Source organism: Argiope bruennichi, chromosome 2, assembly GCF_947563725.1.
Source record: "Argiope bruennichi chromosome 2, qqArgBrue1.1, whole genome shotgun sequence".
In the NCBI taxonomy this organism is placed as follows: Eukaryota; Metazoa; Arthropoda; class Arachnida; order Araneae; family Araneidae; genus Argiope; species Argiope bruennichi.
Window position 1 is genome coordinate 103,229,025 of NC_079152.1, and position 224,618 is coordinate 103,453,642.

Below are 224,618 nucleotides of genomic sequence, written 5' to 3' on the forward strand. Positions count from 1 at the left end.
TTATTGCATATGCAGAGTAATTTCTGAAGCTAGATTCTTATTTTACTGCATGGAAAATATTTAAACTTTGTTATTAATAACAAGTAAATTTTTTCAATTTTATTCAACATTGATGTTAAATTTAACGTCATGAATAGGCAATACCGAAGTCAAATTTTTTTCAACATTTTAGTCCAAAAGTAAAGAGCACGCACTGTTTTTAGCTAAAAGAGGGTTAAGGAGGATTTTTTCTCGAATTCAGACATACTCTATGTAGAAAGAGTATTTTAGAAAAATGAGAATAAAAAATATTGCAAGAATTCAAAAGAAATATGATAATGCTTTAAGAACAGATTGCTAAATAAATCTGATCAAAACAAATTAGTTACAGTGGCATGGAAAGAGTAAACAGCATCCTGTATGGAGTAATTTTCATTTCGCTCATTAAATTAAGTACTAGCCGCTTTTGGCGACCAACCGGTTCGCCAATCTTAATGCTCGTTAAAATTTTAATAATTAAATATTTTATGTAATTCCTACTTTAATAGCTTCTTCATCAAAATAGTTTAAAACTTCAAATTTTGATAGTCATATAATTCACTCATAATATTAAAAAGATCTTCAGTCATAACGTAATATGTATCGCTCAAATTTTTTTGTTAGCTCCCGTAGAATTTATGCTTTAAATTAAAGTGGAAATGATTAATCTGCAATTAATATAATACAAAGCATACAACTAACCTAAAAATAATTTAAATCAACTTCTCATCCGTTTAAAATAGTTGTCAACAATCAGAACGCAGTGCGCATGCGTGAAGTTTCAACGCCAGTTGGTAGCACAAACGCATGTATTTTTCTATTCCAATCGGGGTAACGCTATGCAGATTATAAATGTTTAATTTCTTTTATTCTGTTTTATTTTAATTCAAAAGTACTTTAAAATGAATCTGAAAGATCTATTAATTAACAATATTTAATTTTAAATGCTTCAAACATTAATAAAATAAACAGAATCGTTTCAAATAATCGGTCGAAAAATGTTAAGCCTTACTCATTTGGCGGTGGGGAAATGAAGATTATTTTTGGCGGAAAGTTAGTTTTTAATTAATGATTAAAATTATAATTAAAAATTCAAAAAAGGGACCCCAGGGGCACACTCCCGACTTTCAAGGTATTCATGTACCATATTTGGTAGCTGTAGGTCAAACGGTCTGGCCTGTAGAGCACTAACACACACACACATTAAGCTTTATGTAAGTATAGATAAAACGAAAGAAAATAAATTAATATTTTCTCTTTATCCGTATTTAAACTCTCCTTGTCTTTTCTCCGCCATCACGCTATTTGTTGGTAGCAATTTTTGTTACAAATTTCTTTTAGAAGAAAACATATTTTTGTTTTGTAAGAAGCAGAAAGTCTCTATTCGAAGAGTTTTCGTGAATTACTCGGGTTATTAGGAATTCTTGGATAATTTCATGGAGGATATTTTCCTCTCTTGAATTGTTTTAATAGAAACTTTCTGTTATTTCATCCTTGCCAGAATTTCCTATAGAAATTTCTTCAGTTAATATAAGATAATATTGGATATTTTTACGATATTGTTCAAAGTTCTGAATGCTGTACAATATCGTAAAAATACCGTAGCAATATTGTAGTACATTTTGTGCTATTTTGGCCTAGAACTCTCATGGGTTTTTTTTAAGTATACTCCGTAATTTGCCAATCATATTCTTAAACCACTGCAGATATGTTTATAGAAAATAAATATACAAGATTTCATTAGATTTCATTTTATTCTTCTGACTAATATAAATTTTGTGCATAAATTTCTTTTTAACGAAATTTTAGAATTTTTTTTTTTTATTAAAATATCGTTTTACACTCTAGATGAGGCAAAGTACACACATAAAGGAGTATTTCAATCTTCATAAGGAACAAAAATACTTATTAGTGAAATTCTTATACAATTCTTACAGAATTACTATATATTTTGTTTATTGTATGAACTAGTTCTGAAAAGTATTTGTTTAGTAGTAGTTCTGAAAGTATATTGACGCTGTCCATGATAGACTATTTTATCTAGAATCACCAAACTTGGTGAAAATATACTTTGAAAAATTGGAATATGCTCAGTAGAGAGATTTTTTTAAATTTTCAATATGTTTTAATTAAATAAAAATTAAGCGATATATTGATGTTAATACGCAATAACTTCCAAAATATTGGAGCACAAAACTGACTTTTACACCATTAAAAAAAAGTGGGATTTTTTTTAATAACGCCAATTTAATTGATGTGCAGTTTTTTTCCTGATTTGATATTTTTTTTAAATATTAATTTGCACAATCTTCAACAATAGATTTCATTGCTGGTCCAAAATTCAAATATTTTATTTTTTCATCATATATTTAATCGCTTTCTTGCATTTTTAAAAGCCAAAGCAGAAAGCTTTTATCTAATATAAGTGTACGGTTCTGTGTAACATAATTAACATAAGGACTAAGAAAATGATATTACTGTTGCTCAAAAATTAGATGGCAGATTATCCAGACAGTTACACTTTTAACAGCATTATGATACCATGCCAAATTAACACTAGATATTGTACGATATATCTACGATGTTATGCAATATTCTTAATGTCGGCCAATATCGTAAAGATGTCGAACAATGGTGAACATTTTGTTTAATAATGATATGACTCGATTAAAATAATTCATATGTACCATGGACATAAGAGGATTAAATCTATTAAAATATAACTTTAATTAGAGCCAGACTAAATCTTGTAGGAGTCTTTAGGCAATGTAAGTTTCGGAAGTTAAGGGTTAGCCGGCCCCACACTATTTCCTTACCCACTAAGCCTGTGAAAACCAGCAACCAAACCGGAAGCTTCTCATTTCCATATATGAAGTGTCTCCGAGGAGAGTTTTAAAAAAAACGTAAGAATAATTTTCTGAAATTTAAACGACTCTTTATTTTAATTTGAGTAAGCTCCAATATATAATTCCAATAAATCAAATGAAAGAGTATAATTACACACGTAAGCTGAAATTATCATTCCAAAAATAATTCCGACCCCAAAATCGCGAATCCCCTAGACAGTTGCCTATTTTGCCTAACTGATCATTCGTTCGTGATTTTAATTTGTGTCACTGTTCGATGCTTAAAAATCTGTTCAAATAATTATGTATACTTATAATAAAGCTCAATGTGTGTGTGTGTGTGTGTGTGTGTGTGTGTGTGTGTGTGTGTGTGTGTGTGTGTGTGTGTGTGTGTGTGTGTGTGTGTGTGTGTGTGTGTGTGTGTGTGTGTGTGTTGGCGCTCTACAGGCCAGACCGTTTGACCTACAGCTACCAAATTTGGTACATGTATACCTTGGAGGTTGGGAATGTGCACCTGGGGTTCCTTTTTTCGAATTTTTAATTAGAATTTTAATTATTAATTAAAAACTAACTTGCCCGCCAAAAAAATCTTCCATTTTCCCCACCGCCAACTTTTCCGCCAAAATAATCTTCCATTTTTCCCAAATGAGTAAGACATCATTTTTTTTCTCCCAACAGTAATGAGGCTAGGGTTAACAATTTTCGGCGGATTATTTCAAACGATTCTGTTTATTTTCTTAATGTTTGATGCATTTAAAATTAAACATGTTAATTAATCCATGTTTCAGATTCATTCTGAAGTACTTTTGAATTAAAATAACACGGAATAAAGGAAATTAAAAATGTATAATCTGCATAGCGTTACCCCAACTGGCGTAGAAAAATTCACGCATTTGCGTTACCTAACTGGCGAAAAAAATTCACGCATGCGCATTGTTCTGATTGTTGTCATGACAACCACTATCAACGGATGATTTAAATTATTTTTAGGTTAGTTGCATGCTTTTGTAAGTAAATTGTATTTATGTTAGTTATATATTTTTTGTATATGCTTATAGTTTTAAGTACATCGTTTTTTAAGTACTTTTTTTAACCTGTTTTCAATGATTTAAATTATTTTTAGGTTAGTTGCATGCTTTTGTAATTAAATTGTATTTATGTTAGTTATATATATTTTTGTATATGCTTATAGTTTTAAGTACATCGTTTTTTAAGTACTTTTTTTAAACCTGTTTTAGACCGATTATTTTAAACGATTCATTTTATTTTCTTAGTGTTTGATGCATTTAAAATGAAACATTGTTAATTAATCGATCTGTTCATGATGAATCTGAGAAAATTTTGTTGACAAATTCTTGAGATATTACATAAATTAAGAAAGATATTCTTTAGTGCCCATAAAGTTTAAACTCTCAGTGACTCTATTATCAGTAATCATATTATTAAAAAAAAATGCTTTGTTTCAGTAAAAAATATTATTATATTAATTGCAGATTAATCATTTACACTTTAATTTAAAGCATAAATTCTACGAGGGGTAACAGAAAATTAGAGAGATACATATCACGTTATGACTGAAGGCCTTTATAATATTATGAGTGAATTATATGACTATCAAAATTTGAAGTTTTAAAATATTTTCTGAAGAATATATTAAAGTTGGAATTGCATAAAATATTCAATTATTAAAATTTTAACGAACATTAAAATTGGCAAACCGGCTGGTCGCCAAAGGCGGCTAGTAAACAATAAATCATGCACAAGAGATTTAAGCGGACATAGCCAATATAGCTGTCAAACAACCTGGTCACTAAAGATGGTTAGTATCTAAAAACTTTTCTACTTTAATTTTTTTGGATCTTGGAATGTGTATATGAAGAAATTGGATTTTAAATATATATATAATTTCCATTCTGATGAAATATCTTTTTATTACATATGCAATATCATTGAATTACGCTATCCAAAAAGTATAAATTTTCAAACTTAGCTTTCTCAACAATTGTGTATGTTCTATTATCTTTTCTGACGCAGCACACAGGAATTATCGCTACAAATATTACAGCACTATAATTTTGGCAACCATTTGTCCAAAGGTGAAAATGCTGTGAGAATATTAAAAATGTAATATCACAAAATACATTCCATGATTTTTTTAAAAATTGCAAGGTCAGTCTTAAATTATTTTTTAAATGCGGGATCAATTAATAAGAAAGATTAGATGATTGTAGGAATCGTGATCATTATGCATAGTTAAGTGAACGTAAACACAACCAATAATCCCAAAGTTATTAACTTTCATTTTATTAACTTTCTTTTTTGCATAAAATCATATAATCTCAAGTGATCTTGCATCTTAGCTTTATTTTTTTACATTAAGTCAGCTAAATTATATATTAAGAACACTTTAAATTTAAATCTACAATAATCAAAATAAAAATTAGTGAATCAAATATATTAGCCGGCTGTTTTCAAAAGATATTCTTAAAAAATTATCAATTTAAAATTTGGTGAATAATAAAATAAAATTTTTCTTATTACAATTTCTTTATTTAAAACAAAAACTTGAAAAGATGTAAGAAGCTGAGAACAAAATAAAGCTGCAAATATCAGAAATGATGGTGAAGAAAAAACATATTCAAGCCTCCACATGTGTTTAGTAATTGCCTATATAAATGAAAGATATTGATCCTCTTTTTCAGATAGTGCTTTTTCCAGAAGTCGAGTCATAAAAGATGGTAAAGGGCCGGGTAAACGCATGAAGAGGGCGAATAAAGTACGGACCTCACAATCACAAAACATCTGCTGATTTTCCGAAAACCTTTTGCCCACGCACCGATTTCAATCAGTAGGCATTTTGAACGCGTTGTTTCATATTTTTGATCATTTCATATTATTTCATATGAAATTGCATTTGAAATAATACTTTTCTAATGCTTTCACATTTTAAATCTTAATTCTTATAGAAAAATTGAAATGTTTTGAAGAAAATTGATTTAAAAAAGTATATATATATATATATATATATATAAAATAAAAAATATATATATACATACACTTTTTTTTAATATTTGAGAAAACTTTGTAATTTTTGCACTAAATCTCTAAACTTTTCTCAATTGCTCTCAATCAATAATAAATTCTCAGAATGAAATAGCCTTATTTGTAAAAATTAAAGAATTGGTAATAATTAAAGTCTAGAATCTATAATAGTTAAAGAGCTGACTTGGGACCAAACAAAATCGGTTACTTTTACTTTTTTAAAAGTAGCAGTGTCCATTAATACTAATTTCATGTTGAGAAGATATTAGTCAATCTTTGGGCGAATTTTTTTCTCCTTTTTCTTCTTTTAGAAGCGCAATTCTCAATATAAAATATTCAGAAAATTTTATATTTGACTCAATAATTATGCTTCAGATATACGGTTTTTTTAAATCGGTACGAAATCATCTCATTTTAAATCATTACATTATAAATTTTAAATTTGTTATAAATTATTTTTAAGACATTTTTATCAGCTGTAAATTTTGAATATAACATTTCAAGGCATTCCATTTGCACAAAATAATTTCAAAATATCTTATGAATCTAACTTATCATAAAAGAATTTCAAAGCCATTGTTTTGCTTTTAATGTCTCAATTTTTTTATTAATTAATATGCAAAACCTAATGCGACTTTATTTCCTTAAATTCTTGCATAACAAAAATTTAATTTTTTTTTTTTCATTCCAGATTTATTTTAAATTTCTTTATGAACATTACGAAGTAATAGAAATAATTTTTATGCTTAAAAATTTACATCTCTGTTTTAAACTTATAAACAAAACCAAAAATTATAGAACGCGTAAATTTTATTGCGACAACAGCGCCTTTACATATATCATTATACTGGGGCGATTTCATGTTTTCAACAGATGTTCTTTGTAGAATTCCAAGTCTCTTGAATGCGACTGGTTATCAATCATTGGCATGTCGTTTCGTCAATTAATTCTGTCGGAACTCAGAAGGAATGAACCGTCACGATTGAATTCGTTGGAAAACATTCAGCCGATCAGATAAAACATTTGCCAGTAAAAATAAATAAATAAATAAAAATAAATCGATAATTTAGCTTTTTATGATAGCCATCAAGAATGATTTATTTTATACTTAAGATATAAAAAAAATTTTTAGCTTTTATTAGTTAAAAAAAAAAACATTTTTTCCATTTCATTTTTTTATTTATTTATTGACACTGAATAAATCGGATATTTGAGGGGTAGCAATATTTCAGATCATGCTGTTTTTCTGTTGTTAAGTTAAATTAAATTATTGACTGATGTATTATTTTTTTTGAATAGCTTTCAATTTTTAATATTCTGCATAGGAACTATAAATATAGACAATATTAACGTATTTAACGCATCGGATTTTATAAAGCTTAATACTATACAAGAACCAAATCTGGGAAATATTTAATTATTTAATTTATATATTAAATTAGGGTAATTTTATGTGATATCATATAAGAGTATCTTGTAAGCTCAGGCAGATTTTTGCACTCTTAATGAAAAAGATAAGCCATAGATAATGTCATTTTTACAAATACCGCTATAAAACTATGTTTGAAACGGGAATAAAAATCCCTCAAAGACATTTTTTTTTTTTTTTTTTTTGAAAATTATGCACTAAGATTTATGGGGATCTCAATTGGATTACCTTGTTAAAGAGTAAAATGTACAAAGATTAGAGGAGACTTTTATGAATTACAATCTTTAAAACCTTTATAATTATAATATTTATTAGCGAAATAATGTATTAATTATACTGTTCTTTTTTATTATTATTATTATTCTTAAAAGTATATAGTATGGCGAGATACAATCACTGCATTTAGCTATGTTCTACACGATTACCGATTTTTTTAAATGTTTTCTATGAAACATGGCTAAAAGTTTTACATTTTAATAAACACAGAATTTATTTTAATATATAAGAAAGTTAATTTAAAGGTATTTTAGTTTTGATAATATATAATTTACAATTAATAGAGTTTTATAATTTTTTAATATAGTTTACGCGCGTTTCTTTTATTAAAACTTACTCTGAAAAAATAAACTACAATTTGAATAAGAATAATGAGTAGACAATACAATTTAGAATACACATTACAGAGAATCGAAAAGCTGGTTGCAACTCTTTTTCAGCAATTTATCTTCTTTTATTTTCAGAAATTTCGATTCAATTTTTTTAAATCTTTAGTTTAAATTGACTGAGAATCAGTAAAAATTGCTGGTATTTTCTTGAAATGACATTTTTTCAAATTTATGAGATTATATTTCCGAGTCTAATGATTTCAGTTCTCTTTTATATATCTCTAGAACACTTTGTAGAAGATGGGGGGGGGGGGGGGAGCAGAAGAATTGTTAAATTTTTAATTTATTTAATTTTATTTAAATTCGAAATATTCTAAAGAAAATCAGTTTATTGCAAAAAGAATAAATAAATATTTTTAATCCGAACATTATAATTTTTTCTCGTTAAATTCCGAAATCCTCAAAATTTTAATAAACGAAGCATTTTTTCTTTACCAAATTGCCAACCATAATATTGATGACATGTGAACAAAAGTATTGATATATACGTGATGCCAGAGCATTTAGATGTTCTGTTATACATTTTAAAAAAATATTTACATTTGGATGAATTTCTATGCATCACCCAAGATGCTTTTAAAAATCCATGAAAAAAATTATCATTGGCAATTTATTTAAAATATCCTTTTATTTTAAAAAGAGCATGAAAATAAGACAAAAATCGGTTTTTAAAAAATTGAGCAAAGGAAGACTCAGAGAAAAGGAATTATCATGCTAACTAGGCAGAGAAATTATAATTATGCAAATATCAAATCTTTTCAATCATGGAAAAATAATAATTATGGTGTTTATATCCATTTAAGGATTTCACAAATGAAATTTGTTTGGAGCATTAAATATCTGTAGAAACTTGTTTTAAAAAAACCAAATAAATATTTTTCTGCGGAGACTTGAGTGCGAAAGAAATCTTGTTTTCGTATAAAAAGACAAGCCTTGCAATTGCGTCCAGCGATGGTCATTATCTTGCCAAAGAACGGGAAGAGTTTGGACCTGACTCTTTGTGAAATGAGAAACTCTCTATACGTGATCAATAGGTTTTGACGCCCGCCACAACTATTTGTGGGAGGTGTGTTCCAGGAACATGCATCAATGTGTAAGGGACTTTCCCTATGCATGATTGAATTCTTGTTTCAGAGCTTCCATTAGACATATCGTATCGATTATTACTTTCTATCGTGATCCAAGACCTGTAATCGAACTATCACCAGTAAGATCGTATCAAGGATTTGAATAATACCCCTTTTAGAAAAGTTTTGATCACTGGTATTTGTGACTTTTTGATATTGGTTGCGTAATAACCGCTCGTAAAATATTCGTCACCCCTAGTTTAAAGAATCAACGATACTTAGGGATGACAAATATTTTCAGAGCGGTTATTACGTAACCAATATCAAAAAGTCACAAATACAAGTGATCAATACTTTTCAAAGAGGGATGTGATTCAAATCCTTGATACGATCTTACTGATGATATTTCGATTACAGGTTTTGGTTCACGATAGAAAGTAACAATCGATACGATATCACTGAAATTTGCCGGAGCGGTGACTTCACTGCAAAGTAACAATCGATACGATCTGTCCAATGGAAGCTCTCGAAAGAAATCTGTGATTGGATTGAAAAGTGAACGGACCGGCTATTGGAATTATCGTATCGTATCATTGCATATCACTGAAATTTATCGGAGCGGTGATTTCACCGGAAAGTGCGAGGCTACACTGGAAAGGGCGAAGTCACCGCTGCACTTTACGGGAGTGACCGATATTCTTATTTGATGATGCACTATTCCATACAGACCATTTTTAATTGCTCGTGACATGATTGACTTTGATTACATGCCTCTGTTTACTGCTGGCACCATCTATTGGTAGAATATAGGACTAAAGTAAACATTTTAAAGAAATGACATATATTTTTAACTCATCTTTTCCAGAAAATGGTTCACTCTAATAAATAAATTAAATTAATAGTTTTGAGAAAAAAAATAAAATTTAAGAAGTAAGCTGAAACAGATAAATTAATTCAATCACACGTTACTTAAATTAGTAAATTAAGTATTAATTACAATTAATAAATTTTATATTTAATATTAAGTAATAATTTTTAATTAATAATATGATTAAAATAACAGATATTTGGGACGCATATTTAAAAATAACAATAGCAATATTATTTGTTATTCAAAAAATCGTGGATTATGCATCTCTAACGATACTTAAATTAGCTCTAGTTCGACAAATTTAAATCAACAAAAGTTTTCATTTATAAAGCATTATAATTTTTAAAATGTTTATGCAATTTAAATTATTGTTTTCTATACAAAATTAAGCATAATATTATTTAAACTTTCTGACTAAATAGTAATGATAGCAATATTAATATTTCTGATATCTTTAGAGCAAATCATAAAAGAAACGCAATTTTGGCAATGTACGTTATTTGTTTTGAAAATCGGCGGTAATAGTTTTGATTTTAATTATAATTTCTTTTTCGTTTTGAATGTTGTTTAGATTAATTTTTATTATATCTATTTTGTAATGAAAGATTAAAATACTGGCCAAAGCAGGTTCTTTTGAAAAGAAAAGTAAATCAATGGTTAGATTTCCTTTTCTTCAAAAGCAAAGTCTATTCATAGAATTCTTTTTGCACATTTATTTATTTATCGTTTCCAGAATATATGCATTTTCATAAATGTTATATTTCAATGCCTGTTTGATAAGATTTGCTAAAAATTGATGATAATTTAATTTTTATTGAATTATTTTGAATTGCTATTAAATTTAATATTTTTTTAAATATTCGTGAAATTAGCAGAATTTGGTTGTAAAATTAGTTATAATTAACTACTGTAATATGTAAGGACGTATCCCGCATTTAATGAGTTTAGTTAGTTTTGTTTAGTTTTTTATGGGGAAATATTCAAATTTTTGAGACAGAAGATAACTAATCATCGTGCAATAATATCAATGATTTTCAAATATTGTGAGTCTTTGTCGTATTTTATGCCTGAGTAAAATAATCATTTGTAAAAAATATAATAAATAATAAGTTTCTTTACAGCCAAGTGAAAAATAAAATTTTTAAAAATCCTATATGCATTTTTCAAGATGATGAAGTCTTATTTATATGTACAAAATTAATAATTATATGATTTTAATGTTGTTCTAGATTTATATTTATTGCTATTTGAACATCTAGCCATTGGCTGCATATATGAAACCCGCATATAATAATAAGAATTAATAATAATACTTTAACTTTTTTATTTTTAAAAATTATTAAATTAAATGGTATTAACCTCAATCTGACATTTTTATCTTTTATGAATAATTAATGATTACAACTGAGTTAGGAATTTTTTATGAAATAAAATGATATTATTGAAAAATCTACAGAATTTTTCCACTGTTGCATTATGAAGAGCTTCCCATGTACAGATTCACATTCAGATCAATCTTGAATGAATATGCTTTTATTTTATGTTATGGTTCTTTTGTTTAAAGTGGTATTTGTTACATTTTCATAATTTTGAAATTACAGATATGTGTGACATGCTATATATATGTTAAAATTATCTTTATTTAAGAAGGCAATTCAAGAATTTGAAGATTAATATACTTGTGTATAAAGGTAAGGATTTAAAGAACATTATATAATAACTTGCTGTCTTTCCTCATACATGCTTTAATAATAATAATAATAATAATGAGAGTCCTTCACAGAAGACATATAGCTACGAAATATTCAGGATCATATGCCTATGTGTATATGTGTGTGTTTTCCCACTAAAGCATCTTTACACAGTGAAATTATAAAATAACCGTGTTTCAAAATATGACTTTAAAAGTATTATTTACAAGTTTAAATTCTGTTTGGCAAAAGAGTATGCAATAGTTAAGTTTATATTTCCATTCATTTTTTATCTTATTATTGTGTTAAGCCGATAAAAGGAAAGAAGAGATGAACTACATCAAGAGATTGGATTGACTACTTTGTGGCTAGCAACTTATTCCATTTTAAGTAGCTCTTCTTTCTTCCTTTGGGAATGTAACCAAGCACAATTCATGTACTATTTTTGAAAATATGTCAAAGGAACTGTATAAACTGAGCAAAACTGTATTATGAATACTTTTACAAACTTATACATTGGCAAGATCCAATGTCTTTAAAATACATTACCTATTACTTAGAAACTTCTGAATATTATGCAATCTATCTACTTGATATAATGTTCTGAAACATTTGCAATTATTGAGGTAAAAGGCTGAATTTCTTCAGCTTTTTTCTGAAACATTGTTTATTTTCATAGTCTTGTTTATTTTCATAATGTTGTTTATTTTAATTTCTTTTTGAATTTTAGAACATTTAAATCTGAGGATAATTTTATAAATATTCTATATTAAATAAATGAAACTCATATGTTTCAATTCTTTAATAAATCTTTTCATGCTTTGATTTTCATTAGATGGGGAATAAAATTGGAACACTACAAAAGCCAGTCGTCATGACCAAAGCCTTTTTAGAAGAAAAAATTATCTGGGAGCTTGCCCGTGTTGAAGACTTAAATATTTCAGAGCTACAAAGGCTTGTTAAAATGGATGGAATAGAAAGAAATCTTGTATTATCTTTACAACTGGAGCATCAAAGTATAATATTTTTATACATTTTTTTTCTTTCATTAATTTTTTATGATTTTCAGATATACTATTTGTCTATATACTATTAAAAACTGTATGTCTTTCTAATAGAAAACACATTTCATTTTGATATTTATGGTTGATTAAATTGATTAACTCTTTCTCATTGTCAGTAGAGCTAATGACTATGATCGTTAATTTTGAATATAATATGATGATTTTTAGTGTTGTTGAATTCATTATTTTTTAACAGAAAGGGAAATATTAGGCAACTATGAATTTATTATGTATAAACTTAAGTATACATGCACAAATTAAGCTGTACAGTTTCACTGATAGAAAAAACATTCCATGTTTCTTATTTGATTTGCAGTATTTTTATTGATTCATTCTTTTATAAGAATTTTATCTAATGGAATATAATCCATGCTTAATAAATGCTTCATGTAATTATACCATCTGTAGGAATGAAATGCTAAGGGAAAAGATTTTTGCTTGTCTGGTGTATTTTTACTAATATTGTGATTCGTAGAATTTTGTTGGAAGAAAATTACACATTCTGTGATTTATGATAAAATAATGCTACTTTGAATGATGCATTCAGTCTGAGTTTAAGCAGAAATAATTTAAACTGCTAAGAATAAAACATCAATTTTTTAAAATTTAAATTAGTAATTATTTGCTATGTGAATTTATTCTAGAACATCAAAAAAAATTATTACATTTTTTATTTTGTTTATTATATTTTGTATTTAAAATTTTAGATTTGAAATTACTTTGACTGAAAGATATTAAGTTATTCTTATAATACTGAGTATTAATCTTATAAATAAGTAGAAGAAAATGAATATTTCTTACTCTACTAATGTAACTTATTTTTATCATACTATATTATGTATGCATATACTTTAATGTTTTTAATGAACATATATAAAATGTTTTTTTACAAAACAAAAATTTAATTGTTACTATTTAAAATTCTTTCTTTCTTTTGAAATGTATTAAAAGTTTTGGTTAATTGTTTAATAGCTTGAAGAGAATGCAACTCACGTTTATAAATTTAGCCTTTTGAAATGGTTTAAAAATTTCTGGATTAGACTTTTTTATTAGTATTTAATGCTTTAAAACTTCTCAAGAAAAATTTTTTATAATCTCTTTTTTTTTATATATGGATGTAGTTTGATTCTTTTGAAAACTGAATTCTTAATCATAGATTATGTATTTAGCTGAGAAAAAGTGTCAATTACATTCAGAAAAGTTATTGAATCTTGAAATGTTCTAGTAACAAAACCATTTATTACTATTATTATTATTCTGTTTTTAATTTTATTATCAAAAGGTCTTAATTCATATGTATTCTTATATTTTCTTAATATTATGCGAGTAGTATAATTCTTCAGATCATTCAAGTTCACTGTTAATCCTATTTAAACTCTTGTTTAAAGATATTTCATAAAGTTGATAATATGAATAATTCATATATTCTCAAATATATGAATAATTCATACTTATTCATATATTTTCTTAATATTGAATAAGATAAATCTTCAGATATTCAAGATTCAAGTCCTATCTAAATTCATTGTTAATCATGTTTGGACTTTTGTTTGCCATAAAGATATCTCATAAAAATAATCATTTGGAAATTCAATGCATCTTCTTTAGGAAATATTTTAGCATAAAAATCTTTGATATTTATTAATCAAAGTCATTAAATCCTGTTTTCAGAATATTTTAGATGGAATAAACATTAATAAAACTATTGTTTTATATTATATAACTGTTAATATATATATATATATATATATATATATATATATATATATATATATATATATATATATATATATATATATATATATATATATATATATATATATATATATATATATATATATATATATATATATATATATATATATATATTAATGCATATAAGCTTATTACACTAGTGAATCTGTATTCCCTACCTACCAGCAGCTATTTGATTCTTTTTGGAAAATTGTTTTGTAGCAGTTGAACACAGTGTCGTTATCATTTCATTAATAATTCTAAAACAATATAAACATTTGTGTTAAGAAGGGGAAATGGATTAATATGATCTTCCAGTGTTATTTTTAGAAGTCTGATAAATTTTTTGATTTAATATATATGTGAAGGATTTAAATAAATTCAATGTATTGTATTTAGTGAAAGCATAACAAATTTTTTACTCATATATAAAATTAAGGCATTTTTATTTTTATATGGAAAAATAATTTAATAAAGAGTGGAACTTGACTAATTTGAAATTCATGGGACCTCAATAAAAATCCTATTTATTCAAAAGTCTCAATTAAAAAAGCTGATTTAAAAAGTTATTGCATCCCAGAAAAAAACTATAATTTTTTTTTTTAATGGAAATAAGTATATATTGATACTTAGTAATTGTAATAAGTAAATAAGTCACCAGTATTGTAATTTCAAAAAATAATAAATTTAAAGGAATAATTTTATTACATATGTAATTTCAAGGCAATTAAGCCTGAAAATAAGCAATTATATATGCATCTAAGTATTCAGAGTTTTTCTTCTTTCTTAAAATAAGAATTTGCTTCTTTGATTACATCCTTTGTGTCGTAGTGAAGATTTCAAGTGAAATAAGATCCTTAAAAAATTGTCTACTTACAATCACAGAGGACAGATTTAAATTTACCAAACTAAATTTAAATTAACAAAATAGAACATTGAGGAATCGGAGAAAATTTTGAATTAAAAATATTTGAATTAGCCAAGTTCTAATATATGCTGCTCATAATTTTATGTTGTTGATATAGAACATCTTGGATTAGAATATATTTGCATTTTTTATAGAACTGGATGTTTCCTTTGGAAATTCGATAGTGTTTAATAGAAATATATTGTTAATTTAAGTTTATAATCTTTGATATTTTTAAATGATATTTTTTTTCCTTTAAGGTTTATTGAATATAAGTAATTTATGGAAGTTCACCTTGTTGACAAAACTGGTAATGGCAAATAACTATATAGAAGAAATTGAAGGCCTTGAAACTTTATCAAATCTTCAACATCTAGGTAAAGAATTATTATTATGTACATACATACTAGAAAATATGTATTATATTTGAAAATGTGTCTTAAAAATTTTAATTCAGCAATATTACTTTTAAACTTTAAATCAGTTTATTAGATGCAATAATATTTACAGGTTATCAGGAGTGTAAAAATACTTTCTTTGAGCCATAACCAACAAACTTTATGATGCTTTCTATAAACTACAAATTTATGTAAACTGTTGCCATATAATAATTTACAATTTTGATACCCTCTCTCAATTTTTTTTTTTTTTTTAGTTCTAAGTATAAAATGCATTAAGTATACAAAAAAATTTATACCAAATATAAATAATATACATGTTATTATATTATTTATATTTGGTTATATATTATGTATTATGTATGTTATTATATTATTTATATTTGGTTATATATTTATTATATATACATGTTATTATATTATTTATATTTATATTATTATTATTTACACACACACACATAATTTGTCTACAATTGAATTTCAAATTATAAGATTGAAACCAGAAAATATGATTAACATGAAAGGTTTTGAGCAATAGGTTTATCAGCAATAATGAAATTTAATATCTATGTGTTTAGAATGTTTTCATTGCTTAATTTAATTGCTCCTTGATTATCTAAATATAGTTTTCCAACAATCATTGTATTTTTATCCAATTCAGCAGCCAGTCTTGTTATAGATACAAATTCTGCTGATGCTAATGCTGAGCAACAAATTTAGTCTCTGCAGATGATAATGCAACATAGCTTTGCTTTCTGGAGTGCCATTGTACAGAATTACTATGATGATGTATAACATAACCAGACAATTTTTAATGTGATGTGGTCATTGCATTAAATTATAATTAATTTAACCCCAATGAAGATCTGAATCTAGCCAGGATTTTGTTTCTTTTAAATATCTCAGTACCTTCTTGGCTGCTCTCCACATGATTGCTGTGGATCTTTCTAAAAGTTGACTCAAGTAAAACAGAAAATGTATTAGCTGGTCTACATCCTAATAAATATACATTAAGCAAGGAATTAGCTCATGACAGAGGATGTTTATTCACTGCTTCATCTTATGCATCATAAATCCCTTTTCCATTGGTACATTTAAACCTTTACAATCATTCATTTAAAATCTTTCTAGAGCCCTCTTTATCATATTTTCTTGATGAATTATGAATTTATTTTTCTTTCTTTAAATTTTTATTCCTAAGTAATTATTAAACTTTGCCAAATCCTGGACTTGGAATTCTTTTCTTAGTAAATCCACAGCAGCCTATATTTTCTCTTTTTCACTGATCAGCAAAATGTCATCATCATATATTTATGTAATCAAATTTTAAAATAAACACAGAAATCATTCTTTGTTCTCTTGAAACCATTCTTCATTGCAAAAGCATTCAATCATTCTTTCCAGTAGCGTGGAACATTTTTCAGTCCATACTATATAATTTTAAGACCTTTCTTTTTTTATTATACCTAATGACAAGTTTGACGGAGTGCCTAGCTCCTGGTTTTGGGGCTTGATCTCTGGTAAATGAGAAAACTTGCAGACAACCTAACTTTCAGTAGGTGACATGATCATGTTCGAAAAGTCCAAGTCAACTTCTTATATAGTACTAGCAGGAGAAGTAGTGGAAGGAGCGTGATGAAGTTGAAGTTACTATTGGCTGTCAGGATGTGAAGGGAGATGTAACAAGGATTGGGAATATGCTGTCTTGACAACCTTTCCTTTCTTGTTATAAACCTTCCAGGGGGCTTTATATAGATATCATGGCCCAGATCTCATTCAGAAAAGCAGATGGAATATCCAATTGCCTAATAGACAGTTCTTTTTTTAAAACAAGAGATATTAATATTCTAACAGTTCTAGCAACTGATGTATAAAATTCTAATGATGTTTTTCTTTTTTCTCTGATCCTGATGTTTCCTCTAGCAAGTAAGCATGCTTTTTTCGATCCATTATTCTAGCTTCTAAATATCCATTTTGTGTCTATTACTGTTCCATTTGGGAAGTGGGAGGAATCAATTTCTTCTCAAGTTTTCTTTTCATTTTTTTTTAATAAGTTTAGTTCTCATCTTAATGCTTTCATCCATTCAGGATTCTGCATAGCTTTATTGAAAGTAGAACAGTTTTTAGTTCCTACAATAATACTATTAGCTGTATATAGTTCAAAATCATAAAATTTTTCTGGGATCATTATTGTTCTGTTTCGTCTTCCGAATTGTATATTATATGCCTTGTCATTGGTATCACAAACTTCATCATTCAAATTTTGGTAGAGATTGGTGTCTTCCTTTCTGTTATTCAGAATTCTTTTAACAATCTCTTCATCACTAGTGACATCCTCTTCATAAATATCTTCTTCATTGCTGGAATTTTCTACAAAAATTTCTCATTCATCATGTTGTCCATTAAAATATTTTAGATGGTCAATATTATCAATTTTTGTGATTTAGGGCTTTGTATTTTATTGTTTGGTTAAAATATTACATTTCTTGAAATTTCAACTTTCCTTTTAAATAGAAAATATATTCAGTATCTTTTAATTTTCTCTTTGTAACTGATAAATATATCTTTTTTTTTTTTTTTTTTTTTTTTTTTTTTTACTTTTGGTGTCCCATTTCCTTCTACATAACTTAGGAATTAGCACATATGCCACAGATCTAAATATTTGAAATTTCTTGATATCCAATGCTTTATTGTACTACAATTCATATGGAAATTTTCCTTTAATAGAGCTAGTCTCACTTCTATTTTAAACAAATATAACACTATTGACTACTTACTTCAACAAAAAAATTCTTCATGTTTTTTTGTTTTTTGTCATAAAGAATGCTTCTTGCTAATTCTACAGCTATTCTGTTTTCTCTTTCAGGTCTCTATTTTGTTGAAGAGCATAAGTGCATGATTTTTTATGTCTAGTTCATTTTTCTATTAAATAGTCTACAACATGTTTGTGGACTAATTCCAACCTTGATTAGTTTCATGGCCTCCACTTGCTACAAAAATTCTCTTATTTTTTTTTTTATTTTGCTTCAGACTTTTTTTCATCAATCAACAGTTCTTCCAAAGGACCACAAACAACAGATGGATAATTTCTCCAGGATATTTAGCAGTATTTTTGCTTTTTTCAAATAGTGAAGTATGCTATTTCTCTTACACACATGCTTCATAAATAATTCTTCAGTATCTTTAAATTATATTCCTTGGCTTTTTTAAATATCTTTTGCTTGAGCAATATTTTGGTGTGCAAGCTTCTTATCCATGTAAACACATTATCTATTGTTTTAGAGTTGTATTTTCCAAGAAGAGCATTTTCATAGCCATTTAATATTAATTTTTATATTTCCTATCTTACATTAATTTTTATAAGTTTTCTTATCTTTTTCCAAGAAGTCTAGTCCCTGTGTCATTCTACAAATATTTCTATCCAACCTGATTGTGTAACCTTCCTTTGTTATTGAGTTAACAGAAATGAGAATGCATTTTGAATCAAGAACACACAAAACATTCTTCAACTCACTGGAATGCCAATTCTTTCCATCAAATGCACTAATTTGAATATCATCTTTGCCAAAAACATTTATTGAAATCCCATTAGCAATTTTTATTTTATTCTTTAAGTTCTTTATAATTATAAATCCATGCATTCTATGTCATATGATGACTTGCCCCAATATCTAAATACCAACCATCTTTACTTTCATTTCCGATAGCCAAGTAACACTGGTGAAAGCTGAATATGATTTCTTTCTTTTTGGTTCTTTGTTTATTGGCTTCAATCTTTGCCTTTCTACAGTTAAAATACAATTTTAAATCAAAATACTTCTTCAAATAACAGTTCTTAACTAAATGTCCATTTTTATGATAGATATTACAGTTCCCATATGTTTTGGTTATATATTCATTCTTTAGAAAACTTCATTCTTATGAAAGTCTTTCTGAATATGTGCACTTCAATCATTATTGTATGTGCAAGCTCATTAATACTTTATTTATCAGTGGGTACAGATTCCTACACACTAATAAAATATCGATAAACTGCAGGCAAACCTGTCAAAACTTCATTCATGAACATCTAGTCAGTTTTTATTATTATTATTATTATTATCCTGCTTTAGTTGCATTCTAATTTCTACTAAGCTTGAGATATATTCATATATTTTCTTTTTATCACAATTAGCATTTAAAAACTTTTTGTAACATATTTGTACTCATACATAGAGCATAATTTGCCCCATATTTCTTTTAAAATATCACAAGTGAGTATATATGCCATATGCCCATTTTCAGTCTGATTAACTATGATTTCTTGTGCCTTTAGATCATTTTTATTGAATTTAGTTAGCTGTTTTACATCTTCTTTGGAATCACCTTTTATTGCTGGAGTAGTTTCTATAATATTCTGAAACATATCTTTGCTCTTTAAAAGGATTTTTAAGTGGAATATCTGTAAGTTCTACTTCTCAGTTCCTTTCAAACCCAATATGGCAGTATTATTTAATGACTCCATCTCACTTCTGTTTCAGCATTAAGCCTAACTTTCTACTCTTCTATTTAATTTCTACTTATTCACTGTTGTAGCTATATTCAGTACCTGAGTCTATAATCTGTTAAACTTGTGATCAATTTATTAGATGCAAATAATATTTACAGTTCTGTACATATCTTACATATTAATAATTATTTTCTTAGAGCCATAACTAACAAACTTAAAGACACATTCTATAAATTACAAATTTATGTAAATTGTTGTCGTATAATAATTTATAATTTTCACAATTACATTTTATAAAATAAAATCTTAGCTAACTTTGCATTAGTAAGAATTTTCTTCCTTAATTTTTTTTTTTTTTTTTTTTTTTTTTTCCCCTGCTGTAAATTTCAAAAGTCGTTTTGCTTTTTAAGTCAATATGGCACAACTCGTCTTTTTTTTTTTTTTTTTTTTTTTTCCTATTATAGTGAAATACCTCAAATAAAGGCTATTCCTTTTTTTTAATGCTAATCGTTACTCGTATGCTTTGAAATATCATATTTTAAAATTTATGAGTTAAACTATGATCATTGACATAATTTGATTTTTTTTAAAAAGTCTGAAATCCAAAAATATGTCAGATATATTATAGACTTGTAAATAATGCAATATGGCAATATATTTCCAAAACAGAAATAATCAAATTAGGTACGATAGGAAATAAACATTTTATTATCATTCAAAACTTTTATTAATAAACATTTAGCTTATTTTTCATTTGTTAATTATTAAATTCATTGCACTAACTAGAAAAGTTTTCTAATTTTTTTTTTTTTTTAAAGGAGAAGAAGAAATGGTTTAGAGCAGTGTAGTGTCCTCTTCCCTCTTTTCTTTTACAATCAGAGAAATCAATTAACATTTTTTAAAATGTTTCCTATTAATCTTTATGTATTAATACATTTATAGAAATTTCTAAATTTATGAATTATTTATAAAATTTTTAATATGTGTTCCTTATAGAATAATTCATTAATATTTGTAATACAAATATTCATAAGTAAATGTATAGCAAAGTTAATACAATTTATCTACAATTGTTTTTATAGAAATCACATATCTAGATTATTTCGCAACAGTCATGATTAGTTGTATTTGAAATTGATTACCATGGCTTATCTATACATAGTATAAAATGAAGTCCCCTGAAAGCATATGTTGAAATCCAAAAAACTCGATCCATGTGTGGATTACAGAAATGATGCATCAGTTTCGATAGGAACAATGTCTATAGTCTGTCCATATTGTTCAGCTTTATGAACAGCTTTGATATACAGTCATTTTCGCCAAAAAATAATCTATCGCCATATTTTAGCGAAATGGCCGAATGTGGCGAGAATGGCAGCAATAAGTTAACGGTAGCAAAAATGACACCGAAAAATTGCCAACCTTGCAAGGTGCAAAATGACTGTATTTCAAAGCTTAGCCCAGCTTTAAGATGGAAAGATGAATCAAAATCCACGTGTTGTTTACAAGGGAAAATTGAAACCATTTTAACAGTCGAAATATGGAACAGCATTAATATGCAGTCATTTTCACCCAAAAAGTTTATCGCCAAATTTTAGCGAAATGGCTGAATGTGACATTAACGGCAGCAATAGTGTTTCCAATCTAAAGATTTCAAGGAATGCAGCAGCAAATTAACGGAAATATAGAGAAAAAAAAAGTCAATAAATGCAGTAAAATGAAATGCATCCAAAAAATTAAATCGAAAAATAATGAAAGTAAGCAGAAGAAGTATGTGCAGCAGGAAAAAATCAAAGGAAATGAACAGGAAAGATCGAAATACAGTAGCATACAGTAACATAAAAAAATTGGCGGCCATGTAACCCCAAACACAGCGCCACTGAAAATTTGCCTACCTCGCAAGGCGCTAAATGACTGTATATTAAAGCTTAGCCCTAAATGTTTCTGAATATGTGCAATAAAAAAAAAATTTGTAGTTATTTTTGAATATTTCTAAATATCTTTTTGATCCCACATAACATTCCCATGTCATATCAGGTGGAGGCTAGACTTAAGTCTAAAGCTAATTTATCCTCTTAGATGTTATGCCACGGGCAACGCTGTGTGGGTACTGCTAGTATTAAATATTGTGGGGTTGAGTAAAAAATTTGAATTAGTGTTAGAGTTATTTATTTTTATGATACACATAAGCAATTTATGTACATCATCTTAGAATGATTTTATGATATATATAATCTGAACATGTAATAAAGCATTGTATCTCATTTATAGTATGTAAAAATGATAATATTTCTCTATCATTCTGTAAAACATTAGTTTTGGGCATTAAAACAATTTCATTTATTTTGTAAATGCTCATGTGCATAATGAGTATTTTAAGTCATTAATGTCCAACTTAATTTAAATCAGGTGTTTCAATAAATAACCTTAAGAAAGAGATAAACAGGAAATAAAATTAAATTCTGGTTTTCTTTAATGAAAAATTATCAGGAAGTTGGAAAAAAATCATTTTAAAAACTTTTACATAAATGTGTAAAAAATATGCTAAGGTATCAAAAAGTAAGTATTTTTGAAGTGAAGCATTTGGCTGTGGATGTATACATCAGATCAAAACTGTTTCAAATTGCATATTGGCTTCTTAGACAAACCAACAAAGAAACAGTATAATACATTTGGTTTAAACATGGAAATGGAATATAACTGTTTTATAAATAGAACACAGGGTGTTAATAGGTTAAAATATAAAATCATATATATAAATAAATTTAATTTTTTGCACTTATATTTATAAATTAAAACCCTCTATTAATTTTTAAATTTATATAATATTTCCTTTTAGATTTATCTTTCAACTGTATCAAAGTGATCAAAGGCTTGGATGGCCTTATAAACCTGGAATATTTGAATTTATCCTATAACGAAATTACTCATCTAGAAAACTTGGACAATCAAAAAAATTTAGAAACCCTGTTAGTACGACATAATAAAATTAAATCCTTTGAAAATGTATGTATGATTTTTAAAATTTGAAATTATTATGGAAAATAAAGTTATTTGAACTACTAGATATCTTTAGCTTTTAAATATTTTATATAGATTGATTTTTATTTTACCCTCTTGCTTCTGTCATCACATTTAATACTAATAATTTATAAAACTTTTTAAAATAATATTCTGTTTTTTAAATGAAATTTTTTCATAATCTTTTTGTTTTGTTTCATTTTTTATAATAACAGAGTTAATATGAATTTAAAGAATGAATATTTTATCTATCAATTGAAACAGTCTTTCATGTATTGTTTTACTTTTCATTATAAATCTAGTAAACAATAGCTTTTATTTCTTTCTAATGTTATTGCCTTCTGAAATTGCCCAAAGTGTGTTGTTATTCAGTATTCATAAATAATCTCAAAAAAAAAAAAATTGTAAAACTCTCAAGAAAAACCTAACTTATTCTTAAATAATTTATATAGTAATAAAAAGTAATATGGGTTAAAAAATTTTAGAGGGAGAGATTTACTTACAATAGAAAGAATTTTTAATAAATTTTAATTTAATTTTTTAATTACTGTTGTAAATAATTATTGTCATAAGAATTTTTTTTCGTTGCCTTAATGTTATTATCTGAAGTTATTTATTCATTTTATCACATGATCAATAATGTATTCATTCATTATTTACAATTTATTCGAATATTTTCTGTCACAAACCATAAATATAACTTTTCATATATTTGGTGTTAAATGTCATGCAATTTTCATTAACATCATACTCTTTCATTCATTGATATTTTTTTTCAACTCATTTTTTTAAATCTATCTTTTAATGTGTTTTGGCTACATTGATATCATGTATTAATAGTTTTTCATTTAATTAGTATTATAAATACTTTTATAAATTATTATGTAAAACATAATATATATTTTCATAATACAAGAAAAAAAATTCTCTTTCTTCTATGAAATGAAAAATATGAATATTCTATTTCACTTCCTAACAATTTTGCATTTGTTATTCGTATTAGCAATTTCAATAATGTGACTTCATGATTTGAATTTTCTATATTCCTTCTATCTGTTCCAATGTACGAACTACTTAAAATTGTACATAAAAAAAATCTATAGTTTCAGAACTATATAAGGAATCTTAAAAAAACAATTATTATACATTAATATTGGCTTTATTAGTTTATTTTTTGTGTCTAACATTTTAAAGATTAAGTGTGGGACACTATGTATAGCCATCTGTATTAATGTCTCATTTTTATTTTATTTTTTTATTTATTTATTTTAATGATATAATATCTAAACAGAATCTTTTTTTGAAATCAAGATTTTTCATTCGAATTTTGCAGCTTTTTCATGTGTACTTTTTTTTTTTTTTAGATGCTTTATATAGCTCAATTTGAAAATTTGTTCTGTTTGGGCATTGAAGAAAACCCATTAATGGAAATGGATAATGGTCGATTGCGAGTTTTAGGTGTTTTGCCTCAGTTGAAATTTCTTGATTTTATATTGGTGACAGAAAATGAGGTACATTATAATCATTACTTTTTATTATTATTTACTTGTCTGTATATTTTTTTTCTCTTTGCTTCTCTATGAATTGCATAGAATTATATAAAACTAGCTATCTTGAGCAACTTATTTGGTCATCCAGAATATAGGCTTTCATTACTGTTAAACTTTTACTAATAATTTGTTTAATTTGCACAAATTAATTATCTGTGTATATTTTTGAAATGAAGTATAAAAATATTAAGTGTTTTGAGTTAAATATATTTCCACGTGTACATATTCAGGAGCAAAAATTAAGAAGTTAAGAATAAATATCTTTGTCTTTACACATGCTGGTGAAAGAAAATTTGATACTTTTAAAAAAATTACCTGAACTAAATGAGAAAGAGACTTAATTTCTAGGTATAATAGTATAATATCAAGTAAATAATTCAAAATATCGTTTAAAAAACTGTCAGAATTTTTCAAACAATAAAGTTTATAAAATACTTTTTTTTTTTTTTACTGTCAAAAGAAAGAGCGGAATGAATTATTATAATGAAAATAAAAATCAGTAATTTAGAAGGCAATATCCATTATCGATTTGTAGTTAATGAAAGAAAATATTTCTCTATGAAGAATTTATTAATTGAAATAAAAATTGAATCATCTAAATGAATTTGAGTTCAGAAATTTATTTAAAAAATTGTAACGTCAAACTGTTGGTAAGTGAAAATTTACTTCAGGTTTAATTTATTTAATAAATTGTACAGAAGAAAAAAAATATATGGCACAAAACCAATAACATTCTAACATCAGAAGTCTTTAATATTAAATTAATACAGATTTTATATTTTTAGGAAGAACCAAAATTTTATTACAAATAAATAAAATATTAGTGATAAAAAGTTAATACAAATTGAGACATAATACATACCATTATAGAGAATAAAATAATATTAATTACAATAATAAAAAAAATTTATTTGAAAATATTTTTATTTAAAAAAAATTGATGAAATTGGGGTATATTGTACATAAGTAAATTATAACAATTCTCTTCAAAGTGGTGTAAAAGTAATTTTTTTATGATATTTTCAGAAAATACTATGAAACTATGGGAATAAAAATTACTTTCGAATTTATAAAGTTGACATTGCTTTCTCTCTTCTGTAAGAAGCACAAGTGCAAAATTTCATCAAGATTGGTCAAAAATTGTGATTTGCATAAAAGATAGCCATTCATTTTCGTGTATACCAATGAAGAGAATTTTATCTAATCTGCTTTCCAAACTCTACAAATTTTCTCCACATTATTATTAACTGAACATATTTTATAAGTTGGATATTGAAATGTGAAATTTTTTCTACTGATTTTCTTGTGAATTAGAAGATAATTTCAGTAGGAATACACATTTTGTAACGTAATGTTATTTGAAGCAAAAAATTTTAATATTGAATTAATACTAAGAAATTCATGGCATTCTTCAATTTTTTACCAGATACTGATTTATAAAAGTAGTTTTCATATTTCTAAATGTAAATATTAATCTCTGAAAAATGTGATAACAAAGAATTTAAAATATAGTATTGAATATTATTTGAAAAAATGGCATTTTTTATATTGAGTAATTTCCTCTTTTCAAACAAATATATTTGCTTTTTTATTTGTATATTTTATTATTAGTATTGCATTTGTAAATTTTAATTTATGCATTCAGTGTTTCTATTTACATTTTTATATGTTAGTGAACCAAGCATTCATTTATTACTGACATATGCAAAAGGACGTTCATTAGATAAATTTTAATATTGCCATATACAAGAATGACTATCTGCATTGTAAGATGTCCAGTTATAAGATCATATAGGTGAATTTCTTAATCCAAAAAAGAAACCCGATTTTTTTTAATAGAATATAAATATATCAATCTACAAAACTGTGTAGTGTTAACCTTGTTCACATGCTTTGAGATTTCATTATGTTGTTACTTTATGAATGGTAAAATGACCAGTGTATTGTGTATTTGACAATATTTTGCATTCCTTGAATAAAAGAACCATGAATTTGTATGAAGCTTTGTATAAATATGACAAAGTTTCATTGATACACTTTTGATATTGCAAAAACTTAGAGGGAATTCTTTTGTCTAATCTCAGTGCTATGTATGATACCAACATTTCAAATTGACAGGGGTGTTTGTGCTCCGGGGAAACCCCGGAATTCCGGGGATTTTGAACTTCGATACCCGGAAATTCCGGGGATCGTCGTTCAAAAAGAAGTAGGAATAATAATGAATTATTTATTTTGATCTGGGTAATTTTGTTTGCTTTGAAAGCAGAAAACGCAAGGTCAGTGTGTGTGGTGAAAACTTTTCCTTTCTTTCTCCAAAGGCAGTGATAATGCGTGAAAAGGGGGGAAAAACTTCTTTTTTGTTCTTTCCTTATTGCGAGTTATGACTCATTCCCCCGGTTCTCGGACATTCTCTTCTGGATTCTTTTCGGCAAGTAGGCGCGGCAGAAAAAAAAGGGAGATACTTCGTTCGACCAGATGTGCGATAACGTGACTCTGGGTTCAAAGGTCTTATCTGTCCTGGCGTGGCGCCAATAAGTAGAGAAGGGGGATTTTTCGCCGTATTAGCTATTTGTCATTGATCGCTTCGCAACTTTTTTTTTCTCCGCTGTGTAAAATTTTCGTTTCATTTATTGATGCACGCATAAATTTTTCGTTTCGCTTATTGAAATATTTTTTTATTTATGCACACAAGAGAATTTCACTTTGAAATTTCAGCATATGAAACAGAAATTACCCCTTAAAAATTCATATCTAATTAGTTTTACAGCATTAGATCCGGAGCTAAGAGGTAAAACCAGTACAATATTAGCTTTTAAAAAATTATCATCTTTTATGTCCCATATTTTTAGTGATAATGAAAAGTCAAAAGTAGAAGCTGAAATAAGGTTATACCAGAGTGATATTGATATCACCAAAGAAATGCTCTACATATCTGATGAAAGTGGAAATCAAGTCAAGTGTACAATTGATAAATATTGGTCTAAAGTTTTTAATTTAAAAGATGATTTCACAAATGATTATAAGTATCCTACATTAGCTAAATTGGTCAAAGCCCGCCTTAGCTGCTTCTATGGCCCATTAGTGGAAAGTGCATTCAACTTAATGGATACACTTGTCACTGACTATAGAACCTCTCTTAAGATTGATTCCCTAGATGCAGTGCAGACTATTAAATATGATTTATTGGCTTCTAAAGAAACCTCATGTAAAAAATATGGCTCAAAAAATCCAATGACTGATCCAATTCACAAAGATCTCTGACTGAATATGAACAGAAGTTGGAAAACATATCAAGAGGACTTAAAAACATGTATTTCAGATGAGTCACCTATAAAAGTCTCTGAAAAACCTTCTACATTAGCAGAAAAGCAAACTGCTTCTACCTCTGCATGTGCAGTTCTCGAGGAAATTTCTTCAACTGTAAATGAGGAAAATAAAAGTCAACCTTCCTGCAATTATGAAGTTCACCACAAAAGAAAGACAAGCCCACAAACATCAGAAAATAAAAAAAAAAGCAGCAGAAATTAGATAATTTTTTTTAAAGAATTAATTCAGGTAATTTAAAATATTTGCATAAAATGTAGTAGTTTATATGTTTGAAAATTTATGGTTATTAATTTTGCAAAAAAAGTAATTCATTGAACTTTTATAATTAGGTCATTCAATACTTCATAATTGTAATTTTTCATTTCTCTCCCCCCCCCCTTCTCGAAACTCCAAAATGCCGTAGTAAGTCCGTAAAAGTTTCAGGGGATTTTTTGGGGTCCCACAAACACCCCTGAATTGAGCCAAACATCCACCAAATATGGTACGATAACTGTACACCTTTATAATATGGATAGTCAGTTTTCATGTCTGAAAAGTACAGACTTTAATTCATGCAAATTATCATATTAAATGCCCATAAGATTTTGAAAAAAATCACCTAAGATTTGATTGATAATCTGTAGAAGGTATCACATTGCTGCAAAATCTGTGCTTGTCTTTTGATTGATAAATAAAAGAAAAAAGTGTATTATGCCATCACTGCTTTAATACATTCTGCATTATTTAAATACGGAAAAAAAATTATTTCAAAGTCAAGCAAAAAGCAACATATCATTAGCTCTCCAGATTTGATCTTGTAAATTTTCTTTTGTTTGTAAAATTTCAAATTCACCATGTTTAAAGTCAATTTTTTGAAACTATAGAAGAGGGTGAAAAGTTCATTACAAGATATACATGGCATTTCATAAAAAGATTCTCTAAAATCATTCCAATAACAGAATGTATGCTTATAGAAATACATAAATAGAAAAGGGGTGTATTTTAAAAGAGGCAAGTCAGCCACTCTTTGCAAATATTGATTTATTTTTAAAGTTCAGATTCTTTCTGTATAAACTGAATTATTAATCTGATTGTATAATATTCCTTTACACTATATTCAACATGTATCTTGTTTGCAAGTTCTGCCTTTATTCAATATAATGTTCATTATTATTCAAATTATTAATCTTTATTCTAATTAAGCTTTAGGTTGCATAATTTTTCTGTTTTATCAAATAATTTAACATTTATCATGCTTTAAACATATCCTTTACAGTTACAAGAAGCATTATTACTCTATCCAGTTGAAAACAAGGCTGAATCTAAAGATAAACTCTTTGAGAACTATGGTGGTAAAGATTGTTCATCCTTATGGGAAATACATCCTTCAGATAAGGTTCCATATTATTTGTTCGATTAAATATTTATTATCAAGCTGATTTAAATAAATAAATGATGAAATTGATATAGGACCCATTTTGTATTTCCAGGAAGCTTTTATTGATGGTTTGGCCAATGGCCATGGATTTGAAGCGCTTTTAGAGGGTGATAAAAACTTTCGTTTGCTGCATTCCTTTCCACCAGCTGCAACAATCGCAGTAAAATATCCTTTGATTTCCCTTTTTCAGCTACATTTTATCTGAATATAATACTCTTTGATTAGCTAATTTTTCATTTGTTTTCTTTATTAATTGCAATGCAAAATTTTGAAAAATTTTTAATTACTAATTTTACATTTTTTGACATTAAAAGCATGAACTAAGAAATTGCTTATGAATAGTTCTTGATAGTTTCTAACTACATAAATGGAATTGTTAATAGAATTTTATTGATTTAATTTAACTGTCATATACCAAAAGAAAAGGATGCATGCTGTTTTCATTAGTTCAGTAAAAAGATTACTTCAAAAAAAAATGCTAGCAAAAAAAGCCATATGTTGTAAATTATACCTATATTAAAAAATCATTCTTTTATTTACACCTGAAATACCACTTACCACTGCTATGTAGGAATAATAAGAAATCAAATTTTTCAATTGTAATTAATAAAAAAAAAAGATAGGCGATGATATTTTTATTACATTATAATATGTGGAAATATCTATTTGCATTTATTATTATTTCTCTATATGTCAAATAGTCGTGATTTTTTTTTGTTGTTGTTGTTGTTGAAATGCATTTGACTGCAGAAGGAGTAATATAACAAATGATAAGCAAAGTCAACAGTATTTATATACTAAGTGGCAATGTTTGAGACTTTTGACTGGCATATTATTTTTAAATTTATTGTATTGAAATCATTAAAATTAGAGCACCATTTGTTATGCTATTTTCTAGAAGCTAGTAGTCATGTGTAATAATACAATATTATTGTTATACTACAAACTTACTTCAATCTCTTTTGTAATTAAATGCTTCCCTTTCTTTTGTTGTTAACTTTAGAGTTTAGTTGGTGCAATCTAATTCTCATTAGTATAAATTGTTAGCTGTTCTTGCCCAATTAATTTAAGATTGTAACTACTGCTGTTGAGTGCCTGCTTTTTATTTTAAATTTTGTGTGTCAACATTTAACACATTTTTTTTACCTTTTCTAAAGTTTAAAGGGAGAATGTAACAATTTCAGGTAAATATGTAAGAAAATACAAATCCATTTTAATTTAAAATTATTCATAAATGGTATTAATTTTCAGGAAACTAAAATTGATTAGATAAAGTAAAATTGTGTCAAAAAACATATTACATTCTAAACTTTTTTTCAGTTTAAAAAAAATTGTGATGTAAAATATATACAAATTTGCCTAGATTTCTTGAAAGATTCAGAATCTCAAATATTTTTAATTAGATTTGTATTTTTATTTTACTCACTACTGTTAAATTTATTTTCTTTTATATTGCTGTTTTGTTTTTCAAATTACAAAATTATTACCAAAAAAATATCCAGTATATTCAGATTATTCATATAAGGATTCAATAATAATTTCATATGAGGATTTAAATTGCAAAAATGATTAATAATAAAAATGCTTGAAAAAGAAGATGGTATTAATATTTAACACAGGAACATTTTATTTTAAGTTGTCTTGCATATTTAAGTGTCAGTAATTCAAAATTCCTGGAAACTATACAGCCGTAGATTTTAAATTATTTTTTTAAATATCTGTCTTTTGTGTGGGTTTATACTGTCAGAGAAAGGCAAAAGAATTATATATGAAAAGTCACAGTGTACTTGATTCTTGACCTGTCTAGTTTTGAATTTCTGTATGATAATATACCATTTTAAGGTTTTTGGAATTTCAATATCCATTAAATGATTAATTCCATTAAATTTAATTCCATACAAGTATTACCATCTGATAGGAAATTTATGAAAAGCTGTCTTCAAGGTTGCATAATATTTGAAGCAATGAAATGAGTTAAAAACAAAATTGTAATTAAAAATTATATATATATATAAACATGTTTTAGCAGTTGCATGGCTGAATAGAAGAAAGTTTTGAAAATTTTAAAACTTCAATTTATTTCTCCATGGGAGACATAATTTATATACAAAGAATAAATGATAAGAAGTATGCCAGTCTACATCACGACACTAGAGGAGAAGAGACCAAAATTTTTCCCTTCAATGATTTTACTATGAGATTTTGATAAAGATGTCTTTGACATGTTTCGACTTAAGAACAGAAATCTTATATATCTTTAAAAAAATGTGGTAAATATTAAGGATTTTTATCCCGTCATTCAGAGTGTGAAAAAATGCTCAGACCAGCAGTTTTAAAGAGTGCATGTAGAATTAATTTAATAAGGAATTGGATTAGGAAACAAGAGAACATTTTAGAATGAAGTTAATATGGGCTCAATTAAGATAAAAATTAGGAAATTAATTAGGATTTAAATTAGATTGAAATATCATTACATATATCTATTACAATCATAATTGCAAGTAAAAGTATGTGTGTATATATATATATATAAGGAACATTCTTAAAATCTTTTTATAAAATTTATTTAAGTTTATCCTGTTTTTCATGATGAAGATGCTTTAGTGTGTAAAAGGTTAATTTTCAATCTCAGATTAAGTTAGATTCTTTTGAAAAGAAATGAATTTCTTTTATTTTGTTGGGTTTAAATTGAAATTAATATTTTATTTATGAATATATTCAATTTTCAGTTCTCAAATTTAAGAATTAAAAGTTTAATTAGTTTTTTTTTATATTGAAGTTTTAATTGTATGTGGAATTGGAATTTTAATTTCTAAAATAATATAGATATAAAAAATTATATAAATATGACCAAAAAAGTTAATACTGTTGAAATAATCGTGAAACTTAACATTTATGTATTTTCCTGATTTTTTTTCAGTAGTTTTTGACAAAAATGCATGTTTACTTTTGCTTTTTTCTTGAAAATTATATTCTCTACTGTGCTGTCTTATTTGATTAGTATTATTGTAGCAAAATAGATAATCCTCAATCTAATACGAGGCTAAAGTATAACATTTAATACTTTAAAATTATATAAAAATGGAAAAATTTTAATAAAAACATTTTTGGAAAAAAGAAATTTTTTTTTGAAGAATATTCTCAAAATTCTTGTACAATGGGGTAAAATTTATTAATTGCATAAGTAAAAAAGGGAATAGATTTATCAATAGTGATGTACAAGCAATACATTGTTTATTTATTGTTATTCATCCTCAAAAAGCCCTAATGTAATCTTATAACTAAATTTAATTCTAATCAAAAAGCATCATGTGAATATATAAAATGACATAATTTTCTGTTCCTGAAAGTCTATTGCTGTGGCAGAAAATAATGCATATTTTAAAGTTGTAAATATTGTTGTAAACCTGTACTGTATATTAAAGCATTTTCTGCTATAGTAACATTGCACTGCTTTTCTGTTGATTTATATAACTTTTGTAAACACATTCAAATTTGTGTAATTTTCTTTACTTTATCAATCATCAAAAAAAACTTAGTAAATTATTTGATGATTGGCATGATAAAGGCCGCAATTATTATAAACAAATGCATGAAGAAAAGTCAAACTTTATTAATATGGTTAAGGAAGCTGAGAAATTTGCTGCAAAAGTATCAGATGAAAATGAATATTCCTACATAACATTCACTGAAGAGGTAAAAATTCATACTTTTTACAAATAAATATTTCTTTTACATGTAATATATCATATGAATGTTGCAAGCTCAAAGTTTATGAAAAAAATTACATGAATAATAATGCTCAATTACTTGCCTTCCCTTTTTCTTTTTATTGAAAACAAAATTCATTTTGAAAAATGTGTGAAACCTTTTGTGTCTTTATCAAATTTCAAAATCTGGATAAGTTTGGCAGTCGTACTAATTTTACTAGATTAGAGAGTTTTAATAAGAGAGAGAAGTTTATTATTTTTAAATACATTTATATTTTTTCATGCAAATTTCTACAAAATGATATCCAGATACTAAACAAATCTCTGTTTTGGAAGACATTAAACCATTATAGTATTTTTATTTCTTTTAATAAGGTTAAATTCATGATATGGAATTCATTAAATGGTATGTAAATGAGCAACTGGAATCTACTTTTTAAAGTTGTAAGTACACAATGCTTCTAAATGTTATATTTATCAGAATGCCTTCTGCAATAGTAGCATTGATTTTTATTGTAGATTATAATTTGAACAATGAATTTAATAAATTGTATCAAAACATGAAAAAAATACTCATTAATTTTGAAATTTTTTCCAAAGAATGTGATGTGTCATTTATAGGTATTGAATTAAATTATTTTAAATTATATATCTGCATTTTTAAAAATTTATATATAAAAAATTTTAATTTAAATATTCAGTTGAAAAATAAAAAGTGTTTGTTCAAATGTTAATATATATATATATTTAGACATGAAATATCAAATATTTATATTCCCAAGGTTTAAATCTTTGCATTGAAGTTTAGAAAATATGATAAATCTTCATCATTTTTAGTTTTAAAACAAAATAAGGTCTCTAGAGTACTATAAACAATTTGGGGAAAATACTGCTGTTAAGTTTTATATGACATCAGTTGTAATAGGTTGTGATTAAAATTTTTTTATTTACTAATAAACTTGTTTTATTTATTGTAGTTTGAAGAAATGCTATTTCTACAAGCATATTAGTTAAAAAAATTTATAGTTTTTTTTAACAGTATTGATTAAAAACTTGCATGAGCTTATTAAACCATAATTTGAAAGATATCACTTCTCAATATTTAAATTAGTTTTTGTTTCAGATTGCATCATTAAATTGAACATTAAAATAAAATTCACAAAATGGAATAATTGTCATTGTTATAACTTATTTTTTAACAAATATTGCTATTTGAATACAAAAAGGTGCATATGTTTTTTTATAGATACCAAAAAAGTTATGTCTTATATATCAGAAGCCCATTTCTTCAGAACAAAAGGATAAGGAAGTAGAACAATTAAAAGACGTATGTGATAAAGAATTACGAGAGACTCACAAAAATTTAATGAGTTGTTCTTGTTTGTATTTAGATATTATATTTGTAAGTATTATTTGCTATTTTTGTAAGCAATAATTTTTTTCACATCTTTAGACTTTCTAATTAATATTCAGTTTCAGAAAGTGTATAAGAACTTCAGATTCTTAGAATTGTTTTTCGAACTGTGCATTGAAATTTATATAAATTGAAGAATTAAATTTAAAGTATTCGAAATAATTACTATAGTAGAATTTATTTTGTCTTTATATCCACCACTTTTTTTAAAATGTATCATAGAAAATATTTTAAATATGACAATATGAGAACATATTTTTCATATGCAAAATTTATTTATATGCAACTATAATATTTTTTTTTACATGAAATTCAACAAAGCAGTTTATGACAGCTTAATACAGTACTTTGCAGATACTATATCTCATTTATTGAATAAAACTCTTAGCTATTTTCGTTATCTATTTTATTATTCACATAGTATATGAAATTCTTCAAGAAATATATTCTACACTTATAATAAATTAATCTTATTGAAATTTATTTTAATTCTTTTATCTCATTTCAAATGCCTTGCAATTTTTCACTGATGAATGCATGTGCCATGTTAATTAAACATGTGAAAGTAATTAATTATGATCCTTTAAGGCACTGTATAGCTTATAAACTTTTATTTGTCAAACTGAAGTACCATTAAAAATTGTAATCATATCTAATATTAAAAGGTGAAAAGAGGAAATAGTAATGTTTTGAAAGCATTCAAAAACTTTTTCTGAAACTCTGTAGTAAGCATGTGCACAGTAAAACAAATTATTTTTTTTATTAATCATATTTCTGCAAGTTCATTTTTATTTACTGCATTGTATTTTTTTAATACTGTTTACCATGAAAAAAAATAGTATTTTTATCTTACATATTACTTTGAAAAAAATTTAAATTTATAATTATTCTGAAAAAGAAGTCAATAGTGACAATTCTTCAGAATTTAAGTTCCAAAAGAAATTAATTCAATCAATAATTTCTTTCTCTTAAATTGGTTAAGTTACATTTTATTTATCAAATAGAAATCTTTTTGTGTAATTATTACTGCATTTTCAGAATAAAAACTATTTTTATTTTTTGATATTCATCCATTTTAAATATTATGGTTTGGCTAAACTAAAATTCATGTTACAATTTGGTTTGTTCTTTAGGATTTAATGAGAACTTTTAAAAGTGAAATGCATTTGATCGTGCAAAACTATCTGGAGGATGTTCAACATATCTACAAGGAAATAATCAAAACTGATGAGAGACATATTTTAGAACTACAACAGTTTTATTTCAATATTTTCAATACTGGTTCTAATTATGATTTGGAAGTAAATAATCAGGCTGGTGAAGTAATTGAACTCGATCCATTATTCGTAAAGGTAAGTAAACTAATGTTCATGATTTTTTAAAATTATTATCAACAAATATTTTTGTCAAAATTTGGGACTTAGTAAACTGAAGACAAACATTCTAGAAAACATGTAAAATTTAGTAATTTTTTTAAATCTGTGAGTCAGATTTATATTTATATTAATGATTGCTTATATTACTGTAAAGAGCGGCAAATTGCAGTACTTTATGGAAGTCAAGGTATATCGAAGAAAGTTCTAGAAAAGTACAGGCTCAATGCCTGGCATATACATGAAGCTTTTTTTATCAGTTTATTAATAAATTTAAGAAGTGCCTTTTTTTTAAAATATTAAGTTTATAAGTTAAATTTTTCTACTGTGTAAATGGTTTCATAACTGATTGCAGAACAGAAACAATTTAAAAAAATGTATTTTTTCCTCTTAATATAAGAAATATTTGGAAAGAGTGAGTTAAGCATAAAAATAAAGATTTATCATTGCAGGAACAGAATGATTGAAATCTTACTGCTCTGTAAGTTAATGTGAATTGCTCACATATATTCTGTGAAAATTTAAAAAACTGCATAGTTGCAATCAAAAGCAAATTTTTAGTCAATTGCTTTGAACTTTGTATTAAATATATAATAAATTTTAGTATAATGCTTTTTCTGAAATCATAATTATCTAAATTCAAACAATTGGAATTACTATATTGTAATGAAAAATTTAAGTATATTTAGTTTGAAAATAACGTTGGTTGGGTAACTTTTTTTTTCCCACCCATTATATTGCAGTTTATAAATATTTTGCTTTCACTGGCTTTGAGTTAACCACATACTAATTTTCTTTCAATTACAAATATCTGAATTATTTTTAAGCTATTAACAAAAAAGGATTTTGTGGAAATGGCACTGAAGATGGCTTTTACAATACATTCTACTTTACTTCAAGAGAGGATAAAGAAATTAAGAACTACTCTTGAAAATTACCATGAAGAAATTTTGAATTCTCTTTTAGAAAAGGATATACTAATCAAGCAAAGCGAAAAAATAAGAAATGTGCTTTTGTTTTGTAATAAGCAGAAATATATCATGGATAAATTATTTTACAACAGTATGAAATTTAAAAATTATTTAGGTTATTGTTAGATTAACATTGCATTACATATAAATAAAACATTTGAAATTTTTTCCCTTGAACATTCTGGTATTGTGTGCTCTTTATTGGAAATATTCATTATTTTTTTAATGAAATGAGTTAAGCAAGATAATTGTATATTCACCATAATGCACTTTACTGAATCAATTCATATAACACAAAAATTAATGTTATATAATTGTAGAAAATTGGTGTATGAATATTGTAGGTTAGAAATACAAGATAAAATATCAGGAAGAGAATATCTGTATAATGTTTGATGTATATAATTTATTTACAAAGCATACTTCATTTGAAATAACAGAATGTAAAACTACAAAATTGCAAAAAGTCACTAATAAACTAAAAGGCACAGAGCATTGGCTAGATATTGTCTAGCGTACTACATGACTTAGAATTGCTGCTTTCTAACTTGCTACTTGACTCAGAGGAGGATGTACTGAAAAAGAGAAATATATGATTTCATTTCAATGCATTAAATTTAAAAAATATAGCAAAATTTAATTTGTTATAGAACTACAAAAACTATAACTTGTTTATTTCTGTTTATTTGCACATTTCTTTTAAGATATAAATAAAGCATTCATATAGTTAACAGAGAAAAGCATAATTACTCAAATATTCACAGAAGAAGCAGAAAATCAGTACAAGATTTCCAGCTATATCATTATAGTTAAACTTTTCATGTGACTGTTAGCTTTGTTTCTACAAATATAATGTTATAGAATTGATTGAATGCTGTTGATTAATTTAGAATATAGATTATTACAAAATTATTCAGGGAATGAACTATTTTTTCAACCAGAATGACTTTAAACTAAATATTTATTTGTTTTATAGCATAAATTCCTTATTCTTTTAATGTAATTTATTAAAGCCAATTCTTGATACTCATTACTGGTTTTAAAAAATTCAATTAGTTTTATTACATACCTTTTTTTGTTGGTACGTCTTCCAATATGTAAAACTACTGGACCTTGTTTGATTTTCTTAAAAGCTGCAATTGCTTCAGAATGGGAGAGACCTTGTAATGGTTGACCATTTAGAGTATAAATTTCATCTCCTATAAAACAATCAGATGTTTTAAAGTAAACAATATTTTTGCATTTAAAAAAAGATCTTGACAAATTGTTACAACATATTTCAATATAATATTGAAATTATATGCAATTATTATTAATCATTAAAATGTTTTCCTATAAATCTGTATTGGTGACAAAAAATTTCGTAGTTTCATACAATCTGTATTTTATATATTTTTATATTGAGGTACAAAAAAAAGGCATTTAAAAATCTAGATTAACCTGGATATGAATTAATTTTTAACTTCTTAATAAATTAAAGTTACTAACATAAGTAAATTAATACTAAAGTTAATAATTCCATATAGAATTATAGAAATTTTTCTTATTTTCTTTCTTTTACAATATTAATTCATAAATAATCTTAAGTAACAGACTCCATGCGATGTTTGCAAAATGAATATACATAGAAATGTGTATTGTATTTATTAATTTTATTTAATAAATAAATGGCTCTTAATGTGTTAATGATATAAAGACTGTTTCATGCTATTGTAATGTTTAACTCCTCCTGTTGAAATAATGCTCTAGATTTATGCTTGAATTACTGAATTTTCAGTATTTAAGTTAAAGTAACTATTACTTTAAAAGACAAATAATCATCTTAATTTGCTTAAGTATCCCATGCAACTTTTGCTCTTTCTATGCAAGGAAATAGCAAGTGTTCCAAATGAAATCTGAGATCGAATTAAGAATTTTTTATTAATGGAATGCAGGTAAGTATTCTTTTTTTGCTTTAGTACAACAGAAAAAAAATTTAATGTATGCATTTTTTTTTTCCCCATACAATGCTTCTTTTTTTTTATATGTTTAACATATCCTATTTGCATTTGACATTGTTTCCAAAGATTCAGACTACTGTTACTCATAATAGCAAACCTCTCATGTACTTTAAACTACTTGATAAATAAAAAAATACAATAGTTTTAGTGAAACAAAAATTCAGTATTGAATTTGAAAATCTCACCTTCTTTGAGACTACCAGTTTCGGCAGCTTGTCCATTGACAAATATAGTCTTGACATAAAAGCCAAGTTCTCCTTTTGGTGAATCTTTGCCTCCAACAATACTAAAGCCAAGACTTTTCCGACCAGGACCTTTTTCAAAGACTACTGTATGTAAGGATAATTGAGAGGATTTGGGACGCCTTGGAAGAGTACAAATGCCATTGCTTCCCATCTGAAGTAAGGCAATTATAGATTAATTTAGAAATGAAATTTGTATTTTTAGGTGATATTTATTTAATAATTTTAAGCAAATACAAATGGTATAGATTCTTATAATCTGCTTCATTAATAATGAAGCAGATGTGAAGTGTTATTAAAATCAAAATCTTGTAATTTTGGAAACTAAAAATAACATTAACAAAAATGTAATAACAAAAAACAAACATTTGATTGTATTCAATGAATAATGGTTGGCCATGAAAGTAAAACATTTTTTATACTGAGTAACAATCCTTAGTGATTTTATTCATTACAGAAAAAGTTATTTTAAACTAAGCTTAACATATTATTATATATTTAAAATAATAAGGAAAATCAATATGCAAATCATCCAACCCGAACCACTGGTTCAGTTTCCCTAATTTTTGTTTTATATGAATGTTTATGTCATCAAAGGTTGATTGCTTTCCACTACCACTTTTGAGATAAATTGATGTACATTCTCTGTGAGGAAATTCCATGTTCAAATTTGTCAGCCCCTACTGTTGGACTGATTTCAAGAAGTTTACATATGAAACCTCAAGACATATGCTATAAAGGATCACCTTTCTCTCCCTCTTTATGTCAATGTACATTCTTTTTTGTTGTTGTTGAGATTAAAAGAAAAATTAACTACTTCAATGGACACATATTCTTCCTGGAAGGAAACCTGAATAAAGTTCCAAGCTATATAATTATTAGACAAAATATCTTGTGTAAATATATAGCACATTAAAAATTTGCTTCTTAACAATGAGATCTTCTCTATCCATATTATTGATGAATGCTCAAATCACTAAAACAGTTTGAAATAGGGATTCATCAAATACAAAAAAAAAAAAAAAAAAATAGAAAGAATGTTAGTAATAACCTCAAACTGAAATGAGAATGTTATAAATCCACATAAATATAATGTGAAGTTTACAATCCCATAACTAATTTTTATTCATACTTAGTTTTAATCATATTCTGCTAAAACAGCCAATTTAAAAAACGTGTAAAAATTATCTCAGTTATCAGATACTGTCTTCAAAATGGTGGTGATATTTTTAAATTCATCCTAACATTAAAGATAATGGTGGACAATTCTGTATTTTAAATAATTAGCGAATAGTTTGTTGCTGAAGACAGCTAGTTTACTGAATGTTTTTAAAAAAAAATCTTACAAAACAATATATGAACTATCAAAATTACGAAGGCTATCTTTTAGACTAATAGTTTGAAATCAGTCCTTATATTGAGATGAAAATAAAACATTATGTTTATGATGTATTGGAATCGCAATTTAAATAAATGAAGCATGCAAAGATCAATTGGTCGTTGGTTGCTTATATATATATATATTCTGTTATCCACGAAAATATACTGTTTTTACATATCACTTCTACTTTTTATGCTTAAGAGAATAGGTAATACATATAGCTTTATTTTAAAAAGATGTACTCAATTCTATTTATTTCTTAAAAAGCATAAAACCGTCATACATTTCGTATAATCGGAAAATGTATGTTTTATCAAAACTACGTTTGAATATAAAATGATGAGGTTTTTTAAAGCAGCAAAGTTGAGAAAAAGGAAGATTCTCTGAATTAAGGATTTAAATAAAATATGATTTCAAAATCTGCCATCATATTTATTATAATTCAAATTTTATGCTTCACTGCAAGAGCACTTACCCGCTCATTATCTATCCCTGATTTTGGCGGTAAATCTGGATGAGAAAGTCTGTTATCACTTTTAGAGTATTTGGAAACATCTGTTTGCCAGTGCCTTAACCTGGATACATTCGATGTCTGTACATTTGATTCATGTAATTCTGGCACAGGTGGCAAAGTATTTTGAAGCCTTGAAGCATCATCTTTAAAACAAAGGTCTTCAGGAAGCTATAAAAATACAAACATTCAATCAAATTTTAGCAATATTAAATAAGCAACATTATAGAACTGTCAGAATTTTTATTTTTAAAAAAGCAACTACTGAAGTGTTAAAATTACTGAATTTTGGAATTATCTTACAAGTTTCATGAAATAAAAATTAAAGACCAATTTAATATGTTGCAAGAATTTCTGAGATAAAAGGACAATTTCTTAAAATAGAAAAAGAGATTTTATTACTGAAGCAGCAAAGGTAACCATTTATCTAGAAAAAAATTAAGTGTTCTCGTGGGTAATTTTTTAAAATATTGAAAATAAAAACTTTGACTATCACTAAATTCTTAAAAAGAAAAGTCATCATCAAACTAGAAATAGCCAAAGTAAAATTATACTGTTATTTGTGATAAAAAAAAAATTTTAAATGACCAATTAAATTATATGATTCTGAATATCATATTTCACATGAGATTGCATGCTGCTTGCTATAATAATTCCTTGTTATGTGAAAAAATTGTATGGCAGTGTTATCTTGCTCCAGTGATTATATTTAATAATTTTAAAAAAATTGGCTGTCATATGTACACAATAAAGTATTTACATATTAATTGCATGCCAGAGATTAATAATCAATGAAGATAGCAAGCTAACTTTATTTTAAAGGGTTTTTTTTTTTCCTTGTAATTAAAATTTTAATATGTTGACTAATGGCATGTAGTTAATTTGTAAGTACCAAATAGTCTGAATTAGGCACTTTTTTTTTTTTTTTTTTTTTTTTTTTTTTTAGGAATATCAAACAAAGGAGTTCAAAAAAGATTCATATCTTTTTGTACTTTCAGAATCGAAATTCTAGATTTTGACTAATTTCCACATCTTCCTAAGACAGAAAAATACATTTTTGGCATTACATTTGTCTGTGACAAAGGTAACTGAAAAACACTTTTAGTTAAAATTTGGTACTTGGGTCTTTAAACCAAATTTGTAGATTTCTATCAAATATTGAGTAAAATCCGTCTTTTCGGCTGTCGAATATAAGTTAGCATGACAGATAGAAAATGAAATTTGATACGCAGAGTTAAAATTTGAAGTGTAGATACCTATCCAATTTGGAACCAAATCTGTTAAAGGGTTGACTTTATTGTTGGTCTGTATTTTTACAAGCATGTTAACGAGGTAGCTAAAAAGTGCAATGACTTAAATATATGAGATTTAGAACGTGATTATGATAGCAGTTCTATTTCAAATTTTGGTATAAGTCCGTTAGAAACAATGCATCTAAAATCCAAATTCTATTTTCGAGTACTAATAATCACATGCCAGGGATTAATTGAGGGGGGGGGGGATGCAGCTAAGGATCATACAATAGATTCTATAAAAAATTATATTCAAGCCAAAGATCAATATTTCACAATCATTGTTCGCCAATGCCATGCAAGGCATTTGTGGCTCTATCTAGGGTTTACAATTTTATGTGAAAGAGTGGTGGATAATGCTTTTATTAAAGAGTATACGAGAAAGTATTAGGGAAACCACTCTCGCTGGTTAAAAATTGTATCAATGCACTAAACCATATTGCAAATATTATTTTATGTTGCTTTCTTATTACATTACATCACATCAAATAATAACCGACACTCTTTAAAAGGAAGTTAATATCCCATGTAAACTTATTTTACATCTTCTTGAATAGGTCATATTTTACATAATTACTAACATATTTTTGTAACAAAATGAACAGCCCTTATTAATTAGCATAATGATTTTCGTGCAAAGCAAATTCTTTTCAATTTTACTGATATAATGCTTTAAGATAAGATACCTAGATTAGCAGAGCTCAAATGAAATTGCAATTTCATGGAATATATTTCCTTTGTTTCTATTAACATGTATCTAAATATATTTTTTACCTCTCTTGCTAGTAATAAATGCATTTCTGATTCAGGTACTCGTAGTAGTCGCCGTGCTTCTTCTAAGCCAACTCCCTGAAGCTGCTGACCATTCACAATCAGCAGTTCATCACCTCTTAGTAACTTGCCGCTCCTGAAAAAAACAATCAATTATTTGAATCACTCATTTTTTCACTTCTAAAAATGCAATTATTATATTTTTATTTCAGCTGTTATCAAAATCCTAATCATACCTACTTAGAAATTCTATTGTTAAGAAATTTAGCAGTAAGTGGTCCATTTTCAGTGTATGACTTACAATGGACCTTGCTTTCAATTTTGTATGTTTTCATATTATTTTATTCACAACATCATTAGAAAATGCTGCTCGGCAAGTTTTTTTTTTTTTTTTTTTTTTAAGAAGCGGAATTTCAGCAACTGTTATTACGATAATTTTATCTAAAATCTGATAATCATAATAGCTGCAAAAATTATTTCAGTTTTTAAATCACTTTAATTATCTTGTAAATCTTACTGTTCCAAGTTGTTAAAAAATCTTAATTGTTTTTTTTTTTCAATAATAATTTTAATTTTTTTAAAGTTTATAAAAACATATTTATAATAGTAAGCTCCAATATCAAAGTAAGCTTATCTCAAGTTTTAGTAATCACATTTCTATGAAAAATATTTCTAAAAATAATGCATATACAACAGGAGCGATGGAATCAATTCATACAAAATCACAATAAGATATTTAAAAAAAAAACAGCGTTTCTTATGAAGTGATGTCGTGCCAATTTTCTTCAGCGCTATTCATGATGGATTTCAAAATAAAATTTGTGGGATACCTTTGAAATGAGTAATAAATATGTGTTGTCTCCATTTACATTATAGAACTTTTTACAAATAAATATATATGTATGTATAAAATATATAAGTCGCAATATAGCTACAAAATTCCTATCTAATTATTGCAAAAATATAATAAAAAGTAGTAGTATTCAATCTTTGTATTTCATTTACCAATATCACCTATATATTTTTTAAAAAAATTGAAGTATTAATTTGGAATTTTTAACATAAAGATATATATATATATATTATACAAACTGAGGCAGAATAAAAAAGTATTAAATTTATGCTGTACTAAATGCCTATAAAAGATGACAATAAATGGAATAGTTTTACCTGTTTTTCATTAAAGAACAAATTTTTCGACGGAGCGACATTTTCTGGGTTACCAACTATATTGAAACAGTACACACAAATAACAAACATGGGCAAATCTCAAATATTCTTCGAAGCCAATAGTAATGCAGTGATTAGTGTTAACTGATAACACACTCTAAGTCAGTTAAGTTGATTATAATGTCTATCAGGGCTAAAAACGCGATATTTCTTCTACATATGAAGCGCGTTCGGTTGGCTCTTTGATAGTTACTATTAAAAGCCGTAATAAAATTTTGATTTCATTTGATATCGGAACTGTTCTTTGTTCCTTGAAACACTCAGTGTTAAGAGTAAACAATGCCATTAAAAATTCCGAAGTGATGCTTTAATGTTATTTGTATTCGATACTAAAAAAAATCGGAGGAATGATTTTTAAGAGGATTTTGTAACATCGTTAATTAATCAAAATTGGACTGATAATTACAGAAAGAATGAGGTCATCTTAAGTATTTTAATAGCTGCCGCTTCAGATGGTATTAAAGACAAAGAAATTTTCTTTTTTCATAACGGCGGATTAAAAGCTTTTATATTAGTAATAAAATTTTACTGCAGTAAAAACGAATGTATAAGACCTCGAAAAGCCATCGAAGACAAAATAAAATAGGAATTTGTAGAAGTGATATAATTTACGCTCAACGGCTTTTTGATAATTTTATAAAAATATAATAAATCAACTGTGGCATTTCGAATGGTATAATTAAAAATGTCAAAATGAAAATTCCGTTAGTTTCATCTCGCTTTTGGCACAATATCTGGTACATCTATAAAGTATTTTATATATTAATATATCCAACAAATTAAATATTCATGTTATAAACATAAAAGGGCAATAACGATAAAAATATTTTTAATGTATTTTGATAGAAAAGTCATTAATAATTTAAATTTTAATCGAATTTTTCAAATTAAAAATTAAGCACTGCAATGAATATTTCAAAGAATTCATATACTTATTCAAAGGAAATTTCAGATGAAACCTTAAATCATGTTTTGCACCTCAAGGCATGTAATGATTGTTAGAATACAGTCTTTTTAATCAAAAAAATTATTTTTAAATATATAATTCGTTAAATACATAATTCATCTGAAACTAAAGTAATTTCAAAAACCTTTAGGTAAAAAATATGAATTTTTATAAAAATCTTTTTTTTTTTTTGTTGATTTAATTATCTTTTTTTTTTATTTATTTATTTAATAAATAGTTCGTAATTTAAAGAAAAATAAGTGGTTTAGCAGTATATAAATTGTCTTTTATTAACAATCGAAACTTGCCAATCCTCGGTTTCCGAAGCCCATATAAAGAAAAAGAGATATGCACAATAAATCTATTGAGTCCAGTTGGGTCCTTCATTTAGTGGTCACTCACTTGGACTAAAGTTTGATGTTGTTATTCGTTATGATATGACTGAATCTTCAAAAATGATGACTCAAAGCTACTTGTCTTTTGCAACTTGTACTATTATTCTTTCTTTTTCCGCGCCATCTTTATATTCTTGCCATTATCCTGATATTGTAGTTCCGGAACTCCATATATTTCTGTCTATAATCAGATAATATCGACTATTACCCTCTATCGAAAGTGTCCAAGTCGAACGTTAATTTTTAGAGAGGATTATACTTTTAGCTATATTTGGCCCTTAGTTCCCTTGTAAGATATCGATTGAAAACCTGAAAATCACGGGTTCGAAACCTGCTGCCAAAGAAGATCTCGCTTTCTCTGTGCTTCTTGTGCATATTAAACCTACTTTTTAGTTTGGTTATATTAACGTCTCGTTTTAAAGCAACACTAGGGCTATTTTGGGACAGACCTTCTCATTTTGAACTGCGGTCAGATGACGAGGACGACCTCTGAGCTGGCAATTCCTTCTCCAAACTTCCACACCACATATGTGGGAGGACGTTTGACCCCGATGGATTTCACGTGCACCAGACCCTCTTACACGACGGGGTTTCGGTGGAATTTAGTCTCGATCCTGAAACCCTCCGGTTCCGCCCTTTAAATTTTTTGAGCGTATTAGTTATATTTGGCCCTTAGCTGCCTTGTAAGATATTGGTTTTGGGACCCGAAAATCACGAGTTCGAGACGTGCTGCCAAAGAGAATCCCGCTACCTATATGCGTCTTCTGCACATTAAACCTACCATCATGGGTCAAACGTCCATAGAATGATGTGATCTGGAAATATGGAGACTGGAATGCTAATTCAATTGTTGTTCTCTTCATCCAGTCACGGTACGAAATTCTAAAATTATCCTTGTATAGCATCAAATTGGACTTTAATATATATAACATTAGATGATGGGGTTTTGTGCTGTAAAATTTTGGAAATTGCAGTCTTTTAAAAATAGCCATAACTGCGTTTAATGATAACTTGAGTGATTAGAGAGGAAATTTGAATGCCCCTTTCGATATTGCAGCGAGTCCGAGCGATGATCATTAGAGAAGAGTGGGGCGCAACTTCGCCGCTAAGAAAATGAAGCAAAAAAGATTGTTCTTAATACTTCAGACAAAGGAATTCCCTTTTGAGGAGCGATGCTGGAACTGACAATAAAAAACTGCTTGGCCTGCAGTTTATGACAGTGAAAGTTACCGTTATTACAATTCGAGAGGCGTGTGCAATCAGAAGTTTAAGTGTTTTACAAGTTATAATTTTTTGGGGTAGAAAAATTAACTTTATTTTAACCCTCTTTATAAAATTATTATATAATTTTCGCTAGCATCTTCACATGTGTAGAATCGAAATAGAATATTTGCATAATCTTATGTGTCGTATCTTTCATTTAAGAAAAATACGGTCATTTATAAAAATGTCTCTCTTAAAATAAACGGGAAATACGCTAATAAAAGTACTCTTAAAATATTAAAAGGTAATTTAGAATTTGGATTTTTTTTTTTTTTCTCTGAATATATATATATATGTTAAACACTTTTGAGCATTTAGTTTAGACCGCTTTTTCATATTCAGTTAGTCGCGATATAATGGCAATTTTAAAATAGGCATAACATTTCATTTAATGACCTAAAAAAACAAATGAATGCATAATTTTGAGTTTTAAAACAAAAAGGAGAAACTTTATTAACATTGTTTATGCCAACATATCACTAATACATTAAAATTTCTCTTGGAAACGGCTGAGTTATTTTTAGCATTAAAAAGGATTGTTATATTCAAAAATTATCATTTCAAATCTTATCATCGCAAAATATTTTATCTAGAATTCATACTAACCGGAAACGTTGATTACACTCGCCATTACTAAGAGCGGTTAGACCTTTTTTTAAAAAATGATTGTAACAACCTCATTTATGACAGGAAGTCATGTAGTTTAAAAAATGAACGTACCATAAAATACCGGGTAATATCAAGAATAAAATTTCTTTGAAAAGGATGCAATTCCACAGTTATCCGAAATATAATTGCTTTGAAAAGTATACATCCGTTTAGTAAAAAACAGATATCAGCTTTTGTGGTTGAAAAATCTCCAGAAATCGAAGAAAATGGACCATTAAGAACTTTTATTTTCTAAAGGGTGACTTATTCTTTAAAAGTGAAATTTTAGGAATTGCATTCTATTTTTTTTACTTTCAATTTAGCCTTTCTAATCGGATATTTTGCATAACTTGATAAAATGTTTTATTCCGAGTAAACAGTGAATTACTTTATCGCTAAGTTAGAAGGAAATAGAGATAGATAAAAATAATAACAATTATTAGATAAAAATAAAGACAGCTGATAGAAATTGTTTAAAAATAACAACACATTCTATAACTGGCTGAATTATTAGCAAGACAAATGAAATCATTATGCCAAAAGAAAATCACAGTATCCGTCATTTAGTTATTTTGAAATGTATGGCAGCATATAAAACTAAATTCAATATTCTTATCTTCATTAATAATAAAGATGAATGCGTGTTGGCACCTAACAGGCCACATCATTTGACCTAGATCTACCAAACTTGGCATATATATATACTTTGGAGGGTCTCTCTCTCGGAGCGCGTTTTTTATATTATAAACGTAAAATTTAAGTGGAATTTTAACGTTTTACCCCGATAATTTCTGCAAATACTAAAACACAAAACTGATATACATCTTTTTTCAAATATATAATATTTTGGCATATAAATTTTTCAACTTTTAATTAATTTTTTATGTATGTTTTAAACTTATTTTACAAAACAAATTTCACTATTGAAGAGAAATTCGAACCGTTTTCCTTTCCATTGTTGATGATCAAAAGAAGACACGGTTTAGTTTTTCACGTCCAGTAGATTTTAATATAAGGTTCACTTATAAGAAAAGTTTTGAAATTTGGTTGTACTTACAATTAAAGTCTAATTTCAGAATCAAATAATTATGAAGAAATTTTTTTTAAGGCACCCATCTTTAAAGACTTATGTTCTTTCCTGCCTATATCTTTATATGATTCAATTATAAAGATATAGGCAGGAAGTTAGAGCAATGCCTTCAACAGTAAACAGATCGGCGTAAAGCTTATAAAATAGTGTGATTTATAAGTCTTTTATGTTTATAATGCGATTTATAACTCTATATGAAAGTTTAAAAACATTTTGGTAAAAAAAAGTCAGTCAAGACACAAGTCTGGGAGGACAAAAAATTAAACTTCATAAAATAAGAATTGTGTCACATAAAAATAGAGAAATGAAATAAATATGATTAACTGAATAATGAAATGAATAAACTTACATAAAAAGTGTTTGAGATATTAAAAATATTGTAGAATTATTATATAAAAGAAAATTCATTCATTTGTAGTTGGAAATCCATTGTTTGATTATATTAACGCGCTGTTTCAAAACAAAACAAGGGTAATTTTGGGACAGAGCACATCATTTTTAACTGATAATCAGTTAAATACTCAAGCCGACACCCAAATCTCAAACTTCGGCGATGCATAAGAAAGAAGATACAATGCATGGCACTTAGGGTTTCGAAACAAAGTAAGTGTAATCCCCCTGCCTTCAGTGATGGCAATTAATTAAGGCGTATAACTGTTCTAAATTAACAGCGTGTTTTCTGTTCTAATTTTTTTCTACCGAATCAAAGAAAAAAATTTTAATCTGCTATCGCAAATTTCAAGTTATTATGTGAGAACAATATTTTTTTTAAAGTCACGTAGTATCAATCCGACTGAAAAACATCATGTTCTCCCATGACTCATATTTCGCAATCACTAACACTTAGAAAAGCGATGGTTTTTGATCATCTCCAAAATAAATCCAGTTCTAAAATGGTTTTTTTTTTTTTTTTCTCGAGGCCAGAAATTTTTTGTGAAAAACCAGTTTTAAACAATCACGTGATAAAAACATTTTTGCCAGCTAGAAAAATTGAAAATGAAGAATATATATATAATTTTCGACACATTCCCCTCGCTGTTTCGCATTGATGCCCATTTTCTTCTTTGTGTTTCTTCGGGCGATAACTCCTCACAACCCTGCCCTTTATTCTCTGCCTATCCATTTTGAGGCTTCAAAAACTCCAAACCAAAACAACATGGTCTCACATGATAATAAACTTCCGAACGCTTACCAAATGAAAATTTGGACGTGATTATATCAAAATTTCAAACTGAATTTACTTGCATGGCCAAAATTTTAAAGAAGAGGAGAGTGGAAATCGAAACCAAGTTATGGCAAAGCTTTACTTCCAACAATTTTGTCTAATAAAAAAGATTTTAGGAAGTATCCATCAGATAAGCGACCCTTAGGAAGCAGTCAGAATTCCCACTTTAGTTTACATAGATAATCTTAAAGAATATACAGATAAAAGAGTCGATGAAATAGGGAATAGTTTTTATCATGACATGAAGTCCGTAAACATTTCGGCAAAGCGCTCGTTACGACTGTAAGGTTGTGTCCTTGAAAATGACATTACGTGTCGCTTTTGTTAACTCCGTGCCCTTTTCAACGCTTAGATCCGCAACAAACACGGAAATATTTGATATTCCTACAAAGCTCAAACAGATAACATGCCATAAAATGTTATTTTTTTTTAATTCAGAATTCCGTTTATATTTCCATATTTTATTTGTTCTCTTATAACTACATGAACAACAAAAGGAATGCGTTGCAAGAAAATACATCCGTATTAGTTTTATCGCCAATTTTTTTCTTTATTCAAGTAAGAATAAAGAAAATTTCCTTACAAAATCCGCCAGTTTTATTTTATTTTTAATATTTATACAAATAGATGATTGTATATCTCAATGTTTTTGAAATTTTAATTAAATTGCTAATTTCTGAAAGAAAGTTAGTTATTTACATTTACTTACCGTTTCGAAGTTACGCGAAGATTAATTTAAAGCGGATCTCATTACTGTATACCTGCCCTCATTATTTTTTCTTTAATTCAAACGACAAGGACATCACTCCCCACTAACTACAACACACTTATAATCTCATTACGTCTCTTTCATAAGCTGGAATATCTTACAGATTTATTGATTTCCCTTTCGGGGTGATATTCAGGGCCGGATTAAGTTCTGTAGGGGCTCTTAGGCTATGCAGATATTTTTGGGGGGAGGCTTCCAATTCCATACATTTGCATTGGTTTTTATTATATATATATATATGCAATTCCACCTTTTTTATTTAATTCATGCTACACGAGCTCTAAAACTGCTTTAATCAGAGGGTTCTCACACACTGCGAGTGAAGGAATAAAAATTCTTAATGTTTAGCATATTCTTTTAAAGATGCTTAAATTCCCTTGCTTAAATAAACACGTGTCAAGGGAATCCCTATCAGAATCTAATAGTATAAAGTCATTGGGGAAAATATCTCGCTCTCTTTTGCCTTTGTATCGCGATGTGAACGGACGTCAATTTCATCATCGTTCTTGCTTATTATGCCTCCCGGGATGGAATTAAGCGAAGTTTAAAAAATTAAAAAGTGTCTTCTCTATTCTCTCTCTCTCTCTATATATATAACATAATATAATTTTAAGCAGTTTCGTAGCCGAATAGAGAAGACACTTTTTAATTTTTTAAACTTCGCTTAATTCCATCCCGGGAGGCATAATAAGCAAGAACGATGATGAAATTGACGTCCGTTCACATCGCGATACAAAGGCAAAAGAGAGCGAGATATTTTCCCCAATGACTTTATATATATTTAATAAAACAATAAAAATATACGGAAGTGGAACCCTCCCCCTAAAAAAAGACTAAAATAACTAAGAATTTAATAAATCATTCAATGGAAGTAGATTTCAATATCAGTATTTCTGGTATTAAAAAAAATTCAATTGATGTTTAAAAGTATTTTAAACAAAAAAAAAATTGCAAAACTAATCATTCTAACTATTTAAACACAAAGTTTGTAAGAGTTCTTGATTTGTGAATTACTCAGACTACTACTAAAAAAGAAGAAGAAGAAGGAAATGATGCAAGTGAATTAGAAAACATGAAATTTTTTTTATCAGAATAGCTATTTGAAATTTAAACGGTATTTAACTTTATTTTGAGTATATTAGTATGAGTTTAGTTTTGAGTATTTTGTATTAGTATTGAGTTAGTTTTGAGTATATTAAACGGTATTAACTTTATTTTGAGTTTAACTTTATTTTCGTTCCAGTATACAGAATTTATTTAATCAAATGAAAATACAGTATTGAATTACCTTGAAAATACCATTGAAAAATCTCTGGGCCCTAATCCCCCACTCTCCAAAAATTGCGGTACCACAGATTTTGAATTGAGAAACGGTCATAAATATAAGAAATCGGAAACTAATCCGATTCTAAAATAAGTCATGCTCCATGTTAAGAAACAGATTCGTAGAAGAGAACTAAGAATAACAGATTCACCGACAAGTGTTTGTTGTTTTTCATACATGACTTCCGGTCTTGAGAATTTTTATTGCAGTCAAAATACATGAAACAGAGGGGTCTTTTCTCCTCCCATGTTTAGTTTCTATTCGTTGTAATGAACAAAATCCATGGGCTCTTTGTGACTACAACTACTATATATAATGATTTATGAGAATTTTTTTTCCGATGTTATCAACTACATTGACAAAATTAATTATTGCAGTTACAGATTTTACAAATGACTGAAGAAAATACAAGATCAAGTTGTAAATTATTCCAGCTGCAGCTATGTATTTTACTGCTAATCGCGAAATGTTTAAGAACAAATAGCACAAGTATGTATTTTTTGTTTATTTATCTTCGAAATGGATTGCAAAGTGAAAATTTTCCTGGAGATTATTGACACTTTAAGAAAAGATTATAGTGTATTAGTTTAAGAGGGAAAAAGTATTTGGCAAATAGAAGGGACTTTCAGGAAAAACATCTCATATTTGGTTGTAAATAAAATAACAGTTGTCAATTTAATTAAAGAATAAAAATCAGTTTATTTGAAAAACTCAACAAAATCAAATTTCGCATTTTGTTTTCTGGGTCAAATGTATGTGAGGTACAGGATGCTAAAATATCATGTTCGATGGATCACATTAAAACCTGATTTTAAGAAGAAATTTTTTAATCCAAATCAATACCTAGTGGAAGGATTCTGTTTTGTTATATTAGATCACATCTCCTTTCTGAAAATGTAGTGCAACCTATATAACTCGATATTTTGGAATTCAATTTGTATTTTCGAAAAATAATAAAATAATTTATGAACTGGCATTCCACTTTTCAGATTTTTGCACCCTACTAACCTTAAGTTATCTACATTTATTCATTTATAACTCATGAAATCAAATTTAAAATAAATTAGGTCAATCTATTCAATAATCTTCTGTAGATGTGCATCTCAGTTTAGTTTAGTTATACAGGATGTTCATTAATTATTGTCGGGGTTTCCGTACCTCATAACTTTCGAATGAAAAATATTACGCAAAAACCGATTACGTATTCGTAAATTACAACTCAAAGAATTTTATTAATGATATTAAAGTGTAAAGCTTGCACAATTTGCACTTTGTAGGTATTCAGCTGAATGCGATTCTTTGAGTTGTACTTTACGAATACATAATTCTTTGAGTTGTAATTTACGTATTCATAATTCTTTGAGTTGTAATTTACGAATATATAATTCTTTGAGTTGTAATTTACGTATTCATAATTCTTTGAGTTGTAATTTACGAATACATAATTCTTTGAGTTGTAATTTACGTATTCATAATTCTTTGAGTTGTAATTTACGTATTCATAATTCTTTGAGTTGTAATTTACGAATACATAATAATTTATGAATACGTAATCGGTTTTTGCGTAATATTTTTATTCGAAAGTTATGAGGTACGGAAACCCCGACAATAATTAATGAACACCCTGTATTAACGTCCCATTTTAAAGCATCACTAGGTCTATTTTGGGATGGACCTCGTCATTTTGAACCGCCGTCAGATGACGAGAACGACACCCTGAGCTGGCACCCCTCCCCTTTCCAAACTTCTACACCACACCAACGGGACCGCGATTCTTGGAGTATGAAACCCGAGATGTTGCCACCACTGGCCCTAAAATTTGAGAACATTTCTTAAAATTACTTATATGAGTGTGATCCATAAAATAACTTAAAGCGTCGTGACAATTTGTGCATTCTACAATTAACTAGATTCAAGTTTTTAAAATGATTTTATTCGCTATCCTGTTTCTTTGGGGTAGTATATTCAGCATCCCAATATTGTAACATAAATACGAAAATGAAATATATATTAATGGTATTTTTAAAGGAAACTCATTAGTTAACAGGCAACGTCAAATGACTGTATCATTTTTAATGTCAAGATGATTTTTTATATAGAAAGAAGAGCAGCCAGTATGAGCTTTTACAACTTCTTACATATTCTTGTGTGTGACCCCACTTAGGTTAGTGACGTTCATCTGATGAAACTCTATAAAAAAAACCAATTCAAACATATCATTGTTAAGTTCCTTATCGAGAAGAATGTTTAATTAGGATCCAATTGAAATTGCAAAGGTTATATTCTTATTATTATAGAAGAGGAGTTTAATTAGCGGTCGATTCACCGACCGATGGGAAATAAAATTTGACACGAAACTACTGCTGTAGTCACAAAATTAGTTATCGAATTTCATTAATTTAAGTATTGTTGTACGAATTGTTGGATTGGCATGCATGCGAAAATACAGACCGACATACTGTCAATAACAGATCTGGTTCAAAATTTGATAAGCTACAATTCAAATGCTAGACCTGTGTGCCAAATTTTATCTGTCTAGTTCTTTGCATTTTGCAGTTACGTAATTCACTTGTACTTGAAAAACAGATTTTCTGTGAATGCATTTCGTTCAAAATTTGATTTAAAAAAAAAAAAAAATACCAATTCAGCCTGAAATCTATATGCTAAATTTCATTCTTCTAGTTCAAGGCTTTTTAAGTTATATTCACAGATAGACATAATTTTTAAAATGTGATCTTAAATATATCACATTGGTGTGAAACATGGAGATTCATCGAAATCTCGAGTTCGAATTCTTTGATAATTAGAGTACTTTCTTTATATTTCTCATATAAGCAAGTAAAAAAATGGTTTTTATGCAATAATTTACACCGAAGTTATAGTGCAGAAGCATTAAAAAATGTAATCAAAATTCTGAAAAATCCTTTTTTGGTTCTTATTACCCAAGAAATAACTACGTGCTAAATTTAATGGCCCTAGGTTAAACGATTTGCTTTGTAGAGCACTGTTTCATCATATATGACGCACTTTACAAATAATATACGCACATAAATAATGTTCATAAAAACATAACTAATTTATCTTGACTCACTACTGAAGGTATTTTGCAGAAATTTACGTTTAAGATATATGTATACTAATCAAATATTTTTAATGAGTAACCTTCAATAAAGATTCTTCAGTGCAGTTAACTTAATAATGAAAGCAGTAAGAGGTAAATCAAGCAGCTCAGGGATTTATAGCATAGCAATAAACGCGTTCAGATTTATTCAAAACTAGTCGCTTGTAGCAACCAGTTGATTGACCATGATTAATAGTCGCTAAAAATTTCAATTAAACATTTTGTGTAACTTTATCTTAAAGACTCGCTCCGAAATGCGCATTCCAAAATATGTATGTATCAAGTTTAGTATCTGACAAACGGCCTAAACAGTAGAGCGCTTAACAATCACTTTTATTATGTAGCAGATAACTTTCTGAGGCAATCATGTTTTAAATGTACCGTACTAATGAAATTTATCTAGCTGGTAGCCGGCGCGTTGCTGCCGCAGAAAAAAATAATTTTGAAAATATCATTTGAAATAACTATATTGCTTAATTAGGAATGATAGAAAGAATGATATTTATTTCTTTGTCGACAATGAATACATTCATTGAAATTGAATGATATATATATATATATATATATATATATATATATATAATAATTGTACTATGCCCAAAACCTTCGTGCAAATGCAAGCAATAAGTGGACAAAGTTTTACCGCCAAGGACAGCGCATAAAATAGGAACAAACAAAAATTCATTTTTATATATTAGATTATATTGTATATAAAAGGCATAAAGATTATTCTGTATATAAAGGCTGAGCATTAAAGCTGACATTAATCGTCACAAAACATCGTTTTCCATTAATCAACTGTATCTGTAAATTGCCTGCCATTTTAAGAGATAATTAATAAACTGTTTCACCTTTCGAAACGCAGCAATTATTGCGATGACAAGAGTGACAGTTTACCAGGTCACATTATATATACATCAAGGCTCCTAAAATTTTGGATTACGTTATAAATTTTATAGGATATATATTATATATCTACTTATAATATTAGAAGATCATAATGATTTCAAAATTTACATTACGATTGCACAAATGAATATATAATTAAATAATTTTGTTTATCCCTAAGAAACGCATTTTCTCTCTCTCTCTCCCTCTTTGATTTTCTCTTTATACACACACTCGGGTCGTAAAAAGTTTCTGCGTGCGAAATAGGGTAGCGAGTGGTCACTCTACAAAGATGATATAAACAATAAAAATAATTATTGACATATTCCTTACTTTTCGGCAGGTCCATCTCTCTCCAAGTCCATAATAATGTAGCCAAGCACATTCTTCTCGGCATCTGTACATCCTGTGATGTATATACCTAGCTCACCGTGCTCATCCTTTTGGAGATCGACAGATATGAGTTCGTGCATGTCTAGCTGGGAGGGTAATCGGCGCGGGAGGTCTTTACTACAGGTTGGCGTTGTAACAAAACTTTTATTTGAACTTACAGATTCCGGAGAAAGAATATCTTCGCTGTCCGAGGTCGAAAGTTGCGATTGCAACCACAGTCTCCTTCGCGCGTTGTTTGTCGTTGAAGCACTTTTGTAACCTGCTTTTTTCAATCGAATTTGATAATTTAAACCGCCACAGTTTGATAGAGGACTGTCATTAGTTATTGGCGAATCGCATAACAGTTCACTACTACTACTGCTAACTGATGATAATGACGGTAGAGATTTTGTTTCTAACTGATGGGGAGTGATTGGTGAATCTTCTACGGAATTAGGGAACAAAGATGACTGGAAGATACTACTTCGACGAGTGGAAACATTAATGTCCAATTTATCCTCAGGAAGAGCCGTTTTCTTCCATCTGCTTCGCAGCATCTTTCTGTCTAATGTCCATGCTTTAAACTGACCTAGTCTGGACGCACCATTGCGATTTTCTTTCTTGGTGTCCTCAGAGGACGATTTCGTCGAAGGCAGAACCTTCGTCGTTTTCGTCCCAGATGGTGTAGATGATGGTGTATGATCTTTACTAGTATGCCTTTGGACGAAATTCGATAGCATTGTAGGTGTCCGTAATCGAAGACTTCGTGCTTCGTAAGATTTGGAAGATGTCTTATTATTGTTACTGAAGGTATTTGGATCATCTTTTTTAGAGTCCACACTCGTATGTCCACTTGTCAGTCTGTGGAAGAGGGCGGTGAACTTTTGAACGTTTGTATCCAAAGAATTACATTCTTTAGATAAGGCGGTTGGTTTCTTTAATGTTCCCAGAGAGTCTTGGATGGCCACAGCATTTTCGTCATTGCTGTTTTTGGTGCCATCGCTCTCATAGCCGGACTCGTCAGACCTGTGCTGGATGGAGCTGGCCAAACTCTCTGTATCACCGTTTGCGTTGGATGGGTGCCGATCAAAGTCTGCCGGCACTCCCCTGTCTAAGAACACTTCCTCCTCCAGCACAGTGCCTAGCTGCTGCGAAACTGCGGCTTTTTGGCCGCAACTACCGCCCTCTGGCGCCCCATCCTCGTGCGGATCGATTAACTCTTCGCAACTCGAAGTCGTTTTCAGGGGCATCAGAAAACACTCGAGAGGAGATGGGGGTTCCGAGAAAGTTGGCACATTGTTGTTATTGTTAGACGTGACGTCTATTTCCACACTTTTGAAAAGTTGTTTGGGATCGTCGAAGAGAGCCGAAGTAGACACACTGCGGTACATCATGCTATTCGGATCGCTCGAGATCACATTGTTGTTGTTTAAATAATTGTTGTTGTTCAGAGATTCGCTGCTTGGGAAAGCTTCGCTGTTGTATGGAATTTCGTCGTGGTAATGGAATCGTGAAGGATGGTGATGACTCGGCGGTTGCGGAGATTTGCGAAAAGTTTTGAAAGTTTTCGGCCACTGGTGATGCGAAGAATAGTCATTCAGGGACAGCTGAGACACAGCAGAACGTATCAACGTCGAACCAGACTCGTCCGTGTCGATATGACTGGGGTTGACTGCATACTTTTTAGGCGCATTGTGCTTCCTGTTTAACCACGGAAACGGGAAACCTGCGGAGAGAACAAAGCATGTGAATAGCACCATGACAAATATCCGAAACATAACACGAGCACAGAGTAAATGAATAAGTAAAAAAAAGAAAGAAGAAAACCAGGAAAAAAACCCGAATCAAAGAAATAAATCAGCGTTACCGAGAAGGGCTTCTCTTTTATGACACAAAACCCTTATTCGATAGTACTACTAGTCCATAACATCAAACAAAAGCAACGCTAGATAGCATCTCATGCAGAACTTTTTTTTATCTGACCGCAGGGGTGTAACCGGATTATTGTGCAATGCTTAAAGACGCAATGAATCAATGTCTCAAAGAGTTGTGACTCAGTATCTAAATATTAATGATTTAAACCACATATTAAAATTAAAAGAAAAACTTAAGCAGAGCAATTTATAATTTTATAACGTTTCCGAAAAAAAATGATAAAGTGCTTGGACTCACCATGATAAAAATTCTCATTAAAGATGAAGGTCATTTGACTGACCAGCCTTAAAAGGAATTAATCCCCCCATTTACAATATTTCCAATCTTTAATTTATTATTAACAAGCTTTATAATATGATAAAATACAAAAAAAAACCTCTTTTGACACAAAATCCAGTAAAGTTTTTCACAGTTTTTGTTTATTTAAAATGGGAAATAAAATACGAATTTAAAATCCTGCTTAAAAATTCTAAATGGATTATTCAAATTCTTAGATCAAGACATGTTAAAAATTAGAGAGAATTTTCAGTTAACCCTTTAAAGGGCCATTTTTTTCTAGTCATATTATGTTAAAATATTTTGAGGCTTGAAATTTGAATAAGAAAAGGTATTCATTTAGCTTATTAGATAAATTTAATTTGATTAATTAATTAATTTAGTTAATTAATAATTAAGTAACAAATCAAGACGCATCATTTTATCTGAGATAAAGAACTGAAGCATCTAAGTTTCTGACTTACTAAAAAAATGTGTCAGAACTTATGCCAACCTACATAATTTCATACAAAGATTGATAAATTTGGTGGGAAGCATACTTCCTACAGCCCTAGAAAGGGTTAATTGTGTTAAAAGTATTTTTCCACATCACCAATCATTTCGTTCATTTAATTATTAAAATCAATTAATAAAAATTGTTTTGTTACTTAACGCTACCATAACCAATCAACTTCTTACTTTATAATTTACCAAACATTAAAATCTAAAAATCTGTTGTTTATGACTACCAATTCATGTGTAATTTTTTTCTTTATATTTAAATGCGTCTTTAATGCATTTTTTTCCTTTGATAATTTTTTAGCAAGTACACGGTATGAGAAATTCAAAAAATCTTTTTATACATTCAAGGTTCTTTTTTTCTTTTAAAATATGTATTATATAAAAAATAATTTGACTTTCAAATATTCCATTAACATTTATTTTAAGGAAAAGTTCTTTTTTATCTTCTTTATTCATATAAAGGCGCCAGGAAATGCTTCATTCACAGCAGGAATTTAAATTCTAAAGATATATTATACTTCCATTAAGAGATTATCATGTTTAAATGGTTAATAGGTTAATCATATTCATACATTTTTTATATATTCAGTGATTTTATCATCTTTTTTAGGAAAATGGAAAATTCACTAAATATATATTAATCATTAAAAATCACCATATCTTTTTCAAGGTCTGTATTCGCTTCTAGCCGTCTCAAAACTCAGTAAGATAAGCAAATAACTTTTTTTAAAGCAATAAAACTGAAGAAGCGTCGTTGCATCCAAATTGTCTTCATAAAAAGCCCAACCGAGAATACCAGAGAAAATACTATAATGAAGGTTATTCATAACGCTGCGGAAACAACGTTCCTCGATTATTATTTTTTTTTTCTACCAACAAATTGCTTTAAAAAATTCCATTTTCCATTGTTTACCTGGAGAGCAATTTCTCTAAGTGCGTTTAGCTGAGTGGAGTGCATTATTTATAGAGTCAGTTCTTCTACGGAAATAAGGGAAACTCCCCAAATAACAAAAGAACATTGTACTTGATAATTACTTTTTGAAGTATTCGTAACATAGTATCGCAATCTGAAGACGCTTCGTTTTTTTTTTTTTCCTTTAGTAAACTACGCAGTGTAGTGAAGAGATTACTATCAAATACAAAACAAAAGTTTCTTTAATGATACTGCACTACACTTGGAGAGAGTATTGAAACCATTGGGAAAATGAGCGAATCGAATTTTCGAAGCAGCAAATACTTATTCATAGAAGGAAATAAGACCGCATATAAATAATCAATGGCATTTTATGAAATAAAGTAGAATTAGCGTGAACTGATATTTGCATTAAATTGTAATCAATTATTTTTATTGATACCTCGGCTAATAACTATTATTTGTCGCTGATTTCTAAAATTTAATACAGTAAAAATAATCATGATACTATTAGCTTCAATATATCTATTTCCCTTCTTTCTATTTTAATAATAATTAAATTTAATAAATAATTTTAATAATTAATTAAAATTTAAAATAATTTAAAAAATGTATTTAAAATTAAATAATAAATTAAATTATTTGTTTGTAATTAATTAATTGATAATTTAAAAACTAGTTAATTTCTTAGATGAGTATTAAAAGTAAAAAACGAATTGCTTGGCAAACGAATTAATAATCCTCTTAACATTTAAAAACAATACTTATAACTCGTGTTCCACACTAAACAAAAATAATTAAGGCGATTTGTTGGACGATTGTTTTTCTGGATCTGGTGGATATTACATTAATCTGAGGCAATTTTTTTAATTAATGGATGTCATAGGCAAGTAACAAACGTCCCTCAATCCCTTATACTTTCACAAGTAGATAGATTAGCATGAGTTGCTACTAACAAATGTCATCTGATTGTACTTTATTTATATTATGTTACGTTTTTGCGTCCTATTTTATTCTCTTGTACACGAAGTATAAAGAAAGTATAAGTGTCAAAAAAATTCGAACTCGAAATTTTGACGAATCTCCACGTTTTAGACCTCCTTGAACTCGTAAAACACATTTTTGGAAAATACATATCTAGCTGTCTGTCTGTGACAAAGATAACTAAAAAACCCTTTGAGCTAGACGGATGAAATTTGGTATACATGCTTACAACCAAATTCACAGATTTCTATCAAATTTAGATCTAAATCTTTTCAAAGAAAGTCTGTTCTATCCGGCTGTCCAAATACAAGTTAGCACGATAGCTACAAAACGAAGAGAACTAGATAGATAAAATTTGGCACACAGATTTAACCTCTTTGGTATAGAAGCCTACCAATTTTTGAGCGAAATCCAATAAGGGGATCTGTCGGACTGTACTTTCAGAAGCGTGTAAACGCGATAGCTGGAATAAAAAGACTTAAATATGCCAAATTTGTTATGTGATTTTGCGACTTTAAGTGTAGTATTATGTCAAATTTTTGTTTCAATCGGTTGTGAAGAACACATCTGTAACCCACATTCGATTTTTCTATATTTTTGACAGCATGCCAGAGATTAATCACCAAACACTCGCTACGATAGATTCAGTAAAAATGCTAAATTAACGCTAAAGATTAATATTTCGTAACTATTGTACGCCAATGGTCTCTGGGATGACATATTTATTAGAATGTGCGCAAGAAAATTTGGGGGTTAGTAACCACAGGGGCGTAGGAATCGTTAAAAGCGCGGGGAAACTTTATAATTTTTTCATCCCTATTCGTCATCAGTGATTTAATAAATATAGATGGAGCCCGAGGCAGGGTATTATTTTTTCTCCCCTTCATGATATTTCATTTCAAAAAAGTACATAAACGCATTACTGTTTTGTACCGATTGCAACCAGTCTGGCGGCTTATGCCTCCGTACTCCCCAGTCGTTGCACCACTGCATCACCGATGCCTTACATATTTGATTATTTATGACATGCGTGAAAGCAATTTAGTGACAAATTTAATTTAGCGAATAAAAAAAATAATCATTTAAGATTTTTGGATACAGAGCACTAAATGGATTAATTTAACATATTATTAAAATGGACATAAAAAATCAATTTCTGACCGAAAATATTTGATGATCTTCTCATGAAGTTTCGTAAATTCATCCTAATGAGATTTAAGAAAAGAGGAATGAAATTATTTGTTTCGATAGCAAGGGTTTCTTTTTTACCAAATCTCAATTATTCTTTACTCACAGAACATAATAATTGAAAGGGTATAATGTTTTACATTTTGTAAATTAATAAACAAAAAGAATTTTTTTTTTTTTTAAATTTGAATAATGACATTTCGATTGCAATAAAAGCATCGCATTTAAAACAGAAAACTTTTCTGCATGGTTGAGTTACATTTTGGCATACAGAAAATGTGCAACATGTTTAATTTAATAATCTGAGATAGAAAACTTGATCTAAAGCTGTAGGAAAATGGAACTGATAGGAAATAAAATAAATTTTCTAAAACAGAAGAAAAAAATTGTAATAATATTTATCGTATTAGAAAGTAATGTCGCCATAAAAACAAATTTTCACGGAAAATTTAATTTATGCATTATTATTTTAAAACACTACTTAAGCAATCCAACATTCTTCAGAAACAAATGTATGCAATCCACTTTTTTTTTTAAAAAAAAAAACTAATCAGTGCAATCTAGTTTATTACTTCCGATTTCCCTGGCACGCGTGTCTCATTGTAAATTAAATATTACATAAGATTTTAAATGCTTGAATGGTTTCTAACAACTACAATACACGTAATAACTACAATAAACAATGCCTTAATCCTCTGTGGAGGCACATGCAAATCGTGTGAGAAAAACCAATGGGAAAATATATTCAATTGCGTCAGTAAGCTGCTTTATTTTCCCACACGCTGCCAAGCTAATTCAAGTTTTTCATTATCAATGCCATTTTTTCCTCCCTTTTTTGACATGAATTCAGTAGCCTTCAAAAAACATGAATGAATTTGGGTGATTTTTTGTTACAATCTGCATCTTAAGTTAAAAGCTTAATACACAACCAAAAATATTTTTAAATGTTTATGTTTATCATTAATTTCACATAGGATAGTTAGAAATTGTTCAAAATAGTATCTAGCCTGAAGTTTTTTGTTTGTTTTTTAGTTGTATTAATATCACATGCGAGGGCTCTCGTGGGACTAATTTCATAATTCTCAGACGAAAATATAATGAATGACATAGTTAGATGACAAAACAGAACTCTAAAGCCCTGTCCCGACGACCTGTGCCCACCTTGAGCCTGGCACATTTTGCCCCCTTTCCCCTCTCTTGTGGTTTACTGGGATTCTTTGATGTCTGTTCATTTTACCGAAAGTTTGCGGGATACTCCCGATCGCCGCCCACAAGCGGGGGTGGTCCAACAACGGGTCGGTTGGCAGATTTATGACCGAATCCGTAAGGCCACAGGTCGTTAAGATGCACTTCCACCTCTTTACAAATTTTCACACCACACAATTATAGGAGGACACTCATCCTAGATGTCAGATACAACATACTTCAGTCTCGTTTACACGGCGAATCATTTTCAGAATTTGGTTTGGAACCTCAAACTTAATGGTTTTTCACTTCACTTTAAGTGCATTGTGATACGAATTTCACACTTGGTGAATGTTAATCTACTCTCATTAATAAAACGCATACTTTTCTAAAGTAGCTTTTTCTATTAAATTAAATCAACAATCAGCGGAAGTACTTTCCTCAAAACATTCTCGCACACTCCCAAAATTTGTCACGCCAGAGAACGACATGGCGTTGGGTTATAATAATTACGAAATATTAACTTCAGGCGTGAATTTAGCTGAGTCTATCGTGTCATCCTTGGCGAGATATTTGGCGATTAACACCTGACATTCGTTAATAGTGTCCGAAAATCTAATTTGTATTTTAGGCACGTTTTCCTCAACCGAAGGAAGCAAAAATTTGACACAAAATTGCACTTGTAGTCACCAAACCAAATTTGTCCCATACCAAATTTGATATATTTAAGTCATTGTGTTTTTGAATTCTCGCGTTTACATGCTTCTGAGAGAACAGACCGACAGACAGTCAACCCGTAGTAGTATTTGGCCTAAAATTTATACAGCTGCCTAGACTATAGATGCTAAATCTGTATATACCGAATTTTATCAATCTAACTCACTTTGTTTTGTAAATATTGTGTTATATTTGGGCAGATGAACTGCCTTCGAACAGATTTTACTCAAAAATTAATAGAAATCTATGCAAATTTGATGTAAAGACCGTATACCAAATTTCAACTGTCTAGCTCAAAGCGTTTGTGAGTTGCATTTAGTTGTTATTTATTTGAGTTGTATTTAGTTGTGATTATTTTTTAGAAAATTGGATATTTTTTAAATGCGTTCTTCAAACGCAGGGAGGTCTAAAACATGAGATTCCACAAAATCTCGAGTTCGAATTTTTCGACGATTACTATATTTTCTCTATACTACGTATACGTGAAAGTAAAAAATGCTGCTTTATAACACAGTTGTTTCAGAAGAGAAGTAAATTGCTATTTTCTCGGTAGTCGAAGCACAAATGTACGATACCAAAGAAAGATCCCCCCCCCTTCTTCTTTTACTAGTACTACCTATTATAAGTTTATAAATTCTTAAAGCTTTTTTTTTATTAATATTTTCCAGGAATCTAAATTCAATTTTCGGTATTTAAATTAGAATTTAATTTCTACAGTTACGTTCTGATTGAATTTAAAGCAGATCCTTTATTTGCCAATGATTTGTTTACTTTTTTATCTAATAATTATAATATACAGTTTTAAAATCACACACAGATTATTCTCTAAATGCAGGAAGGGTGAATTAGTAATTTGAATCGATATTTTTTTCTTGCATATTCCATTTCAATTCATCGACTGATATTAATACTAAGTTAAAAATTATTCTAGCCATAATTTCATCAGATGTCACAAGATTGTGTAAACATAATTTTTATTCAAACTTTCTTTTTTTTTTTTTTTTTTTTTTTTTGAAATGGTGTTCTGGGACCAAGAGGATAAAAGTTGTAATAATGGATGCATTTGCCGCAAGAAGGAGATAATATCAATTTTAGATATTTCTTGAAGTAAATGTTCCATATCGTAATATATATATTATAGTAGCTATTTTGATCTGAAACGAACAAAATCGTAGCAAGACAGAGAATAGGAGGTCCCCAGAGTATTTTCATTTTTCTTAGCACTTTAATGGTAGTTTTTTGTAAACGTACTTCCCCTTCCTACCACTTAAAGCTGCAAAATATAAATGTATGTAATGAAACTAGCCCGCAAATATGTGTAAAAAATTATACTGGTTTTACAGTAGACATCTAGATAACGCAACGATGTCTAAAACGTTTTGCTAACAAATGAACAAAACTTTAAGAGGAGGGGAGAATATAGTGACTGAAAAGTCAAAACATATGTTTATATTTCAATTAAAATATTCTTTTCATACAGTATTATGATAATTAATTTTTTGTGGAATGTTTTTCCTAGAAATAGTAATTGTAGAGCATACAAATCCGCAATGCGCCCTGTCGTTTGGTAGATATATATTTGATTTTAAATACTTTTCAAATATTACAAACAATTTAAGAAATTTATCAAAAAAATTATATTTTTTACAAATTTAGAAGTTTGAATTTTCAAACATTTCTTAACGGTTTTCCAAAAAACTTGAAAAATAAGAAATACTTTCTCGTTTGTTTTTTCAGTAAACTCTTCAAATTAAATTAACAAACATTCGACCAAAATTAACACATTTAGAACAATTGGATGAATGTTTGAACAATTAGATGAATGTTTCAAATTAAGTTAAAAAACATTCGCTCAAAAGTTAAAACATTTAGAATAAATATTATTGTTACAAGTGCGCTATCTTATTTACCACCAGTTAGAAATGCTCCAGAAGACAAGAGTACTGAACAAAATGCGCTGAATTAACAAGGAAAAGATAAAAAGAAATCATTTTTCTTTTCCATAAAAGACAACAACAAAACATGAAAAAGGGCAATTGGGAAATCAAGTTGCTTCAGGTTTCATGAGATTGATTGCAACGGTTTTTAAACGCTTGAGAGAACAGCTCGACATTTCGAACTCGCCTTCTAAATCTGCTCCCGGGGCAAAATCGCATTCTTCGTGAGATTTGATGTCTCTTATTTTCCACAACAGCTGTTCTCTTCGATAGGTCACGAACCCAAATTGGGCACACCACTTTCCCCGCGCGAAAGTGGAAAATGAGAATTCCTTTTGTGTTGGAATAAAAGTCGGTCAAAGATGATGATGACTATCCTTTTCCCATCCCTTCACTGCACCCATCTTCAGCAAGAAGTTTTACAACTTCCTTGTTGTTGACGAATACGAGGGTGTTCTTGTTATCTTTGTTGTAATTATTACTAGAGTCAACACCACAACTCGTTTCCCAATATCCCACTGACATTTATTGACTATCATCATGCCGGATTTCTTCTCCATTACGATTGATGGAAAGGTCTTTGTATTCATATGGAACACGTGCGTCTACTAATAAAACAGCGCGGAAGGAAGATCTTGCCATCGAGTCAGGTACGGTCGTAAATGCTGCTGTAATCATTGAATTTTTATTTGAAAAGTAGGATTTAGACTCCTGTTATTCATTTGCTGCAAAGATAAATATGAATTTTTATAACTGACGAAAGATTTCTGACTATAATCTCTTTGTTTATTAGCAATTTCTGGAAAACCAAGCTTCGCTAGGTATAGTGTTTTTTTGTTGTTTTTTTTAACTTTTTGTAACATTGCGTTTTTTCGGAAAAAAATGTTTAGATACGAATTACATATTGATTACATATGAATATTTTTCAAACTTAACTACATATGAATTGGTTATTTCAATTTTTAAAAAAATCGTGAATACACTTAGTTTAATTTTTTATTCGACACAATCTGCTATATTAAAGTATTCATTTTAAAGTTTATCAATCATTTCTTATAATTTTGAACTTGCACTCAGTTTTATCATGGTGAAATGGGGCCCGATATAACGCTAATATGACATTTTGAGCATGAGATCAGATAGAAAAAGGCTCTGATTGTTAGTTATAAAAAAATTGTGAATTAAAAAAAATGTCAGGAAAGACACTTATATAGATAATCTTAAAAAGCAAAATCTTATCTAAATATAAAATTTGATTCAAATCGTTAGAGCCGAAATAAATTTTATATTATATATATATATATACACACACAAGAATCGTTTCAAGTTATAAAATTTGTAAATATCAATCAGTCAATATGAATATGAACTTTAATTAACCACCATTTTTTAATTATAAAATTAGAATGATCCACGCAAGAGGTAGAATCTTTTATTGCAGAAAAATATTCGAAAATATGCGTAAAATGAAATACAGTAAAACCCAACCAGGTACTTATCTCTTCGACATAGAAGCCTTCAATAGTCTCTCATTTAAGCTTTATCTAAATTGCCAGTAAATCCTTTACGGGGAAACTATAATGCACGCATTTTTAATACATAGCATTAATGTATTAGGCCGACGAACCAAAGTATCGATTATGCAGAATTGATTTTTCTAAATTTGAAACGAGCTTACATAATGGGAGATCTATCGTTTCAGAAGATAGAATTTATGTTGCATTAAAGCTACACATACACTTTGTAAGCGAGGGAGACTTTACCCATTTTTAGATTATTATACTTTATTACCTGTAATCAAAATGGTGATTAAAAGATATTATCATGTAGCCAATAAGACGTGATAGCATGCATAGTCATCTTGTATTCTATGAAAAGTACTTCGTACAACTGAGTGAGATCTGCCGTAAATCTGTAACAGCTGTCAACAATGTAACTAACAGATCGGCAGCTGTTTCTGATGTCTGTGTGCAATTCGACTTCCTTTATAAATAAAAATTGAAATTCACATGACATATTTCTAGAAATAGAAACTAGAAATGAGTAAAATTTTTATGCATTCCAGAGGCATTGCAACAGCTTTCTTATGCAAAAATTATTCAAGAACGAGTTTCAAAAATTTCTGATTTGATAATTCATTAACAGTTGCTCCATGTTATCATCCATTACAAATGCTGCTTCCATGCATTTGAAAATCTGAACCTTTGTTATGAAAATTAGAACATAATATGAATGAATCTATTTGTTTTCAATAATAGATTTTTTTTTTTTTTTTAAGGAAGATTGCTGAAATCCCAGGTGTAATACTAATTTAAAGAAGAGATAAAAGACTTCACTTTTATGTATGAAAGAATCATGATCGACGCACATTTTCAAAAATATAAAAATATGATTTTTCAGTAGCCTAATAGTAAAATCTCGGTTTTGAGATCAGAGACTTCCAGTTTCAGGACCCGATTCCACTGAAGAAACCGCCTGAAAGAAGGTCTGGTGCACGTTACATCCGTCGGGGCAAAATATCTTCCCGCTGATGTGGTAAGAAAGTTTAGTGAGGGGGTGGGGTGCCAGCTCAAATGTCGTAATCGTCATCTAACCGCGGTTTAAAATTATGAGGTCCGTTCGAAGATAACCCTTGTGTTCCTTTAAAAAAGACGCGTTTAATATTACTAAACTAAATCATTTAAGTTTCTTGAATCCGCAAAAATCATCAATTTCTTTTTCATAAGAAAAATAATCACTCTGAATTAAGAATACTTTCTTCAATTATTTACGCAGAATATTTTTTATTATTATTCTAGAAGATAACTTTATTCTTAAATAAATACAAAAACGCGCAGACCATTTTTTTTTTACAGAATTTTTGTTTAATTTATGTAATATCCGATAAGAAATTAATAAGTAAAAAATAAATATGAAATAGAAAAAGTTAAAAAAAAAAACATTCATTCTAATCAATATTGCTTCCTGGAGCTAGAATTTTATGAATAAAATTCTTTTATAGTGATTTAAAGCTCTCTCTACATATAAAACTGTATTAAATTCAAATACATGTTTATTTAAACTCTTCACTAACAAAATCTGAAATTTAAGAAATTTTAAATTTTCGAAATATTTTCATTCCATGCTTAAAAACTTTTGAAAAATATATATTAGTTTGTTATTTATTAAAATTGTTTGTATTTTTAAAATTTATTTTTGAACCACTCTTAAAAAAATAACAATATTTAAATTCTTGATCAAAGAAAAGGGAAAGATTACAATTCTAATTAAAAATATGTATAAAAAAATTATACAAAATACTAAAGAAAAACTACGAGCTAATAGAATGCAAAAAAAAAAAAAATGATAATTTTAATTTAAATATAAAAAAACAGAAGATTAAGTTAAATTTCCACATTGAAAAAATTAGAAGGCTTACTCCAAAATATAATAATTACTCCAAATATACCTGTTCATCAGCAAGTACATAAATCATGCTTTTCCATTTTAGCTCAGAAGAAAATAATTTAAGGAAAAAGAATACCTGAAACTGGTATTCAGTTCATCAGTTACATTGAATAGCATCTTTTTGTATCCAGTAATGAATCTGAATTTATGGAAATTCATTGAGTGACACTATTAGGCAAGTTGATTATAGCATGGAATCATGCTGGTGTGTTCGTTAGCGCAATTTTGGCGGCTGGTAACCTTCGACAACAATGCGGGCGATGATCCATATAGAATGTGACGAAAGCACTTTTTGATTTTTTCATCTCAACTTCAAAAATTAGGACATGAATTTCTCTTTCTCTACCACAAGGCTGAAACGTTGACTACTGTTTGACTACGGCCTACTGTCTGCTACAACGTTGAATTACTGAAATATAAGAACCTTTTAGGTTAGATTATTAAACAGAATGTCGATTCCTTAGAGAAAAAAAAGTCCTACTAACTAAAAACTTAATTAAAAAAATTTCAAAGAATAATTAGATGTGCTAAACATAAAATAAATAAGATCCCACTTCGGCCATTCAATGTTTTATATATGTTTATTATATCCGAATCCAAATTATATTTACTGAAGATGGTAGAATATAAACATGTTTAGCAGTTGCGTGACCTAATAAATAAAACTTTTGATATTTTAATTTCAATTTATTTTACCCTGGGAGGCATACTATAAACAAGAAAGAAGCGATGATAACACTGACGTCTGTTTACATCGTGATACAAGTGCAGAAGAGCAAAAGAGAACGAAATTTTTCTCTTCAGTGGTTTTTACTATGAGATTTTATAAGGATTTTTTTTTTGACACATGTAGTCTTAGGAAAGAGAAATTTAGGTAAGAATGTGGTAAACATTAGAGTTTTTTTTTTATTCCTTCACTCGGAGCGTATGAAAATGCTGAAATGAGCAGTTTTACAGAGTGCGTGTAGCATTAATTAAATTAAAAAAAGTGGCATTAAATCAGGAAATAAGAGAGCATTTTAGAATGAAGTTAATATGGGCTAAATAAAAATTATTAAATTAACTAATATTTAAATAAAATTATATATATTTATTTATATATATATATATATTATTGCAAATTAAAAAGTTAAAAAGTGGGTATTCAGGCTAAAAATAGTCAAAAGTTATGCCTTATTATCATGAAAACTAGCCTTAGAATTTAAAAAAATATATATATTTAAATAGAATGAACATTTCAGCATGTTTTAATATCAATAAATTTCAAATTGGGCACTTTTTGCAGCACGACAATTGTCTAAACGGTAATCAAGGTCTCTCCATGTGTTTCGTTCTTCAACTCATCCGCAATTTCAATTTTTTTGTTTGTTTGTCTGCTTTTGCACATTAGATTTAATGACTCTCTAAGCAAAAAAAAAAAAAAAAAAAAAAAAAAAAATCTAATAGTTAAATCCAGAGATCTTGGAAGCCAGGTGATTGGGGCCCCTCTTTCGATCAACTTCCAGGAAATGTCATATTCAAAAACGTGGTAATATCTGTGTGATAGTATTATGGAGTGTCATTCCGTTGGAGTAAGATACTCAGTGGAATTTGGGAACAGCAAAATTTTCTACCATATAAAGATAAATGTATCTCATAACCCGACGCCTTAAAAAATGGATAATTTCTTAATAATAAGCCGTAACGTTTAGATACTTTTAAGCCCGAACATCTGGTATTTTGGCAAAACTTATCTTGAAGCATATCAAGAAAATATAAATATATTCTCAACTATTCACGGCATTTTTATACGTAAGACATAAATTTCCTTTAACATCTTTATTGTTATCATGTCTTTACATTCTAGTTTTACACGAAAAAAAAATTATTAAATGAACCTTTGGGCCTAACTGATCGTATAAACTAAAAACAAACTATCATTTAAAATTAGCATGTTTTGATTTTTCTTTAAATTACGAAAATTCAAGAATTAGAAGATTACATACTTCTTTATAATAAAGCAAAACAATCTTCTTTAATCTTCACTGAAAACAATAAAATTTAACTAAATGTAGCAAATTAAAATTATAATAAAATTTGAAGAAACCAAATCAATTTTAAACGATTTTATTAAATCTGAAAAATTACATTTTTGATTCTGAAAAACAAAACAAAAAAAACTACCACTGTGATAGCGATCGCAAGAGATAAAAATAAATAAAAGCATTACCTTAAAGCGATTCCGATTCACAAAGCAGAATATGTGTGTTCCTTACATAAATAATAAAAAAAAAGCAACTAAGTCTTTTGATTTAATCAATGCAGATACTTTTAAAGCTTTTTTCAAAAACGACCGTGTTTTCCATAAAGAGAAAAGAAATTAAAATAAAGAGAAGAATTGATTCAGCTAGAAAGAATATTTAGAAAAAGGACCTTGTACGTTTTAAGACTCTGCAGTAAATAAATTTAAAAAAAAAACAGATATGCAAATAAGTTTCAGCGTTGAGGTTCTAAAATAATTCCAATGAATTGAGTAGTCTTTACTGGAGACAATCGCTGAAGTTGATAATGACTGTGACATCAGAAATTACGTCATTTAATTTGCATTTCGGATACTTAAGCAATAAAATAAGCTTAAGGATCCTTAATGTAAAAGCTTATTAAGAATACGTGTGCCAGTAGCTGACATCAAGTTTAAATTTAAAACATATGATTATAAGTTTAGTGGAAGATTTTTAAAAGGCAAACGATTCCAATGATTTTCAGACCAGATTTTTTTTATATATATACAATTGATTTAACTTTCTGAAAAAATGTAATGGTTTCAAAATCTTATTTTTAAATTTATTTTTCCCAACTACTAGTATGGATATTTTTTTTCTCTCTTATTACTCAAAACTGCATTTAAAAAAAAGTTTTATCATTTGTTCTTAGATACACTTGTGATTATTTTTTAACTATCAATAATTATCGAATTTCCACTCTAACAATAGATGAAATTTTTTTATATACCATCATCAAACTGAAAAGCGTTAAAAACAGCAAACATCGTCTATTGTTTTTAGTATGTGTAATAAAAAATCGAGATCTATTTTCATTCATTTGCATTAGAGACGAAATTAAATTTTATAAAAAATAAATACAGTAAAATCTGTAGGAGTACTAGAATTTTCCAAATTAATTTCTATGCAAGTCTATTTAACTACAAAACAAAGAAAAATAAATAAGATCCTGGAATTTCTAAAATGGCTGTTTTTTTTTGTTTTTTTTTAATTTTTTTTTTTTTTTTTTTTTTTTTTTTTTTTTCAAATTTTGTAATGCTTGTAAGTGAAAATATATAGACTCAGAAGACTTCTTAAATATTTTCTTAACGTCTATTTTATATGAATTTCACAAATATCGTTGATTAATAATTCATTTTCTTATTAATTTCTGAATCTTGGGGATAGATAGCGCAAAATTTTACCATTGTTTTATTTCCTTCCTTTTCTATCCAATAAGAGACCGCCAGTGGGAAAATTTTAAGATGGACTCTTATGAAAAATGTAAAGCTTTTTGTGAGAAAAACAAAGACTTTTCGAAACCATTAATATTATATACATTTTAATCTGTAGAAAACGTTAACTATTTATTTAGTCATTCACAAGAAGAGAACTGTTTGAATCCACTAAGATAAGAAATCAAGATATGAATGTTACAAGGTAACAGAAAAGCACAAGAAAATGGGGAAAAGAGAAATAATCTCACCACTTACCACCTAAAAGCTGTGCGGATGTTTTTAAGAGATCGCCAAACAAATTAATAGATCATTGAGAGTAACAGAAACACTCAAATCCTGCACACGGCCACCTGCATCAACAGACCGACATACCAATATCTGCAGCAAAATAGCTCGAATTGCGAAGTAATGCTTACAAATTCCTCCGTATCTGCATGCGCGCTATGCAGAAAGTGGAAACAGAGCGAAAAACTCTACTCGGATGGTTTTTCGCTGTTATTTTCCAAACTGCGTCACGTATTGAAGCACAAATTTGAATGGCCTTACTCATAGAAATTCGCCGTCTAGTGCAGAGATTTTTCTTTAAGATTTCCATACACAAAGGGAGCTTTTTGTGATGGGTCCGCCATGCATAGAGAAAAGGTCTAGTTGGTTGAATTGGTTTCCAAGGAATAAAGAAAATTTCGATTAAAGTAGGCGATTATGAATACAGCAATTTATTGTTAACTGTTCCGAATTCCTTTACTGTTTTGATTTATACCATTGCGAAAATTGCTAAAGTTGACTCATTTTATTTATTTATTTGTGCCATTGGTTTTTGAACTCAAGTTTTGAATTTTTAGTAGTCATTTATCTCAAGTCTAGTCATTTATTACCGTTACTAATTCTACTTTATTACCACTTCTTCGTTATAAAATTCGAAACATTTTTATTTATTCTTAAGCTTTAAATTAATTTGCAATTTTAATTAGAAAATCAACAACATAATGCACTATTTAGTTCAGGTTCTTTTGCATTTCTAATTTCAAAGAAAAGGAAATTTTCGTATTCATTTAAGATAATTGTTTGTGAAGGTTTCAAATTGCCATTCATTTCAACTAAAAAAAAAACTTGAAATATTGACATAACAACAGAAAATAAAAAGATATTTGATAAACTTGGAAATAAGTTCATAAAATAAAATTTGAAGGAGCTTTGAAATTAGAAACCAGCTTCAAAACGCATATTTGGACAATGTTTGCGTAAGGCATGATAATAAGTTCTAATGTTATACTTTCCATACCTGATTATTGGATTGTAAGTAATTTATTATACGATAGAATGAATATTCTTACATAATTTGTTTACATTAACACACGATTGCGAAGTAATGCTTTGGAGAGGACGACATAATTTTGAATAGTGAATTATGAGACGTAAAGTGGCATCTCCTTCAAAACTTCTGCATTATACTTACTTCTGAATGGCACACATTTAGATGCAATTCGCAAAAGTAAACTAGGAACTCCTTAATTATGTGCTCCTTAATTTAATTTTAATTATTAATTTTAAATTAGAATCTCTATTATATTTAGGTGCCTGATTACATAATTGTATTCCACCTTTTGTTTCAGTACTTCCTCTTCAAATATATAAATTAGATAAGAACTCTCCCATAATTAACATCTTAAAGGACAATTTTTTTTCATCGTAACTATGGAACTGAAACTGATTTAAAAAAGATATTCATTTAGTTTGATAAAGATACAGTTTTATATATAGTTTGTTAGATATAAAATGATTTGAATAGTTAGTGAATTTCATAATTCTAATATATAAAAATGAATGTTTATTGGTTCGTGTTTTATGCTTGATATAAAACTTTGCCAACTTATTGCTTGAAAGTTATAGGCATGGTACAAATATTATATCTTAAGTCAAAAAAATAAAATAAATATGGTATATATACTTCTCATTTATTTATCATCCAATTTCCATGAATGTATTCATTGATGACAAGAAAATAAATATCATTCTTTTTAACATTCCTAATTAAACACGATAACTATTTTAAATTTCAAACGATATTTCCCAAATTATTCCTTCTGCGGCAGCAACGCACCGGGTACCAGCGGATTAATTAATAAAATACTTTCTCATGGTTTGAGATAAGAAATTAAAATATTTAAGTTTTAGTTTTATCGAAAAATTTGGCTATATCCTTTATGAATCTTCTTTTTTCTCAACATTCACAACAGTTGCCACGTTGCTCTATCAAATAAAAAACCATATGTTATAAAAACATTCCCAGATATTTGATTTTGGAATTAACTTTGAAGTTGCCCAGAGTTAATAATTGTAATCAGGTAGTGAAATAAATTTCCAGTCAAAAGTTAATTTAACTTTCCAGTTTCCGTTTGTTTGTTAGTTTTTAAATAAAATATATTCTGCGCTATATATTCGGTGGTAAAGGGTTTTCGAAATATTAAATTCCATGAATTTCGACTAGTATTTTATTGTTAAATTTTGTCACTGAAATATTAGTTCTGCTGCATGGTATCAGCAGGACAATTGTAAATGATCTCAGAGCTCAGTAACATACATGCCAAACGTTTCTTGTCAGATAACTCAAGAGGTTATCGAACCACGCTAACTGAATACCGAAACACGCAGTGTATCGTTGTATAAAATGCGGGAAGTAATTATTGATCTTCTCTTATGAAGACAGATTGTGTGTGGAAGTGTAGTATTTGACCCACTTTTTTTTCTCCTGATATAACAGAGAGAAAACGAAGTAAGCAAGGTCTCTGACTTCTCATCGTAAGGAAGAAGTGGTTTTGAATTGCTGAGTCGATGTATTTATTTATTCAGTTCTGAAAATAGAATGGCAACAATAGTGTTTTGAAGTTTGATAATATGTAAAAAGCGGTCAGATTACTTCAATAAGAGGTTTTCGGAAACTTTTAAAAATGAGGAAATTATAGAAAATTTATTTCGTCCATCTCTTTTCCAATTGGATCCAGAGTTTTTAATAAATAATGACTTATTTATTAAACAAACTGGTTCGTAAAAATTTCTGTTTTAGTGCCCTTTTTCAAATAATTACCTCTTAGAAGCTTTTGTGTTTTTTCTATAGCGAATAAAAGCGAGCATACGATTTAGACTTCTTTCTATTAGTGCAAAATTGGATACATTTCTAGAATTTTGGCGAAAGAGCACATACAAAATTTAATTTAACCCTTTAAAGGACCATTTTTTTTCTAGTCATATTATGTTAAAATATTTTTAGGCTTGAATGAGAATAAGAAAAGGGATTCATTTAGCTTATTAGATAAATTTAATTTGATTAATTTATTAATTTGGCTAATTAATAATTAAGTAACAAATCAAGACATCATTTTGTCTGAGATAAAGAACTGAAGCATCTAAGTTTCTGACTTACTAAAAAAATGTGTCAGAACTTATGCCAACCTACACAATTTCATACAAAGATTGATAAATTGGGTGGGAAGCATACTTCCCACGGCCCTATAAAGGGTTAACTTGCTACGTTTTTCAGTATCACATTCACAAAAACAGAAATATATAGATCGATAGATATTCAACTCTTGGGAGGATTTAGTTCAAAATTTAATATATATCATCTGTTATAAACGGTATTCTATTTATAAAACGATATATTTCACTTTTTCACATATTTCACTTTTCTAGCTTGTAGCGTTTTTGAAATATGTTGTTCACCAAAAGAAATAATGTAGAAAATGGATTTTCCCAAATAAAGATGGAGTGATTCTTCAAAATTTAGTTGTAATTTTTGAAGATTATAACACTTTCGTTTTGTTAACATTTCATGTACGAGAAAGAAATAAAACCAATGCAAAAAGGAACGATGTTATCTTGAAAATATTTCTCTGTCGTTGAGGTATTTACATATTTTCTAAATGCACAAAACTAATGAAGATATATCTTTAATACATACATTCAAAATTTAGTTAAAATTTATTAATTTGGAAATGTCTGCGGTCAAAGAATTTTTCTCACCAATATTTTTAAATGTCTATACATATAATTGGAAAACATAATATGATGTTTCATATATGTATTCAGAGATTATTGTATGATTTCATAGATGTATTGAGAATAATTAATAAGTTTAACAAAAACAAAAAAATTTAAATTAAATAACTTTTTAAACACCATCCGTATGAAATTAATTGTTCTCAGGGTTATTGTGACACAATTGATAACAGAGCAATTTTTTTAAAAACTGCGCACAAAATTTCATTTGCATATGTATAAAAAAAAAATTATTATTCCATCTAAAATATTCCATTCAAAACATTTGTTCTAAATAGAAATATAAGAATTACTAAAATGTCAAAGAAATCTTTAAAACAATTCTACACTATTTGCTGTTGCTTATGATGAGTAAAAGGAAGATCTAGTTAAATGGTTATTTTCTTTATTTGCTTGCGTAAAAATAGGAAAAAGATTCTAAAGTACTTAAGAAATTTCTAAAGCCATGCCTTATACGTACAAAGAGAGTAATAATAAACTCTTCAGTCAGGGGGAAAAATCGATTTAAAAAGCTTCGACACACATCCAATCCGTTTATTTTAGTAATTTACATTAAAGAATAAAATACGTTTTTTTTTAATTTAATGATGAACAATAATATAAAAATGTACTGCCTCTGTAAAAAAAAAAAAAAGACAATCTAATCTAAAAAAAAAAAAAAAAAAAATGTGAAAAATCAACAGAATTTTTAATGACACCGTTTCGTTTTTATAGATTTCGTTATTTTAATGAGTTTCTGAAACTGGAATTTGGATACTTTTTTGTAGGAGCATTTATTTGCAACTTCGTTAAAAAGCAAGTCGGATGTGAGGATTTTTCTTTGTTCACTTTTTTTAACGGAATCGAAAGGAATACAAGCAAAATTTACAAATCCGACACTCAATTTTTCTTTTTCTTTCTTTCTTCTTCTTCTTTTTTTTTTCTTTTTTTTTTTACGTAAAAAGAAATGTAGATTTTTTTTAACGATAATCAGTTAATTCAAGATGCTTGTTGCAATCAGTTTGAAAGCAATTACTTTTATTTTTATGTTCCTTCGTCTCAAAAAAATGTTCAAGTACCATTTTGTTGGCTTATTTGCAATCTAAATAATTTTAGAAAAATCATTTGTATAATAAAATTACTATTTGTAGAATATAACAGCATTAAATACATCAGAGTAACATAGAACTGAAAATTTATGAAATATATCTGTAAATTTGAAAAATAAATATATATGTATAATATTCTGAAACAATATAGAATTCAGAATATAAATATTTTGAAACAATGAAGAATAACGAAAGACAAGTTCTATAAGTTGAATACCAGTTTTTTAATTTCACAAAAAAAAAATTCATTTTAAAGTAAATAACATTTGTTCTGATTGTTTAAAAATTGAACAGCAATTTTATCTTTTGTTGGTTTCAAATTATGAATATAATATATATATATATATATATATATATATATATATATATATATATAGTTGAAAAACATTTAAAAAAGTTCCATTTTGCAAACTAGATAATTAATTCATGCGACTAGGGTAATTTTATATGTAATAATTACAAAACAAATTATGTAATAGTTTTAAAACATATGTAATTGCGCATATGATCTAACATCTAAATTCACATTGTCTTAGACTGCACTATGACATCACGAGTTCTTTACCTTTCTTGCAACATGCGAATGCGATTTAAAAATTAAAAGCTAAAAATATAATTGAAACGCCTCCTAAAAATCTTACAAATTAAATTTTAAAGTATCTCATTTTTTTTATAGTATATACTAATATATTTTGCGAAAATCAGCATAAGCAGTTCAAGTTTCCTTCTCTATTAAAAAGTTGGATTTAAAAATAAATGCACTAATACTTTTATTTGTGAGCCTAAATTATGCGCATCATTTGCAATTATAATAATTAAGAATATGCATTTAAATCTGGAGCATATGATTATGATACACTTGACTTCCAAGTAGGGATTGCAATATCGGATCAAAAGTACAATACCGGCATTCGGTATCTTTTAGATCTCAATACCGGGATACCGGTAGTAGAAATTTTAGAAAAAGAAAGAAAACACAGGTGTTTCTTTGTATTATTTGCCAGTTTTATTAGAGAGTGTAAATATCACAAAAAATAATTTGTAACTTATAAATTATAACAGTAAATAAAGAATCACAAAAAAGTAAAGGAACATCTTATTTATTTAAATCACAAAAAAGTGTAAATATCACTATTCAATCTGTGGTACTTTTACAAATTTTTGAAAGGTGATCTTAAAAACATAATGCATTAATTGTACTGTCATTAAGCCTGGAACGTAATTGTGTGCAAAAATTACCAGCTGTCGAAAACGCTCTTTCGGCATCTACGCTAGCTGGTGATACTGTTAGCAATGCGCGATATACTTTTTCCAAGTATTTACCTCTAAATCCCTCATCTTGAAATAAGTCGATTTCTCGTCGGATGGTTATGGATGTAGCTGATTTCTGTATTGTATTTTGGTTTGTTGAACTTTTTTTTTTATCGCTAATTCTACTTTTTGTTCAAGAGACAATTCCTTTTCACTATCGACATTAGTGTCATCATAATCTTCGATAATTTACCGAATTCTTCTGAATGTGGATAGGTTTGTGGGTAAAAAAATTTAAGAAAATTTACTATAAACTTGATCAGATTTGAATTGGTTAGTCTCTTTTCTTCTTTTTCATCTTCATTTTTAAAATCATTATAATTATGTAAATACCGTAAGAGATTTTCTATTTCGGTATGCCTTTTTTCTGTGCGATTTTTTCAATGTAATATGTAATTCTTCAGGTAGTGACGAGTGCTCTTCTTTCAGTGACTGCAACATGAAATTTATTGTTGCATTAGCTGTTAATAAATTAGAATCTCTCCGACATAAAGCTTCAACAGCCAGTTTTTTTGGAAGTAGAGTTGATACAGTTCTCGATATTTAGTCGAATTCACCACCTGAAAAATTAATTTGCAGGTTTAAGTCGATTATAGCTTTTTGGATTGGATTTCTCAGTTTCAAAAATCGTTCCATCATTCGGAGTAAACTGTTCCAACGTGTTTTAGAATCTAATATTAATATATATTCTGTTTTATTTTCAGTTAGTACATATTTTTGTAACATGGCATTTTTTGTAGGAAAACGCTTAAATATCTTAACATTTTTCCGAACTTTATAAATTATTGGAGGCAATTTTTGATGGGTTAATATTTCATCCTCATTAGTAATATCTTCTTCAACAATTACGTTGTCGTAATCTTCATTGCCAATATCACTCTGACTCTCTTCAAAATCGGAATCCGAAGTTTCTATATCCACAGTATTTGGATTCTACGGTTCTTTGTTTTTTTGGTATAATACATCTATTACTCCTAATTGAATTCCATTTGACCTTCGATTTCCCTCATTAGATACTTTTTAATTCAATTTGTTTTCCCGTGTATGTGAGTGTCGTGTTATTTCTGACAGCATTTTATTTTAACTCAAAATTTTGTATTGATATGTGTGGCCAAAAGTAATAAAAATGCTTTCAGGAATGGTACGAAGAAAATTTTACATAATATCTTTAAATATTGTGACCAAGAAGCAGAAAACGGGGAATTAAAATATTCCTGAATAAATTACGTATAAAACATATAAAAAAGATCATTATTATTTTGTAAAAAAGTAATTACCAAATTTTAAGAACAGAAATTTTTCATTTATTCTTCATAATTTAATGTTTATGTCCCTTATATTAAATAAAAATTGCTCTGAAATTACTGTGCATTAGTACCTTTTTTCCTTCTGCATTACTAATTATCTGTAATGTTTACGTCTCATAAAACTGCGAGTCTTCATTGTTAAATGTAAACATCTCCTCCTTTCATCTTTCCTCTCACCTCTATTTTGTCGAATCCATCCTAACGCATGCGCAAAAGCGCGGAGGGTTTTACAATCCGTTGTCAAACAGTATTTTATCACTTCTCTTGATTGTACGATGCAACTTTGTATTCACAGTCTAATTAATTTCGCTCGTTAGGGAGACATAAAAACAAAAACGTATATTATTTTGCTATATTGGCGATCCCTGAACATATAGTGGAGACAATTTAAAAAATTTCTAGTAAATACCAAAAAATCGGTATTTAAACTTGTGAATACCGGTATTATAAAATTGTACAAATGGCTCAAAAACCGGTATTCGGTATCCCAGTATACCGGTATTGCAATCCCTATTCCCAAGTCAAAATTTGTGCCGTGGAAAGCACATATTACTTAAACGAGCATTCGCAAATTACCATTCATATGATTTGCATTGCCTGAATTAACTTTCCTTGGAAAGTTTCCTATCTTTAATAGCGGTAGGAGACCATAAAGATAAAAAGAAAACGTGCCAAGTTTGGAATACTAGGTAAGCCAGAGACACAGTCTATTTAGTAATGACAGCTCCGATTTGTATTTTAACGATCGCCAGCGGTAGCGGAATAATAGCCTAATCATAGAGTTGATCGTATTTTCGAGGATTATGGCCAGGTGCCGTGTCAGCAATGCGAGCTGATCATAAAGTGGGGTGAATCAGCGGACAGAATGCACTCATGCCTTAAATTGCTAGGACCTCTGAAGGGGAGATAGCACGGGTTGGTAAGTATTCTATGGCGTGAATAGATGGACATGTCTTTGACCTTTGAGCGCCACGCCTTACTATCAACAATTGAATGGACGGTCATTCAAACGAGGCTATTATTTGTTTGCGATACAATTAGACTATCATAATACAAAATTTATCGGAAAATTAAAATTTATTACCAGGAATAGCAATTTGTTTAAACTATGACTGTTTAATATTTTTCAGTTCGCTATTCATCGCGGACTGTAAAATGATTTCTCGGAAATATTTCAACAAAGAAAAGTTATTCGAGATATATTATAGTAACTGTTTCCACAATTCTAAAATTTATGGAAGTTTAATATTATTAGGGTGTCCCAAAAGTTTCTTTCTCAACGCGCTATGAATGGCCTTATCTAGCTCTGTTTGTGCAAACATGCAGGCTTATCTATTAGCCGTGTATGTCATCGGTTTCAGTCGTACCAGAGCTCTACTACACCTCAAAAAAGTTCTTCCGTCGATTTGGTGGGATTGGAAAGGCGTAATTTTCTACGAGCTCTACCTCAAGGGGAAACAATAAATTCTACGAAATACTGTCATCAACTGGATCAACTAAAAACTGGCATAGCAAAAAAAAAAAAAAGGGGGGGGGGCAGAATTAATGAACGGACGAGGCGTTGTTCTTCATCAAGACAACATAAGACCACATATTCGTAAGTATATTAGTAGTCGTAAGAGTTTGATTGGGATGTTTTATCACATCCTCCGTACTCTCCAAATCTCGCTCCGATTATTACTTCTTTCTGTTCCTTAAAAAATTCTCTTTGCGATAAGCGCTTTAAATCCATCAGCGAAATAAAAACGCACCTCGAGAATTATTTCTTGTCTAAAACACAACAATTTTGGAAAGAAGGCAAAATGAGGCTTCCTGAGAGATGGAAGAAGGTAACAGAGCAAAAGCTTTCTTATATAATAAAATAAATAATATCTTAAACAGTAGATATTGTGTATTTATTTCATATTAGAAATAGGAAAGAAACTTATGGGGCCCCCTAATACTTTGAATCTAAATACTTGTTGCAAAATAGGAAAAAAAAAAAAAAAAAGCTTTCAATAATCAAAACAGAAAATATTGATAAATGATAAAACAACGACGGTAGTCGTAAGGTAATCGGTAATTGCCTATTGTGGTAAATTACGGCTTTATTGCATAGGAATATAAAATTCTTATAAGCTTTTTTTCCTATACTTATTTAGATAGTATACTGAAAACTTTTAAGACTACACTACTTCAACAGTTCCAGCTTTTCAAGTATATTTCAGTCAGTTTTTATACTTTTATTCATCCACCCATCTAACATATTTTCCAAGAATCTATATCGCCATTTTCAAGAAACATCTCGCCTTTTTTTTGAGGGGGGGGGGGGAGGCTAAACTGCCTCTAAGAGCATGGGTCAAATATATTTTTCAAATTTACCAGATGAGAGGAAGACACATGGTACCAAGTCTGATAAATATTCAAGATATGAGATAGGAGAACGTTTATTTATTTATTCAAAAAAAAAAAAACTCCTTTGGGAAAAGGGGAGAGTAAAACATAGCAAGAGAATAAGAAAAGCATTATTTTTTAGAACTTATATGAATATCTAGGCTTAGGATCAAATGCTTCTCGAAGAAATATTCAGATCATTGATAGGATGTATTGCGGAAGTTAACATTAACAAATATTTTATATATATGTAAACATATTTTTGAAGATGCGTGGCCAAAAAGAAGAAACTTTTGAAATTTTAACTTCGCTTTATTTCATCTCGGGAGACATAATTTGTACTAGAAACAAACAATCGTAAAAGATGCATCGGTCTACATCGCAACACAAGAGCAAAGGAGACAGAAAATTTTACCCTTCAGTGATTTTATTATGAGATTTTGATACAAATTTCTTTGACACGTGTCGATTTAAACAAGGAAATTTTTGGTATCATTAAAAGAATGTGATAAATTTTATCCCTTCGCTCAGAGCGCTCAATTCATCAGTTTTCTAGAGCGCGTGTTTAAAGTAGTAAAATAAAAAATAAAAAAATCACGAAATAAGAGACTATTTTACAATGAAGTTAATATGGGTTAAATTAAGATAAAAGGAAACTAATTAGGATTTAAATTAGATTAAGATATATATCAGCCTTTCGATCAATTTATATCATTGTATGATGCCTCACTGAATAAAAATGAATATCTGGTACTAACTTACAGCATTTCAATTTCCTTGTAATTTCTCAGAAATTTTTCAGAAAGTTTAATAAGGAAGTTACTTTAGAGAAAGAAAAATTCCTTTAATTAATTTCAAGGTTGAAATATATCATCTATCTAAATCTAAAACAAGGTACTGATTCGCACACTTCCTTCTCGGAGACTTATTCTAGAATCTCTATCATACCTGGAGGAAAAGGAGCAGAAGATTCCTGCACCCCGCATGATTTGTGAGGGTGTATCCTTCACGGGGGGAGTAGAAGGTAGAGGTCATTAATCTTTGTTAAGAGTCCAGCCAATGACATAGGAAGAACTGTCCAACTCACCAGGGCGCAGGCTGGATCTGATATGATGGATGGCGGGAGGCAGCATTAAATCTCCGGTAATAGGAAGACGGGTCATCCTCGTGGCAAATTAAATAATCCACCATAATTGCGGAGAGTTATTCACACCTCTAAAAACTCCAATTATTAGATAATGCATTTAAATGTCATTACAGTGCATCTGTCTGTAAAAAGCACTGTTAGCAAAAGCAAAGCAAAGTTAGGGGAGATAAGAGGTAGGCACTAAACCAACGGGTGTTGTTTCCTCAAACCTTTCTCGCACACTCTAATAAAAGTCTTATCCCACTCATACTGTGAATTTAAGATAAGGCTCTAAATGCCATGAGTGCTCAGATTTTTATTTTCAGAATCCCACACAAGAGAGCTGTGCGCTTCATAATATGGTTTAAAAAAAAAAAAAAAACGGGATTTGTGTATAAGTTGCATGGCAAAGGCGAACAATAGTTATAAAATATAGATTTTTGGCTTGAATCTAGGGGTTTTATTAAATTTAGAGTGTAATCCTTGGCTGTTTCTAAAGCAATTAATGGCTGGCATGCAGTTAATACTCAAGTAACAAAAAAATCGGATGTATGTTTTGGGAGCGGTTTTTTTCTTTTTTTAAACCAAACCTTTGATTGAAAGCTAAATCTGACGTAGTACAACAATTGTAGTAACAAGATAAGTACATACCGTTTTTTTTTTTTTTTTTCTTTTTTAGTTAAGTCACTGTTGTTTACAAGCATGTGAAAGTACAGACCAAAAGACGGTTAACTCCTTGCCGGATTTGATTTTAAATGTGATATGAATCTACATTTTAGATGATTCACTGGTTTACCTAATTTTATAGCTCTTTATATTTACTTGTTATAATGTTTACTTGTATTCCAATGGATTACGTTCGATATTTGATAGAAATCTACAAATTCGACATACCTGAATATCAAATATTATCCCTTTATCTCAAAGAATTTTTGAGTTATACCTACAGATAGACAAAATATATTTCCAAAGAATGCTTTTCGAGCTCAGGAAGTTCTGAAGATAAGATAGCCGAAAGAAAAGATCTGACGTAGAGATAAGCCAAAATCTTCAATTCAAATTTTTTGGCCATTACAATATTTTCTCTTCGTACAGAAGAAAGTAGAAAAGGAAATTATAATTTTCCATGATGCACTATTCTTAAAAACTCTGTTAAGATAATTCTATGCCTAAAAGATTCAAATGTTGTTTCTAAAGAATTTTTAAGTATAAGCAATAATTTTCTTTATATGTAATATATTTATTTTCGCTTGTTATTTTTCAGTAATATATTTTAAGTGCACAGTTCTAATTCATCATGGTGTGAAAAAATAATCAAAACATCGCTGATTATTTCCAAAATACACAGTATAGTTTTAGGTTTCCATTTATTATTTTTTTGTAAGATTCCATTACTTTATGTCATTACAAGACTTTTATTAATATTTTTATTATTCATCATGCTGCTCCGAAAGCGTTTAATTTCATGCATCACTAAAAGAAAGTAAGAAATGCGATAAACATTATATACAACGTAGGCTGGTGATATCATTTAAAGCATTACACGATTTTTAAAACCATTATCTATTTCAATCAGTCATTAAAGATACGAATTTACAATGAAGTATTATAAGGTTTTAGCATGAAATTCAAATCAATGACCCCCCCCCCTCCTTCCAAGATCACGAAGTTGGAGTGCCGAAGTCAAGCAGAGCTGTAGAATTTTTAACTTGGCCGTCAAGTCGAAAAACCAGGCGCTTTCTGTTAAAACGGGCCACCCACGGGCCAGGAAAATTTCAGAGTAGACATGATATTAGCTCCCCAACAGACACGAAAATACCCTCCTCGTATATAGTCCCCATAAAAATGAAAATTATTTTCTCTTCTATTGGAACAGGTTGTAGTTTTCTTTCGTTTTTTCTCAAGAATAAGGTTTTTGACCATATCTAAAGAAATACATATTGATTAACAAATCCTTCATAGTTCAACAATCTGTTATTTAAAAATTATTTTATTCTACAACTATCCTTAGAACCCCAGCCAGAAGAATGTATTACGGGTGACAACATTTTCAACGAGCTTTTCTCAACGATACTTCAAGTAAGACAGAAACTTAAATCTTGAAAGAAAAGAGCATATTTTGTTCTCAAAACATCTTCGCTGGCACTTCAAAATCTTTTTCACTGCTGTTAGCAAAAAAGAAACGATAACTTATAGTTTCGGGGGGGGGGGGATGATAGCTTGTCAGGTTTCTATTTTTCCACACCATTTCTATCCGAAGAGTTCTCTTCTGTTCAAAAATTGGGAAGGAAGGGGAGTTGGAGAGTTAGTTCAAGGAAAGAGTATCCTTTTAAAATTGCTAGCGTGTTAACAATTAGATCTTAGATCCTTTAAAATTGTCCTTTTAAAATTGGCAAGTGTTGACAATTAGATCTTAGATTAGAAACTTAGATCTTGAAAGAAAAGAGCATATTTTGTTCTCAAAACATCTTCGCTGGTACTTCAAAATCTTTTTCACTGTTTTTAGCGGGGAAAAAGAACGATAACTTATCCTTTCTGAAATTATTTTTTTTCAATATTGATCGTTTGTCAGATTTGTGTTTTTCCACTCTATTTCTATTCGAACAATTCTCTTCTGTTCAAAAACTGGGAAAGAATGGAGGTTGGAGTATTAATTCAAGGAAGGAGTGTCCTTTTAAAATTGCTAACGTGTTAATGTCAATACAATTCTTTTAAGTCAAAATGATTTTTTGAAGTGTTTACACATATTTAAAACTAATTTATGGAAAGCTATATGTTTTTGGTTTACACATATTGGAAACAAATTTATATATTATAATATTAAAGTAGAATATAATCACAGTATTATAGAAGTAAAGTGACAGCTATTTAAGAATAGATTTCATAATTTTCAATCGTGAGCAGATTCCAAGAATGACACTTAGAAATATTGAGAAACAGTAGACAATGCTTTGAAAATATATATTAATACAGATAAAGAATCAATAGCTTAATATTATAATCAAGATTAATGTCAATAAGCTTATCTAAAAATACGTGAAATGTGTACCATAAGAAAAACAATACAGCATTTTTCAAAGTATATTTATCTTTGATTAAAAAACGTATGAATTATTAAATGAATGACAAATTTTAAGTGTTAAACCTTACATTTATTCTTAAGAGATTCAACATAACACTCCATAAAAGGTTCGCTTTTTATTTAAAAAGTAATCTAATCAGAATATCGAACTAATAAACAAATAGAAAGAATACATGCTAGCCCAGATCTTCTGAACTTGCCAGAACAAATCTTCGCCTGATTAATATTTATTCTTCCTCGTACTTTTCTGTTGGCCCGAAGAGAAACGCGGTTAAGTGAGCTCATTTAATATTGCATCGTCGGTTCCGTTGCATCAGCTCGAGGCAAGGACTGAATTCCTCATAGAAACGTGAGCAGCTTGGAAAAAATAGGAGCATGAGATACCTGTGCGTAAGTTCTACTGAAAACGGTTAAAACGTCGCAGGAGGAAAAAAAAAGCTTGTAAAAATTATCTTGTTATCGCAGTCGTCAGAAATCAGATCTGTTTGCAAGCGATATCTTGTGCCTCCAAGCAAGCATTTTGCCATACTTCAAATCAGCTGCCGCCGTCGGAATAGATTGAATTTGTAGTTTGTTAAGGTAAAAGATATATTTCGTAACAGCTTCTGGCTCGTTGCTTTTCCTCCCAGCCTTTCGCTGAGTGACACAATTTTTACAAGAAAATGTTTATGGCGACATAGCTCAAATTTGGCGATTAAAGACTCAAGATAGATGTGAAAAGTAAACAGATCTGATCTTTGGCGGAGAGTATGCAAATGAATCACGTTGATCTTATAAAAGTACACAAAAGAATCTTGATAAAATAAATACAATCAATTTTTTACCTCCACTGATTAAGTCAAGACGTTTTCTCAATAACATCTTAAAATTTGTTTATTCTTCAATACATTTAGACATGTGACTTGTAATCTATTCTACAATTAGTGCCGCAGTGGCAGATTTCGGTTTTATCACCGGAGGTCATAGGTTAAAGATCCTGTTCCATAGAAGATGTGTCGTCTACCTAGACCTCCCTCTCGGAGTGCTGCCAAGTCTTTAGTATTCATCTAACATTTGTCATAATTGACAAGATAGTCTCAAAATAGTCCTCGTGTAGTTTCATAAATTGGCATTATACTAAATGATCTATACTAAATTATTTTTTGTTCAGATTCAAGGATAAAGTCTGACTCAAATGTGACAGCAATGACTACTACAAAATCTGAGTTAGCAACATTCTAATTTTTTTGTAAACAAGTGCAACAAGTTTTTGTAATAAGTGCAATCTTCTGTTATCTCTTTCAGCTGTTTACATATAAAAGTAAGATAGTCATAATAATTTTAAGCATATTAGTATTTAAAAGAAGTAATTTTGACTTCTTTATTTAAGTGGTATGCAATAATTATCTGATTAAACATATTTGCAATATAACAACTGCTAAAAACAATTATCGCTAAATGCAATGGTACATTGAAACATGAGAGACTTTCAATTGTATCACATTGCTGTCCTCAAAGATTATAAAAGAAATATCAACATTTTTCCTCCAGGGAAACTTATTAGCCACAATAAAAACAGAGAAAAAGATTGTGATTATTTGCATAATATTATATGCTATTCAGTAACATACTAAGTATAAGAGATTTTTATCCGCTGGAAGCAAAGAAATTGCTTTCTTACTCAAAAGGATTTGGGGGGGGGGGACTTCTATAATCTTTAGACAACCATGAAATTCAATTAAAAATTAGGAGATTTTTTTCTAAATCATTCTGTCAAAACTATGATTTTTTTTTTTTTTTCCCAAATAAGGCGTTTGTAAAAGAAATTTCAACAAACATATCGAATATTAAATTGGCAACGCAGAGAAGATCATTGCTCAAAATCATCAGTCATCATAAGTCATTGTGAAAATATTTACAATTTTGCAATTTTTCTATAAAATTGTAAATATTATGAAAAAAATATTCAGTTTATAAAATTCGGCATATATCTTTAAAAATTGTAACATATTAAATTCAAAATTATCAAAAGATATAAGAGTACAAATACTAATTCGTATAATCTATTTTTAACTGCTTGTTTTCTATGAGAATTCTAATTCTAGGAAGAAATATAATTCTTACATGTTAACTCTTTAACTATGTTATTTTCAGAACAAAATGAAAATCACCTTTTTAGCAAGTATTTATGATTTTAAAATTTTAAAATTAAGATAAATTATCTACTTACATTTCTAAATTGATTTTTATATGTAATTCAGCATTTTAATTCCATATATTACAAAATCGGAAATCTTCAATGGTATCAAAATAATCTTGGCTAGTTTATATAAAATATTAAATAAAAATATATATTCCTCTACATAATAATAAAAAAAAATCTATATAAAAAATAAACCTCTACATAAAATTATCAACAGGTATTAAAAGTATTTTAAAATCCTAAAAAGTATTAAAAGTATTTTAAAATCCTAATCCTACACATAGTTATTTTCTTTACTTCTTTCCAAAATACAGTCACATTTCATATGAAAGTAAACACTGACGAATAACAAAATGGCATTCTAGCTCATGGAAGCATAGTAGCGCCAAAGAGCTGTTACTGCAGGGAAATCCGATATATTTAGATCGGCTTATCTTACAAGAAGGGGGATGGAAAACAACAAGGTCAAAGGGCAAAAGGGGCGTCATAGGCATGTGGTAAAAAGATCAGTGTTTGTGTCGCCTGAGTGCAAATGGCGTCAGGCGCACGGTCAGTTTCCATGGGGGTTCCAAGAGGCGTACGACATAACACTTCTTGACAATAGATGAATATCAAAGAGTTGCTCGATAGCAAATTTCCGAGAATTTTCACTTACTCAGGTGCAAAAGGTCAGTAGGGGTCAGGGTGGGAAGAATACAGTTCAGAAATGGCAACAAGTTTGAGTCAGAATTTTAAAGTTAGGAATGTCATGGAAATGTTTCTTTCTTAAATCTGATTTTAAAGACTTTCCATTTCGACTACAAAAATATTCTGCAGCTAAAAGAAAAACTATTCTGCAGTCAAAAAGTTTAATGATTTTGGAAAACCAAAAAGGAATTTCGTAATTTGTAATCATTTGCATAATTTAAGCAAAATTTAAAAAGAAGCCTTTATGAAAATATTTGTTTATATTTTAGAAGATAATACATGTAGGTCATAAAATTGTGTTTGGGATTTCAAAATTCATGTATGAATGCACCCCGTTTGAGGCTGGGAACTCACAGACCAGAGCTGTCCTTATCATGTTTGGACAAAGAAGGAGTTGTTGAATATGCTTTAAATAAGATTATATTATAAACTAAAGAATACACTAATCAAATTAATTTAAACATTCTATTTATCTGGATTTTTCAATCGAATTTGCCTATGAAAAAGAATGCATGGAATTTAATGAATCACTTCTTCTTTGAGTCAAAACTAATTTTAGAAATAAAGTTTCGTTTATAATAAATTGTATGTATAAATTGTATACATAATATATTGTATAATATTTTATATTATTATTATTGTATTGTTGTATTTATATATTGTATATAATTATATTGTATATATATTGTAAATATATTGTATATAATTGTATGTATATACAAATTGTATAAGATGTATTAAAAAAATTTTTGGTGAAAAAAATGCTTTATGTTTAATTACATTTTTGAGAAAACGAAAATATTTTTTTTTCTAATATAAAACTATAAAAAAATTACAATGCGCAAAATTATATTAAAAAAATCAGTTAAATATTTTACCACATTTAATGCAAACAATAAATTTAGCTATGTCAGAAAATGAACTAGCAAACATCTATATTATAACATCTATAATTTATTTTTAAACTTATATCAGCATTGAAGCTGGAAAAAAAATTGTGAGATTAGATTTGGAACACAATTTCGTAATACTTCTTTGATTTTTCAAGCTCTATTTGAATTATATTACTCATTAATTCGATCCGACAAATTTTAAAAATTGCAAAGTGTTAAAAAGATCATAAATTACAAAAAAAAATTTTTTTTTTATTGAATACGAATGAAGGAAAAACATAATTAGAATTTCAAAATAATTCACACAAGATCACATTTTCAAAATCATTTAAAAAGAGAATTATTATGAGTATTCGCAAATCAAAATATATTGAATTTAATAAATTCAAAATTAAATGTATAACAAATCTATCTGCAAAAAATTGAAAAAAAACTTGTACATTTACTTAAAATAACTTTTGTAATGCAAAGTGGTTGACTTTACATTGAAAAAATTACTTTACTTAAGTGTGATTTATGATTAATACTCTAATAATAAAAGCACAAATTCAAATATTATGCCCCCGTTAATTTTGGTATCATGCAACAGGATCAATATAATTTCATTAATCGAAACTGACACTTCAATTTAATTCAAAAACAACTTCCGAGTTATGCATTCAAAAACTGGACAAATTGATGCGTGTAAGTGTTTCAAATTTTACAAAATTATTACAAAAAAGAATGAAAACTTACCGATTACAACAGTGAACGTTTTGAGAATAGCAATCAAATTATCAGTTAAAAAAAATCAAAAAGAGAAAAAAAAAGACTAGACTATTTTAATACTGCTTGTTTAAAACCAATCTTACAATACATTAAAAAGTCAAATCCATTGCCCTTTCAATCCCAGTAATTTAGTGCGTAGGTCATTCGCTTTAACAATGATGAAAAATAGTTCTAAAATCGCGAAGAAAATAAGACAATTTTATCTACAGTTTTAATCTGTTATATCTACTTTTAACAAAATCTTTTTCAACACTAGATAACTTCTCTACTAACTTGAGCTTCTCTTTCTCTCTTAGTTTGCTACCAATTTAATTATAGTCCCCCTTTTTTTCTGTCTCAAACAAAACAACGATACCACAAACAGAGACAGATAATGCATTTAAAATGAATCCGAACGTATCCCATTTTCAGTCATTTGTAAACGAAAGGAAAATCACGAAGCGTTACGAACATCGGATATCTAATTTTCTTAAAACGAAAACGAACGATTCTTTGCCCAAGGTTCATTGTTTTGGAGAACAATAGCATTAGCGGAGTGGCTAACCTAAATTTAGATGCATATTATCTCTATTATGTTCCATTTAAAAGATGATTAAGAAAGTTGTTATTGTTAAATATATCTATGAATCATTTCCTTTAAATAGATTCATTTGTCATCTAAGATTTTTTTTCAAACGTTCTAATTTCATTAGGAATTATTCAATTGGAATTTAATTAAAGGAAATGGCATACGTGTGTAAAACGAAGCATGCTTTAGAACAAAGTCAAAGATGTTTCAAAATAACGATTTTCTTTTCAAGCTGGAAGATATTCTTTGTTCATTAACTTTTAAAAACAAAAGGTTCAGAAATAAAAATGTAAATAGCCGAAAAAGATTATAAATGTTCAGACAATGATTTCACTACCATTTTTTTAATCTATGACATTTCTGTCCGCTTCGAAAATTATTCCATATTCCGAAGAACAAAAATATAATAATTTAAAAGAATAATAATCACTAAGCCTAAAGTGCATTCAAATATGCTTGAAAAGCTTAATGAAATAAGAACTGAAAAGAAATTAAGTTAAATATATTAATATAGAATGTCAAAAAATTCCATGAATGAATGAAACAATGAATTTTTCAATTATTCGTTCTAAAATTATAAAAATTCTGAAAAATTTTCACTGTTAATAAATTTCTGTCCCCCTACATTAATGCACAATCATCAGGTTCAGAGCCCAATATTTAAGTCTTACATGAACTCAAATAAAAGAACTTCTGAATGACTCTTGATTTGGGAAAGATATATATTTCAATGGAGAATAAAAGTTAATTATAGCATCTAACATTCTGCTGTTTTTTAATCGATACTAGTAGTCCATACGAATTAACAATGACACGATTATAAAGTAGACAAAAAACAAAGCAACAAAATTCCTATATACTAAAATGTGTTTCTAAATTATATATTTAAAAAAATTAATACAGATTTCATTTACCGCGAACATTTTATTGCGAATAAAGTTTAAAAATTCAAATAAAGCTGCTATATAATTTCAAATTCCTGGGTAATGTATAGATGATATGCATTACTTGAAATAAGCATTGTTTTCCAAAGAATCTGTTATCATCGGAATTTCTGATAAGAAATACAAATGTTTATTGAACACTTTCGTTACGGCCAAGATATTAGAACACCTGAATCCTCCAAGTTTAAGTGTTATCGCTTTTACAGTTAATATGCGACTGAAAACGCCAATTGCTGATTTATGCTCGTCATATCACTTTCTCTGCAGTTTTCTACGACCTGTTTTTCTTCCACACATGCTCAATTCCTGGCTCGTCTTGAGAAAACAAAAGAAAAAGAATTTCGTGTACCTTACTCTTAATAAAAATGCAAATTCTTTGTCGAATGACGTTCACTGTCGGGGTCAAGGATAAGAAAGATAGTCTGGGCACTGGCTACTTGTTAGTCAAAAGTTTTTTTTACAAAGAAAAGAATGCGGACGCAGCTTGTAGCATAGTTAGCAAATAATGATGTATGCTTGTCGTATTTAATTCAATAATATGTCTTTGTTCGTTGGTAAGATTTCTTTGTTTCTACACGATTTTTTTGGCAAGTGGTCAGATGTCCCTCTTTATTTTATGTATAAGGAATAATAATAATTATTATTATTAGCGATATATCTGATGTTGTTTGGTATGAAAATATGTTCATGTCTATAATGAATTAAAAATAAATTTTAATAATCATGAAATATTAAAAAATTCTTTAAGTTTCAGTATTTGTAAGCAAATGTGAAGTACTTATAACATGTCAAATATGTATAACAAAGCTTACATCATCAAATCGACTCTTTATAAATATACAGATCAAATGTCATACAAGAGAAAATATATGAAAAAAAATTATAAATATAATATTATAATGCAAAAATATGTTCATTTAAAATTAGTTACACATAATATTCAAATTCTTCTATTCATTTAAAAAGAAAGGCATCCATCGGAAGATAGACTCTGGGACCCAGAGATTTGCTGTTATATACTTTGTCCTCTTTGCTATTGGTTACTGTCATTGGTAACATCAAACGGATTAATCAACGCGAGTAGAATCCTCTACATATATCAGCACTACAGCTTGTATAAGCAAACACATGATTGGATTAAGCAGTCTAAGGGCCCTTAGGTCAATGCAAGAATTGGGACACGTCGCCTCTTTCCCTTAACCTCCAAAATTAAGTTTTTTTGTTTTTGCTAATGATTTTAATTTTATCTTCATGTAAGTAATTTTACATAGAAAATTTTGACACACGTAATTAAAAAACATTTCATTACAGATCATTTTTAAAGAGTTAATTTCACCATCTGGCATATAAAAAAATTCAAAAATTTAAATTTAAAAGCAATTTTATATAATATAGTAAAAAAAAAGATTTTAATACAGTCTAAATATTTAACTACAGAATCAAGCATTTTTTTAATTATAAAACCACATTTTTTTAGAATTAATAACATAATATAAAACTTGCAAAGGCTATTTACTTAAAACAACAGTTAGAGTATTTAATTAGAGTTTTTAAAATAACGTTCCACGATTTCAACGATACTTGCTTTTAATATGAATAGATTCTAGAGTACAATCATAGAAAATTAAATAAAAGCTCAAAATTAAATTACTTTAAAAATGTCACAAAAATATATCGAGAAAAATCTTCGGCCTCTAAACAGTTACCTACCTTGGTATTAAATAATCCAGATTTGATCATGCATATATATATATATATATATATATATATATATATATATATATATATATATATATATATATATATATATATATACACTTGAAAAAGTCTTCAGGCCGGATTCTTTTTTAATATTTTTTAATAATTTTTTTTGGTTTAATTTTTATTTGATTTTTGTTTTTCCTATTAACTTGATTCTAATACTTTTGTATATATATATATATATATATATATATATATATATATATATATATATATATATAACTTGCACTGCACTGCATTGCACATTTCTTATCCATTAACAGTAAAGCATCATAATTTTTTCTAAAGTAATATAGGAAAAGAAGCTTTAAATCTAGTCAACAAGCATAATATTAATTTTTTAAGAGATCTATCAAAGCATACAAATACTAAATAAGAACAAAAGGCAATGCACGCAAATATTAAATGATGCTTCATTTACATAAATTGATTAATCATGTTTCTCTATTCCAAAAGTCTATAGGAGCCTGACCCCGTTTCAATTAGTTAAATAGGATCAGAGAAACTTTGCCAACACATTCTTTTAACAAGTCCTTCAACTCCAGTAAACAACAAAAAAGTTTAGAAACACAGTTTTGACTTGAAATTTCTTGGCATCATTTTTTAAAATGACTTTTAAATTACATTTTTTCGTAATCAATAACAAATGCAAACTTCTTACAGTTAAATTTCATTTGCTTATTCCATTTTTCATGTCAGTTTCTACACTGAAAAAGGAGGAGAATATTTTAAAGGAATCTCAAAGTCTTCAAAGGCCACTCATATCAAAAAAGGAGCCAGACAGAGAAAAAAAGTTGCAGAAGACTTGCATAGGAGAATGTTTTTCCATACCTTCGAGTTGTTTTAGTCAATAAAGAATTAATTGAAAACTTCAGGCTTGTTTAATTTTTACGTTCATAAATTCAACATCGTTATATAAACACAATATTCAAATCAAATAAAGATTTTCTAAACACATTTTTCTTTCAATAACCCCATTTCTGCTTACTCCAAGAAATTAAATGTTACAAATGATAAAACACGCATTATAATTATTTCCTTCGCAAAATTTGATGTTATGAAAATATCATTTTATCTTACACTTCATTTATCATTAATGGAGTGAGTGACAAACATCCTTTTAATCCCTTAAATCCTTCTTTTACACTCAAGATTAAGCAATCTTTCTTTCACAAAGATACTATTCTTAGCGTATCGTGTAAGAAGATGAAGTGATGTCGAGTACAATAGTGATCCGTCAAGTACACACGACCTTAACAATGTTTGATATCAATGAAGTTCCAAGACTGGGAGTGTTTGCAAAAGTTTCCGCAGAGCCTGCGCAGTTGTATAGGATTTCATGCAAAAGTATTTGCTTAAGTACCAGTCTTTTGTAAATATCTTGTCTCCGTGAACAGTAACGTTGAAAGGAATTTTAGTATTTGCTGCACGGAAGTATGTTTATTCTTTCATGTGTAACAAAGAGAATTATATGTAACAGATATCAGCGCCACATGGGGTTGAATCTAGGAGTTTCCATATCAAGAAAGCTCAGACGATATGTATTTATTAGATTCTTCATTCTACTTTAGTACACATACAAAAAATGTAATGCAAAAAAAAAAAAAAAAAAACTTATGTTGCGAAATTTTATTATATTTCTCAAAATATTTCCATGTAATTAATTTTTTATTAATGATTAATATTCTTGAAGTCTATTTTGTTCAATTCAACATATCTTATATATATATATATATGCAAACATTACGTTTTATTTCCTTTTGTGATTGGTAGATATCAAGTCACTTGACCCATGACATTTGAGGTTTATTTTGTCACTATTGTTTGAAATATTTAATGAAAACTATTATTATGTCGCAGTAAGTATTGCACTTGACGATCAAATGGTGACAAAAAGGAAAAGTAAAGCCTTAACCAATATCAAATTAATATCAAATGAGTTTAAAACAATTTTATTTCTTAATTTTATTTTTAGCCACACGTTTGTGGCAACACTAAAAAATAACTTTCCGGTTCGATTATGTTTTTCGAGTAACGGAAATTTTTCGTTTCTTGGCTAGTAATCATCTAGGTGCTTTTTCACTTTCTTGTATAAGACGAGAAAATATTGTAATTGACAAAAAATTCGAATTTGGAATTTTGACTATAAAAAAAAGAGGGATAAAATTTGGAATAGAAATTTAGCATCTTAAGTAGAACTGAAAAATGCAACTATTTAGATAGCTGAAATTTGGTACACAGATGTAGCATCTAAACTGTCGATTTTTAACCAATTTCGAATGAAATCTGTCAAACTGTTGATCGCCATTTGATCTGTTCTTTTGCATGCATATAAACATAATTAAAAAAGCAATAAAATTTGTAATGTAATCTGACTTTTGAAGGTAATTAATACACATGTATCGGTTTTCTTTGCCTTATTACGAAACACACATCTCTCATGCGCGATCCTATGAAAATAAAAATCTGAGCCCGCATAGTCATAACGAAGATTCACAATTTTTTGCAGGGGAGGGGGATTGCACTTCTATTATAGAGAAATTAGAAAGTATTGGAGAGACCCCCACCCGCTAGTTTGTATTAGATGGAGAACCTAAGTAGACTAAATATCAATATTGTAACTAACCTCTAATGAAAAAGGCAACACTTTTTAGAAACAGAATAAATTTTATATATATATATATATATTTTTTGGCGATTAAAAACAGCATTCAAAGAAAGTGCAATATTTCGTAAGCTTCAGAAAAATATTGTATTTCTCCTAAACTATGAAACAAATCGGTGGCGATTGAATTATACTTATTTTCAACAATATTACAGTATTCTTATCTCCAAATTTTGCGCAAAATGAACATAAACATCATTTTTAGAGCAGCATTAAAGGTCATATATCAGAGCAATCAAGAACAAAGAAATGATGACTCGTAATATAAATACTTACAGAGCATATAATAGGAATATTAGAGCGCAGATTGCTGTCAGATGACGACGGAATGACTCAGTTACTATAGCAATGATTTCAAGACAGTTTAAAAGAATGATACTATAAATATAAGAAAGCTGATCAAATAATATTTTTCACTCGTGTTTCAAGAATTCGATTATTGTTTGAACACTGTGATATAATCATTGGGTTGTATCATGATATAAAATAATAATAATAAATAAATAAATAAAATAAAAACATGGAATTCACTCATCCTCTGTTTTTGTTTATTTAGCCATTACGCGAGGATTTGAGTAAATAAACGAATGCATCCATTACTTATTCTTTTATTTTCTTTGGTAAAAACAAATATTTGGAAGAAAAGATACGTTCTCATCAATATGCTTCTTAGCAGGAAAAGCAACTTTAACTATCAGAATACATTTCAATGCGCTTTTAAAACTTAAAACTTTTTTTTTAACTTTAAATAAATTAAAATATGGAAGTCAAACAAATGATGGTAAATAAAATGCTATGGGTTTCATGATGGTTTATAGTAAGCTCGTTTTTAAACTATATGCAAGTTTTCATGGAACATACCTTATAATTTTAAACCAGCACATCAGAAGTATGGGGTTTTGCCCTCGTCATCATATGATCAAGACTAAAATCCATCAATTAATTTTCGTATTGCAAAAACAAGTGGTTTTAACTCTCAAAGATTTAATGAACACCAGACCGCACGAAAGGTAATATCAAATATCGAACTCCCCACTTTCCGGTTACAGAGCTGAAACTCTGTTTCCAAGCCATTACGATTCTTTATTCTTATATATATAATTGTGGTTTTTATTTTTTATCTCAGAATTTTTTGTGACTTTTCTAAAGTAAAATTAATGGCAAAAAATTCTTTGCAGTTTAGAGATTCTTTGCTAATGACAAAAATTGTAACATGGGACAAAATAACAAACAATGATGGGGGGGAAAAAAGATTTTAAACAATCATCTCACAAAATCTGTTTTTCTAAAGAAGTGAAAATTATTTAGCTTTGCAACATTCCTACCACACTACAATTTAAAAGTAATACAGTATAATATAATTATCCAAAGATTAATTATATTAATCTCCAATGATCAGAATCAATTTTGGGAGAAGGGAAAAATGTCGAAATTGAGAAATGACCAGTTAATGAGTCAAATTAAAAAAGATTTTAAACAATTATCTCACAAAATCTGTTTTTCTAAACAAGTGAAAATTATTTAGTTTTTCAGCATTCCTACCACATTACAATTTAAAAGTAATACAGTATAATATAATTATCCAAAGATTAATTATATTAATCTCCAATGATCAGAATCAATTTTGGGAGAAGGGAAAAATGTCGAAATTGAGAAATAATAGTGGAAGAGTGGCCAGATTTTTGCACAGAATTTATTTTATTTTTTAAATCTCTTATACTTTTCTGTAAATGAATTAAATTTCATGAATTAAATTTCTTCCATATCAGACGTCCCTTTTTTTAAACTTTTCCTTTCTTTAACCAATCATTCGCAACTCCAAACGAATTTCATCTTATTTAAATGAGATAACTGAAATTTTATATAATAATTATTTTTTACACATTGACAGTAGCATGAAAATGACAGAAAATTGTTGCTGTAAAATATGCTTAATGAAAAAGAATTCTTATTAAATCCTTACAATTTAAAAAAAATGAATTTTTTTTTCTAATAATCAAAAGCAGCTTACTATAACTTCAAATTAAATCACAAAAGTTTTTCTATACAATAACATCAAGATCCATCCATCCTTTTATATTATTACATGAAATAATCACATTTTTATTATTTAAATTTAATTAGTCCCAGATTCTTAAAAAAAAGGATCACATAACTGTAAAATATTAATTAATCGAAAATCAAGTGTTCATTAACTTATTTCAATAATATTTTTCTCTACTTTTATCCCTTCTATTTAAAGATTAATTAAATTCCTTTTTATTTTAATTCCCTTTTATTTAATGATTAAAGGAAATTGAAAAGCTCCCTTTTTCTCTCTTCTTCACTCACTTCAAACGAAGGAAAGAAATCTTTTATAACCGCTGATTTAGAATCTCCACTGCTTTTAATGGAACAGAGAGAAAGTGAAAATGAACTGGGACTGTTCTTGAACCTGAGGCACGGGAAAGAAAGAAAGGAAGAAAGAAAAACCGTTCTTGATCTTGAAAAAGGTTTTTAGAAATATTCTCTCCATTCAATTTTGATGAACAGAGAGAGCTAAGCTGAAAGTCTGCTCAGACCCAGCAGTCTGAAAGAGCTAGTTTGTCTTCCTCTTACTGAAGCATCTCGTGCCGGGCATGCAAAATAGCTTTCAAGCATCCCTGAAAAATCAAAACGAAGATGCGAACCTGTTTCTTTTGTAGCCGCGGGGAGAACGACGAAGAGTGGCGAAATTTTTGAAGGTGAAACACTTTTTTTCCTCTGGGCTATGGGGCCAGTAAGACAACTCGGAGACGCTTCAGAAAATTCCGTGAGAATTTTTCTTTTTTACACTTCATTTGTTTTATTAGCATTTTTACCACTTTCTCCCGTTTTTTCTTACTATAAAACAATGTTTAACGCATTCCTTCATTTCATAATTCTATGGAATTATTGCTCCAGCAAACACGACTGGATTTATTTTTTAATATAAATATAACGGAATGTTAATAGACATGATTTGTTTTATGTTGAATTATTTCATAGCTTGTTGTTAAAAAATTTCGTAACACTAGTGCTGGATACCTTCATGTTAAAATAATGATAAATAATTTATTTATGAATAATTCAAGATCAAATGAATAATACTGCATATGAACTTTTTTATAAATCTGCCCAATCTATTCCATTTGTTTATCCCGATTTCTAACAGTAATGGAAAATAAATAACCAATGAATTAAATGCATAATGATTGAAATCAATATTGTGAAATTTAAGGGATTCTTTAAACAGCACTGATATGTATAGGCAATTTTTAAATAAAATCTGAAATAAAAATGATCTAAGAAGTGATTGATCAAAATCAAAATGAAATAACGTTAATTATTTTCATTTAAAAAATCAAAAACTGGTTCAATATATAAACAAAAATGATAAATGGAAAGAAACAGAAAAAATAATCTGACTTGAAATCATAAAGTTTGCGCTTCATGTCAAAACATTTTGAATTTGAATTGCGATCCTGATTGAAATAGAAATTTAAGGTCTCCGTCACTGAATTGCAGTAATTTCAAAAGTACTTCTACATACGAAGTTTGCGAAATGAATACCAGCAACTCGCTGTTATTTTTGACTTCGAAGCTATCTTTCGGATGGGGGGAGGGAAATAATTAGCAAAATTCTCCCAACAATTATACATTTGCTATGTAAAGACATTTTTAGCATGATTTCTGTCAAAGCTACAAAGAATTGAATTACGCAAGATTTGAATTTACCACCATTCGTGCAGCAAAATGTTGGCAACCCTATTTTAAAAAAAACAAAAACATTTGACAGCTGATAGTTTAGGGTTAGTAAAAATGGAGTATTACACGATAGAACGTTTTTTCATTGTTGAACAATATTTAAAAAATAATGAAAGTCTGGCGGCCACAGTTTGAATATTTGAAAATTGGCCCCCTAGATCGTGTGATTTAACACCACTGGATTTCTTTTTATGGGCTTATTTGAAATCAAAGGTCTATGCCAACAAGCCCACAAGCACGCGTGCATTGAAGGAAGAAATACACCGCTGCATCAACGAAATGCAGCCACATTTATTCAAAATGGTCATGGAAATTTTCGACAAAAGAGTGCATTAGGTCAAATTCCCTTATAAGTTATTCCATACATAACCCTATCCTGAGTACTTTACAATTCAATAAAAATATAACAATTTTAAAAAAAACTGCACTTTTTTTATTTAATTCAAATCTTGCGTTAACACGTTGTTCTATCGTGTAACGCTCCATTTTTACAAACTCTAAGCTATCAGTTGTCAAATGTTTTTTTAATAGGGTAGCAAATACTTTACAGCACGAATGGTGGCAAATTCAAATTTTGCCATAATTTGAAACACCCTTTATCTGCATCAATCATCGATTGTCGTAGGCTGTGCAGAATCACTAAATGCATTCAATATACACAAAAAATTATTATAATTAATTATATAAAATGAATAGATAATTTAGATAATAAATTTTCAATTTAAACCACAAATTTATATTTTCTTTATTCAAATATCATTATTCTATTGTTTTATTACATAAAAAGTATCGTTTTTTTTTTTTTTTTTTTTTTTTTTTTTTTTTTTTACCAATAAACCATAATTTTTGAAAAAATATTTTACATCCATGAAACAGCTTTCCTACCAACCCGCAAATGGAACGCTAAGAAAATAGGAAAACGGTCAACAAACGTTGCTTGGAAATTCCCTTTTACAACATCCTGGAGAAGAGCACATCCGTCAGAGAAAACCCCGCCAATTTCCTCATACTCACGAGTTTCCACGATTCTCAGATTTTCGGATGTTATGTTTAAGAATGGAAGAGGGAGGGGAGAAAAAAAAAATCTAAAATGCTTCACATATCTCCGCGACCGGGTTCTGTAGTTCCTCCTCCGTGTGTTTCACCCCCGCTACTATGAGACTCAATTTCCTGCTTTTAATTTGAAAATGGTATGACCACCAAAAAGGAACCATCTTCCATTGCATCAATATCATAAAAAAATATAATGTCACATAATGAAAATCTTATTAAGGGTTATATTAATAATTATCAGGGTTAGTTTCAAAATTTAAAAAAAATTATCAATTAAGAAGAAACCAGTTTTTGTTTTATTGATTTAGATGCAAAATTATATTCATGTTAATGTAAAGATTCATTTCAGTGCTAAAGGAGTTGAAAAGTGTAGTTGTTTATTTTGATTTAAAAAATTAATCTTTTTATTATTATATGACTTTTATAATAATCGTCTTTTTTTTAAAGTATGCATTTTTCAAGATACCGAGTCAGACTTGATATATAAGTATTATAAGTATTATGCAATTTTGTAAGCCCCCCCCCTCGCACACACAGACAAATCTCTTTTGCTTCAATTCTCTTACGTCCCCTTAATTTTAAAACTAAAGAAATGATAAAAAAAATTAATTCCTGGAAACAACAAAATGTATCACATTTTACTAATTTTTCTTACCATAATAAAGATTTAATTAAGATTTTTCTCAATTTGAATTATATTCTAGCAATGTTAATTGTATACAAATAAACATTTCCAAGATTTGCAAATAATACGGTACGTAATAAAAGTAAAAACTAGAAATCTATAAAATATTTTCCTTCATCGTAAAAGGCAACGTGAAATTAAATACTTGCATTAATGAAAAATTATACACTTCTATTTAACATGAATGGCAATGTATAAGCTAAAAACCTTTCGAAACATGGTTTAAAGCAGAGTAAAATAGATAAAATATGTATCAATGCTTCTTGTGTCAGAAATTATTTTTACAGATCTATAATTTTATCAGTCTAGTTCGGTTAATTTTTGAATGGTCGTGCTGCTCATGTGCGTACAGACCCCAATCTAAAATCCAAAAGTTGTATTTCACTGAAATTCATTTAAATCTCAAGGCTGACAATAATTTTGGTCATATAAAAATAGATACGACAATTATAATTATATATACTTTTACTAAAACAAATATAGAAACTGTTTTCATCCCCCCCGGCCAAATTATTATTAAAAAGGATGAATTAAAAATATACATCAACAGAACGAATTTCTTTACAGAGAGAATGTATGGATTTTCATTCTTTGCGCGTACCATATTTCGCTTTAATTATTAAGGTATTAATTTTTTATAATTTCCAAATTTTTTATCCAATCTATTCAATGGTTACATCAGCTTAGAAAATCGGAAATTCACAACACAAAAAGAAGAAACAAAGGATTATTATGTGTTTTTGGATCCTGGGAACGCCATTTTATATTTATTGTCGTGTTGTAACTTTTTTTTTTCCTATTTATAATCCGAAGAAGAGTTTCTATTCTCTAGCTGGCAGCGGTTTTCAGTCAAAAATAAATCACTTTCAATGTATATAAAAAAAATCGTTTGGAACTCTCCATTATTCATCATTCGTTCTTCAGTTCTTCTCAAATTTTGTCAAATAACATATTCCTAAAAAAATAATTATGAAATATTGCTATCGTAAGCATCCCTTTATGAAATATCATCATCAGAATAAATTTTAAAAACTGGAAACAAAAAGAAATATATCTAGAGAATGAAATGACTTCTTTGCAATTATTTACTTTATAAACTCTCCAATAACATCTTATTTCACGTTCGACCATAAACAACATGAATTGTTCTCTCCAGTAGTGCTATACCCTGCCAACAGAATCCTGTTTAGAATACGTGAGTTTTTACCCAAGAGGTATTACTTCAGAGACACCGTCTTAAAATTGACTTCAACGTGAAAGAACGTGTGATGAAAACGAAGCAAATGGATGGTCTCGTGCACGCAAGCAAGCTAAATAAACGGGCGTCAACATGATTTCCACAATGGACAATAGTATCTCTTAGGCTGCATTCCAGCATGAACTGGAACTCTAACGAAATAGATCATCTCTGATATCCATGCTCGAGGGTTTAATGAATGAGATGTGGAGATATTTTTACTTGGAGAAGTTTGACGAAAGAAATAAAAGTTTATAAAGAAAACATGACATTAAGTTTGGTGGAAAAAAGAAGTCGTCCAGTCTCTTCTGTGGTAATTGTTTTTTATAAAAAACATAAATGAAACAGTGATTTTCATCATAAATTCTCAAGCACGCGAATATAATTATAGAAAATTTAAAACCAGTATGCTTATTTTTAGGCATCAATATAACGTCTGGGATAGAGGGCCTGGTGTATATATTAAAAAATATGCATACAAAAAATTAAAAAAATATTTATGAAATATGTTTATATCTGGTTGAGTTTTTAGCATTTTGGAGATAAATTTTCTTGTATGTTTAAAAATTAGTAGGTTTCTATAAACTTAAATTACTTTTCCAAATAATTTAATTCTACTTACAATTTACTTCTCTTAGCATGAAAATATTTATACATAACCTTCGAGGAATTTGAAATATTGCCACAGGTTTAAATTTAGAACAGAAAAGCAAGTACCTTCCAAATGGTAAACTGGTAAAGACCATTTAATTTAATTTTTAAATTTGTGAATAAAATTCATCCTATAAAAGGAAAGGTTGGATTAATGTTTAAAAAAAAATGAACGTCTTCCCTGGCTATGTTTTGAAAAATAAAATAATCCCATTAAAATTAATTGATTTCAAATCTTACATGCTATTGTCGAATATTTTCTAACGATTTTTGCTTTTAGTGGTACGAATATAAGCAGAAAAGTATTCACATAGTTAAAATTTCACAACTTCAGATTTTAATAAGCTCCTTATTTTGTCTTTTTTTAAATGTCTGCTGATTTAATTAAGGAATTTCAGTAGCAGGGAGTCTCCTACTGATTGCCGCAGCAATCCCAAGTAGTGTCTCAACATGTTGCCGGAAAATAAAATATCTAATAAGGAAGCACTCAGACAGAGATACGGAATAAGAAGTTCATGTACTCTTTGAAGCAACCCCTTGAGTTCAAAAAGCAAGGAATTCCTTATAACGTCAACAATGTATTCTTTCAGAGGAAATACGGCAATCTTTTCAGTGTTAAGATTATTCTTTATCTTAATCCACTGAAATTGCTTATGTGGAAGAATGATGCTATACTTATGACGACTAAGCCTATAAAAAGTCGAATGAAGTAGAAGAAATCTCACGTCGACGAAGCGCTAAAAAAGTACATTGAAATATCGAGAAACAAAAGAATAAAGGACAGAAATAAAATTAAATAAATATTACTTATTCTTGAAAAGAAGCTTATTGTTGCCAAATTCTTAACTCAAAATAGTTTGTTTATCGAACTGTATCAAATCGCTGATAAGTTAATCATTGATTTAAACTTGAATTAAAACTTGTCTACTTCTTAACTGATTTGCTTATACACCAACCGTATATCAAATTATCATATTTCTAAAATAGAATTAATTCTTCCGTAAATGTTACAATTCGATACAAAAAATACATGTGATACATAAGCTTTTAGAAATCGATAACATATTCTCAAAATAAATGTATATATGTCATGTAATTAGAGAGTATCAAAAACAGCTGGACAAGTAGCCTTTCGTATAGAGAGAAATTTTCGAATTTATCTTCTGAATTCGGTATGGAGGGTGGGGGGGGGGGGGGTTGAGATCTGACACTGCACATAGATTAATGAATTATATCAAATTATCCTATTTCTAAAATAGAATTAATTCTTCCGTAAATGTTACAATTCGATACAAAAAAAACATGTGATACATAAGCTTTTAGAAATCGATAACATATTCCCAAAATAAATGTATATATGTCATGTAATTAGAGAGTATCAAAAACAGCTGGACAAGTAGCCTTTCGTATAGAGAGAAATTTTCGAATTTATCTTCTGAATTCGGTATGGAGAGGGGGGGGGGATTGAGATCTGACACTGCACATAGATTAATGAATTATACAGGATGGATTAAGAATTATAAATAATTTTTTACATTTATATGGTAGAGTCAAAACTCCGTCATCTACCTAGAATTCAAAATTACAAGAGTTCAATCAATTTTCAATTTTATTTAGCTGATTCAAACCACGGAATTACTGCAACTTTTTTCTAGATATTTAATACACGTGTATCGAATCTCTGAAGTTTTAAGCTTGAAAGTCATCGTTGAAGAATTTTAGTAATAAATGTACATAAAGATCACAAGGAATACTTTATTAGTACTTCGTATAATTTCTTGAGTTAACAGAAGCTTAAAAACTTTCCCTAAATAGATTGCATTATTTGGCATGTTAGTTCAGAATATAAGTATATCAAAAGAATAATTAAACAAAATTTTACTCAATAAATATATTCAAGATACATATTTCAAATTAATTTAGCTACGTATATATTTTGTAATACAATCATCAAAAATTTAAACAATTCTGAATTTGTTATTTATATTTAGAAAAATAATAACTGAATGAATGATGATAAACAATTTTGTTAGATATTCCTATGAAAGATCGAAATGGCTTCAGGACAATTCGAATTTTTCCTTATTTTCGTTCTCTTTGTCCTCCAAAATGCCCTTGGAAAGGTAATGAGATAGAATTAGCCTCAAGAAATATAACTCTTTTAAATAATATAAACTCAACTTAAATTCAACAAAAATTCTTGAATTTAGTAATAAATTCTTATCAACAATCAAATTAAACGAAAAACTCAAACAGTATATGTGGGATAAGCAGTTAGAAATTCCTGAAGGAACGCGGCCATTTTACCTAATTAATGCGTCCCAAACAGCGTGGGAATTAAGCCTTCGCCGTAGTCACGACAGGCATTCATGTATCTATATCCACAATATCCTTAACGAAGGACGAAAGTAAAATGCCGCAGAGGCGTTGCAGCCGATGAGGGTCAGAGGACGCCTTCTCAGATGGCGAATCCAGGTTACAAGATAAATAATACTCTCTTACCACATCAATAACGATACCTGCCGGTGCGTCCGGGTTAACAAGTGAAATTGCACTTTACGATGGAATTAAGAAAGTGTGACGGAAGGAAGAAAAGGGACGGATTTGGGGGGCTTTTTGCAATGAAAGCAACCCATTCGTTAAGATGCGAGAGAGGCGGCATAGGGACTAAAAGATATGGGAGGCTGGCAAACTTCTGGAGATAACGGCTGGCATATGTCAAAATAACGGCATCAGGAACTTTTCATCAAGAGTGACAATCTAGTGATGTTAACGGCGGCACCCCTTATAATCAGAACGAGAATTTTTCGCAGTTTGATGGTAAATAAAATAAATAAATAAATTGCTTCGTAAAAAATGAGTTTAACTGAAAATCCGATGGAAGTTTCTAGGAAAATATACAATCGGTATGCTTCAGAACATATAGTTATCAGCAGAACATATAGTTAGATATAGTTCCGACATGTTTGAGCAAACTTTTTATTAAAAAGCAGTAAAAAGTTTTAAAATTATTAAAAACTTATTTTGCAAGAGTAATCAGTTTCGATGATTATCCAGCTAAATTCGAATTAAGATTTGTAGTAACTTTTAGGCATAGTCCGTCTAAGCTTGGATATTTTTTGGATTTTTTAAAATTGGATTGGAAAATCGGATTTTAAAATTGGATTGGATATTTTTTATTAATTTAAATTTAATTTTTACAAAAAATACTAATAAAATGAGACATTTAATTGTGGGTCATCTTCAAGAGAGTCGGTTTCAGTATCTTGCGCGTAAAAAAATTAAATTTAAAAATAACAGCAGACTAAATGATAAAAAAATTTACTAAGCATTTTGATAATATATTAAATACTCAAAATGAAGTCAGTCAACTACAAAAAACAGTGTACCTTACTGATCTGCAAAAGAATTTGAAAGAACAAAAATTTTTAAAAAAATAATGCCCTTAGTTCCTTGATTTGAATTTGTTCGATTAAATTATTCTGATAAACAAACGAATTAGATTGCCCAAAATATGAAGGGAGGGGGGGGAATTCAAGGTCCCGGAATGTTCAAGGGTCATACGCTATCCTTCTTTTTCTTTTTGATAACTCAGTTCTCAATCCAACATTCTGCATTTCAATTTTATAACCAAAGTTTCACAGAAAATATTTTAGTATGGAATTTCTTAAAATTTTTCAATTCAAAACACCAAAACTACACAACAGCTAGGAAAATGATACATTGATCAACGAAAATTAAAAGAAAATTCGATAAAAAGTTATTTAGAAAAGTTTCATAAATTTAATGATTTTTTTTTCTGCGACAAATATTAAAGAATCTCAAAGAAAAAAAAGTAATGTGAAAGTTTCCGGTATCATTTGGAGTAGCCATCTACAGCTTAAGAAATCCTGCTTATATATGCTATGATCGAGTTAAAGCAATGCAAACAAAGCATCAAACATAAATGCATATTATTATTTTTTTCAAAATTAATTGATGCCTTAAATTTCTATTGCTCTATCATTTAAAAAAATGTGGAAATATATATATTTTTAAAAATTTATCATGACCATACTTTTATTACACTGAAAGAATCAACGAACCACGATTATCCTTTATTTTAATCATCTAAAATAGTGTCTCTTCTCCTCTAACACTATTCGAGTGCAGGCATTAAAATCGTATGGCTGTAATTGTAGTTTCAAATGTTGTTTTACTGAGACAGAATAATCATTATATAGCAAAACTTAGGTGACAATGCTAATTCCAGAAACATACCATTTATAAAATAAATTTATAATCATACAATGCATCTGAAATGTGAATTACGACGAATTTTTCAGTAAGTAATTGAGTTTTGCACAGGAAAAAAAATTATTTTGGAGTAAATCGTAGATATTTTCTATCAAATATGCAGCATAAACTTCTTAATGCATCTTTATTTAAACACACGCGGTGACTCAGAAAAGAATGACAGCGAAGTTTTCTTTTAATAAAGCAAAAATAACTATTTTTGAAAGATAGAAACTGCTTAAAGAAAAGATTAAGGATAAACGTCCATGGTAATAAGAAAAATATAAGAGAAGACTGAAACCGGTTGTTAGTCGCGTCAAATATTTCGCATACATCATATTTCAAATAGGAAGAGGAGATTTTTATTTTTAATAAAATGGAAATTAAAAGCTTATTTAGTGAGATTTCCGATATATGGCAGTAATTTCAACTTCATCTATCTCTGAAATTTTTTGCAAGGAATTAATTCCATCATGAACCGGTATTTATTTATAACACTTTTAAGTGTTTTATTAACTCGTAGAAAAACTGCTTTATGTAAGTTGTAAAACCACGAAAATAACATCTAATTGATTTCACCAATATTAAATAATAGATATCCGAATAGGAACGAAGATCAGAAGGCGACTTAAACATACACAAGTCATATAAACATCAATGTCTTAAGAATGAATCTGTCACTTTTTCTTCATCTTCATATAAATAAGAAATTAAACCAAGATTTAAAATAAAAAATCCTAACCAATGATATTTACGTTTCAATCAGATGTAAATAATACAGTGTCTGAATGAATATTTGGAAAGAAAAAAAAATAAATGACCGGAACTCATCCGGAGAAATTAACTTTTTATCATATAATCCAGCGCAACGAATGTCAATATCTCATTTCAAAATGTATACTATAAACACGTGGTAAACAATGAACCATTGTTTACGTTCCCGCGCCGAGACGACTCCTTCCATTCGAAGTACACACAATATGAATCGCTGAACGAGCCAATGAATTCTTCAGAGTTATGCTTCAAAAGTAACCCCCACCAAATACGAGAATTCGAGGGGAGCACCGAAACCAGACGTCCCGGCGCAAGAGTAAACAATGTGTTTACTTTCAATAAATTGGTGAAGAAATATAATTATTTCCAATATGTTGGATTCAATGCATCCGTTTGTGGATGCATGTTTTATAGATGGAATATTCTAAAAGAAAGAAAAATATATAAATAAATCGAAAGTGCTTACCTCTTCGAGATTTTGGAGTTTCCGTGTAAGCCATGAGTTCATCTATGTTACACTCGCTGAAACAGCTCGGCAGGGACAATCTCAGTCCTGGTGCGGCTGTTGACGGATTCGCCTCACCCCCTTCCTCCAACACAGACAGGCGCAGCAACTGAGGAGGGGAGACGGATGATTTTTTGAACAGCCGCATGATGTTGCTTTCGTTTGGTTACCTTGGCGATGAACGACCTTGCGCCAAGTTTGGCGCTATGGCTACAGCTGTCGGTTCTTTACGGAGAGTTTTTGCGGTTGATACCATTCGGGATGGGGATAGAATTATTATTATTTTTTTCTCTTTCTTTTCCCGCCAAGCCCGATATTTTCTTACTGTTGCGCTTGTTTGAAACTTTTTTTTCTCTTTAAAAAAAGAGCGGTTCGGTCTTGAGTAGTGTTCACATGTGCGTTAGAAAAACGGATTTAGTACATTTTTACTGCACTTGCTGCTGTGCATGTATTTCCTTTCATCTCGGAAGGGGGGATCTAGAGACATTTCATTTTTCTTTCTGTAGTTTATTTTGCACACTAACACCCCCTAAAATGTTGCGTATAATTATTCCTTAGATAAATTAATGATAATTAGATTATATAATAGTTAATCAAAAACTTTTAATTGAACCTACTTCTCAGAACGTAAATAAATAATGAGTCAATAACTTATTATAATTATTTGATTATTTGTCTTTTCAATTTTTAAACGAAGAATGATCATGAAAAAGAAATTGCCTCTTTCTTAGAAAGTTTTACAGGCTATTATATTGTAGATTAGATTTTTTTTTTAAAAATAAGAATCAGGGAATTAATTGTATTAATTTATTGTTATAATTTTACATAGTTTTTCAGTGTAAATTAATATAAATGAATAAATTGTTTCAAATTTCCAAAACTTTCATTAATATCTAATTATCAGTGATATATTCCAATTTATGGAACTTCCTTCCATTTTAACATAATTGCCAATTCAGATTTCTGAAGAAGAGAAAAAGATGCACTCTGAAATATTAATAATATCTTCTTTTTAAAATTTTCGATACTTGTTTCTTTCGAAGGTCCTGTTTATGTTTCTATTTCTTCCGTTGGCAAGAAGTGGAACACATCATTTAGACACAAACACTGAACTGCTTAGACAACGATCATCGACACTCTGTGTACTCTAATATAAGGTCAATTAATGCTGTCCACATGGATGCAATTTACTTGAAGCAGAAGGCAAGGCTTGGAATAGCATCGAGCAGAACTGAGTTGTCGCACTTGGTATTCGTCATCGTCATCGTCATCGTCATCATACCATTACCTAAGGGAATAAAAGAAAAGGGATAAAAATAACTTCACTTGTCAGATGACACACTTCATCTCTTATTTATAAATGGTCGTTCCTTTGTTTGAGATAAGGAAAGAGAATAAGTAATTTCTGTATACCTGATGTAGTTAAGCTTCTGTGGTGGAGTTTGTAAAATATTCAAAATCATTATCTTGTATTAGTTCATTAAAATGTTTTAAGGATTGTAAGTTTATTATTATTCAAAATCACTTTATCGCTCAATGTTATGATAATATTTATTTAAAAAACTGTATAATGTAGTCATACTATTGTTATTACAATGATTAGGAAAAGAATATAGTCTCATTAAAAAAATAATAAAGGGAATGGTCATTATGCTTCTATAAATGGTAAAATAATAGGTTAAAACATAAACGTATGCAAAATTATAAATTTATTCGATCAAGAATACTTGTGTAAACAATTTTTAGAATGAATCAACATTTTAGAGTTTTGAAGATTAAGCTTTTACATCAATTAATTTTCAAAATAAGTGTTTTTGAAAATTAATTGATGTAATTCTTTTGATTCGGAATTGAAGGTAATTAACAAGTAGTTGTTCCAAGTCAACAAAGACAACTCATGAACATTCCTTCATGAGTTGTTTATTCCATTCACATGAATGGAACTAACTAACTGTGGATATTAATGCAGAGCTAAATTCAAGATTATTCGTATTATTCAATTCAGATTATCCATCCTTTTTTTTCAATTAGTTTTTTCCTCCTTATTATTTATAAATTTTATTAATAATGATATTGTTATTACTTTATTATTTTAAGAATGATATGGCACCTCCGAATTTATTAAGTGTATTTCCAATATCCCTTTTTTCCCAGTAATAGCAATGTCCGGAGTTTAAAAGCCTTTGGATTTAAGTACTCTAGTAACCCATTCCACTCATCTCCAATTAATTCAAAAATGTTTCTAAATAAAATGATTCAGGTTAAATAAATATGATTGATAGTTTTATTATGAAATTGAACAGCGTAAGAATAAAAGCGAATATTTTCCTATAAAATTAATATTCTACTCACAATTCACTTGTTTAAAGACTGTTATAAAATAAATAAAGTGTATTTAAAATGAATATTATTAAACAATCCGATAAATTAGACGTAGAGTAAATATATTCGGATAGCTGAAATTTAATCTCATTCAATTATTGATTTACCTTGATATTAGAACTCAAAAGCTAGCTCTACTATGTACATTTTACTGCTCTTTGGTAAAAAAAAAATATCAGAGCAAAATTTTATCTGATATTTTATTTTCGAACTGAAGACAGAAAAATCTATTCAAACAAACAATAAAAAATGTTGATATAGTATTTATTAAATTTTAATAATAGTAAATTTGATTTATTTTCAAATTCATATTTAATTAATGTGTTTTTTAAATACAATTAAGAATGCAATTACACTTTCTAGAGTAGCTTTTTATTCAGTCCAATGAAAGACATACGTTATTTGTTTGATTGAATTATATAAAGACAAACTGCAGTACTTTTGGATTTTTATTCATATATTACAATAATTTAAAACTGTCACCTGCTTCTCCCTTGCAATAACCCTTTTTATCTTAAGAAAAAATTAATAACTACTGGATCATTCTCCTCTTTCAGTTTGTTTTTTTATCTTGTAGATAAAGATAATTTATTTCAAAACAGTATTTTGATATAAGACAATTTTGAGACGAACATTAATGACAGTTGATTTATTAAGCTCTTGAAACGCACTCAGACTTTCATATCATAAAACAAACTTTAGAAGATCAACAACTAATAATACTTAAAAGGTAAGTGTTCCTTGTTGATATGATTGGAATATAAATGTTCTTTTTTTTAAGGGCTCACGTAAGCTTTCTAATTAATGATTTATACAGGAAAAGACAAGGTTTCAGTCTTTCTATTTTTAAAAGGGGAAATAGCAATAATTCAGGAATTAATTAAAAAAATTATAATTATCAAAAATTACAATTTAATAAATCATAAAATATTATAAAATGAAATTCATATCTCTTTACTGAGAAATAACTAACAAGCTTTTTTTTAGACATTTTCAGGTAGCACGTTATTTTGACTTTAATTCAACTCTTGTTTTAGCTTTGAAATTCAGTTTTACATGTAAGTTTTAATCACATCTTTTTCACTATTTTTTTTCTTCATTTCCCTTTAAATAAATTTAAGAATTTTAAGTAATTTAAAAATGCATTTTCTTTTATTTAAAAGCAGTACAAAAATATTCATTCATTTTCATTATTTTTTAGGGTGAAATTTCATTTTTGGAGAATGGAATATACACACATTACTCACAATGAATAATTAGAGTTTCAAATATTATATCTTTTTTACAAGTCCTCTTTCAAAATCCAGGATTTAATTCATAACATTTTTTGAAATAAATTCTATAAATTATAATCATTCTTGATAAATGAAAATTTTAACAAACATGCAAATAAGCCATTTCTTATAGCCGAAAGTTTGATACAATGTCAAAACACTTTGTCATGAAGTTCCTAGCTACCGATAAATCCTTCGAATATCGATGAAATTACGCTGTTAAAGAAACTAAATAAAATTAATTAAATATATCATTTTTTTCTTTTGGAATCTAAAAGATTTGTTGCGTAAAAAAATTGTAAAATTTTAAAACAATCGAATATTTTTTAATTGAATGCTTTGAGGATTCCTATATTTCTTTTCGGTATAAAATAATTTTGTGTAATACAAGAAAAAGAGAGAGAGAGAGAGAAGTTACAAAATACTTCCTTCATTTAAAAAGCAAATGCAATACTTTCATTTTTAAAATTTCTAAAATCGCGGCTCTTCCAATGAACTTATATATATGAAGCTTAATTTTTCAGCTCAATTTTGCTTTAAACAATTTAGCTTAGCTAGAATATAAATTTCCAGATCTTCATTAATGTACTGAATAAATTTTCTTATGCACATTAAAAGAGAATTCTTGATTTAAATAAATTTTTTGTATAGGAGTAATTTATTATTAAAACTTATAATACTATTTTTCTCATTGATTTCATACATTTCATTTTTAATTTAAACTAATTTCATTTTTTTCATGATTTAGAATATATGTTCATCATTTGTATTTACTTTCCATCCTTTGCTTGTTTCACTTATTTTTATAAAACATTTTCTTCACAATTTATAAAAAAAAATCTTAGAATTTATAAATTATAAGTGATAAAAAATAGTGCTATAAAATTAATTAGTTAAAATCTAGGGTTAGCAATAAGACCATTTACTTGTGAGTGTCAGTTAAAGCTTATCCGATAAGATATTCCCTATATTTTAAATACGTTATGAGTTAAAATATGTAACATAACATAAATAATTAGGGAAAGATTTTGGTATTTTGAAGCTCTAGGCAATGAACATTATGAAACACCTCGTGTAATAATCGGGCCAGTTTAGTTTCACATTTCAGCACATTTTTAGCATGTTAAACATTTATTTTATAATAATTTTATTCATTTATTTTTACTGTAGTATTCTGTTGTGACTCCAGACTATCCGGTATTCTCGTTTGTGCTCAATTTTATCAATGTTCCAATAACTATGTGAAATTAATAAAACAAGTAAGAACCTCACCAATTTTACGTTTTTTTAATATAAAATGTTAATATTATCTCAATATTTTATCATTCATATTATTGATACTCTTTACAAGCTTATATATTTAGCAACTAGAAAAATTAAGTTTTTTAACTGACCAGCTTGTGGCCCCCTCAACTGAACAGCCCTTGGCTTTTACTTAACTTGAAATGCCCTATTGTAAATAATCTTTTCATAATGGATCGTATTAATAGTGGCATGTTGTAAGACAATCATCAACTTGTGATTTATTTAAAGATATTAAAAAAATAATCGCTATATCCACCTAATAGGCATTAAAATATTTCCGTTGTTAATAACAACTGCAAAATATCCAATACCATTTGAGGCGAAAAAAAGTGAAATTCAGTTTTTGGAAAACATGAATCGAAACAAAAACAATCCTACACAGGGTGGACTAAAATCTTGAGTAAAATCTGTGAGAACATCCCACGATTGAAGAAGATATCTATGGGGCGGCACTTCCTCAAGACGAATGAGTCATTTTTGTTGAAAAAGTCATTCGCACCCTCTTTTACAAGGTAATGACTTCCACTTCTACACATTTCACCAATTTGCCTTTCAAAGAAGCAGGCTTTCTGCATATGACAGCCTTTGTCTCTCAAATTGAATAAATCGTTCCGGAGAAAAAGATTTTCAATAGAAAATATACATTTATACACGTTTATACACTGAAAAAGTAAAACCTACATAAAAGAGCATAGCTTTTCTGTGAATAATTTCCTCATTAAATATTTGATTCTACAGTTTTTAGTTGCGCATATATGAAATGAATGTTGACATTATAATCTTTAAAAAAATTTCGATCTTATTATGCATATGGATTTCGAAATTTTTAATTCCTAGCTAGCAAAATATCGGAAAATTGTTTTCAGAAATAAGTCTGTGTGGTTGTGCAGGAATACGAGCACGATTATTCAAAATGAAAGAGATAAAATAAATGAATTTGCAAAACATCCTTAAACCAAAGACATCTATAGAAATTTCTAAACTTAATTACTCAAAGAAAAAGATTACCTTTCCTCAAAATATACTCTCTTTTTTTTTCATTTTGATGTGAATAATGAAAAAAAAAAGTGTCATATTTACAGATAAGTTTATAAAATTCGAGTTGCGACTGATATTCAATGGAAATTTTTTACACAGTTTTCCTTATTTTATTTGTTTATCAGTGAGTCTTTACTCTGTGTAATTAAAATATTAAATGTATTGATCTGATTATTAGTCATTGTTTCAATTATTAAAAATGATTTGAAAACTCATGAAAAAAATAACACAACAAATGATGTAGCATTATCCAACTAGTAATAAAGATGTGTGTCTAATGGCGCTCTACAAGCCAGACCTATAGTTACTAAATTTAGTACACATATATATGGAATGTGAAAATATCACCTCGGAGCGATTTTTTTTCTCGAAATCCTAATTAGTATTTTAATTAATTAAAAATTGAATGAAATTTTGGCTTCTTTCTTCGATAACTTCAGAAAATATCACAGCACAAAAATGATTTTTATGTCATTTTAAAAGACAAAAACTATCTTTTCAGTCATACTAATTTCATTTTCATGCATTTTTTTTTTTGAATTTTCGCAATTTTTAAAAATCATTTTGTACTTAATTTCCAACAATAGATTCCACTGTTTCCCTTAAATTCAAATGTTTTTTTTTCTTTCGTTTTTTAAAAAGAGAAATTCAAATTACGAAATTAAAAAGAACTATTAAAAAAAGTCAGTGAAGTAAATAATTTTTTAATACTTTTGAAGAACCATCGATAATATATGGCTGATTTTAACGGAAAATTCTAAGGTGAATATTATAAATGTTTAGTTTAAATTTTATAATGTTTCTTACGAAATCGATAATCTTCATAATCGAAATAATTTACACAGCAGCTTAATTTAAAAATGGTTATGTTAATTTGTAATTTTTTTAATTAAAAAGACATTTTAAAAATTATTTAATTCTGAAACTATCTTAACATTCACATTTGAATAACTGCTTCCACCCTAATACTTTATAGATGTGTATAATTCATCATGCTCATATCAGCTTACCATTGAATTCATCTTGCGATATATATTGACGAAAATACATAATATTACTGACATTTTCTCAAAAGAAAATTTTCTAAGTATGATTTAGAAAAGGAAATTATTAATAGTGAAACTTTCTTTTCACTGGTAATATAAGAATTTTAACGTTTAGAAAATCGTTTGCATCTTAAAATTGGGTCAAAAATGGCTTCAATAAAAGCTTCTTTTATAGTTGCTAACTTTTCTGATACTTTCTATGAGCTCGAAAGTGAGAAAAGTTCTCAACTTCCCTTTTCATCACTTCGATTAATAGACAGACCAATAGACAGTCTCCGATATTTTTTTTTAATAGCGATCATTCTTTTCACTGCCAATGAAACAATGGATAAAATTTATTGGAAGTAAAATTTATTATCGTCTGAAAAAGAATTAATTCAAGGTCTGATTTTACGTAGCTCATAAAACGGCCACTGGAAAGAAGACATCTATTTTGAGATGTTATTTTTCAGCAATTCTACGGTAGCAGTTTAAAGTTAGTTTTGCTATCGAATATCTTTTTAAAAAAAATTGTATTCGTAATTATAATTTCTCAATGGTTTTAGGATCACACAAGAATCTTAATACACATTGGTCGTAGTAAATTCATGTATTTTCTGTATACATCTACATGATGGGTTATAAGTAATAAATATAAAATAATCAATTCACATAAAGTCAAAGTTACATGAAAATTGTCATATAACCATGCTGCTATATACATTGACGCTACGCCAAGCGGCAGGATGCCCATGTTCCGGGAGGGGGTAGTCTTAGGGGTCATGAGACTAAGCATTAGTGCGTTTATACACTTTTTATAGCCAAATATAATGAGGAAGTGAAATAATATCTAGTTTGGGTGGCATTTACTGCCGGTAGGCCACGGTAACCGCCAATCACTATGTTATTGTTTCTGCAAGATATGCAATGATTCAAAATTTAAGCTAAAGCAGCGTTTTAGAGTGAATCAAGCAAACAAACAATAACGCTATTTATTTATTTTTTAAATTTGAAGCCACTGGAAACTAAACGACTATTTAAATTATAAGTTTGAAGCTAGTAAAAACAGCAAATATATTAATGAAATTTTTCTTAATTCTTCTCATAGTGGGAACACAAATAAAAACTAAAACATATCAAATAATTGAATGTGCATTTTTCTTCTTTGTTTTCCTTGAACCTTATACAATTCCTCATCCTTTAATAAAATCGAATGAAATTTGGCAGGCATATATTTTAGCACCTGAAAGGTTTAACACGTTCGTTGCCGTGACTGATGTCTGTGATTTGGACCACTATCTAATAAGTAGCTTACCAATTTGCTCTCTTTTTATTGTAGTAAAGATGAGAAAATATGCAATTAAATAGCATGTATGAATCACAGGTGATTCACGAGCTGAAAAATGTGTTAAAACAAGAAGATATAAACTAAACGTAGGCTTATTCTACTCATGTCAAATTCGACATTGACTGAGAATTTTTACTGTCCCGGGAATGGGAATGACCTGGCAGTCAAGGTGTTAATTGTGCTGTTAGTAATTGTTACACTTTCATAATAGCAGTGAAATGAGGGTTGAATGGTTTTATGTTTTTCCACCTTAATTTTGAACATAACACTACACTTTTATACCATCTTAAAATATTTTTAAAAATTAACTTTTCAGTGACAAATTAATTTCGGTATGACAAATTTTAATTACTTTGTAGGGCTCTAAACCATTTTGAATTCTTCATCTAAGAATTAAAAAACTGTACAACGCATAATTATTTGTATTTTTTAAATGTGTATATTATATATATATATATATAGAGAGAGAGAGAGAGAGAGAGAGAAATAGGCATTGTATAGATGAAGAGCAGCGGGTATAGCGTCTACTATTTACTTTCTTTAAACATCTAAATAAATCAGAAATGTTTTCAGACACTTTTATACATTTAATTAAATACTTCATTATATTACTGTCTACTATAACCAAAAATATATCTCCCAACGTCTACAAATTAATATTTACAAAAACTTATTCATCCAATATGTTTTCTTAGTTTTGATTTAACAATTCTAACCGATGTACATTTTAATTCGCAATAAAATAATTTGGTATATTTTTTTAAAAACATAATTTGATACATTTACAATGATTGTTTACATTTTTTTGGCAAACAACTCTTATGTATATCTCTTCTATTGATTTGTCTCTTACGAATACAATTTGTTGTAGAATATTAGCCTAATGCTTAAAATTCCGATCTAATTATTCAATGCAATTACATTTGTATCATCATATTTATCTCTGTTATCTCCATTAAATAAGAAGGATTTTACCTGGATCAATATTTCTAATGGTTGATGGTAACTCCGGTAATAACAGGAGCAAGAGTTTGTTTAAATGGGATCCACTTAGTACGGACTTGAAATCAAAGCAGCAATGGTGCGTTGCATAAAATAATAATAGCATTTACGAGCAATTTGAATTAGCTTAATGGTGAAATGAATTCTTAAATGTATTCTAAATAGTTCTCAAACTTGGATTTGTACGATTTTAAGTAAACGAACACATCAGTAAATAGTAGAAAACTAGAAAAGACAACAGGAGTTATTGGCTTTTATTGTCAAACTGATCCTCGATTTACCTGATACTTTAGAATCTGATATACTGTCGGCACCCGATATTTTCCCCGTCGAAATAAACTAGATAATCGATGGTATCGGTTCAAGCTACTGCGCCGATACTGGCAGCTGATTCTGATACGAATATGATTCCAAATTAGGATTTCACTTCTTCGGAAAATATGTTGATGATAAAGTATGCCTTGGTTTTGATAGTGATTGACGGCTGGGTGAGAAGTGGAAGGGACAGGCTTTGCTGATATAGTTGGTATAAGAGAAGAAGGGGATTCTTTAGTGGAACGTGCACAGTTACATGAGGTAAAAGATAATAATAGTTGGGATAAAATACATACATTTCAAAATATCTCGCATGCTCATAGCGGCTTGAGGCAAGACAGTGAACTAGGCTATATCGGTGTAATCTTTTGAATAAAATTCATATAGTATCACTCGATTGAAAACGAAAGAGTCGAGGAAATTACCAATCTGTATCGCTTTCATCCAAAAACTGGTATCGAGTACGTGATACTCTTAATTTCGGTCAGTTTTGCATGTCTGATATTTTTGCGTACCTGATACAAAGTCTCAAGCTGATACAATACCACCTCTGGCCTGAAGGATATCAAGTAACGGTACTGGTAGATTGAATTTTTTTTATAAGTCAAAATGCAGACAGACATTCTCAGAAGACAATATAGACAGCCATATCTAGAATACAATATATTACATCATTGTTGGCATTGGTCAGTGATGTAACATATTGTCATTAGCCAATAACGGCTTAAAAGATTGCAACATCTTAACTAATCTTATTCTTTTTGAACAGGAAGTTTTGAACTATTTTCTTTCCTCGAACATAAGTCCTCTTAAGTCGTGTGTTGTAAACTTGGACTTCAGGGTGGGCGTATTACACTGTAGGCGTAATTTATGGTTTCACATCACAAAGTTAATTAATGACAAATTCATTAAAGGTAGAAACAAGTCTAAACAATCTACTCAACCGTATATCCATCGAATCTGTGTTCAGTTTCTGCACCTACACCTTATTAACGCGGCGTGTGACGATGCCATTGTAATCGGAATGATTGATCATTTGATTGCATCTTCGATTTCGTTCACCTTTTTCGACCAGATGTTACGGAGAAAGGAATTCCTAGCGATTAAAAGGCCAAATGCCGAGATGGAAACCTGTTCTGGAAAGGCCCTTTTTTTTCGTTTCTCCTTCTAAAGGACTTTTTATCCGACAGCGTATTTCCAGCTTCTTCGGTTCGTTGCCTAGAGTGAGAGTTGTACAAGCTATTTGACGTTGTTAGACTCGTTTTGTTTTTGTTTATTTGCTTTGATCCGGCTTAACTCAGTTTCACTAGGACAAAGTCAATATGGGTTAAATCAATTCATTCGGCTATCATTTAATAAGAGTGTAATTATAGCAAAACTGCTAACATTAAAACAAGCTTGGTTTTATGAATATTGGTAATAGAAGTCTCTTCAAGTACAAAAACCAACGTGAAAGTAGTTTGTGTAGTAATTATTAACTTAGTGATTATTACAGAGTGATTTAGAACAGTCGTTCAATAATTTGCAAGGACATCAGGAATATAAACTAAAAACAATAATAACATAGGAGTATTTGGGTGAAAACGCAATGTCCAAGATGATCATAAATAATCTATAAGTATTTAGAGATAAAAGAAAATGCCACAATTTCATGTGCATATACTTAGACAATGGGAAATAAATATTATTTATATAATACTAACAATAGATTCTATTTTCGCCATCAGGATCAAAAATGGAGCTGTAGGTTGAATTTGGATAGCAAAATAGGCATAAATCTATACTTATATAAAGTTCAATGTGTTTTAGTTTAGTTTTAGTTATATTAACGTCTCGTTGTAAAGCAACACTAGTGCTATTTTGGGATGAACCTCGTAATTTTGAACCGCAGTCAGATGACGAGGACCACACCTAAGCTGGCACCCCCCCCCCTCTCCACACGACATCACACCAATGGGAGGACGTTTGGCATGACGGATTTAACGTTCAACAGACCCCCTTACACGACGGTTCTTCGGTGGAATCGGGTCTCGAACCTGAAACCCTACGGCTCACAAGCCGAAACCTTACCACCAGGCCACCGCAGCCCTTGTTTGTTTGTGTGTGTGTGTGTGTGTGTTGGCGCTCTACAGGCCAGACCGTTTGACCTACAGCTACCAAATTTGGTACATGTATACCTTGGAAGTTGGGAATATGCACCTGGGGTCCCTTTTTTTAAATTTTTAACTAGAATTTTAATTATTAATTAAAAACTAACTTTCCCACCGAAAAAATCTTTATTTCCCCACTTTCAAATGAGTAAGGCTTCAGTTTTTTTCCCCACACTTATGAAGTTAGGCTTAACATTTTTTCGACCGATTATTTCAAACGATTCTGTTAATTTTCTTCATGTTTGATGCATTTAAAATTGCACATTGTTAATTAATAGATCTTTCAGATTCATTCTGAAGTACCTTTGAATTCAAATAAAACAGAATAAAGGAAATTAAAAAATTCGAATCTGCATAGCGTTACTCCAACTAGCGTAGAAAAATTCACGCATTTGCGTTACCAACTGGCGTTGAAAATTCACGCATGCGCATTGTGTTCTGATTGTTTACAACTATTTTCAACAGATGCGGACTTGATTTAAATTATTTTTAGGTTTATTCTTTGTATTATATTAATTGCCGATTAATCATTTCCACTTTAATTTAACGCATAAGTTCTACGGGAGCTAACAAAAAATTAGAGAGATACATATTACGTTATGACTGAAGACCTTTATAATATTATGAGTGAATTATATGACTATCAAAATTTGAAGTTTTAAAATATTTTGATGAAGAAGCTGTTTTTAAAGTAGGAATTACATAAAATATTTAATTATTAATATTTTAACGAGCATTAAGATTGGCGAACCGGCTGTTCGCCAAAGGCGGCTAGTACTAAGTAAAACAGAATTTTTACATGAATAACTAAAATTTAGTGGATATTTCAAAGGAAAGTAAATTTTTAGCGGTAGCTTTTCTATTTAAAATTCAAAGGAATTTTATTAATTTGTAATTCATTTGTTGACTTAACATTTCAGAGGTAATTTTGGGCAACTTTTACTTCGTGATTTAATTTGCAATATATATTCAGTATGTTTCCTTTGAACGTGTTTTGCCATGAATATTTTCAAAACTATACAATCGACTCCAGAAGGCACAAATTCTCTGTTGGACTTCTAATGGGCAATACTTTGTGATATTTAAACTCCGTTAAATTATGCGCATTTATAGTGTTCACAAGTTATTTTAAATAATTCCAGAACCAAAAATCAGCATGATTAAGGGTAGGCGAAAAAAATTGATGTCATTCTTTCTCATACAACTTTTGTTGGTTAAGACAAAAAAAAAAAAAAAAAAAAAAAAAAAAAAACTTTAAAATATTTTTATTAAATATTAGTTAATAACTTAAAGGTGTTTTTCTTCAGTTTTTTATATTTACTGCCCAAATTCAATCTACAGCACGGCCTGATGGCAGAACCTATAGGATATTAATGAGGAATATCTTGTTCTTTTCACTATTTCACTGACAACTATTCTTGTGCCACGTGTCTTTGTATTTCCAATTACATGTTTCTGCGATATCATTGATATGTTTTGTATTACTAGCCTCTTTCCAAATTAATGAATAATATTTCTGAATAATTATGTATAATTAAATGACTTAATGCAATCTCATACCTGCATATTTATTTTTCCTTTCACGCCAAATCAAAAGCTCAATATAAAAAAATTAATATAATATTTATTTATTTTTTATATTGATTCTCACAATTAATTTACTTTTTCAAAATTATATGAAAACTATTAGGAAAAGACTTGGTAAATTTGAATCGAGATCAGGGACGAATGTGCAATTAGGTAGCTGCCTAGATCCACTAGGCTAAGAGGGAGCAGCAAGAAAATCGATTTAAAAAAAATTATTTTTTTAATTGCCAAATAAATAAGTTAGTAAAAAATATAAACTCTGGGAATACAAAATATTAGAATAATATGAACACTTCATCAAGTGTAATTGGTCAGGTTCCGGTATATTTCGTAGCGTCCACTTAATTATTAAAATATTCATAAACACTAAGCATCTATTCTAATAATACTGTGAGAAAACATGCATCTGGGGAATCTGGAGACATAAACAAAATAAAAACAAATACATTTTCACAAAACTGATAAAATAAAAAAAAATATTAAAATCAATAAATTACATTAGAAAAGTGATGAAAGCGAAACTAAATTGATCATTTTATTTAAAAAAAAAAAAAAAAAAGACGTCTCATAATGTATATAGCCTAAGGTTGCAAAATACCCAAATTTCCCACTCATCGTGGTTGAGTAACAAAGAAGGTAGTCCAGACTATTTTCTTCAAAGTGCAGCACCATTCTAATATAAGGCCATTAAGTCTATTTTCAATTGTTATCAACAGCGAAGATCACACATTTTTGGCGAAAGAAATCTCGAACCAGTCATCTACTCATTATTTATTCGTATTTAGCAGCAAGCCATATACATTTGGGCAACACTTATAAATATATTTATATAAAGATAAATTCATCTCATCAATACATTTCTTTCTTTTATAAACAAAAATTACCCTTAGTCATAGGGCTGGGATAGCCTGTTAGTAGGGCGTTGGATTCGCGTCCCTTGGGTTGCGAGTTCGAATCCCGCCCGTCGAAGACTCTCCGTGTGTGTGGTGGCTGGCGCTCGTATAAATCTGTCGTGGTCACAAAGTCCTCTCTGTCAAGAGTAATACCACTGGGGGTACTGGATCAGGCGTGATCGTTCTCTGATTCAGATCTAAATTACGATCTGTGGAGGAGTGAATGAAATGCATGAATGAAGTCCGCCCCGTAAAAAGGGTTGTGACGTGTGTGTAGCTAAGTCGTACTCTTGACCCTAGATGGCGCTACTGAAAAAAACAAGAGACGCGCCCTTGGCTTAAAATCACTGACTTCTAAAGTCAGTGGGCTTGTCTATGACAAGTGCCATTAGAAACAACAACCCTTAATCATTCTTTGTCTTTGGTCTGTATTTTTTGGCTCAATTTTAATAAGGCCTCACAGGAATTTTGTTAATTTGGATATCTAACTATATTCTTCGTGCTATACATATTGATTTCACGTAATTATTTTGCATATATTCTTAAATATATATTTCATCTATCCATATATATTTTATTTTCTCTTCTGAGAAATTTTTATTCACAGCAAGCCTGAAAATCGAATGTTCTGTTCTTTTTGATAAATTTCTCTTAAATTTTCCTCGCGAAGGATATATTACACGTATAAAATCTGATAAAGTACATCTTTCTTTTCTAATACGACATCAAATTTCAACAAAATTTATATTTTCTACACTTCAGTCACGAATTTAACCTTTTTCAAAATTTTAAAGGTAGTTTGGTATGTCCATGCTTTATCAAATAAAAATAGAATTTAACATATCCAGATCTGCATCAGACGATAATTTAAAATGATACCAAAAAACTAAAAGCGAAAAAAAAGTAGAAAACGTATAAAACTATAATATTTTTCTCAACCTAAAAACGCAAGATCCCAAATAATTAGATATTTAAAACAATAAATTTTGAATTAAAATTATAAAATAAATTCTTCAACATTTATTCCTTTTAATTAATTTATAAAATATTTGTAGGAAAACAAAAATAAAATGTTTCTGTATCGCATTGTAAATTACGTTTTTTAGTGAATTACAAATCTTGATGATTTCAATTTTTCTGCCAAAATTCTTAAAAGTGAAATGAATAAATGATGAAAATGAAATTCAATTTCTCTTTCCCAGAAAATCTCATGAAAATTTTATATTTATATTAATTGTGTACTTTTAACCCTCTTGCCTGTTCACTTTATTTATAATAAAAGTAGAAAGCCATTTTACATCTATTTACATATAATGATCATAATAAACCAAAAATACTTCTGTAACGTAGCGAATCCATAATTAAATTCATTGCTATGATAACCTAGCCCGCCAAATTGTATGGAGTATTTGGAAGGTCCTTTTTATAATACTCAAGACTACAGTTCTAAAAAAAATGTATTAAATAAGAAGTTTAAGAAGTAAATCAAAAACGTACTTTAACATATTAATTTACAAATATGATTACTAGCACAATAATTCATTTTTATAATATTATGTCCAAAAAAAATTCATCAGATAAATTTTGCAAGTAAGAAGATGACGAGTATGTTATATTTTATTTCGCATTATACCTACTTATAAATCATAAATTTATTCCAGCTTTCAGTAAAATTACTAAAATTAAAGATTATATTGTTCGACTATTTGAATATAAAGAAGGATTTTAGCTCATCTCAAACTTGAATCAAGATCAAATTTTAAAAAAAATTAAGGATCTATAAAAAGTTAAAAAGATGAGATTAATGAAGACAAAAATAAGGAATGAAAATACCCGAACATTCTTCTTTTTTTTATTCAAGTAAATGTTTTATTTAAAAAAAATTGTGAAACATCGAATAACAAAGTTATTGCCATTCTTCAGATCTGAAAAGTGATTTTAATATAAGTAAATAGCATTTTTTAGAGGTAAATATCAAAGAAAGAAAAAAAAAATGCCATTTACACGGAATTTCGAAACAGTTAATCCTCTTTTCTCTCTTCTTTCTTTAACAAGAAAAGTGTTTTTTCTCATTAAAAATATTTTAATCAGAAAAATTATTTTAAAGAAAAAAGACAATTCCTTTAAACGAAACAAGACTTCAAAAAATTGCCCTTAAATACAGATTAATTGCCTTAATGAATTGATTGCGAACTAAATTTCTCTGACTGCGTCGGAAATTTCTGAACAGTCGTTAAAGAGAAAACAAGAAATATCTGAATATAACCATGATGTATAAGTTTAGTTCGATTTTATCACATCTATTTGTTTATTTATTTGAGATAAAGAAATACTGTTCTTAATTTTTCTGTGCCGCTAAAAGTCGTATTTCATGAATTGATAGATTTATTATAGTAAATATCATGTAAAAGTTTCTTCTATTCGAACTAATTTATTGAAAAAATTCGGACATCAGATAAAGTCATTTATATTAAACACAGATAATATTTAAAAGCAAAATAAAGGCTTATATTTTTTTTTAATAAAAAACTGCTTGACTCAATCAGATACTGATTAATTATTTAATTTGTGTGAATTCTGTCAAAACGAATTCATATAATAAACCAAATAATAATACTAGGAATAATCATTTTAAATACAGAAAAATAAATAGAAAATAAAATATATAAAATAGTTGTTACGGCAATAGTCATTTTAAATATGCTTTCATCACGATTTATCATGATATACGAGATATCATGATAAAAGCATCAGTGTATAGTATAATTTATTATAAGAAAAGTTCACTTAACTCGTTATGTATTAACGAATCCAAATCCATTCCTTCATAAAAATTCATTCCTTTTTTCCAGCAAAAAAAAAAAAAAAAAAAAAGAAGAAGAAGAAGAGGGAAGAAACCGATTTTTCACTACTTATCAAAAATTGAATTCTTCGTTCTTTCAACATATAAAACATTTCATTTCAAAATTGGAATTTTTAATATACTATCCTCTTTCCCAAGTTTATACATGTATTTACTTATAACAACTCTGTTATTAAACTATTTTCTTGGGGGGAAATTAATTCACTTGCAATTCTAAAACTATATTTATTATATTATTTATAATTGCAGTACTTAATTAACATGAAAAGACAAAAGAAATTATTAGCATATAACTAAATGACTTTTCTTTAAGTAAATGGTTTTCGAAATATGGATATAAAAGTGCAATGAAATATGAGCATTTCTATGACAAAATCAAGAAAAAGGCAAAAGCGATCGTAAACTCGACCATTTATACTTTGTTCTTGTCTAATAAGAGCACGAAGATCTGAGCAATCAATAGTGGAACATCTCTTATTCTATAAGTATATGGAAATAAAGTCCTTTTTTAGAATACTACAGAAAAGGTTTAAAATATCTTTCTGATTTGCAATGCTTTGGTATTAAATTTCAAGCAGACATATTTTTCTTATTCATATGTTGCATTTAACCTTCTTTATCTGGAAGAAACGATAAAACAGATCGTAATTCAAGTTGAACAAAATGGTCCATGCAGAAATCCGACTAGCATAGGTTTTTTTTTTTTTTTTTTTTTTTTTTTTTTAAATCAACCTCAACAGTAATACGAAATATTTTCTAAAATAGTACTTTAAAGTTTAATACTCTTTTCTGTCTTCTATTGTCATAACGCAGATAGGATATTCAAAATATGAGTTGCAAAAGATTTTCAATTTGAGATAGCAAGCAATACGCTTCGGTTTTTGACTCCTAAGTAGAACAGTCGAGATTTTATTCTCATTTTAAAAGCGCTTTCCTTATTCATTTATGCATGCTTGCAAAATTTAATAACTTTGCTTATCTGCTCCATGTCGAAAGTACCAAGTGATTTCATCACTTTTCTGATTGTTAACGGAAAGGAGATTTCGAATGGTCAGCATTTGTCTGAATTCCATGGAATTCTTCAAAAAAAAATAAAAAAAAAAATGGAAGTCCGTAAAATGATGACATCGTAAGATGCAGAACTGCTGCGTTTGCTGGTATCAGAGACTTCTAAGAGAATTTTAAAATCGGTTTCTTTTTTTATAGCTCTTGGCTTCTTTTTATTCTAGTGTCAATAAATAATTGAAGAACTTCAAACTTTTTGAAAAAAAAATCTGAGTCTTTTATTCCTTTCATTTTTCTTATTTATACCACTTTTTTTTAAATTCGAAATCCCCTCTTTTTTTATCGTAATATACGTCGATTTACTAAAGAAATTCTCGAGCTGGTAAAAATAAATTTCTTTTAAGAATTATTAAAAGAATAATTGTTACTTATAGAAAATCGGAAATAAAAAAGGGATTAGAATTTTGAAATTATTACGAGATGCAAAAATAAACTTCTTTTTTATTAATGATAAGCTACGCATATACTACTAGCTAATTTATCTAGCATTTTGTAAAAAAAAAATCACCTTTGGTTAAAAAAAATTTCTGCTATTATTGGATGCTATACATTTTTCAATTTTAATAAAACACTTTATACCAATATTTTTTTATAATTACTTTAAATGTTTTTTTACTCTCACGAATATGAAATAAACAGATGAGAAAGTATTCAATAAAGACAAACACTCGATCATTTTCTGCTTCCACATTTAAAACCTAATCGAATCCAGAGGGCACATTTTTGGAATTATGTTAGCTTTTTATTATGTCTCACTTTGAACATGATAGATTGCTCAGTAAAATGCTCAATAAATTTGATTTGCTCAGATGGATGAAAAGGACATATAGTTTTATTACTAGAATTATAAATATGTAAAAAAGTTTGAACGAAACTCGTCAAAAGATAAGGCTATCTATTCATTTATCTATCTATGGATAAGAGCTCACTACAATTGTCAAACAGAACAAATTTTAAAAGTAACATTTGACATGTTATTTTTATATCAAAACTGAAGATTGTGAAATTCTGAATGAGACAGATATATTAGAAGTACTATTTGAAAGAATATATTCAATATTGTTACTACAAGACAAAGCTAACTATAAAACGAGTCATAATTGTTGAAAGTATATGAAAGAACAAATCGACTGGAGGTGACATCCGATTTCCACGTTTTAAATAATGTATAAGAAAATGATTATTAATATCAAAAAAAAAAAAATAGTCAAAAGCAATATCAAATAAAATAGTCAAAAGCAAAATAGTTGATAACTCATCAGGTTTTCTATAGATGTTTGCCTTTTAAAAAATTATTTAAAAGATAGGGTTAATATACATTTTTATTTGAATAAACCATGTGAAAAAAACATTTAAATTTCATGCATTGAAATCCTTTTAGAGCCATTTAGCAATTATTTCAGAAACATTAGAGCCGTTGTTACTTGCCATTTAATATTACTGAACAATTCATCACATGTTTATATTATCTAAAAAAAGATGTTGCATTCCAAATATATAAACAATCTAGAATTACAGAAATTAGTTTTAAAACGATTGCTAACAAGAAACTGACACAAATTTATTAAACCAACATTCCTAAAGCATATATTATAAGACTATTTACATTATACAATCCGGAAAGAAATAAAAGAATGAATTTCTCATTTCCAAAATATATTTTTACATTCATTTTCTACTTAGAAATAAAGAGCAAAACTTATTTATTGCATTTGTCAACTACACTGGTGTCGAAGAAAGGTAACTGCCACCTAAAGTTTCGAATAATTGTTTTTAGAATTAAATACTGTGTATACAAACTCTATAAAACATTTATTGCTTTAATGCCATTGCGATAAATCATAAAACGTCAGTAAAATAATTGGCTCTCAAGTGTCCTAATTGTTTCATACCTGAGAAGATGTACGAGTTTGACCTATTATCACAAATCGTACTGTTACTTTAAGAAGATATAAAAATAGAGTATTAAAATTAATGAAGTAGTACCAAGAGAAATGTTGAAATAACTTTCAAGTGAAAAATATTTCATTTGAAGTCTTGGCTCTTTTTTATCTGCCGTTAAATTTTTATGAGAGTAGGTCGATTTATGACGATAATTCTGGATATTTTACTGCCGATATTCCTTCTCAAGGACGTCTCGTAAATTACAGTCATGTTGCTTTATATGACAATTTCTTTAAAAAATCTAATCTATTATAAAATTGGCAATGGTGTATTCTTAAAAGGTAATCATCATTTCTATCTAGTTAATTGTATTTGTATTAATTAAAAGAAAATCCAATGTGTTCTCTTCCATGTTAATAATTGCCACTTTCAATAATTATTCTCATTTTTAACAGCCCTATAGAGTGTATCTCTGTCTAGAATAAAATAATTTAGAAATAATAAAAAAGTTTCTTTTCGTTTTTTCCCTAGAATTTTTCCCTATTTAATAAATGAAAACAAGCTTTAGTAATCTTAATTTTTAATATATTTATATCACAGAATTAATTACAAAAAAAATCTTTAAAATTTTCAACAGAAAACTCAAGCAATATTTTAACTTCTTTGGAAATTTAAAATATTAATAAAGCCAATGATTCTCAATGCATGTTATTACTTTTCTTAGGGAAAATTAACGTTACCAGAAATAAATTAATAATTAAATTGAAAAAAAGAACTTATATAAAAATGAAATCTTTAAAGACTGGCAGTGCACGTAACAAATGATTTCTAAGCTTATTACATTTTCTAGGTCCAATCCATTAATATCATTCAATGATAGAACTCAATGGCAGAATACAAATTTAACATGCGATTTCGAGGAAGATATAGTCTAACCTATGATTTATTACGAAATATTTCCAATCGATAAATATTTCAGATTATGATTTTGTGGGAAGTAACAGTTTTTTTTAGTTGTTGTTTTGCTTTCGACTACTTCGCTTATATAAATAATGAAAATTAACTTTGACATTAATAATTTAAGTTCTAAAATTTGTTAGAAAGGCAAGAAAACAAAAGTCATAGTGCATGCCAGAAAAAAGCAATCAGGTCTAACATGAAAAGACATGTAAAAATTTTAAATGGATGAGAACCATTAAAGTAGACCTTTAAAAATTTTTTAAACAGTTATTCGTGATGTAAAATGCAGTTATCTGTGTAGCATCCTAAACATCAGTCAGCCAATGTTGTTGTATTGCTCCCTGAGGGTTAATGGTTTTATGCATAAATCAGTAATTTTTATATTAAAGTTTAAATTTTCATAAATTAATGAAATATAACTAAATATTATTATACTTAGCAAGGAACAAATGCATATATTTCAAGTATTAAAAATTTAATATTTTATTTATTTTTCTTTTATTTATTGAAGTTTTTGCGCATGTAACCTCAAAATCCAAAAAGTGGCAAGGCCAAGTTCCATTGAAAATGATACATATAATTGCATATTCTTATTTTCCTTGAATTTAGGTTTTGAAAATTCAATAAATATAAAAATCAGAGATTTAATTATATGGTTTACATCATATTCTGCAAATTTTAAATGCAATAAAATTCCGTAAACGATTCGCTGATTAATTTAGCCATTGAAAGCGGCCATAATGAAAATATGGGTTAAAAATTTTATTTTATTTTACTTCTTATTAAATTTCCTTATAATATTTCGCAAATAATTTGCAATTTATGCAAATCTCTATCCACCGTCAATCGGAACGGTAGATAACGGAACCACCGTAAAGAAGTAAAGAAAGAAAAGGAAAGAATAGAAAGGCAAGACTGGCATTGAATTTTCAACGAGTTTATATGTAAATTATTGTTGAAACGGTAACCTATTCTAATGAAGCTGCAATCGCATCACCATATCTTAACTTCCCGAGTCGTTATCGTGTAGTCACCAAAGCGTAACGGCAAACACCGTAAGATTCTAATCAATGAAATAAATTCTTTAAAGAAAAGGTGGAGACATAAGGAAAGCAAGCATGTTTTGTACTACAGAAATAGAAAATAAAATAAGATCAAGAAAGACGAACATGAGTCATTCGATACGAATTACAGATTTGATGAAATGGTAGTCTGTCTATCTAGTTAACGGAAAACAGATTTTGCATTGTTCTTGAAGGAAGGAAGATATTTAAGTTGTTCCATGATTCTTGTCCTTTGAGTATTTTCTTTTTGAATTTCATTATTCATAAAATAAAATACATTTATAGTTTATCTTAAGAAAGTATTTTTCATTTTCTTGATTTTCTTTAAAATGAGATCGAAAAGTTGTTTTAGTTTGAATTAATGTTGTCGCCCTCCATGTATATATATTGTTTTCCTAGTTTGTTATCGCATATATATCTATTAACAGCAAAACCAACTGAGAATTCCTTTGCTAATTATTAAATTTCATAGCCTGTCATCGTCATAATGCATTAGTTCAGAACAATAATAATCAATAAAGTACTTGGATGGAATTTGGAATGGAATTAGATAGAATTAATTCATCTTTAATTGTCAAAAAAATGAATTACATAAACCATGGGAAAAGAAAGTTTAGCTTGTATATTTATACTTATATTGATAATAATATATAATACTTATTATACTGAATAATATTGAACATAATTTATATTGGTATATAATAATTATATTGATATAAAGTAATATTAATTAATTTATTTTGATTAGATACAAGAGCATCCCAATTTCAAACAACAGGAACGCCTTAAGACAAAATTTCATAATTTTAAACAATACTTAGCTAGCGAGGAAGACTCTTGAAAAACTGCAAATTCTCCAAACCCTCATATTATATCATTAGAAGGATATTTGGCCCTCGGTAATAGATTTGACGAGTAGTAAACCAATACAATACATGATTCTTTACAAAAATGGATTTCGAGCCTGAACAGTTCCACTATTACTAAGCCACCTTGGTTTTAAATCAATTAACAAAATTATAACATGCAAAATATGCTGTATCGCATTTAATTGTACAAAAATAATAAACGGATTATGAAAATTCTCGATTAATATGCAAATATGAATCATTAAATTTTGATCCGAATATTTGAAATCATACAAGCTGGTGTTCTACCATATGCATAATCTACAAATATGTTGGTGTTCTACCACACAGCTGAATAAAATGAGAATCTCTTTCAGATTTGAATGAGGTCAAATCCGAAATTGATTACAACAAAAAAAAATTGATTACGAACATTTATTTGAAATCTCCGCTTACTTATAATAACAAAAAATGAGCACAGGTATAGTTAATATTGTTTTATTTAATTCATGTTTTTTAAGAATAAAAAAGCATACTTCTGAACCGCTATCAAATAACATAGAGTCATCTGAGCCACCACACCTTCCACAGCACAATAAATATAAGTTTAACATAGATTGAATTGCACTAGGCTGGCATACGTAACTCACTTCTGAAGAATGGTGTTTCAAATTTAACAAGTCTTTAATTTCGAAATCGATACTCTCCAACCAGACTGCCACATCCCTTGTTTTTGTTCTTCAGAAATTCTTACCAAATAATTATGGCACATTGATATTTTGCAATTAAAAAAAAAACTTGCTTTTCCTGAAGAATGACTAATGCAAGACATTTATCTTTTTCGTGCCGTTATATTTTTTCTTATAATAAAATTTCGTTTATTCAAAGATAGAATCCATTCCAATTGAAATTCCTACTTAACATAAACTAAATATTCCAGCTGTGAATGCGTAGGCAACAGAATAGCTTTGTTGGTTGACCAACATACCGTGTAACATTTATGGCAACATTTATTCAGGCGAGAATGCATGTGTATATAAAAATATAAATAATATGTTAAGGATGAAAAACAATCGTTTAAATTTGCGTTTAGAGGTTTATTTTATTTAACAATTAATTAAAACAAAGGCAGCAAAATTATAAAAAATTATTAAATTTGTTTTATTAATTTTTATCCACATTACTATAAACATTCCTTTTTCGGTAAGATAGTTTCTGCATCAGCATAATTCGTAACAATGGATTCTACATCTATTACATACAATATTAAGACAGCGAAATTCAAAGCGTATTTAAAGCCACATCGTAAGTGGGGAAAAAGAAGGAAAAATTTAAGATTTACAAAAAAATCGTAAAGAAATACCATCGTGAGCGAATGTGTGCAAATGAATGGGCAATTGTGCAAAGCCGAGGTCAGTAATGCATACTGTGGATTTATGAGAGGGGATTTTCATCATTTTTTTTTTTTGTCAGAAATTCTTTTTCTTTAGCAGAAAACTGTAATTCACAGATAGCAGACATGCGTCAGCAGGAAAGAATGTTGGGCACAGAAACAAAAGTTTTTCGGAACCTTCCAATTTTATTTTGAAAAATTATTAAAGATAAATTTAATACAACAATAAAAAAAATATGACAGAATATTTTTGAAAAAAAAATGTAATAGATAGAATAATTCTAAGTATTCCCAATATTTAAAAAATAAATAAATAAAAGTCAAACATATTCCTTGTTCCATTAATAAGAAGAAAAAATTTATGAACGATAGTAGATTTATATGCATAAAGAGATTAATAATTTTTCTTAATTGCAGCTTTTTAGAGGAACATAAATAAACGAGCTTCAAAAAATCTTTAAAGAAGCAGACTCATTTCATGAAATGTCTTGTATTGGGGTTTGACAAATAGATACTATTAATTTTAATTTCTTTATTCTTAAAATTTGTATTCTAAATTACAGGCATTTAAAAAAACAATAACTTATGGGGTTTTTTTCTTTAAATTTTACAACATCTTTAATTTTAATGGACGTTTGTATGTTACTGAAATTATCAAAAATAACCCAATATGTTAAGAGATAAAATAATCTTTCAATATAGGATGAAATGTAGAATGAAAAATAAACCATAAAATATATAAAAAAAAATTAAATGATGAAATAAAAGAAAATTGATCATGCAAATTAAATGTCTTCTATCAATTTTCTTACACGTATTATTTCTTTTGCTTTTATTCTAACTTAAGAATAAAACTTGAGTTAAGAAATTACTTGAATTAAGAAATTGATGGAACTTCAAAGAAAATTAACGATCAACGATTTTGTGTTTCTATTGCATTAATATCCTTTCATATAATTCTTTATTTAAGATAGGAAATGAAATTGTTTTTCCCTCCATGCACTGCAAAGATTTTTATTCTTAATCAACAAATACAAATTGAAAAAAACGAGATTGTCAATAAACAAGTTCAAATCAACATTTAAAAAAGATAACCTATTGTTCAACTTAATATGGTAACATTTTCATGTTTTTAAAAAATCTTAAAATTTTTTTTAACCAAAAGGATGCATTGGCAAAATAATAAATATATGAGATACATTTCTTCAGATCATTATTAACATTTTCTGAAAATTTTAATTTGGAGAAAGAAACTTATGTTAAACAAGTACAATCAAAGATTTAATGCAAATTTTAATTGAGATATTTAATTGAGAATTGTTTATATGAAAATGAGCAACTGTATAAAACTATAAACTTCATAAAATAATTTTTCATTGATATGTTATTTAAATACACCGATTAATTGAATGAAAACTGATTTCAATAAGTTATTCTCAAATGAATTTCAAACATGTCTAAGATGTAGCTAATTAATATGATCACTTTACTATTCTGAACAATTTAGGATTATTAGCATTTAATATTTTTGATTTATTAATCTTAAACAATTTTTATAATTCATAAATATTTGACCACTTGTACAGTGATTAATGATTTAACTGAGATTTTCAGTTAAAATAGTAATTTATATATAATAGAACCCTTCGTTTGGGATATTTTTAAAATAAAGATTCATAAATTAAAATTGCAATTAGCATCTTTTCCAAAACAAAACAAAAAAAATCATATTTTTTTAGTAATGTGCCGATAAAAGATGAAGACAAAGAAGAAAAATATATTTTCTTAACAAATTTAATAATCAGTGCATTTAATCTTAGGTTTACAAGATATTCGAACTGTATAGCTTTGATTAAACAGATTGAACAAATGAAGAATTTTAGTTTACTTAATACTTGAGTTTCAGCAGGATCAGACGATTGCAAGCGCTGTACAACATAAACGGTTTTACTCCAAATAATGAATGTCTAAGAGTGCATACCTTCTTTAGTAGAAAATTTTTTACAAAACGTTATACTGTTATGTTTAATACATTCACTGCTACTTTCATATGAAATAAAAATTCAAATTCTATTATTTATTTTTATATAACATTGTCGGAATATAAGTAAGTCAAGGAAAGATTTGAAAAGCAAAATTAATTCTATAAAAATAATTTATTTAAGCAAACATGAATATAGCCCTGAACTGAATTTATTTAGAAGAATTCCAAGAGTTCAAAAAATTAAGCATCATTTGGTTATGACACTAGAAATATTTAGAACAGTAACACTGACTCATGAAGAAATAACAAGCCCGAATCAGCAGGTGACAACTGTATAAACAAAGATATCCTTCTTTTCGCACAGGAGAGGTTTTATAAATACTCGAAGGTGTCAAGGATTAATCCTCAGAGATGGAATAATAATACAGGCACAAATTTATCAGAGTCTGAGGTTTCGATTTCTTGAACAACGAAATCAAAGCAAAGATCTGTTGTGGCCACTTAATCTATTCTACCCACTAAGTTCGAAGCAAAGTTCTCGCATTCTTTGCTCAGCTGCGGCTAACCAGAACCGCATCAGGAAAAGAACATTTTCAGCAGACGATATTTTTCCTTCACCCCTCTCCACCCTCTTTACTGCCACAGTAGACATTGTTAAGAGGAACCGCGCAATTTCGAATTTGACGTTTGGTCGTAAACCCGTAGAACACGTCTTTTGTTTCGAAGTGCTATTTCTATGCTAAATTGTTGATTGTTTACGGTCGCACGTTGAGAAAACTGGCAAGTTAGCCTTTTCCTGAATCAAGGAAAAGACACTAAATCAATTTTTATTAGATATTTATTCCTTCGACTGAAGTACTCCGCCTTTCGCGTGCTGCAGTTGAAGAAATAAATATCACAATTCCTTATTTCCTTCAAGATTTTTTGTACAGGTTCGAAAACCTTTATGCTAAAAATATCTTAAAAAATAATTTTTTCGATACTTTTGATGTTCAACAATTGAAAATGAAACAAAATAATTTAAATTTAGACTGGAATATAATGAACCCTTTATCGATATGAATAAAATATTCGTACATATTCTCAATTTATTAAATTTTTCCGTTCCTCTCTCTTTTTTTTTATCGTAAAAATTTTTTAAACCTTATTTCCATATAAAGAATAAAATCGTAAACTTAAAAAAAAAAAAAAAAAAAAAAAAAAAGCAAAATCAAACATTGATTAAAGCCAAGTAAATAAAAACTCAAATAAATATAATTACTGATCGCAACGAAATGTAATGTCTTAGGCTAAGAAAATTTTCTGTTACGAATATTGAAATAGGAAACAATTTTGAATGAAATCCCAGTGTTTTATAAAGCTAGAAAAACTCCAAACCTCCAACTTGTGATTTATTGTTTAAAACGCTCTTCGAATAAAGATTTTACAGGCTTAAACAAATTATTTTTGAAACATTATTTCTAAATTGGAATTCAATTGATTTAATAAATTTTAACTAAATGCAATTAGTACTACACTTGGGTTTCAAGGGTGGATTAAAAATTAAGTTCATTAGGTCTCACGTCAAGAATGCAAGACGAATAATGAATTTCATTTATTTTTAAAAATTTCAATATATTCGTTTTATTCTGAAAGCTCCAAAAATTTTTTAGCAGCTAACTAAAAATAAAAGCCAAGTAATTATCAGTTATTTAAGTAATCTTAAATAAATGAATTATCTCAGAAGATAACATTATTTAATTAAACAAGATAAAAGTTATATTTTCCATAAATTTTTCTTAAAGAATTTCAAAAAGAAAAAAAACAAAAACATGCAACTCATAAAATGAATTTTTTGTTTTCGATGTACATATATGTGCTACTATTTATACATTCGAATATTAAATAAGATTAAATTCAAAACATTCATATCAAGAAAAAAGCCCAATTAAACTAATATATAAAAGAATAATAAATTAAAAAAATATTTTTAATTGTAAAGTATAGAAATACTTTTTATTGTTTTAATTATTGCATTAATACTCACAAGTGCTTGATGAATATTAAATGCATCTTCTTTGCGTGCATGGTACCGTTGCCATATAATTAAATGCAAATACTGAAAATAAAATGAAGATAGATGAATCAGGCTTAAATATTGTCGTACTTCAGTATTATGGTCTATGAACCTCTTTTAAAATTCTTTTTTTCTTTTAAAAAATCCATTATGGATTTTAAATTTGAATTCATTTGCTTAATTATGTGCATCGCCAGAGCACGAATAGATTTCATGTTACGATTAAATTAATTGTTTACACTAATTATCAATTATTTTACTTACAGACAATATATGAACAGAAACAGAGAATGTATAAGTAAAAATTAAAACAGGCTATAACTTCGTTAAATTTATATAAAACTGTTTTTTTCTTCTTTCTAAATTCTAATAATCCTGAAGTTTACTCCTCAAATTTTTCAAAAATTTCAAACATATTCTTCAAATTTTGATATGAAGACTTTTTTTTAAAAAAAATTTACTTTTTTCCCCTCAAAATTTACTTTGCAAATTTTATCAAATGATCTAATTTTTCCTTACTTTCAAAAATATTTCAAACAAAAGATAAGACCGAAAATAAATATTCTAGAAATCTGAGAAGAGCTTGTTTCTGTTTACATGAAGTTCTATTCACCCTCAATGCACCTCACCAAGTCATTCATTCTGTTGTCACTAAAACGTATCACATTATAACTTAACTACAGTTACAGTGACGTTGATATCTGGCTGTCAAAATGTGTTTAAAAATGCTCTCACTTGCTTACAAATGACTAATGAACGTTGAAAGATCGATAAACCGCAAAGATTTGAGGTCACTGTCATTGGCTGTCCTGTCAAGATGTTATCGCAGAATACGAAATTTGACATAAGAGTTAGTTGCCTTTCTAGTTAGATACTTAATTTAAAATGTATGTTTTCCTTCACATTTAACTACAGCATTTTTACGAATTTTTTAAATGTTTCCGTTGATTATTAATTAAATTTTAACGATAATGTTTCACGGACAAAAAAAACTACTGATGCCCTTAAGATATGCATGTATTTAATTAAGAATTAGTTAACTCAAAATTGCTGTTTAGATATCTTATTGTATAAATGTGTTATAATAATTGAAAATATTACTGTTTATTTATTTTGGAAAAGAAGTCCTCATTTATTATAGTTTCATTTATGTTTATGTCGAGTTTAATGAAGCTATTATTAATTTCACATTTAAGTCACAATTTTGAAAGATATTTTGTTTCACATCGTAGAATAGAGAGAGAAAAAAGATTAAAATGTGATTAAATAATGAAAGTCTTCGTGAAAACATGTTGCTTCAAAAATATATAAAAGAAATTAACAAACAAAATTTTCCATTAAAAATGGTAAAAACTTCATTTTAAAACGATATAAAGATTCATTGTAAATAAGCGAATAAACATACAAAATTATATATATTATATATTTCGCGTATATTAAAAGATTCGTATTACATAAAACATTTTTGTTAAATAGCTATAGGAAATCTGCTTTTAACCGATTCATTCGTCATATCGTTTCAGTTTCTTTTAGCGGCCATTTTAAGCAAGTTTTTTCGAAAACAAAATTCATAATTTTCACAATTTATGTTTCTTCGCTTTTCTTTATGTAATTCTTATCTTTCACTTGTCACCACGATTTCAGTTGGTATATTTCAAAATAGAATAAAATGAGTTAATTCCAGAACTGGGACTTATGTAGATTATCCGCGACTTTTCTATATATCTATAAATCTTCCTACATATCTTCAAAAATAATAATGTATTGCTTACTGAATGGAGTAGAAAAGGAATTTGCATCGTTATTTCGTTTATTACCATAGATACGACGTCATTTTTAAAAAATATAACAATTCAAAGCATATTCCTTAAAGTTATTTAATAGAATTATTACTAGTAGAATTTCATCATTTCCCATCTTTCTGTTGAAAATTATCTAGTATATTTTCAAGGATCTTGTAAATGCTATTACTAGCTCTTAATACGAGGAGTCCTGAAATAGACTGACGATTTTTAAAAATGCATAACAGGGAAACGCCATCTATGGATAATTTTTTGAACTAAAACCAAAAACAGTGGGAAGGGGAAATGTATACCTTATCACATATAAAAATGCTACATTACCATAGAAAGATTCGAACTTAGAGATAACAGTTATCTTGAATTTATATGCTCATCAGATTTGGTGATTTTTTTTATATGTAATGCATATAGCGTTAGAAAATTAAAACTTCAATAAATATGAAAAATAAATGTTTTAACCCTTCTTAGCATGTTTTTTTTGTGTGTATGTGAAATAAATTAGGGTGATATAATCCATGCTCTAGATTAGAGGTAAAATGTTTAAAAAAATTCTAATATAAATATATAATATTAAATTATTAAAAAAACAGCATGATGGAAGTATTCATCATCATTCAAATTTACAAGTTAAGCTTAGAATAAAATCTTCACTGTCCTTCTCTTTTAAATTTTTCCACTCATTATTGCTTTTATTAGCAAAAAAATCTCAGATTAGTTATAAAAAAATATTCAAGAAATCGCACGTTTCTTCCAACTAAAACAAACAACGAAATGTCAAGTTCAAACCCGCTATAATGATTGTGACTTTTGATTTTTTTTTTTTTTAACAGCAACGTTCCTTATTACGCAATAGTTGTGAAAAAAGTTGCCAGCAACAATCAATTTACAGTACACGTGGTTTGAGTACAATTTTTTGTTTACTAAATGTTATGATAGAAATTTCCATCACCATGCAAAGAAGGGTTAAATCATGAAAAATAATAAAAAGATGATGAAATTTACGTTTAAATCGCGAATCCAATTATTTATATAAATAAAGATATAGCAAATACAAACGCAACAGAAACTTTTATGGCAAGAGAAAACATTTATAGCTTTTGAAATTTCTGGTCTGTAGTTCCGCTTTTCTTTAACGCTATGTATTATTATTACTTTTTTTCCCCTCCTTCTTTCAAACGATCGAAGTGTGTCGCGTTCACATGGAAACAAGATTACGTGTCTTCAGATTTCGATCTGGCATTGAGTTCCGCACCTGAGCTGTATTTTCCCACCTGAATACACACTGTCTTAACCGTCACAATTCAAGACGGCGACAGTTTTAATGATGGCTAGATAGAATTTCGTTAAACATCCTTTAGAATTCGAAGAAAAATTATCTTGGAATCACGACAAATGTACAACGAAAGTGTTAAGGTCACGCATTTGACTTGTCTGAAGGCATATTATATATATATATATATTGTCTCGTGTTTTTTTTGGTTTTGTTTTTGTCTTGAAATAAGATGAGTAATTTGTGGATTATTTCAAGATATTTTAGCTTTCTAATAAATAAAAATGTTGATTATAAATTAATACTCATCATCATACTTACATGTCGATTCATACCTCTAGAATATGAATCGATTTAAACTTTAGTTTTTGACGACTGAAGTTGACAGAACAGATGACGTTTCAAGATGTGTTATTATGCCCAGAGAAACTACCTGAATATGAATCAGAGCTTCTTTTAAGGCTATTGACATATATTTCACAAAAAATTAATTTTAAACATCTTCACATATGAATTCTGCGCATGAATTCAGCTCTATAATTTGAACGGAATCGGTTTAATTTTAAGGAAATTAAATTAATTAGATAATACGAAATTGAGAGCCAGGAAAAGTAATTAATTTATCTGAAATCGAATTTTCTACAAATGTTTCAGAAATATAAATCATTGATTAAGACCAAGTTACATAATATCACCCGGGATACTTAATTTTTAAGATTGATTCTTCTGCAACAAAAGGGGCCGCGGTGGCCTGGTGGTATGGTCTCGGCTTCAGAATCGGAGGGTTTCCGGTTCGTGACCCGATACCACCGAAGAACCGTCGTGTAAGCTGGTCTGGTGCACGCTAAATCTGTCCGGACTAAATGTCCTTCCGCTGGCGTGACGTGGTGTGGAGAAGGGAGTGCCAGTTCAGGTGTCGTCCTCGTCATCTGACCGCGGTTCAAAATTACGAGGTCCGTCCCAAAATAGCTTTAGTGTTGCTTCAAACGGGACGTTAATATAACTAAACTAACTTCTACGACAAAACAAATCTTTAAACAATAACGCTTGAGAATTGTGAATCAATCTATATTTAATAAATATCTTAATTTTCGATTTGTAATATCAGCTATTTCTACATTCACCAAGTATTTATTTCATCAGCTTAAAAAAATCACCGAAATACTTAAAAATGATTCAGTTTATTTATGATAATTATTAAATCTATTAACTCTATTTCAAAAAAAGATAATAAAAATAAGTTAATATAAACTTCAGAAAAATCAGATGAGTTGTTCAAAAATGCAATCCTTTAATTTTTAATATATTAACTTTTCAGTGAATAATTATAAACTTTCTTATAGATGTATTGTATAATGTTTTTCATTGTAAATTATAAATATATAAAAATTTAATAATTTCACAGTTCTGATTTTTATTCATAAAAGAGAAAAAAAATTAAATTTTGTAAAAGAAATTATTTTTGCAGACGATTTATTTTTCTATGTTCGTTTTAACTATTCATAAGATGATGTGATAGTTTTCGACTAGTTAAAAAAGAGAAGTGCTAACTACTCATTTTTCTTCTCCCCAATTACCTCTTATGAATCCTTAAGAGTGCTTAATAAGTCGTCATGGCAACAAGTATCCTGTGACGTTAGAGTTGTGCTAACACAATTTGCAGAATATTTTGCCGACTATACATTATCAAATAAGATGCTGAGTCTGAAGAAGTTCGGAATTACTTTGATTTTTTATAAACTGTTTTGTATTCGAAGCCCTTCGTTTTTACAAAGATTTATACCAATGATTGATTACAAAGAATAACATATACTATGTGGCATTTTAAAAGAAACTATATCGTAAATTTAATTTTGTTTTCAAACTGAGATTTGCTTATGATTGTAGTTTGTAAGCGATTTCAGTTAAAGAAAAATTCGATGAATTAAATTGTTTGCGTAGTACAAGTTATTAGAAAATTGTTATTGAAATACATTTTAGCAAAGTAAAGAAAATATTCTGATTAATTCTTCATAAATAATTTGAGCAAAGATTATTTTTAATAACGAATTGTTTGCGAGACTGATTGTTTTATTATTATTAATTACTAGTTTCTGAACCGACCGAGAGCAAAATTAACCCTAAGACTAATTCTATTTATTTGCAAAAATTATTTCGAATTTATTTTTTTTCTTCACGAATTATCTACTAAATATAAACTGAGCTTTGATCAATCGACTTCTTTTATTTCAAGCTGATATGAACAATTATTCTCCAAAATGTCTTTGTAATTGCAAAGTGGAGGGAGAAAAGATGAACTTCTTTCAAAAGACTGAATTAAAAAATAACTAGATATTATAAAGTTTTAGAGTTAGATTTTTAAAAATATTTCACAGTGCACCACAGATTTTCAAATGTCCCACCGAGAACTACCCAAATTCGCGACTGTGAAGTTGCCTTAAAAATAAACAATTTTTTTCTTCCTTATGGGTCTAGTAATGTTGTGGGATCGTTTTAATTCTGCTCCGATAGCATAATGTACTTCCTACGGGAGAGGCTGAGCCTTGACCTGTGAATGCAGCCAATTCGATTGTAGCCATTAGACCTTCATCTTCAGTTTCAGTTTATGCTATCGAGATGACGGTCATTCAGATCATTCCGGTTGTTTAAATAGAGAAAGAGAAAACATTTCTGATTCACTCTTCAGTAAATTCTTATCAAGAAATTTGAGGAAGTAGATATTTTAAAACAGCACTTACAAAATTCTGATGTCTGATTAAAATTTTTCAAATTAAATGTTTAACATTTGGGAAATAACTTTATGCAAGTCATCAAACAAAATTTCCAGTTTTCTTTCTCTGATTTCACTTTTTTTAACACCTATTTGCATGCAAATAAAACCGAAATAAATTGTACATCAAACCACTTGAGTTTTTAATAATTTTAATTCTTAGTCAATTATAAATATTGAAGATATGTATTTGTTTGCAAAAAGATGATAACATAGATGACACAGATATGAAAAACTTATGAATGCATCATAATACTATTTGAAAAGAAAGATCATCGAGATAGAGAAACCCCTAGAATTGAGAAATAGTGATCTATTCAAATTACTAGCTCAAAAGTGTGATAATTTAGGATTTATTTATTCAAAAGTAAAATAAATTTTTCAAGACTATATTATTCATGTATTAGTTTCGGGTTTAAAAACCGATATTTATCTAACTTAATTCGAAAAATGAATTTAATAGGTCAGAAAAGAAACAAGATTTTCACAAAATCTTTCAATGATTACAAAAAATTATTGTACTTGGCATATGGTTGTTTAAGTTTTTGATAAAATCAGCTATGTTAATAAATTTTAATGTGCGAGCATCCCATGGTAGATCAAAAAGTGTCAAGGCAGTATTCCAATTCTCGCCAAGTGCTTCCAACATTTCGGTTATCATACCAGATACAGCATCTACGTTCCTAACTTTGAGTATATCAATATCTTCAACTGGCATTGCAAATAGACGCTGAATAACAATGGTCAATTGAATCCATGAGACCATTTTGATATCAACCGGATATAAAAATCACTATTTCTGTGTTAGTTGTGTTAGCTGAGGATTTAAAAAAATTTAAATTTTTTCTCGGCAAGCTGGAAGACAAAGGTAGATAGATTCCTTTACATCTGAGTTACTATCTGGCAACATAAATTATTGATGTTACAAACAGTCAATATTAGGGCTTGAAAATCACTTTTCAGTCCCTAACTTCTAAAATATTGAAGTTATAGAAACACTTTAAGTACAAACATTGTTCGTCTTAATGAGGCGCTAATTTGGATAATTGGATTTATTTTTCTATCTTCAATATTAAGAAAGTTATAGCGAAATGAAAACTACACCACCCCCGCCATTTCCAGCCCTTTTGAGTTAAATAGACCATTTACGAAATCGTCAAAGATTTTTACATTTCTAACAATATATTCCAAGGCAGTTAAAATCCAAACAAAATTACTTTAGTAATCCTGTTTACAAGATAACATGAACAAAGCATAATATGCATATTATATATACTAGCCACCTTTGGTGACTAGCCGGTTCGCCAATCTTAATGTTCGTTAAAATTTTAAAAATTAAATATTTTATGCAATTCCTACTTTAATAGCTTCTTCATCAAAATATTTTAAAACTTCAAATTTCGATAATCATATATTTCACTCATAATATTATAAAGGCCTTTAATCATGACGTAATATGTGTCTCTCTAATTTTCTGGTAGCTCCCGTAGAATTTATGCTTTAAATTAAAGTGGAAACGATTAATCTGCAATTAATATAATAATATTTTTTACTGAAACAAAGTATTTTTTTATAATATGATTACTAAAAACAGAGTCACTGAGCATTTAAATCTTATGGGCACTAAAGAATATCTTTCTTAATTTATGGAATATCTCATTTGTCAACAAAATTTTCTCAGATTCATCACGAGCAGATCTATTAAATGCATCAAACACTAAGAAAATAAACAGAATCGTTTGACATAATCGGCCGAAAAATGTTAAGCCTAGCCTCATTAGTGTGGGGGAAAAAACTGAAGACTTACTCATTTGGCGGTGGGGAAAATGAATATTTTTTTGGCGGGAAAGTTAGTTTTTAATTAATAATTAAAATTCTAATTAAAAATTCTAAAAAAGGGACCCCAGGTGCACATTCCCGACCTCTAAGATATACATGTACCAAATTTGATAGCTGTAGGTTAAATGGCCTTGCCTGTAGAACGCTAACACACACACACATTGACCATGATCGGTGAAGAACTGAACAAATTTTCCCGAAGTCTTGTAATGAGGATTGCAATCTTCCTATTCCATCTTCCTATAGGAATCTACCTAAACCACGACTATTCCATACTAAAGTAAATACTGTATTATATACGATGATTCTTTTGTAATAATTTTTCATAATCGGGGAAAAACTATATGACTATATTCTAACATTTATAACTTTTCGTTCGTTAACATAATTTGCTAATTGGCATTATTATTTATCAAAAAATCATTGGGTATCTTCAGGTTGGTCACTTTAACATTTGTCTACTGTAAAATATTATATTATCTGGAGTTTAGATAAAAAATAATTTGCTTGTTTAAAAGAAGAACAGTTATTTAAAACAAACATCAAAAATTTAAATATATAGCTTCAAACATTTAAAAATTTCGTAACTGTTGTATTTCATTTTCAAGTTCGGTTCTCTTTGAAGTCGAAATAACTTTTAAAACATAACATGGAGAACATAGAGACATTTTGGAACGTGGTGCTTTGAATTTCAGTTCTCAAACACATAATCAGACATTTCTTACACACAGAAGGCCAGACTGAAGAAATGACAGTTACTTTCTCCCTTTTGTGTTACTTTTGCAAGATACCAAGGTTTAATTTGCATGTATATGGACAATAAAATACTTATGTAAGACAGATACTTCCGCATAATTATCTTCAATTACAGAAAATTATAATGTACATTTATCCGATGACAAACAATAATAATTTTTCATATTATTGTTTTTTTTATGTATAGTTAGCAGGAATTCAGGAAAAACAATTTCCGGTTTTCTTTTGAAGATGAAATGTTGACGGAAATAAAACGCATAAAAATTCATAAATATCTAAGAAGTTAAGCCAGATAAAGAAATAAGGGAAGATGTAAAAAGCATTTTTCAAAAGAGAGGAAAGGTTTCAAATTAGAATTACCTTTTTAATTAAAATACATTTAGTACTTTTGAAAAAAAAATTAGATCAAGGGAAACAAACATATTGTAAGGTAAGGTTTCTTAATTTATTCATAGATACTTGTAAGTAGCTACATATCAAAATGTTTGGTAGTCTCAGAAAGTCTTATATGAGGCCCTTCATTCTAATTCACCATCAGAAATTTTATTTTATTATGCGTCAATTTGGAAATTTTACAGAGGTTCTGTTTGAATGAACCCATAATTCTCAACCATAGTCAGATAAAACGGACGACACTTGAGGAGCTATTCTACTCCTCAGATTTCTAAGAGTGACCAACGTGAGGAGGTTTAGAATACGATAGCAGATCAGTCATGCAACAGCCTTTCATATACTTCCAATTTCTGGTGAAACTGAATCTCGAATCCATAATCCTCCAATTTCAAAGTTCAGGCAATAATATTGTAATAAGAAAACCTTCAGGTGGGTCTAACAAGTTCGATAACAGATAACAATATTTAATTCCTTAAGAAAATACAAAACGCAATTAACCGAATACAGCCAAATTGCATATGAAAGAGCACTTACAGAAATCAACAGAAATTGCAGATTGCGAGTCAATGACCCCAACCTTGACCTCAAATTTGGCGTTCATTTGGCAACAAAAATAAAAGTTATGGAAAACACAAAGATTATAGTAATATCTGTATTAAGAGCTGAGGTCTGCTTATTCTTCTGGAATATTGATATTCTTTTGAAAGAATACAAAAGGGGATAAGCACTCAATACGAAGAGCAATTCCCTTTTTCGAGTACTATCGCACTGCAAGTGCGTATGCCAAGTACGAATGTGTGTTTTTTAATCAATGATTCAAAATGTGCCTGTTTTGTTGATTTCTGGAAATACAGTTTTTGTATACGCCTTGGTTTTGCTTCGTGTTTTCTTGAGGAATAAAATGTCCTCATGAATCCATTATCGAGCCTTTATCCATTATCAAACTAGTTGGATTTTTTTTTTTTTTTTTTTTTAATGCACCATACGCTTACTGGATGGATTTTCGTAACCATAATAACATTGTAGAAAAGCAATATTAAAAGTCTAGAACAAAACTAAGCTAAAGAGGTCTCTCCAATATTCAAAAAACAATGAATAAAATAATCTGAATTAAAAAAAATTTGCAATTAAATGTGTTTTTATTCATTTTTAATTAGAGCTTCATAAAATAATATTTTCTTCATATATATCTTATTAAATGAAAGGTAAAACAAAAGAGAATGAAGGTAGGGGAAAGACTTGAAAATCGCTTGCAGCAACAAAGAAGTCTAAAGTAGAAATCATTTAAGAATACCGACGTGGACATAAAATAATTTTTTATTGAAAATCTCATTTCCGAATCAACATTTGTGAACATTAATCTGAAAACGAGTTTTTGGAAAATGAAATTTATAAAAAAATTGTATTTACTTTAGATAATTTATTCCTATATATTTGTTATTTTTATTTCAATTTTTAAAAAAATGAAGAATGCATTCATTTTTTGTTGTCATCTGAAATGCATCGTATATTTTAAAAATATGGAATGTTAGTTCTTTCTTATTCATATCACGTTTGTTTTCATCTGCTTATGACAGCTTAGAAAACCATTTTCTTTCTTTATCTTCCTTCTCTCCGTCTTAGAAATACATTTTCAGCATAAAAGAATAGAATCGGATTGTACTCTTTCTTTCTTTTTTAATAAATAAAATATTTCAGTATCAGTTATTCTCTATGATGCCGTAGTAGGATACTGCAAAATTAAAAATTCTAAAACTTATTTATGTTGTAGTTGATTACTAATTTTCATAACAACTTCATATCTTAATTTTTTAATAAACAAGATTCCACAATAATACTAATTAATTTCAGTTTAAATTAATCACGATTATTATTATAATATTCAAGTTTTAAATGAATAAAATACTCTTATGGAATAAGCTTGTTTAAGGTACAGTTAAAGCATTTGAAGTAGATTTATTAAAGTTTTCAGTGAATTCAAAAGATTTATTGCTTCAATAAAAACAAAGTTTTCATTATTCAAAACTGATTAAATTATACACAGCTTAGAAAAAAAGACGCCTACGACAACACTAAAAGATTTATGTTTTGAAAAAATAAGTCAGTAGGTATATCAGATCAAGAACAAGCTATGTTAGTTGAGTTTAGTAATGAAACTAAGGTGTGGACTTAAATAAATCATAACCACATATTTTGTATTTTATTCTCTTTTTATGCTTTATAAACGCGATTTAAATACAGCACACTCCCGAGTATCCGGTTCGCGATTATCCGGCTTCCGTGCTATCCCGGTCTAGTTTTCGTTTGTCGTAATTAAAGGAAGAAGGCAAGGAGTCTATTAAATCATCTATTAAAGACTTTTTCAAAACCTAAAAACTGTATGTTTTGATTCTTAAATTAGGGTTACCTTTTCATATCTGTGTAAACAGATATCAGTAGAAAATAAAATCAGTTGGAGCCAATTTTCTTAATAATCAGACCTACGATTTACGTTAATGTTTTGTTTATGTTTCCTGCATTTAAGTTGGGCAATACCGAATTTATGGTAAAATGTGAAAAGTTTATATCCTTTAACTTATTTTTTTCTAATAAATTCTGGAAACGTGCAGTGCATTATATAAACATATATAAACTACCAGTATTGAGCCTTCTCTTTTAACTCTACGCGTTACCGCCAACTGCTTATATGATTCACCGGGGCACAGATGCGTTCACATTGAGATAAATGGAGAGCTTAGTACTCAATAAGAAGTGAGAAAATGCATATTATAACTGTGAGTTTTGGGTAAAAAGTTTGTCTTCTGGTATTGGTGAGCAAAGAAATGAATTCATAGAACTCTGGCTTTTTTCTTATCCGGAGAGTCTTTCAGCCATAATAGACCGGATACGCGGAAGTTTAATGTAATGTAAAACACTTTCATTAAATTTTTTGCAATTTCCTTTCACACAATTTCATCGACTATATGTAAATGTGTCAGCCATGGCCTTAATATCTTCAAAGCTAGGAAGTACATTTCAGCTCTCAGATATTTTCAAATTTCACATGATAAGATATTTGAATTTTTATAAAATTTCTGAACAGAGTATTATAGAATAAAGTGATTTCGTAAAATCATGAATTGTTATTTGAATAGTTTTAAATGGATTTTAACAATTAGTGATAAGAGCTTTCAAATTATATTTTATTGATAAAATATTACTCATGAATACACAAAAATATAATATTTCTGTTATAATCAGTGGTGACACGTCCATTCGGGCAGGCTGCAGCATTCCCCAAAAATTATTTCTTAATATTGAATTTTCGTTTGTTTTTTAAAAATATAATTTACTTGCTTTTCCACTCTGAAAATTCGCTGCACCGAGTTTACTTTATTTCTGAAAATCGGATGATCTATGAAAAATGGAAAAAACACCCCAAAAGAAATGAAAAGAAAAAAAAAAAAAAATTAAGTCGTCACTAATCGTTCGGGACCTCAAGAAGTTCCACTGCGCACACAATAGACTGACTGATTTGAAGAATAAAACTAGCCTTTCCTCCCTTTGAATTTGGAGGTATCAGAACTGTAGTTCGCCTTAAAATAAGTGCAACGTTTCTTTTCTTCTCATTTTTTCTTCCCTTCTTCCCTTTCTCCCCACTTCCATCTTAAGTTCACTTTCGCGCTTTTTTCATGTTACTGAATTTCGGATTTGATTCTGGTTGCCTAGACAGAAATATATTTGGTTTAAGAAATATTCCTTTTCTTTTATTAAAGCTTTGCTTTTCGGAAAAAAAAAAAAAAAAAAAAAAAAAAAAGGTACGCAGATTATTTAGAAGAAAATTTTTTATAAAGAGGGTTCAATTATTACAAAAAAGTCATTTAGACTGAATTTTTTATAAAGAAACAATTTTTATTAATCATTACATGATAAACGTTGCAGTTTTCATCGCATTGTATTTTGCAGTTTGTAATGAGAGGAAAATTGAATATAAGAAAAACAGGTCGCTCTACGCCGGAATTGAATGTTGCTCAAAAGTTTTCAAGCAGGGTAACCCAGTACCAGTGAAAATTTCATTGCCAAATTTATCTAAAAGTGATTAGTTACATGATTATAATTTTAAAATATATATATATTATTTTGTTTCTTATATTTGCTTTATGGTGGAGATGATACATGAGTTGTTGATTGTGTAAATGACTTACGCTAGACTTCCCGAAAAAATAAAAAAAAGCACAAAAATTCTGAAAAGCATTTAAGGAATGTTACAGACGATGCTTGGTAATAATAAATTTCATATATGGTTTTGAAACTACCAATGGATAAAATATGGGAATAGGCTATCTATGGATGAAATAACTTCTCAAAAACTGCTATTTCTTGATAGCTATTTTTGTATCATAGCTAATTTCTGAAATGACGACCTGACATTGGCTATCATTCCGGTAAAGCATATTCGATGACACTTAAGCTATAAAACAATAATGAAATTAAGCAAAGAGCTTATCTTTGAAGCAATACGAAGGATATATTTGTACAGACCTCGTAATCTGAAACAAAGTAAATTGATGAAGACGGCATCTAATCTAGCATCCCTTCTTTCTTCAAGCTTCTAGATCACAGAAGTAGAAGAATTTTTGACCCTCGATTTCACTTTTAATGTGCATAAGGCCGACACCATGATTGAGATTGACGGAACTGAGTTTCGAAATGAAACGTGCTGATACTGAAATGGCAATCTCTCCTCCAAACCACAGAGATTTGATTTTTTAAACTTAATGGGCTAACTATGGTTAAATAATTAAAAAAAAATATTTATGGAAATGGCTAACTAAAGGAATACGTCTATCTGTCCATTTTCCAGTGAATAATACACTAAATGATATCTTTATTACCTGATGAGTTCGTGATTTCAGTGTACAATAAACGACAGATTTTTTTTTTAATTCGTTAAAGTTTGAAAAGATACTAAGCACATTCAAATACGATTTCAAATATGAAAAAAAACTATTAATTTTGGCCTTTCTTTAAAGATATATCGATCTGTGTAATAGTAATACTAAACTCTTTTCGCTTAACAAGTTGTCTTCAGGACGGTAACGAAATGGTTTCGATCGAAATGGGGATTGGTCGATAATAAAAATGAAAATAGTTGTTCAAATTACTTTCTGAAACAGAGAGGATATTAATATTTCATCGAAAATTTATGAACCATAAAAGGTTGTTCCAGTTCGCAACCTCTTCGGGACAAACTTTTATAAGCAGGATAATAAATACGTAGTTATTTGTACAAGATAACTCTTGGACGAACTTCAACATAATTGAAAAGATAATGCATAAACAAGCAGTCAAGCATAATGGAGACCTAATAAAGTCATTCATGTTTTAAAATTTAATCTTGAAAAAGGATAATTTACAAACAGATATTGGGTGACATGCAATTTTGAAAAATAAAACCAAATATATCCATCATATTAAAGAAGATTAAAATGGTAAGAGCCGAATTAAGCATTTGGATAAGTCTATGAAGTATGTTTATAATTCAATTGTTAATAAGAAAAGTATAAATTGAACCAGCATTATCAGAGCGGAAATTGAATTATTAAAATTAATAAAAATAAAAAGAAGTATTTTAAAATAAAATTATTTATTTTGAGAATTTGCTTATATTATCTAAGAATACATGTATATTTATTACAGAAAACTTAATCGACTTACTTATATTTTTTTATTTATTTAAATAGAAAACTACTTAAATTTCTTCACTGGATTAACTTAAAAAATATTCTACAGCAGTAACATATTGCTTAATTGATGTTAATAAAAGTTCGATAAAATCTGTTACCTTAATAACATGCTCAAATAGGTTTTTGTAAACGTTTCTTTTCCTATCTTTTAAAATTAATCAGATGCTTAGGGAAGAAGGGAAAAAAAAAATGACATCCACAAATGAAATAACTTCCCGGAACAAAAAAACTGCTGATGTCAAAATGAGAAAGCTCAGCAAAATCAATACGCCACCTTATATAAATCGATTTGCTCACCATACTCAACCCATCTTGGGAAGCTGTGACCGTCGGTAAACTCTTTGTTCGAAGATCAAATATAAATATTTAATCCCCCCTCCAAATGCCCTGCGGCCACTCTTCATAAGCTTTGTAGATCACTGTCTGAGCATGCGCCAACATTGTTATTAAAGGCGTTTCCACTTAAGGGACTGTGACTTCATTTGGGGTGAATTTGGGTGCAGTAATTTATTTCGGATTTGCAATTAGAGCCCTGCGCAGGCAAATTAAGTTTCGTCCAGGCCTCGGGCATTTTGACTTGCTGGAGCAGTGGGAGTTTGCCATGTATTGTCGAAGGCAGACATTTGTAGTACACCGCTGTTTGGATTCTTTTATCTTGGCTAATTTTGAATTGCTTCGATTGATTTGGGGTTTCCAATACTACTACCGAATTAGTACTATTTGGGAAGAATCAAAATGAATAAAAAAGGAAACTGTTTGATATTACGTTAAATTGTAATAGAAAAACTAGAAGTAATGGTCTCCACAGAACTTTCTTGCATATATACATATTAAAGTAATATATTATTAACAGCAAGCCACTGGCAAACAATAGTTATGATAGAGCATATTAGAGAGCGATCTTTCGCGATTAATCGTTGGGATAAAGTTAATACATTCTACCATACCAGGAAAACAAGGCATATTTTTGGTGCCTTTTTTTTCCGACCGATTAAAAAAAATTAACTAAAAACCAAAATTGTATTTACAAAAATCACATATTTAAGCTGTTGCGTTTTACAGTTAAGATGTTTGATATTTTTGAGAGGGCATACCCACAAATAGTCAATCCTTTGATTTATTTGGTTTCGATACATATCTTCACTTTAAATTTTAAACCTATGTATGAAATTTTTTAATTCTAGTTCTCTTTGTTTTATAATCATCAGTTAACTTACGTTCAGATAGCTGACAAACTTTTTCTGAATGGATTTCGTTCAAAATTTGATTGTAATATACGAATCTGAATTAGAGACCATATGCTAAATTTCATCCGTCTATCCCAAATCATTTTCGAATTTTTGTGTTGATACATACAGATATAATTCCAAAATTTTTTTTCTTTTTTTTCCGGATTTAGAGAGGCCTGAATTATAGAGATTCGTCAAAAAATCGAGTTCGAATCTTTTGACGATTACAATGTTTTCTCTTAGTAGGTATGCTTCTTATTATTCTTAAGAATTAAGAATTTTTTGACGAGTACAATGTTTTCTCTTAGTATGCTTCTTATTATTCTTAAGAAACTAAGAATGGATAATAATTTGGAATCAAATTTAAAAACGAAAAATAATAAAGAGACTGAATGAATAACTGTACGAATTGCAATTGTGTCAGTCAAAATTCTTCCTTTTTAAAGGTTGGAATATAAAAAGATCGGAAAAAATTATGTAAAAAAATTAACAGTTTTTTGAGAATGACAAATGTATAATATTTCTTCTCGGTGATTTATATTAAAACTTTTGATTTAGAAGGTTCAGAGCTTTTGATTCAGAAAATCATAATTTTAGCTAAAACCTTCATTATTTCTTCATTCAAAAATTCTAAATGAAGGATTTTTTTTCTCAGTTCTTTCTCTTTTTTAACTCGCATAGAATTTTGCAGGCCCAATTTATATTTTGTTGATTCATGGTGAACTTTTCGACAGCTTTATGAATTTTTAGCAACTTTTTTATGATAAGCATTGTAAAAGCATTTTGATATCATGAAAACAAGAATAATTTCTTTCCGTATTTAAGTTACTTTACTTTTAATTCTTCAACGCATTAACATTATACGCAATTTAATCGAATGTTCCTCATTTAATTCTCACTGGGTTCGTTTTTTTTTTTTTTTTTTTTAATCATCATTGTTAACTTTATCAGTAGAGGAGATATGACACCCAAATATTTTCAACTTCTTAAAGGCTATTTGCCTTTTTACGTACATCTAAATGCATTTTTGTGTGTTTCTGATTTGTGTAACAACTTTTAAAGAAAGCCTTATTACCTTTTTTTCATTTTTCCCTACCGTTTTTAAATATTCATTGCTTACTTTCATTGCTTACATTCATTCCATTTCTGAATTTTATATACTCATTGTAATTTAATCAACTTTCATATTTTCTTGTTGAAGTAGTTTTAAATTTTAATTAATGCATTTTTATATAGATGCATTTAGATCATATGCTAAGCCTAACATGGCCCTAAAGCAAAAAAAAAAAAAAAAAAAAAAAAAAACCAACACAACTACAACAACAATCAATTTCATTGCATACCTTTTTTTTTTTTTTTTCACAACAAAATTGATTTTAAGGAAGAAAGAATGAACAGATATTTGGTTTATTAAAAAAATTACATTTTATTATCTTCTTGTAAAAATCTTAAGTGTTGTGGATTACCTCTAAGTGGTAACGGGGAAATGAAGCTTTAAGGGTAATGTTTCTTTTGTTGGCATTCTTTGTCGGTTTCTGAATCATAGTTCATTCTCCGTTATCTGATGTTGAATGGAGGGGAGGAAGTTGCTCGTAGACTGTAATTGCTCAAGAGCAGCATTCTTCCGGAAAGGGTACTTAACGAAGCAATGAACCATAACTATGATAAACTTCTCTAAATGTTTTCTTTACATTTTTTGTTTGTTTGTTTTTGTTTAATACTCAATTTACCGTCACTTTTACTATTTTGCGATTCATGAAAGAGTTTTTGCTTTGGTATAAAACAAAGCCACATAACAATGAACACGTGGTTTTTTAACTATTAGTTTCTGTGGTAATGATATGCTGGATAATAATATGTTGGACACTGGATCATTATTTTTCTTAGTGAAGTAAATTGTATGTTGTTATCAGTAACACAGCAACTGAAGGAGATTAGGGTATCTATGTCCTAGCCATTGATTATAAGGGTACAGTGAAGAAAAATATTTTAATATTTATTGCCTAGACATAACAGAGAGAATATACAGGTTACCACAACATGAGCACCATCTACTTTTGATAAAGAATAGTTTATTATTATAAACCATTCACCATTAGCGACCAGCTGATTTGCCAGGAATATTGGTTATATTTATTTTCTGTTAAATCATTTAGTTATAACTTCATTTTTACGATTGTCAGACAATAAAATTGTGCTATTTTAATTGTCGTGTACATGCTCTGTTCATTGAATATATGAATTTTAAGAACGGAGATCAGTCCTAGACAACATAGCTCTATTAAAAACGTAAATGTACAGTTCATCCATTCTCTAACTTTCACGATATTGTAACTTCATTATTTTATCTGTCATGTAAACCACAACGATACTAAACAGAACCTCTCTTCTTTAGTTTTCAACAATGGGAAAAAAGCATGTGTTTAAATATTTGATGGAGAAATGAGAACGTTTTGAATTTCAAGACAACAATTTAATATATTGTTGGAAATTAGGTAAAAAATATATTTGAAAAAATTGTCCCAAATACAGAAAAATTGGCTTCATTATTATATCGGTATCATGAAGGACAATTTTTATTGACAAAGACAATTATTTTTGTGTAATAATATTCTCGGAAGTTATCATTAAAAAATATAAAAATTCAGCTGAATTTTAAATTAATTAAGATTTCAAATAGCTCATTTCCACCCTCCAAGGTATGTATATGCTAAATTTGATAGTTGTGCGTCAAACGGTTTGGCCTGTAATCTGCAAGTCTCTGTGTGTATATATGGGTGTCTGTATACACATATATAGATACCCATACACACACATTCGTATTTATTACTAATAGAGGAGAACGATATTTTGCTGTTTACTTCATAAAAAGAATTTTCTGTTACTTAAATGACAAGAGAATTTCACAATATATATTAATGAAAATTTTTCTTGAAGCATGATTTAATATGTTCATATAAATGCACGTACTAATAAGCAGAAATACATTAACAATACTCACAGTACCAATTTTTCTATAAAGAAACTTTTTCATTCTTCAAAGCCGTGAACTGATTACTTTATAATAATATAGTAAAGATAATTTGCATTTAAATTCGGAATGAACTCTATCATCGCAGGAAAAAAAAATCCAGTAAAAATTATACGAGTTTGACAACATTATTTTTAGATTAAAAATTTGTTCAGAAGTTTTAATACTTTATATTGTCTTTCAAAATTAAATTACCAAACATTTATAAAATATTTTATTATGATTTAAAATTCTTATTATACATTATAAAAATAATAAATGTAGAGTAAACTAAAAATGTTTAATGAACTATTCAGATCATATTATCTTTCCATTTTATAATACATATTCATATATATTATATTAATACATATATATTATATTGAATTTGCTTAAAAATTTATAAGGTATCATATTCCAATAAACCTTTTATTTTTTAAAATAAATTTAGTTTGAGAAAAAATCCAGACGTATTGAAGTTAAATGTTAAAAGTAGATAAAAATAATAATTGCTTGCTTTTCATAAAATCGTCTTTATAATTTCTGCATATTAAATTAATAAGAAAAATATTAATTTTTGAAATAAATATTTTTTAATTTAAAAATAATAGTAAATTTAATTAATCAAAAATTAATTATATTAAAATAATTAAATTTTTATAATATTAAAATAACAATTTTTAATACTATGAAAATTAATTTTTTATATTAACTTAAAAATTAATTTTTAAATAAACAATAAAAAGACTTTAATCTTTTTTATTAAAGATTGAAATCTTTTTTTTTTTTTAAATTAAACATAGAAATGACCAACATATACTTACAAAATATCTATTGCAGTCCCAAATAGGCTGTTCATCGCAAAGATTCGGTTACTATTTAATCATTTACAAAAAAAAAAAAAAAAAAAAAGTTGTTTAGCGTGTTCGCATGACAAAAGCCAGTTGTCTTTATGATGGGGAACTGGGAAAATGTCCCTTTCAGCGTGTTCAAGAGTGTCCGTTACAGAAGCGAACCATCTGCTCCGTGGGTCCTTCGTTCCATTGTCAAATGAGAGGCTGGCTCTGCAACCAGAAAAGAATAACGGATGGTTAGTGATTGAAGAATTGCACACTCTTCCAGGTGAATAGAAGAGGAGAGTAAGGTTACAATGTGCAAATATACTTGCAACAGCTTCATAATTTTTTTATTACGAATGTTTTTGTTTTTTTCCCCTCCAAAGTTCAAGGTTATTAAATACTGTTAAATAAAACTTGTAGCGCACATAAAAAAATATATATATAATTTTTCTCTCTATCCTTTTATTATTTATTTTATTAAAAATATTTTCTAAAATTTATCATAAAAATGGTCTAAAAACAAAATAAATATCAAAAAGAAATGCTCAATTGCTTGTAACAATAACAACAAAAAAATGATCAAATTTTAAAAGAAATCACTATCTATTTATTCTATTTGAAAATATATTGAGACACAAAATATAATGGTAATAAAGTGGAGTCTTATACATTAAGAAAAAACATATAATTCAAAATTGAAACTCATTTCACAAATCTATATACATTCTGTTTTATCGGCTATAATATTATTGTAACGGACTTCTGTATATTACATCTTATCTTAAAAAATTATCAGTTATACCGTAATTGAAATAGGATGGAAGAAAAATATTTATGCAAGTATTATATAAGAAATGCTCCTATAAGATAAGTAAAGATAGTTTTGTTTTTTTGTAATGTAAAGAAACTGCATACCATGTTTGCACAACGAATAATCAATATCATGTTTGCACAACGAATAATCAAAAAAGAACTCACATAAAAGTTATTGCAACGAATTTTAATAAGAATTCTGTAAGAACAATATGTTAGGACAATCTAGAGTAAAAAGAGCAGCAATGGATGATGCCAGGTGCTAATGATAAAGTAAAACCAATTAAATGCAAATGATTCCATTTTGGACTGAGAATGTTTCAAAAAATAAGGAAAATCAGAAACCAAGTTAGAAATAAATCGATTAAATCCGAATATTTTTATTTGTTAAACGAATTTTGAATTGTTTTTTTAAATAAAATAATAAGAATATAAACAGCATATAACGTATATTAAAATCTGTGTTTTCGCAAAATAATTATAAATTCTTTTTTCGGAACTGAAATCTGATAAAATTTTCTAGAAAATGACGGTACAAAATTATGTTATTCTTTTGTTAAGTAATGCTTAGAAAGATATTGAAAGAATAGAAAGATAAAGAAAGCAGCAAGCTATATTTTTCATAATAAGGAACAAATACTTTGAATTTCTTACCTTATATGTAGTTTTCTAATACCGCTTTACAATTTCTTTGTGCTTAGTTTACGATAAAGGTACTTTTTAAACAATGTTGTAAAGAGAAATGAGGGGAAAACCAAAGGATGATTCTTTCAAGAATACAAAGGAAATAGCAGGTGAAATTTTTTGAGCAGTCGAAACAGATTCCAAATAAAGTATAGGATTACAACGGACGAAAGTATTTGAAAACATCTGCTTGTCTCTAACATAAACAAAAAGATAATTACCATGATGTGATTTCATTTTTTTTAAACAGCAGATAAATGCAATGATTACATTTGAAATTATTTCTTTAAAAGCATAATAGCAATATAAACATATTTTTAAATGCATGCAAAAAAAAGCAGAGTAAGAAAAAAAAAGAATATTATAAAAATATTTCTTAAAACATAAATACAGCTGTGATTTTTAACAAAACCCCATTAATAAAAGAATGAAGTATAAAAAAACTGATTGCATCGAAAAATGTAAAATTAAAAAGCTACATTGTAATAAAACTTGATTATTCCTATCCAATTACCGGCGTAAAATAAAACTACCTTTCTAATAAAGGCTTACTGCGATCACAAAAATTATAGTCATTATTGTGTTGCTCTTGATAAAATTTAATATTGCGGGTTAAAAATATAAACAATTTCTTTATGAATTTTCGGGAATTAGAAATGATGAAATAGTTATAATAATATGTAATGATTCATTCTATTGATTTTGAGGACATGTAAAGACCATATTAATAATTGCATTAAAAAACAAATTTTTGCAAATGAATTTGCGAAATCACCGATTTTAACACTCATATATTTTCTAATAACTTTATTCTAAATTAGGGATATTTTAATGAAATTTATTTATTAATAATTAAAATTTAATAATTATTGTTATTACTTATGAATGCTTATTACTGAATAATAACTTATTTTTAAATTAGTAAACAATTAGTTTAATTCTAATTTTAGTATTAAACTAATTGCTACATCAGTTATTAAAACAAAAATTAATTTACTACCTGTATTTTAATTTCTTTAATAATAATTTGAAATGCAAAAATAAATAATTAATTAATTCTAGTAAAAATGCTTTTAGGATTTACCATAATTCACAATTATTGGAAGTTTAAATGTAGCTTAATAAAATGAAATTTTAAAATGTATTTTAGAAGTAAGAACGAAATACTAGTATCTTTATTATAATATATTACTTGAACAATGTTACCATCGTTCTCTACATCCAATAATTCAAAACATAATCACAAAATGCATATTTCAAAATTGCATATTTTCTTTAAATATAAAATAATTTATTTTCAATACTTAATGGATGTAAATGAGTAAATAGGCGTAGAATTTCTACAGTGAAATGTTAAAAGTGATATTTTTTGATTATGTAAAATCAACAGCAAAGTATTCAGATTTTTTTTTGTAAAGGTATTACTATATTAATTTTGAAGTTTGCATTTGTAAACATTCTTTGAAAAATAGTTCCGGAGTTACAAAAACATTAATAACATTCTTGATTCAACATGGGTGCGGTCTATGAAATAGCTTGATAGAGTTCAATGAATAAATAAGATTGTGAGAAATGATGCTCATGTCACAGAATATAAATTTCTTTCTTATATATCATCATAAATATTAAGGAAAATTAATCCAACAAAATTATTAGAGACATAGCAAAATCATCCTTCAAATGCATGTGTAAACGTCATGCCGAATTCGAGATTATTTATTAAATTTAATCTCCAAATATTTGAATAAGAAATATGTGATTGCATAAATCAGACTTTGCTTTTTAATAACGAAAATTTGCATATCATGCAACCATAAATAAGTTGTTGATTTTCATATAAAATATGTGTGATGTTAACCAATCGAAATCTTAACATAATAAATTTTTAATGATTAATGAATTATTTATTTTGTATTATTTTCAGTAGCGTCTTTAATAAAGTAAATATTTGTCAAACAAAATTTTTCATTAATTTGATTCTCCAAAAAAAAAAAAAAAAAAAAAAAAAGAAAAAGAAAAAAGAAAAAAAAAGCAGCAACAAAACTCGTAAAAATAAAAGAATCCATGCCTTTTTTCCCAAAAAGAACGCGTTTTCAGAAAATTCATGTTTTTCATTTTTTATTGCAAGAATTTATTTAATTTATCAAATCCTCTTTTTGATTAAATGGTTATTAAATATTAGATTTCTTTTCTACTTTATTATCACTAAATACCACATATAGATTTCTCAGTAAATGAACTTTTTCAGGAAAATTCGACAACAGGGAAAATTTTACATTTTATAAATTTTTTTCTCACTGATTTTTGTGTTTATTTGGTTACGAGTATTTATAAAATATATTCTTAAGTAATAAAAAGAATCAGCAATTAGTAATTTTCTTATTATCTAATAAATCTTCTAATAAATCTAAATTATAACAGCATAAACATTCACAAACAAATTATTCAATTTTAGTATTTTTTTTTATTGGCATTTCAGAAACAGCGTCGTATAATGATTGCTTAAAGATTATTTATTTGCTTACAACTATACTTAATAAATCATGATAACGTGTTGAAAAGTTTTTCGTCTTTCTTTTTCTACCCGTCTTGGTGTTTTAAGCTATAAATCTAACAAAATATTTTGACAGTTCAATCGATAATTTCAAAGAGTGAAGCAGATTCTATTGTTTGAAAGTCTTAGAACGCACGTGGAAAGAAACTCTTAAATTATAATATATATGAAACCCATAAAAACTGTTACTCGTATTTTTTTCCCGCTGTACTTACAATACAGCATGAATTCTTCTATTCAGTATTTTGTAATTTATTGCTCATAATAATATATCGTTATCGATTTGAATTTCTCTTACAAAATAAGATAGAAGAAAGGAAATAATCTGTAAGTCATATATATAATACATATAAAGTCTACGAATGTCTTTATATATATTATCTGGTAATATACAGGGTGTCTCAAAAACCTTGACCGCGGCTATTATTCCTTAAATATTGATCACAGAAATTGATCGTGAAATGTTCTTAAAATAGTTACCATAAATAAATGCAATTCAAGTGAGTCTCGAGTGGATTATTGGATTTTTCAATCAACATCTGAATTCTACAAAACAACAAAAAATTAATAGGTTAATTTGAACGATTACATACGTTTGTTGATATTGTTTTAATTCTGTAAACATGCATGCAAGACTTAAACTGGCTTATCTAAATAAATCTCATTTGAAAAAAAAAAAAAATCCAATAAAAATACAGTTATTTTCTTCCTTCTTTTATTTTTTTTTCTAAAAATCGATATTCTGACAATTTGGACAGAAATGAAAATGCTACTTTTACTTTAGTGAAGCAATAGAATTAATTCCATAAAATTGTTTATTTGTTTTCGTACGTAAAAGGAATTTCTTATTCCATTGGGTTTATTTTCTTTCACTATATCTTTTTTTAAATACAGGTCATGCGATAGAAACTGTAAATACCAGAAGACTTATTTGCAAATCCGTTGCTATTAAACGATTTAAAACCCATTAATTTTTTTATAGTAACTACATTATTCTTTGTAAATGCATTTTAACGATTGTAATGGTCAGGTATTTGTATGAATTTTATGTTTTGTGAGTTGTAAACGCTTTATTAAATTTTAAATTATTCTCTTGAGAAATAAAGTTAAGAATCCAAAAACTTATAAATATCAGAAACATTTAAATTTCTACAAAAATAGTTACATATTTCTCATTCTTTATTTAATACCATCAAGGCCGTATGAATGTAAAGGGTGTCCCAAAATTAAGGCAAGATTTGAATTTGCCACCATTTGTAAAGTGTTGGCAACCCGATTTAAAAAAAAACAAAAACATTTGACTGCTGATAGTTTAGGGTTAGAAAAATGGAAAGTTACAAGACAGAACAACGTGTTAATGCAAGATTTGAATAAAATAAAAAAAAAAAACCATTAATTTTATTGAATCGTAAAATACACAGGATAGGTTATGTATGGAATAACACATAAAGCAAATGGTCTCCACGGCTTTGCTGGCACCAACTCACTCTTTTGTCGAAATTTTCCATACTCTTATTGCATAATTGTGGCTGAATTTCGTTGATGCAGTGTTGAGTTTCCTCCTTCATTGCATGCATGCTTATGGGCTTGTTGGCATAGACCTTTGACTTCAAATTACCCCATAGAAAGAAATTCAATGATACTAATTCTCACGATCTAGGGGGTCAATTCTTAAATTTTCGAACTGTGACAGCCAGACTTTCATTATTTTTGAAATATTGTTTAAATATGAAAACACGTTGTTCTATCGTGTAACACTCCATTTTTACTAACCCTAAACTATCAGCTGTCAAATGGCTTTTAAAAAAATAGTTTAGGTTTTTTTTTAATAATTGGTTGTTTTTAAAATAGTTTCAAATGGGTTTTTTTTGCACTTTACTGTACGAATGATGGAAAATTCAAATCATGCGTCCATTTTGGCACAACCTTTAGATAAAAATCCGCATTTTCTTCTTCATATAAAAATTGCTACAATAACTATAATAGAATAAATACAAACATTGGATTTATTTTTGTTACTTTTATACAAAGTTACAAAAAAATAATTATTATAATTGATAAAAATATATCATGACTCACACATCTAACAATTATAATGACTCACTAATTTATTTTTTGATTCGCCATTTTACAGCACTAAGAACACTGTCAATAATGTATATGTTCTCAAAGAGAAATTTCTGAACTTATAAGGAAAAACAACCAAACCTTATCTTTGTTCCAAGAATAAAATAATTTTAAACGAATATTTTTAATAAAAAAGAATCAGAATTTTAGATTTTTAGTGCAAGGTGCTTATTACAATGGTAATAGATTTTAGTTATCACAACACAAATTTTCCAAAATCCTTTTTTGCTCAACTTACCGATAGTGTTAAAAATACATTAGAGTATCAGCGTTTCAGTCCCTTAGTTAACATTTGACGTCTTATTAGTTTGTAAATATTTTTACCCCCACATCGCTTTGTAATGTCATTTATTAATAATTTAGATTTACTACTTTTGAATATTCAAGCAAGCGAGAGTGGTCTCTTTAGAAACTTCTCGCATAGTCTAATAAAATTGTTATTCCTCTCCAGTATTTAATTAAGAACTAAATAAGCTCTTGACATTTTTCCATAATAATTACCGAAAATATTGTCGAATGAAAATTATTTTTAAAACAGTTTTAAATATTGTCTTTTTAGTGATTTAAATTTAATTTTTACAAAAATAACTTTTAAATTAATATTTATTGAAACTTTTCATTCTTGTAATGAAATTCAAACTTTCATGCTTTCATCAAAGATTTCATCGCAAGATTTTCTTCCTCTAGTGAAAAAAAGGTTTTAATTATTATCCATGCAATTTACAAAAGGAAAAAGAAAGTGAAGTTACTGCACGGCGAAAGACAATAGGCTATTAGAAAAGAGATTACGCGAACAATTACGTTTTTAATGATATTACCATGACATGAGATTTGAATCCATACAGAGGGTTTATATACATTATAAATAAAACAGATCTTAAGACTATTAAAATAACACTATTTTAATGTCTATTATGATTTGTTTAAAGATACTATACTGAGGGAATCCAGTACATAAAGCTGTGTAGCGGAGGAATGTGCATCGGGCTAGGGCCTCTGAGCTAAAAAGGGGCGCAGGTAAGTACGTTTAAAAAATCGTTATTAAACAATTTGGTAATAAATTTGGAAAAATATATAAACTGAATGAATTACAACTATTAAGATAATTATACGTTGTCAAGAGTAATTGTTCACTTTCCATCTGTTTCACTTATTTTTACATCAACAGAATAAAGAAATTGTGCACAAATATGGATGCCGCGCACTCTAAGTCTTTGTAAATAAAATAACAGGGAGACCAAGCTTCGATCAGGATTTGTTTTTTCTTTTGTAAAATTGTGTGTGTGTGTTTTGGAGAAAATATTTAGATACGAAACACATACTGATTACATCTGAACACTTTTCAATTTTAGCTACATATTAGCTGGTCATTTAAATTTTAAAAAAATCATGAATGCACTTAGTTTAACTTGTTATTCGAAATGGTTAATGCAACAATGCAATTAGATGCCATCCGAACGTATTCGTATTCGGATAATGTCATATAGCGCCATCTCACAACATTTTGAGGTACCAGAAGGCAATCATCCTATGGCAACAATGTAAGTATCACAAACATTTACGAGATGGCACTATATGACATTGACAGCATGAGAGCAGATAGGAGAAGGCTTTAATAGTTAGTTATAAAAAAGTGTTTTTTTTTTTTTTGTGTGTGTGTGTGTGTGTGTGTGTGTAAAATTGCGTTTTTTCAGGACAGACACCTACACAGATGAGCTTAAAAAGCAAACCCTTATCTAAATAAAAAATTTGCTCTAAACCGTTAGAGTCGTTTCCAACATACACGAAATAAGTTTTTATATATACAAGAATTGCTCGTTTAAAGTTATAAAATAAATAGCATTTTCAAAAAGTTACTCAAACAACAACAAAAAAAAATTAATGTATGAATAACTAACAAACTGATTATGCTAATGTCTTAAAATATGGAACTGGTTTATTGAAAAAAGGGCCTCATAATATAGAATGAGCAAAATGTCTAAATCCGCCACTGAAGTTTGTATAACATATTTATTAGAAATAAAATAATCTAATATTCCTTACAAACAAACTGGTTATAAAAAACCACTAATAGTAAATATTAATTATATGATGTGGCAACTCTCAGTCTCTTCATAATATACTACACTACTCAATATAACGTGCAAAAGAATGTTTCTAAAATAACACAAAACTTTTGACTAGTAGCACATCTTCATTTCACTGTGTTTAATATCTTCCTTTTCATGCACATTTTCAGTTTCAAAAATTCCTTCCATTCCTTTAAGAATTCTATAGATTAAAAAAATAGATGTTGTGGTCAAGATCAGAAGCATGCCTAGAATAAAGCGATAGAAATTATTATTTTTAAACCAATCCTATCTATCTTATTTTCAGCCACACTTGAAAACCCAGTAAAGCATTTCAGCTGCTTGTGCAAGACTGAATTGCTCCATGTTCTCTTTCAGCTACCCCAGCCATTTCGTCAGAACCACAACCACCGTATCGCTAGACATTCCTGTGGCTCTCCTGCAAAAAATAATCTTTCAATATCTCCTCCTAAGAGAAAGGAAGACGACCCAAAAAATAATATCAGTCGGGGTGTACTTGGGCAAGGCCATAGGAAACCTGTTCCCAGCGACTTCAGCAAGGCCTTTCAAGGACCGGTTTTATTTGTTGGAATACGCTGGAATTTTTAGAATGATGATTTAGAATCTGTATATATAAAGGAACTCTTTTCATTCCATGTTCTCCCCCTGTCCCTTGGCCTCAGTTTGTGTTTTCTTTTTTTCTGGTTGAATGTTTTGCGATTGAAAAAGTAGGCAGGTGGCTCGTGTACATACGTCTCAGTTTTGATCCCAAAATCGACGTCGAGAGTGTTAGGGAAAACTTATTGAAAGCTTGGATTCATTTTCATCGTTTGCTTAAACTAAAATATACCTTGGATTCATCTTCTTTTCCCCAAACGAATGGCGAAAAAACAGAACTGCAATGATTAATTTGAAGGTTTATTTTGCATGCTGCTATATAAAAATAAGGATTTTGTAACAATAAAATATACTTGTTAGAATTTGAACATTCTATACAAAAAAAAAAAAAAAAAAAAAAAAAAAATTAAGCAAGCATCGAAACAGAAATCTGCTTGAATTCTGGTAATCAACCCAGTAATATAATCTTGATGCTAGTGCAAATTATATCCGCACATGGAAAATTTCCTGTATATTTCTACAGATTCGGAAGGATGCAAGACAACACATGTATATGTGAGGCAATAGACTCAGTTCAGCACTACATAACAGAATGCGTCAAAGAGATTAGAGGAAGAACTCATTACGGATAGCGATAATTTTAACAAAATATTACAATACCCTGAAAATTTAAAAACCTTCTCATTTCATTTTTAAAAAAGAAAAGATTTTTAGTCTTTTCTCAGCAGTTTGAAGATTTTTTGAACTTTTGTTGACCGTTGTCTTCTTATATGAAAGTTGGATTGTTAATGAACATAAACAGTCACAATAATCCCTATTTATATGGCTTAATACTGTGGTAACGGAGTAAATGGCTGTAATTAAAAAAAATAAAATCTTGAAAAATAATCAAAATAATCTAGGACGTTTATAGAAGTAAAATCTTTCATATTTATATAAGATGTTCCTAAAACCATAGGAAAAAACTTATGCCTAGATCAAGCAAGCATAAGCAAGTCATTTTTGAATAGAACAAGGAGTCTCAAATGCAAAGGAGGGTACAGGAGTTCTTTGACAGTAAGTCAAGTAAAAGAAAATGATATAGGCGATAAAATATACAAGATAGATTTAATCGCATATAAATTTATAATAGCCAGCAATGTATGAATAATAAATGTTATGCAAAACGTGTATCCTATCGAATGGTTTGTTCTTTGAAAGAGTGGCAGATTTGGGTAGTGGTGATCCAATGCAGTGCACTTTATGGGGTCCTTCCTTTTATTAAACTGTTAAATTTAGTTTCACATTCCAACACATTTTTTATTTAAAAACTTGTTAATGATTCATTTTGGGTTGATTTTCTTTAATTTAGCAAATTTGTCAAAATTACTTTACTTTATTTATCACGACTCACGATTGCAAGACATCCACGTTTGTACTCACTAACACTTAAGCACACGCTCGGTGTTTATAAATAGTATAATAATTAAATGAATGCAATGAAACAAAGGTCCGACTATCATGCTTGATGAAGTGCTCATTTTATCCTAATATTTTGAAATTAATAGAAAATATGCTTTTTACAAACTCAACTATTTGGAATTATTAATATCTTTTTAATCGATTACCTTGTGGTCCTAAGCAGTTGCCTAGCCTGACTAATAGGGAACATGTATCTGCTTGCAATAATTATGCAGTCTAATGGTTTGTTGTTGATACATCTTACTTGCCACCATTTGTCATGTGACGTATAATATGTAATGGTGTTATTCATGCACCTAGAATAATGTGTTACTATAAATATAAATAAATATGTAATTATATTTAATTAAATCTGTGCTGCTTTTTTCACCTGCACATTCTTTTCTTTTACTTAATTCAGTAATAAAGAGCCTTTTGTAGCTATATCACCTTTGCACCGTGGCCCCACTTTCTTTTGTAAAAATGATTTGTTTCTTTATGCTTGATTGCACTTTAAAATTTTTCTCCATGATTTTAGAAACACCCTTTATAAGATATGTTTTGTGCATTGAAAAATGCTGACTCAGTTTTATGGTTTCAGCTGCTTAAAATAGAATATTTTTTGAACAAATAAGATGTATAAAAACCCAGCATTCATCTAATAGGAACTTTGAAACTAGAATTAATTTTTAACTAAGAGGTGTTTAAAAAATAATTTTCATTTAAATCCATGTTTAACCTATAATAGACGAATTAACAATGGCATTAGTGACGGATTTTTGATTAGGTAGCTGTTTATGAGTGTTTAGATGAGAAGGACCACAGGCTGGCAGATTCAAAAAAAAAAAAAAAAAAAAAATGTTACTTGCCAAGTTTTTAAATAAATGTTTCTAAAAGAAAAATCCTTCTATCCCGGTTACAAAATATTTGGATAAAATTAACTCTTCATCAAGAATGATTAATAAAATTATATTTATTAACACTAAATAATTACAATATTTATAACCATTGACCGTCTGTTTAAGTGTTTTTATATGCTGTTCGTTTCAGTATCCTGAGACGGCCACTTTTCGACGATTCTGTGTCACTAAGGGGTGAGGTAAGAGCGCATTCATGGAATTCTTCGTCATTCTTTGACCTTGATTTCCACGCTATTAGATACTTTTTCGTTCAATTTTTTTTCTCATCTATCTGAGTATCGTGCCGTTTCTGACCTTATTATTTTATTTTAATTTAGTCTGTGAGTAATTCGAGTTTACTCTCTTGTTAAATGTAAACATCTCCTCTTTTCATCTTTCCTCTCACCCCTGTTTTGACGAATTAAACTCATCCTAATGCATGCGCAAAAGCGCGGAAGGTTTTAGAATCAGTTGGCAAACAATATAAACGTAGATGATATACATTTGAGAGTCAAAACAAATAAAAATATATGCATGTCCAAAGGTACTAAAATAAAAATTTAGCTTAAAATTAAATCACAAATATGTTGCTAAATTAAAAAGGTATTCAAATCTGAGACAAAAAAAAATGAGCAGTTTGTTAAAAGACGGACTTCGCATTGCACATTACTAAGAGCACTAAATCCGTCATTGATGGGATAACAATTATCATCTTTTATTGCATTATATTAGCTTACGAAATTTTAACTGGGTTTTTGAAAGTATACAATTTTTAGATTAAATTTTCTATATTAAAAAAAATCATGAAAGGAAGGCCATTGTAGAAAATCGATAAATTGGTGCCAATTGAGTAATCATTGCGAAATTTTCATTTTTTTTTAAACATTCGCCTTAATTTTCTTTCTTATAATGATTTCCGTCACCAAATTCCAAGCAATAAACAAACAAACAAAAAACAAGGAAGCAGTTTTGTATATAAACAACATTCTTCGATTCTTATTTGTTTATTCCATGAAGATTATTTCAGACCTCACGGCGCGAATCTTAAGTTGAAGAATACGAGATTGAACTGATAAAATTTCGATTTATCTGTCAACATTACAAATAGAAAACTATCTAGCGAAGAAAAGTTTTGTAAATGGTATACTTGAAGCTGATACGACTCGATAAATGACGTATTAGATAATATTTTAAACTCATCAACAAGTTTTGAAGCAGCTGTTTTGATAGGAAATGAAAGTACATATTGTATCCATTCATTCGCACCATTAGAAAATATTTAGGAAAATTTGAATGTTGCTGTGGGCAAAATTGTTTTTCCTGATTACGCTAACGTTAAATTAAACGTTAAAAGTTTTTTATGGTTATACGCTATGAATTTAATTTTTATATGGTTTGAATTTCTTTATGTGATTGCGGTGCTGTTTCAGCTTTGAAATTCATCACAAATTATTTTGCCACTTTTACTAATTCTACTTTTATTAAATCAAACAGAAACTATCTTCGAAGTTGGGTAAAATCCATATTTTTTTTTTTATTTACAGTCCAGTAACCATTTTAAATCCGATGATATTGTAAAAATCGCCTACAGAATTTTTTAATAAATTAATTTATTTTACCAGTCAATTGTTCCGACCTCTTTGGAAAATGCGTATCTAAATTATCATAAACATATATATTATAAATATAATAAATAATTAATTATAAATATAATAATTAAGCAACTACTATATAAATATAATAGTTGTCATTGAATAAACTCGTCATAACGCAAAAAGTTGTACCTTTTCCATGACGAGTACACTTATCAAAAACAGTTTACTGGCTAAACTACAATTTAAAGGATTTAAGAAGGTTCATATAGGTATTTGATGAAAATTTTTAATTATTCTGAATAGATGAAATACATTACTGTGTGTATATTTTTACTCTCTTCTGTGTTTCGATATTTGTAAGATCTTATATTTATAATTTAATGCTGCTTAGAGAAATTGCCCAAGTTTACTATTGAATAGCACGAACGAATTTAAATATGTTTTTAGCACGCATTGTAAACAACACCTAAAGTAAATAAGAGATATATAAAAAATGGGCTGGAATATTTGAAGCTCGCCAGTTTTGAACAAAATACTGCCAAACTTTTAAACATGTTGTATGCATTAAACAGTCGTGACTGGCGAGAGAGATGCAATTAGGGACTGCAATATCGGACCAAAAGTTCAATACAGGTATTCGGTATTTTTCAGATCTTAATACCGAGACACCGGTTTTAATAACGGTATTAGAAATTTTAGAAAAAGAAAGAAAATGCAGGGATTTCTTTGTTTTATTTGCCAGTTTTATTAGAGTGCAAATATCACAAAAAATAATTTGTAACTTATAAATTATAACAATATATAAAGAATCACAAAAAAGTAAAGGAACATCTTATTTATTTAAATCACAAAAAAGGGTAAATATCACTATTCAGTCTGTGGTACTATTACAAATTTTTGAAAGGTGATCTTAAAAAACATTATGCATCAATTGTACTATCATCAAGCCTGGAACCTAATTTTGTGCAAAAATGACCAGCTGTCGAAAACGCTCTTTCGGCATCTACGCTAGTTGGTGGTACTGTTAGTAATGCGCGTATTCAAGTATTTATCTCTAAATCCCTCATCTTCAAATAAATCGATTTCTATTCGAATGGCTTTGGATATAACTGATTTCTGCATTTTGGTCAGTTGAATTTTTTTTATTTATCGCTAATTCTAATTTTTCTTTAAGAGACAATTCCTTTTCACTATTGACATTAGTGTCATCATAATCTTCGATAACTGTAGCGAATTCTTATGAATGTGGATAGGTTTGTAGGTAAAAAATTTTAAGAAAATTTATTATAAGCTTGATCAGATTTAAATTGGTTAGTCTCTTTTCTTCTTTTTCATTTTCATTTTTAAAATCATTAAAATTATGTAAATACCGTAAGACATTCTGTATTACTAATTATCTGTAAAGTTTACGTCTCATAAAATCGCGAGTCTTCATTGTTAAATGCAAACATCTCCTCCTTTCATCTTTCCTCTCACCCCTATTTTGTCGCATTAAACCCATCCTAACGCATGCTCAAAAGCGCGCGGGGGGGGGGGTTACAATCCGTTATCAAACAGTATTTTATAATTTCTCTTGATTGTACGATGCAACTTTATATTCACAGTCTAATTAATTTCGCCTGTTAGGGAGACACAAAAACGTATTCTATTTTGCTATGTTGGCGATCATAGAACATATAGTGGAGACAAATTAAAAAAATTTCTAGTAAATATAAAAAAAAACGGTATTTAAACTTGTGAATACCGGTATTACAAAATTGTGCAAATGGCTCAAAATATTCGGTATTCGGTATCCCGGTATTACAATCCCTAGATGCAATCCTCTATCAATAAAAAAATGTATATTAAATCTTTAGCAACAGCCAAATGAAACGCTTTACATTGTACTTATTTTAATCCAACACATATGGACATGAAACAGTTTTCATCTGAACTTAATCCAGTCATAATGTGCTGTCGCTATATTAAATTTTTGTTGTGTTTAAAAATTATGATATTAAAAAAATGCCTTGAATATAAAAAGTATTTAATCATTGAATAACAAATATTGTCAATTCCAAACTACGTCTAAAATTATTCAAATAATAATTTAACTAATAAACATCAAAAATAAATTTGTTAAATATAAATAAATCCTGTAATCGGCAAACTTTAGCACAACATAAGTATAAAAGTTTTATTGCGTTTTAAAAATAAAAATAAAATGCAAATGAATATAAAGAGTACTGAAGTCACAGTAATTAATATAGTTTATTTTCCTTGCTACATAATTTTATTTCAATTGAACTATATTTCCAAGGGAAACATATTAGATGGAATCAGAAGGGAGGAGTCTTTGTAGGTCATTCATAAATAAGAAACTCCAGGTGAAATTAATAATGTTTTATATAAAATAATGTAATCATTATTAAATGAATAAGAAAAGAAAATATTCACGCCAATAGAAAACAAATCCTGCGAAGAAAGCTGTGGTGAAGTGAAATAAAATATCCCTAAAGACGGAAAGTCTGTTGTTTTATATATCAGATACAAAGAGTGTAGTTTTTTTTCTCTTTCTTTTTTAAGATTTTGTTTCCGATCGACGTGTAAACAAGTTTAATTTGAAATCTTATTAAGTTGCTAGAAACACCAAACAAACAACTAAAGTAACGAGCGGTCTATTATAAATGTCGGCTAGGAGATAGATCCCCTTTTCCTCTTTTGTAATTCCGCGTTGTGCCTAAAATGTTAATTCAGCACTGCATGCCTTATCATTGTTGCATAATGTGATTTCCGTACCAATTTCCGCAGGCATTCATTACTTGGCATTTATTTATTCCGTATCAGTTCATTTAGTTGACCGAGTGGCGAACGCGAATCTGAAGAGAGAGAATGAGATGAAAAAATACTGTGCACAAGTGGAAGAACGAGGAAGTCTGAAAGATCCGTTACACGCCCGTCTTGAATAAGGGCAGACACGATATTCGTGATTGAAAACACAGATTTGTGTTTTTAATGCTAGAGAGGAAAAGTGGAAAGGCGAACTGCACTGCAAGAGATATTTAAGATCCATTAAAAAACCAACTCCTATAAATTGCAAGGAAGTCTTGCACTTCCTTTGTGCCTATTTTCCTTGTTGCTTTTCTGGTTGGTTCCGTTGCTCATTTATTTCAGGATGCCTTGAAGGGTGGCGGCTTTCAACTGATATAATTGAAGCCGCAATCGGATATTTCCTGGATAAATAGTGGATGACATAAATGTGTTTTAATCCAGAAAAGCGTAAAACTTGGTGTAGATACCAACCGGTAAGCTATTTGGATACCTCAGCTATATCACCTCTGCAATTATTTCACGTAATTTGGTAACACATGTCGACATTTAATTATTTAAGAAAGTAAAGATAAAGGCAATTTTTTAAATCATAATCATTAATCAAGCTTGGTTAAGAAAACTTGCATTACTACGATTTCAAAAAATCGACTGTTTCACAGTGAGAGTTCGGGTTTCTTAAAACTGGGTTCTGTATATGTCGAAATAGTCTAATCATACGTAAGTACCATGTTATATCAAATGCAATGTCGATAGAATCTATACATTTTCATGCTTGTGCAGTGACAAAATTTGATTAATATTTTACTGGCTTACACCCATGTGGTGATTATTTTTTTTAAACCTCAAGGATATTATTTTACTTATTTTGTATGCTATTTTTAAAAATAACCTAAAATCATTCCGAAAAATAAATTTATGAAATTTTTTTAATTGAATATGTTTGATACGTAAAGTTTTATAAAATGATATATTAAAAAATACTCGCTGTGCAAGTAAAACAGTCCATAAAAAGAAATTAGTTCCAAAAATTAAAAAAAAAAAGTAATTATTATTTTTTTGATTAAGAGTATCTATATTAAAGTAAATATCTATATTAAAGCAATTATCGTCAAATATATTTTTGATGGAACTTGTTGTTGTTGTTTCTGATCCCAGGTGGTGTAGCTGCACTATACCACCTCTATGAAACCAAAATCTCTAAAAAGTCTAAAACAAAATCGAATCCCGAGAACATTAGAGAGCCGTTTGCTGTTTTCTAGAGATATCCACACAGTGACACCAACCAGGACTTTTACCAAAGTACCAACGGACCCTCCAAAGTGCACCCGACTCCATCTTTTTGATAGAGGAGATTTCAAAATAGGTTAGTGTTGGGTCACCATGAAATATGTCATCTGAGGCTGTCTTAGCTAAGTTATCGGCTATCTCATTGCCATTTAAACCAACATGCGAGGGATCTACTGAAAGTGTAGAGTGTTCTGTAGAAAACCTGGCAATAAGGTCTAAGATATTCATGCTAGTTTTGCCCCAAACTTTCGTCCAATGAGAAAGTATTGTATAAAGGCACGACTGTGCGTTGAAATCCAAATGTCCCTGAAGACATGATGGAATTTGTAACTAATCTATTGGAAGTACAAAGTGAAAATCTCGGTCGCAACAGAAGTCATCTCAAAATCGCTCTCTGAAGTTTAAAAAATTGAAGAACATTTGGTTGATTTTTCAGAACCAACAACTTAATTTTCCATGACTTCAAAAAACCCATGATTTCCGAGTGGTATAACAAATGAAAAAAAAAAAAAAAGAGAGAGAGAGAGAATCCACTCATGTAGATATTATTACTTTGCTTGTTAAGAAATTAAGCCAAATAAAAGAAAGAATAAAACCAGATAATGAAGGTAACATTTCTTTGACCTTTATTTATTTTTCAAGTGAACCGGTCAGAAACTTTTCCATGAACCATTATTTTACAATGTGAAATATCAAAGACAGAAATTCAAAATTTGCCTCAAGGCTACTATTAAAAGAAAGAAATCATTGAGTAAATAAAAATAAGATTTTAATACGGAGCAATGAACTCATTCCGGACAGTTCATTGAGAACGGGGAGATCTAGTGACCGTTTATCTCAAAAGGATAAAATTATGAAAGGGAAGTTTGAGAAACGATCTCTATTTAAAAAAGAAATGACTGAGACTACAGATATCGGATGGTATGAAAGGAATGATTATTGCTATATTTGAAATATTTTATCGTTTAAATGCAGAAACTTAGCATAATGGCTTCGGAGATAAAGCATCTAAAATAGAATTCTTGCATCATACATCACTAGTTGAATAATTTAACTTTTTCAAAAATGGTAGTTTATTTTTCTGAAATACTTATATTAAAATATTTAATGCTTTATGATTCAGAAACCACTTAAAAAAAATGAAAGCTTAATGATTTTTTTAAACTACTTTTTAATATATTTATACAAAATATATTTAAGAAAAATGAGATTAAGAAATTAGAGTTAATAGATATTAAGAATATCAATTAATTAATATAATACATAATTATTAATATAATACTCTAATAATTACTTTAATGAATTAATATATTAAAAATGTATTATACACAAAAATATGCTTAAGAAAATATATTTTTAAGCTTTAAAAATACAGTTTCTAAGTGGTCGTTAAGTGGTTTAAAAATTAATAAAATAATTAATTAAAAATTTAATTAATTCTTTGATGTAAGTGATTCAGGAAATGAATTATGCTTGAAAGAGTTAAAATTGAACACACATTGTATCTACATGAAATTGATGGGAAAAACCATTATTTTTTTTATATTGTTACGAAATTTCCGGGTTCGTTTGGATAGTGGAAGTTATATGGTGTGGAGAACGCTCAATCAGCAGGCGGCAGTAGAAAAAAAAAACGACGTTTATTTACACGAACACACACAGGACAGCACAAAGACAACAACTATATACAGCACAGAGAAGACAATTATCTTCAGCCGAGACGTGCACACAACAAGACTCTACTGCTGCAGACAATAGCGCACAGCTTAATTCAACACTAGCTTGACTCTGTCGCTGCTCTGCTAATCTCTGGAAGACTCGTTCTTCACCGTCGATTCCGACTACTCCTACTCGGCAGCTGCAGACTGCCTCCTTTTATAGGTCTCAAGAGGCGGGGCTAGAAGCCTCTCAACCAATCGGGTACTTTCGAGGCGTATCTCGGTTCCTAATGGACGGATCGGGAAAATTCTCGATGTTTCGGGTATAATCTATTTTGGTGCCAAAGTCGCCAAATTCGTCGCCAAATGGTCGCCAAGCTCTGGGACCTCCGACGCGACACCCAGACTCCGTCCAATACAAAAAAAAAAGCAGTCTTTCTGATGATGGAACCGACTATGCTGGGAAGCAGCATCACAGATTCATAACAATATAATAATTTTTTTTTAAACATAACGATAGATGCTAATCAATTTTAAATTAAAATCAATAAATTTATGTAATAAACTTTTTGAATTTTGCTACGAAGTTCAATGATTTTTAAATATTTGTATTTTTATGTCTCCCTTTATTATAAAAATAAACAAATTATATACACCTTATTATTATATTTTTATTTTAGATTGTGGTGGAATGAGATGATTATGTATATTTTCGGGTGTGTATGTTTCTTCAATGATCACATTTTACACAAAACAAACAGAAACACGAAGATAAGACATTAACGCGCGCTTCTCAAGACAACAGCATATCCTCTTATTATAATTACAATCGCAATGAAGTGTGGGATACGTACCTAAGCAGGCATCGCCATCTATTATCCAAAAGAGAAGATACACCTGCTACAAGATTGAGTTTCATCCATTTTAAATTTTCATCTTTTAGGCAGTCACATATCCATCGATTAATGGAATTTATATAATTGTGTATGTAATACTCTTCTGATTTACTTTAATGTACTGCTTTGAAGTAATCGAAGTTATATTCATATGGAATCAATTGTTTTGATCCATGCTCAGAAGGCGAGGAGAAAACTAGAGCCGGCAGAAAGTTGTAAATCGATTAATCTTTTTATCGAAAATAGAAGGATCAGTACAAAATTCAATAGCAGAAAAAAGATTTCTTTTGGGTAAAGCTTGAATCTAAGACAGACACATTCAGGCGCACACAAAAAAATGTTACTAGAAAAAGCCTCTCGACCTTGGGTGTGGCAGGTAGAAAAGAAAGGAAACAAAACAAACAAAAAAAAAGGAAAAGAAAGAAAAAGAAAAAAAAGCAGACTCATTGGGGCATATCTAAGGAAAGTGAGCAGGCACAGATAAGAAAAATAAAAACAAAATTTAAAAAAATAAGGTTTGACACATACAGAGGGAGCCTCTCCAACTAAGGGGCCTCCTAATGATTGCTACCGTTTTTCGGAAAAGGTGCTCAAACACCTGTTGTTTCCTTCCTTATTAACTGCTACCTAGACTGCTATGTGTTTGCTTAAGATTCGGCATTCCGTTCTTAGATGATGCCGAAGGCTGAAATCAATCAGACTGCTTTTTCTTTTTCTATTTCTATTTATTTGTTATTTTTGTTGCAGGTTTTCTGAAGGACATTTAAAAAAAAGCGCAAATTCGTTATTTTCAGAAAAATAGGTTATGTTAATGCGAGGCAAAAAAAAAAAAAAAAAAAAAAAAAACCAATCAATATAAAATATTATTTTCCTTTTAAATATGTCGTAGTATATTTATTTTCTCTTATAAGAAGTAGGCATAGAAAAAATATCGTAGATGCCGAAAGCATTTGACCTCAAGGTTTTGGCGAATACCGAGGACGTTTCGAGGAGGATTTTAGACCTTTATGTCTCCCTAAAACTTTCTAGCATACTCTCGAATAAAGATGTTATCCCAGATAATGCTTTACATGGCATTAGCCTACAAATAGCAACGAAATATTATTTGGCGAGAATTCGGCATTTTTACTGAATCCATTGTGTCATTCTTGGGGAGTTCGTTGGCGATTAATCCTTGGAATCGGTTAATGATATCCGAAAATTGAATTTGGATTTCGGATGCGTTCCTCCGAAACCGATTGAAATAAAAATTTGACCCAAAACTACACTTGCAGTCACAAAATTCCATTTCAAATTTGATGCATTTAACTCATTTCATTTTCGAAATATCGCGTGTACATGTTTTTGAAAGCACAGACCGACAGGTGATCAACCTCTTGCTGGATTTGGCACAAATTTGAATGGTGTTTACGCTATAGATGTGAAATCTGTGTATCCAACTCTTTTGTTTTCTAACTATCGTGTTAACTTATTTTTGAATAGCCAGACAGACGAACGACGTCTGAACGGATTTTGCTCAAAATTTGACCGAAATCGACAAATTTGGTTTTAAGCCTGTATACCAAATTTCACTCATTTAAATAAAAGTGTTTTAGAATTATCTTTGTCACAGACATACAGATGGACATAGACCAAAAATGTGTTTTTCGAACTCAGGAAGGTCTAAAAACGTGGAGAAATTTTGTGGAGCTCAAATTTTTTGACGATTACTATACTTTCCTTATAATACGTATACGAGAAAAAAATCAAACCTCAATGAACTATAAGGAGGTAGGCATGAAATTTCCCAACCAAAAGATTAGATTTATATCGAACATGCTGGAGTTCCTATATAGAGAAGGACCATGATCAAAGAATTGTTAAATATTTACGTTGCCACTCATTACTGAAAATGATGCATACATTTTTAATTAGTTTGCTTATTGATTTATAAGAGCAGTATCCGACAGAAAAATAGATGGATTATTCTCTCTTGCATATATTAAACTCATTTTATATTACAAATTTTAATATTTTAGGTTTTTTAAAAAAATTATTAAATCAATTTTGACCATATGCTAATGAGCGGCATTCTTATGTTGGAGGATACATGGAAGTTGAAAAGAAAATTCTGCTGAGATATTTAATTAATTTCATTGAATGCAAAATGATGAGACATGAAAAGAAAGTTTTTCATTTTAATTCATAAAACACTAATTATGCATAAGAAATAAACAGGTCTTTAAAGCAATTTGAAAATTTGTAAAAATTTATTCTAAAACCAGACAAAATTCTCTATATTAAATTTTGATCTTTTTTGATGAATGATTTATCAAAACATGATAATAATTAGTTTATTTTTGGCATACCTCTGTAGTTTCATTTTACGTTCTTAAAATTAACTTTATAATCCTTTCTTCGAAGAGGTTAATAATTCTCTAACCGGATGAACTTATTATGTATTCATAACTGTAATATGTTTCAAATACATATTTCTAAGAAATTTCCCTTTTACAGCGTACCGGATTTACATCAAATTCAACATCCAGAGTATATGCGGCTTTTGTGGTCAGAAGATAGCTTGAGGCGAAATGAAATCTTGTTACTCATTGTGACCAATCCTTGTTACTGAATGCTTGTTATTTTGATAAGTTTATTTTTTATCTATGATTTCGAGATCATAAACATTTTACTCGCCTGTGTCCTTGAAAGATATGAACTATTTAGAGTTTTTGAGTGGGTATAAGCTTCCTCCTTTGGAATGCTAATTATTTCACAGCAGAATGTTAATAAGAAATAATGTAGATTACATGGTTTAATAATATTTTAAAAGGGAATTCCTAGAAAACGTTTCATGCCTCAAATTTATCTGTGTAGGTCATAATTTAATATTTTTTGTAATAATTTATCATTATTTGAGGAATATGTTACCATTGTGGAAAATTGGCATTCTTCCTCATTTTACTGTTAGTAACGCGAGATGTTAATTCGCATCTTGTAAAAATTCACACAGTAACTTCTAAAAAGAAAGGATTTAATGGGGATTTGAGCGTCTAATCCAAAATCTTAGTATGATAATGTTTTAGGCTGGTTTTATTTTCAAAATTTACTTTTAATTATTTAACAATGATAATATGCTCACAAAAAATTATTAAACATAATTTTGCGCATTTGAATATAAATCCAGGAAACAGCGGAATGCATTGTTACGAATATGTAATATTGCTTTCCCATGCCACTAACATCATAGAGAAAAAGGGATTTTAATGAATTTTAACTGATTGCGAATTAACTGATTGCCAGTCTTGGCAACAAACATTGCGTCTTTGATGTAAAAATAAATGTTCTAGAAAATACAAGACATATGGCGATATCTTTATTAAAAACAAAATCAATAGACACATCTAGAAAATTTGATGACCTGTCACGGAAACTTTATAAATGACAGTGAGAGCTAAAGCAAGCCAGTCGATGAATTATGTCTTTTGGAGTATTAACCGCAGAGAAAGATTTCTATTTGCGCTGCTTTTGTTATTTAATAATAATTTGCTATTTACATGTGTATATTATATATACATTAACAATATATAACAAATTTTATGAAGCGTTTTGAAAGTTTTGTTAGAACCATTACCAAGCACTGACTTTGTCTAAACAGGAAGGCAAAATGCAGCAAAAAGAACCCGCTTGAAAGTATTTTGATCTTTTGTAGATTTAGAAGGTAATTTGGCTGAGAAAGCAATTATGATTCAGCACATGGAGTGTCAACATGGGAAAATAAAAGCCTATGCAACTCGAAAGTTAAAGCGGAGCTTGAAATGAAATGATTAAGAAGTAATTCGTTTTTAGAATGTGGAAAATTTGAATTTATTACATATTACATAATAAATTCAAATTATGAGGTTTTTAAAATATTTTCTAGCCTTTTAAAAGTTTAAATTTATAAAATACTTTTCTTTAAATTCTGAGTCTTGCGAGCTTATAAGTTTTCCCCCATACCTTTGAAGGTCAAAATTTTTAACCGTCTAACGTTAAGTTGCCGCATCACGTGAAAATCACGCTTTTAAAATGCTCATATATGTATATCGGGAAAATTCCCTTCACGAACACATTAGTGAGGTTGAATGCTTCACAACCTCTTCTTTCTGTCTTCAGCTGGTGGTAATAATAGCACTTTACTAAGATTTTTAGCCATGGTGTTCTAAAAAGGACCCAAAAATAATTTTGAAAATTTTGCTTGACAATGAAGGAAAATAATGAGGATATGATTTATAATGCAATTATGTTATTTGTTGAATAACGTCATTTAATGCTTTAATAAAAGCAATTATTGTTATGTTTCGTCAGTAGATCTCAGTTTAATAATAGTAACTTAACCTTTTGAAGAAACAGGATGGTTATTTGGGAAGGTTTATGTGATTTTGAGTTGTGGTCAGATAACTATTCATATCTGATCTGCACCTCATTCTCCAAACTTCCACCGCTGCACCGCTCTCTCCAAACTTCCACTTCACACCAATGAGAAGACTACTGATACTTAACATCAAATTTAACGTGCACATATCGGATTTTTGGTGGTAATGGATTTCAACCCCTTAACCTTTTGGTGTTCCCCTTCACCCTACATCGACACCCTTAAGTTACAATTCAGTTTGCATGCATTATTGCATTCTGATTCGAAAATCATTTCCTAATGTATTTCCAAAATTTTACATTAGGTATATAGCATATTTTAAGAAAACGATTTAAGAATTCAAACATCTTTTCTGGAAATTAAAATAAAAAATTGTTAAATAGGGTTGTTAACTTATATTTTAGAATTCAAATTTAATTTCATTAAAATTAACTCTGTTATATTTGTAAATGAATAATATTGAACCTGTTTAATCTATTCCTCCTTCATTTCTAACAAATTCCGCAAAGTATGACATAAAATAAATCGTCATCAGGTATATACTCCGTTGGTGGTTGCCAACAACCTCATAAAGACGGAAAAGGAAAAAGAAATCCTATCATTTAATGAGGATCTTTCTCCCAGTGGTTTTCGAACATGCAGGAGGAAATTTAATTAGACAAGAGTATCAGAAGGATATTTTTTGAAGGTTATTGGTCGAGTGGTAAAAAGTTCCTTAAAGTTGGAAAAACAGAAATGTTTTTAGCATTTGAACATTTTTTTTTTTTACTTTACATTCTTGAAAACATAATTTTTCTAATAAGAGAAATGAGATTTGAATTCATTTTTATAATATTGAACGAAAAAAAAAACAACTTCAGTTAAAAAAAAAAAAATTATTTTTTATGCATTTTTTGCATTTGAACATTTTTTTTTTTACTTTACATTCTTGAAAACATAATTTTTCTAATAAGAGAAATGAGATTTGAATTCATTTTTATAATATTGAACGAAAAAAAAAACAACTTCAGTTAAAAAAAAAAAAATTATTTTTTATGCATTTTAGGTTCTAATATTCATGTCTGAGCAAATTTATTATGCAAAATTAAACGTCTTCAATCGGTTCCTCAATAGATTATTTAGAATGCCATAATTTATTTTTAAGATAAATTCAGCTTTGTTTAGTAAATAATGATTACAACGCGTTTTGAAGAAACAAGAAAATATTTTAAGATTTCGTAGTTTTGAATCGTGATTAGATGACAAGACCACACTTATTCCGATATCCCCCTCCCCAAATTTCACACCATACTAATGGAAAGACATTTATTATCAGATTTAACTTTCTACCAAGCAAACATAGATAGTACTTCCTCCGATTCCAAAGTTAACATTAAAACTTTCCCTTTCTAGGATTAATGTTGTCTTAAGGTGTTTTTATTAAAATTTTATAATGTTTATTGACGGATTTGCGGACTGAAAATTGCTTCACGTGACATGCATGATGAAATCAACGGCAGAAGTCCATCCTCCACTAAATTTTCCCGCATACTCTGTAATAAAAGAGCAAATCCCTTCTCCACCTGTGGATCCTGGCCAATGGCGTAAACTAACATGAAAGCTTAGATTTTTATTTTCAGACTTTTGCACATGAGAGTTGTATGCTTCGTAGAATAGAAAAGATAACAGGTAAGTATTTGCGTATTATTAAGCATGGCCTTGGCGAATATTGGTTACGAAGGTGTCTATTAATGTGTAACATTTCGCTATTTTTTTGGACCGATTAATCGCAAGCTATTTCTTTTAATATAGTTTTAGAAATTCATGCACATGAACATATTTCTTTAGAATGTTTGAGTAAAATCATTTCAAGCAAAAATTAATACACCAGTGCTTATGTACCCTTCCTCTAAATTGGAGCAAGAATGCTCCTTTTTTCTAACATTTTTTGTAATGAAATGCTAAGCCTTTTTATCATCTGATACTAATCATCTGGCTTAAAAAACTCAATAGGCATACTTTTAAAGCTGAAAGCAATATAGGAGAACCTTTCTTAAATATTTTATACCTCTAGATAAAAACATAATAATCAGATATAACTAACTAAAGTAGATAAGCGGTAATCTGTAGTACAAGCAGAGGAATAAGAAACATATTCAGATATTGATCCATAAATTTTAATTTTGCCACGTTAAATGATTGACTTGCAGATATTTATCGACAGATATGGATCGACCACACCCATAATAAATAGATATAGAATCAGCGGATTTCGCAACATAGGGTTGGACATTGAACCCAAAGGCAAAGTACGTTTTTCTAATGGATATTAATTCACGAATTCATAATTCTTGGAAGAATATAGGGATAAGATTAAGCGCATTTTTGGCATCATTTAAAAATGATGATTTTCTTACAACGAAATTTTTTTGGGTAGACTTCAATTATCTGCGTTTATTCATTATATTTATTTAAAATCACTTGATGAAACTTAAACCTAGTTCAAAACTTAAATTTTTTATTATTATTATTTTTGCTAAGATAAGTTTGAAGCTTTATTATCTTCAATTCTAAGGAAATCAAGAGAAACTTAATAATTTGAGAAATCCAATTTTTAAGCAGATATACCTTTCTTTTTGAATTCTAGCATTTAAAAATTAAATTGGTCTTATGTATGTATGAATTTTCGGTATCCATGCTAAATTCTCGACTGAAATCTTTTATATCTTGTCACAAGAAATTAGTGGGGTACAAGATTACTCCTTCCGGATCATTATAATCATCATTATCTAATTTAATTGCATTTTTTAATCAATTTAAGAAAGAAAATTAAATAAATCAATTGCTTGAAACGTAAGTAAATTATATAATAATTCAATATTTAGAAGTACAAAGGAAGCTTATTACTCTAATTAAAAAAAACTAATAAACCCAACTAGCATTTCAAAATATGCAAATTAAATATAAAGAAATTATTTGTTATGTAGAAGTAATGAGATATCATCATTATTAACTTGATCATCAGTTAATTTATATCTAGCATGAAACACAATTGTTTTGACGAAAGTACTAAATTACACAGCATTTTTACCAATTTTTTAAACAAAAAAATTACAGAAAAATAAACGCCTTAGAAACAAAAACTATCTAAAAATAAATCATTTGACAATCGAAGAAAAATAACGTTAACTACTTTTACTCTTGCGTGCCAAAATTTGCGAAACGGAACAAGCAACCCAGTTATTAATATTTTTATAACTCTATTTCTAAAATTGCTCTGGACTACAGCGGCCAATACGACACAGAAAATAATGACAATATGCGTGAAATGATTTCATTTTATCTTTAAGATATATAAAAAAAGGAACTCCTATTAGGCACTAGAAAAATACATTTCCTACATTATTGACTTCCGCATGGCTGCACTATAATATATCTCTGATGCTGGAGGACAACAGAAGTCAGAGATGCCGGTCTAATTGGCCATTCTGACAGAAGAATTCACAGCGTCGCATACTCAAAACAGGCCCAAAATAGCCTGACTGGCGCCTCCCAATCCATTCCTCCCATTAAAATAGTCTGTGAGCAGTGGAGCATCAAGGGGTACACTACTGGCACGGAAATTATTTTGCAAATAAGAGGACTCATTTAGTTCCAGTTTTCAACTCACTCCTGGAGGGAATGGTTGTCCCATCCGGAAAGAGACCACAAGAAATTGACAATGACACGGTTCCTGGTGTTCTGGGAGATTTCGAAGCGTTTCCTTGTAATGATTGATCTTGAAGACGCATTATCACAGTTTTAAGTCATGCAAATGCTTATGAAGACAGAAATTGTATAAGGCTGATTGGAAGAAAACTCAAAATCTAATGAACCAAGTGTGGCCTTTATATCAGCCTTTTGCATTTTCAGTAGGAAAGGGTATGGATCTTCTTCTAGGCATTTTCTTTTTAAGATACTTCTTAGTAATTTTTCAAAAGAAGAATATTATATATTTAAGACTGTTACTGAAATTTTAGTTTAATTTTTGTAACGAAAACAATGATTTCACAATTTGAAAAGAGATCAAAGTTTATGGCAAGAGCTTTGTTGTTCTCAAAAACTTCTTGGTGTATGTGTAAAAAAATGTAAACAGTTAAGGACTTAAAAATGCTTCAGAGGATAGAAAATTTCAAAAGTGAAAGTCTGAAGTGTCAAAATCTGAGAGCAAGACTAGCTATTAATCTTTCGTATCTGAAGAAAAGTGATGTAAACATTTGCATTCTGTTTAAGGAAGAAAACTTTTTTATAAGGAAAATTTATTTTTTGAAATGTTTTTCTCTTAAAAGATAAAATTTTGTCCTTTAAAAAAATATTAGAAAATATTGAGGGGGCTCTTTAGCCCACTAAAACGCGAATAAAATCTAATATTAGATCCAATTTTAAACTTTTAAAAATGTATCTGTTATGAAATCAAGATACTTTTACTGAATTACAAGAAGGTACACAGGAGATCATATGCAAATGTAATATTTAAGATATACCAAATAATTATTTTAAGAATGTGTTGCTACATATAATTTTCCATCGCTCAATTTTATCAAGTTCAGATTTTGAAGGAACTTCATCAATTCAAAACAAAGTAACATTATGAGGTAGAATATTGTTTAAATGATTCTGTCACTTGACGATAAATTCAAATATTATATATTTGCATCATACAGCATGTATATATTCATACGAACTTCTTAATCTTCTAAAGCGAGTTAGTCTACGTCCTTAGTTTGAGTATAATTCTAAACTTGAAATGTCTTAATTAGCAAAAGAGAATCTTATAAAAAGTACTAAGAAAGGGGGGATTTTGTATAGAGTTTCGGACACTCAAATCGTTTGTAACACAATGAGAAACTAATAAAAAAAATCGACGAAATCTTCTTAAAGAAGATTCTGAGTAAATATTCGAAAATCCGTCAATAATCCAGTTAAGCCTCGTGAGATACCTTCCAAATGCGATGGAACTCACACGTGAATGTCGAAGAAAGCATTCCGTAAAATAAAACGATAATGGGATTGGATACACGGAAACTTTCCAGATCACCTGAAAATTCTTGATATCAAAATTGAGAGTCTGTTCATTGATTATTTTCACAACCTAAGTTATGAGACTGATCATGACTGGAATGAAATTCGGTGGATCGTAATTGAACTTTCCAGAATTGCAGAACAAACAAAGAATATTTACCTATATATAAATTTTCTCGAGAGCTTAAAGCCAAACTAAAACAACTTGGCCTGTCCCACCAGTACAACACTGATATAAGAGTATTGGTCCAGGGGGCTCTTTGACTCTTGATTGTAGTAGGAAGGATCACACTACTCTTACTCGGTTTCTCAGAGGGCACCTTGGTACTATTATAGTATATTCTGAGAGTTCTAAGCGCTTTGAAGTCTGCCTCAAGTGTTTTACGGAAGAGGCTCCGCCTGATTACATTCTTATTTGTCTGGACCTCTGCAGGCAGGATCTTATTGACAATCCATTCTAAGTATTGGACTTCTAACAATGGATGCAGGGTGCACAATTTCATAGATTTGATATAGCTCTGCTGTTTTGGGGGATGTGCAACAACGTAACACAAATAATATTTTTCGCTAGGTCACATTGAAAAAAAAAAAGCATCGCTTACTTCCCAACCCATTATTTGTCAAAGTTTCTTTTTAGATTAAAAACTGCAAGTTCTCAATGGTTATAAGATATTTATCTCTATAGAAGTTATTACGAGAAAAAAGTAAGCGAAATAGTAAAAAGAGGATTTTGACAAAGAAATTAAATAAAAGTTTGTTTTAATTAAATTTAATAATTTGACTAATATCGTCTCTCTTGTGAAAATCAATTTTTATTAAAACAAAAAAATATTGAATTAATTTTATTTATAATTAGTTATCATTACGTACTTTTCTCATTCAGTTTAATGCTTTTAACCTCCAATATTGAGAGAAAATTTCATATCGTGCATAAATACATGAACATATTTTTAACAAATAAAATATAATATTTATTGCGAAGGAAACTTATAAACTGAAAACAAATGATTTGATTTGATGAAATGCAATTTTTGCTTAAGCATATATAATCTGAACAGATTACTATGAAAAAAGTCAACAAAGTCGGAATATAAATCAAATTGATAATGACGGGAACTATTATCCAGTGTGAATAAGATTATATAAAAGTCCACAGAAAGAACTTTTAAGAAATTTTCGATTACAAATTCTTTTACCGTTGGTAAAAATGAGCTGCTATTGTATACAAAAGCAGTATAAAAGTTGCATTAAGAGCAATCTAATGGAAAGGTGTGAATTAAGTATACATTGAATAAATATTCTAATACAATCTAGATATCAAATGTTAATTTACATTGAATCAGCAATCAATGCAGTTTGTTACCACAGAACTTACTGGTTTTATGAAACCGGATGCAAGCAAAACAAGCAACTTGCAAACCAATGATTAAACAGAACAAACATTTTTGTGGTCACGGTCTAGAAGATGGTCAATGTAGCTGTTGGAGGATAGTGGCAGAAATCTTGTAAAATCTGTACCACAACGTTTGTATAAGGTAACATTTTTGACAGATGGTTTCTTCATTATTGCATTTGTTTGTAACTTTTTGTTCTGCCGATGTCCTTATATTTGAAATTTATTCTATTATCAATTGTGTACTGAAATCTGTAAACCTTGAGGTATACTTGTTGGCACACAAGAAGTTTATACATCGGGAATAAAAAAAACATGAAATATTTATGACTTTTTATTCAAGCATAAATGATGACACTGAGGAAAGATGATTGACTTCTTATAAATGTCATTATATATTTTGTACCTAAGTAAATAATAAATAAATTATAATAATTTAATGAAATCAGAGTTTCAAGTTTATAATAAATCGTTTCTTTAATAATAAACTATAAAAATTTCTTTATAAGTCAGAGAAAATGTTGAATTCTTTGCATAGATTTTTTCTACTTATAATTTGAAAAGCTCTAATTTCAAACATTTCTTAAATAAAGGAAAGAAAAACTAAAAACCAAAAATATATTGTTTTAGGGATCACGAAACGACGCTACTTTTCTTTTTAGTCCAACCTGAAACACTGATTAGTGTTTTCAGTATTAAAATTGCTATACCAAGGCGAATGCGCAAGGAACTGTTTAGGGTCTCGTGTCAATAGATGATTGTAAAGTGTTACTATTTTAAAGAGTTGTATGAGTTTTGACTAAATGTATGCTTAATGCTTCCAAAGAAAACAATTGTAAAATCCTATACAACTGAATGGGTTTGAGCGAGATAGGCTTACAAAATTGTAAGGAGAACTTTTCTTTCTTAAAATAATGTAAAAAATAGATCGAGATTTAATGGCCATACATAGTTAATGGCAAGGTATGTCTTTTAAATGAAAAAAAAAAAACATACCGAGATCTAGTTAATCTCGAGTGACTATTGAAATAAAAGATCAACGAAATTGGAGAATGTCGATTGAAAGGCGTCGATTAAACAAATTCGAGCTGCCACAATTTTGGAATAGTCACTTGGCCTTCTGTTTAAAAGTCCTAATGATATTTCTATCTCTAAAGCTGATAAAAATGAATGTGTGTCCGTCTATGTGTCTTTACATGTGTGGTGATACTTTACAGGTCAGATAGTTCGATCTACAATATTTTGAAGGATAAAAAAATAAATCCTTTTGAGCGACTTTTTTGAAATTATAATTAGTTAAGAACTAAGCGAGATTTTTATCTTTTCAGGAATCGATTCCTATAAATAATATTGCACAAAACTTATTTTTTGCATCAAATGAAAATTTAAAACCTTTTTTTTTTTTTTTTTTTTTTTTTTATTGTCACGCAAAATTTTTCTAAATTTTGTCATATTTTTTAGAAACAAATTTGCGTAATTTTGAACAACAGATTTCATTGTTGAACTGAAAACAGTTTTCATTGTTCTGTCAAATATTCAATCATTCGATTTTTCTTACATTGTTTAAAGCTAAGGTAGGAAAAGTCTGCTTAATATCTGTGCAATTTACTTTAAAAATAAAAAAGTGAAGTTAAGTTACTTAAAAAGTTAGGAAATGAATTAACCAAACAGTTATATCCTTAAAGTACTATAATCTTATGGAACTTGATTCTATTAATATGGGTCATGTACACGATGAACTGAACAGGTGGAATGCTATTAAAATAATACTGTATTAGTGTGTGATATAATTTGACTCTTAAAAATATTTTCATGAAGGGACTAGGAACATAAAGTCAATTATAGTCAAAGTCATCATGAATATAAAGTCAAGAAATGTAATTGGAAGTATACACAATCAATTTTCCATCGAACCAGCTGGAAAATTGATTGGCATCAATGCTGTTTTCAGTGGTAAAATTATTTTATTTATAAAAGCAAGAAAATAGTTCGCATTTTTATACTGATGATGAAATTTAAAAAAATTGATCTCGAAATGCTGATGCATTTCAGATATTCAGTTAGAAAGGTTGATGCAGAAGTAAATAAACCTTGAGTTTAAAAATTTTTTTCGAATAATACATTAATATTTTACTTTATAAGTATTTTAAAACTTTTAAATAATTTTGACGTACTTGTTCAAAATAAATAAAAATATGAATTATTCTAATTCATATTTAAATAAAATGCATTTTCCCCCTCACATTATAAAGATAAAGCGTTTAATAAAGCATGAAAAAATTTAATTTCAATTATTTAAAATAAACATAAAGTATTTAAAATAATTTTAAGCAAATATTAGCAACCATTAAGCGATTTTAAAATGAAATTTGTGGAAACCTAATTATCGCTAATAAATAATCATATAAATGCAAATAACTGTAGACTGATATGAGTAAGATAGAGTGAAAGTCAGATTCAATAGATTAAAAGGCGTAACGTGACACAAACGTGAATTTATTAAAAGAGAAAGATTGCTATTATTATCATTATTATTAATGGAAATCATTTCGTTCTATTCTACCGTAAGTCTAATTGTTTATTAATTGAAAATAGAATATTCTTCAAAAATCGCGCTATCAAAATAACTCATGTCCAACTGTCAAATAAGAAACGACTTATGTTATAAAGCTGTAACGAATGAAACAAAATAATATAAATAAAAAAAAAAGAAATTTCTATCCATGTATCAGTGAAAAATAAGAAATAATTTCAAATTTATTTACATTTTCGGATTTAGAAACACATATCCCAAAATTACGATACGATAAAAACAATTTTCCAATACCTCGCACAAAGAAAAAAAAAAGGTCACTTGGATTAAAAAGTTCGCCAAAAAAGGGTGACAAAACATCCGAATTGAAACCATTGTTTATTTTATATCACATGAATAATTCAAATAGCATTTCTGATATAAAACCTTACCTTTTACTAGTTTCTGTTTTTTCTTTCTTTCAGCCGCTTGTCGTGGAAAACCAAAAATATCTCTAGAATCTCATTGTATCCTATAAGACCCAGGAGAGCAGTAAATCCTGAATTCGCTTTACTGGAAGGTATCTGAACGAAATGATGGAGGAGAACCGGAAAGAATGAAGGGAGAGATAGAACATCGGATGGAGGAAAAACAAAAGAAAACGCGAGGCAGAGGAGATATGGAAGCAAAGCACCTAATATCGGGGCTCAGGTGTGTTCTCAAATTGGGAAAAAAAGGAAACCCGTCGGCCAATCGCGTGCCTCGCTCTGATTCTCCAGTGACGGTCATCACTGGTGTTTTAGAGGGTGTTCGGTAGATACCATGTATTCCTTCCGAAACTATTGACACTCAGTAATGTCTGTTGAGGTATAAAGTAAAAGCAACTTACGTCATTTACTGCTGTAGGTGTGTGTTTTGTTTGTTTATATTCTAGTATGGGGTCGATCACAATTCTAATAATTTGGAATTCAAAAGATGGTTTCCGATACAATAGAGTACAGTATTTTTAGTTTCCCTGAATTTGTATCAATCTTTTATACCTTATGGATAGTTACCATATCAGCAGTTATTATTATTATTTTTTTTACTTCTTTAATTACAGACTCAAGTAGTTCTAATACTTCTAAACCCATCAGAGAGCGGCCCAGACGACCATTATGTAATGTTGATTTGACAGTCGTGCATATCCTAACTGAGTGCTTCACCTTTAATTCACATCGCATGATACTTTAACTCATCATCACCTAACATACGGGAATTATTGGGAGAATCTTCCATCAGTATATTTTTAACTTTTTAAAGGCTATTGGTTTCTATCATTTTATATAGTTGTTTTTTCAACATTTTACTTGCTTTACTTAACTTATCTCCCAAGTTTTGATTACTGTTGTTTTACCGAATTTTTTTAAATGTACTTTGTATATTTAAACTTAACTCCCCACATGATATCATCTCAAACCATATGATTGGCGAAGTATGGCCTAATTTTGGCTCTTACGCCACTAAACTCAAATCAACCAACCAACCCATCAGGATATTTTGATCTCCTCGTGAAACTAATCTAAACGGTGTCTAATCTAACGCCCAGTATCAAAAAGCAAATTTGTAGTTCATGAAGAAAGACAATAATTGTTACCATTTCTATTGGTCAGAATGAATCACAAACGCATGTTTTCCACTTGATCAATCAACTATCAATCAATAATCAATGATCTTCAACTATCAATTAGTATTGATCTACGTTTATAAACCTTGTATTACATTTGTTAGCACACAAGAAGTTTATACCTCTAACAAATTCTACTATACAAGAAGTATATAAGTCTAAATAAAATTTTTAAAAAAGTCTTTATTCCATTAATTTGAAAAAGGGAACTCTCTTCTTGAAATACCTATCAGAGCCACCATTTTAAATGTCTAATTTAATGTTTCATTTGTCTCTAATCTTAATATCTTTAATTAGTTAACGGTTTTTGACGAGTATACTCTTTATGGAAAAAGTACAATATATTGCGTTATGACGCGTTTATCCGTCAGTAGTAATAAGTAGTGACAATTTGCAATCTGAATTACAATTTTAGTAAATACTCATATTCGTAAATTTCAAAATATTTTGAGGCCAAGTCGAAATTAAAGAAACAAATAAAAGATTATTATGCATTGCACCATGCTTTGCTCAATACCATTCTCTAACAGCAAATTAAAATGATAAATTATTTTTTTTTATGTTTCTTTTTGTTTATATTCAAAAAAGTACGTTAGTTTAAGTAAATAAATAAATGTGATCATTGAAATAAAAAATAAAAGTCATTTCATTGCAACATAATTTCATATTGCACATGCTCTGTCTTGACGAATATGTTCGTCATCCCTAAAGTTTTGCGACTCAATTTAGATACCAATTTTCCGAAGCGATCGAAACACTTGACTGGTTAATCAAACTATATGACTAATTAAATTTAATATTCTATTGTGAATGTATTCGTCTAATTTACTTTTTTGCAAGAAACTACTAGATAATATCGTACTACTTTTTTAATGCAAAACCCTCTTTTTAAAAAAAATACAAACTCCTTTTAATCATCTTTTGGGTCCCTCGCGTTTAAAAGCTTAGTTGAAAAGCTTAGTTTGATCTGTAATTTAAGAAGCTCAGTTAGCACACAAATCCATTTTTAATGCACCATGTTATGATAAAAGATTCTTCAATAGTTTTTTACCCTTTCTGTCTACCCATAAATTAGAAAAAAAAAATTAATTTGTCGATATTATTTTTCTTTCTTCAGAACATTATTGAAAAGATATTTCCTTTCTTTTTCTTTTTATATTATCACATAAAATTCTAAAATATTAAAAGCATGGATTCTATTTTTTTATTGAATACTTTAAGTATTTCTACTTCCATAAAATAATGATTGTTTTCAAAAATCATGATAATGACTATAATGAACTTGTAATGCATCCTAAATTCTTCGAAAGTAACAAGGATAGCATGCTTATTTTACAGTAACTAAAATATCCTAAAAAGATTTGTAAAACCCCGTTGAAACGATATAACAAATTATTTCAAAGGTTTACGACTAATATAAAAAGGAATGTATTTTCTTCCCGCCAGAATGAAAAGCTTTTACATTTTTTTAACTTAAGCATTTGAGGTATTAGGGAAAATATAAAATTCCTATGAGAAAACAAAGCCGACAAATTTTCTGATTAAATAAATTAATTTTTTCTAATTTCAAGAAAATGAAACAGTCTTTCGAAAGCTGTAAGCTTTAAAAATATTTTTATATGCCTGTAAAATTACCAAATCAATTTTCTTTCTAACAAAATTTACTGTCAGGAAAGAACAACTTTTCAAAAAGAGTACACCTTTCATATCACAGTTTATATTTGGAGTTTCATAGCCTACTCATTTTGAGGTCTATTCATTTCCGACAATAAAACCAATGCCATTTGTCAGCATAGCTTTTGTTATTTTCACTGGCTGATAATTGCCAGTGAAAATAACAAGAATTTAAAGCAACGATAGCTACAGAATATAAAAAAAAGCTCAACACTATTTCCATTTTCATACGAAACAAAATTAAAAATTTAATTTCGAAAGAGGTCGTTCATGTTCTCTTTGCAAACGAGATGCGAAACCCGAATACGCTTCCTCGTTTTCATTTTTTTTTATTTCTAGCAATCATTATGCACCTAAGAGAATAGAAGTCTCCTGTGCATGGGTGTCGCGAGAGTGACCTCCAGTGATCTCCACCTACATCTGCAGATTAAATTCTGTAGAGTTCTCTGTTGAAAAGTGATGGCGAACGCATAATAAATTTCAGTCGGTCAGACAATGGAATAGTATTTAATTTTAAAACGAAAAATGATAGCGCTCTTGCCATGCGGCCTCTTGGGGGGACATTGGACAGGTATGCGCGAACGGCAACTCATTACTTTACACTTTCCACACCCATATTTTAACTGACGGATCGTTTTTTAGAAAGAAAATGAAAAATCAGCCCTAAAAATCTATCTCGTTATAGAAACTAGATTATCTTAGGGATAAATATTTCTTTTTAAATACAAAAGTAAAATGTAGCAAAATAGACGCCCATGCTATTAATACAAGTTTCTATTATAAGAACAGTTGTTGCGAAGAATATTTAAAGTGATAAATGATTCTAACTAAAAAGTGAAGGTTATCTGTGTAAATTCTCTATCATTAATTTTCCATTTCAGAGATTTTTGCTCAGTTTTAATAAAGTAGCTCATTTGTTACAAGAGTAAATGTATGCAATTCCACTCATGCGCGCATACTCATTTTGAAACCTGCATCTATTACATGGCAATTTAAATTTATTAGGATAGCAGGAATCAGACAGAATTTGTGAGGCTTTTTTTTTCTTTTAATAACTTGAAAATTGCGATGATATGAAGAGATAGTGCTTTTATTTTTAAATAATTTACTCTGAAGCTATTACTCTTCTTCCATTATTTAATCACATTACTATATTCAAAAAGTTTCGAAGCTTATTTCATTATAAAAAATAAATACAGACAGAAACCGGTATTTTTTCTGATATTTTCTTCGAAGTAACTATCCTGTGCAGCTCTGTGTGTTTGTGTTTGTGTGTGTGTGTGTGTGTGTGTGTGTGTGTGTGTGTGTGTGTGTGTGTGTGTGTGTGTGTGTGTGTGTGTGTGTGTGTGTGTGTGTGTGTGTGTGTGTGTGTGTGTGTGTGTTTGTTTATCATCGCTCATACGAAGATATAGATAAGGATTGTAAATCTTCTTCTGCCATCTTCTCTTGTGTAATAGTTGCACTTCTTTAGAACTTTAGAATCGTTGATCTTTAATCAAATTTATCAAAAGGGAAAAATAGAAACAATGAAATCAGAGTAATAATTTGACTGTAGGAGTAATGGAATGTGATATTTTATAGATCATTTCACACCAGGGGCAGGATCTGTGAGACGGAATTTATCTTGATGGAATAACCATGACTTGGACCACGACGGGAAAATTTGAATGTCTACATTTATGAGTAGTATATGAGCTTTAAATATTTTAATTGAATGAAAATTCAAATATCTAAAGCGTTTTCTGACTAGTCGGTTACATGATGCCCTTTGTTTGAAAAATACTTAAAAAGTTACATGAAATGGGAAATATTTGAAAAGTTTTTACACGAATATTTTAAAGCTCTAGAAGTTTTAGTATCAAAGAATGGCTCGAAAAACAAGAATTTTAATGCGATATAAGATGCTTATTTTTTTTAATGATTAATTCATAAGAGTAGTAAGATATGCCCATCAGCCATAAAGCGCTAAAAGTTAAAATTTTTAAAGGATTTACGTGAGAAAACTTTTAAGAAATTCTAATGCTATGAATCTCTTTTAATTGTTTAAAATGATATTTCACTTTGGTTAAGTCCAAAGCATTAAAATTGCAGATTAACCTAAATCAGATTTCGTTCATCGTTAAACAGATAAGAAAAACCAGAGAACCATAAAATACAACATTTAAACAAATAAAGATATTTTATAAGTATTTCTAGAATATGTTTCGTTATAAAGAAATTTTAATCTAGTCCTTATAAGTATGGATTTTTTTCACGTATTTTTATCATTTAATTGGAATTATATTTTAGAATTTTTATCTTTATTTTACTCTATAAAAGTACAGAAGCGCTAAATTTCCTCATATTTTTTATAATATTTTATAATCATATTTTTTATAAAAATTTAAAAGGGCTTTTAAATAGAACAAGGCAAAAAGAGATTACATATTTGAAAGAAATGAAAGTTTAAGGAATACTTTTTTTTTTTTATTTTGCATTATTTCAATTGTATTATTTTTTCTGCTATCAAGTACTCTAATCAAAGCCCTTTAAGTTTTTTTTTGTTTTTATTATGTTTTTTAGATTTTAATATATTTTATAATATATTTTTACTATTATGATGGAATAGATTAATCAGTATTTTTTTTTTTTTGTAATTTATCAGATTTTATAAGAATTAGATGAAGTTTCTCTTATAGAATCTCTATGTTGTTAACATAAATCTGTTGACTGATCATTTAGTTCTGAAAATATTAAAATAGTGCCAGGTATTACATGGGGAACCATTAAGTAAGTTATTACATTGTCATTGGGAACACACACCTTTCTAAACTTTCTCCATCCATTCAATCTTTACAAATATGAAAGTGGAAAAAAAAACTCGAATAAATACTCCAAGGAAATAAATAGGTTGTCTGTGAGTATTAACTCTAGAACAAAAAAAAAAAAAAAAATCATCGATGTGACATAAATGCTTAGAAAAAGGAAATATCTTCTAAAGTTAGGGTCTCAAAAGCCTTCATGTAGTTTCAAGATATATAAAATAATTCTACAAAATAAATTCTGTTAGGAATTTATAAATAATTTTTTTAATTACAGACATTATGTCTATATTAGAGTGTTAATTAATTTAAATGAAATCCGATTTTTCAACTAGGCTTCAAGTTGGAAACAAAATCCAACTTTCTAAAAAAATTCCTCGTATTTATGAGATATTTTCTTTAAATCCAGTCTAAAATCATCCATTGTTTATTAAAAGGACTCGGGTAAAAATAAATAAATAAATAAACAACATGTTTGTAAAAAAATTACTTAAGATGAATTTTTTTTTTGAAACGCCTGATTGAATCATAAATGTGGTTATCATCAATCACGCACAAAACAATAGTTGAAAAATCAAAAACTAACTCAATCGTTCATTTTTTTTTTATCACCGTCTACACTTTTTTTGATTGTAAAACAAGTTTCAACTCACATTTCCATTTCTAAGTAATGCATGATAAAATATCGCTAAAATGTTACAAATTAACAAAGATATTTCAACAAACAAAATATTTTACGGTGCAGAATGCTGCATATTTGACATGCTGTTTACTTAAAAAATTGCGTAGCCACAAAATGGATATTTTAATCAATCACCATCAACAACAACAGACTTGTTTCTCATTTAATCACAAAAGCAATCACGCATATCAAAATGAGTGCGTATTGACGATACGTACTAAAGAAATTTCGAAGAAAGACCACTTAACCGGATGCTAAACAAATCGAATCAAGAACAACAGGAATATTCCGACAGCCAATTAGGTCAGAAAACCTGACGCCTTTTCAGATGATCTTATTCCCTTGGGTACCACCGCTTCCGTTCTTTGTCTTGCAAAAAGGATGCAACTGCATATTGACAGGAGAATGAAAGCCGATCTGTGAAAATGAGTTCATTAACCGCTTCCAGGCGACATAATACGAGCAAATACAAAAGCTTTCAACAAGCAAGGCTGTTAATCTGTCACACAAATTTAGGCTTTCCCATTTCTTACTATGTAGCATCTGCTGATTCATACATATTGATGTGTATTATTATTACATATTGTAAATTTAGATGTAGGTAAAAATATATACTTATGATTTAAAAAAAAATGTAGTAGGTTCTTTGTAATTCGACAGTAAGCAGACCAAATGAATGCCGGATTAACGGAAGTGCTAGATAAAGGAAGGCGCAGTAAAATCAGTGGTCTTCCCATACCTTTCTTACATATTCTCTAATAAAAGTGTTATCTTCCTCCCCCTGAAAGGATAGTGCACCATGGGTAAAATAGAGAACGCCTTGCATAGCAATGGCGTGTAATAGTGACAAAATATTAATCTTTGGCGCGAGTTTAGCAATTTGCTGAATCTAACATGTGATCCTTGATGAGTCTTTTCGAGATTAATTCCTGGCATGTGATTAACAGTATCCGAAAAAAAGAATTTGTGTGTTAGGTGCGTTTTACCCAACTGATTGAAACTAAAATTTGATATAAAACTATGATGGTAGTCGCAAAATCACATATCAAATTTTATATATTTAAGTCATTTCGTCTTTGAGTTATCGCGTTTCTGAAAGTCACTCCCTTGCTGTATTTGGCTCAAAAATTGACAGATGTTTACAAAATAAATGTGTGCATTGAATTTTATCTATCTACCTTCGTTGAGTTATTAACTCACTGATGCCTAAAACGAGGCGATTAATCAAAATCTCATTCTTAAATTTTTCGATGATTGTGCAGTTACATTTTCACATGAGAAAGTAAAACAGAGTCACAGTTTTGCATTTTATTACATTTTTGCTTTCTGATATACGAAGTATAAAGTAATATAATCGCCAAAAAAATAAATAAATAATGGAACTCGAGATTTTGAGGTACTTCCATTTTTCGGATATCTCTGAATCTGAAAAACTATTTTTTGAACTTATGTAACTATTTATAATCCATTTAGTCAATGAACAAGATAACTCGCTTTGAACCAAAGTGATAAAGTTTGGTACATCGAACTTAACACCAAATTTGTAGATGTCTGTCAGATTTTGAGCGAGACCCCTTCCGAGGAAGTTTGTCTATGCGGCTTCCGAATAGAAATTAGCACGATAAATACAAAATGAAGAAAGCTATATAGATAAAATATGTTGCTCAGATTTAATATATGAAGTGCAGATATCTATCAGATTTGAACTAAATGCGCCATCTGTTGGTCTATACTTTCATCAGCATATAAAAGCGATAATTCAAAAACTCAGTGACTTATGAATAAATTTATGAAATCTTGTATGCAATTTTATGATTAAATTGTAGTTCTGTGTTAAATTTTGGTTTCAACTAATGAAGAAAAACTCGTCTAAACACTAAATTCGATTTTCAAGTTCTATTTATCGCATGACATAGATTAATCACCAAAAAATTGCCACGGATCACTCGATAGATTCAGTAAATATGCCAAATTCACGGAAAAGATCAATATTTCATAACAATTGTTCATCAATGTCATGCAAGGGATTCTTGGCTTTATCCAAGGTCTATAATTTTATACGAGGGGAGAGAAATAACATCTTTAATAGATTGTTTTGGTGACACCACTTCTGCTGGTCCATTTTGCCTTTATTTTATAATTCCTTTAATATTAAACATGAAACGTATATCAAAGTTCCGTTCTTTAAATTCCACGTTACATTTTTTTTCCTTCAATTTTTTTCCGAGGAAATACAATTTTATAGACCTAAAATCAAATTCTTATAAAACATTTATTATTTATGATTATCTTCAATTAGTTTTTGAGTAAACAGTAGAAATTAAACTCGTGAATGTTTCTTCTTGAAAAACGATCATTGCTTATAATCATCCACTTAGATACGCCATATCTTTTCCAGTGAAAAATCGTGCTTCCAAGAATTTCCGAATGGAGATTAGGTTTCCCTTGTTTATGTCTAGTTTGCCATACACAAGTATAAACTGAAACTACCAGTTACTGATAACCCAGATAGGGAAAGAATGCGTATGGGTGAGTTTTTATCTCGGAAGAACGTTGTTTACGACGAGATGACGGCAATAAACACACACTTCACCACAAATATTATTTCTGCAATTTCGGTGCAATCACAATATCAGACACGCGCTTATACTCCACAATAAAGTTTTTAAGGGACATCTGTTGCCTTAAGACAATGGAGTTTTTATTTTAAATAATAAAGTTTATAAAAAGAGGTTTTAATTAGAATAACACGATGAAAGTTATTGCAAAATTCAAGGAAATTTTGGCTATGAATTCCTTAGTCCCAAGGGATTTTAACTAAATTAAAAAAATTAGTTAAAAAGCATTAAGCAGCATGATAGAGATTGTTTAATTCATATCATCTATTAATTCCAAGGTTTAGTTTAATTATAATAATATCCATTTGAAAGCATCTCTAGGGGTATTTGAGGGCCCTATACTAGGGCCCTCAACCTCAAGGCTTAAGACTATAATTTAAATGTTGTATTTGTGAACCAAATTTTATCCATCTTTCAAACCCATCAAATTTTATATCTTTTTCATTTTATAATTATGTTTTCATATATTTACTTATATTAAGACAACTGGGCAGACAAACTTCCTCGGAATGAAATTTATTCAAAATTTGATTTAAATCTACAAATTTTAATTAGAGACTATTACCAAAATTCATTCGTCTCATTCAAAGTGTTTTTGAATTATCGTGTTCACAGCGACACATAATTCCAATAATGCGTTTTTCAGGTTCAGAGAGTGTGGAAATTCGTCAGTTCCCGAGTTCGAATTTTTTGACAATCACCATACTTTCTCTTTGTATACTTCCCATATAAAAAGTTGTATACTTCTCATAGAGAAAATAAAAAGGTATTGAATAATTATCATGCAGAAGATGAACTATACATATTAATGTGATCACCGTTATTTCGGTAGATCTGGTAGTAACTATCGCATAAATTTAGTATAATACGGAAAAAGAGATATTTTCTGTGGTTATTTTGCTTAATTTGATGCCAGTCTAAACAAACTTTGCCAAGATTAGTTACAACTGACTCGAATTTAGTCTTTTTTTTTTTTTTAATGTTGAAAACTCTTTTTAAGTTATCCGGATTGTCCAGTTTCTTTTAATAAGTTCATACTATAAATTATTAACTCGATGAATATCTTTTAAAGACGTGGCATCTGAAGAATTCCATTTCATATCTTTTGCTGAACTCCGAGGGGGAAGGGAGGGCAAAAGAGTCCATAGATGAGAATTCACTCATTATAAGCGAAATTTCGCTGCTCTTGAAAATAACAGTAAAAGGCTATTCCGCCGCGCCAGAAAACATTCGGATAAATCTGAATGACCGGAACACTTTGGCGTTTTTCGGCGGTAACTGTGGTTGCGTTTTAAGGGTAATTACTGGCCACGGCACAACATCCGTGGAGAGGACCCTTCCGTATTTGGCAGAAGGTAGTCAATTTCACACCATTTCTTTAACCACCAGTCGATGTCAACCAACCACCATACCGGAAGTTTCTCATCCCCAGTTCTGAAGACCCCCCCCTCCCTCCCGAGTGAACTCTCTAGAGAGTAAAGTAGATTTGGTTGTCTTCATTCCAATGCGGGTGCTTCTCATGCTGCAGGGCTGGTCCTTAAGCCGCGGTCCCACGACCGGAGGATCTTCACAGATGTGGTCATAAAACTGTCACCCTTCCTTCGTGGTGCCACCCCCGTCTGTGGCAGCGGACCCACGACGGGAGAAATCTTCAGACGGCACGCGTTCCCCTTTCGACCGCTTAAAACAACTCAAAACCTTCAGTTTCTTTGACCCCCCCCCCCTCCATAGCACAAACAGATTTTCCGGCTCTTTGATGTTTGTCCATTTTACCGACATTTTGCGGGAAGCTCACCGACGTCTACAGGCGCACCACGGGCGACGGGGGAGTGTGGTCCCCCAGTAGGTCGGATGTCAGATTTATGACCAAATCCGTGAGGTGGCAGGTCGTTGGACCGCCGCTTTAGCGGTAATGACATTTGGAATTCAATTTCTAGTTACCGCTTTGTTGTCATAATACTTATCAGATCAACCCGCCTGCCAAGGCAGAGTTGGGGTAGCTCACTTTACAATAGACTATATTTCATATTTATGCACTACATTTATATTTACTTTACAGTATTTAAATCATAATCACCATGTACAATGTGAGTGAATTAATCTAAAAGAAAAATAGCAAACGTTATAGAAAATATATCATTTGTATCTTCTTCTATACTTTAAAGTTAAATAACTAGTCATTTTGTTGTTTTAAACTGTCATTATCTTTTAATTTTTAGATTTAAGAATTTACTTCCAACTGGCGTCCCTAGTATCCACACGTAAACATTCCAATTAAAGTTCAGAAAACTGATAGAAAACTTTCATAGATACTTAAATAAAAGTACCCTCTATATACCATCGCATTTGGTAAATTACCATTGCTAGTTTTACAAAAGGAAAATTCTTCAACTCACCTTTACATTTCGGTATTTCATTGTAAATAATAACTTGTTATATCCATTAGACGAAATTATAAAATAACAAAGAGGAAATCGGAAGAAATAATCACCTTAAACATAAATTTACTTTTATCTTAATGGATATGATAGAAGACTAAATCTACAGTCTGTGAGATTTATTTATGACCCGAAGGAACTTTAATTGCTCAATTTTGTTTCAAGAAGGGCGTTGGGGCTTACGATGCACATCAGTCAAAATACTGACCACTCCCATCGGATGCAACGATAAAGACTTGAATTTTCAGTCAAGTCCACTTTGTGCAAACATATGCAAAGGAAAGATAACAGAGAGTTTGATTTTATTGTAAGTGTCCTTTTGCATTCACTTCTCTAATTTATCCATTCAATATAAAGTCAATCAGATTGAATGAAAAAATAACAACAAATTGTCATTCTATTCAACTAATCACAAAAGATTAATGATATTTAAATAGTCAGAAAAGATTTTTATATTTTCACGTATATGAAGATTATGCAAGTAAATTATTTCAAAAGTCGAAAATTCCGATTCTATTTCTTTTACTTTATTTATATAAAAATTTAGATTCTTTCTGAATATGAAATAGCAACTTTTGGAACTATGTCTCTCTGTCTATCTGTTAAAACAAAGAAAGCTAGATGAATGAAATTTGGTCTGGTTTAAATCATCGGAATATCAGCATTAAATTATGAACAAGATTTATCAAAAGATTGATTGCCTATCAATTGTCTGTTTATGCATGTGTAAACAGGATACTTAAAAAAATCAATCAACAATCTACATAAGTGAAATTTACGTATGTAGTCTTGGAATCCAAAATTATAGATTTGCATTCAATCAGTCAGAAAGAAGGATACAAATGCTATGAATCTTGTACAATAAACGCGCCATATGATATAAGCAAATGAGAAAGCCAAAAATACTTTTTGGCATACAAAAATTCTTTCCTTGGCATACAAAAAAATGCCCTCTTAATTAAAGGATATATCTTGCTTTGGAAATTTAATTTTACTTCATTTAACAAAAAACAATAACAAAAAAAAAACCCTACCTAAAATGTATCGATATGTTTTCTCATTTCAATTAATTGTAACTTAAGACTTTTAGCTCAGTTTCTAATATTCTGTAATACAGACAATTCATATTACACAATCACATGACAAACGTAAATTTTTACATTTTAAATGACTGAAAGATTGTGATGTATGAAACATCACGGCCTTTTCCCTCTGCAAGATGAATATTTTATACCAAAATTATATTGAGATAACGCATTTGGCATAAGCTTAATTGCTTTTTTTATATGCACCTGTCAAGTTATGCTAATTTAGTCAAGATAAATTAATCTAATAAGCTATTCAAAAATAATGATTTGTTTAAATAAACTGAAACATAACATGAATATTTTTTTTTTCGAAATGATAATTAACATGACAGTGAACAGCATGTTTGTTACTAAACTTTTGCTCTTTTCAAAAGTAAAATATATGTTTCAAATTTCTGTTTGCAATGTGAAGCTATTTGTTGTCTTTTGTCATTCACAAAATGAGCCAAATGATAAGTAAATCCAATAACAAAGGGTTGCCGACTTTCAGTAAATTTAAGAAAATTCTTTAATAATATACTTTTATTTGAATGCTAAAATATAAAATGATTTCATCTCAATAGTAAATATTTTATTTTTAAAATTTATTATTCATTATTATAAATATTATGGATCATGTTAATTTTTTCATTATTTTTTTGCTGAATTTTGTTTTGACACATTATCTATTTTTTTACCAATTAAACCCTTCAACTTTCATTTCTTATTTGATATATTGTGGTGTATTTTTTCCTATAAGAAACGAATAAATTTTTCCAAGGTTCCCAGATTCAATTACCAAGTTAAATGGATACCGAGTTGAAAAATTTTAATGGCTCTCATAAAATTTTGAAGAGACATCATTTCTGTATGGTTGGTGGATAGCAGCAGAAAAAATGCCGAAATGATTTTATCTGGAAAGTTTTGCTGGCAGTTAAATTTTACCGTTACACGATCTTTAGACATAAGAACAAAACTTATACATGTTGACGTTTATTAATGAAATGCACAAATGCAAAGCAAAGAAATGAACATCTTCAATCTATGAAAGTAATAAATGTATTTAAAACTTTTTATATTGTTTCAAATAATAATTCCTCTTAATAGTATCAATAATCTAATTTCACCGATTTGATTTTGTAGCTACTGCAGTTTTGAACACAAGAACCAGAAAAATAATATATATTTTTCACTCTCTAATTGCTTGTTTTATAGCAAATGAAAAAAGTAACAAATTTAATTAGTTTTCAAAACTTATAATACAAACAGATGAAAATTTTTCCAGATTGTAATAATTGCTTTGATCTCAAATCAAAATTTATTTTATGTGTGATAAATCAAGATCATACAGGTAAAAAAAATTGAAATATAAGTTTCCAATTTTTCTAATTTTATTTGATAATGATTTTTTAATTCCTTAAATAATGTCTGATTATTTAAGGTATATTAAGGTTATCTTTACAAATTAAGAATGAATTTCTTAAATAATATTAAAACAATTTAATTTTTTCAAACTAACTTATTTGAAATAAAAATTTTAAATATATTTACCAAAAATCTGCTTAAAAAGTTAATATACATCTAGCAAAACTCGTTTATGTTTAGAAAATGCTTAATACATTTATATTTTCAAAAATTGCATTTGATGAAAAATTATTTTCTTAAACAAGCTTTGATAAATTATATGTTTATATCGTCTTCATCTTATTTCCTTCAATACGAGATAGATAAAAATATATTTCCTGAAACATATTTGCATGAATTATATTTAAATTCAGAACTATTTTATCATTCCCTCTAGAATTTATAACGGAATAACTGACTTTAGCAAGCAGTAAAAAATAAATCGTTTTATTTTAGAACTGATTTACCAAATAGATTATTTCATGACTGGATTTGCATGGGCGATCACATAATCGATTACATCTGTAATCTCGCATTTCCCTTTCGTAAAAACACTACGCCATTCACAAATTTATAGGGAAATTAGTAATTTATTTTGGGATTAAATATATATTCTTTTTTTTTTGTGGGATGAGTTTATTTCCGCGTATATCTGAACTATATCTTGTTTATGATTCTGAATAAAAAAAGTGTAAATATTTTGGTTCAAGCTATTTATGTATCAGCAAAAATACTCTTTTATAAGAATACACACGTGTTTTCTTATAAAAGTGAAAAGCTTATTTTTATAAGAAAATTTAATATTAATTTGCGTTATAATAAAACTATTTATTATTAATAAGATCCTAAAATAAAATTATTTTAGGATCAACATCTTATTTCTGCAGTTTTGAATGAAAAATGATAATTGGAATTATATTCGGTTAACAACTTTGAATAAACTTAAGTAAAACTGTTTTTCAGAAGATACTTTTTTTGTACGTTAAAATATAAAAATGATTTTATTTTAATAGTATAACTTTTAGTTTTATTTCATTTATAATTAATTATTATAGATATTATAAGATCAGAAAATGAATTTTTCCCTAAATTTTCTACCAACAAAGGTTATTTTTATGGAATAAAAAAAAATTTAATTGGTGAAAATAATAAAAATGTAAAGAGTGCTGAAAACAAATTTTAAAAAATACAAAAAAGTATACATTTTTATAGACAACGTACTAATGGACAAACTCTCAAAATTCAAGCAAACCAGGACGTAAATGAAAAATGGATCACAATATTAAGCCTTTAAAAAAATAAAACAAGTCATGTTTTAAAATGTTAATGCTGCAAACTTGATTTTTATGCATGTAAAAATTATGCAATTTTCAATATGTAATATCTCAATGTATATAAGTATTTCAATATGTTCATTTATATAAGTTTAATTTCTAAACTCAGATTGTAAAAAACATTGCTCAAACATTTGGTCGTATCGCAAAACATTTTAAAAGTACTAAACAGTTTTAAATTAAAAGCAAGATAAAAATAAAACCAACAATATCAGAGTTTATGTATTATTAAATTAATAAAATGTGCAAATTAATGAATGCTTATACAATTCCTATAATCAAATCAATGAAGCATTTTACATATGCATATTTCAAATATGTTATTTAACTTTGTTCAAAAACAACTTGAAACATATTATTTAATTGCGTATATTTCCAATGGAGCATTTTCAGCCACAAAGTTACAATTATTAAATTAAAATTCCCACTCTTGGAAAAATTAAGGAACAGTAAATTGGGTGAAATTCAAAATATAAAGCACTTTCTTTTTTATAAAATATACGACATACATAAAGATGACATTTTATTCACTGTGGAAAGCATAATTTATTTTACCAAGCCTGAATATATATTTTTAGCTTAAAAACAGTAGTATAAAAATATTAGTTTATTGAATAATCCTTTTGTTTTTTAATCTAATGTTCTAAAATTAATTTTTTTCCAAAGTTATATTTACAACAAATAATTACCTATCATTAAAATTGCGTGATTTTTTAATAGTAGTTTCATTTTTTTTTATAATTCAGCAACGTCAGAATTGTTGCAGGAGTCTTATTAACATAAAAGAAATAGTATTGTTATTTTGAAACTGTATAATCGTTATTCATAAAGAATTTCATGAATATTGTGCCATAGAAACAGATCATCAAGAAAGGCTTCAAGCCCTCATAGCAAACAATTATTTTTTCATTTTCTAAATTCATCGAAATGATAGTTAAGATCTGATGATTTTGTCTACGTATTCCAGTAAAAAAAATTAAATAAAATTATGAAACATGAAATTTTAATGATATTAGCTATGCAGTAGGGAAACAACTGCAATTTTATGGATTTTAGAATAAAACTATACTGTCTATTTTTGCGGAAAAACTGACTCGGTAAAATTCCTTGCACAAAGATTACTTATGATGTAATAAATAATTTTTGGAAAATTCTTCTTTAGAATTTATCTATTATGCTTTGAAAAAATGGGTATATTTGAAAACTACATTTCGGTGTTAGTTCTTGACAGGATATTTGAGTATAATGAACTTTGGCATATAAAATCCCATGATTTAAGTGGATAAAATGGCAGTTCATTTTCTGCTACATTTTTCAATTCCTCAGGACCTAAAACTATTATAGCAATGAATACAAATAATCTAAACTTGCATATAAAAACAATTTGCAACTTTCGTATCTCTATAGCGGTTAAAATAATCCGAAGTTTAAGGTTTAATTTCCAACTAACAAAATTCAGGAGAATAATAATATTTCATTTCCGCCAGCATCTTATTGAAACTAATTTCCCCAACCACATATGCAGCCCAAAACTTTTTACACTTCAATACCTTTTTTCCCTCACAACATCCAAACCGCATGTGTTTGTGACCGGCAGTATTCACGGTACAGTTACGGCACCAGACCAAGAAAGGAATATCCACTCACCGAGGTAGTCCACGGGCCGGCAGCAAGCGACAGGTGTGGCGAACAGGTGAAAAGTGAGGCAAGAGAAGAAGAAGACCCCGAACCCCGCTCACTGACCTTCCCCCGCAATGTCCGAGAAAGAGAAAGCTGTGGGAGGCTAATCGTTTCCGCCGGAGGGGACTGCTTCTTTGCCAACAACTGTCTCGCTGAGCTGGATGGATGAACGGCATCCGTGGTTTGTTTTGCCTTGCACCACCGCAAAGTGTCTGTCTACCGGTAGCATCATTACGAAATTCGTCTCTTTCAAGGACAGATACACATTGTGGTTCTACCATAGAGTGTATGTATTGATTATGCGACCTTTGTTTGCGATTACGCGACAATTGCATGTATTTGATTATGAGACCATTTTATGTTTTAATTGTGTGACAATTCATAAGAATGCAAGTATGTGGTATTTGGTTGGGAATGGTTTTTATACGAATTGATGCTTTTCTTTTGTCCCATCCGATTAGTTGATACATATAGAGGTTTCTGATTAACTCCGAGGAGTAATTGTATGTATTGATTATGTGACAACTGCATGTATTTGATTATTGGACCACTTTATGTTTTAATTGTGTGACCTTCATAAGAGTGCGATTATGTGGCATTTGGTTGGAAATGGTTTATTTTTTACGAATTGATGCTTTCCTTTTTAAGTAGATTCCGAGAAGACTATTGTAATGATTCGCATGACTAGATTTCGGGAAAATTTCTTCAGTTCTTCACCGATCATGATCTTTAGAACCTAAATCCACCCTTCGTTCAAAAGTTATATATGTAAGGATATTTTTAAGGTTAAAATCTAATTTAAATCCTTAATTTTTATCTTAATTTAGACCATATTAACTTCATTCTAAAATGTTCTCTTATTTCCTGATCCAATTCCTACTTTTTCTATTTAATTAATCCTACACGCAATGTGTAAAACTGCCGAATTCAGCAGGTTCTCCTTTGAACGAAAGGATAAAAATCCTTAATGCTTACCACATTCTTTTAAAGATACCTAAATTTCCCTATGCTAAGACAACACATGTCAAAGAAATCCCTATCAAAATCTCATTGTAAAACCATTAAAGGGGAAAACTGTGGTCTCTTCTGCTCTTCTGCTTTTGTATCGAAATGTGAACAGACGTCATAATCATCGTTCTTGCCTCCCTGATGAAATAAATCGAAGTATTAGTAATGTAAAAATCTCGGATGAGTTTGTAAAAGAGCCATCTAGCTCAAAGGGTTGGAAATGGTAGGGGGGGATGAAATTTTCATTTCGCTGTATGTTTCTTAATATTGAAGATAAAAAAATAAATCCAATAAGCCAAATTAATGCCTCGTTAAGATGAACAACTTTTGCAATTAAAGTTTTTAGATAACTACAATATCTTAGAAGTTAGGGACTGAAAAGTGATTTTTATGCTCTAATTTTGACTAAAATCAACAATTTATGTTGCCAGATAGTAACTTGGATGCAAAGGAATTTACCTTTGCCTTCCAACTTCCTGAGAGAACTCCTCCCCCCCCCCATCCGATTAGTTGAATACAACTGGTAACAAATTCCTTTTAACAGATTTTTTAAAACTATATTTGCCATTCTTGCTCAAAAATACTGTCAAAAGAATATATATACACATTTGGCTTTTTGAAATTCCTCAGGGGTAATAGGATAAGTAACGTCCGGCATAAATTTAAAAATAATTCTGTTATCCATTTCATGATCTAATTCATACACATTAATTAAACTTTCTTTTATCATTGCCATAACAATGCTTTCTTATTCATTTGCTTTCCAAAAAAAAATTTTTTTTCCTTGGATACAAATTTCCTTATATTATGACAAGTGTTATTCACTTAACGATATTACAAGATATCTGCATTTGAAAATAGCGATCAAAGTAGAAACATTTTTTAATACATGAACCATGTTATGGTTGGACTAATATTGCAACAACGAAATTGTAATATTTTGCCTACTTATGTCGTATTACGTTGAAAATTTTTTTTTAAAGAAATCGTATTATTCTTCGCGTGCTCAAGCATTAGATAACCTTGATTTTTTTTTTCATTAAAATCTGAGCCAAATAAATAAAAAATAAGATAATTTCAATAACTTTCTTTTGACAATATAACATTTCTGTTAAATTTCCATTGATTTTTGTTTATATATTTTATTTAATATATTAAATAAAATAGGGCTATGAAAAGCAAACTCAAAGAAATCTTCAGCAAACAAAACGTACCGACATCATGTATTTTTTAAGATTAATGTTAATATGAATGTACAAAAAATCATTTATTCGAATGAATTATTCTATCGGTATTGAAACCCTTTCCCTTAACTTTTAACCTTGCAATTAACTTATATTCAACTTGCTTCTCATAGAAATATTTCGCCATACCCGGTTAGTGGATTAAAAATAGTTCCTTCATTTTTCTCCAACCGCTATTACTCACGGGGAGAAAAAAAAATAAGAATAATATTCCTGAATCGAAGACAAACAATTGCCAAAGCCTCGCTTAAAAATAGAAATTAGTCATGTGTTCAGATCACTTGCAAGGCATGTTGCATTATACTCATACATATATTACACATTTAATCATGCTAGCGCGTCTAAATCTTTCTAATTCCAAATTATATCATGGTAAAAAATGAATGAAGAAAACATTAGCAATGAATTGCGTGGGTAAAAGATGGTAAGTTCAACTCAGTTGTATTAACCTCATGTATTAAACTGCGCGAGGGCTTTTTTGGATTGGACTTCGCAATTTTGGATCGTAGTCAAAAGACGTGGATGTTATTGAGTCAGCAACACATATGTAACAGGCCTGAAATGTTTGTTCCTAATATATGTAACATACTACAGACTAAAACGCATCTGAAAAAAAAGTCGCGTAGAAGTTTTAAGGAAATAATGCTTTGTTTTCTGATAGTAGAAGTTTTTTAAAAGTCACCTTGGTAAATTTCGATTCTGTTTGGAATCGAATTGAATCTATTTTTTTTATCCAAAACTAATTATTGCATTGTTAGAAAACCCGCTCTACAGTCAGTTATAATTGCTATTATCTTCATGACTAACAGCCGTGTAAATATTGCTTCGATTATGCAAATGATCTTTACTCCTTCGGATATGACGAATTTAAGACTTGTATCAAATTACCGAATTTTTTGGAATTTGAATCGGTTGTGTGGGTGCATATACTCATATCATTATGGACAATGCATGCAAAGTTAAAGTCTGGTTATAAGCTATTGAATTGTACGTAAACTTTGCGTTAAACTGATTAAGGTTTTACTCCATTCACTTTTGTTAACAAAGTATAACTTTGATAAACACAAAATATAGTTTTAATAAAATTAATTATTGTTAAATAATCAGAATTAATTCAAATAACTCAAGACAAATGTCCAGATAAAAATGGCAAACAAAACTATGGAAGATACAAGCTTTTCATACTTTCCAATCATGCGTAGTGTTGGCGCAAAGTTCATGACACATGGATGGAACACTTTGTCACGTGGTTATTAAGACACACTAGTTATTAATTTAAAAATTAAAAATAATCCGTTCACTCTTAATTATCTACGCTGGTCTCTGTATATAATATGAATTGTAATAATGAAAAAAAAATTGTGTCCTGTATGTTGGAAATTAAATAAGTTTTTAGTTCAAAGGGTAGATTCCAAAATGTTGTTTTTTATTTTTCCTTAAAAGAAATATATATATATATGTTACGGCCAAAGCCCGAAATCGGCCAGATCGCGAATTGGCCGGCCAATTCGCGATCTGGCCAACGTTGCTGTAAACTTACCGGCCAATGTCCGATCTTTTCTTGATTTCGGGCTTTGGCCGGCCAATTCGCGAAATGGCTGGGGACGATCGGCCAAAGTAGAAAGATAGGAATCAAGAGTACATTGTTTTACACCCTGTTAAAAATGAAGTATTTAAAAATGAGTAATTCTGCGTACTGTTTTTTTTTAAGTACAATTGTTTCAGAAACGAGTTCAAATATAAGTGACACCTCTCAGTTAAAAATAAGCTTGTAATATATAAAAGTATGATCTCGTGTTATTCTGTTCTCATATTAAAGCCATAATAGAAATTATTCAGTGAACGTATATACTTTAACAACGTGATAGCGTGAAGATTATATTTGTGCCCTTCAAAATGGAAGAATTATATCTTGAGCAAAGGCCTTGCGTATCGTGTATGAATACAAAGACAAATTGAGTATTCAGTTTTCAATTACCTTTAAGGATGATCCTTAGTCTTTTTCTGCTCCATGGACCTAATGTTAAAGATTCCAGATCACATTGTCTCCCGAAATGTCGCTTCAAAAAATATGAAATTTTTTGCAAAGGCAAATAACAAAAATAAGGGCTAATTAAAACAAATATGTAGGACAAATAGTTCTGTTATTAATATCATTTAAAGACATTTCTTTGTTGGCGCCATCTGTCGAATTTCACCTACAACATGTCCTTATTTATATTTTATACATGAATGTCATTATATTTATTTACCACTAGTCGTCTTTGGTGACCAGCCGGTTCTCCAGTATTAATGATCGCTAAAATTTTCAAATAATGTAAATTGCTCTCTTAATAGCTTTTTCTGCAAAATATGTTTGAGCTTCATATTTTGGTAGTTATATGATTCAGTCGTACTTTTATGTAGGCCTTAAACAGTTCTGTTTCATTGTACTACTTTCCCTAATGTTCTGTCAGTATCCATAAAATTTCTACTTTAAACTAAACTGGAAATGTTAAACTGCAATCAATATAAAAGCTTTTTGTATTAAAGCTAACCATGTCTTTTTTTTAAATATGAAAATTGAAATCAGAGTCGTTCAGCAGTGAAATCTGACCCATTTATGAAGTTTTTATGCATCAGTTTTAGAACTATCAACATTTTTATACTCACAGGCCAATCACTGTCTAGAAACCCTGGAGAGGATTAGCGTATCTTCATTGAGACAGTCGGTGAAGTGGTCTAAAATCGCCAGTTTTTATAGAAGAGTGATATTGAAATTTCATAAATCAGTCAGTTTTAGTGATTGATTTAGTTGGTTTGGAGTTCAACAATTTTTATTAAAAATATTGGTGTCTCAAGAATATTTTGTTAAATATGATTCAAAGGGTAGAGGATTTATGTAAAAATTTAAAATTCCTGATTCATCGGAGCATTTATTGACTAAAGTTATATTAAATATAATTATTTAGTTAATTTAGACCATTTTGTTAGCAAATGTATGCCCCAAATTAGCTGATGGTAGCTGATTAGAATGATTATCCTAAGTATATTAAACTATGTTTGCCTTAAATTAAATTGTTTTATAGAATTAATAATATAGGTATTGTCAAAGCTCATAGTAAACTTTTCCTCCTTTTACTTTTCAGAAAATATCTTATTTCATTTTTTTTATTTTATACAGACACCTGCAGAAAATTACAATTTTGTTTATTAAATTTGCAATAATAGTTGATTTATTTTTTAATTTAAACTTCTATCAATGTGATGGCAACACGTTGATAAAAGCTATTTTTTAAAAATTTGACTTGCTCGTGCAGATTAAATTTTAGCATAATTTAATCTAAGCATAATTTATAAATTAATTAAAAAAAGTTTTAATTTGATGCAAAAATCGATTTTGTGCTGTAATATTTTCTGGTTTAAGCGACAAAACGCCGAAATTACGCTTAATTTTTAATTAAAATTCTAATTAAAAATTTTTAAAAATCGCTCCACGGTGCACATTTCTTACCTCCAAGGTATATATATGCCAAATTCGATAACTGTTTGTCAAACGGTTTGGACTGTAGAGCGCCAACACAGACACACACACACGCGCGCGAGCACAAACATACATTGAGCTTTATTTATAAGTATAGATTACCACATCGGGCTTTGGCCAAGGATTCCCGGCCACTTCGCGAAATGGCCAGCCAAAGTAGAAAATACAACATTAATTGCAAGTATTTCGGACTTTGGCCAAACCTCTTGGCCAGTTCGCGAATTGGCCGGCCAATTCGCGAACTGGCCGTATTTCGGGCTTTGGCCGTAACATATATAAATGAGAATTAAGGAATGAAGAAAAATTGACTAAAAACCAGTTTTAAATTTGGTTTTAACTTAAAACTAATTAATTTTTATTTACATTATTTTTCGATAATTATTTTTGTTCATTGTTAAATAACTTTTCTTTAATAAACACATTTCTTTTTTAAATCAGAAATGAAGTTAAAAGTATTTTTGTCATTACTAAATTTTTCAAAATAATTGAAACAAAGGCGAAAAAGATGAGGTTTAAAATAGCTGTCCATGATGAAATCCCTACCTTAAAGATGGATTTTGAATTTTACAGAAGAGTTAAATGGGAGATTTATTTTGAATTACACATTATGAATACCGCTCAATTTTTTTTAAAGTTACTTTCTTTATTGAAGGTTACATTTAAAATAGTGCAGAATCCGAAAGATTGTAAAGATGTTAAAAATATAAACTAATTATGATCAATGTTAATGAAATATGAATACATTGTATAGTAAAACTATAATTTTTTTTTTACTATGATATCCTCTAAAATTGATTTAAAAGTCCTGCTTGCAATATTTCTCATTTTTCATACAAATAAATGCTTCGCGTATAGAATTCTAACCCGAAATCTGTATTTGATAAATTGTTAAGAAAATGTGATGAAAGTTATTTCTAAATTTAAGATACAAATTTCTATTTATTATTTCATTTGCAATTGAAGCGTTTCAAAATAATTCTCGAGTTCTTTGAGACGACAGCGTTAATCAAAAATTAAAAGTTGCTACTTCAGTAATATTCACAAAAGTCCACTTTTTTTGGAAGGTATATGTTTTTGAAATTCTTTTCTCAATATATTAAAAAAACATGTAAATATTTGCAAAAAATTATTTAGTTTTTGTCTTTAGATTTACTAATTTCATGATTTTTTAAGCATTCTTGAATAACAGAATTATAATATTTATCTTCAATAATTTACAAAGGCACAGCTATCTACAACTTTAATTTAAAATAAATATTATTCAATTAAAAAATGCTTTGTAATAAATAAAAGATAATTTGTAATTAATTATCTCCGCCAGTAAATAATCTAAAACCAGGGCTAACAATCACTGAAAAATAAAAAAATTATTTCGAATCCAACGACTATTAACATATTACTCTAAGAACGTTAAATAAAGTATATAAAACAGTCTCTACAATATTTTATTTTGAAATTTTTTAAATCCTAACAGTGAAAGTCGTTCAGATAATCATTCATAATAATTATTCCATTAACGTCTGCTCCTACCTACCTTGGAAAGACCTTACAAATCAAGTTCCACATTTCCTTTTTACTTCGGCAATTGAGAATAACAAAGACAAATCGAGGCTACACTTTTCAATTTCTCAAGAGTCTGTAGTGGGCAATGGTTGATCTGATGAATACAAAGATCAGGTCGGGTCTCGAACGAAACTTGACTCTGACAGAGAGAGTGAGTGTCTGGTATCAATCGTAGGCGATCAATCGGACTACAAAATCCATTCTTCAAAATACTTGTTATGGATCGTGGGTGTTTGACGAGAGAGACAATACTCTCCAGAACTTTGTCGGTTGAATTATTCGCGTCTGAAGATTGGCATCTGTGAAGATTCTGTAGGCCATTTGAATTAAAGGTAACAAAATGGGACCTTTGATTGTGGGAACAAAGTAGATAGCGAAGAAAATTTTAGTCTTATTGGGAGCTAAGAAGGATATATGTCAATAATTTCACTTAAAAAAATGTATTACAGGATGATATCCTGGAGAATATTTGAAAATAATTCTTCTCTTTCTGAAATTGCGCCTCTGCATTTCCGCTATTATAGACGAAAATATATCATAATATATCAAACAATGTTTATGATACGCGATTATACATATAGACTGTTGCAATATGGGCAGCGATAGGAAGTCCATCTGGTACTCGGAGGATCGAATTTTATTTAGTTTCATATTTATATGCTTTTTCTGAAGCATAGGACCTCAATAAAGTAATAGAAACGGAATTTAATATCACAACATAAAACTGTGTGCATTTAAATAGTACTTTAAGTGTAATTACCTGAAAAACCGAGCTTAGCACAACAGTTTTTTTTTAGTAAATTCGCTTTTTTAGTGAAAATATTTAGATACGGTAATGTTATTTCTATGGCAAGTTAATTGGTTAATAATTGCATTGTTGCTATTGGATGTGAGTCCTATCCGGATGAGTCGTATTCGGATAATGTCATATAGCGCCATCTCGCAAAATGGTGAGGTACCAGTACGTTATCATCCTATGGCAACAATGCAAGTACCACGAAACTTTACAATAAGGCGCTATATGACATTGTCAAAATGAAAGCAGATAGAAAACGACTCTAACATTTAGCTCTAAAAAACTTTTTAGTGTGTGTGTCTGTGCGTAAAATTGCTTTTCTTTTCAGGAAAGACACCTATACAGATAAACTTAAAAAGCAAAACCTTATCTAAATATAAAATTTGATCCAAATCGTTAGAGCCGTTTCCTAGATACGCGATATCTATATATATATATATATGCAAGAATTGTTCGTTTAAAGTTATAAAATAAAATTGTATTTGATTATATAAATAAAATGCATTGAACAGAGTAAAATAGTTTACTGTTCAAAGATCCTGCGTAAGACTTTATATTTGATTTTTAATATTATTTAGTAGCTAGGAAGCTTTATTTAGACCTCTCTGAACCCATAATGAGTTGCAATTATTTGATAATGGTAGTTTACAATATTAGACCAAATTTCGTTTTAAAGGCTGTTACTAATCATTCACATAATCAAAAAAATATTGAATTTAAATTTTATTGCAGAGTATAGAATTACAATGTTCACAATAAACAGGTTTATTTACAAAATACAAAAGAAAAGCACTTGTAGTAAAACTTGAATAATAATAAATTAAAAATTATTTGTATATGTTACAGAAGCTTCAGATAATACTCGAAAGGATAAATGATGCGTATTCTTGGAAATGATGTGGTTTATAGCTGTGAATATTGTTTATAATAACTTAAAACGAATTAAATTAAGACTTGGTATTCATTTCGGTGTGAAAAATTATGATAAATTTTTATTTATTTCATGCAAGATAAGCAAATTGGAAGTCGATACCAGCATGAGTTTTTAGTAAATGCGCCAGAGTTGCACAGAATCGAGGGATTTTAATGAAAAAGTTGGATTAAGAATGTGGGATTCTTCCACTTCGAGACAGGACAATACACAGTACAATAGACTTTTTTAAAATTACAGCCAGTCACTCCGTTACCACAGAACTAAGCCATATAAACAAGAATTATTGTGACTGGCTGTTATGCTCAAATTTTTTGAATTATGCTCAAATATGCTTACCCAAATTTTTGCATAAGAAAACTACGGCCAACACAAGTTCAAAGAATCTTTAACCTGTTGGTAAAGGCTAAAAATCTTTCAGGCGATTGTAATATTTTGATAAAATTATTAATATCCATAATGAGTTTTCCTCTAATTTCTTTGAGGTCTACACATTCTGTTATGTAGTGCTGGACCGAGCCTATTTCCCCACATATGCATGTGTTGTCTTTCCGAAACTATGAAAGAATGCAGGAAATCTTCCATGTCCTGATATAATTTGCACTAGCATTGGGGGAAATATATTCTTTTTATAACTTTTGGTTCCGGTATGAATTCATATGTTATGCGTCCTTTGCCCGACATTATCCATTTATCCTGTCGCTGCTTAGTCATCTCTCTTTTAATTTCCTTCTTTAAACATTTAGAATGATTTTTTGACTACAATAACTTGAATGGACTGCCTACTAACGTTTAATTTCCACATTCATTGTTTACCCGAGAATTTGTGCTTTTAAGATAAATGATATTTTAAATAATATGACAATAACAAAATTATAACCATATTGAAACCATAACAAAAATGACATGATTTTTATAAGGAACCGCCCTGCTGCAAACTTCATACTTCTCTTGAAAATCTTGTAACAAAAGAAGTATTGTTTATTACATTAAAGAAAATAAAATTGCTTTTTTTTCAAATAAATTTGTAATTATTACTGCAGTTTATGCCATTTCAGATGATGGGCAATGCTTCAAAGGGTTGTAGAGGACAATATTAGAATGTTTAGTTTATTAGTTTCCACAAAACTAAGTTCAACAATATTAGCAACTGTAAATAGTTATTAAACTTAAAAATTTGCTAAATAATGATTCTAAACCGAAATTTTTAATTTTTATAAACATCCTTATTTGTTATTTAAACCTGAGCAATATATTTTCAAAAATAATAGGACTGTAAATATAAAAAGTTATAGAAGGTTTACATGCTGATTTCTCAGAGCACAAGTATATCACTCCCAATTAAGGAGGGAAAAAATCGAATAACGAATGCATATTTCAATACCACTTTCCAAAAGAATAATTCAAAGTAACGATCAATGTCATGGTCAGTTAAAAAAAATCGATAACGAGTTCTTTTTCATTATCCTACCGTACGAAGCGTGTCGAAGATGAGACGGATCATCGAAGCCAACTTTCACGCCATGTCTCGTTTTGAAGATGACGTCACGTCCGGTCCAAAGGAAATAGCTCTCGCGTGACCATTTTGTTTGTCACCGTTTATAAAGGGAGAAAGCATTATTAAGTAGATTCAATCAGTCCATACATGACATCAGTGAAAGGAAATAAAGAACCTCCTGCCTTTGTTTCGTCCATTTCTATCTACCTTCAGGGGTTATTATTCAATCCCACTAAAATCCACGCGCGTGTGCAGAACCGAGGGGGGGGGTCAGAGGAGAAGAGAGGGAGTCAACTCTCCAGGAGGTCTTCTTTGTTCTTTCTGTTATCATTTTTGATCTTCATAATCTGAATCTATACTTCATGATGTTAATTAGGAAATGCTTATTAGATTTTTAAAAATGCTCTTCCTTGACAATTTTTGAAATATATTTTTAGTTTAATCTATGGTCATTAGATTTTTTTTTACAATCTTAACAGAATCCTCTTTTGGCAATGGAGAAAAGCTAAAAAAAATTTTAACTGCTTTTTTTATACTACTACTAAGCTTGATGGTCTCAACTAATGTCGGATGTTCTGTTACTTCACCATTCGGAACTTACATATTTCCGTTGTCAAGAGATACTCAAACTTATTTTATCATAGAAGGAAGAAAACAAATAGAATCTTTTTATCTTCCTTAATTAACTTCCTTGTGGTAATTATGCATATCTCCTATCATTCATATAAAGATATAAATGAAGTTACAAGTATTTTCTTGCCACTTTTTTCCATGCCTTCGTCACTGCACTTTTTCGGAACTTGAGAGTCATTGCTCCAAGCAAAATCCTCATGCGAGAGAAAAGTCTCATGGGGCGAGATCATAGGGATAAGCGATTATGGAAAATGGTGTTTAACAAGTAATTTGATATCTGTTGGGTCCTGTGAATAGGCATCTTATCCTAAAGGAGCACATATGAATTTGTCCTCACCAAGAAGACTAACTTTGGATTCCTGTAATCACAAGCCACACGCTGACGCCATAGGATTTAAAAAGATGAAACCTGTTCTGATTCGTTGGTCACATGATACTGGTCCTGAGAGAAATGCCATTATTCTTTCACAATAAAAAATATTTACAAAAAATTCTATAATGAACTGCCATTTTTTACTCTAATTGGAGATAACACTTTGATTATACATATTCTATTTGAGTAAATGGTACAAATATTCCACGTTCATATTCTATATGGCTGGGAAACTCTTCAGAATCTAATTTTTCAATATAAAATATTTGTTTAAAAGTATAAAATAGCACAAATCCAGTAAAAATTTTCGACATGGGATGAGCAGATAAAAATTGTAAATATTTGGACCCTAACTTTCCATTATCTGCTAAAAACTATACAAATTGGAAAGAATATATCGGAGCATAAGGCTTATGTATAAATCATTTTTACTACTATTTTTATTCGCAATTCATTTATAAACAATGTCGAGTTCCAATTGCAAAAATTAGTACGTATTTTTCTCAAAGCAGGATGTTGCACTAAACAGACCTTTTTGTTTAAGATTTTACTAAATTACAATTACATGGAGCTATATATGTGTCCACAGTCTAATAAAATGTTATCAGCTGATAACATTGAATAACTCCCCAAGCTCTTTTATTTAAAAATTCTTCTCTTTATCTTTATAGCACGTGCTGTTAATAAACGGAAAGAAAAAAATAAAGAGAAAGATAACGAATTACAAAATAAGCTTTATGGTCGTCAGTTAAAAAAAGCCCGAGTTAAGAGCGGAAAAAAAATGTATTGAGAGAGAGTATTTGTTCCTTAGAATCAGTTTTGAAATTTCCATTTGGAATCTTTATTAGATCTTTCATTAAACTATTTTTTATTTCTTTCTGATATTTTTGAATTATGTGTTGCCTTAAAGCTTTATTATAGGTTAAGAAAGTGTATGAAAAGTCAATATAAATAAAAACCTGCCCAGTTACTCTCTAAAGATAAGGTTAATAATTCTCGAGAATAAAAAAAAGAGGTCATCGTGCAATATAATGTTGATAAAATCTTATCAAGCCTATAAACATTGATTAACTAAATTAAAGAGGAAAGATAGACGTCTATTTGATACATCAAATAGCTGGAAAAAGCAAAATCAACTAAAATTAATATAGGCCATATGTGTAACTTATTTTCTCTTATAAAAAGATCCATAATTCGTTTTAAAGAAAAAACAAACAATTTACATTTGTCAGGGAAAAAAAATGAAATACTGAAATAATATTGAAATTTTGGATCAGACATCAATAAATATAATATAAATTCATTGTGTGTATTATTAAGATAAATGCTTTCAGAGAATTTTCACAGTAATCAAAGCAAATGCATAAATTGAAGTAATATAGTTTAATGAATTTCTGTTAATGCATCCGATTTATTTAAATACATAAAAAATTACTGTTCGGTACTCTGAATTTTTAATACTTTGTTGGAATGTAGTAATTACAAATTTCTAGAAATTTAACATATATAATTTGTAATTGATCCTTTTGTATACACTTTGTCTTTTTTATAGGGATTTAGCTCGCGTTTGTGCATTTAGGTTCCACTTTAATTAATTACAAAATGTAATTCTGAAATTTTTAATCAATCAAAAAAATTTAGAAAATTGCTCTAAACATCTCACAGTTACTCATCGATAAGAGATAAATGAACTTCGACTCACAAACTTCTGGAATAATAGCAAGAAAAACAAAAGCAAAGTTTAAAATTCTTTTCTTATCAAGCAAAGAAAATATCTGAAGAAACAAAAATAAAATCAAAGAAGCCAATCATTGTAAATTTACCGAAATTGTTTGCTTCATTGAATTTATAATATTTTTAATATTTATACATTTTTTATGTCTTGGATCCTTGACTTTACCTTAACTTTATAAGCAGATGACCAAAAGGAATGCAAGTTACCCACCGATTTCCTGTTTTGCTAATTTTTATTAGTTACAACACACAGAAGTAATCACAGAATCTCATAGAAATTTCGATGATTTTATTCATTTTGATATTATCTTAGTAATATTTATTTGGCCTGAACCACATTTTTTTGCTCAATATAAAAGTAATTTAAGCATTGACGGCTCGTCCAATAAAGTTGCAAAGCTTTAACATTCTTAGAAAAAATTAATTTTTAAAATTTTTTTTTAAAACCTATTTAGTCCCTCCCTTCCCCATGAGAATTCGATGTAGAACAGAAACGAGGGAAAATTATAAAAACAAAAGAAAGAAAACTGAAAATTAATCAATAAATAGAATATGGGCAAATTGGGAATTCTTGGAAAATGGTTCCAGAAGACTTAAAAAGTCGAAAATATCATTGTATTTAACGGTTGCTGAGCTACTCTGAGCGCAAACCAGACTTGGCACAATGCCAATTGTGTGATGCTTCGTTTTCCTCCTCTCCCTTCCATGTAAAGCTCTCTTTTATTCTCTTGATACGTTTTTCCTATGCCTACAAATGACTCTACTTTCGTTTTTACGTTCCTCTGACGGAAGCTCACCTGCTTTAATACACATTTATATTCTTTTATGGGAAGTCACTAATCCAAAAAGGAGAGATGAGGTGATAATTTTCTAAAATAAAACTCAGATAATTCCAATTAAAAATTTTGGGTGTTTAAAGATACAACTGTATTTGGAAACTGTATTTTAATTGTATTCTATTGTGGAATATATTTTGCGCTTACTACTCATATTTGAATTGAATTTATTCAAAATATTAAATTTTATCAAATAGTTTGAGCTTGAAATTGCGTTGTAATGAATTTAAATATTTTCTAAGACGGCAAATTTTTATTTGGATGTCGTTGCTATAATTATGTGACACTTTTAGTGTTGATGGTTTCCTCTTGGCTGAACAGCCACTTCGTTTAACTAATCCATGAGTTAATGACTTACGGCACAAAGGAAGCATGGTATCGTCCGTTGATCAACGCGACCTTGAAACATCTAAGTAGCATCAGAAGTCTGATTTAAATGCAATACTTTAGACTAATTGGCATTCCTGGAAGACTTTGGGGAATTGGCACAAATTTATGTTTCATTTGAAGTAAAATCTACTGCTAGCGGGATTCGCTTATATCTGCCTACTGTTGGTAATGCTGGTGAGTCAGAAAATAGAACGCATTACGAGTAACCCATAGCGTTTTTTCCTCCAAATCATTCCTATAACTATGCGGGTGGATTTCTGTCACAGCAAAAAAGGTCTGGAGGATATTTGATCAGACAATCTTCAACAGAATTACAATCTTCCAGTAAAATAATAGAGATGCTAAAAGCATGATGGATTATTGCATCGCATATTAAAAAGCATCAGCCTCATAAAACAGTAGATTTGCACGCTATAATTTTATTTAAGGATAATGCTGTTCTAATTTTCGCTAAATTTTATAAGATGGTAAAAAAAATGCCCCTAAACAACATTCTTGTCATAAAAGTATGCATTTTAAATAATAAATTACACTTTTAGAAATTTGTATTTTTTCAGGAATTGAACGTTTTGTCATACATTGATTCCCACGAAAAAAAAAAAAAAAAACTATTTTGCTTAATGAGAGTTTACAGTACGAGTAAGATTCGGAAACGGATTATGCTCATCAAACGAGGTTTCACTCTACTCAATGCCCACATCAAACATTTTTTTATGAGACTTAAACAAAATTCATATCAATATTTATAAGCAGAAAAAGCTGAAATAATGCATTTGACAATAACATTATAAAACAAAAGTGCATGTGATAAAACATGGTGAAGATATTCAAACAGTCTTAATTAAAAAATAGTATAAGCAAATTTTAATGAGAAATACAAAATACAACCACACGAACATTTTGCCTCGTAACATTCAAGTTCATTTTTTAGGGTTGATATCCCTCCCCCTTAAATCAACACACGATTCTTTTGCGTGATGTGCACCAGTTCAGAACATCATTAAAAAAAGCGAAGAGGCCTTAAGGGGGTCTTTTAGAAGGGATCGCGTGACACTCCTTTGTTCACCCACGAAGAGC

General features: G+C 28.8%; 2 protein-coding genes across 6 annotated transcripts; one reads left to right on the plus strand and one right to left on the minus strand.

The window, feature by feature from the left end:
- The first annotated feature begins 10,418 nt into the window (after positions 1–10,418).
- LOC129960446 (dynein regulatory complex subunit 3-like) lies at positions 10,419–37,136 on the plus strand. Of its 5 annotated transcripts, XM_056073896.1 has the most exons (11): positions 10,458–10,594; positions 11,540–11,629; positions 12,465–12,645; positions 15,595–15,711; positions 23,061–23,227; positions 24,607–24,753; positions 29,375–29,494; positions 29,589–29,696; positions 34,493–34,648; positions 35,794–36,012; positions 36,861–37,136. In XM_056073896.1, exons 3-11 carry the CDS (start codon positions 12,465–12,467, stop codon positions 37,128–37,130), a joined length of 1,485 nt encoding a protein of 494 aa, XP_055929871.1. In that variant the 5' UTR covers positions 10,458–10,594; positions 11,540–11,629; the 3' UTR covers positions 37,131–37,136. The 5 variants fall into 5 exon arrangements, with proteins under 5 accessions (XP_055929885.1, XP_055929871.1, XP_055929863.1 ...); XM_056073910.1 differs by lacking the exons at positions 10,458–10,594; positions 11,540–11,629 and adding an exon at positions 10,419–10,456; XM_056073888.1 differs by lacking the exon at positions 11,540–11,629.
- A 254-nt stretch (positions 37,137–37,390) lies between these two features.
- LOC129959466 (uncharacterized) lies at positions 37,391–111,467 on the minus strand. Its single transcript, XM_056072310.1, has 7 exons — positions 110,751–111,467; positions 56,434–58,198; positions 43,205–43,337; positions 41,103–41,309; positions 39,190–39,400; positions 38,074–38,203; positions 37,391–37,579 (listed from the first exon to the last, which is right to left on the minus strand). The coding sequence occupies exons 1-7, from the start codon at positions 110,935–110,937 to the stop codon at positions 37,504–37,506; spliced, it is 2,709 nt and encodes a 902-aa protein (XP_055928285.1). The 5' UTR covers positions 110,938–111,467; the 3' UTR covers positions 37,391–37,503.
- Between the last annotated feature and the right edge of the window lie 113,151 nt (positions 111,468–224,618).

What these genes read in the sequence shown, in the direction of transcription:
- LOC129960446 (XM_056073888.1), top strand. An exon ending in CACCAGCTGCAACAATCGCA is followed by an intron (nt 29,697 to 34,492) that starts GTAAAATATCCT and finishes GTTTTTTTATAG; the next exon opens with ATACCAAAAAAGTTATGTCT. An exon ending in TGTATTTAGATATTATATTT is followed by an intron (nt 34,649 to 35,793) that starts GTAAGTATTATT and finishes TTTGTTCTTTAG; the next exon opens with GATTTAATGAGAACTTTTAA.
- LOC129959466 (XM_056072310.1), bottom strand. Translation starts at nt 110,937, where the DNA reads ATGCGGCTGTTCAAAAAATCATCCGTCTCCCCTCCTCAGTTGCTGCGC. An exon ending in AGAGATGGACCTGCCGAAAA is followed by an intron (nt 43,338 to 56,433) that starts GTAAGGAATATG and finishes TGTTTTTTTCAG; the next exon opens with GAGCGGCAAGTTACTAAGAG. An exon ending in ATTTATTACTAGCAAGAGAG is followed by an intron (nt 41,310 to 43,204) that starts GTAAAAAATATA and finishes GTATTTTTATAG; the next exon opens with CTTCCTGAAGACCTTTGTTT.